Below are 288,358 nucleotides of genomic sequence, written 5' to 3' on the forward strand. Positions count from 1 at the left end.
CGCACCCCTGCAACTCCGCCGGCTCCATTCGGAGCCGACTTCATTGTTGCAGGGGCTTTCCCGCTGGGCCGGCGGGCGCCCTTTTGGAGGGCGCCCGCCGGCCCAGCGGGAAAGTTGGAATGGCCGCCGTGGTCTTTTGACCGCTGGGCGGTCATTCGGCGGTGACCGCATGGTGGGCGGCGACCGCCACCCGCCGCGGTCAGAATGACTGCCTATATGTCCTACCATAACCATACACTGCACCCTGCCTTTGAGGCTACCTAGGGCCTACCTTAGGGGTGTCTGACATGTAGGAAAAGGGAAGGTTTAGGCCTGGCAAATGGGTACACTTGCCAAGTCGAACTTACAGTTAAAACTGCACACACATACACTGCATTGGCAGGTCTGAGACATGATTACAGAGCTACGTATGTGGGTGGCACAACCAGTGCTGCAGGCCCACTAGTAGCATTTGATTTACAGGCCCTGGGCACCTCTAGTGCACTGTACTAGGGACTTACTAATAAATCAAATATGCCAATCATGGATACGCCGATTACATACACATTTTGTGAAGGAGCACTTGCACTTTAGCACTGGTTAGCAGTGGTAAAGTGCCCAGAGTAACAAAAACAGCAAAATCAGAGTCCAGCACACATCAACAATCTGGTAAACAGAGGCAAAGAGTTAAGGGAGACCACGCCAAGGATGAAAAGTCTAACACGTCCCCCCCCCCAGCTGAAAGTGGGGAGCAACTACCCATCCCTATGGGAGTTCTCATCACTAAGGCAGAAGAACCTGGACAGACCATCAGCATTGGTGTGGTCTGTACCAGGACGGTGTTCCACCGTAAAGTCCATCCCCTGTAGGGAAATGGACCACCTCAACAGTTTTGGATTCTCACCCCTCATCTGCATTAACCATCTGAGGGACCAGTGGTCGGTCTAAATTGGGAAGTGAGTCCCAAACAAGTAGGCTCTTAGCTTCTTCAGTGTCCAGACCACAGCAAACGCTTCACGTTCTATGGCACTCCACCTACGTTACCCGGGTAGTAACCTCCTGCTAATGAAGACTACGGGTTGATCTAGGCCCTCTTCATTAAGCTGTGAGAGTACTGCTCCAATACCATGCTCTGAGGCGTCTGTTTGCCCAACAAACTCCTTGGAGTAGTCAGGTGCCTTCAGCACAGGTGCTGTGCACATGGCAGCCTTCCGGGCATCAAAAACGTTCTGGCAAGCCTCTGACCAGTCAACTCAGTTAAGGGGGTAACAATGGTATCATATCCCTTAACAAACCTCCTGTAGTATCCTGTGAGACCTAAAAAGGCTCTCACTTCAGTCTGGGTCTTGGGAGGCTCCCAATCCAGAATTGTGTCAATCTTAGGCTGTATGGATGCCACCTGGCCACTCCCCACCTGGTGTCCTAAGTACACCACAGAACCCTGTCCTATTTGGCACTTGCTCGCATTAATAGTGAGGCCTGCCTTCTGCAGGACCTTTAACACTCTCCAGAGGTGTTGCAGGTGTTCCTCCCATGTGGAACTAAATACAGCATTGTCATCCAGGTAGGCAGCACTGAACTCGTCCAGCCCAGTCAACACCTGGTTGAACAACCTCTGAAAGGTGGCAGGGGCATTCTTCATCCCAAATGGCATCACTTTAAATTGAAAGTGTCCACCTGGGGTTGAGAATGCTGACCTCTCCTTGGCCCCCTCAGTTAAGGCAATCTGCCAGTACCCAGATGTTAAATCAAACGTACTGAGGTACTTGGCAGCTCCCAACTGGTCAATGAGCTCATCAGCTCGGGATGGGGTTTGCGTCATTCTTGCTGACTGCATTAAGTCCCCGGTAGTCCATACAGAACCTGAGTTCTAGAGTGGCACCAGATGCAGCAGCCTTTGGGACCAATACCACTGGGCTGGCCCAAGGACTGCTGGAGTGCTCAATAACCCCTAGGGTAGGCATTTTGGATACTTCATCCTTAATGCATACCTTGACCCTGTCAGTCACCCTGTAAACTTTCTGTTTAGTAGGTGTACTGTCCCCAGTGTCCACATCATGTGTGCACAAGTGTGTGACTCCTGGGATCAGGGAAAACAGTGAGGAAAACTGTCCCAACACGTGGCGACAGTCACCTTGCTGCTCCTCAGTCAGGGAGGGGGAGAGGATCACTCCCTCTACTGACTCATCTTTTTCTCCTGCAGACAGGTCAGGAAGAGGCTCACTCTCCTCCTCTGCCCCATGATCTGTCACAAGGAGCATGGACAGTTCAGTCTGCTCAAAGTGAGGTTTGAGGCGGTTGGCATGCAGGACCCTTAAGGGGTTCCTTGGAGACCGCAAGTCCACCAGATAGGTGACTTCACTATTGCGCTCCACTACCTCAAATGGCCCAGTCTACTTATTCTGGAGCGCCCTAGGCTCCACTGGTGACATCACCCACACTTTTTTGCCCAGGATGAAACTCGACCAGAGTGGCATTCTGGTCATACCCTCCTGGCTTGCTTCTAGGTTCTCCTTGGTGAGACTCCTGAAGCGGGCAGTCTGGTTTCTCAAAGCCAGCATGTAGCTAAAAACATCCTGGGGGGGTTTACTAGGAGCTTTCTCCAAAGCCTCCATCAACAGACTCAAAGGTCCCCTCACAGGGTGGCCAAAAATCAGCTCAAAGGGACTAAACCCAAGTCCCTTTTGAGGCACCTCCCTGTAGGTGAACAGAAGGCATGGCAAGAGGACGTCCCTCTTCCGCCTCAAGGGCTCTGACAGGCCCATGATCATGCCTTTTAAGGTGCGATTGATTCTCTCAACCAGACCATTTCTTTGGGGGTGGTAAGGTGTGGTGAACTTGTAGGTCACCCCACACACTTTCCACAGAGACTTCATATACGTGGATATGAAGTTGGTACCCCTATCAGATACCACTTCCTTGGGGAACCCCATGCGGGTAAAAAAAAAATATCAGTGCACAACCCACCACAGGGGAAGTGAGTGACCTCAGAGGAATGGCTTCTGGGTACCGGGTGGCATGGTCCACTAAGACCAGGATGAACCTGTTGCCCATGGCTGTCTTGGGATCCAGAGATCCCACAATGTCAATACATACCCTTTCAAAGGGAGTACTAACCACCGGTAAAGGTTGGAGGGGAGCCTTACATTTCCCCCCCACTCTTGCCACTTGATTGGCAAGTTGGGCAAGTCCAACAGTGTGCAGCAAAATGCTTGCTCATCTGGGGCCAATAAAAGTGGGAGACAAGCCTCTTATAGGTCTTGTCCTGCCCCAAATGTCCTGCCAAAGGTACAACATGAGCCAACCCCAGTAGGAAGGCCCTGAAGCACTGGGGTACCAGCATACGAGTTGACCCAGGCACAGGAACCTTAGGCTCACTATAAAGGAGGCCATCCTCCCAATAAATCAGGTGAGTGCTGGGCTCCTCGCCCGCCACATGGCCTGCAGCCTACTTCTGCAGTCCCTCAAGAGTAGGACAAGTCTTCTGTGCTTCACAGAATGCCTCCCTGGTGGGTCCCCCTTCCTGCTGCCACTGTGACAGCTCAGGGACCTCCCCTAGTTCAGCCACCTGTTCCCCTGTAGGCTCCGGGGCGTCACCCTCAGGCTCCGCCTCCTCCCGGACAGTGGGAACTTCTGGGGCCGGTTTCCTGTCACACTGGCTCCTGTGTCTCTCAGAGCCTCCACCCTCTGTCCATTAATGGTCACCCACTTCCTGTACTTCTTAGTGTTCTCAGGCACGAGGGTTCTCTGGACCATCTCACTGTCCCCTAGAGAGACAAGGGTCATCTCAGCTGGTTGATACACTGGCCAAACCCTGGGACGGCGCACCAGTGGGTGCCGGTGTACTTTTGGGGCATTTGGGGTCCCCCTCTCATGACCCACCTGGTCACATGCATAGCACTTATGTGGGGGACCACCTGCCACTGGCTTCCCTTTGGAGAACCATGGCTTCTTCTCACTGGGTGGTTGGGAATCCTTACCATGGGATTCAGTTTGGGGCCCTTTAGAGAACTCCCCCTGTTTACCCTTACCCCCTCCTTTCTTCTGAGAGGGATCCTGCCCACCCTTGGTGTGGTCTCCCCTATAACCCTTCTGGACACTGGTGCTCTCCCAGAGGTCTGCTTCCTGCGCAAGCTTCCTGGGATCAGTTAGCTTGCTGTCAGTCAGGTGCTGGCGCAGCTCTGGAAAACATAAACTGTACAAGTGCTCCCAAGCAATCAGATTGTAAAGCCCCTTATACGTAGATACCTTACTGCCCTTCACCCAACCATCCAGTGACCTGCAATAAGAATCAACACATTCCAACCATGTCTGGGATTCCTTCTTCTTGTAGGATCTAAACTTATCATTGTACTGCTCAGGGGTGAGACCATACCTTGTGAGCAGGGCATCCTTCATGCTATAGTAGGTGGGATTCTGAGCATCCCTTAGGGCTGTCAGTGTATCCCTCCCCTCTACCTCAAAGTGCTTCCACAGACCCGCCCCCCAATGAGCTTCAGGGACCAGATCCATATGGAGAGCAGACTCATATCCCTTAAACCACAAGGATATGTCATCCTCCCTTTTATAATCCTTCACAATATCTTTAGGAATGTGCATCCTCCTTTCAGGCTGCACTGTAGGATTCCTGCCACCATCCCTGCTGGACTGGATCCACTGGTCTAACTCCTTCAAGCTAAGCTCATGATCCAGTTGCAGCTTCCTTTCCTCCATGGCCAACCTTCTCTGCTCCATCTCCCTTTACATCTCCATTCTTAGACTGAACTTTTTCAGCTCCAGTTGGTATTCCCTCTCTGCCTGTCTGTCCTGTAACTCTTCAGGTGTCAGACTCTTGGAGGACACACTGCTACCTGCTCTAGAGACTCTCTCCCTAGGCTTAACAGGCCCATCCACTTCATCATTGTGAATGACTTGCACCCCCTCCTCCTCACCCTGTTCCTCCTCTGTGTGCCCCTCAGCTTCTTTGGCTGTCGGCGTCTCGACCCAGGCCCTCAGCACCTTTTGCAGCTCCTCCTTCTAGGAAGAGTTCTTAATGGGACAGGCCAAATCTCTACAAAACTGCGTCAATTGAGCTACTGTATAGCTCTCCAATTTTTCCAAATCAAAAGCAGCTCCAGCTGATGCATTTCCAGATTGAGACATGATGAAGAGTTAAAAGTGTAAAATTCCAAAGGCAAAAAACAAGTTCCCAAATTAAGTTCAAGAAAAGTCCATCAAGGGATCAGAAAAAATAAAGTAGAACAAAAAACAGTCCCAAAGAGAAAAAAGCAAAATCACACGGCAAGTAGTATGTGGTCACGTAGTGGTCTGAACTCAAAACAGTACTGTACACTTAATTACTGTATGTCAAGTACAAATACAAGTCCAATCCCATCCGCTGATCACCAATGTTAGAAATGGGGTCTTTGGTTGGCAGTCATGTTACCCCCTGTCCAAGCAAGGACCCTCACTCTAGTCAGGGTAAAAGAGAATCACCCTCAGCTAACTCCTGCTTACCCTCTTGGTAGCTTGGCACGAGCAGTAAGCTTAACTTCAGAGTGCTAGGAGTAAAGTATGTGTACCAACACACACAGTAACTTAAGGAAAACACTACAAAATGACACAACACAGGTTTTACAAAATAGAGAATATTTGTCCAAACAAAACAAGGCCAAAATGACAAAAATCCACAATACACAAGTCAAGTTATCAATTAAAAAGCAAAAAGAGTCTTCATGTAGTTTTAAACACACTCTAACACTGTTAGCATGAAATTGTACCTTAGGTGCGTCAAAAATAGTCCCGCACAGGCGAGTGTGCGTCAAAAAGGGCTTGCGATGCGCCGATTTCACTCACGAGCGAGTCCTTGCGTCTTTTCACCTTTCGTCGGGTCGGGGCACGGCATTTCTTCTCTCCGCAGGAGAGCGATGCGTCGATCTGGTCAGCACTCTCAGGTTCGGGCAGGCCTTGCGTTGTTTTTACACGCCCAGCAGTGCTTGCGTCAGAAACCCAGCCGCATGATGATCCGAAAACCACGCAGCGGGGGTTGCGATCTACCAGACTCCGTCAGCGATGCTGCGCGTCATTTCTCCAGCTCTGTGCATCGATTCTTTTGTCACATTGCAGGTGAGTGTCAATTTTCACCCGCGAAGCCGGCGGCGCATCAATTTTTCAGCTGCAGATCAGAGTTGCATCAATCTTTTCCCCGCATGGCGTTTTATGTGTGGATTTCTTCCTCTTAGGCTGCCAGCCTCTCCTTTCAGGGTCCCAGGAACTGGATGGGCACCAGAGACTCCAGGTGCTGGCAGAGAGAAGTCTTTGCTGTCCCTGAGACTTCAAACAACAGGAGGCAAGCTCTAAATCAAACCCTTGGAGATCTTCACAAAATGGAAGGCGCACAAAGTCCAGTCTTTGCCCTCTTACTCTGGCAGAAGCAGCAACTGCAGGATAGCTCCACAAAGCACAGTCACAGGCAGGGCAGCTCTTCTTCCTCAGCTATTCAGCTCTTCTCCAGGCAGAGGTTCCTCTTGGTTTCCAGAAGTGTTCTGAAGTCTGTGGTTTTGGGTGCCCTTCTTATACCCATTTTCTCCTTTGAAGTAGGCCTACTTCAAGGCAAAGTCTCTCTTGATTGTGAAATCCTGTGAGGGCAGGCACAGCCCTTTCAGGTGTGACTGACCACTCCTCTCCTCCCTCCTAGCACAGATGGCTCATCAGGATATGCAGGCTACACCCCAGCTCCCTTTGTGTCACTGTCTAGTGTGAGGTGCAACCAGCCCAACTGTCAAACTGACCCAGACAGGGAATCCACAAACAGGCAGAGTCACAGAAATGGTATAAGCAAGAAAATGCTCACTTTCTAAAAGTGGCATTTTCAAAGGCACAATCTTAATATCAACTTTACTAAAAGATGTATTTTTAAATTGTGAGCTCAGAGACCCCAAACTCCACATGTCTATCCGCTCCCAAAGGGAATCTACACTTTAATTAGATTTGAAGGTAGCCCCCAGGTTAACCTATGAGAGGGACAGGCCTTGCAACAGTGAAAAACAAATTTAGCAATATTTCACTGTCAGGACCTATATAACACATTACTATATGTCCTACCTTGACCATACACTGCACCCTGCCTTTGGGGCTACCTAGGGCCTACCTTAGGGGTGTCTGACATGTAGGAAAAGGGAAGGTTTAGGCCTGGCAAATGGGTACGCTTGCCAAGTCGAATTTACAGCTAAAACTGCACACACAGACTCTGCAGTGGCAGGTCTGAGACATGATTACAGAGCTACTTATGTGGGTGGCACAACCAGTGCTGCAGGCCCACTAGTAGCATTTGATTCACAGGCCCTGGGCACCTCTAGTGCACTGTACTAGGGACTTACTAGTAAAATGTTCCCCCATTGACTTCTATTGCAGTAGAGGCAAGTTGAGGCGCGAGAGAGCTAAAGTTAAGCCATTTTTGGCTTCAAACCTCAGGAGTCTCCCGTCTGAATCAGGTTTATTGGGATGTATGGGTTATGGCAGCTAAGCATATATGGACTCTAAATATAGCCACGTCTATTAACTTTGCCATTGCTGTTCAGCCACAGCAACAACTTTTTTTTTTCCTTTTTACCAGTGCTGACCAGCAGGAAGTTTTGCAAAGCCAAAAGGTCTATTAACATCCTTCGAGGGCAAGATGTATTGACTTTGTTGATGCATGTTTCATTCTTCCGCTATTAGGCTGTTGACATTTCTTTTTTGGGACAAATGGACTATGCAGATGAAATGTCACTGCAGCCCCTAGTCGCAGAGGGGCCATCCTGGGCATTAGCAATTGGGGGAACCTGTTAACAAAAGAGATGTGAGGGCATAGTCACAGCTTTACGTGGGATGAAAAAATGGAGGGCTCTTTTAGTGGGAGTGGTCTATAGGATTAAGGGCATTGGTTAAACATGTAAGATAAAAATGAAAAATGTCCTAGCTAGGAAGAAAGTTTCAATTCTATTAAGGACATAGAGGTGAAGATTATACATTTCTTTCTTCACTTTTAATATCGCAGCAAGTTCAAAGTTCAAACAAAAAACACTGTAAAGAACTACATATCCCATGAGTCCAAGAGAACATTCCCATGGTAACCAGAAACCAATGATAACACTGTCCGAATGTGTCAGCTCCAGTCCTTCCTCTTTTTCACTGTAGGAAGTTAAGTTCGAGCAGCCTCAATCCGTTTTGGGGTCAGATCGTAGAAGGTAGACAAATATATTAAGCTCCCCGAACATTACCAGGTAAAATCATGGCAAAACATGGCAATTACCGATGACAAATCTTAGCAACATTATAGTCTTAAAGGTCACATGTAGAGAAAAAACTGAAATAGGCAACTAACTCCCTACTGAGAAATAAAGGTTACTCATCTCAGAGACAGTATTGTTCAAACAAGTAGGTTGTAAAAAAATTATATTATCTGTAAATTTATAAAGTCCTTCTTTAATAATCCTTCCCTGACGTGCCTTATCCTTCATGTAGATCAGAGCAGAGAACAGAAAGGGATCATAATGCAAAATGCATAGGGTGGGATAATCCCGCATCCATGTCCTTAATAGAACTGAAACTTTCCTGTACGTTAGATAGGAAATGTTTCATTCTACGTCACAAACGATGGCGAGGACTATGCATGTTCAAAGCTTACTCACCACCAGCGATGCGGATTCATGAATAGGCTTAAAATAGAATTTCTTAAAGGTGGATTCTGATGACCAATCTGCAGCATTCATAATATCTTCCAGCCTGCCGACTGCTTGGACCGCCTTCGAAGCCACGGCACCTCTGGTGGAGTGCGCACCAAAAAGGCGAACATCGATACCAGGCTCTGTCATGATAGCTCTTGGCCACCTGGCAGTAGACGGGAAAGAAACCGCCTTGTATGGTCTCTTGATGGCGATCAACAGGCGCTTCTCACCTGGTGGTCTTATTCCCTCCATCGTTTCCTCATACGCCTTAAGGCATCTTACTGCACAGAGCATAGGATGACATTCAAACAAAGTTTAGGATACCGACCTAGTATTTGTTTTGGTCCGCCTGGATGTAGTAAATGTAACCGCCTCCAGGGTGAATACTCTTGCCGTGATGTTAAGGGCCCTAACGTCTGAGGCTCTTTTGCAGGATATGAAGCATAACAGCATTGCCAATTTGGCTGCTATCTCCTTCATAGATAAGAATTGGTTATCCTGCCATTCCGAAAGGAGATGAAGGACTCTATTGAAATTCCATAGACTAGAGTAATCTGGGTTATGAGGTCTAAACATTCTGATGCCTTTAAGCTGTTTACATACCCGAGGATGTTCCCCCACTAGAATATTGTTGATGGGAAGGTGTCCTGCCGAGATGGCCGACCTGAAAGAATTCACCATGTGATAAGCCAGGCCCGATTTGAATAGGTCTGCAAGGAGATTGATTAGGTGTAGACCTGAAGCCCCCATGGGATCCAGATGTACCTCCATACACCAACTAGACCATTGGTTCCAGGCCGATTTATATCTTTTGGTCATGCCCGGTGCCCAACCCTCTCTGATGAGTCTGTCAGCTTCTTCTGAATGTCTAATGTCCTGCCAGCGTCTCCTGAAGTTCTCCAGGCCATCAGGTTTAAGTGGCCTTGCGTCACTAAAGGATGAGAGTGTCCAGAGGGATCCTGGAGAATCCCTTGTGACAACGGCAGTCCCAGGGGCTCCATCCATGACAACTCTAGCAGTGTGGGGAACCATGTCTGCGATCTCCAAATCGGGGTGATGAGTATCAAGGATGCTCTCTGGCTCCAGACTTATGCTGCCACTCTTGGGATCAGAAGAAAAGGAGGGAAAGCATAGGTTTCTCCAGACATCTAATCTTGGAGGAAGGCATCCACTAATGCTGCTCCTGGGTCTGGTCTTCAACTGAAATACCTGGAAAGTTGAGCGTTTAGTCTGGAGGCGAAGAGGTCCACATTGCAAGGGCCCCACTGTTCCATTAGAGTCTGGAAGACCAAAGAATCCAGCTGCCAATCACTGGAATCCATGAGATGTCTGGAATTCCAGCCTGCCACCTTTTTCTGAGAACCCTGTAGGTACTCCGCTGTCACCAAGATCTGCCGCTGGAGGCAGTAGTGCCAGAAGTCCTTGGCTAGTTCTGCAAGGGCTCTGGAACAGGTACCTCCCAGTCTGTTGATATACTGGACTGCTGTTGTATTGTCCGTCCTCAGTGGAACACAGCATGAGACCTTGTCCTGCATAAGAGATCGGATTGCAAAGAAACCCGCAAGAAGTTCCAGGCAATTGATGTGCATACTCAACTCTTCCTGCATCCACTGGCCTCCAATGCAGATCTCTCCACATCTGGCACCCCAGCCCAGTTCGCTGGCATCCGACTCTGTTATCAGGTTCAGCAGAGAACCGAAGATCGCTCGCCCATTCCAAGCCCCCCTAAGGTCTATCCACCATTGAATCTCCATTCAGCTTCTGGTGACAGCGTCGCCAGATGCAAGTAAGTAAGGCCTCTCCCCAGATGGGACACGTTCAGCCGTATCAAGGAAAACAACAAGCCAACTATCCTCGCCAGCTGTCTGAGAGATATCCTGTCCCTCCTGAGCACATTGAAAACCTCCTTCTTGATCATGATGATCTTCTGTTCCGGAAATTTCAATATAGCTGAAGTGGTGTTTATCAGGAAACCTAAGAAAGTAATTGACTGAGATGGAACCAGTTCCGACTTCTTTCCATTGTTGACAAACCCAAGATCCTGCAGAAGCGCAATAGTCATGTTCAAGTGGGCCATCAGTTGGTCGCGAGACTGAACCATCAGCAGGATATTGTTGAGATAGATGATCAACCTGATGCCCTGCATCCGCAAGGTCTCTACAACAGGTTTCAGGAGCTTCGTGAAGCACCATGGAGCCAAGGAGAGGCTGAACGATAGAAACTGGAACTCGTAGATCTGATTTCTCCATTTGAATTGCAGGAAGCAACAATGAGGTGGAAAAATGGGGATTGTCAGATAGGCATCTTTGAGGTCCATGAGAACTAACCAGTTGCCCTGAAGGAGAAGGTCTCTTAGGAGGTGCATGCCCTCCACCTTGAAGTGGCGGTACACCAACCACTTGTTAAACTCTTTTAAGTTTATCACTGGTAGGAATCCCTTGTCCTTCTTTTCCACCAAGAAAATGTTGCTCAAGAAGCCCTTGGGGTGAAGATTTGTCCATTTGATAGCTGCCTTGCAGAGCAGCTCCTGCACCTCTGTGTTGATCAAATCTGACTCCTGTAGGGAAAAACGTGATGGACGTGGTCTCACTTTTTGAACTGGAGTTCTGTGGAACTCTATGTAAAAGCCTTCGACTGTCTCCAGCACCCATGGATCCAAAGTGGTCTGAGTCCATTTGTGAGCAAACAACCTCAGGCTCCCTCCCAGTCTTAGAGGGGGGAAAAAAGGTACTGCTTACCGCTAAAGCCTCCTGGGGCGTTAGCTTGTCCTCTGGCAGCTTGGTTGGACCTGCCTTTTCCGTCTCCCTGGTTGGGGAAGAAGGTGCCCTCCCAGCCGTCATGCCACCTGTTGTTTCAGCAGGCCTGCCCTCTGGAGGGGCTTGATTGGAGGGGGCGGCAGGAGCAAACTCTACCTCTTCTGGCCCCGTAGAAAACCTTCCCTGGAAAGATTTTTTGATGGAAGATTGCACCTTGTCCAGCGCTAAGAAGGTGGACACGAACTTCCCAAGCTCCTTCATGAAGGGTTCCCCGAAAAGGTTGCCGTGTGCTTTTGGCCCTGCCTCTGATGATGGCAGTTCCCCAAGTTTGGAGACAATTTTTATCAAACGAGAACGTTTTCTCTCCTTGGAGAGGGCATAGAGGTGAAAAAAAGTTACATACAGCCCGCTGTGCCCAACCCACCACAATGCCCGTTGGTAAGGGGGAGCCCGACTGTTTGGAGTGCTCAGCCCGTTCGCCTATTTTAGTCAGGTGGCCTAAAACATCTAGGAGCTTATCCTGGCATCCGTGCCAGGAGCAATCAACCCCTTTTTTGGGATTTTTCATATATTTGGAGAAGAAGGTACAGAGCTTAGGGGCAATGTTGGGAGTGGCCACCACCTCGCCATCTAGGGCTGGCTTAGGACACTCTGCCCGCAAGTGGGCACGCACCTCTTTATCCAAGGGGTGACAAATCTTACTCGCCACATACTCTGCCACTTTCTGGTCCGGGACCCACTCAGAAGTCCTTGTATGGTATATATCGGCTGGGTCAAACATTTTGTTGCCAGCTGGCTCCGGGGTGATATTGTGGCCAAGCTCTCTAGGTAGAACGTCCTCCTGGCAGGGTACATTCCGCAATGTGCACGCACCTTTACGGAAGGCTTCTCTCAAGTGATCAAACCTTCCAGGTGCCCCCATCACATTTCAAGGGTGTTTTGCTTTACTGTTGACTGAGCCAAAATACACACACTCAAAGGAGTCGAAAAGATTCTCTGGAATGCACTTCTTAATCTGAAGAAGACATTTATTATATATTTTTGCAAGGCTCGTAAAGGAAAGCCTGTGTAGCCAAAAGTGTATTATTAAAATGTGCAACAATGAAGTAAGACCATGTCTTCAATCTATAAATAGCAAATGTATACCTGCAAGGATACAAACAATTATCTTGATATATGTATATATATATTTATACACAATGCAAAGCAAATAATTAATAAAAATGCATCACCCTAGGGCCTGTCTGGTGCTTCATCCTTCTCCTGCCAGTCCATTTGACTGAGACGAGAAAGAGAGAACTCTAGCTCACGCGAAATATATCAGGCATTCGACGTCTAAAATCCTGATTGAGGTCTCTTAATCTCCCACTGTCGACCTGGGTCTCTTATATATTTTAAACAAATGAGGAAGGAGCTTTCTGAAAAAAAACCTCCTGCTACGCAAGAAGTATTAAAAAATGCTGGCTATTTTAGGTAAGCTTTGAAAGAAACACGTCGGAACTTGGCCAAAATCCCGAGGTGTCCTTCCCAAAACCAAACCGTATCTTGCTAACTGACTCCTCCACCTTATGTCCTAGCTCTCTGGTAAAAAAAAAGAACACGCAGAATAGAAAACACATGACATAACATGTTTTGTACGGAAAACTACTCACACCTTTAACGTGGCAGTGAAGCTAAGGCTAAGCTAAATACAAAATGGAGTCTGTAGCTGGTGATCACTAATGTGACAGTGGACAGCCAAGCCAAGTGCAAAGTGGTGCAACACGAAGTCAGTGGTCAAAATACAAATATCACTACAAAGGGTCTTGAGGGGACCGTAGAAGAAGAGCCACTAGTACCTGCCCCTGTGTTCCCAAGGACTCCGAAACCGCTGGAAACCTGGAACATATGTTTGTCACGCTTTACTGCCGTGGTGCCAGCGCCTTGGCAATTGCCTGGGAAAGGAGCTTGTCCACCCCTGCAGGAAGGTGGTGTTGAGGGGGTGTAGGATGCAGGCTTTCTATATAGTGTACAAAAATGATGTGCACTGTGCAGAGAGTCCAAGCAACCCCACCTTGGTTTACAGAGGTAAAAATTAGACCACCTAATGCTCTAATATGTATGGCAGCTAGGTCAATCTTGGAGAAGTGCTAAGCATTTGTTGTACTCACAGTATCAATAAATCAAAACACACACTCAAAAGAATAACTCAAGACCAATTTACAAAAATTTCAAGATCACCAAAATTGTGTAAGTACTTTTAAAGTTATGATTTTTCAAAGTTTAGCAAAAATAGTATTTTTGTACATAATTACGCACCATAGGAATCAATGGGAGAAAACTTTAAAAATACATATAAAAGCAGGCAATTCTTTTACCAGTGTATCCTTCTGTTTTTAGGTTGAGGTCATCGATGGGTCCTGTGGACCAGCCGGAAAAGTTTAGGCACTTCCCAGTTTCAGCTGGAGCAGCTGCAGAAAGTCTTTGGAGCTGGTGCAGGACAACGGGGGGACCACTTGAAAAAGCATTACACAGGCGGACTTCAAGGTGATTCCGGTGGGTCGCCTTGGAGTGTAGAGGTTGCAAGGGGTGGGGGACCCTTAGAGCCAGCAGGGTCTCCGGTGCAGGGGCCAGGAAGGCCGGTTGGAGATAGGTGAGCTGAGAGCTGTGTGCAAAGGTGCTCTTAGAACCAGGAGGCAGGTCACTTTGAGGGTAGTTTGCAGGTCAGCTGAGCCACTCTGGGGGGGGTTCTTATGTGTCCTGAAGTTCCTCGACTGGGGCTTGCTCCTGGTGTGTTGAGAGTCCTGAGTGGACTTTCCTTCAGGGTGTCCAATGTTGGGGGTCCAGTACCTTTGGTTATTGCATGATTCAGCCACTGGAGATCGCAGAGCCACCAAACTTGCCACACTTGCAGGGTGTCCTCTGTGTCCGTCGGGTGGATTTTGGTCCAGTTGAGGTGTCTGGTTCCCTTGTAAGTCAGTAACGATTAGATTAAGCATGAGCAGAAGACATCTTGTATTTAGCAACTATTGTGAACATTTCGCGGAATCCATTTTGTATTCATGGCAGTCATTTTCTCTGCCATGTGCTCGCCATGTGCTCTGTCCTACCTTTCTGTTAACTACTCTTGAAAATCTGTCTAGTGACAAGTTATATTTAGCATCTCCCACTTTTGCACATGCCCAGTAAGATCTGCAGCTGTTAGTAATCAGTAACAGACAGTAATGTGTTAACTAGTCCTTGAAAACTGTTAGCCCCTCCTACCTGTCGACTGTGCATTTCCATATGACCTTATATGTATGTAAGTCTTGCTTCTATAAATGTACCACCTTCTTTTAGCCCCGGCGTGGGTATAAAAGGACCATGCTCTCTTAGTTCAGTGTGCTACTTCAAACATTACCGAAGGGTGCTGTTTGAACTGTAGTACCACCTCATGAGGTTTAAGAAACTTTGTCTTTTATTTCAGTTTCTGTGCCAACTTCTTCCTATATGGTCTGAGGACTTTGTGCAGAGAAGGGCGAACCCCTTGCACTAGTAGGCCTTGCTGAGGCTTACTTCGACAGTTCCTTGATCAGCAGCCGGTCAGTGAACTGAACTTTACTGGTCTTTGCTTCTTTGTTGCAGTAAGTGATATCTTCACTCTGGAGGGAGGTCCAGACGACCCCTCAGGGGCGATTGTTGAGTACTGGGTGCAGCAGGCAGAGTTTGGCACCTTTTTCTTGGTGCAGCAGGACTTCAGTTTTTGAGCCTTGTGGTTTCTTTGTCACTGGCCTTCTTTTGTCCATTGAATCTAATCTGTATTCAGTGGGCGTTTAGGGGAGTACCTTGTAGTGACCAATGGGTCATCTCCCTTAGGGTGGCAACACCCTGTGGGCAGAGGTCACTTCCCTATCTCTTATTGGCTATTTCTCTACCATGTAAGATGAAGGAAAATAAAATGGAGAGGTCACCTTGCATTCAGCGCCTTAGGGTGGTGCAAGCTGGGGGTGGCCACTCCACCTGTCCTTTGTGCATTTTCCCACTGTTGCTCCTGCCAAAAGGGTGGGTTTGCAACAAGGGTGGCCAACTGCTGCTAGCGGCAGGGCTGGGGTTTGAGTTTCAAGGGAAGCAAGCCCTTTGAAGGTCGCAGGCAGGGCTGTGCACATTCCGGGAGAGGAGGTGTAACACCTCTGTCCAGGAAGGGCTTTGTTTCTGGACCCCGAGAGCAAGGGCTCTCACCCCAGGGTTCCATGTTGTCTGGTGGTGGCAGGCTAGTTGTGACAGGCCAGGGTTAGTTAGCTTTGCAGGAGTCACCCCTAGGGTGGCCCCTGGGCACATTTTACAATAAATCCAATACTGGTACCAGTTTGGGTTTATCATTCTCAGTTGTTTGATACCCCACAACGGAGGGTTCAGAGTGGCCATCATGTAGCTGTTAAACTTGTACTGACGAGTGTCCAGCACATGCATTTAAAATGGCTGTTCTGATCACTTACTATGTCCCAGTCATGGGAAGGACACAGTAGGGGCATATTGTTCATACATCTAGGCCCGCACATGCAGTATAGTTCACCCTGCCTTAGGGCTGACAGGCCTGCCAGAGGGGTGGCTTACCTATATTGCATGCAGTATGTAGTGGACAGGTCACACAGGCTGTGTGCCATGTCGAATTTTCATTTTAGAATTGCACCAGGACACACAGCCTGCAATGGCAGGGCTGGGTGCATCTGGATGCATGATCCCTGAGGGTGGTACAATCTGTGCTGCTGCCGTCAGGGGCCTACCCTAGGTACCTCATGCACAAAGTACCATTTACTGGGGACTTATAGTGGCAGCTAAATGTGTTGCCAATTGTATCAATACGTTTGCAATTTTAGGGAAAGAACACTGGCACTAGGGCTTGGTTAGCAGGATTCAAGTGCACTCCAGTCCAAGTTGCATCCAGAAACCAAGCAAAAGTGAGAGGGTACTGCAACAGGGTGCCAGTTTCCCACAGGGGGGCATTCCTCTTCTGAGGCCAGGTTAGGGAATATTCATGATCTCGAGAGCACCTATAAATTATCACGCCCTTGTGCTATATCAGGGAGGATGTGGTAAGATAAGATGTATGAAAGATGATGTGTAGAATGTTATTGTAAGAATGCCAGAATGAAGAAAGGTTAAGAATGTTCTTAAGGTTCTGTCAGCAACTGGTTTGTCAGTTGCTGCCAGGACGTTGGGATACAAAGACGCAAATGAGCGGTGTTTTGTCGTGGGCGTTCATCCTTGCAATATATTACATTTCTACCTGAAAAACCATATGGAGTGTGGTTACTTACTTCAGTCTGGTGACGAAGGTGAACCGGTAGATGTTTTTAACCATCACGCCCACCGACTCGGCAAGCTCTTCGTGACACTCAAGGTCCTACTGCTGCTGCGATGCTCTGGAGAATGCAGGTGAAATTCCCTGGTACTGGTGGCGTTTATGAGTAACCTCATATTTCTGCATTGGGTTTGGCCCCATATCTTTCAAGTGATCTCGCTCGCAAGCTTTGCACGTGTGCAACTATGGCCACGTGAGCTATCCTCGTGACCCCAACAAGTTGCTTAGCAACTTCTGCTTTGATCGACACTTTGACATTCCAATGTTCCGTCTTGAAGTTCCTACGCTTGGTGGCCATCTTGCTTTGGGCATAGTAGTAGGCCCAAAACACTTATCGAAATTGTAGCCGTCACGTCGAACATTTATGGTGGCCATATTTTGGGGAAATTTGTTTATTTTACCTAATCTTTGGCAATCTGCATGCCTTTCTCATGATTTATGGGCTGATTAAATATAGCGATTGGCACGCTTTAACTAAAAGACAAACAGTATGGAACACGATTTAGTGTTAGTGTTTTGAATCTTCCAATATTGCCTGTCATTAATCCTCAGTGACAGGCACACCCTGAACTACTTCATAAGCATTATTACCTGAGATTGAAAAATAAAATGTCTACAGTGCTAATCCATAATATGGCGATTGGCACACCTGAGATAATTTAGAAATATAATTTACTCATTTGTTCACAGTTACTATATTGCGTTGTTTATGGTACATTTAATGAATAGTTGTGTGTATTACTATATCAACAATTTGTCTTCACAAGAATTGCCTCACCAATTTTTTAACCTCCACCTTTTCTACAACTTCCTGGGAAACACCACCTACGTGGAAACTGTGGTTTAATTTATTTGAGAATTATTTAGTTGCAGTGGATGTTACAAGATACACTTGAGCCAGAAAATGTGCATTATTATATGGTAGTCTTGGGCACGCTGCTCAAGAAGTGTTTGATAATTTGCCAGTAGCAACATCAAGACAAGCCTAAGCAGGTGATAACGAAGGAGAAATCCATCAATATGAGGAAGCAATTGGGAGATTAAGCTAACATTATTGCGAAGAACCTAGTATTTTATGAGAGACATAAATTTGTTAAACGCAAACAGGACATTGGTGAGAATGTCGAAGAATATATATCTGCTTTAAGAATACTAGCAGCTACTTGTGAATTTGGGTCAAATATCGATATATATATTCAAGATCAATTTGTTTTCAATTGTTATTGAGCCAAGTTTCAGGAGAGATTATTAGCGTGTATAAATCCAACTTTAATGGAAGTCATAGACATAGCAAAAGGAATTGAATGTTCTATGATTTCTTCTAAAGCATTAAATGAAGGGGTTTCAGTGAATATAATAAACACCAGAAATTAAGATATTGAAGAATGTACCAAAGCTGTTGGTGCAATTAGTGTACGTGGAAAAAGAGGAAAAAAAGATATAAGAAAAGAAACTTCTTATTTTTATAGATGTGGATCGAAAACTCATGTTGGTCACAATCCTAATTGTCCTGCACTTGGAAAACGATGTGCGCTCTGCAAAACAGTTGGTCACTTTTAAGCGGTGTGCAGAAGCAACAAAACACCTTTTACAGTGAATCATATAAAAAGCGTAGAAGACGCAACAAATAATGTGCTGTTAACAGTTGAATGTAATTCAGAAACAAATTCTGATGTTTTAAAAGGACCTTTAGGTACAAGCCAAGATTGATGATTTTACTTTACAGGTTATGGTAGATTCAGGGTCCCCAATAACTATTTTGAGAAATTCCACATTTTTTGAGGTTTGGGGTGATAATATGAAGCTTAATCCTACTGATATCAATCCTAAAACCATTGGTGCGAAAGACATTGACACGGTTTGTTACTTTCATACAAAAATAGAATGCTTAGGTAGATTTACTTTTAACAAAGTTTACAAGGCCATAAAGGGAAAAAAAATAATTGGGAGGACAGATTTAGCTAGAATGGGATTACATTTAGTTTCTGGGTCTGAACATTCTGTGAGAGTGGATGAGTGCACGTGGAATGAACATTTAGCTAGCATTGAGAGAATGCAGCAAGACACTGAATTAATATGTGAAACATATAAGGATGTTTTCCTCAAAAAAGTTGGTTTTATGAAAGGGTTTGAACATCATATTAGGCTGAAACCAGATGCTCATCCAGTTTTCCGTAAAGTACATAATGTACCTGTTAGCATAAGAGAGAATTTGAAGAAAACTCTTCAGGAGATGTGTTCACAAGGCATTATTAGACCAACTGATTCATCTAAGTGGGTTTTCCCCATAGCTATTGTAGGAAAGTACCATCTTGCCTGGCATGTTACCCCCATTTTTACATGTATGTCAGTTTGCTTTTGCCTGTCTCACTGGGATCCTGTTAGCCAGGACCCCAGTGCTCATAGTTTGTGGCCTGAATGTGTATACCTGTGTAGTGACTAACTGTGTCACTGAGGCTCTGCTAACCAGAACCTCAGTGCTTATGCTCTCTCTGCCTTTAAATTTGTAACTATAGGCTAGTGACCACTTTTACCAATTTCAATATGCATACTGGAACACCCTTATAATTCCCTAGTATATGGTACCTAGGTACCCAGGGTATTGGGGTTCCAAGAGATCCCTATGGGCTGCAGCATTTCTTTTGCCACCCATAGGAGCTTAGACTAACCTTTACACAGGACTGCCACTGCAGCCTGAGTGAAATAACGCAAATGTTGTTTCACAACCATTTTCACTGCACTTATAAGTCACCTATATGTCTAACCTTCACTTGCTGAAGGTTAGGTGCAAAGTTAGTAAGTGTGAGAGCACCCTTGACCTTGCAAAGGTGCCCCGACATAGTTCAGGGCCATTTCCTCAAACTTTGTGAGTGCAGGGACACCATTACACGCGTGCATTTACATATAGGTCAATAACTATATGTAGCTTCAAAATGGTAACTCCGAATACGGCCATGTAACATGTCTAAGATCATGGAATTGTGCCCCCATTCCAAAGCTGGTATTGGGGAGCCAATTCCATGCAACCCCGGGGCTCCATTATGGACCCCGGGTACTGCCAAACCAGCTCTCTGGGGTTTTCTTTGCAGCTACCGCTGCTGCCACCGCACAGACAGGGTTCTGCCCCACTGGGGTCTGAGCAGCCCAGTGCCAGGAAGGCAGACCAAAGCATTTCCTCTGAGAGCAGGGTGTTACACCCTCTCCCTTTGGAAATAGGTGTTAAAGGCTGGGGAGGGGTAGCCTCTCGCAGCCTCTGGAAATGCTTTGAAGGGCACAGATGGTGCCCTCCTTGCATAAGCCAGTCTACACCAGTTTAGGGAACACCCCGTCCTGGCTCTGGCGCGAAACTGGACAAAAGAAAGGGGAGTGACCGCTCCCCTGTCCATCACCACCCCAGGGGTGGTGCCCAGAGGTCCTCCAGTGTGTCCCAGACCTCTGCCATCTTGTTTCCAGAGGTTTGAGGGCACTCTGGAGGCCTCTGAGTGGCCAGTGCCAGCAGGTGACATCAGACACCCCTCTTGATAGGTGCTTACCTGACTAGCTGGCCAATCCTCCTCTGAGGGCTATTTAGGGTTTCTCCAGTGGGCTTTTCCTCAGATAACGACTTGCAAGAATCCAGCAGGACTCCTCTGCACTTCTCTCTTTGACTTCTGCCAAGGATCGACCGCTGACTGCTCTAGGACACCAGCACAACAGCAACAAAGTAGCCAGAAGACTACCAGGGACATTGTAGCGCCTAATCCTGCCGGCTTTCTCGACTGTTCCCTGGTGGCGCATGCTCTGGGGGCTGCCTGCCTTCACCCTGCACTGGAAGCCACAAAGAAATCTCCCGTGGGTCGACAGAATCTCCCCCCTGCTTCAGCAGGCACCAAACTTCAGCTTCACTGGTACTCTGGGACCCCTCTCATCCTGGTGAGCGTGGCCCCTGGAACACAGGTGGTGGACCCAAGTGACCCAGACTGTCCAGTGGTCCAACTGTCCAAATTTGGAGGAGGTAAGTCCTTTTCTCCCCTCTCCAGACAGTAATCCTGTGTACCACGTGAAATGAAGCTATAAGGGCTTCTGTGCACAATTCCAAGAAATCATGCATTCACAGCTGAGCCGAGGTCCCCAGCACTCTGTCCTATGATGCACAGCTCCCTGAGTTGATCTCCGGTGTTGTGGGACCTCCTTTTGCAGTGTTGAGACGACCACTGTGTTCAGTCTTCTTGAAGCTGTGTTCAAGGGCTTCTGCGGGTGCTTACTGCTTGTGCGTGGGCTCTCTATGTTGCTGAGGGCCCCCTCTGTCTGCTCTCCCAAGTGGCGACATCCTGGTCCTTCCTGGGCCCAGGCAGCACCCTTTTTCTCTAACTGCGACTCTTGCAGCTAGCAAGGCTTGTTTGCAGTATTTTGCCAATGAAACACTTCTGCATCCTCCAGCACGCCGTGGGACATCTTCTGCATGAAGAAGAGCTTCCTACCTCCTTTCGTTGTTGCAGAATCTTCAGCCTCTTCCAACCGGAAGCAGCCATTTTTCACCTTCATCTGGGGTTTAGTGGGCTCTTGTCCCCCCGGACACTTTTGTGACTCTTGGACTTGGTCCCATTCCTTTGCAGGTCATCAGGTCCAGGAATCCATCTTCTGTGCTTTGCAGTCTGTTGTGATCCTTGCAAAATCCCTTATCACGACTTTAGTGTGTTTCTGGGGAAATAGTAGTACTTTACTCCTACCTTCCAGGGTCTTGGGGTGGGGTATCTTGGACACCCTTAGTGTTTTCTTACACTCCCAGCGACCCTCTACACACTACACTAGCTTAGGGGTTCATTCGTGGTTCGCATTCCACTTTCTTAGTATATGGTTTGTGTTGCCCCTAGGCCTATTGCATCCTATTGAAGTCTACAGTGTTTGCACTACTTTCTGACTGTTTTACTTACCTGATTTGGTCTGTTGTGTATATTTTGTGTATTTTACTTACCTCCTAAGGGAGTATATCCTCTGAGATACTTTTGGCACATTGTCACTAAAATAATGTACCTTTATGTTTAGTAACACTGAATATTGTCTTTCTTATGATATAGTACCTATTTGATATAAGTGGTATTGCATGAGCTTTGCATGTCTCCTAGTTCAGCCTTGGCTGCTCTGTTATATCTACCTCTATCAGCCTAAGCTGTTAGAACACTACTACTCTACTAATAAGGGATAACTGGACCTGGCACAAGGTGTAATTACCATCAGTACCCACTATAAGCCAGGCTAGCCTCCTACATTGTTGGCAGCGGTGGGATAAGTACTTGTAACTGCTTTACCACTTTGTCATTGGTGCTTTTCATAAGAAAAACATATTCTAAATACTTAGAAATATACACAAGTAACCTTAACAGTCTTACTTTCTTTCTAAAAACTTTCTAAAAAGTTTCAGAAAAGTTTGAAAAGGTTTTTCTCTTTTCTTTAAAGGTTTTCTAAACTTTTTCTCTTACCCGTAACCTCTTTCTTTTCACCAGGTCTGTGGGAGAGGCCACTCCCAAAGTTGTACAGACAATTTATGATAATCTAAACTTTCAAGGTTTCAGGGGTCTCTGTATAGAAAGAAGTTTGGGGATTGGTAAGAACCCTACTAAGGATCTCCTTCTTATACTTCTCCTTGAAAGTGACCAGAGTCAGACTGGTCAAACCCAGGATCAGGAGGAGGGGGGCACCCAGGTAGAATCAGGGGAGGGCCCTGAGGACTCTGGGGAGGGTACTTCCAAAGACCTTTCAGTTATCAGGCCACCTAGTGAAGCTGGTAGTGGGAGGGGGAATCACACATCAGTAGGGCACATTTCGCGCCAAAAGTCCAGGTCACTAGGGTTCAGGTAGTTAGAGAGAGGTCAACTTCTGCCCATTCTCACATTACCTCTATGTCGGAGAATTCCCAAACCTCCCACCCTGAGGATAACACCCTAGACAGGGAACTCAGAAAAGCTGAGGTTGGAAGATGCCAGACTGAAGCTAAGACAGCAGCAGTTGGCCTTAGATAAGGAATATTTAGAGGTAGAGAGAGAAAGACAGAGGTTGGGGTTAGTTCCCCAAGGTGGCAGCAACAACATTAATCTTGATAGTCATCCTGTTAGAGAAACAAATTCAAGAAATCTGCATAGGATTGGGCCTCCTTACAATGGGGGGATGACATAAACAAGTGGTTTTCTGCACTTGAGAGGGCCTGTATGGTATAGTTGGTCCCTCAAAGGCAGTGGGCTGCTATATTGTGGCTATTTTTCACTGGCAAAGGTAGGTACAGACTCCTTACTGTCAGGGAGAGTGATGCCAACAATTACAAAGTTTTGAAAGATGCACTCTTAGATGGATTTGGCTTAACCATAGAACAATAAAGGATAAAGTTCAAAGATACCAGAAAAGAGTCCTCTCAAGACTGGACAGACTTTGTACACTGTTCAAGGAAGGTATTGGAGGGATGGTTACATGGCAGTAAGGTGACTGACTATGAAAGCCTATAAATCTAATTTTGAGAGACCATATTTTGAATAATTGTTTGTCTGGCTTGTTGCATAAGTGCTTGGTAGACTCAGATCTGACCTCTCCCCAATAATTGGGAAAGAAGGCAGACAAATGGGTCAGAACAAGAGTGAGCAGAAAAGCTCATACAGGTGGTGACAAGGATGGCAAGAAGAAGGATGGTAAGTCTCATGACAAGGGTGGGGACAAAGACAAAAAGAATTCTGAGTCTTCATCAGGCCCAGAAAAATCCTCTGGGGGAGGTGGGTCCAAATCCTCTTCACACAATCAAAAGAAGCCATGGTGTTATTTATGTAAAAGTAAAGGCCATTGGGCAAGTGATTCCACTTGTCCAAAGAAAAACACCAAGGCTCCCACCACCACAACCCCAACTGCGTCCACTAGTGCCCCTAGTAATAGCAGTGGTGGTGGGAATAACACTACAAATAGCCAGTCAAAGGGTGTACACCATTGGTAATGTAGTGGGGGTTGGTCTTGTTAGGGAGACCACAGAGGCTGTTTTAGTCTCTGATGGTGGTATTGATTTTGCCACCTTGGTTGCTTGTCCCCTTAATATGGGTAAGTACAGGCAACTACCCCTAATAAATGGTGTTGAGGTTTAGGCATACAGGGACACAGGAGCCAGTGTCACCATGGTGATAGAGAAACTGGTTGCCCTTGAACAACACCTACTTGGTCAGCAGTACCAAGTGACTTATGCTCATAACAACACTTTTAGCCACCCCATGACTGTTGTGAATCTCAACTGGGGGGGGCTACTGGCATAAAGAAAGTTGTGAAAGCCACTGATTTACCTGTAGACTGCTTACTACAAAATGATTTGGAAACATCAGTTTGGGCTGAAGTGGAGTTGGAGGCTCATTCAGCAATGCTGGGCATTTCAGGGCATATCTTTGCTCTCACAAGGGCTCAGGCCGAGAAGCAAGGAGGACAGGGAAACTTGGATCCTGGAAAAATGGACCAAGTGCTCCCAAAAGCTAAGGGTAGAAAGGGTAAATCCTTGCCCATTATCCCTCCCTCTCCAGAAGACTCCCCTTTTGAGGAAGAGGAATCCTCCCTCTGTGCAGAACCTACACCAGATGAGCTGGCGTTGACCCTCCAACAGCCTCAGGAAATAGATTTATCCTTGTGGTAGTGGACCATGCCACTAGGTATCCCGAAGGACCACTACAGCTCCTGCAGTGGCAAAAGCCCTCCTGGGAATATTTTCCAGACTGGGTTTCCCTAAGGAAGTGGTATCAGACAGAGGTGGTAACTTCATGTCTGCATATCTCAAGGCAATGTGGAAGGGGTGTGGTGTTACCTACAAGTTCACTACCCCTTATCATCCACAAACAAATGAATTGGTTGAGAGGTTTAATAAAACTCTCAAAGGCATGATCATGGGACTCCCTGAAAAACTAAGGAGGAGATGGGATGTCCTGTTGCCATGCCTCCTTTTTGCTTATAGGGAGGTACCCCAGAAAGGAGTGGGCTTTAGCCCCTTTGAACTCTTCTTTGGACACCCTGTAAGAGGTCCCCTTTATCTTGTGAAGGAGGGTTGGGAACAACCTTTAAAGGTCCCAAACAAGACACTGTACAATATGTACTTGGCCTCAGATCAAAGATGGCCGAGTACATGACAAATGCCAGTAAAAACCTTCAGGCCAGCCAAGAGCTCCAAAAGCAATGGCATGACCAGAAGGCTATCCTGACTCAGTACCACCCAGGACAGAAGGTGTGGGTATTGGAGCCTGTGGCACCAAGAGCATTCCAGGACAAATGGAGTAGACCCCCATCTTATTGTGGAAAAGAAAGTTGAGGTCACCTACTTGGTGGACCTGGGCGCTGCCAGAAGTCCCCTTAGCGTGCTTCATGTCAACCACCCGAAACCTTATTATGACAGGGCTGACTTAACCCTGCTCATGGCCACAGATGAGGGGCAGGAGGAAGAGAGTGACCCTCTCCCTGACCTCTTCTCCACCACTGAAGCTGATGGCTTAGTGGAGGGAGTTGTATTAGCAGATTCCCTAACTGCTGAGCAGAAGGACAGCTGCATCAATCTCCTGGACCAGTTCTCTGACCTCTTCTCACTAATTCCATGTACAACTACGTGGTGTGAGCACACAATTGACACTGGAGGCAGATTCATCCGATTCGGACTCAACCTCCTCTAAGTCCTCTCACTCCAGCGGTACTTTGCGTAAGCGCAAGAGAGCTCGTAAATCCAGCTCTTCTTAAGGCAAGGAAAGGTCTCACTCGCCCTCTAACCCTTTCCAATTTAACCCAGAGGATATTATTAATCCTCGCTCTGCGGAGTGGGCCCCAGCGCAGGCCGTGGCAGATTATCTCCACAACAAATTGAGAAAGGGTTTTGACAAGGAGGTCCGTAACAGATTGCGGGCTGAGTGCCCCAGGCCACAGATCCCAGATAAGGTGGCAGAGACACTAGATGTAGACCCCAGCATGCTGACCTTCCTCAAGAAGTTCGCCAAGGACCCCAAGAAAGGGATCGACAGGGCATGGCGCTCATGCCAGGACAAACTTTTGGACCTTGTGGGTCCCTTGGCAAACATTTTGGAAATGGCCCTCAGGGCTAAGGAGTCTGGGGAGCCTATTGACCCCCATACACTAGCAGAGTGGACTCAGAGGGCAATCTGTTTATTGGGGAATGCGAACTGCGCTATCTCTTCTGAGCGCTGGAAGTCCCTCCCCATGAGGATTGATCCGACATTGACGGAGTTGGCGGCGGTGGATGCAGGCCCCCTGGCAGATGGTCATCTTTTTGGCGATAAGTTCGTCAAAGATATTGCCAAGTATGTAACTACTTTTACAACCCTGGATAAGGCACAAGCAAACCTAAAAAAGGTTTTTCACTCTGGTGTTTTTGGCCAGGCCGGGAAAGGTAGGGGGCGCTCGTCAGGCCGCCCCTCCTTTCAAAGCTCCCAACGTGGCTCCTTCCAGGGCCAGGATTATAACAGAGGAGGTGCTGTCTTCCCCTCACGCTCCCGATTCTCCCGGCGGCGTGGTCAACGAGGCAGTGCCAGATCCACCTCCCAATCAAACCTGTCGACAGGTGAGAACGTTAGACGATTCTTTCATTCAGGTGGGGGGTCGTGTTCAGTTTTTCTTTCACAATTGGTCTTGTGTGACTCAGGATGCATGGGTGTTGCAAACCGTTCAAGGTTTCCGTCTGGAGTTTTATCAGAGTCCAATGCAGGAGACGGTCCCTCCCCCTCTCCATTTTTCCCGACAAGACACCAGCATCATGGACTCGAGATTCAAATGCTGCTCCGGAAAAAAGCCATTGCTCCGTGCGATCCCCACCCGTCGGGTTTCTGCAGCAATATCTTCCTAGTTCAGAAAAGCGGAGGAGGCCACCCTTTAGTCATAAATCTTCGAGACTTCAACGCCTTTGTAGTTTACCAGCATTTCAAAATGGAGGGTCTCCATCTTTTACCAGACCTCCGTCAGCCGGGAGACTGGCTGATACGTCTAGACCTCAAAGATGCCTATTTGACGATCCCCATCTGGCATCCCCACAGGCGTTTCTTCCAGTTCAGGTGGAGGGATACTTGGATGGAGTACTTGGTCCTGCCCTTCGGGCTCTCGTCGGCGCCTTGGTGTTTTACCAAGTTGCTCAAACCAGTAGTGGCATTTTTGAGGGAGAAAGGCATACGTTTGATCTTCTATCTAGACGATATCCTGATCATGGCTGAATCCCAGGATCTGCTGAGGCAACACGGTCTCACAACTGTCACTCTTCTTCAGGATCTCGGATTTGTCTTAAATGACAAGATATCAGTCCTGGTTCCCTCCAAGACTGTAGAATTCTTAGGTTTTCAGATAGACTCTGACAAATCGCTCCTGGTTCTTCCCAAGACCAAACTTCGAGCCATCAAGAAAGAGCTTCAGGTGGCCTTGTCCAAGACGTTGATGTCCCTGCGAAAGATCGCTCGGATTGTGGGTCTCCTGGCATCCTCAGTCCAGACGATCTTTCCAGGTCCCGTCCACTACAGAGCATTACAGAGACTCAAGATACGTCATCTCCAAAGGGGCTTGACATATTCGGACTTGGTCCCTCTGACGAAGTCCGTGCGGAACTCAGCTGGTGGCTGTCCGAAGTTGACGCGTGGAACATATCAACTGCTGGAGTTATTGGTGGGGTCATTTGCGATAAAGACCCTGTCACCCAAGAGAGTTTTGTGTTCCATTCTCCTTCGGATGGACAATGTGGCGGCAGTCAGATATATCGACAAGCTGGGGTTCACACGTTCGCCTTTCCTAGCGGAGATTGCCAAAGATTTTTGGCATTACTGTCTGGAACATCGCCTACAAGTGAAAGCGGAATATCTGCTGGGTCAGATCAATGTGGTAGCGGATTGGCACTCTCGCTATCTCACGGATTACAGCGACTGGAGGCTTCTGCCTCAGCTGTTTCTGTTGACTCAACAACTGTTGGGTCAATGCAGAGTGGATCTCTTTGCCTCTCGCCTAAACAAGCAGCTTCCGATGTTTTTCAGTTGGAGGCCGGATCCGTTGGCGATGGCAACGGATGCCTTTCTTCAGGACTGGTCAGGTTCCCTCAACTATGCATTTCCTCCGTTTGCCATGATTCCGAGGGTGGCGTCGCAAATCAAACGCCAGAAGGCAGAGGTGATTTTGATCACCCCGCTCTGGAAGGCACAACCATGGTTCCCGCTGCTGTTGGCACTTGTGTGCGACTATCCTCTTCTTTTGTCTTGGTCGCCGAACATGCTTCTGGGGCCGCAGGGCGAAAGACACCCTCTAGTTCTGGACAGGCAGTTGCAGCTGATGGCCTGGAAGCTTTCAGGCAACAGTGGCACTTGCCAGGGCTTTCGCAATCAGCTCGGAAATTTATCAGTGGAAAGCATGGAGCGGTTGGTGCCTGGAACGGTCTTTGGATCCCGTGGCAGCCGAGCTTGCCCACATTGTAAATTTTTTTGTACATTTTTTAGAGCAGAAAGCCGACGATGGATTATTTTACAGGTCAGTAAATATTTTTTTGGGGCTATTTTGGCTGGCCATGTTAAAGTGGATGGTGTTTCGGTAGGTATGCATCCTTTGGTCGTTAAGTTATTAAAAGGAGTCGGGTTTCTAAGCCTCCTTCCTCTAAGTATACTTCCCTTTGGGATGTGAATCTGGTTCTTCATCTCTTTGAGAGTTGGCCAGAGAATCCCGACCTTTCTAGAAAGCAGTTGTCGGCTAAACTGGCCATGCTGCTATGCCTAGCAGCTTGTCGACGTTCTTCAGATGTGGTAGCCTTGGATCTTGCAGGTAGACTTTGTACACCGAACGGTGTCTCTTTTTCCATTTCTAGAAGAACAAAAACAATGTCTTCCTGTATAGACTACTTTGCTTTTCCCTTTTCTAGGAAATTGTGTCTTGTTGCTTGCCTAAAGGAATATGAACAATGTACTAGATCCCTTAGACAGAGTCTGACAGGCCAATTATTAATTTCTCTTTGCAAACCTTTCAAACCCGTGTCTACGGCCACCATTGCCAGATGGTTGCGTTTTGTAATGGCTGAAGCAGGAATTGATACGCAGGTATTTGGTGCGCACTCGGTTCGGGGTGCGACGGCTTCACAAGCTGTAGGTTTGGGTTTGTCAGTGCTGGACATTATGAAATCAGCAGATTGGCTTCAGATTCCACGTTCAAGCAGTTTTATTACAAACCTGTGGGTGATGTTGCATCCAATGTGTTTCAGGCAGCTTTGAACTAGCATAATCTGAGCCTCCGGTCCTGACATAGAATTAAGAATTAGCTAGCATTCGCGCAGAGAATTTTCAATTCTATTAAGGACACGGAGGCGAAGATTATCCCGCCCTAGGGTTGTGTTGTTTAAACAATCACTTTCTTGGTAAATGCAGTTTTCTGTTGAGATGTGTCGTCATGTTCCCTCCCAAATTTATCCTATGGTTATGTAGATAAACTTATTAATTGCTAATATTTTTTGGTTGTTATTATCATTTTCTCGTTATTATTATGATCTTTCTTGTCTATCTAGGATCGGACCAGAAAGGGGAGTTGGACACAGTACCTCCGGAAGTTCGCTGGCTTGGTCCGCTGGAGGAATGTTACCTTCAGCTGTTAATGTTCTCAGGCGTTCATCAAGTTCGACCGTAGGAGTTCTTACTATCCAGTTCGTGTCGCAAAGAAAGAGGAAGTCCCGGGACGTTGATGGACTCTATATGAGTAAAGGACTGTTGATTGGTGGACATTTTGTTAGATTGGTTTTTGGGAAAAGTAGTTTGTGTTTTGATTGGCTGCTGATATTTGAGTAGTAAAGAAAGAGAAGCATAATCTTTGCCTCGTGTCCTTAATAGAATTGAAAATTCTTGGCGCGACAGCTAGCAAAATTTTCACTCAACTCCATCCTCAGGGGTGTAGTGCGGACCATTCTGTGTTCACCGGTAACCAACTCCTGCATCTTCAGTGTGGTGGGTAGGGGCTCCTGTCCCCACTGGACTCTGTTGTGCCTTGTGGACTTGGTTCCCTCTCTCCACAGGTCTTTCTTCACCGGAATTCACCGTTGGGGTCTTGCAGCATTGTTTCAGTGTTTTCTTTCCTCCGCAGGGGAGCGCTTTGGCCGCCTGAAGCTGCAAAGTCTCGTCATGCAGCTCCATTTCTTGTGGTGAGGGAGGGGTGAGCAGACGCCATCTTGAGTCAGCCACTAATCCCTATTCTAGTCTTTAGGGAACATACATAGTAGAGAAAGGGAAGCATAATCCTCGCCTCCATGTCCTTATTAGAATTGAAAATTCTTATTGCATCAGCTAGAAAACATTTTATCCTCCCCTCTAGTGCTGACATAGAATCTGTGTAAAGCATAGTGTGCCACCGGACTGGTAGTTTGCTGCACTTCTCTGCTATTGCATCCAGATTCAACTTATATTACACCTACAATAAGCCTGGACTATTGGCATTGTCAATGGCTGTTAGTTACATAAGATAAACCAGAATACGTTTGTTGTGTACAAAATTGAATGTTGTTCAGTTCTGAAACGATGAGACGGTGAAACAAGTATGAGAAGCTCGGAGGTTGCGCCCTGCTCGGTAGTGCTCCACCCTGCCCCCTGGCCTGACTACACTCATCTAAGATGGCGCCCGTTGGTGCTGCCGGCGAGCACGTGCGGCCGATGAAGTTGTAAGATGGCGCTTTTTCGACATGTGGCGTGTGAGGAGGAGGGAGGCGGAGCTTGGCGCCTGGGCGGGTCTTCCCCGGCCAGGAGAGCCTATGGGTACGCGAGGCTTGTCGCTGGCGCGGTGCAGTGTGGGAAGTGGGGCGGGGCCTGGCTCCGGCGCGGTGCAGTCTGGGAGGAGGCGTGGCCTCTGTCTGCGCGCTCACTCCAGTAACGAGCACCGAGAGAGGCGGCTGCGGAGACCGAGGCCTGCGCCATGGCGGACGGTGCGTACGCGGGCGGTGGCAGGGCGGGATGGGCCCTGCAGGGTCGGTTCCCCCGGGGTGAGGGAGAGCGCGAGGCCTCGTGCGCCCGTGGGGGCGGGCTCGGCCCCGAGGCCTCCATCCCGCGGGGCCACGCGTTGCTTCGGTCCCGGGAGACCCGTGCTAGGGCACCGCGGCCCTCGAGGCCGGCCACGTGGTGGGGTCCAGTCGGTGGGGCCCTTGCTGCGTCCCCTGGCCGCGAGGCCGCCTCGTGTAAATACTGAACTACAGCTCCCAGAATGCACCGGTGACCCCTGGGGGCTCCGTTCTCTGGCGGTGGGGGTCGCACTGCTTCGTGTAAATACTGAACTGCAGCTCCCAGAATGCACCGGTGACCCCTGGGGGCTCCGTCCTCTGGCGGTGGGGGTCGCACTGCTTCGTGTAAATACTGAACTGCAGCTCCCAGAATGCACCGGTGACCCCTGGGGGCTCCGTCCTCTGGCGGTGGGGGTCGCACTGCTTCGTGTAAATACTGAACTGCAGCTCCCAGAATGCACCGGTGACCCCTGGGGGCTCCGTCCTCTGGCGGTGGGGGTCGCACTGCTTCGTGTAAATACTGAACTGCAGCTCCCAGAATGCACCGGTGACCCCTGGACCGGTTTCTTGGGGAGGGGGCGGCCACTTGTGGGGTCTTTAGGTGCCTTACGTCCGTCCACTGCTTGCCCGGGGGGGTGTCCTGGCCTGTAGAGTCCGGTCCCTGGGGTGGAGAGGGAGAGCACTCGTTGGTCGGTGGGGCCTGGGGTGGGTGTGGGCCCCCCACAGCGCCCCCTTCTCATCGTCTCCCTTCCCTTGCAGTGTCCGTGTCCAAGAAGCACCGGAAGAAGCACCGGCAGTCCCTGGACGATGAGGACGTGGCGGTGAGTTTAGCCTTCGCAGTAGTGTGAACCCCCATCTCAGTGTTAAGATGCACCCCAAAGATACACAAAGGGGGAGCTGTTTCTTCTTGCAGGAGATGCACCCCAAAGGGGCCACTAACACCCTTCGTTCACCCTTGCAGGAAATCCAGCAGACGGGGGACTTCCTCATCCAGCCGGCCGACAGGGTGGCCCAGCTCGACACCTCCCAGTGGCCGCTGCTGCTCAAGGTAACCGGCCGAGCGCTGCGATCACACGTGGCGCCGCTGCGTGCGCTGCTAGATGCATCACCATAGGGGCACGTGTCCTGCAGCTCCACACCCCAGACGTACAACCGCACCCCCAGGTATTAACCACGAAACCCCTTTCTCCCTCTGCAGAACTTTGACAAGCTGAATATAAGAACTTCTCACTACACCCCCCTCCCGTTCGGCTCGAACCCTCTCAAGCGGGAGATCGCAGAGTATGTGAGGTAAGTCTAATTGCACATGGAATCGATAGTAATGTGCACGTTGCCACGTGCTTGGTCTGGCAAAATAAAACCGTGTCAGTGCAATAATGTATTTTGTCCCATTATTATAGTACATATCTGGCGCATTTATCATAGTAAACACCGTAATAGGAGTGTTGCTAGACAAGTTCTACCTGGGAATGGGGAAGATTTGCACATAGACAAGCGCATTACATCACACTACAATATTTAATGTCGCCATGAGGATGTGTGCTGTGGCCTTGCACTGGTTGGAAGTGGCGGGCACACCTCTGACAGCTGTGTATGGTATATAGGTCTTGTTCGTAAATCGACCAGGGCTTCAATTAAACTAGATTTCCTTTAGCTTTTTCAACATATTTCGTTGCTTGTTCTATGTTTAACTTCTTGCGGAGTCTCCGTTCTTGTGCACTTAAGTTGACCAGGCAAGCACACTCCTGATGTTTTTGCCTTCCCTTTGCAGAACAGGGTTCATAAACCTGGACAAACCCGCCAACCCCTCTTCTCATGAGGTGGTTGCCTGGGTGCGTAGAATCCTCCGCGTGGAGAAGACGGGCCACAGTGGGACCTTGGACCCCAAGGTGACGGGCTGTCTCATCGTGTGCATAGAAAGAGCCACTAGGCTGGTGAAGTCCCAGCAGAGTGCCGGTGAGTCTGTTCTGGGGGCCTGTTCACGGGTGGGGTCTCTGGGTGCAGTGGTTCTGTGCGGGTGGGTGCATGCTGTTAGTGTCACGTGTGGCTGATACACACCATGTCTTGTGGCTGCGGCTCTGGGCTTGAGTGGGCATGCAGTTGTGCTCAGTAAAGTCGAGTAGCCACTCCTTACTACTCTTGTGTCGTCACTTCCAGGCAAAGAGTATGTGGGAATCGTTCGGCTGCACAGTGCTATCGAAAGTGAAATGCAGCTGTCTAAGGTACGTGCTTTGCAGGGGGCGCTTTGTAGCCTGCATGCTTGTCGGTGGGTGTCGTGCCAGGTCCCACGTGTGCTGTGATGATCAAGTTTATCCATTCTCCGAGTGGCCATGCCCTCCCACCGCACTGCCTGTTCCAGGCCTGTGCATCGCAGCCTGCCAGTGCTTTGTGGCGGTGCAGTGTTCTGCTGCATGCTCTTGGCGCTGGCAGTTCTGTCTGGGAACGGGGCCCCTGGCCAGCGATGGGCTCCTGGGAACGGGGGTCCATCTCAACAAAGATGAGTGAACCTTTCTGAGCACATTCTGGGACTAATGCACGCGCCCTCCATACAGTCTTGATGTTTATAGCCCAGTCGCATGTAGTCATTTCGTAATATGGGATTATTGGGGGTGAGGGGAGAAGCCTAATTTCTTGACCATTTTCACATGCTGTTTTTCATTTGGGGGTGGGAGAAGAGTCGAGTCTTGTCTGCCCACGCTGTCCGGATACATAGTGAACTTTAGGGCTGTGTGGTTGGACTTTGTGCTGAAGAAACTTGTTTTTCTCCTTGCTCCAGGCACTAGAAACCCTGACTGGTGCATTGTTCCAGCGCCCTCCTGTTGTCGCTGCAGTGAAGAGACAGCTGAGAGTGAGGACCATCTATGAGAGCAAACTTATAGAATACGACCCTGAAAGGAGGTTGGGTGAGTGCACTTTGTGATCACATTGGGACAGGGGCGAAGCACATGTTTATTGGATTCAGACCTCGTAACGAGCCAAATGATGTGACCTAGACTTCATTAGCACTCTGTGCGAGGATGACCTGTATCTATCACCCTTGGCTGATGGCTCATTCTGTATAGCAATGCTTGGCTCTGATTGGGCAGACCAGAACCCTAAGGCCTAGCTTGTATATAATTACCAGGCAGATACACCGAGTGGTCTCACCGGGCTATTAAGAATGTCAGTAGCTATGTTTTTGTATTTTATTCAGTATGGTTTGTGGTAGAGCATAGTTGTGTATTCTGTAAAACTTACTGTGCATGCACATCCTTATTAAAGCAATTGGGTGGTGTATAGAGAACTGCATATTCATCTTGATACACTGACTCACTTGGGCGCCTGTCCTAGGTTTCTTGATACTGAGTTGGCAAACCTTTCGTTTTTTAGGTGTCTTCTGGGTGAGCTGCGAGGCTGGCACTTACATCAGGACCCTGTGTGTGCACCTGGGTCTGCTGCTGGGTGTAGGCGGGCAGATGCAGGAGCTGCGGAGGGTCCGCTCTGGAGTCCTAGGAGAGAAGGTATGCTTGTGTCGTGGCTGTGCGGACACCAAGGCGTTGAGTTCAGCTCAGGGCAGCTCCCCTGTTCTGGTAATTAAGCCTTGGAAAAGTGAGCTGGACTGTAGGGCAGCAGACATGGTACGATACTCCATTCAGTTGCTCCTCAGCCTACATGCCGTGGTTGGTAACCCGAATAGCTAAAGCTGGTGCTAAGCACTGAATAGCTGGGCCTTGTTACAACTATAACTCCGTGCTAATTGTGCAAGACAGCTATATCCTAGTCTGACTTTCTGTAAAATAACATGCATGTGTTCTTAAATTACCAAATCCGTAATAAACAATATCACATCTTGTAACTACTGAACTTTATGAACAACTCCATACTCATTTGTGTTACTACTTGTCTGATAAGGGGCGGTTCTTTCATGTCAAGATGAACTTAAGAGTTGGAGTGGTTTAGAGAGGCTCCATTGTTTGAGGAGGTAACATCCATTCTTCTTGTGCAGGACATCATGGTGACCATGCATGATGTGCTGGATGCACAGTGGCAGTTTGACAACACCAAGGATGAGACGTACCTCAGGCGCGTCATCTACCCTCTAGAGAAGCTGATGGTCTCCTACAAGCGGCTGGTCATGAAGGACAGTGCAGTAAGTGCTGACGTGTGGCTGTGCTGTGGTCTGTGAAAGAATTGATGAATGACGAGCCAAATGATGTGACCTAGACTTCATTAACACTTGTGTGAAGATGACTCAAATCTATCACCCATGGCTGATGGCTCTGAAGGGCGAGACATGGCCTTAGGCCACTCTTTGGGTGTCAGTGTACATATCCAGCAAAGCTTGAGATGAAGGGGTTAGTTATTGTTAGAAATAGTCTCTAGTTGGCAGTGGTTTGTAACTTGTCCAAGTAGGAATCCTTACTCAAGTCCAATGAAGGGAGCCACACAGCTGATATACCTTACCCCACCTCCTTGGTAGCTTGACTAGAACAGTCTGGCCTCTCAGACAATGTGTACATTATTAATACACAGGGAAAGCACCACAAAAGTACTACTTGAGACCAGTTTAGAAAATGTTCCCATGTTTCTAGCGCAGTAAAACAAGACGAGCGGCGCATGCCCCAGTTACACTACCTTGGAAAACAAAGATGTTGCACAGTCGGGAGGTGTTAAGACATTGGAACATTTGAGGCATTTGTTCAGTGGAGTTGAGGTGTTCTGTACTTATTTGGGGGGGGGGGCAGGGGTGTTGGGGGTTGGTATGTCCTTACTGCTAGGCGGGGGTGGGTGTCAATACCTTGCAGTTGTAGAGGACATGAGGTATTGTCAGTGAGTCAACAGTTCTTTACAACAAAGCGGTGTAAACTTTGCAGAGTCGTGATCACACTACTGGTGCCACAGGTGGTTCGGCAGAACTGGGTGCCATGAACCTCTGATACTCTGCTCTAGACTTGCACAGTGACAGGACTTCGAGGCACTTGAGGTGTGACCAGCCTGCTGCGTCAGTTAGGGATCACAGCTCAAGTGTAGGCTGTGGCGTGGGGTCAAAATGGCAGTTTTCAACCTGGAGGTCAATGTACTTCCTTGGAACACCGGAACTCACGTTAGCAGTATTTCACCATCAGATATGTAAAACAACAGTATGTGTCCTACCTTTCAAATAAACTGCATCCTGTCCTTGGTTACCCGGCCTACCTTAGGGGTGATTGTACGTATAGGAAGAAAGGTTTTGACCTGATAGTGGGTGCACTTGCCAGGTCGAACTGGCATTTTTAAACTGCACAAGCTGCAGTGGCAGGTCCGAGACATGTGTTCGGTGGCATGTGTAGATGCAGATACACATGCTGTGCATAGTCCGCCGTCTGGTGTTGGGTCGGAGTGTTACAAGTTGTTTTTCTTCGAAGAAGTCTTTTCGAGTCACGAGACCGAGGGACTCCTCCTACTTTGGTTCCATTGCGCATGGGCGTCGACTCCATGTTAGTTTTTTTTAGCATGTGAATCTGCAGCGACTAATGTCACGAACAGGTGTACACTGGGTAAGTGACATTTTCCTTACAGGGCTAGTCGTGAGTGGGACAATCGGTGCTGCATGCCCACTAGTAGCATTACATTACAGGCCCTGGGACACATGGTGCACTATACAAGGATATATGTCAATAATGGATAAACTAATCACCAATACACTTTAGACAGAGCATTTGCACTTAAGCACTGGTCAGCAGCGGGAAAGTGCCCAGAGTTCTAAAGTCAGCAAAAAAACAGAACTCTGCACAGTGTCAAACAGGATAACCTCGCAAAAAGGTCAGTTTCCAACAGCTATTTAAAAACAAGTGCTGAGTTGTGCTTTTGTCTTGACGTCCTGTTCTCCAGGTGAATGCCATCTGCTACGGTGCCAAGATCATGCTTCCGGGAGTTCTACGTTACGAGGATGGTATTGAGATGAACCAGGACATTGTGGTGATCACCACTAAAGGAGAAGCAATCTGCATGGGTAAGAGCACTGCTTGGAACCTCTGCCCAGTGGGCTGATACAATTGCTGCTGGGATCGTCTATCCTATGCACTGGTTCTATGCACTGGTGAGGGGAGCTGCTAGGATACTCTATCAGAACTGATACTCAGCTGCATGCGGCCCTCCTGACCTTTACATGCGCCCCAATCAACAGCAGCGCTAGTGAGGGGTGCTGCTAGGAGCCTTGTTTACTGTACAAAATAAGAGTGCTGTCGGGAACCTCTGTATCCCATGCACTACTGCATAGCCAGTGCACTGGTGAGGGGCGCTAAGAGCCTTTGTATCCTGTAAAGAGTAAGTGCTGCTGGGAACCTATATCCCATGCACTAGTGTGTATCCTGTGCACAGGGTAAGGTACTGAGAATTCTGCACTGTGATGTGATGATTCAGTTTATCCATTCTCTGAGAGCCTGTCTTATCCCTCCTGCAGCACAGATTCCTGTTTTAGGTTTTTGTGTCCTGCTGCCTGCTAGTCTGTGTGCCACAGTGATCTACTGAGGGCAGATGGTACTGGTGGTGCTGTTTGTGGGAGCGGATGAGGCAGGTGTGGGGGTGGAGTCCAGTGATGGAGACCACCTTTCGAAAGAAGAGTAAACTATTCTGATCTTGTGCAGTTATTAATAGAGAGCTATACAATCTGAGGTCTAATTTCTGAACACACCTATCTTTGATTTTACGTGACACGGTTGTAAATTCGTCAGTTTCCCATGCTTTTTTGAAGGGTATCACGTTCACTTGTGTGTTGTGGAATGTGCATGCCCTGGTCATTGAGGAAACTAACTGTAGGGTACACATGTCTCAGCTTGTCTGTACACTCTATTCACATGCCTTTTCACTGTCCACAGCTATTGCTCTGATGACCACTGCGGTGCTGTCTACCTGTGACCATGGTATTGTGGCCAAGATCAAACGAGTTATCATGGAGCGAGATACCTACCCTCGGAAATGGGGCCTAGGCCCAAAGGTAAGGTTCTGAAGAAAGCGCTCTGACCGTCCTGTTGATGCTGGTTTGCAGTTTAAAAGTAGACTGCTCGCTAAGCAGTTAATCATTCACGACTTGAACACCAAGGATGCCTAGAGTCTGAAATGCTTTCATTTTTACTCTAGGCGAGTCAGAAGAAACTGATGATCACAAAGGGGCTGCTAGATTCACGTGGCAAACCGAACGAGAGCACGCCGAAGAAGTGGCTGGACGAATACGTGGACTATGGGTAAGTTGAGCCACTCTACTGGGCGCCATGGCTTTATATCCACTACCAGACACCATTTTAGGGCCCACAGCTGGTGCTTTGTCAAATGCTTGACCCAGAATCCCGTTAAATTGACCAGATGGTGATCCTGAAGATTTGAGAAAATACTGAGCAGGAGATTTGTGGTAAATATACTTCTGCTCACTGGTGCTGCCCCTTACATTTCAACCATTTAGTTGCTTTACAATGGTGGGCATCCATTTTGATAGGTCTGTAGGGAAATGCCTCTCTTGCATGGCCACCTTCCAAGTTTGGGGCTGCTGCCGTCTTTTTGGTTCAAGGCTTTAAGCTGCTGTAAGATCTGGTAAAAGCTGAGCACTTTGCAACCGGACTTGATTATGGTATCTGGGCAATTAACTGCTGAACTTGAACTGGCCTAGCAGCTTAGGGCAGCAGCTCACAATGGTTCCTTTGTGCTAACTTGTTTTCATTGGTACAGAATCGGGCCTTGAATTTTGTTGCATCTGTTATGTTGATTGATGCGGATCATCGTCTCCAAGGCGCTTGCACCTGTAACTTTCTGTAGTTTACTCGTGTGACAGCAGTGGATTTGTGACGCACATTGTAGCAGACAGTTATCCCTTTCCTGCTTGTTTTGTGGCTTCAGAGGGAGTCAGTCTGCAAGAACAATAGGTGGTCTGATTCTACAGCACAAGTTCCATTCTGGTGTTGGTTTCAGACACTCTTACAGATGCTCTAAAAAGATGTACTTTTGGGTGCGTGGGTGTCTTATCTCCTGGAAGCCACCATTGTCAAGTCTCAACTCTACTTGGAGTCTGGGGTGGTGTCTTACGAAAATGTGTAATATACAGGTTGTTGGCTTATCTCCATTATGCTCATTCTGTCTTCAGCCATCCAGCCACCACGTTTATTTGATTTTAGTAGTATACGTTTTAATTTGTACCACTGTGGGGTGTTCTTTCTGCTTTTTGATTGCCAACAGGATCATTGCCTCAGTATTGCCATTTTGGAAATTGCCCTTTATTCTCAAATGTAAAATATAAGTCTCTATACACGGTGCATGGGTTAGGTTTTGCAGTTAAACTTGACATTGCTTTCTCTTACAGCGGTAGCAAAAAAACAGTTCCTGAAGAAACTCCTAAACCTAAGGTATGTGCCGGCGGAGACTCCAGGCCGTTTGTTGGGTGGAAAAGCTGTACTTGTGAAGGTGGGAGCGTAGGCGCCCTCCTCACTGCAGACAGTTATCCCTTTCCTGCCTGCCTTGTGGCCTCAGAGGGAGTCAGTCTGCAAGAAGAACTGGTGGTCTGACTATCTGGCACAGGGTTTATGCTGTTGCTGAGTTCAGACTCTCTTACAGGCACTTCTTGTCTTCAAACCTTGGTCTGAGCGTAAAAATGCTAAGTTAAATATTAATGGTTTATGGGTGGAGGACAACCTGGCAATAGTGTCAGACTGGGTGTGATGTAATTTGGAGCAGTATGTGGAAATTGTAATTTGACACAGCTTTTGTGCTTTAATGCCCCCGTAGCAGAGGGGCAGTGTGGTTAGAGCAGTCTAGTAGGTGCGGTGGTCAGTAGGATATATATATATATATTTTTTTTTTTGTTTGCTGCTCCTACGAACTCTCCAAATAAGGAGAATGGTGGTGGTCAATTTATGGTACATCTGCTTTCTAACCCTGCTGACGTTTCTTCCTTCGTTGCTGCTTGATTGTCTTGACTGTCAGCCTGCTAGTGCAAGCTGTGCTTGATTGTCTTGGCTATCAGCCTGCTGGTGCAGAATAGGCTTGGGTTTCTCTTTGGCCAATGCAGGAGTCGCGAGAGCGGTGCGCAGAGTCTGTCTGCTTGTGGTCAGTCTTTGAAATGTTGTCCTTCCCATCGCAGAGACAGAGGGAGAGCGAGAGTGAAAGCGACGAGGCTGCACCGGCACCGCCTGCATTGAAAGTGAAATCTGAACATGACGTCAAGAAGGAGAAGAAAAAGAAGAAAAAAATTAAAAAGGAGCGAAGGGCTGAAGAGGAAAGCCCGCCAGAGAAAAGGAGCTTCAGAGAAGCCAGTCCTGCTGAGGACAGCCCGGGGGAGCAGGCAGAAGAGGTACGAGCAGCTCTGCAGAGCAGGGACTTGCCTAGGAGTCTCTCTGCCAGTTTTTGCCAGCCCCATTGACCTAGAATTACAACTTTTTTGTTTTGTTTCCTCAATGTCATTAATTTACTGATTCTTCATGGGTCTATATGCGCTACATTTCATATGCATATGGTGCACATCTGTGTGTCCAGGCGATGACCCAGCTGCATCATACTACCTTTAAGTGTACACTTGTTTTGCGGTGTGAATCTTTGCTGGATTCACATGCTGTGCATTCCGTCATCTAGTGGTTGTGTACGGATTATCATCTGCCCAGATTTTGAGTAGGGAATGCTCTGTTAATACGCTAACACTCCCACACACAGGTTAGGCTGCAATCTTCTGTTTGGGGGGGGGGGGGGAAATCTCCTTTGAGCTCAAGAAGCTTCACCAAATGTAGTATAAAGTGAGCACACCCAAGGTGTTGGTTAGCCTGCCCTGCTTCACTGCTTCACTGCTGTATAACCTGGTCAACAGGTGACTTTATGGTGAGCAGAGTTGACGCTTTATATTTTCACAGGTTACTGAAGGCAAGAAGAAAAAGAAGAAGAAAAAGAAGCAAAGAGAAGTGGAGACTACCTCAGACTAGCTGAGGCAGCAAAGGGTGATTCCAGCATCAGAAGAGATCCCCGGAGCCATCCAGAACTGTGCTGATGGTTACTAGGTCTAACGCAATGGGCAGAAAGACCAAATCATGCTGGGTTTGTGTAAACTGGCTTTCCAAAGCGTTTAGGGTCCTGGACATTTTTTGGGCTAGTATGTAACATGGGATGTATCCCTTGTGTCAAGAGTTGGAACACTTACAAATCTTGGTGCTCCGTCCAAGGTAGAGGGCCACCTTTCGGAGAAGTGACGTATATTGTACAATAGTAAGCTGCTGGTCAAGGGACATGGCAGAAGGAAACCAGTTACATTGTATTTTGGTTGTGGATATTTTTGTTCATATTGAATATGTAGAAAATGAAAGCTCAATCAAGGGTTTGTTTCAAAACACGGATGATTGAGCTGCTCCTCAAAAGGTATATTTTTGTTTATGCATGAAGTATCTAGATTTGCAGTTCAACTTCTGAAACGTTATATCTGAACTTCAGTGGGAGGGGTGTTGCTTTCGCCAAGCTGATGCCACAAAGGATTCAAGTAATTCTACTCAAGTATGCCGAATTGGGCTGTATTCTTTACAGCAAACCTCCAAGCCTGCTTTCCCAGGATCTACTGTACAAGGAGGCTAACTTGAGGAAAAAGTGCTTTAAAATAAAGTTTGATTTGAAGTAACTGCTGGCTGGTTAATCACATCAAAGTGTGAATGAAGAGATGGTGTGTTTTTTAGCATTACTACAGTACTTTATACCGGTTAAGGTGCTTTTCAGATAAAGTAAATAATACCAACCTGCATTGTGGTGCAGTAAAGGTGGCCTGCAGCATATACAGATTGGCCACACTAGGAGTCTGTCTGGGTGTTATATTGTAAACCCAGGTCATTATTTCTTGTCCGAATTAAGTGATTGCTGATGGTCTGTGTAGGAAAGTCACTCTTTGGTATGGTTATCCCCACTTTTTGCCTGTCATTGTACTTAAGACTCTTTCCCTCTAATCCTGCTAACCAGGATCCCAGTGATTGTGCTCTCTCCAAATTTGGTGACCTTTGTGCACTCCAGTTTGCATACTGGTGTCCCCCTTACAAGTCCTTAGTATATGGTCCTTAAGTACCCAGGGCATTGGGACAGTACCTGTGGCCCAGCAGCATAATGGTAACTTCAAGCCTAGACTTGTTTGGTATCAAACATGATGTAATCTTACCCAATACTAATGCCAGTATTGGGCCATTCCATGCTCCTTAGATGACCACGACTCTTCGCTGTCGCCCCCCCCCCCCCCCCAACCAAGCACTGTTAGGGAAACTACTTTTCAACGCTCCTCAGTGACGCAAAGCAAACACAACCACCAGGCAATGCTCTGGAACTGATGTTGAGATACCAAGGTTTATTGGGATGCCAAGGCAGAAGCTTTGTCTTACAAGCTGGCATCTTCTGCCCTGAAGCATATGTTAGGCACTTAAGTGCTGTCCCAGCAAAACCCCACAGGGGGACATAGTCCAAACATGGGCACACACATACAAAAGAAATGTTGCTTATACAAAACGTAAACGCCAATAGTGTAAAAATATACATAATGCAGTGAGCATGAAGAAGTGAACAAACAGGTGGTCCCTAAAGAAAAGGGGGGTGGGTTTGCTGAGTGGCTGAACTTAGTGTGAGGCCGAGCTAAACTTACAAAGGTGGCTTGGAGAAGTTTGTTTGCACAGCTGGCGGAGGTCAGTAGGGACGTCTCTGAGCAGTTCCACATGCTCATGGTAATGTGGATGTGCTGGTTTCAGCCTGTGCATAAGAGGAGCAAGTGTCTTGGAAAGAGGAAAGAATAGTTACTGGGATTCAGATCATGGAGGAGAGAATTGGAATTAAAGTATCATATCTATATACTTGAGAATATATTTTTCTCAACAATACCACCTTTTTGATATCCTGTATGATATTGCTTGCAAAAATATATTCTGCATACATGGCAAGCATAGGAACGTATCAATAAAATACATATCCTCAGATGGCATTACAATCAAACATTTCTTAGTTATTCCTCTACATCTTGTATTGTAAGGTATCTGTGGTAGCTCCTGCTCTGTAGGAGGTAGAACTTCACCTGCAGAAATCGAATAGATGCTCTTACTACAGAATTGCTGGAGCGTGGCAAAAGTTATTGACATAGATACGAAGTCTTTCTGTTACTCCGTTCTAAGCCACTTTATCTAATTGTCAGTAAAGCAATAGCTCGCAGTGTGCTGTCTTCTGCTCCTGGTCAAGTCATCTTGTTCAGGGGTCGTTTCACAGACCTGCCCTGCAGTGTCCCCTTCAGTCTATTTTTCTGCAGGTGTGACCATCACCCTTTTTCAAGATTGTGTGCTTCACTCAACTGCATCACTGACACCTGATGAGCTCTGTGTGGTTCTTAGGAATCCTCTGGTGTAAGGAAATGCCTCATTGGCATGGTTACCCCCTGACTTTGCCTTTGAGGCTAAGTTTTGATTTGAAAGTGTGCTGGGACCCTGCTAACCAGGCCCCAGCACCAGTGTTCTTTCCCTAAACTGTACCTTTGTTGCCACAATTGGCACAACCCTGGCACTCAAGTCCCTTGTAAGTGGTACCCCTAGCACCAAGGGCCCTGATGCCAGGGAAGTTCTAAGGGCTGCAGCATGTATTACGCCACCCTCTGGACCACCCACTCCGCACAAGTTGACATGGCACTCTCCTCCAAGTGCCATGCCAACCTCACACTGCCTATGGCATAAGTCAGTCACCCCTCCAGCAGGCCTTACAGCCCTAAGGCAGGGTGCACTATACTACAGGTGAGGGCATATGTGCATGAGCACTATGCTCCTACAGTGTCTAAGCAAAACCATAGACATTGTAAGTGCAGGGTAGCCATAACAGTATATCGTCTGAGTTTGTCAAACACTAACTCCACAGTTCCATAATGGCTACACTGAAAATTGGGAAGTTTGGTATCAAACTTCTCAGCACAATAAATGCACACTGTAGGAAGTTGGCTCTGTATGTACTATTTCAAAGTAAGAAATAGCATGCACAGAGTCCAAGGGTTCCCCTTAGAGGTAAGATAGTGGCAAAAAGAGAATTATAATGCTCTATTTTGTGGTAGTGTGGTCGAGCAGTCGGCTTATCAGAGGGTAGTGTTAAGCATTTGTTGTACACACAGGCAATAAATGAGGAACACACACTCGGACAATTCCAAGCCAATAGGTTTTTATATAGAAAAATCTTTTCTTAGTTTATTTTAAGAACCACAGGTTCAAGATTTACAAACAATACTTTAAATGAAAGGTATTTCACTTAGGAACTTTGAATTAGCAAAATAGCATATACAGTTTTCACACAAATGGCAATAAGCTATTTTAAAACTGAACACTGCAATTTTCAACAGTTCCTGGGGGAGGTAAGTGTTTGTTTTGCAGGTAAGTAAACCACCTAAATGGTTCAAAGTTGGGTCCAAGGTAGCCCACTGTTGGGGGTTCAGGGTAACCCCAAAGTTACCACACCAGCAGCTCAGGGCCGGTCAGGTGCAGAGGTCAAAGTGGTGCCCAAAACGCATAGGCTTCAATGGAGAAGGGGGTGCCCCGGTTCCAGTCTGCCAGCAGGTAAGTACCCGTGTCTTCGGCGGGCAGACCAGGGGGTTTCGTAGGGCACCGGAGGGGTGTGGGGGGGGGAAGAGACACAAGTCAGCACAAAAAGTACACCCTCAGCGGCACGGGGGCGGCGAGGTGCAGTGTGCAAACAGGCGTCTGGTTTGCAATGTAATCCAATGGGAGACCTAGGCGTTGGGTCTTTGAAGCAGGCAGTCGTGGTCAGGGGGAGCCTCTGGATTCCCTCTGCAGGTGTCGCTGTGGGGGCTCGGGGGGGGGGGTCAACTGGCTACTCACAGCTTACAGTTGCCGGGGAGTCCTCCCTGTAGTGTTTGTTCCCCACAAGTCAAGCAGGGGGCATCGGGTGCAGAGTGCGAATTCTCACGCTTCCGTCGGGAAACGTGTGTTCTTTCAAAGTTGCTTCTTTGTTGCAAAGATGCTTCGTTCTTGGAGCAGAGCCGCTGTCCTCGGGAGTTCTTGGTTCTTTTAGATGCAGGGTAGTCCTCTGAGGCTTCAGAGGTTGCTGGACCCTGTGGAACGCGTCGCTGGAGCAGTTATTTTGAAGTGGGGAGACAGGCTGGTAGATCTGGGGCCAAAGCAGTTGGTGTCTCCGCCTTCTCTGCAGGTTTTTCAGCTCAGCAGTCCTTCGTCTTTGGTTGCAGGAATCTATCTTGCTGGGAGCCCCTAAATACTCGATTTAGGGGTGTGTTTAGGTCTGGGGGTTTAGTAGCCAATGGCTACTAGCCCTGAGGGTGGCTACACCCTCTTTGTGCCTCCTCCCTGAGGGGAGGGGGCCACATCCCTAATCCTATTGGTGGAATCCTCCATCTGCAAGATGGAGGATTTCTAAAAGTCAGTCACCTCAGCTCAGGACACCTTAGGGGCTGTCCTGGCTGGCCAGTCACTCCTTGTTTTTCTCATTATCTCCTGCCTTGCCGGCAAAAGTGGGGCCGTGGCCGGAGGGGGCGGGCAACTCCACTAGCTGGAGTGCCCTGGGGTGCTGTAACAAAGGGGGTGAGCCTATGAGGCTCACCGCCAGGTGTTACAGTACCTGCAGGGGGAGGTGAGAAGCACCTCCACCCAGTACAGGCTTTGTTATTAGCCACAGAGTGACAAAGGCACTCTCCCCATGTGGCCAGCAACATGTCTGGTGTGTGGCAGGCTGCTAAAACTAGTCAGCCCACACTGGTAGTCGGATCGGGTTTCAGGGGGCATATCCAAGATGCCCTCTGGGGTGTATGTTACAATAAAATGTACACTGGCATCAGTGTGCATTTATTGTGCTGAGAAGTTTGATACCAAACTCCCCAGTTTTCAGTGTAGCCATTCACTGTAGGGGCATAGTGCTCTTGCACTTATGCCCTCAACTATGGTATAGTGCACCCTGCCTTAGGGCTGTAAGGCCTGCTAGAGGGGTGACTTATCTATACCTACAGGCAGTGTGAGGTTGGCATGGCACCCTGAATGGAGTGCCATGTCGACTTAGTCATTTTATCCCCACCAGCACACACAATCTGGCAAGCAGTGTGTCTGCTGAGTGAGGGGTCCCCAGGGTGGCATAGACCTTCCCTGGCATCAGGGCCCTTGGTACCAGAGGTACCAGTTACAAGGGACTTACCTGGATGCCAGGGTGTGCCAATTGTGGAAACAAAAGTACAGGTTAGGGAAAGAACACTGGTGCTGGGGCCTGGTTAGCAGGCCTCCGCACGCTTTCAAATCCTAACTTGGCGTCAGCAAAGGCAAAAAGTCAGGGGGTAACCATGCCAAGGAGGCATTTCCTTACACACACTGATGCCAGTGTGCAATTTATTGTAACATGCACCCAGAGGGCAAATTATAGATGCTTTCTGAATACCAATCTGACTTCTAGAGTTGAGCTGACCAGTTTCTGCCAGCCTGCCATAACGAGACGAGTTGCTGGCCACGTGGGGAGAGTGCTTTTGTAACTCTGTGGCCAGGAACAGAGTCTGCACTGGGTGGGGGTGCTTCACATCTCCCTCTGCAGCCTCCGGGCATCCCAGCTAGTGGAGAAGCCCGCTCCTCCAGCCACTGGCCCCACTTTTGGCGGCAAGGCTGGAGGAGATAATTATGAAAACAAGGAGTCCTCCACCAGCCAGGACAGCCGCTAAGGTGTCCTGAGCTGAGGTGACCCCTACCTTTAGAAATCCTCCATCTTAGTTTTGGAGGATTCCCTCAACAGGATTAGGGATGTGCCCCCCCCTCCCCTCCCCACAGGGAGGAGGCACAAAGAGGGTATAGCGACCCTCCAGGACAGTAGCAATTGGCTACTGCCCTCCCAGACCTAGACAGTCTTATATCTTAGGGCTAGGATTCTGATTGGCTGTTGGTTCTATGGCTGGGGCTGTGATTGGGGGTCAGGAATTAGGGCTGTGACTGGTGATTAGGGCTGGGCCTCCCATTAATTGGCTAAATCGGGGTTTTGGATTGGCTAGGATTAGGACCAGCTTCTTATTGGCCAGTAGGGTAGGGCTATAAAAGGCTAGGATTCAGGGCGTCGAGGCAAAGGGCAGCTGTCTGTTTGGGTCTGTTCGGGACAGGTAGGGACTAGGGCCAGAAATGCTGCCCAATTCCCATTCCACCAGGAATGGTTTCTGCCCCAACACATCCCTCAACATGCAAACACATTATCTGCAAAGATATCCAACTCGTGCATCACAAACTGACCATAGACATATTGCATTGCCCCACCACCCAACACAATACCCTACATACAACACATATACACATACACCCCATAACTACTACAGTCAAACACCTTCATACTCACAGCAAACACTACTCTGTCCCCTCCCACTAACACTACCTGCCACCGCCCACACAATACAAAACTACAACATACAATTCTCTCAGTTTCAGTCTCCCAGATACACACTCTCTACACATACTAACCAAAAACACTATCCGCTGTTCGCTTCACACAGACCGCCTGAACTCATAACAATGCCAAAACCCTGCCTTCAAACACATCTTCTACACACACTCTTCCCCTCTGCTCACCAATTACTCACAACCATACAATCCCCATATTTCACTCCACCACACATATTACCTCTTCCAGTCATCTCAACTAATACTTATCTCCCTGACACACATCCATCACCTCATATACACCTCATACATTCATCTCCAAAACACATCAACACCCCATCTAACACTCAAATTCCACTTAACAGCACTAACTCACATACAAGTCCCTCACCAAAAACAACTACACCAATAGCCCCTCTCATTATTCCACAAAAACAATACCAACCACAAACATCAGCACATCAAAGCAACACAAACTTACATTACACTCATCATCATACCCACTCTCACCCCCAAGACTACACAAAGGATACAAATTCCATCCTATCTCCACCCCTACCCCCCCACTCTTCACAAACACCTACCACAAGCACCCCATCCCAGCAACCTTCATTCAGTCGCCTCTCCTCCATTGCACAATTTAGAGCCTTACATCATGATCCACATGCTCCGCCACCACCCCTAACCCATACTCCATCCACACTAAACAAACGCAAACAAAATAAAAAACAGGCCACTCATAGCAACCTTGCATCCCCTTGTTTGTTTCATAATAAAACTACCCTACAAAAAACACTACACTCCTCATGGCTCTCTCAGCCACCAAGTTCACCACCCACACACACAGACCCAACAAAATGCCTCCGTAACCTGCTGGAAGAGGAACACTATGTTGAAAAGCAAGACTATTGTGAGCCTCAAACAGTTAACACAACTAGCAACTCTCCTGCTTCAAGCTCACATTATACTACTTACCCTTCTACTAAACAAAACAACACTACCACAAACACACCCTATCTAAACTGCCAGCTCATAAATGCTCGATCACTCTCAAAAAACAAGCACCACATCTATGACCTTCTCACAGACACATAACCTGACTTACTATTCATTACGGAAACCTGGTTGGGAGATGACATGGCACCAGTATTGCACGAAGCCCTTCCTCCAGGCTATCAAACCATCAAACAAAACCGTATAGGCAAGAGAGGAGGTGGACTAGCTATTATATTCAAACAGGCAATAATCCTCAGTAAAACAGACAACATCTCCATACAAGGTTGTGAAGCCCTCCTTACCAGATGCCACCCTACTCCAACTTCCACCTGTAACTTTCTCCTCCTTTACAGACCTCCACCTAACAACTCCACTTTCCCAGATGCCTTTCTTGACATAGTCTCAAACCTTATTACACTATACTCCAATCTATGCATTCTTGGGGATCTAAACATTTGGTATGACAAACCCAATATGCCCCATCCAAAAGCTATCACCACTGGCCTACTCGCATTGAATCTACATCAGATTGTACACAATCCCACATACATTGCTGGTCACATCCTAGATGTAATTTTTGCTAAGCCTGAACTTGTTACTATTCATAGCATCACACCAACCACCTGGTCAGACCACCATCTGATAACTTTCCGACAGACAACTCCACAAATCAACACACCCCACAACCACTTACATACATACACCTATCGGCCATGGAGAAAACTCAATTTGGATCACTTAGAAACACAACTAACAGCAAACACAGATCTAGATACAATCAATTCTGTACCTAAACTTTGAGTGGCTACAGGAAGCTTTTGATGTCCTAATACCACTCAGAAAAACTAAACATGACAAAAGAAAACCAACACCTTGGAGAAACTCAGAACTTAAAAAGATAAAGAAACAAATCAGAAAGTTGCAGCGGACCTGGCTCAAAACAAACAACAGTCAAGACAAACTGCAGCTACACAAACTTAACAGGATATACAAATCATCAATTAAAAAAGCTAAAAAAAATACTACTCAGACAGAATTCTAAATGCTCAATCTACAACCAAGGAATTTTACAAAATTCTCAATGAATTTCGAAAACCCACATGCATGGAAGGAAGTCATCCCACCACTCGAGATTTCACAAACAAATTGGCAACACACTACACAACCAAGGCAGAGACATTGGACTCCTATTTAAAACAGAAGAAAACCATCAGCACCAACCCCTTTACTAAAATACCCTTTAAGAATAAACCATCCCAACCTCTACAGTCCTTCAAACAAATATCCCAGGATGAATTTATGGATTTGGTCAAAGCAAGCAGACCTTCTGGTTGCCCTTCTGACCCTTGCCCACCACAGATCTTCAAGAACATCCTGCTATCTACTTCCGCTGCCACACCTGTAAGAAGAATCATCAACAACTCTTTAACTTCAGGAACTTTTCCTACAGACCTGAAAAAGGGATACATACGACCATTATTAAAGAAAACAAATCTAGACCCGCAAGACCCCAACAACTACAGACCTATCACAAATGGACCTTTCCTGGGCAAATTGATAGAAAGAGCAGCATTCGCCCAGATGTTACAATTCATTGAAGACAATTCTATACTTTCAGACTTCCAAACTGGATTCCGCCCAGGAAGAAGCACTGAATCGGCACTCATGGCAATCTGGGACGATCTTAAAAACACAGTTGACCGAAATGGAGTTGCTGCACTACTTCTCTTGGACCTCTCAGCTGCCTTTGATACGGTTGACCATGACACCCTAACTCAAAGACTCCACGAAGCTGGCATACAAGGGATTGCGCTTGACTGGATTACTTCCTATCTCCAAAAAAGAGCAAATATCATCCACTCACCCCCCTTCTCATCCGAACCCTACCTCACAAAAACAGGGGTCCCCCAAGGGTCAATCATCTCACCTTTGCTTTTTAACATCTACATGATATCTTTACCAGAACTGATCAATGATTTCCATCTCACATGCTACAACTATGCAGATGACACACAAATACTACTTCAATTAGAAGACCCCAAAAACATTGAAAACTCTCAAATCTTCAGTTGCCTCAGAGCCGTTGATCAGTGGATGACCTGGAGCCATCTCAAACTAAATACCTCCAAAACTGAAATACTCATATGTGGTGACTGGAAACATTATGACCCTCTGTGCGTCTGGCCTGACGATCTCGGGCCACCTCCTCAATTATCCAAAGAAGTGAAAAACCTAGGAATCACCATGGATTCCAAACTAACTATGAATGCCCAAGTAGACAAATTAGCACGCACAAGCTTCATCACCTTAAAGACTTTACGACGCATTTTCCCTCACCTCGGATTTCCACACAAGGTGCAAGCTACTATCTCACTTGTATTATCCAAACTGGATTATGCCAATAGCCTCTACCATGGATCATCTCTATCTGTTATGAAAAAACTACAACGTATCCAGAATTCCGCAGCCAGGCTACTACTACATATAAAGCTGCAAGCCCACATCTCCCCTGCCTTGAGAGCACTACACTGGTTACCCGTTGCCAGAAGATGCACTTTCAAGCTGCTTTGTATCACCCACAAAGCTATACATGGAACAGGACCGCTTTTCATCAGAAAGAAAATTACCAAATACATCCAACAAAGAACCCTCCGCTCAAGACTGGCACCCCGCCTTAGAACACCACCATACAAGAAAAAGACTGTAGGTGGTACATCCTTCTCCGTCCAAGCAGCCAAACTATGGAATTCATTACCCCCAACTATAAGAGCCACAGATAACTTTCTTGTTTTCAGGAAACTACTCAAGAGTTGGCTCTTTCCTTCATAACCACCTTTTTCAAACAACTATGAACTGCATATACCTATGTGGATAATTATTTTTTTCAGATTATATGTATATTTCTATTTATTTATAGTTTCTTTGGAAACTAAAGCAAGGCTGTGCGCTCAGAGATCCCATAGCAGAAAACATCTAGAATCCATCCTGGAGGTGAACTGATGATGTACTGGAGCGTAATCTGTATCTGACTGAGACGCGCGGGTTCTATCTTCCTCTGCTGGAGACACAGAGTAGAAGGTTCTCCCTTTATAAAGCACCTGTAAGCTCCGCCCGCTGAGCCACGCCCCGTCCACCCTCGAAGTAGGTAAAGGAATTCCCGCCTTTTACCACAATGATGGACAGCTTTCCAAAACGACCCCAATGCGTTTACCGCCGATTCCGGTGGTGCGTTTGTTTGATGCTCAGAAGCACAAGGACATCGCCACAAAGACGCACTAGTAACAATCACATTGCCAAAAGCACACAAGGTTGCTGGAGACTTTTACCCCGTGGCCCATCACGTACCCTTAGTGTACAATATAAACGGGGCGTATAAAACATGCTAGGTAACGCTTACTGACATACTCGTAGAAAATACTCCGGTTGGGTAGGCCACAATGCTCATTTTACAGAAACTAAACCTCAAAGGAAGCACTTCCAAATATAAACGTAGCAGGTGCCGCAGTTGAAGCTCAGCTTCTGGAAAGGACAAGCCACACTAACTCTTGGGCTTGGCAAAGATAAAGCAAGGCTGTGCGCTCAGAGATCCCATAGCAGAAAAAGATCTAGAATCCATACTGGAGGTGAACTGATAATGTACTGGAGCGTAATCTGTATCTGACTGTGACGCGCGGGTTTCTATCTTCCTCTGCTGGAGACACAGAGTAGAAGGTTCTCCCTTTATAAAGCACCTGTAAACTCCGCCCGCTGAGCCACGCCCCGTCCACCCTCGAAGTAGGTAAAGGAATTCCCGCCTTTTACCAGGATGATGGACAGCTTTCCAAAACGACTCCACTGCGTTTTACCGCCGATTCCGGTGGTGCGTTGTTGATGCCCAGAAGCACGAGGACATCTCCACAAAGACGCACTAGTAACAATCACATTGCCAAAGGAACACAAGGTTGCTGGAGACGTTTTACCCCGTGGCCCATCACGTACCCTTAGTGCACAATATAAACGGGGCGTATAAAACATGCTAGGTTATGCTTACTGACATACTCGTAGAAAATACTCCGGTTGGGTAGGCCACGATGCTCATTTTACAGAAACTAAACCTCAAAGGAAGCACTTACAAATATAATCGTAGCAGGTGCCGCAGTTGAAGCTCAGCTTCTGGAAAGGACAAGCCACCCTAACTCTTGGACTTGGCAAAGATAAAGCAAGGCTGTGCGCTCAGAGATCCCATAGCAGAAAAAGATCTAGAATCTTTCCTGGAGGTGAACTGATGATGTACTGGAGTGTAATCTGTATCTGACTGTGACGCGCGGTTTCTATCTTCCTCTCCTGGAGACACAGAGTAGAAGGTTCTCACTTTATAAAGCACCTGTAAGCCCCGCCCGCTGAGCCACGCCCCGTCCACCCTCGAAGTAGGTAAAGGAATTCCCGCCTTTTACCAGGATGATGGAAAGTTTTCCAAAACGACCTCACTGCGTTTTACCGCCGATTCACGTGGTGCGTTGTTGATGCGCAGAAGCACGAGGACATCTCCACAAAGACGCACTAGTAACAATAACATTGCCAAAGGCACACAAGGTTGCTGGAGACGTTTACCCCGTGGCCCATCACGTACCCCTAGTGTACAATATAATCGTAGCAGGTGCCGCAGTTGAAGCTCAGCTTCTGGAAAGGACAAGCCACCCTAACTCTTGGGCTTGGCAAAGATAAAGCACGGCTGTGCGCTCAGAGATCCCATAGCAGAAAAGAGCTAGAATCCTTCCTGGAGGTGAACTGATGATGCACTGGAGCGTAATCTGTATCTGACTGTGACGCGCGGTTTCTATCTTCCTCTCCTGGAGACACAGAGTAGAAGGTTTCTCCCTTCATAAAGCACCTGTAAGCTCTGCCCGCTGAGCCACGCCCGTCCACCCTCGAAATAGGTAAAGGAATTCCCGCCTTTTTTACCAGGATGATGGACAGCTTTCCAAAACGACCCCACTGCGTTTTACCGCCGATTCAGGTGGTGCGTTGTTGATGCGCAGAAGCCCGAGGACATCTCCACAAAGACGCACTAGTAACAATAACATTGCCAAAGGCACACAAGGTTGCTGGAGACGTTTACCCCGTGGCCCATCTCGTACCCCTAGTGTACAATATAAACAGGGCGTATAAAACATGATAGGTAACGCTTACTGACATACTCGTAGAAAATACTCCGGTTGGGTAGGCCACGATGCTCATTTTACAGAAACTAAACCTCAACAGAAAGCACTTAGAAATATAAACGTAGCAGGTGCCGCAGTTGAAGCTCAGCTTTCTGGAAAGGACAAGCCACCCTAACTCTTGGGCTTGGCAAAGATAAAGCAAGGCTGTGCACTCAGAGATCCCATAGCAGAAAAAGATCTAGAATCCATCCTGGGGGTGAACTGATGATGTACTGGAGCGTAATCTGTATCTGACTGTGACGCGCGGTTTCTATCTTCCTCTGCTGGAGACACAGAGTAGAAGGTTCTCCCTTTATAAAGCACCTGTAAGCTCCGCCCGCTGAGCCACGCCCCGTCCACCCTCGAAGTAGGTAAAGGAATTCCTGCCTTTTACCACGATGACGGACAGCTTTCCAAACGACCCCACTGCGTTTACCGCTGATTTCCGGTGGTGCGTTGTTGATGCTCAGAAGCACGAGGACATCTCCACAAAGACGCACTAGTAACAATCACATTGCCAAAGGCACACAAGGTTGCTGGAGACGTTTACCCCGTGGCCCATCAAGTACCCTTAGTGTACAATATAAACGGGGCGTATAAAAACATGCTAGGTTACGCTTACTTACATACTCGTAGAAAATACTCCGGTTGGGTAGGCCACGATGCTCATTTTACAGAAACTAAACCTCAAAGGAAACACTTACAAATATAATCGTAGCAGGTGCCGCAGTTGAAGCTCAGCTTCTGGAAAGGACAAGCCACCCTAACTCTTGGGCTTGGCAAAGATAAAGCAAGGCTGTGCGCTCAGAGATCCCATAGCAGAAAAGATCTAGAATCCATCCTGGAGGTGAACTGATGATGTACTGGAGCGTAATCTGTATCTGACTGTGACGCGCGGGTTCTATCTTCCTCTGCTGGAGACACAGAGTAGAAGGTTCTCCCTTTATAAAGCACCTGTAAGCTCCGCCCGCTGAGCCACGCCCCGTCCACCCTCGAAGTAGGTAAAGGAATTCCCGCCTTTTACCACGATGATGGACAGCTTTTCCAAAACGACCCCACTGCGTTTACCGCCGATTTCCGGTGGTGCGTTGTTGATGCTCAGAAGCACGAGGACATCTCCACAAAGACGCACTAGTAACAATCACATTGCCAAAGGCACACAAGGTTGCTGGAGACGTTTACCCCGTGGCCCATCACGTACCCTTAGTGTACAATATAAACGGGGCGTATAAAACATGCTAGGTAACGCCTACTGACATACTCGTAGAAAATACTCCGGTTGGGTAGGCCACGATGCTCATTTTACAGAAACTAAACCTCAAAGGAAGCACTTAGAAATATAAACGTAGCAGATGCCGCAGTTGAAGCTCAGCTTCTGGAAAGGACAAGCCACCCTAACTCTTGGGCTTGGCAAAGATAAAGCAAGGCTGTGCGCTCAGAGATCCCATAGCAGAAAAAGACCTAGAATCCTTCCTGGAGGTGAACTAATGATGTACTGGAGCGTAATCTGTATCTGACTGTGACGCGCGGGTTCTATCTTCCTCTGCTGGAGACACAGAGTAGAAGGTTCTCCCTTTATAAAGCACCTGTAAGCTCCGCCCGCCGAGCCACGCCCCGTCCACCCTCGAAGTAGGTAAAGGAATTCCCGCCTTTTACCAGGATGATGGACAGCTTTCCAAAACGACCCCAATGCGTTTACCGCCGATTCCGGTGGTGTGTTGTTGATGCTCAGAAGCACGAGGACATCTCCACAAAGACGCACTAGTAACAATAACATTGCCAAAGGCACACAAGGTTGCTGGATACGTTTACCCCGTGGCCCATCACGTACCCCTAGTGTACAATATAAACAGGGCGTATAAAACATGATAGGTAACGATTACTGACATACTTGTAGAAAATACTCCGGTTGGGTAGACCACGATGCTCATTTTACAGAAACTAAACCTCAACAGGAAGCATTCAGAAATATAAACGTAGCAGGTGCCGCAGTTGAAGCTCAGCCTCTGGAAAGGACAAGCCACCCTAACTCTTGGGCTTGGCAAAGATAAAGCAAGGCTGTACGCTCAGAGATCCCATAGCAGAAAAGATCTAGAATCCTTCCTGGAGGTGAACTGATGATGTACTGGAGCGTAATCTGTATCTGACTGTGACGCTCGGGTTCTATCTTCCTCTGCTGGAGACACAGAGTAGAAGGTTCTCCCTTTATAAAGCACCTGTAAGCTCCGCCCGCTGAGCCACGCCCCGTCCACCCTCAAAGTAGGTAAAGGAATTCCCGCCTTTTACCAGGATGATGGACAGCTTTCCAAAACAACCCCAATGCGTTTACCGCCGATTCCGGTGGTGCGTTGTTGATGCTCAGAAGCACAAGGACATCTCCACAAAGACGCACTAGTAACAATCACATTGCCAAAGGCACACAAGGTTGCTGGAGACGCTTACCCCGTGGCCCATCACGTACCCTTAGTGTACAATATAAACGGGGCATATAAAAAATGCTAGGTAACGCTTACTGACATACTCGTAGAAAATACTCCGGTTGGGTAGGCCACGATGCTCATTTTACAGAAACTAAACCAATAACAATAAAATACACACACACTCTTTTTAAACCTGTCTGACTAAGTATTTTTTACCCATGATTCTAATTATGTATTGTATGTGCATATGTGTGTGTATTCATGTGTGTGTGTGTATAAATATATATATATATGTGTATGTATGTATGTGTATATGTTGTTTCTGTGCCTGGCATGTTTGTGGATCATTGCATGGGTTGTTATACTAGATATCTATGAATTTCTGCTCTCTTTTTATCACACTTATCTACTCATCACTCTTATGACATGTCTCTGTCAAACTATCCTCCATTCTCACTCGGACTCATCCCAAATCCCTTCGACCACTTTCATCTCCTAAATATCTCTGCCTAAGCTCTTCCCTCCACCTCCACATCTAACTCACCAAACCTCACTCTACCTCTGTGACCTCCCACACAACCCTACTAAATTCTCCTGCATTCATCTCACCCTGCTACTATGCTCTCCCTAACCCTTCCACATCCTCTTTCTCCTCCGCTCCCCTTTTATTCATCTCAAGCCTTTGGATTGAGTAAATGAAGGATAAACTCCCAACTAACACTTCTGGATTTCTTTCCTCCTCCACCCCTCCATTACTCCAGTCAATCTAACTAACAAACTCTCATATCCGCAACTCAAATTAACTCATAATAATACTAAAACTGTACTCCTTATTTAAATTATACTAATCCATCACTAATTCTTGTTGGGTACCGGAGTAGCGTGCTACTCATCGAAAAGCGCTTCGACGCCTCGTCAGGGGTAGTAAGCGCTATATAAATACGATTACGATTACGATATCTACTATTTAGGGGCACCCCAGAACCCGGGAAATCCGATTCCTTCAACCTGAACTACAAAGGACTGCTGACCTACAAGCCTGCAGAGACGACGGACGACAACTGCTTTGGCCCCAGCCCTACTGGCCTATCTCCTGAGTAGAAAACATGCAACCAGTGACGCATTCACCGGCGACCTCTGAAGCCTCAGGACTGCCCTGATCCCCAGGACCAAGAATCGCCTGTGAGCAGCGGCTCTGCTCAAAAACAGCTACATCTTTGCAACAAAGAAGCAACTTCCAAAGAACTAATTTTTCCCGATGGAAGCGTGAGACTTCTTACTCTGCACCCGACGCCCCGGGCTCGACATCTAGAGAACGAACATCACAGGGAGGACTCCCCGGCGACTGCGACCCTGTGAGTAGCCAGAGACTACCCCCTGCACCACCACAGCGATGCCTGCAGAGAGAATACAGAGGCTCCCCCTGACCGCGACTGCCTAGAACAAGGGACCCAACGCCTGGAACCAAGCACTGCACCCGCAGCCCCCAGGACCTGAAGGAACCGAACCTCAGTGCAAGAGTGACCACCAGGCGACCCACTGCCTAGCCCAGGTGGTGGCTGCCCAGAGAAGCGCCCGCTTCTTCCTGCACCACTAGAGTGACCCCCGGGTCTCTCCATTGTTTCCTATCTAAAACCCAACGCCTGCTTTGCACACTGCACCTGGCTGCCCCTGTGCCGCTGAGGGTGTGTTTTGTGTGCCTACTTGTGTTCCCGACCCCTCCCACCCCTGTAGCTCTACAAAACCCACCTGGTCTGCCCCCTGAGGAAGCGGGTACTTACCTGCTGGCAGACTGGAACCGGAGCACCCCTGTTCTCCATAGGCACCTATGTGTTTTGGGCACCTCTTTGACCTCTGCACCTGACCGGCCCTGACTGCTGGTGTGGTAACATTGGGGTTGCCCTGAATCCCCGATGGTGGGCTGGCTATGCCCACGAACTGAGACTTGTAAGTGTCTTACTCAACTCACAAACTAACCATTACTTACCTCCCCCAGGAACTGTTGTTTTTTGCACTGTCCACTTTTAAAATAGCTTATTGTCATTTTAACAAAGACTGATATTGCTTTGATTCAAAGTTCCTAACACCTGTGTGGACTACCTTGCATTTTATGTTTTTACTTCAAATCTTGAACTTGTGGTTCTAAAAATAAATTAAGAAAATATATTTTTTCTATATAAAAACTATTGGCCTGGAGTTAAGTCTTGTGTTCATTTATTTCCTGTGTGTACATTAAATGCTTAAAACTACCCTCTGATAAGCCTACTGCTCGACCACACTACCACAAAATAGAGCACTGGAATTATCTAATTTTGCCACTCTTACCTTTAAGGGGAACCCTTGGACTCTGTGCACACTATTTCTTACTTTGAAATAGTATATACAGAGCCAACTTCCTACATCTGGGGGGGGTACACCCCCCCCCCTTTCCCGGTATGTTGCGCTGCTGCACGGGTTGCATTTGCTCATCCGTTGCAGGCACATTGGTCTTGGTGGTGGACTCTGTGCACACTATTTCGTACTTTGAAATAGTATATACAGAGCCAACTTCCTACATCTGGGGGGGGTACACCCCCCCGGTATGTTGCGCTGCTCCACGCGTTGCATTTGCTCATCCGTTGCAGGCACATTGGTTTTGGTGGTTGTTGGTGCGGATCTGCACCTAATGCCGTGAGTCCACTCAGGACGTCCCTGTACCTTCACCGCTGTCCACGTCACCAGGAGCACGAGGTGTGGTCCAGTCCACCTAGAACTAAGAGAAACATCTTTTAGTTTTCTTACCATGACCATGTCTCCAGCTTTAAAAGGGTGTGTGGGCTCTGAGGATGGATGGGGGCAAAGCTTCCTTCACCTGGAGATGTATATACAGAGCCAACTTCCTACATTGGTGGATCAGTGGTGGAGTCTAAGACTTTGCATTTGCTGGACTACTCAGCCAATTCCCTCCCTCCTGTCCTAGTTAGGGAGGCCAGGGTCCCTCAAATTCCACAAGTGATAGTTAGAGATACTGGTTCTTCCAGAGGGGAGACCCTTAACTCTGGAAACATTGAGGACAGCCTCAATGAAGATGACCTGTTAGCCAGAATAGCCAAAAGATTGGGTTTCGAGAGACAGCTCCTAGTCATAGAGAGGGAAAGAAAAGAGATGGGGTTCGCTCCTGTAGGAAAGTGCCATCTTGCCTGGCATGTTACCCCCATATTTCACTGTATATATGTTGTTTTAGTTGTATGTGTCACTGGGACCCTGCCAGTCAGGGCCCCAGTGCTCATAAGTGTGCCCTGTATGTGTTACCTGTGTTATGACTAACTGTCTCACTGAGGCTCTGCTAATCAGAACCTCAGTGGTTATGCTCTTTCATTTCTTTCCAAATTGTCACTAACAGGCTAGTGACCAATTTTACCAATTTACATTGGCATACTGGAACACCCTTATAATTCCCTAGTATATGGTACTGAGGTACCCAGGGTATTTGGGGTTCCAGGAGATCCCTATGGGCTGCAGCATTTCTTTTGCCACCCATAGGGAGCTCTGACAATTCTTACACAGGCCTGCCACTGCAGCCTGAGTGAAATAACGTACACGTTATTTCACAGCCATTTTACACTGCACTTAAATAACTTATAAGTCACCTATATGTCTAACCTTTACCTGGTAAAGGTTGGGTGCTAAGTTACTTAGTGTGTGGGCACCCTGGCACTAGCCAAAGTGCCCCCACATTGTTCAGGTCAAATTCCCCGGACTTTGTGAGTGCGGGGACACCATTACACGTGTGCACTATACATAGGTCACTACCTATGTATAGCTTCACAATGGTAACTCCGAATATGGCCATGTAACATGTCTAAGATCATGGAATTGCCCCACCAATGCCATCCTGGTATTGGGGAGACAATCCCATGATTCCCCGGGTCTCTAGCACAGACCCGGGTACTGCCAAACTGCCTTTCCCGGGGTTTCACAGCAGCTGCTGCTGCCAACCCCTCAGACAGGTTTCTGCCCTCCTGGGGTCCAGCCAGGCTTGGCCCAGGAAGGCAGAACAAAGGTCTTCCTCAGAGAGAGGGTGTTACACCCTCTCCCTTTGGAATAAGGTGTCAGGGCTGGGGAGGAGTAGCCTCCCCCAGCCTCTGGAAATGCTTTGATGGGCACAGATGGTGCCCATCTCTGCATAAGCCAGTCTACACCGGTTCAGGAATCCCTCAGCCCTGCTCTGGCGTGAAACTGTACTAAGGAAAGGGGAGTGACCACTCCCCTGACCTGCACCTCCCCTGGGAGGTGCCCAGAGCTCCTCCAGTGTGCTCCAGACCTCTGCCATCTTGGAAACAGAGGTGCTGCTGGCACACTGGACTGCTCTGAGTGGCCAGGGCCAGCAGGTGACGTCAGAGACTCCTTCTGATAGGCTCCTTCAGGTGTTGCTAGCCTATCCTCTCTCCTAGGTAGCCAAACCTCCTTTTCTGGCTATTTAGGGTCTCTGCTTTGGGGATTTCCTTAGATAACGAATGCAAGAGCTCATCAGAGTTCCTCTGCATCTCTCTCTTCACCTTCTGCCAAGGAATCGACTGCTGACCACGCTGGAAGCCTGCAAAACTGCAACAAAGTAGCAAAGACGACTACTGCGACCTTGTAACGCTGATCCTGCCGCCTTCTCGACTGTTTTCCTGGTGGTGCATGCTGTGGTGGTAGTCTGCCTCCTCTCTGCACTAGAAGCTCCGAAGAAATCTCCCGTGGGTCGACGGAATCTTCCCCCTGCTACCGCAGGCACCAAAGAACTGCATCACCGGTCCCCTGGGTCTCCTCTCAGCACGACGAGCGAGGTCCCTTAAACTCAGCAACTATGTCCAAGTGACTCTCACAGTCCAGTGACTCTTCAGTCCAAGTTTGGTGGAGGTAAGTCCTTGCCTCCCCACGCTAGACTGCATTGCTGGGAACCGCCTGTTTTGCAGCTACTCCGGCTCCTGTGCACTCTCTGAGGATTTCCTTTGTGCACAGCCAATCCTGGGTCCCCGGCACTCTAATCTGCATTGCACGACCTCCTGAGTTGTCCTCCGGCTTCATGGGACCCTCTTGTGGAACTTCGGGTGAGCTCCGGTTCACTCCACTTCGTAGTGCCTGTTCCGGCACTTCTGCGTGTGCTGCTTGCTTCTGAGCGGGCTCCTTCTCTTGCTGGGTGCCCCCTCTGTCTCTTCACGCAATTGGCGACATCCTGGTCCCTCCTGGGCCACAGCAGCATCCAAAAACCCTAACCGCGACCCATGCAGCTAGCAAGGCTTGTTTGCGGTCTTTCTGCACGAAAACACTTCTGCACGACTCTTCATGACGTGGGACATCCATCCTCCAAAGGGGAAGTTTCTAGCCCTTGTCGTTCTTGCAGAATCCTCAGCTTCTACCATCCGGTGGCAGCTTCTTTGCACCCACAGCTGGCATTTCCTGGGCATCTGCCCACTCCCGACTTGATTGTGACTCTTGGACTTGGTCCCCTTGTTCCACAGTTACTCTCGTCACGAAATCCATTGTTGTTGCATTGCTGGTGTTGTTGTTTCTGGCAAAATTCCCCTATCACGACTTCTGTGCTCTTTGGGGAACTTAGGTGCACTTTGCACCCACTTTTCAGGGTCTTGGGGTGGGCTATTTTTCTAACCCTCACTGTTTTCTTACAGTCCCAGCGACCCTCTACGAGCTCACATAGGTTTGGGGTCCATTCGTGGTTCGCATTCCACTTCTAGAGTATATGGTTTGTGTTGCCCCTATCCCTATGTGCTCCCATTGCATTCTATTGTGACTGTACATTGTTTGCACTGTTTTCTATTGCTATTACTGCATATTTTGCTATTGTGTACATATATCTTGTGTATATTTGCTATCCTCATACTGAGGGTACTCACTGAGATACTTTTGGCATACTGTCATAAAAATAAAGTACCTTTATTTTTAGTATAACTGTGTATTGTGTTTTCTTATGATATTGTGCAAGTGACACTAGTGGTACTGTAGGAGCTTCACTCGTCTCCTAGTTCAGCCTAAGCTGCTCTGCTAAGCTACCTTTTCTATCAGCCTAAGCTGCTAGACACCCCTCTACACTAATAAGGGATACCTGGGCCTGGTGCAAGGTGTAAGTACCCCTTGGTACTCACTACAAGCCAGTCCAGCCTCTTACAGCTCCCCATCAATGGTGGCAGCAGCATAAATAGGGACAGAAAAAGTACTGACATGCTAAAAATCCCCAAAGGGATTGTAACAAAATATGAAGATGGTGATATCGTCACCAAGTGGTTCACAGCTTTTGAGAGGGCTTGTGCAACCAGAAAAGTAAACAGATCTCACTGGGGTGCTCTCCTTTGGTAAATGTTCACTGGAAAGTGTAAGGATAGACTCTCATACTCTCTGGTAAAGATGCAAATTCCTATGACCTTATGAAGACTACACTGATTGAGGGCTTTGGATTCTCCACTGAGGAGTACAGGATTAGGTTCAGGGGGACTTAAAAATCCTCGACCCAGACCTGGGTTGATTTTGTGGACTTCTCAGTCAAAACACTAGATGGTTGGATTAATGGCAGTGGTGTAAATGATTATATTGGGCTGTATAACTTGTTTATGAAAGAACACCTAGCAAGTAATTGTTTCAATGATAAACTGATCAGCATCTGGTACACCTAGGTCCAATTTCTCCCCCAAAATTGGGAAAGGAGGCAGACCACTGGGTCAAGACAAGAGTGACCGAGACTTCCACAGGGGGTGACCAAAAGAAAGGGGTCACAAAGCCTCCCCAGGGGAACAGTGTAGTCTTCTACAGGGCCCCAAAACCTGCACAGGAGGGTGGGTCCAAAGCCTCTTCACAATCCTCATTTGGGTAAAAGGGTAAAAACTTTGATCCCAAAAAGGCCTGGTGTCGTAGCTGTAATCAGCATGGACACCAAACTGGAGACAAGGCCTGTCCTAAGAAAGGTTCCACAACAACTACTACTCGAGTAAGCACTGGAATAGCCAGTCTCCAAGTGGGATCAACAGTGTGCCCAGAGCAAATCAGGGTTCACACTGAAGCAACATTAGTCTCAGAGGATGGGGTGGACCTAGCCACACTTGCTGCCTGGCTGCCTAACATGCAAAAATACAGGCAGCAGCTCTTTATTAATGGGACTAGAGTAGAGGCCCTGAGGGATACAGGTGCCAGTGTCACAATGGTGAGAGACAAACTGGTTTCCCCAAGACAATACCTGGCTGTCAGCATTGGTGACTGGATATGTTTGTCCAATCAGACTAAAGTCCATCCCATGGCAATGGCAACTTTAGAATGGGGAGGGGGTCACCGACCTGAAACAGGTGGTAGTCTCTTCTGCTATACCAGTAGAGTGTCTGCTTGGAAATTACCTGGAGTCCTCAGCATGGGCTGAGGTAGAACTCAAAAGCCATGCTGGGTATCCCTGAACTGATGTGTGTCAAGACAAGGGCACAGTGCAGAGCTCAGGGTGAAAAAGAGGTGTTGGAGCCTGGAATAATGGCCCAAACTTCCAAGAGAAAAGGAAAGAAGACTGGGGGAACCAACTTTAGCACAGAAAAAGAAACAGAACCTCTCTTCCCAGGAAGAAGTTCTACCGCCTGAGGGAACTGTGTCCATGGAGCTGGAGCTTTACCAGGTTGAACACCTGGGCCCAGGAGGACCCACAAGGGAACAGCTGTGCAAGGGGCAAGAAACGTGTCCCTCTCTTGAAGGCCTAAGACAGCAAGCAGCTGAACAAGAAAAAGGAAATATCAGTGGAACACACGGTCTATTGGGAAGATGGACTCCTTTACACTGAGGCAAGAGATCCCAAACCTGTTGCCCCTAGGAGAGTGGTTGTCTTATCCAGGTGGCTGGCTGACACCTGTTCGGTATATGTCAATAAGGACGCTCAATGAAGGACCACACACCAATTATCAATACAATTTAGCTTTACTAGAATTGCAGGTAAATGTAGGCATTTAGCACATTAACAATAGTGGAATAAGAATAGCATCGAAAAGCATCTATTTATATATAAGTAAACTACAAAGAGCATCTATGTATACATCTGAGCAAAGAGTTCATTGACAGATATAAACTTGGAATAACTGTATACCAAAATGCATCACACTACAATTTTCAGGAAGCAAAATATAAATGAGTTGAATACTTCAGATAAACTTTGATTTACTGCACACCAAAATGCATGTTTCAATTACTGCGGCAGACTCACACTACGATGTTCAGGAAGCAAAATATAAACAAGCTGAATACTTCAGATAAGCTTTGATTTACTGCACACCTTTGAGAGTGGGAGCGGATATAGTGGGTCCATTTGAACCTTGCACAGCATCAGGGAATCAGGGAATCAGTATATCCTAGTAGTAGTGGATCATGCTACTAGGTACCCTGAGGCAATTCCCCTTTGGTCCTCTACTGCTCCTGCAGTAGCCAAAGCACTCATTGGTATTTTTACCAGAGTGGGATTTCTTAAGGAGGTGGTTTCTGACAGAGGTAGCAACTTCAGGTCAGCTTAACCTAAAACACGTGGAATGAGTGTGGGGTGACTTACAAATTCACCACACCATACCATCCACAAACCAATGGTCTTGTTGAGAGATTTAACAAGACATTGTAGGGCATGATCATGGGGCTCCCTGAAAAACTCAAAAGGAGATGGGATGTCCTCTTGCCATACCTGCTTTTCGCCTACAGGGAGGTGCCTCAGAAGAGAGTAGGGGTTTCCCCTTTGAACTTTTGTTTGGCCATCCTGTTAGGGGACCTCTAGCTCTTGTACAAGAAGGCTGGGAGAGGCCCCTCCATGAGCCTAAACAAGATGTGGTGGACTATGTACTAGGCCTACGCTCAAGGATGGCAGAGTACATGGAAAAGGCAAGCAAAAACCTTGAGGCCAGCCAACAACTCCAGAAGATGTGGTATGACCAAAGGGCTGCTATGGTTGAGTTTCAGCCAGGGCAGAAAGTCTGGGTTCCGGAGCCTGTGGCTCCCAGGGCACTTCAGGACAAATGGAGTGGCCCTTACCCAGTACTAGAAAAGAAGAGTCAGGTTACCTACCTGGCGGACCTTGGCACTAGCAGGACCCCCAAGAGGGTGATCCATGTTAACCGCCTCAAACTCTTCCATGATAGGGTAGATGTAAACATGTTAATGGTTACAGATGAGGACCACGAAGCAGATAGTGAACCTCTCCCTGATCTCCTCTCCACTGACCCTAAGGAATGCACAGTAGATGGAGTGATCTATTCAGACACCCTCTCTGGCCAATAGCATGCTGACTGCAGGCAAGTCCTCCAGCAGTTTACTGAGCTCTTGTCCCTAACCCCTGGTCAGACACACCTGTGTACCCATTATGTGGACACAGGAGACACCATGCCTGTCAAAAACAAAATATTTAGACAGTCTGATCAAGTTAAGGAACGCATCAAAGTGGAAGTCCCCAGATGTTGGAATTGGGAGTGAAAGAGCCCTCTGACATCCCTGGGCTAGCCCAGTGGTCTTGGTCCCCAAACCTCACACCAAGGATGGAAAGAGAGAGATGAGGTTTGGTGTGGACTACAGAGGGCTCAAGTCTGTCACTAAGACAGATGTTCACCCCATACCAAGGGCAGATGAATTAATTGACAACTTAGGTGCAGCCAAATTCTTAAGTACCTTTGACTTGACAGCAGAGTTCTGGCAAATCAAAATGGCACCTGGAGCAAAAGAAAAGACTGCATTCTCGACATCTGATGGATATTATCAGTTTACTGTTTTCCCCTTTGGCGTAAAGAATGCCCCTGACACATTCCAAAGGTTGGTGCATCAAGTCCTTGCTGGCTGGGGGTCCTTTAGTGCAGCATATCTAGATGATATTGCTGTCTTTAGCTCCAACTGGCAGGATCACTTGGTCACCTGAAGAATGTTTTGAAGGCCCTGCAAGCAGCAGGCCTCTCTATTAAGGCATCAAAATGTCAGATAGGGCAGGGTACAGTGGTTTACTTGGGACACCTTGTAGGTGGAAGCCAAGTGCAGCCATTACAACCCAAGATCCAGACTATTCTGGACTGGGAAGCTCCAAAACCCAGACTCAAGTCAGGGCATTCCTTTGCTTGACTGGCCACTATAGGAGGTTTGTGAAGGGATATGGATCCATAGTGTCTCCCCTCACAGAACTTACCACCAAGAAAATGCCCAAAAAGGTTAACTAGACATTGGACTGTCAAAAGGCCTTTGACGACCTGAAAAAAGCTATGTGCTCAGCACCAGTTCTGAACGCTCCCGATTTATTCTAAGCAATTCATTGTGCAGACTGATGCCTCTGGACATATGGGATAGGAGCAGTCCTATCGCAAACCAATGATGATGGCCTTGACCAGCCTGTTGCTTTTATTAGCAGGAGGTTACTCCCCAGGGAGCAGCGTTGGAGTTCCATTGAGAGGGAGGCCTTTGCTGTAGTTTGGTCACTGAAGAAGTTGAGACCATACCTGTTTGGTACTCACTTTATAGTTCAAATTGACCACAGACCTCTCAGATGGCTTATGCAGATGAAAGGAGAGAACCCTAAACTGTTGAGGTGGTCCATGTCCTACAGGGTATGGACTTTGTAGTGGATCACAGACCTGGGTCTGCCCATGCCAATGCAGATGACCTTTCCAGGTTCTTCCACTTAGAAAATGAAGACTCTCTTGGGAAAGGTTAGTCTCATCCTCTTTTGTTCTGGGGTGTGGGGGGGGAGGGGGAGGATTGTGTAGGAAAATGCCACTGTTGGCATGGCTACCCCCTAACTTTTTGCCTTTTGTTGATGCTCGTTATGATTGAAAGTGTGCTGGGACCTTGCTAAACAGGCCCCAGCACCAGTGTTCTTTCCCTAAAACTGTACCTTTGTCTCCACAGTTGGCACAGCCCTGGCACACAGATAGGTCCCTAAGTGCTGCAGCATGTATTATGCCACCCTACGGACCCCTCACTCAGCACATGCACACTGCCTCACAGCTTTTGTGTGTTGGTGGGGAGAATAAGACTAAGTCGACATGGCACTCCCCTCAGGGTGCCATGCCCATAACCCACTGCCTGTGACATAGGTAAGTCACCCCTCTAGCAGGCCTTACAACCCTAAGGCAAGGTGCACTATACCACAGGTGAGGGCATATGTGCATGAGCACTATGCCCCTACAGTGTCTAAGTAAAACCATAGACATTGTAAGTGCAGGGTAGCCATAAGAGTATATGGTCTGGGAGTTTGTCAGACACGAACTCCACAGTTCTATAATGGCTACACTGAATACTGGGAAGTTTGGTATTAAACTTCTCAGCACAATAAATCCACACTGAGGCCAGTGTAGGATTTATTGAGAAATGCACACATAGGGCATCTTAGAGATGCCCCCTGCATGCCAGCCCAACTGCTAGTTCTAGGCTGACCGGTCTCTGCCAGCCTGCCACTTCCAGGATAGTTTCTGGCCACATGGGGTGAGTGTGCACTCTGTGACCAGGAACAAAGCCTGTCCTGGGTGGAGGTGCTTCACACCTCCCCCTTCAAGAACTGTAACACCTGGCGGTGAGCCTCAAAGGCTCAAGCCTAGTGTTATAACGCCCCAGGGCACTCCAGCTAGTGGAGATGCCTGTCCCCCAGACACAGCTCCCACTTTTGGCGGTAAGTCCGGAGAAGATAATGAGAAAAACAAGGAGTCAACCTCCAGCCAGGTCAGCCCCTAAAGTGTCCTGAGCTGAGATCACCCCTTCCTTGGAAAATCCTCCATCTTGCTCTGGAGGATTTCCCCCAATAGGATTAGGGATGTGCCCCCTCCCCAAAGGGAGGTGGCACAAGGAGGGTGTAGCCACCGTCAGGGACAGTAGCCATTGGCTACTGCCCTCCAGCCCTAAATACACCCCTAAATTTAGCATTTAGGGGTGACCCTGAACCCAGGAAAAAATATTTCCTGACGACCTTGACAAGAAGAAGGACTGCTGACCTGAAAGCCCCGCAGAGAAGACGGAGACGACAACTGACTTGGCCCCAGCCCTACCAGCCTGTCTCCAGACTCAAAGAACCTGCAACAGCGACGCATCCAGTGGGACCAGCGACCTCTGACGACTCAGAGGACTGCCCTGCAACCCAAAGGACCAAGAAACTCCAGTGGACAGCGGCTCTGTCCAAACAACAAGGAAGAAACTATCTTTAAAGGGACTTTCACCTCACTCCTGACGTGTGAGTCCCCAACACTCTGCACCCAACGCTCCATGCCCGTGTGCAGAGAAACCAACACTGCAGCGAGGACCCCCAGGTGACTCCCAGGACGTGTCCACCCTGAGACTAACTCCCTGCACCCCCACAGCGACGCCTGCATAGAGAATTCAGAGGATCCCCCTGACGCGACTGCCCGGTAACAAAGAACCTGACTCCTGGAAGAAGCACTGCACCCACAGCCCCCAGGCCTGAGAGGAACCAACTACTGGTGCAGGAGTGACCAGCAGGCACCCCTCATCTTTGCGTAGTCAGTGGCTGGCCCGAGAAGCCCCCCTGTGCCCTGCCTGCATCGCCAGAGTGACCCCAGGTCCCTCAATTGATTCCTATACAAAACCCGAGGCCTTGTTTGCACACTGCACCCAGCTGCCCCTGTGCCACTGAGGGTGTATTTTGTGTGCCTATTTGGGACCCCTCCCCCCACCCAGTGCTCTACAAAACACCCCTGGTCTGCTCCCCGAGGATGCAGGTACTTACCCAGACTGGAATCGGAGCACCCCTAGTCTCCATAGGCGCCTATGATATTTGGGCCCTTCTTTGACCTCTGCACCTGACCGGCCCTGTGTTGCTGGTGCTGGGTGTTTGTGGTTACACCAAACGGTGGGCTGCCTTTGCCCCGGAGACTGAACTTGTAAGTGCTTTGCTTACCTGACAAAGTAACCTTTACTTACCTCCCCCAGGAACTGTTGAATTTTGCACTCTGTCCACTTTTAAAATAGCTATTTGCCATTTTATGCCAAACTGTGTACATTACTGTTTTTATTGAAAGTCCTACATTTACCTATGCCAAGTACCTTACAATGTATGTACTTACTTGATATCTGAATCTGTGTTTCTAAAATAAATTAGGAAAATAATATTTTTCTATATAAAAAAAACTATTGGCCTTGAGTTAAGTCTTTGAGTGTGTGTTCTCATTTACTACCTGTGTGTGTACAACAAATGCTTAACACTACCCTTTGATAAGCCTACTGCTCGACCACATTACCACAAATAGAGCATTAGTATTATCTTTTTTTTGCCACTATCAACCTCTAAGGGGGACTCTGTGCACACCCTCTCTCACTTTGAGATAGTACATAAAGAGCCAACTATGAGCTGTCCCTCAATGGTTGCCGAATTGCGGGAGGGTCAGTGACTAGCCAGGTCACCAACACACATTGTCAAATGCCAGAAGATGATGAAGTGATTTTTCAAAGTTTTGGGGACCAGCAAGGTCCAGGAGACTTGAATGGGGAATCAGGACTAGCCCTCAGCACGCAGGAAGGCCATCAGAAGTCATTGGAGCCCCCACGAGAGACCCACAGGCAATGGACATAGGGAGTCACGAGGAGGCCTCAGCAGCACAACAAAACAGAAGTCCCACATCACAGGAATTGCAGGACAGGGGCTGATCTTTGAGTTGCAGAGTGCTGGCGCTTCATGTTGCCTTAAGATGTCCTGGAGGAAGAGTCAACAAGCCTTGGTGAGAGCCACAGTTGCACTGCAACAGGGGTTTTGGTCCAGTGGCAGGAGCAGGGACCCACAGTCTCCCAAGTTGGTCAGACGACAGAAAGGACCTAGAGGAGGCCACAGACCTAGCACCTGTGATGCAGAGTCTTCAGATGTCCATGGGACAGCAGGCCCCTTAAGCCGGTCGACATTTTCTTGAGGTGCCTGTGGATGCAGGGGAGTGACTCCTTCACTCCAAGGTAGATCCCTTTGTGTTTCCAGGTGTAAACAGGGTCCTTGCGACCCTAAGGATGCACAGCTTGGATATTGCAGAATTCTTGCTTGATCTGGAGAAACAATGGTGCAGTGACAGTGTTACGACCAGGAGCAGACGTGTTTCAGTTCTAAAGCAGACCAACAGCGGTTGCAGAGACCAGAAGCAGAATATGTCTTGCAGAGAGTTCCTTGTAGAGTCTTTCTTGACAAATCTGAGGATCCACCATGGGGGGGGAGCCCTTAAGCAGCCCTTAAACGGGAGGGGAGGGGCTGGACACTCTCTGGGTTGGCCTACCTATTAGAGGGGGTCAGGAAAATCATCTACCTAGCCTAACAAATGAGATGCTCTCAAGGGCCTCTGCATATCTTATTTCCAAGATGGCAGAATCAACGGCCACCTAACAGAGCTCTGCATCTCCCTAGGGGAGGAGCTGGACAGGGGGGGTAGTCACTTGTGCAGTTTTGGGCCAGAGCGGGAACTGGGGGATCCTGAACTGGTGCAAACTAGATAATTCAAGGAGGTCACCATATGTGTCCTTCAAAGCAGTCTGGTGGTGCTCAGAGGCCACCCCACCCCATCCTTTAGACAACTAATACACAGGGGGGGGGTGGTCACACCTGTCCCTTGCAGGAAATCCTTTGTTCTGCCTTTCCAGCCTGAGGCAGGCTCACCAGCAGAAGGGCAGAACAGTGCTTGGGGTCAGTGGCAGTGTGGACTGGCAGCTAGTCCCCATGTAGGCTGCACAGACAGAACTGGAGGATCCTCTACGAACCCCCTGAGTACATCGTATCATGCAACTAGCACTGGAATCAGTGTAGTTGCATGATTCCAACATGTTTGATACCAAACATGCCTATGTTCGGAGAAGCATTATGTAGTTGTAACACTTGTGTTGACCAGTGTCCACTACATACCTTAAGATGTCTTCCCTGCACTTACACAGTCCAGGAAATGGAGCCTGGGGTCTGTAGGGGTACCCTGCTCATGCAGGGGTCCCCTCACACTTAGGGATATGCACCCTGCCCTTGGGCTGACTTACTGTATCTAAGTGCATTGACAAGGATCTTGTTTTTTCTCTCCACTGGGGCATAGCCTTTTTACTATTTCCCTGATCAGCTGGCTTCTATCCTTCCACTACTCACTTTTAGGGAACTACCTTTTTAGGTCCAACATAGCAGCGCATAAGCGCTGCTTTTCTGACTTGCTATCTATCTGTGGGCTTTAACCACACCCACCTCACGCCTTTCAAAAATCCCTTGATACCATTGGTAAATGCTTTACATTTGTCCCACCTTGAGGCGGTTTTGTTACTGCCTTGCAGACTGACTCTGCTACATGGATTATTGCACAACTGCCGATAAACTTTAGCGTGGATGAACTACTTTTTTATTTTGTCTCGCCCCTTCCCATCACACTCCATGGCGGCCATGGCGCTCACAGCACAAACTCGATCAGCGGTATTGGAGCGCTTGTCACTTTGTTCTCACTGTTACCTAATCGGAGTCATTTCAAATTTGCTTTTGCCTCTCCCCTTCACGCTCCATGACTTTGAAAATTCTCTTGTAATTGGTAAATGCTTTAGTAAAAAACACAGAAATCCCTAATGCGGCTCTCCTAGCACAGCGGGAAAGCCACTACTACACTATTCACTGCACTCGGAAACTCCCCCCGTAATGCTTTGCAGGGCATTTGTTTTACAAAACATTTTTGCTCATAAATCGGCCTGTGGTGGTCCTATGACAACGGAACCACCACCAAAATGTTCACGACAACGTGCTCAGTCTAGGTCATCTCTGGGTCCCCACACTAGGTTAGTGGGGACCCCAAAATAATGACCCCTCCCACAATTCAGTGTCTTTTTAAGTGCTGTCATGGCTGGAACTTGTGTTTTATAGCTGAGAGTAGTTTGTAATAGTATTGCAGTAGGTCTGGTAGGCTTGAAAGTGTTAAGGCACTATTCCCTTTATGGGCTAAATATATGGTTACTCTACATTACTTTCTACCATTCTCTTTTCTTGTGGTTATGTCCTCTAGGGGCTCACTACATGGGTTACATGACCATGTTTCTTCCAAATGCTATTTTTATAGTGGTGTCTTCTAGGGGCTGTTCTGGGCATTACAGTCAGGACACTACTTCCCCATAATGCTTTCCAGAGCATTCCTTTTCCAAAACATTTTTGATAACTCAGCCAGTGGGGGTCCTAGCACAATGGGACCTCTTTCAAAATGTTCACCACAATATGCCCTTTCTGTCTAGATCGCTTCTGGGTCCCCACACTAGATTAGTGGGACCTTAAACTAACCCCTCACACCATTTAGTGTATTTTCAAGCTTTCTTATGGCTGGAACTTTTGTTTTACATCTGGGAGTAGTTTGTGTTTTAAGGGCCTTGTTTGGAGTAATATTCCAGTAGGCCTGCTAGCCCTTTAGTTATATGCAGGACCACTGGATTTATATGGCAAGAAAAGTCCAGCTATGCATTTACAATGCCAATAGCTCTGACTCAAGCAAATGTGAGACTAATTGAATTGTAAATGCTTGTTACCTTTTGCTTATGCACAGAGAGTGCCATGTGTCTTATCCCTCTCTCCCTCGTCAGAGGGTATTTTGCCCATCACCAAATACACTCCCCACAGTTGGTGTTGCTGGCTTCCTCACAAGCTCTCTCTGAAGGTGTGCTGCTTTCCTCCTCCCTGTCCACTCCCCATTGCTTCATCCCCACACGCTCCTCCATCGCTCTCCATGTGCACCGTCTCTTAAAAAATAAATGATTCCACACTACACCTTTTTCTTCTCAATTTACTGACCCGTCTCTGATCATTAAACAGCGATGCATAGATCATGTTGCAGGCATGCATGTATAATGACACATGCTTGCGCCTACAAAATGACACCGATGCTGCAGCTGCATTATCGATTTTTTAGCTTTTTTAAAATTTACTTTGGGCCTTGCTGCAGAGCAGTTTGCTGATTTAATACAGCATCACCAAAAGACATTTGCAAAGCCAGTGGGCATTTGCTTTCCTGATGTCTGATTTTACCTGTATTGATATGAAAATACTGGCCAGACCAGTAAAACACCAGTCAACTGGTGACCAAATAATGACTGGGTGCTCTCTGTCTTTTCCTTCTTCTTTAGTGCCTGCCAGGACATTTGTCTATTCCACTATAGTCACTGCAAAATAAGGTCCTGAAACGTTCTCCCAAAGGGATCAGGTAATATTTATAGTGGTCCTCACATCGAAGCTGTTCTTTTTCTGGAGCCCAGAAAGGCACAACAGGCATATGATAGGCTAGTGACTTTTTGTTCCACAGGTTTTACAATCCAAATATATTTTGGGGGCTTCGTATTGCTGAGGAAGGTGTGTGGGGCATGGAGAAGCTCCACAATTGTTGCAAACCATTGATCAGATACTGATCTGTCAAAGCATTAGTATGGATTTGAAAACTGGAAGTTTCTTATCTGTAGGAGTAGTTTTGCAGCTTGAAGAATTTTCTGGGTTCACATACTCTGCATCATTCTGCCACCTAGTGGTTGGGTCTAGAATCCTCTAATATACCAATGGCTCTTCTCTTTTTTTGGGTTAAGCGCTGACGGTCCCACCATTTGTTATTCTGTCTGTCCTCCTCTGATGTCATAAACCCTCCCCGGAACCTCAATCATGGTCGCCATCTTCAGATTTGTTTTTTTCTCTCTCTTCTCCCATCTTCTTCATCATTGCTTGAGAATCCAGAAAATTCTTCCAAGTTAAACTACTCCTACAGGTAAGAAACCCTTTCATTTTGTAGTGTGAATTGTTTCTGGATTCACAAACTGTGCAATGATTTTATAGAAGTTTTGTAATCTTTTGGTGGTTTTGATGAAGAGGAGGGTTGCATTTGTAAATAGATGTTTTAATACGCTTTGCCTGGCTTGAGCTTCCTTTTTCATTTGAATATCTAAACAATAATGTTTTGTGAACATGCGCACTGATGACCAAGTAGATACCATGCAAATGTCTTGTAAAGGTATATTTACTAGAAAAGCTATTGTGCTCCTTTCTTGCGTGTTGAGCGTGCTTTTGGTTAAGAATATATTTGTATTCCTGCACTTGAGTGACAGAATTGAACCGTTAGTGAAATCCATTTAGTGATTGTACCTGTGTCACTGGTTTACCCCGTTGTTGTCTGGAAATGACACAAATAGTTGCTTTGTGCTCCTACTTGTTTTTTCTTTATGGTACATAAATTCTCTTCTTGCGCCCAGTGTGTGTAATACTCTTTCCGTTTGATTTTTTTGGCTCTTGGAAAAAACTTGGTGCCTGATTTATACTTTTTTAGCACCGCATTTGCATCATTTTTTGACGCAAAGGCGTCGCAAATGTACAAAATATAATTGTATTTTGTAAGTTTGCGCCGCTTTTGCATCAACGAGTGACGCAAATGCGGCGCAAAAAAAAGTGTAAATCAGGCCCTAGGTATTTGAATTGACAGACTTATGTGGAAGTGTGAAATAACTTTTGGTAAGAATTGTGGATCTGTCCTCATGACTATTCTGTCCTTGTAGACTTGGAGGTATGATTCTTGAATTGCAAGTGCCTGCAGTTCACTCACCCTGCGAAGGGTTGCAATTGCCAACAGGAATGCCCTTTTGAGCATGAGCATCTTTAATGATGCCTTGTGGAGAGGCCCTAAGGGTTTTCTCATTAGTTGTGTTAGTTCCGGGTTTAGATTCCATGTGGTGGCCGACAACCGTTAAGTGGGGCTATCCTTTCTGCTCCCTCTAGGAATCTTTTTAGGGGCGAGTGCAAAGCTCTCTGTCCCTTTTCTAATCTCTCTTTAGTGGGATTTTAACCACGCCCATGTTATGTCCGTCACTTTCATTGGTTTGTGGGCTTGCCTTTTAAAATCCACTTGTTTTCATGCCTTTTCCGGAGTTTAGCCCTCCTAAAGAGCACCGGTAAACTACTGGAAACATAGGAGGCTCCATGTATTACAGGTCTTCTGAAGAAACCTTTTTCTATATGACTGCTTGTGTAGGCACAATTACGGCTAGATGTACTTTTAAGGAAGCAGAAGTTAGCTTGCAGTCCAGTAGATGCATGAGATATCGCAGGACTGTTGTGTCCCTAGTATTGTCCTGTAATAGGCCCATCCTTCTTACTGCATTGAGTATCTTGTGGTGGCCCTGTAACACTTTCTTGTTGTTGGACTTCTTGCTTCTCTGAGAACGGCCATTGTGTTTTCCTGTAAGCCTAGGTGACCAGTTTCTAAGTCATCAGGAGCCATGCTGCCTAACAAGCTCTCTGGTTCTGGATGGAGTACTACCCCCCTTTAATTGACAGCATTTCACTCAGGCTGCAATGGCAGGTCTGCAGACAGTTTGCATGGGCTCCCACGGGTGGCATAATACATGCTGCAGCCCATGGGAGACCCCTGGTGTATTAATGCTTTGGATATCTAAGTAACATATGCTAGGGACTTACATAGGTGCACCACTATGCCAATTGTGGGGGTAGAAGTTTAACAACAACCAAATTTAGAGGAGAGAGCACAGACACTGGGGGTCCTGGTTAGCAGGATCCCAGTGAACTACAGTGAAAACACACTGGCACCATACAAAGTGTGTGTGTGTGGGGGGGGGGGGTTCTACAACCACAACCCAGATTCCTACAGATTTTCTTTGGCATGTGCCTTGAAACCCTTGATCTGAGGCGGTACTAAAGAAACTTCCTCTTCCTGCCGACCTCTGGACCGGTGCTGTTCCTGTCTTTAAATTGCCTCTAAATTGAAGAGCTCCCATAGATTTAACTGTTTTGTTTCCTTTTTTTCAGCTGTCGTAGGTTTTCATCTACTGCACTGCAGAACAGTTGTTCTACATTGAAAGACATGTTGATGATGTTCACCTGAACCTCTGGTTTAAAACTAGACACCCTCAACCGTGCAGGGCATATACGTGTTGTTCCTGCCATCATGTGTCGACTTGCAGTGTTTGCAGAATCGGGTGCTGACTTAAGGCATGTATTGGCAATGTTCTTCCTCTCGTCCACCAGGGACGCTGGTCTTCTCCGGTACTGGTTGGTTAAGTGCTGTGTTAGCTCTGCCATCTCATTTCTTTGCTGGTATGCATACAAATTAAGCAGATCACTGGGGTTGGCGATTCTCCATTGATTGACTTTCTACTCACCATATCCATCTTTTTACTTTCTTTGTCTGGAGATGGACCAGGTGTAGTTGGCATGTTTGCCCTTTTCCTGGCTGTAGTTGCTATAAGAGTCAGCTGGGACTCTTGCTCTTATGTATAGAGGATTCTTGGATGAATGTTTATATTTTTTCTTTACCCTCAGTGTCACAGTTCTGCACATTTCAGGATCCTTGAATGCCTCTCTCCCCTGCTCTCCAAAAATGCAGGGCAGCATTGGCAAGAACCAGGTCCTGGTGGTCTGAGAATGCAGCTGTGTCTCTAGGAGAAAGGAAGATTGGGGCTTTTCCTCCGCTAATTGCACTCCATACTGTTCAGGTGTTTTTTTTAATAATCTGTCCATCTATAGCAATATCATCCAGAGGCGATGGCCTCCACTGATATGTGTCAATTCCCTTTTTGGGGAATCTGTTTCGATGTCTTGACACTGAGTTTTGGTATACTCAGATCCTCTGAATCTTGAAACATCCCCATGGCCAAGTTCTCAGGATCCTCTTCCTCAAGGAAGAATTATTGCTCTTATTCCTTCTCCTGTGGCTCAGGTATCATTCGGGTCCCTTCCAGTCTGCTCTTAAGGCATTGAATATTTCTGAGGAATTCGCAATTCCCAGAGGGATGCCTCAAAATCCTTTTTCTTCTGCAGAATTGCAGCCATTTCTGCCTCAAATTGTTTTTTTCTTTCACTGGATTTCAGCGGCTCAATCTTCAGGGTTGAGCACTGATGCCAATTTCCTTTTTGACATCAAGATGTTCTTCAACAATGTCCCTTTCGTCACATTTTTCAGCGTTTCCCACTTTCTTTCTTCTTTCACCATCGAACCCTCTTGACTTTGATCAGTTTTCGAAACCTCTCGACTTCGATAATTTTTCGACATTGTTGTCTTTTTGGGTGTTCAACCACCTGCAGTGTCTCTACCATGGGATCTGAAGGGTTCTTTTTGTCTTAGCTTGCCTTCGGTCAACTTTTTTCGATATTGAGGCTGCTCATTGTGCTTTTGAGTCAGATGTTTTAGACGAATATGTGACAGAACAACGAGGTCCTAAACAACTTTAGCCTAAACCACTACTGCTAAACAACTAAAAAGTCTCTACAACTAAGTACTGAACAACTACTGTCTAAACAACAATTGTGCCTGAATAACAATTGCCTGAACAACTAATATATAAATATATATTCTAAACAACTAATAAACCATAAAAACCAAAAAGAAAACCTTACCTTAAAATTAGTTGTTCAGGCAATTGTTATTCAGGCACAATTGTTGTTTAAAGTAATTGCCACTAGGAAGGCAACCTTCCAGGTTAGAAATTGAATTTGGCACAAATGCATAGGCTCAAATTGTGTTCCCATAAGTCTTGTGAGCACTATATTTAGATTCCAAGAAGAAACTGGTAGTGTTCTGGGTGGAATGATGCGTTTTAAGCCTTTCATGAAAGCTTTAATGACAGGAACTCTAAACAAAGAGTTATGTTGTATATTTTGTAAATATGCTGAAATTGCAGTAAGATGAGAAAATGCAAAATTTGATTTTTGTAAATGAAGTAAATAACATACAGGGGCATATTTATACTCCGTTTGCGCCAAATTTGCGTTGTTTTCTTCGACGCAAATTCAACGCAAAACTAACTCCATATTTATACTTTGGCGTTAGACGCGTCTAGCGCCAAAGTTCATGGAGTTAGCGTCATTTTCTTGCGTGAACACCTTCCTTGCGTTAATGATATGCAAGGTAGGCGTTCCCGTCTTAAAAAATTACTCCGATGCATATGCGTCGTATTTATACTCCCGGGCAAAAATGACGCCCGGGAGTGGGCGGGTCTAAAAAACCCGCATTAGCGCCGGATTTTAGCGCCTGGGTCAGGGCAGGCGTTAAGGGACCTGTGGGCTCAGAATGAGCCCAGAGGTGCCCTCCCCTGCCCCCAGGGACACCCCCTGCCACCCTTGCCCACCCCAGGAGGACATCCAAGGCCACTACTGTCAAGCACTTTGTGAATACCCTTGGAGCTGTTGTTATTCCAAAGGGTAACACTTTGAATTGATAGTGTTTTCTGAGATATTTTCTGTGTGTCAAAATTGCTATTTTAAGTAGTAGAGATTGGACCTCTTTCTGTAACAGAATTGAGTGTTCTGTGGTAGTTTGTGTAACCTTGGTGGAATATTTGGAGGAGTGTTTATCAAGTCTAGGCAATAGCCACTGCGGATAATTGCTAGCACCCAGTTGTCTGTGGTGATATTTTGTCAATTTGTGTGGAACTGTTGTAGTCTTCCCCCCACAGGAGAGGCGTGGAGTGGAAGGGAGTGAGGGAAGTCACTGTTTTGGGTGCTGTGGAGGGTGCTTAGAGGTCTGAAATTTCGCTCTTCATCTGGGGTATTGTCCTCTATGTGTGCCCCTAAAACTACCACGTTGGTATTGCGGTTGGTAGGTTGGCTTTGTCTGTGAGGTTGATGCCTCTGAGGGCTGTTTTCTGAAACCACCTCGAAACTGTGGTTTACGAAATGACCCCCTATATGGTGCAGAGTACAGTGCACCCATTGCCTTTGCTGTGTCACAGTCTTTTCACAATTTTTCGATGGCTGTGTCTACTTCTGGACCAAAAAGATATTTTTTGTTGGACGGCATGTTCAACACTGCCTGCTGAATTTCTGGCTTGAATCCAGAAGATCGGAGCCATGCATGTCTGCATTTAGTGACTGCAGTGTTGACACTCCTAGCAGCGGTATCTGCTGCATCTAGGGCAGATCTTATCTGGTTGTTAGTAATGGCTTGCCCTTCCTCCACTACCTGTTGCACCCTTTTCTGGTGTTCTTTGGGGAGATGCTGTATTATGTCCTGTATCTCGTCCCAATGGGCTCTGTCATAGTGAGCTAATAGTGCTTGCGAGTTGGCTATCCTCCACTGATTTGCTGCCTGGGACGCAACTCTTTTTCCTGCAGCATCAAATTTCCTGCTTTCTTTATCAGGAGGGGGTGCATCTCCTGATGACCCTCTTCCTGGCAGCGCTAACTACAACAGAATCAGGAGGTACCTGATGTGTGATATAATCAGGATCAGAGGGTGCAGGTTTATATCTCTTCTCCATCTTAGGTGTTATGATGCGTGCCTTTTCCGGTTCATTAAAGATTTGATCTGCATGTTTTACCATGCCTGGGATCATCGGGAGGCATTGGTACCTAGAATGTGTTAAGGATAAAGTATTAAATAAAAAACCCTCTTCTAGGGGCTCTGTATGCATGGTGATCCCATGATATGCTGCAGCCCTAGCTATAACTTGGTTATAAACAGTACAATCCTCAGGTGGTGATGGTCAAGGACCCTTGACCCTCGGGTAGGTCGCTCCCCCGCCGCTGCAGCTCCACCTGCCCAGACCTCTGCCACCTGTGTGTAGGTTTTTGACTCCACTCTGCGCTTTACATCCGTTCTGCTCTCTCTCTTGCTGCCTTCTTTCCCCTACTACTGTGTACTCTCTTGCTGCCTTTCCATATTGCTGCCTTAATCGCTCTTTGCCTTCTCTATATTCTTGCCTTTTTCTCCTGTTGCCGTCTTCCCTCTAGTTGCCTGTTTTGTGCTCTCCCGCCTCCCGCTTCCCGCCGCTGCCCCCGTGCGGCCCTGCCCCTCCCTGCTTCCATTTGTTGTCCTCCCTCCCACCTCCCGCCTCCCAGCTGACCCTCCTCCCCCCCTTCCCTCTTATGGCGGCCGCTGCGCGGCAGAGACAGCGACCCTTGGCCCTCGGGTAGGTCGCTCCCCCGCCGCTGCAGCTCCACCTGCCCAGACCTCTGCCACCTGTGTGTAGGTTTTTGACTCCACTCTGCGCTTTGCATCCGTTCTGCTCTCTCTCTTGCTGCCTTCATTCCCCTACTACCGTGTACTCTCTTGCTGCCTTTCCATCTTGTCCTGCTGGACTGGTCTGTCTTTGTCTGATTCTTGCTCGGACTCGGAATCTCGAACTGAGACTGCACTCTGCATCAATTCTTCCTCTTCTACGTCGAGATGTTCCCCGCTCTTCATGCCATTTCGAGCCTTAGTGCTCTTCGATCTCTAAGAGTCCTTTTCGATCGGAAGGATCGACAGGCCTCGCAGTTTTCTTCCCGATGGTCTGGGGAAAGGCAGAGGTTGCAAACCAGATGCTGGTCTGTGTACGGGTTCTTCGCGTGGCTCCGAGGACAGAATCGAAATGGAGTTCGATCCATGAGCCTTCCACGCGGTTGGCCCAAGGGCGAACAAAGTTGTTTTCTTGAAGGTAGTGCTGTGTCGATGTCTATATTTGAACCCGATCAATACAATACAGACGAAAAGAGAGTTTTACAAAGTTTTCCTAATCGAAATCTCGGAGCAAGAGGAAACACGTCCGAACCCGCCGGCGGAAAGAAAACAATCTAACAATGGAGTCGATGCCCAGGCACAATGGAACCGAAGAGGAGTCGTCACTCGATCACTTTACTCAAACACTTCTTCGAAGAAAAACAACTTGTAACCTTCCGAGCCCAACACTAGATGGTGGACTAATGCACAGCATGTGTATCTGCAGCTACACATGCCATCGAACATACATATGTACATGGTAAAGTACTACTTCCGGGGAGGAGGGAGAGCGCATGTGAATCTGCAGCACTACATGCCACGAACAGATGTACACTGGGTAAGTGACATTTTCTGTTCAATGGCATGTGTAGCTGCAGATACACATGCTTTGCATAGACTGAAAAGCAGTCCCCTCCCAAAATAAGCGGTCGCTAGCCTGTAGGAGTTGGAGTGGTTTGAAATAGTGTTTCAAGCACTGCTTGACCAACATTTGCTTGTTTGCAAGATAACACATCCACACAATACTGTTTAGTAAATGTGTGTGGTGTGGACCATGTGGCTGCTTTGCATATGTCCGCCATTGGTATATTTGGGGTGGGCGGGGCTTATAGGGGGCACAACCACCCCGCCCCCTTTTTCAAAACATTGCTAAACACACACAGCGCCATACACACACAGCGCCATCTGCACACAGCGCCATCTGCTCTCACCCCTACCCCAGTATCATACACAGCGCCATCTGCTCTCACCCCTACCCCAGTAACACACACAGCACCATACACACACAGCCCCATACACACACAGCCCCATACACACACAGCGCCATCTGCTCTCACCCCTACCCCAGTATCACACACAGCGCCATCTGCTCTCACCCCTATCCCAGTAACAAACACAGCGCCATACACACACAGCGCCATCTGCTCCCACCCCTACCCCAGTAACACACACAGCGCCATCTGCTCTCACCCCTACCCCAGTATCACACACACAGCGCACACACACAGCGCCATCTGCTCTCACCCCTACCCCAGTAACACACACAGTGCACACACACAGCGCAATCTGCTCTCACCCCTACCCCAGTAACACACACACAGTGCACACACACAGCGCCATATGCTCTCACCCCTACCCCAGTAACACACACAGAGCCATCTGCTCTCACCCCTACCCCAGTAACACACACAGCGCCATCTGCTCTCACCCCTAACCCAGTAACACACACACAGCGCACACACACAGCACCATCTGCTCTCACCCCTACCCCAGTAACACACACACAGCGCACACACAGAGCGCAATCTGCTCTCACCCTACCCCAGTAACACAAACACAGCGCACACACACAGCGCCATCTGCTCTCACCCCTACCCCAGTAACACACGCAGCACCATCTGCTCTCACCCCTACCCCAGTAACACACACACACAGAGCGCACTCTGCTCTCACCCCTACCCCAGTAACACACACACTACATTAAAAACAAATAAATAAATAACCAAAGAGCCTTACCTGCCTCAATAAAGCACTGTAAAGATGCCACAAATGTAGAATGGCAGGCAGGCAGGCGGGCAGCAGACATGGAGCCGGTGACAGGAAGCAGATGAAAAAGCCCCGTAAAAGTTAGCTGCAAACGCTGACTTTTATGGGGCTTTGGCTTCCAGGATCGTCACGGAAACGCCATAAATAAAGGCCGCCGTAGGTAAACATAGAGGAGGGCCGCGGGAGCATGCGCAAAGAAACCACGATTGCGCATGCTCCCGCAGCCCTCTTCTATGTTTATATACTGCAGCCATTATTATATGGCGTTTCCTGTACGTGTCCGCGGGCCGCCAAGGAAGGTCTGTGGGGCCGCTGGCGGCCCGCGGGCCGTACTTTGAGTAACGTCGCATTAGAGCTTTTTTGAGATCAAGAGTGTGAAGACCTCTTTCAGCAACTGAATCTGGCTGTGGAAAGAAGACTGGCAATTCTACGGACTGATTGATGTGAAATGGTGAAACCACTTGTAAGGAAATGCCTCCTTGGCATGGTTACCCCCTGACTTATTGCCTTTGCTGATGCCAAGTTATGATTTGAAAGTCTGCGGAGGCCTGCTAATCAGGCCCCAGCACCAGTGTTCTTTCCCGAACCTGTACCTTTGTTTCCACAATTGGCACACCCTGGCATCCAGGTAAGTCCCTTGTAACTGGTACCTCTGGTACCAAGGGCCCTGATGCCAGGGAAGGTCTCTAAGGGCTGCAGCATGTCTTATGCCACCCTAGGGACCCCTCACTCAGCACAGACACACTGCTTGCCAGCTTGTGTGTGCTAGTGGGGATAAAAAGACTAAGTCGACATGGCACTCCCCTCAGGGTGCCATGCCAACCTCACTGCCTATAGGTATAGATAAGTCACCCCTCTAGCAGGCCTTACAGCCCTACGGCAGGGTGCACTATACCATAGGTGAGGGCATAAGTGCATGAGCACTATGTCCCTACAGTGTCTAAGCAAAACCTTAGACATTGTAAGTGCGGGGTAGCCATAAAAGTATATGGTCTGGGAGTACGTAATGCACGAACTCCACAGCACCATAATGGCTACACTGAAAACTGTGAAGTTTGGTATCAAACTTTTCAGCACAATAAATGCACACTGATGCCAGTGTACATTTTATTGTAACATACACCCCAGAGGACACCTTAGAGGTGCCCCCTGAAACCTTAACCGACTACCAGTGTGGGCTGACTAGTTTTAGCAGCCTGCCACACACCAGACATGTTGCTGGCCACATGGGGAGAGTGCCTTTGTCACTCTGTGGCTAGTAACAAAGCCTGTACTGGGTGGAGGTGCTTCTCACGTCCCCCTGCAGGAACTGTAACACCTGGCGGTGAGCCTCAAAAGCTCACCCCCTTTGTTACAGCAACCGAGGGCACTCCAGCTAGTGGAGTTGCCCGCCCCCTCCGGCCACGGCCCCACTTTTGGCGGCAAGGCCGGAGGAGATAATGAGAAAAACAAGGAGGAGTCACTGGCCAGTCAGGACAGCCCCTAAGGTGTCCTGAGCTGAGGTGACTCCGACTTTTAGAAATCCTCCATCTTGCAGATGCGACCCCCAGGTGGCCCTCTCCCTTGCCCAGGTGGTGGCTACCCCGAGGAGCCCCCCCCTTGCCTGCCTGCATCGCTGAAGAGACCCCTTGGTTTCCCATTGAATCCTATTGTGAACCCGACCCCTGTTTGCACACTGCACCCAGCCGCCCCGTGCCGCTGAGGGTGTACTTTCTGTGCTGACTTGTGTCCCCCCCGGTGCCCTACAAAACCCGCCTGGTCTGCCCTCCGAAGACGCGGGTACTTACCTGCTGGCAGACTGGAACCGGGGCACACCCTTCTCCATCGAAGCCTATGCGTTTTGGGCACCGCTTTGACCTCTGCACCTGACTGGCCCTGAGCTGCTGGTGTGGTAACTTTGGGGTTGCCCTGAACCCCCAACGGTGGGCTACCTTGGACCCAAACTTGAACCCCGTAGGTGGTTTACTTACCTGCAAAAACTAACAAACACTTACCTCCCCCAGGAACTGTTGAAAATTGCACTGTCTAGTTTTAAAATAGCTATATGTCATTTATGTGAAAACTGTATATGCTATTTTGCTAATTCAAAGTTCCTAAAGTTCATAAGTGAGATACTTTCCATTTAAAGTATTACTTGTAAATCTTGAACCTGTGGTTCTTAAAATAAACTAAGAAAATATATTTTTCTATACAAAAACCTTTTGGCCTGGAATTGTCTCTGAGTGTGTGTTCCTCATTTATTGCCTGTGTGTGTACAACAAATGATTAACACTACCCTCTGATAAGCCTACTGCTCGACCACACTACCACAAAATAGAGCATTAGAATTATCTCTTTTTGCCACTATCTTACCTCTAAGGGGAACCCTTGGACTCTGTGCATGCTATTTCTTACTTTGAAATAGTACATACAGAGCCAACTTCCTACACCACTTATGGTAGAAATTTTGTATTTGTTTTAAGTACTATTTTGTGTTTGTGAATTTGGAAGAAAGGTTCTTCTAAAGTGAATGCTTGAATTTCACTTACTCTTCTTAAAGAAGTAATTGCTACCAGGAAAGCAACTTTCCATGAGAGAAACTGAAGAGCGCAAGAATGCATAGGGTCAAATGGTGGACCCATAAGTCTTGTGAGGACAATATTGAGTTTCCAGGCAGGAGCTGGCCGAGTTCTAAGTGGAATAACGCTTTTAAGGCCTTCCATAAAAGTTTTTTTGACAGGTATTCTAAACAGAGAAGTATGCTGTTTTGGAGGTAGGCTAATATTGCTGTTAAATGAATTTAAATAGATGAATATACTATCATTGCTTTTTGTAAGTGAAGCAAATACCAAACAATATCCTGTACTGATGCTTCAAGTGGATCAATATTTTTAGGTTGTCAGTATTATACAAAACATTTCCATTTAGCTGCATAGCACTGTGTAGTTGTAGGTTTACGTGCTTCTTAAAGAATGGTCATACATTCTAATGGAAGCTGTAAATATCCAAATTCTATGACTTCAGGAGTCAAATCGTCAGGTTGAGCACACTGGGATGGCTGATTTGACCTTTGTTCTGAGTTAAGTCTGGTCTGTTTGGAAGCTTGCGATGTGGTACTAGAGATAGATCCAACAGTGTTGTATACCGGAGCTATGAGTATGATAGTGAGGGAGGTGTGATGGATCTTGTTGACCAGAAATGGAATTAGTGGGAGAGGGGGAAAAGCGTAAGCAAATATCCCGGACCAGTTGGTCCATAGAGCATTGCCCTTGTATTGAGGGTGTGGGTACCTTGATGCAAAGCTTGGGTATATTGCGTTTTCGCTTGTTGCGAAGAGATCTATGTTTGGTGTTCCCCACATGTGAAAGTACTGTTGAATTACTTGTGGGTGAATCTTCCATTCAAGTATTTGTTGCTGCATCCTGCTTAAGAGGTCCGCTAGTTGGTTGTGTATCCCTTGGATATTCTCTGCTAATAGTTGAATGTGATTGTGAATCGCCCATTTCCAAATTGTTTGTGCTAGAAGGGACAATTGAGATGGAAGCGTGCCCCCCTGTTTTTGCAGATAATACATTGTTGTCTGTCCTTATTAACACTGTTTTGAGTGTGGTTTGTAGCTGGAATGCTTTGATTGCTAAGAACACTGCCAGCAATTCCAAGTGGTTTATGTGGTAAGTCTGCTAGATTGAGTCCCATTCCCCTTGTATCGTTAGATTGTTGAGATGGGCCCCCCCACCTGTCATTGATGCATCTGTGGTGATTATGGTCTGTGGCACAGGGTCCTGAAATGGACCCCCCTTTTGATAAGTTGGTGTGATTCCACCATTGCAGAGTTGTAGGTATGGTGGTCCTACAACACTAGATAGTGAAGTTGACCCTGTGCCTGAGACCACTGTTGTGAGAGACACTGTTGTAGGGGTCTCATGTTTAGACGTGCATTGGACACTATTGCTATGCACGATGCCATCATTCCCAATAGCCTCATGACAAACCTCACTGTGTAAGTTTGATTGAATTGTAATTGGGATATAAGCGTGTGAAACACTTAAATTAGTTGTGGATTCGGGTAGGCTAATGCTGACTGAGTGTTCAGAATTGCTCCTAGATCTGGTTGAATTTGTGCTGGCTGAAGGTGAGATTTCTGGTAATTGATGGTGAACCCGAGTGTGTGTAGCGTATCTATTGCGTATTGTGTGTGTTGTTGACAGGTTTGAATGGTGCTTGCTTTTATGAGCCAGTCGTCCAGATAGGGAAAGACATGATTGTACTGTCTTCTGAGGTACGCTGCAACCACTGCTAGGAATTTTGTGAATACCCTTGGTGCTGTTGTTACTCCAAAGGGTAGCACTTTGAATTGATAGTGCTTGCCCGCTATCACAAACCTTAAGTACTTGTGGTGTGGCTGGAAGGATAGGAATGTGGAAGTAAGCGTCTTTTAGATCTAATGCTGTCATGTAGTCTTGTTTTTGGTACAAGGGAATGACATCCTGTTGAGTGACCATGTGGAAATGCTCTGAGAGAATGTACTGATTGAGAGGTCTGAGATCGAGGATTGGTCTGAGAGTGCCATCCTATTTTGGTATGAGGAAGTATAGAGAATATACTCCTGTCCCCTGTTGGAGGATGGGAACTACCTCTATTGCCCCTTTGAGTAGAAGAGATTCTACCTCTTGTTTTAATAGAACAATGTGTTCGGGAGAAAGCCTGTGTGAACGAGGGGAAATGTTTGGGGGAGTGGAGATGAGTTATAGGCAATAACCATTGTGGATAATTGACAGTACCCATGATGTTATCTGTTGTCACTGACGGTGGAAATATTGTAGACTTCCTCCCACAGGAGATGTGTGCTGTGTGGGGATGCAGAGGAAATCCCTTCTTTGAAGATGTCGGTGCAACTCTTGTGGCAGTGGATTTGCGCTTAGATCTGAAATTGTGTCCCCTATAAGAGCCCCTGAAAGATCCTCTGGAATAATATTGTTGTCCCTGTTTTTGTTGGGATGCAGAGGCCTCTGAAGTTTGGGGTTTAAAACCTCCTCTGAACTGGGGCTTACAAAAACTACCCCGAAAAGGTGTTGTGTAAAGGGCACCCATGGCCTTTGCAGATTAGGAGTCCTTTTTTAATTTCTCAATCGTGGTATCCACCTCAGGTCCAAATAGTTGTTGTTTATTAAATGGCATATTGAGGAATGCTTGTTGTATTTCAGGTTTAAAACCTGAGGACCGCAACCAAGCATGCCTTCTGATCATGACACTAGTATTAATTCCTCTAGCTGCAGTGTCCGCTGAATCTAATGCAGATCTAATCTGATCGTTGGCAATAGCAGGTCCTTCTGCCACTACCTGCCGTGCTCTTTTCTGATGTTCTGTACGGAGGTATTGAAGTAACTTCTGCATCTCGTCCCAATGTTCCCTATCGTACCTGGCTAAAAGAGCTTGGGAGTGGGCAATTCTCCATTGATTTGCAGCCTGAGTTGCCACTCTTGTGCCTGCTGCATCAAATTTGCGGCTTTCCTTAACAGGGGGAGGAGCATCCCCAAAGGACTGACTGGTTGTCCTTTTCCTAGCTGCACTGACCACGATGGAATCCGGTGGCAATTGTTGTGATATGAAGACTGGGTCAGATGGTGGAGCTTTATATTTTTTGTCCACCCTAGGTGTTAATACCCTGGGCTTTGCTGGCTCTTTAAAAATGTTGCCAGCATGTTATAACATACCTGATAACATTGGCAAACATTGGTATTGCTTATGTGTAGAGGAAAGAGCGTTGAATAAGAAATCCTCCTCTATGGACTCAGAGTGCATCCGAACGTTGTGGTATTTGGCTGCCCTGGAAATGACCTGATTATAGGCTGGTGTGTCTTCAGGTAGAGACGGCCTTGTGGGATACAGATCAGAGTAATTCGATGGTGATGGGTCAGAATCATACATATTGCATGGGCCCATGTTATAGGCATTGTCATCCATATAATCCCCATGTGTTGAGGCAGGAGATTGTGTGGAAAGCTGTGTGGGTGATGGTGGTGGTGGTGGTGAAGAGGGAAGAAAAAGCAAATGCGGTGGAGAAGGCTGATGCACAGTCTTTGGCTTCTCCTTTTTTTTTTTTTATATCTATACCGGTGAAGAGCCTGTTTCTAAAGTTTGCTGGAATGTTAGTTTCCTCTTTGTAATAGGAGGAGAGGCAATAATCTTCCCTGTATCCTTTTGGATCTGTTTTCTCCTTAGTTTATGGTCCGTGAGCTCAAGAATTGGTCTAATGTCTGTTTGTCTGTTTCCTGTTCTGGAGATGGAACTTGTTTGCTTCCCACCAATGAATGCTCCGAAAGCTTGGTGATAGAATGCTTTAAACAGGCCGAAAAGGTGGTTTGAGCTGTAGATGAAAGTTGTTTGGGCTCTGAGGAGGAGCTTGGATGTTTCGGCTCTGAAGAGGAGCGTGGATGTTTCGGCTCCGATGTGGTAGGTAGCCGTCTTGGTTCCAAGGTGGAATCCTCCATCTTTTGACTCGATGCCAAGACAGGCGTGGTAGTCTGTTCGGTGGAGTGAGTTTTAGCCTTTTTCGGCACCGAGTCTGAAGGTCGGTTGATGATATGTTGTTTTTGGGTCAGACCATGGCCGGCAAGCAGTAGTGGACCCAAGGCCTTTTGCGACTTTTTAATCTGTTTTTGATGGGAAGGGGCTGGTGTACTCACGTACTGCGCCGCAGGAATAATTTGGCTGTCCCCATCCGAGTGGTGGTCGGAGCCTGGGATGGAGACTGCAGTCTGTGCCTGTTCCTCACTGAAGATGCCGCTGACTTCGATGCCATCTCTAGCCGTCTTGCTCTTTAATCCCGTATAGTCTTTTTGGATCGGAAGGATTGGCACGCCTTGCAGGTCTCATCTTTGTGGTCTGGAGAGAGGCAGAGATTACATACCGAGTGCTGGTCGGTGTAGGGGGTCTTGGCATGGCACCGAGGGCAGAATCGAAATGGAGTCTGATCCAGTAGGCCCGATAAGGGCACGGGCACCCAAAAGAGTGTTTAATCGATCCTGACACTACAATCGGATCGAGTGTAGTCAGAAACACGTTCGAAAAACGATACCGATGTTGAAGGAAAAGATAGAGAAGTTCAGATAGTACCGGAGCGAGAGGGAACACGTCCGAACCCGACGGCAGAAAGAAAACAATCTAACAAAGGAGTCATTGCCCATCCGCACTATCACCGAGAGGAGGAGTCACTCGATCTTGTGACTTGAAAAAGCTTCTTTGAAGAAAAACAACTTGTAACACTCCGAGCCCAACACTTGATGGTGGAATATGCACAGCATGTGTATCTGCAGCTACACCTGCCATCTAACAAGAGCCTTCTCCATCTCATGCAGAATAGGGAGCCCCCTGTCTGGGTACACTCCGATATCATCTTGATGTATCTGAAACTCCTTCTCCCGTATGTCTTTTTTGGTTGTTTTCTTTGGGTTTTGTTCAGCGAAATGTTCTTCAAAGACTTTTTACCTTCACAGATGAGAATTTTCAGCAATGCTTCTAGACACAATGGTGGTGAAAGAAAAAAAAAAAGGAATCTGAAGCTGGCAACCATGACGGGAGCCTCTGGTGAGGGGGTATAATGTCCGAGGAAGCTGGACAGGACACACAAGGGTGGGACCATCAACGGCCAACAAAAAATATGTAGAGAGAAGAAGGACTACTGGTATATTGGAGAATTCCAGACCCAACGCTAGATGGCAGAATAATGCACATCATGTAAATTCAGAAAAGATTCACTCTGCAAAAAACACAGACTGCTTTGCAACCCACTTTAGCACATCTGGCCCCAGATTATCTCAGAGTGCAATACTACTGTGGACAACAGTAGTAAATGTCCAACATTATGCACACGCGGATGCACGCAGTATACTACATAGTAACCCTGATGACCCTCTGATCCCACAGAAACACCTCATGCTGTATGTTTATTAAAGTTTTGTGTGGGTGCTTGCTAACCTATGCAACACAAAACACAGGGGTGTTTTACCAATTATTAGCCCACCAGTGCAGGCCCAAACTGTATTGCATCATGCAAGTGGCACAGCAATGCTTAGTTAGAGTAACCACATGGGCTCAACATTTTGTGTGTTTCTCTTGCTAGTGAACCAAAAGATGTGAAATAGAACGCAGAGATGGTGGATACTTTGTGGGCGATGATAGGCCTTGGTTCGGGGTTATGCTGTGTGGTACAGACCCCACCTATTACCAATGCCTGAAAATAGCACGATACTTTTCTAAGCCAACCCACTGGATGCGGAATAATGTACAGTATGTGAATCGAGAGTAGGTTAACGCTGCAAAACATCTTTGCACTTAAGGGTGTAGTCTAAGGACATAAAGAAGGTGAGCTACTACATGGCCAGATGTTTACAGTTTCTCTCAGTGTTCTGAATAAACTCCTGCATGTGTTTTTGGAGGCACCTTTCCTCTTTGCTTCGACTCCCCTCAGCTGTGCACTTTGTAAAAGCCTGGTGCATAGATACAAGGATGCATGCGAGGCAGTCACATCTCGTACTTCTCAAGCAACATTTTCAATACACACTGGAGTGTAATGTGTGTCGTAATCCCGCAGATTGCCACCTTTTCTCAGGTCCACATGCACCATGAGTGGAGGGTGGGGGTGATCTACCCCAATGCCAAACCAGACCACACGACAAATAAAATTAAGACAAATTTAATACTTTTATTGCTACTATTCCCCTGCAGTTCACCGTAGAGAATAAAACATTGCACATGGTAATTCTTTTTGGCATCCTTTACAATTGGACAAAATGAAAAATAGAAAGAGCAGAGCATTTAAACATTCAATGAACATCTCCTCCAGAGGAGAAGCAAGGAAAGCAGCGTTCTCGCTGGGATAATGGAGGGCTTTCGCAAAGCCGGGTGCACAAACCGTACCCTGGGTGCTTGGCACTGTCCCTGGGGGACAAGAGGCTGCACAGGGATGTCAGAGAATGAGACACTGTCTCCTCTGTGACCATGACATGCAGGACTGGTGGGGAGGGACAGAGTATGCTCACCTCACCCTCCATGTCCTTCAGAGTCAGATTGTATACACAAGTCTGAACAAACCCCTGGAAGGATGACACTGTTCGTCATAGAAGGCCTTATCGAAGGAGGCCCCAGACACCACAGACTGGGCTTCTGGGTGGGTTCCATGTTCTTTTTTTCCTTGGATTTTCCCTTTGATATCCATCCAAGCTGACGCCCAATGAACATGAGGACAGATTCAGACCTGGTTAGTCGTGGGAAAGTGATGCGTTTGAGAGTGGTGTGTTTACCAGCAGCCTTACACTCAGTAAAGTAAATCTGCACCCTGTTTCTCTTGAAAACCTCACAAATTTAAAGAAATTTATGAAGGTTTTCAAAGACTTCACAAAATTGGCTCAAGTAGAGTCCCATAAATGTTCACATTATTAAACCTCCCCAGCCCCCTGAGCCCAAATATTCCTGTTGTAATGAAACAGTTTGTCTTTGCAGTGACACACAGCAGCATGGCCTGTAGTGGCAAGAGTGTCCTCTGTGTGTGGATCAATGTCCTTCCCAGGACAGCTGATTACTGATACGGAAGGCTGTGTGCCAGGCTCCCTATGCGCCTGTTAGGCTCGGGTAATGGAAAGGTAGGGGTCAGCATGCATTGGTTTATGAATTACACAAGTTCATAGCTACAGGCTGCCAGCCTCATTGACACAGTGCTGTGATAGCAAGGTAGATTTCACAAGCAGCTGCAAAAGTGAAAACCCCCTGGGCACACATGTGACATGCGTTAAACTGATAGAACTGGGAAACCATGTGGAGAGTGCACAGCTAATTAAAATGCACCATGAAGATAAAGATGATTTCTTACTGAAGAATTGAGCACAAGGGCTCATCAGCTCAGGTAGAGACACACCCCTTTGCAGACAGCAGATTGCCCAGGCCTGAGTAGTTGAGAAGTTAGAGCTTGGTGTTGAAGGCTCTAGAAGGTGGCAGGGAATTCAGGAGTCACCATCGTTGTAACTCAGAAGCTAGTGTTGGGGGTTGAACACCAGTCCAGGTGGTCACCAGGAGCCACTATCACTGTGGGACCAGAATCATTTGCATAGTTTTGAGCACAGGTTGGTCCACTTGGACACTTTTAGACCATCACATGGTATTTGAAGTGAGAAAAATGTTTTGGGAAAACAACCCAGGTAGTAGAAGGTCTGCTTTGATGGGGGAAGTCTACTCAGATACTAGGGGCCTGGTTTAGATCTCAGCGGACAGGCTACTCTGTCAAAACGGTGGTGGATATCCCGTCCGCTGAAATATAACTCCCATTATATTCTATGGGATTTATATTTTGGTGGGCACGATATCTGTCACCATTGTGACAGAGTAACCCATCCGCTGAGATATAAATCAGGTTGTAGGTCTTTTCTGATGCTGTTAAAAGTTGGAAACAAGCTTAGGGACGGTTAGCCCAGGTGCTAGAAGGCCTGCTCTGATGAGGGTAGTCTGCTCAGATGCTAGGTCTTTTCTGATGTTGTTTAAAGTTAGAAACAAGCTTAGGGAACTTTAATCCAGGTACCAGAAGGTCTGCTCTGATGGTGTTTGGAGTTAGATAATGTTTGAGGGCCGTCTACTCAGTTACTACATATGTTTCAATTATGTTTCGAGTTAGATGAAGTATGAGAGTAATCTATTCAGATACTCAAAGATCTGTTCTGGTAGTGTTTTGGGGTTGATTTACGAGGGCAGCATACTCAGTTCTAAATCTGTTCCGATGGCGTCTGGCACTAGATGAGATATGAGGGTGGTCCATTCAGACACTAGGTCTGCTCCAATGATGTTTGAAGTTAGATGAGGTACACGGGTAATCTACTCATATACTTGAAGGTATGTTCCAATGTTGTTTGGAATTAGATGAGGTTTGTGTACTCAAATACTAGAAGGTCTTTTCCAATGGTGCTTGGGTTTAGATGAGGTATGTGGATAGCCTGCTCAGGTGCTAGGAAGTCTGCTCGCATGGTGTTCGGAGTCGGATGACAGCGTAGCGTACTCTCCTCAGACAGCAGGTGGAGATTCCACATGGTGTATGGAGTTAGAGAAGAACTTCATAGTAGTCCTGAGGTCTGTATTTAGACCATCACATGGTAATCAGAGTTGGTTGACAGCTTAGACTACTCAACCCAGATACAGATGGTTGGTTCACATGGTGTGTGGAGTTACAGAAGAGAGTTATGAGAGTCTGATAGGTACCATTAGACCGTCACGTGAAATTAAGAGTAGCCAGAAGTGCCTGAACACTATGCCAAGTCACTTCTAGTGATGCCGGATATGGAAAAACTTACGGTCTAGGATTAGCTACAGGAGATCAGGTCTTCAGGGGAAGAAATTTAAAAATATTTGGAAAATGATGGGTCCAATATAGTCGAAGGAACCTTTCAGGACATGGCACCATCCCCACGAGGCAGGTTGCAGCACAAAGTCGTCAGTACACTCTGCCTGTTTCAGAGCTAGCTGCTGGCGGCTTCTTGGAGAGCCAGCTGGTGATCCTGGCTTGCTAATAAACCCATGAAACTGGCACCCACTGGCGGGTAGAGCAGGCGGTCTCCAGGGCCTTCTGCAGTGCAGTCACACTTTCCTCAACATCGTTGTTCACTATCTCAAGGTCGAAGTACTGGGCGTAGCGCCCACGGATAGCCTCCGAGTCCTTCAACAGCTGCTTCAAGGAATCCATCTGGGAAGAGGAGCAAGAGAAGTTCATGAGTTCACTTTTATGGTACATGCATTATTTGTGCAAACAAGAAAAGAGAGTCCTTTCAGTGCATATGCATCATTACTTGCACCAAAACAAACACGTGTGTGCTGACATTTCACAAGCGCGTAAGAGTGCTCAAGCTCCACGTGCCTTCTCCAGAGTAAGAATAAGCTACTTGTGTGTTACATTGATTCACCAGTGCTGGTTTTATGTGCAGAGAGATGTTAACAGAAACACATATACAGCAATTTTGGGTAAGATGTTCAAACACGAGTGATGCACTGAACCACTAATTCTTAATTTATAATATGCACACTGACTTACACTAGGCATACTTCTACTTACAAGTTTTGTTTTTACTCACATCAATAGGCGTATTTAGAAATACCTCGTAGAGACAATGAAGGTTTGATGATCCATACATTCACAGAAGTAACATGTCAAGAGAATTCAAGTTTGGGAACCGGGGAGACACAAAAGCACAGTGCTGCGACTCATAAAAAACACTAGTCATAGGCAAATGCGCGTGTTCAAATTGAAGATCAAACCTATGTCTACACAGCAATCATCCTGGCCTCAGCAGTTAACGCAGTTTGATTCAGAAAGATTGCAGGTTAGGGTTACTTACCAGTGGGAGTAGTTTTGCAACTTGAATAATTTCCTGGATTCACAGGCTGAGCATCATTCAGCCATTTAGTGCTTATGTCCTCTATAGTCCTCATTTTAAGCAAATATCCCAGAAACCTTGGCAGTCTCAGAACTCTTTACGCTCACCCTGAACCCAACAATCTCTTAGAGGTTTGCAAGCTGAATGACATCAACATAGAGACACTGAGACCACCCTTCTGAAGACAAGAGCACACTTCTTACCTCCATGGACCAGGGCCAGGTCTGTACCATGACCATCTCGGACCACGCTGCAGCCTTTAACAAGAATCACAACAATCTTGGCACAAAGAGACCTGTGGTGGAGTGGAGGAGGCAGGAACTTTCTAAAGTCACATTCACCTATTTAAACCCACTTGTCTGTGGCAAGCAACAGCACAGTTGTGCACTCCTTTCAATGCCTAGAGGTTGCTCCATGGTTACGTGTATGCCGCAGGTCCGAGAAGCCATCAGCTTGTTACAGAACGCCCAACTCATGTTCAGCGGTGGATGGACCTCAGCGGCACCTCAGGTGAACAGCATGAAGGAACAGCATCAGCATGATGATTAGCAACTTGTTTGCCCCAGTCCTCTCCTGCATGGGCTTCTTAAGGAGCGCTTGCAGAGGACCTGATGGCCAAACATGCGAGGGCAGAAAACTGTGCACCTCCTCTCATCTTACGCTGGAGAAGAGCTGATGACAGCACGCCTGGGTCGAGTGTTCCACTTACTGCCAGTCAGGCAGGAGGCGAGGGGTAGCCCCTTGTACACCAGGGAGGAAAGGATGTGCCCATGACAACTGTTAACCAGTCCTTGCACCGAGACTCAGGTTAGGGTCGCTCCTCCAGAAGAGGTATGCCCCTTCAATCGATGGCTCGTTGGCCTTCCACATGAACAGATCCATGGGACGCTGAAGCTTTGTAGGAGGCTGGACTGGCTTGTAGTGAGTACCAAGGGGTACTTGCACCTTGCACCAGGCCCAGTTATCCCTTATTAGTGTATAGGGTGTCTAGCAGCTTAGGCTGATAGATAATGGTAGCTTAGCAGAGCAGCTTAGGCTGAACTAGGAGACGTGTGAAGCTACTACAGTACCACTTAGTGTCATATGCACAATATCATAAGAAAACACAATACACAGTTATACTAAAAATAAAGGTACTTTATTTTTATGACAATATGCCAAAGTATCTTAGAGTGTACCCTCAGTGAGAGGATAGGAAATATACACAAGATATATATACACAATAGCAAAAATATGCAGTATAGTCTTAGAAAACAGTGCAAACAATGTATAGTTACAATAGGATGCAATGGGGAAACATAGGGATAGGGGCAACACAAACCATATACTCCAGAAGTGGAATGCGAACCACGAATGGACCCCAAACCTATGTGACCTTGTAGAGGGTCGCTGGGACTATTAGAAAATAGTGAGAGTTAGAAAAATAACCCTCCCCAAGACCCTGAAAAGTGAGTACAAAGTGCACTAAAGTTCCCCTAAGGACAAAAGAGTCGTGTTAGAGGAATAATGCAGGAAAGACACAAACCAGCAATGCAACAACTGTGGATTTCCAATCTAGGGTACCTGTGGAACAAGGGGACCAAGTCCAAAAGTCACAAGTAAGTCGGAGATGGGCAGATGCCCAGGAAATGCCAGCTGCGGGTGCAAAGAAGCTTCGACTGGACAGAAGAAGCTGAAGTTTCTGCAGGAACGAAAAGGGCTAGAGACTTCCCCTTTGGTGGACGGATCCCTCTCGCCTTGGAGAGTCGTGCAGAAGTGTTTTCCCGCCGGAAGGACGCCAACAAGCCTTGCTACACGCAAATCGTGCGTTTGGCGTTTTTGGACGCTGCTGGGGCCCAGGAGGGACCAGGAGGTCGCAAATTGGACCTGCAGAGAGAGGGGACGTCGAGCAAGACAAAGAGCCCTCACTGAAGCAGGTAGCACTCGGAGAAGTGCCAGAAACAGGCACTACGAGGATGCGTGAAACGGTGCTCGCCGAAGTTGCACAACGGAGTCCCACGTCGCCGGAGACCAACTTAGAAAGTCGTGCAATGCAGGTTAGAGTGCCGTGGACCCAGGCTTGGCTGTGCACGAAGGATTTCCGCCGAAAGTGCACAGGGGCCGGAGTAGCTGCAATGTCGCGGTTCCCAGCAATGCAGCCCAGCGAGGTGAGGCAAGGACTTACCTCCACCAAACTTGGGCTGAAGAGTCACTGGACTGTGGGGGTCACTTGGACAGCATCGCTGGATTCGAGGGACCTCGCTCGTCGTGCTGAGAGGAGACCCAAGGGACCGGTAATGCAGCTTTTTGGTGCCTGCGGTTGCAGGGGGAAGATTCCGTCGACCCACGGGAGATTTCTTCGGAGCTTCTGGTGCAGAGAGGAGGCAGGCTACCCCCACAGCATGCACAAGCAGGAAAACAGTCGAGAAGGCGGCAGGATCAGCGCTACAGAGTTGCAGTAGTCGTCTTTGCTACTATGTTGCAGGTTTGCAGGCTTCCAGCGCGGTCAGCGGTCGTTTCCTTATCAGAAGGTGAAGAGGGAGATGCAGAGGAACTCGGATGAGCTCTTGCATTCGTTATCTGAAGTTTCCCCAGAGACAGAGACCCTAAATAGCCAGAAAAGAGGGTTTGGCTACCTAGGAGAGAGGATAGGCTACTAACACCTGAAGGAGCCTATCAGCAGGAGTCTCTGACGTCACCTGGTGGCACTGGCCACTCAGAGCAGTCCAGTGTGCCAGCAGCACCTCTGTTTCCAAGATGGCAGAGGTCTGGAGCACACTGGAGGAGCTCTGGACACCTCCCAGGGGAGGTGCAGGTCAGGGGAGTGGTCACTCCCCTTTCCTTTGTCCAGTTTCGCGCCAGAGCAGGGGCTAAGGGGTCCCTGAACCGGTGTAGACTGGCTTATGCAGAATTGGGCACATCTGTGCCCAACAAAGCATTTCCAGAGGCTGGGGGAGGCTACTCCTCCCCTGCCTTCACACCATTTTCCAAAGGGAGAGGGTGTCACACCCTCTCTCAGAGGAAGTTCTTTGTTCTGCCATCCTGGGCCAGGCCTGGCTGGACCCCAGGAGGGCAGCTGCCTGTCTGAGGGGTTGGCAGCAGCAGCAGCTGCAGTGAAACCCCAGGAAGGGCAGTTTGGCAGTACCAGGGTCTGTGCTACAGACCACTGGGATCATGGGATTGTGCCAACTATGCCAGGATGGTATAGAGGGGGCAATTCCATGATCATAGACATGTTACATGGCCATATTCGGAGTTACCATGGTGAAGCTACATATAGGTAGTGACCTATATGTAGTGCACGCGTGTAATGGTGTCCCCGCACTCACAAAGTTCAGGGAATTGGCTCTGAACAATGTGGGGGCACCTTGGCTAGTGCCAGGGTGCCCTCACACTAAGAAACTTTGCACCCAACCTTTACCAGGTAAAGGTTAGACATATAGGTGACTTATAAGTTACTTAAGTGCAGTGTAAAATGGCTGTGAAATAACGTGGACGTTATTTCACTCAGGCTGCAGTGGCAGGCCTGTGTAAGAATTGTCAGAGCTCCCTATGGGTGGCAAAAGAAATGCTGCAGCCCATAGGGATCTCCTGGAACCCCAATACCCTGGGTACCTCAGTACCATATACTAGGGAATTATAAGGGTGTTCCAGTAAGCCAATGTAAATTGGTAAAAATGGTCACTAGCCTGTTAGTGACAATTTGGAAGTAATGAGAGAGCATAACCACTGAGGTTCTGGTTAGCAGAGCCTCAGTGAGACAGTTAGGCACCACACAGGGAACATACACATGCACACCTATGAGCACTGGGGCCCTGTGTGACAGGGTCCCAGTGACACATACATATAGGCCACAAACCTATGAGCACTGGGATCCTGACTAGCAGGATCCCAGTGACACATAACAACCATACTGAAAACATAGTGTTTTCACTATGAGCACTGAGGCCTGGCCATCAGGATCCCAGTGAGACAGTGAAAACAGAGACAAACACCCTGACATACACTCACAAACAGGCCAAAAGTGGGGGTAACAAGGCTAGAAAGAGGCTACCTTCTCACACAACCCCCCCCCAAACGAAGGACAATAAGGCTAACCTTGGCCAGTTGAGACTTTATTGTCTAAGTGGTGATAAGTAGAGAGTAGCTCTGCAATAGAATGGTTACTCCCTTTATCATCCACTATCTGGTTACTTCCCTGTGGGGATGTAAACCACCCTGTTTGAAGTTTTTTAGCTAAGCAACAATGTGAAGATGTATTTTCAGAGTTTCTATCAGTAAGTTTTAGTTTAGAGCAGTGGGAATTGTCCACTGAACCTATTTGTAGTGATGGAAATGCCAGACAGGGATGCTGTCTCAGAAAAGCCATAGCTGGGCAAAAACTTTGTCCATATGGCTGGAAGAGAGAACAGGGATGCTGTTTCTCTTGGGTTGGAACAGGGCAGGGATGCTGTCCTATGAGCTCCACACTAGGCCAGGGATGCTGTCCTAAGTGTTGTGAGGTAGTGCAGGGTTTCTGCACTAAAGTTTCTCTGGGAGGGTTGGAGGGATGCTCCATGTTAACTAAAATGGTGCTGTTTTTCTCACCAATGTTAGTTATCCCACAGAGAGGTACTTCCACCTCAGGGAGTCCAGCTTTGCCAGCTGATGATTCCCTTGGAACAGGTGCCACCCCAGGAGAGGTTTCTCCCACCACAGGAATAGTATCCTGAATGGTAGGGTGGTTAGGGGATACTGTGATACCCTTTTTACCTGTTGATGGAGAGGGATCCTGAGTTTTCAGGCCTTCTCTCCTTTGCTTTTTCATTTCACTTGAAATGAGAGGGAACAATTCCTCAGGGATGCCCAGCATGGCTGCATGGGCATAAAACTCTACATCAGCCCAACCTGAGGCCTCTAGGTCATTACCTAAGAGACAGTCTACAGGTAAGCTAGGTGATACCACCACCTGCTTAGGGCCAGTAACTCCACCCCAACTAAACTGAATTATAGCTAAGGGAAGAAACTTAGTGGAGTTATGGACATCAATAATCTTATACTGTTGTCCAATGATGTGTTGTTCAGGAGGCACTAGGTTTTCAGTCACCAAAGTGAAACTGGCACCTGTGTCCCTGTAGGCCAAGGCCTCAACACCATTTATTGAAACTGTCTGCCTGTACTTATCCATTGTAAGGGGACAAGCAGCCAGTGTGGCAAGGCCAATGCCACTAGGTGTGACAGAAACTGTCTTGGGACTGATTACATCAGTTTCCACTATGGACCCATAAGTGAACCCAACTACACCCTTTGCTTGACTGTTGCCAGCAGTCCCACCACTAGTACCACTACTGCTAGGGGCACTAGAGCTTGATGTATTAGTGGTGGTAGGCTCAGGGGGTTTACCTGGACAGGACTTATCCCCTGGCCTATGGCCTCTATTTTTACACACAAAGCACCAAGGCTTTTTAATGTGTGCAGGTTGGGAAGAAGAGGAAGAATTAGTTTTATCCCCACCCTCTGAAGAGTGTTTAAGATTTGAAGTGGGATCTTTGGTTTTACCCTTATCCCCATGCTTATCTTGAGATTTTTCACCATCTTTCTTCTTATTGCCATCTTTGTCACCCCCTGTATGAACTTTTCTGTTCACCCTTGTTCTGACCCATTTGTCTGCCTTCTTTCCCAATTCTTGGGGAGAGGTCAGATCAGAGTCCACCAAGTACTGGTGCAACAAATCAGACACACAATTATTAAGAATATGCTCTCTCAGGATTAAGTTATACAGGCTGTCATAATCAGTAACTTTACTGCCATGTAACCACCCCTCCAAGGCCTTCACTGCCTGGTCAATGAAATCAACCCAGTCTTGTGAAGACTCCTTTTTGGTCTCTCTGAACTTTATCCTGTACTGTTCAGTGGTTAAGCCATAACCATCCAGGAGTGCATTCTTAAGAACTTGGAAATTATTAGCATCATTTTCTTTTACAGTAAGGAGCCTATCCCTACCTTTTCCACTAAATGATAGCCATAGGATAGCAGCCCACTGCTTTTGAGGGACATCCTGTACAGCACAGGCCCTCTCAAGTGCAGCAAACCACTTGTTAATGTCATCCCCCTCCTTATAAGGGGGAACTATCTTGTGCAGATTCCTGGAATCATGCTCTTTTGCAGGATGACTATGGGGAATACTGCTGCTGCCACCATGGGTATCTAAACCCAACTTCTGTCTTTCCTTCTCTAATTCTAAAGACTGTCTATCCAAATCCAGCTGTTGCTTCTTGAGCTTCAGTCTGGTTTGTTCCACTCTCAATCTATTGAGCTCCCTTTCTAACAATCTGTCATCAGGGTGGGTGGGAGGGACATTTCTAGATACAGAGGTATGATGGGAATGAACAGAAGGAGACCTGTCCCTTACAGAGGGCACCCTAACAGCTTGGCTACCAGTATAATGTGAGAGCACACCATCAGTATGGTGTGATTCAACCTCTGTACCAACTATGCTAGACTGTCTAGTAATGGGCAGGCTGAGAAGTTTCTTTCCTGAACCTTTTCCTGGGGGAGTCCCTGGATCAGATTGAGAACCATTAGCTACTTTTTCACCAGATTTGGCACTCATGGCCTTATCCTGTACTCTAAGCATATTAATTAACAGTTCTAAGGAAGGATTCTTCCCTACACTCAAACCTCTCTCTATGCAGAGACTCCTTGCTCCTTTCCAGCTAAGGTGATCATATGCAAGTTTGGACAGTTCAACATTTTTGCCTGTGCCAGACATTTTTTAGAGAGAGTTAAAGTGATAGAAAAAGAGAAAAAAGTTTTCAGAACTTTTTGGAAAGACAGAAAAAACTTTTTACACTTTTAAGAACTTTTTGAAAGTTTAGAAGTACTTTTCAGCACTTAGAAAAGAGTGAAAAGAGGAAATGCAAAACTTTTTGGCTATGTGTATATACACTGACCTTGTTTTGTATATTTTTCTCTTATGAAAAGTACAATGACAAGAGTGGTAAGTAGTCTCAAGCACTTATCCCACCGCTGCCACCAATGTAGGAGGCTGGACTGGCTTGTAGTGAGTACCAAGGGGTACTTGCACCTTGCACCAGGCCCAGTTATCCCTTATTAGTGTATAGGGTGTCTAGCAGCTTAGGCTGATAGATAATGGTAGCTTAGCAGAGCAGCTTAGGCTGAACTAGGAGACGTGTGAAGCTACTACAGTACCACTTAGTGTCATATGCACAATATCATAAGAAAACACAATACACAGTTATACTAAAAATAAAGGTACTTTATTTTTATGACAATATGCCAAAGTATCTTAGAGTGTACCCTCAGTGAGAGGATAGGAAATATACACAAGATATATATACACACAATAGCAAAAATATGCAGTATAGTCTTAGAAAACAGTGCAAACAATGTATAGTTACAATAGGATGCAATGGGGAAACATAAGGATAGGGGCAACACAAACCATATACTCCAGAAGTGGAATGCGAACCACGAATGGACCCCAAACCTATGTGACCTTGTAGAGGGTCGCTGGGACTATTAGAAAATAGTGAGAGTTAGAAAAATAACCCTCCCCAAGACCCTGAAAAGTGAGTACAAAGTGCACTAAAGTTCCCCTAAGGACAAAAGAGTCGTGTTAGAGGAATAATGCAGGAAAGACACAAACCAGCAATGCAATAACTGTGGATTTCCAATCTAGGGTACCTGTGGAACAAGGGGACCAAGTCCAAAAGTCACAAGTAAGTCGGAGATGGGCAGATGCCCAGGATATGCCAGCTGCGGGTGCAAAGAAGCTTCGACTGGACAGAAGAAGCTGAGGTTTCTGCAGGAACGAAAAGGGCTAGAGACTTCCCCTTTGGTGGACGGATCCCTCTCGCCTTGGAGAGTCGTGCAGAAGTGTTTTCCCGCCGGATGGACGCCAACAAGCCTTGCTACACGCAAATCGTGCGTTTGGCGTTTTTGGACGCTGCTGGGGCCCAGGAGGGACCAGGAGGTCGCAAATTGGACCTGCAGAGAGAGGGGACGTCGAGCAAGACAAAGAGCCCTCACTGAAGCAGGTAGCACCCGGAGAAGTGCCAGAAACAGGCACTACGAGGATGCGTGAAACGGTGCTCGCCGAAGTTGCACAACGGAGTCCCACGTCGCCGGAGACCAACTTAGTAAGTCGTGCAATGCAGGTTAGAGTGCCGTGGACCCAGGCTTGGCTGTGCACGAAGGATTTCCGCCGGAAGTGCACAGGGGCCGGAGTAGCTGCAAAGTCGCGGTTCCCAGCAATGCAGCCCAGCGAGGTGAGGCAAGGACTTACCTCCACCAAACTTGGGCTGAAGAGTCACTGGACTGTGGGGGTCACTTGGACAGCGTCGCTGGATTCGAGGGACCTCGCTCGTCGTGCTGAGAGGAGACCCAAGGGACCGGTAATGCAGCTTTTTGGTGCCTGCGGTTGCAGGGGGAAGATTCCGTCGACCCACGGGAGATTTCTTCGGAGCTTCTGGTGCAGAGAGGAGGCAGGCTACCCCCACAGCATGCACAAGCAGGAAAACAGTCGAGAAGGCGGCAGGATCAGCGTTACAGAGTTGCAGTAGTTGTCTTTGCTACTATGTTGCAGGTTTGCAGGCTTCCAGCGCGGTCAGCGGTCGTTTCCTTATCAGAAGGTGAAGAGGGAGATGCAGAGGAACTCGGATGAGCTCTTGCATTCGTTATCTGAAGTTTCCCCAGAGACAGAGACCCTAAATAGCCAGAAAAGAGGGTTTGGCTACCTAGGAGAGAGGATAGGCTACTAACACCTGAAGGAGCCTATCAGCAGGAGTCTCTGACGTCACCTGGTGGCACCGGCCACTCAGAGCAGTCCAGTGTGCCAACAGCACCTCTGTTTCCAAGATGGCAGAGGTCTGGAGCACACTGGAGGAGCTCTGGACACCTCCCAGGGGAGGTGCAGGTCAGGGGAGTGGTCACTCCCCTTTCCTTTGTCCAGTTTCGCGCCAGAGCAGGGGCTAAGGGGTCCCTGAACCGGTGTAGACTGGCTTATGCAGAATTGGGCACATCTGTGCCCAACAAAGCATTTCCAGAGGCTGGGGGAGGCTACTCCTCCCCTGCCTTCACACCATTTTCCAAAGGGAGAGGGTGTCACACCCTCTCTCAGAGGAAGTTCTTTGTTCTGCCATCCTGGGCCAGGCCTGGCTGGACCCCAGGAGGGCAGCTGCCTGTCTGAGGGGTTGGCAGCAGCAGCAGCTGCAGTGAAACCCCAGGAAGGGCAGTTTGGCAGTACCAGGGTCTGTGCTACAGACCACTGGGATCATGGGATTGTGCCAACTATGCCAGGATGGTATAGAGGGGGCAATTCCATGATCATAGACATGTTACATGGCCATATTCGGAGTTACCATGGTGAAGCTACATATAGGTAGTGACCTATATGTAGTGCACGCGTGTAATGGTGTCCCCGCACTCACAAAGTTCAGGGAATTGGCTCTGAACAATGTGGGGGCACCTTGGCTAGTGCCAGGGTGCCCTCACACTAAGTAACTTTGCACCCAACCTTTACCAGGTAAAGGTTAGACATATAGGTGACTTATAAGTTACTTAAGTGCAGTGTAAAATGGCTGTGAAATAACGTGGACGTTATTTCACTCAGGCTGCAGTGGCAGGCCTGTGTAAGAATTGTCAGAGCTCCCTATGGGTGGCAAAAGAAATGCTGCAGCCCATAGGGATCTCCTAGAACCCCAATACCCTGGGTACCTCAGTACCATATACTAGGGAATTATAAGGGTGTTCCAGTAAGCCAATGTAAATTGGTAAAAATGGTCAGTAGCCTGTTAGTGACAATTTGGAAGTAATGAGAGAGCATAACCACTGAGGTTCTGGTTAGCAGAGCCTCAGTGAGACAGTTAGGCACCACACAGGGAACATACACATGCACACCTATGAGCACTGGGGCCCTGTGTGACAGGGTCCCAGTGACACATACATATAGGCCACAAACCTATGAGCACTGGGGTCCTGACTAGCAGGATCCCAGTGACACATAACAACCATACTGAAAACATAGTGTTTTCACTATGAGCACTAAGGCCTGGCCATCAGGATCCCAGTGAGACAGTGAAAACAGTGACAAACACCCTGACATACACTCACAAACAGGCCAAAAGTGGGGGTAACAAGGCTAGAAAGAGGCTACCTTCTCACAAGCTTGGATACCTGCATGTCCACATACAGGATGTAGGTGGGCTTCCCATCTCCCAGTAGCTCTAAGAGGCTCAAATGTATGTTCTAGGAAGTAGGAGATGTGAAGACCAAGGTCTTTCTGCACAACCAGGGACACCCGCTCTTTCTTTAAACTGAAACAGAGGAGGACGTGTATTTTCAGTGTCTGTACCTACACTGAGGCCTTGTACCTGCTGGCCATTGCAGAGGATGATTTAGTCTTAGTATAGTAGGTCCAGGCTGGGAGCTCACCCAATGAAGGGTCACCGGCAGGGTGAGGGCCAGAGGACTTTTCATCGGAAGGCTTCTATGTCACACGTCTTCTTTGTCACAAAGAAAGATAAATAGCCTGTGTAGGATCCTGTGAAGGTTTCGCAGTTGGTAGAAGTAGACATGGGCAACAGATATGTAATGTACAGGGATACACTGAATACTCACATGGAGCTACGTGTTACATGTCTTTATCCATCTGCGTGTAACTCCGGACTCAACATTGTAAACCTGCCTTCACTTCACCACACTCTAACATGCCACAATTCTACGGACTCCATCAGGAGCCAAAAGAGTTTTGTCATTCATCACTCACGCAACACTACACCTTCCAGAAGCAGCCAAGCACAGCACGCAGTTACTTATCCTCAGCCTGCAGCCGGTAGCTGCAGCTGGTCACTAGCAGTCTACAGCCATATTCCAGAACCGCCTGCTGACCCTCAGCCTGTGCAATGAAACGGGCTATTGACTGTGAGCCTGGAGCTGTGCACTGGGACTGGTTCCTCACTTACCTTGGAGGTCAGTACTGAAGCCGGCTACTGACCCTCAGGATGAAGCTCAGCTCCCAAACCACCTGCTCACCCTCATCGTGATGCTGAGCACTTGACTGGGCTACGGACTCAGCCAGATAGAGAGCACTTGGTTTGGCTTCTGCCACAGTGGTGCCCGCTGCAGGGCCTTCATACGCTCGACCCTAAACATTCCTCCGATCCACTTTTACTATCAGAGAAACTCCTGCTATTCAGCTAAGCACTGCATGACAGCATCTTACCTGATCGGCCTTGTCTGTTGGGGCGATGAACACGATGAAGGGAGAAAGCTCTGCTATTCGGACAGTCTTCAGTGTCTGTGGAAATGAAGAAGCAGATTAGAGAGGTGTCAGTAGCAACCACCATCCTTACTGAATGAATACCGCCCTGAGGCATGACTGGTGTGAGTACCACCGTCCTGCCTTAGTGGCTGCATGCCACCCTGCACCACGTTTGGCGTCAATCCCAACCACCACTCTTATGGGCTGCATACTACCCTGCACCATGAACTGTGTCAGTAACAAACCACCCTTGTTGGCTGAAATGACCCTGAGCCATGATTGGTGTTAGAACCAGCCTCCATACTTAATGGCTCACTGCCATCCTGCAATAGTCCTTCACTTTTACTGGCTGAACAGCACCCTGCAACATGACTGGTGTCAGTAACAACCCTGCCATTATTGGCCGAATACAGCCATGCACCATAACTGGTGTCATTATCACCCACGTATTGACTGAATATCACCTGCAACATGACTGGTATGAATACTAATCTCCATTCTTATTGGCTGAATACCATCCTGCAACATGACTGGTATGAATACTAATCTCCATTCTTATTGGCTGAATACCATCCTGCAACATGACTGATGTACCAACCCCAACCCTCATTGGATGAACACAGCCAGGCACCTTTCATTGGAACTAATAGGGCATTTAAGATCTTGTTATTTTGACAATCAAATGTCTATTCCCTCATGCAAAAATACAAATGTATACATTGCTGCTATAGATTAAAATAAGAATTATAAAAGTCATTTATAACAGTTTTAAAAAATCCCAGCGGTACTGCAAACTGTAAATGATTCATCTCCACGATAAAAGCAAGTGCACCAGCTTGCAATGTACTATCACACTCACGTGACACTGGAACCGGGTGCTTGGCTCTCCCTTTACCACATTTTGGGCCGGTGAAAAATAAATGCCTTAAGTCATTTCGTGATTTACAGACTGCGATTTCCTTTGTCCTCAGTAGTGCGTCTTCCTTCTTACTAATGTAGTGTCTTCCTAAACCCTGGTTGGCTCACAACTGTAATTTGTTTCATGTGGTTTTAGCACCATCCTGAACGTTCATCGGCTCCAGTATCTGTCCCTTGTCCATATTTGGCTTTGTACAAAACCAGACTTTTTGCAGCCCCCCTCTCCGCCCCCAACGTTTTGCCCCATCTGACCTACGAGATGCTATTTTTCGACTCTGACAGTGCCCTGGGTCCCTGTTTACCAGGCACCAGTGACAGTGCTCTTTCTCCTAACAAGGTAAAACGGTCTAATTGTGTACAATTGACGCACACCGTAGCACCCTGGAGGTCACTATAAAATCGACATGGGTACTAAAGAGGGCCCCTAAACACTGAAGCATGTATTATGCCACCCAAAGGGAACAATATACAAATTGCATGCAGAAGGCCATTGCAGGCTGTGTGACATGGTACAAACCATATGTGAAAACAAGACGTGGCACACTCTGTGTGCCATGCCCGTCACTGCATTTAGTATATGTGAGTTACCCCTACAGCATTCCTAATAGTCCAAGGTAGAGTGCATTATATTACATGTGAGGGCATCTCTGCATGAGCAGATATGCCTCTGTGATGTCTAGTTCAATTACTAAGTGGTACAAGTGAACAAGGAAGGCATCTTATGCATATGTACTGGGCACTGGTCTTTATGAGTTCTCAGGTAAATGATGGCTTCACTGAAACCTATGGCATTTGGTGTGAAACACCTCAGCTTAAATGCATACTGATGCCAGTATTGAATTTATTATGGCATACACCCAGAAGGCACCTTAGAGGTGCCCCCTGAAACCTACTAGTCTATTAGACCCATATTTATCGTTTTTGCGACAAACTGTACCAACGCTGTTTTGCGGCAAAAAGTTTAGCTCTGGCTTGCATCATTTAACAATGCCAGCCGGGCGCTGTATTTATTGAATGGCGTAACCCGGCGCTAAACTTGGGCCAGCGTCTTAGCAGAAGACGCTAGCCGGGTGGGGGTGGCGGTAGGGAAAGAGGTGGGTGTTTGTCAGAAAATGAGGCTAGCCTGGTCAGAGGCAAAAAAAATGCCTCTAACCAGACTAGCGCCATTTCCTGGTGCACAACCACCAAAAACATGACTCCTGTCTTAGGAAAGAGAGGAATCATGCTCACCACCCCAGTGACCAGCATAGGGGCCAAGTGTCTCCTAGGTATGGTCATTGTACCCTGTGCCATGCAGGAGGCCCCCAAGTTAGGGCCCCCACGGAAAAAACAAAATACATACCTGGACTTACCTGGGAAGGGGTCCTCCATCCTCTGGTGTCCCTCGGGTGGGGGTGTTCATGGGGCTTGGGAACAGCACCTGTGGACCCATTCCATGGTGTTCAACCATGGAAATTGGTCCATAGGTCCCAAATAATGGTGCAAGCTTTGCACCATTATTTAGCCCCTCCTCCCACCCGTGCGTCATTTTAGCACAGGGGGATAAATATCGGGCTATGGGGTTAGCACCATTTTTTAGATGGGAACGCTTACCTTGCACCCCATTGACGCAAGGTAGGTGGACTCATCCAGAAAATACTGCAAACTCTTATATTTTGATGTTAGACGTGTGTAATGTCAGAATATAAATATGGAATTTGCGTAAAAAAAGATGACGCAAATTTTGCGCAACTGAAGTATAAATATAGGTCTTAGTGTGCTGGCTGACTGGTCTCGACCAGCCTGCCACCACAGACGAGCTTCTGACCCCACCTGTAGGTGCGAGCCAGCGCTCTCTGAGGTCAGGAAACAAGGCCTGCACTAGAGAAGGGGTTATCACCTCCTCCAGCAGGATGGCTAGTAAATCTGTATACCAAGGCCAGAAGCTTCAAACCCTTTGCCGCATTTGATGTGCGGCCCGGCTTCCTTCAAACCTAGAGAATTCCACCCCACTGCCCTGAGGTCCAGGTGGCACCAGGACAGGTGGGAAATTAGCTATGTAAGCTATGTAGTAGGCGTGTTGCACCACCAGGCTAGTCAAACCCCTATGGTGGGCTGCCTGATGTGCTCACAAAAGAAGGGTTCCTCCGTCTTGTTTTCAGGTGGAATTATAAACTGTTTTTGGAGTCAAGGTATGACCTTGCTGGTGAGCCACAACTGAGTTATCATCTGCTGAGCTGCAGCCAAGACCCAGAGTACCAGGGTCTGAACCTGTTAGTGTCATGGCCACAGAGTGGTATGCTGGCCATTAGTTGTCTCTGGCCTTCAGTCACTTAAGAATTCATAACAAGCTTCGCAAATGTTGCCATCATGCTCCAGAGGGAGACAAAGTGAACACTGAACACTTGTCTCCCCAAGCGCATTGATCATTATGTTTAGGGAAGATCTAAATGGAGTCCTGTCTACCAACAACAAAAATGGCATATAGAGAAAATAGTATACCTGGCAGTATCTACGCCCGGCAACATCAGGACTCCACTTCTCAATTTCTGCAGAAACCAAAGCCCTGGCTGTTCATCTAGGAGCACTGCCGCCCTGTGTCCGTAGTCCAGCACCTGGATACCCTCATGGGTGATAAGCTGCACCATACAAATCTACATAACACAGACTTCTATAGTTGAAATCCATTGTAACATTCTGAAACAAAATCAGATCAAGTTTTCACTTCTTTGTTGGTGTTGTCACTCGTGTATTCCAACCCCACACGGCGGATCGTTCTGGTCGCAGTAAACACTTCTTCAACACACGTAAACGGACTGCACGAAAAACAAATCTGAAGATGCTGGTCTCCTTCTGGGGCACTGTTGGCTTCTGGTCGATGTCGTTATGAGAGGCACTGACTACATCTAGGGTCAAATCCAAAATAATGTCCTTGATGTTTTCTGGAGCTCAGCACTAGATAGTGAAATAATGTGCAGTATGTGAATCTAGAATAGATTCAGGCTGCAACATGAATCAGTTAGTCTTGCACTAGAAGTGTGACTTGAGCCAATTCTAGGGACCTCTGGCTGTTCTGTGCTTTCTGTTGTTTCCTGCTCCCCTTTATGGCTTCTGTAGGTAGGTTTTTTTGGGACTCTATTTAGTGTGGAGAAACTGTCTGTGTGAGAGGCAGGCGGAGACCGGAGACATGCGGTCCAAGAGAAGACAGTTCAGAGATGGGAAGAGGAGGCTTTGAGAGACATGGCATGATAAAGAGACAATGGTGAGATACTTCACGGATAGAGGTTGGAGACATACATGCAATAGGAAGAGACAATGTGCGCACTGACAGATTATCGATAGATTCACAGAGGAGAACAGATGGTCCACAGTATCTTGGTTTGAGAGACTTACAGGGTGAAAAAGACTATTCACAGATGGGTGGATGGGGAGAGTTATGCGATAATCAGAGACAGTAGCTAGTCTGAAGGTATCGTCATGGTTGGAGAGACTACAGATGGGCGTAAGTGACAGCATATAGGTAAGTTCATAGCTGGAGGTTAAAGAGACGGATGGACTGTAAGAGACAGCATGTAGACTGAAGGTATGTTTGTAGCTGGAGGAGAGAGTGAGATGGGTGTAAGAGACAGCTCGTAGGTATGTTTATAGCTAGAGGCTAAAGAGACAGATGGGGTGTAACAGACAGCATGTAGACTGAAGGTTTGCTCAAAGTTTGAGGTTGGAGAGTGACATTGGGTATAAGATACAGTAAGTAGGTTTAAGGTATTTTCATAGCTTGAGGTTGGAGAGACAGATGGAGGATCAGAAATACAGGATTTCCAGGTACATGTCCTACACACCTGAGGCTCGATGTCGAGAAGGGCGATCTTGCCCTGTTGATGGATCTGATGCACCGTCTCAAACTTTGTGCCGAACATGTACCCCTGGTGGCTTCCGTACTCCAGAAACTCGTTGGTGGAGATGCCCTTGGTCATCTCCTCATTGGAGATGAAGTGATAGTCCTTGCCGTTCTCCTCACTCTTCTTCGGTGGGCGGGTGGTATCTGAAACAGACCAAGTACATACAGTTACATCAAAAGAGAGGAAACCAAGCAATGTTAGAGGAGGCAGCCAGCAACTGCAGCTGCCATCACAGCTAAAGAAAGCAAACCATGGTAGGGGGGTATGCACACAGCTCCCCAGCAGTGATACCAGAAGACTGCCATCACAACCAAGAAACCAAACCATGGTAGGGGAGGTATTCACACAGCTCCCCAGCGGTGGTACCTAGCAGACTGCCATCACTGCTAAAGAGAGCAAAGCATGGTAGGGGCGGTATGCACATAGCTCCCCAGCAGAGGTACCCGGCAGACTGCCATCACAGCCAAGAAACCAACCCATGGTAGAGGAGGTATGCACACAGCTCCCCAGCGGTGGTACCTAGCAGACTGCCATCACTGCTAAAGAGAGCAAAGCATGGTAGGGGAGGTATGCACATAGCTCCTCAGCAGAGGTACCCGGCAGACTGCCATCACAGCCAAGAAACCAACCCATGGTAGAGGAGGTATGCACACAGCTCCCCAGCAGTGGTACCCAATGGGCAAAAATGAAACAAACGTGTAATTTTATTTTTGAAATGCATCCAGATTTCCTTTAGGACAACAGGATGTCTTTAAAAAATTTATTTATTAAAAAGCAATCTGACTTGGTGGTCTGCTGACTCAGAAGGCCACCCACCCTGTGATGTCAGCAATTCCTAATGGGTCCCAAATTGTGACCTACCTCATTACTATTCATGGGATAGGTCGATTGCTACCCCCATAAGGATCGCAAAATGAAACTCAATGGATTTCATATACTAAAAATTGCAATTTGCAAAGAATCACAATTGGAAAATCGTAATCCCTAAAATCTGGCCCTTGCTTCTTCACGCACTGTTTCACACACCTGATCACCCATCTGTAAAATGCCACCCCAGGACACTCTTTGCGCTCATCTAACTAATCATCCACCCCAAACACGATCCCCTAAAAAAAAATCCAATTTCATGCTTCTGAATTCTCCACGCAGCTACACTAACAAGCAGTGGCAAAGTCAAAAGGTCTTGCCTATATGAGATTTATTGGCTTTATTGGAGTGAAGCTGGGCATTGTATGGAGTGGACTAGCACTGTGAGATGTGAGGTCCCACACTCAATACTTAGCCTTATAAACTTAGCTGCATGTACTGTATTGTCCCAGTGACCACCACGCTCCCCTGCACAGCGGCTGCACAACAATCACACACCAACTACAGACTGCACAGTCCCCGCACACTGCACAGGCTGCAGTTTCACACTTATCACCAGATCCTGCATTGGAAGAGATGGACATCAAGGTCTTAACCGCACAACCCAGACTTACAACCTTTGCATAATACTGACAAATCATAATCATAGAGAATACACAGATGGGTAGTAAGGGTGAAAGGCGCCGCACATCTGAGCAATAAAACAGTTGTACTGAGACAAGTAGTCAAAGTGAAAGCAGGGTCTGGTGCAGCTTGGCCCAGTGCCTTACTACCCGGTAGGCACAAAGAAGGGTAACAAAATACCCATAGACAAATTAGAACGAGATGGCCACAGCACACAGAGTATAAAGTTCAATGGTGTGACAGGGAAAATCTTGTGTGACGAAACACGTGTTGGCTGTATCTCGTTGATGACACAATGATCTTTGATATCTACAATTAAAGGCTACATCTGCAAAACTAGAACTTGGACTCCAGTCTACTTTACATTTCAACAAATATACTTTCAGGAAGATTTTCCCTGTCACACCATTGAACTTTATACTCTGTGTGCTGTGGCCATCTCGTTCTAATAATACTGACAAATGAAAGACTGAGTACAGGACCTTGCACACTCATTGATTACACTGGAAGGGAGCACTCACTTCCAGGGTTTATGCGCTTCAGCTACTCGTACTGAGATAAAACGCTCAGTTAAGCATTGCACACTTCGCTGAACACACTAAAATCATGCACTAATTATTATGTCTTGCCAAGATGTGCATACTGCTGTTGCATTAAAGGTGCTATTCCCTATCAGGCGTTGTGCACCTATCTGCACACTAAGGGGGTCATTCTGACCCCGGCGGGTGGCGGGAGCCGCCCGCCTGGAGGGAACCGCCAGAATACCGCTGCGCGGTCAAAAGACCGCTGCGGTTATTCTGGGTTTCCCACTGGGCTGGCGGGCGACCGCCAAAAGACCGCCCGCCAGCCCAGTGGGAAACACCCCTCCATGAGGATGCCGGCTCCGAATGGAGCCAGCGGAGTGGGAAGGTGCAACGGGTGCAGTGGCACCCGTCGCGTATTTCAGTGTCTGCAAAGCAGACACTGAAATACAAAGTGGGGCCCTCTTACGGGGGCCCCTGCAGTGCCCATGCCATTGGCATGGGCACTGCAGGGGCCCCCAGGGGCCCCACGACACCCCTCACCGCCATCCTGTTCCTGGCGGGCGGAACCGCCAGGAACAAGATGGCGGTGAGGGGGTCGGAATCCCCATGGCGGCTCAGCAAGCTGCGCCGCCATGGCGGGTTCCCATGGTCAGCGGAAAGTCGGCGGTACACCGCCGGCTTTCCGCTTCTGCCCGCGGCTGTACCGCCGCGGTCAGAATGCCCGGCGGAGCACCGCCAGCCTGTTGGCGGTGCTACCGCCGACCCCGGCCCCGGCGGTTTTTACCGCCGGGGTCAGAATGACCCCCTAAGTGCCATGGCCTGGTCTTTCACCCTTAGACACACAGGTTATGCACATACTTGACCAAATCCTCCAAAATAAGCAACATGCACTCAATTCTAGCCCGTGCACATTTACATCTTCGAAGAAAAACAACTTGTAACACTCTGAGCCCAACACTAGATGGTGAACTTATGCAAAGCTGTGTATCTGCAGCTACACATGCCATCCAACACTGAGTTACTCATACAGCCATTGCACACTCACTCACTGACTTACTTAGAAACCCGCTGTGATTGCAGCCACTGTCAAACCTTTCACACTTAGTGGTGCACCCTCAGTACTCAGTCCTGCATTTTGCCACGCTCAGTAACAATAGGGTTACTTACCACTAGGAGTAGTTGTGCAGCTTGAAGAGTTTTCTGGATTCACATGCTGTGCATTATTCCCCCATCTAGTGGTTGGGTCTGGAATGGTCTTTTTCTTTTCTTATTTTTTAATTGGGTGTCGTCAACCTCCATTTGGTGCTTGATCTGGCCCCTGTGTGGCATTAGAAGGCGCCCCGGAAGTTCCTGTGCGTGGTAGCCATCTTCAGATTCTTTTTCTTTTTTTTTAACATGTTATCTTTTTATACATATGACCTCTTTCTCAACTGTTTGTCTTGTTCTCGTTTCCAGGGAGGTGGGTGTGTCACATGTGAATCCAGAAAACTCTTCAGGCTGCAAAGCTACTCCTACTGGTAAGTAACCATTTTGTTTTGCAGCATGAATCCTTTTCTAGATTTGCATGCTGTGCATCCGATTATGAAGTGGTTTCCCCTTCCTTGGGTTGGTCGGGGTGAAACAATGAGCTCTCAAACAGGTGCTGTAGTACTTCTGTCCCACTTCAGCTTCCTTATGCATTTGTATGTCCATACCGTAATGTTTTATGTCTGTGTGTGGGGATGCCCATGTTGATGCTATGCAGATAGTGCCTACGGGCACATTTTCCATGAATGCTAGAGTTGCGCCCTTCTTTCTTGTTGAGTGTAGTACAGGGCGGTGAGGTAGGCATTTGCTAGCAGATGTGTAGCATGTTTGGCTTGTCTCCACAATCCACTGTGCAAGAGTTCCCTTTGTGACGAGTGACCCCTTACTGGAGTTGGCATATAAGACAAACAGTTGGTTCCCTTTGCGAAAATGTTTGGTTTCCTCCAGGTAATACATCAGTGCTTTTCTTACATCAAGAGTATGTAATGTCTTTTCCAATTGTGTCTGTGGATTCTTAAATAATACTGGCAACTGGATGGTTTGGTTAACATGGAATTAGCTCACCACTTCAGGTAGGAATTGAGGATTTCTTCTGAGGACTACCTTATCCTTGTGATTTTTCATGTATGGGCCCTGTATTGTTAGTGCTTGAATCTGACTTTTCATAGCGACGTGATTGCTATCAGAAAAGCAGTTTTTAATGTGGTAAACCGAAGTTCTGCTTTCCGCATAGGCTCAAATGGTTTGGCCATCAACTGCGTCAATGCAGTGTTCAAGCTCCACATTGGGGCTGGTGCTTTTCTTGGGGGGCAATTCTTTTGGATCCCTCCAGGACCCTTTTTATAACAGGTGCTGTAAAAAAAAACTTTACACACATTTCCCTGGCGTAGGCCACACTTGCTGCCAAGCGTACTATGAGAGAAGAGTAGTTGATTCGGCTGTTCAGCAAGTGTGTAAGTTAGGTTATTACTGTTTCCTATCTAGATATTTTCTCCAAGGTATTGTTCTTTGTGCACCATAGGAGGTATCTTTTCCCTTCTGATGCGTAGCATGGTCTTGTTGGTGGCCTTCTAGCCTCTTTTAGTATTTCCATTGTCCAAGGTGGTAGGGTTAGGGGTCCGAATTCTATGTATTCAGGCGCCATGCTGCTAGGTTGAGTGTTGCTGATTCCAGGTGGAACACTTGTCCCCTTTCCATTGTGAGTAGGTCCCGTTCCAAGTTGATATTGATCATTTGTCCTTTGGACAGCTCGAATATGTGGGAGGCTGGCCTGGTTTATAGTGTGTACCTTGTGGTACCTACACCCTGTGCCAGGTCCAGTTATCCCTTATTAGTGTAGAAAAGGAGTTTCTAGCAGCTTAGGCTAATAGAAGGTAGCTATGGCAAAGCAGCTTAGGCTGAACCTGGAGACATGCAAAGCTCCTACTATACCACTTATATCACATAGCACAATATCATAAGAAAACACAATACTCAGTTAATAAAAATAAAGGTACTTTATTTTAGTGACAATATGCCAAAAGTATCTCAGAGAATGCCCTCACTTAGAAGGTAAATAATATACACAATTTATATGTACACAAACCCAAAACAGGTAAGTAACAGTAAGAAAAGTAGTGCAAACAATGTAGAATCACAATAGAATGCAATAGGTAAACATAGGTCTAGGGGCAACACAAACCATATACTCCAAAAGTGGAATGCAAATCACGAATGGACCCCAGGCCTATGTGAGATTGTAGAGGGTCGCTGGGACTATGAGATAACAGTAAGGGTGTCCAAAATACCCCACCCCAAGACCCTAGAAAAGTAGGAGTAAAGTTACCCTACTACCCCAGAAAGACACAATAGTCGTGATAGGGGATTCTGCAAGAACCACAAGCACCAGCAAAACACTGAAGACGGATTCCTGGACCTGAGGACCTGTAAAGGAAGGGGACCAAGTCCAAGAGTCACGAAAGTGTCCAGGGGGAGGGCAGGAGCCCAGAAAACCCCAGATGAAGGTGCAAAAGGGCTGCCTCTGGGTGGAAGAAGCCGAAGATTCTGCAACAACGAAAAGGGCTAGGAACTTCTCCTTTGGATGAAAGATGTCCCACGGCGTGCTGGAGGTTGCAGAAGTGTTTCCAGGCAGAAATACTGCAAACAAGCCTTGCTAGCTGCAAGAGTCACGGTTGAGGATTTTGGGTGCTGCTGGGGACCAGGAAGGACCAGGATGTCGCCCCTTGGAGGAGGAGACAGAGGGGGCGCTCAGCAACTCAGAGAGCCCACGCAGAAGCAGGCAGCCCCCGCTGAAGTACTGGAGCAGGCACTTGGAAGATCTGAGGACAGCAGTCGACTCAGAGTCACACAGGAGGGTCCCACGACGTCGGAGTCCAATTCAGCGAGTTGGGCACTACAGAACGGAGTGCTGGGGACCCAGGCTAGGCTGTGCACAAAGAAATCCTTGGAAAAGTGCACGGAAGGTGGAACAGTTTCAAATCACGCAGTACACAGGTTTGCTGTCTGGTGTGGGGAGGCAAGGACTTACCTCCACCAACTTTGGACAGAAGGGCCACTGGACTGTGGGAGACAGTTGGACTCAGCTCCTGTGTTCCAGGGACCACGCTCGTCAGGATGAGAGGGGACCCAGAGGGCTGGTGATGCAGAAGTTTGGTGCCTGCGTTAGCAGGGGGAAGATTCCGTTGACCCACGGGAGATTTCTTCTTGGCTTCCAGTGCAGGGTGAAGGCAGACAGCCCTCAGAGCATGAACCACCAGGAAACAGTCGAGAAAGCTGGCAGGATGAGGTGCTACAATGTTGCTGGTAGTCGTCTTGCTACTGTGTTGCGGTTTTGCAGGGGTCCTGGAGCAGTCAGCGGTCGATCCTTGGCAGAAGTCGAAGAGGGAAGTGCAAGGAACTCTGGTGAGCTCTTGCATTCGTTATCTGAGGAATAGCCCAGAGGAGAGACCCTAAATAGCCAGAAAAGGAGGTTTGGCTACTAAGAAAGGAGGCTTGCCTACTGAAAGAGGTAGGCACCTATCAGGAGGGGTCTCTAACGTCACCTGCTGGCACTGGCCACTCAGAGCAGTCCATTGTGCCCCAACACCTCTAAATCCAAGATGGCAGAGGTCTGGGACACACTGGAGGAGCTCTGGGCACCTCCCCTGGGAGGTACTGGTCAGGGGAGTGGTCACTCCCCTTTCCTTTGTCCAGTTTTGAGCCAGAGCAGGGCTGGAGGGATCCCTGAACCGGTGTAGACTGGCTTATGCAGAGATGGGCACCATCTGTGCCCATCAAAACATTTCCAGAGGCTGGGGGAGGCTACTCCTCCCCAGTCCTTCACACCTATTTCCAAAGGGAGAGGGTGTAACACCATCTCAGAGGAATTCCTTTGTTCTGCCTTCCTGGGACAGGGCTGCCCAGACCCCAGGAGGGCAGAATCCTGTCTGAGGGGTTGGCAGCAGCCGCAGCCGCAGCTGCAGTAGAAACCCTGGAAAGGCAGTTTGGCAGTGCCCGGGTTCTGTGCTAGAGACCCGGGGGATCATGGAATTGTCCCCCAATACCAGAATGGTATTGGGGTGACAATACCATGATCTTAGACATGTTACATGGCCATGTTCGAAGTTACCATTGTGACGCTACACATAGGTAGTGACCTATATGTAGTGCACGCGTGTAATGGTGTTCCCGCACTCACAAAGTCTGGGGAATTTGCCCTGAACAATGAGGGGGCACCTTGGCTAGTGCCAGGGTGCCCACACACTAAGGGGGTTATTCCAACTTTGGAGGAGGTGTTAATCCGTCCCAAAAGTGACGGAAAAGTGACGGATTTACCACCAGCCGTATTACGAGTCCATTATATCCTATGGAACTCGCAATACGGCTGGTGGTATATCCGTCACTTTACCGTCACTTTTGGGACGGATTAACACCTCCTCCAAAGTTGGAATAACCCCCTAAGTAACTTGGCACTTAACCTTCACCAAGAGAGGGTTAGACATATAGGTGACTTATAAGTTACTTACGTGCAGTGAAAAATGGCTGTGAAATAACGTGGACATTATTTCACTCAGGCTGCAGTGGCAGTCCTGTGTAAGAATTGTCTGAGCTCCCTATGGGTGGCAAAAGAAAATGCTTCAGCCCATAGGGATCTTCTGGAACCCTAATACTCAGGGTGCCTCACTATCTTATACAAGGGAATTATATGGGTGTTCCAGTGTGCCAATGAGAATTGGTAAAATTAGTCACTAGCCTGCAGTGACAATTTTAGAAAGCAGAGAGAGCATAAACACTGAGGTTCTGGTTAGCAGAGCCTCAGTGATACAGTTAGGCACCACTCAGGGAACACATACAGGGCACATACATTATGAGCACTGGGGTCCTGTCTGGCAGGATCCCAGCGACACATGGGCAAAAACAAACATACATACAGTGAAAATGGGAGTAACATGCCAGGCAAGATGGTACTTTCCTACAGAGTAGGTTTGAATACCAGGATTATCTGCCCACTGTGAGGCTATTAGAATGAGATTCGTCCCCAGCTGCCTTGCCTTCTCCAAGACTTTTGGTATTAGGGGAATCAGAGGAAAGGTGTCAGCAAATCTCTCTAACCAGTTTAGTGACGGGCATTCCCTGCTGACTGGTGGTGTTGAAACCTGGAAGCAAAGAGTTGCCAATTTTTGTTTTCTGCTGATACAGACAAGACGAACGTTGGTATGTCCCAAATCCTGAACATTTTTTCTAGGCTCTTTTGTTTTATCTCCCATTTGTGTGTGCTGCTTTCCTGTCTGCTTAGGCCGTCTGCCTCTATGTTGTCCTTCCCCGGTAGGTGGATTGTTTCTGAGTTGATCCCTTGTTGTATTGTCCATTTCCATATTTCTTGGGCTAGTTTGTTCGGGGTAAAAGGACTTTGTGCCCCCTTGTTTGTTCAGGTAGAACATTGTTGTTGTATTGTCCATCTGGATTAGTACGGGTTTCCCTGATACTTGCATTTGAAAAGCTTTCAGGGCTGGTAGCACTGTCTTCATCTCTAGGAAGTTGATGTGTTTTATTGCATCTGCCTTGCTCCACTGGTCTCGAATTCTCAAGTTGCCTGTGTGTGCTCCCCATCCCTTGTGAGACGCATCTGTTGCGATGGTCACCAATGGAGATGTCATCTTGAATGGTCTCCCCTTGGTTATGTCTCTGGATTCCCGCATTGTATCTCCCTCTGTATTCTCTCTGTTACAACCACCAGATGCTCCCTACTCACGGTGGCTTGGGACCAGCTGTTGCCTACTCATTCCTGGAAAGGCTGCATGTGGAGTCTCACATGGGTTATGAGGGTGATGCATGATGCCATCATGCCCATTAGCTTCATGGCTGCCCTCACTGTCAGAGGTCGCCCCCTCTGGTAAAGCCGAGATTGCTCTGTGATTTCATGCACTCTTTTTGAAATCAGCCAAAAGCAACAAGACCCAGCTTGACATCTGACCTCTGTCTTTGAGTGCACACAAGATAAGAACAAGATCTACAGGCCTGTTTACGGAAAGGCAGCTCTTGGATACTGTAAATAAGATTTTGGCATAGGAGTGAGCAAGTGAACCTGAATAGCTTGAGCCAGGAAGTGGGTCGCCAGAAAACATTAGTTGCAAACCACAAAGCCAATGGCAAGCAACAAGGAGAATGGATTCCTCCGTCAACTTTCTGAAAGACCCCAAGACGTCTTTCGCATACCAGACAGCTGCCCTGTCTGATAGGCTGCGACGTAATACAAGTGCCTTGAAGAGTCCCAGTTCCCAGAGCCATCGGATAAATATATCATTTGTTCATTGACATGTGGCCTGCAGCACAGTGATTGTGTACATGTCATTTGTGCGCTTAATGCTTAAAAATAAAGCACAAATACACACAGGCTCTTCATTATCGAGAAGCCAGATAGAGGGGAGGCAGCCAACGATGAAAGACAGTCGGATCTGTTAAATCCTGTGTACTGTCCAATCAGAGGCGAGTGAAGTAAAGTGAATATGTAATCACTGGCTGTGCTAAGCAGTACGCTAGCATCTGCATCAAAGGGATAGATTACGCATCCGGGGGTGTTATTCACCATGAGATGAGGGCTTTCAATACAGATTGGCATGAATCATGCCACCACACCCTGAGGTGGCTTCCACAGGGCACCAGGAGGACAGAACGTTCATCATTTGATTCAACTCATGGACCTGACATGTCAAGGAAATATTCAAAGAAAACAGAAAGAGATTGATCTGGAGCACTGGACACACAAATTAATATACTAAAATCATAAACACAATAAATAATTATGCAAAGAAAGTGCAAATAACTTTAGATAGAATACCCATATTAATTATTTCAAGAAATGTAATAGAGTAGAAAATAATTTGACAAAGACAGTAGATATGAAAGAAGCTAGTGAAAAACAGACATAAAAGGAATCTCTCCTGACAAAGAAAAATCAAGGGAGTTACACCACAATGCTGGACATGTAAAAGAATGATTCCAAGAGACAGCGATGCAAAGAAATCATACAGAGATCACAGGCACAGAACAGAATTATTCTAAAGTTCCAGCAAATGGTATATTTATCTATTGATGTGGGTCTTTTGTAGACCCCTGCATGCTACCTCACAGTGACTTCAGAGCGCACGATGAGACTGCCGCAGTGACCAGTCAGAGGAGAAATTACTCTGAAGTTAGAAAATTGTCCCATCAAGTCATGGTGGGTGCCTACCACTGACCAGCTGTGATCTTGGACACATCCCCCAAGAAAAATACCCAGCAATGATGGTACTGAAGAACAGTGACACAGAGAGTAAGAATTCATAACCAGGCAAGGGATTAATTTAAAGATACTAGACAAAATTAATACTCTAATGCAAAAAGCATTCAAACAAATTAGTGCATCAGACACTTGGAGGAACATGTGGAAGGTACTGGAGAAGCAAATGTAACATTTCAAGACCAGGAGCTGAAAGGCATTATTCCTAGGCACCGGGCATACAAAAGAATAATTCTGAGACACAGGGTCCAAAACGAAAGTGCTGTCCACCATGGAAAGGGGTCATGCTAAAATGTCAGAATGGATATATTGTCTTAAACTAATCCCTAATGGTTTCCTGCATTGCCTTCAGTGGAGCTCTCAGTATTGTAATGTTCAAATGGAAGCGATCCAAGTCGAGGAACTGTGGGAATCCGTGCTTGAAGACCCTGAACATGGCAGAACCTCTCACGACTTACTCCGAGGCGGGAGAACATAGAAAGGTGAGGAGCAGTGTGTGCTGGAGCGAGCGAGTACTTACGTGGTGTTGGGTAGGAAAACTCGTCGGAGTACTTGCTGAGCAGCGCACTCTTGATGTGGCTCCGTCCAACGCCGCTTGCGCCTGTGAGAAGAGAAGGCGTCTGTGAGATGGAGTGCTGGACTCAGCATCTCTACACCAAGATGGAGGCGGTGAGCTTCCACAGGCAGAGCTCAGGTCTGGAGCTGATGCTGCTCTTGGGGTGCAGGGGCGACTCACCTATTAAGACCAGGGTCTTCCTCTGGAACGCAGGCAGGGGGACCACTTCTTCATAGGATACCACGTCCAGCTGATCAAAGACTGGAGCAGAAAAAAGGAGGATGGTTAGAAATATTTAGAGTTTGACCACAGCTGGCAGAGGGCATGTGAATACGTAAAAACAACTCCTTTTCTTCTCTAACAGCAGCTTGTAACAAAACAGCCACGTTTGTCAAATGAAGAGCCGGAAATGTGACTCTAATGCAAATACCACCTTTCAGGGCCACGGATGATGGATCCGTAGGGCATTACACCCCAAACACACGGGGTGAAGGCTCCTGTGTCAGAAATCACCCCAAAGACAAGAGGAAGCAAGAAAGAGTGAAAGAGAGCAAGAAACAGAATGACTGAGAAATGGAAAGAGGTACAAGAAAAAAGAGAGAGGATGGTAAACAGAAAATGAGAAGGTTGAGGGAGAACTGGAGCACAGACAGGAGGTGAGGATGAGATACTTAAACGAGAACTGAAGCACAGACAGGAGGTGAGGATGAGATACTTAAACGAGAACTGATGCAGAGACAGGAGATGAGGATGAGATACTTAAACGAAAACTGATGCACAGACAGGAGGCGAGGATGAGATAATCATGAACTGAAGCAGAGACAGGAGGTGAGGATGAGATACTTAAACGAAAACTGATGGAGAGACAGGAGGTGAGGATGAGATACTTAAACGAAAACTGATGGAGAGACAGGAGATGAGGATGAGATACTTAAACGAGAACTGAAGCACAGACAGGAGGTGAGGATGAGATACTTAAACGAGAACTGAAGCACAGACAGGAGGTGAGGATGAGTGACTTAAACGTGAACTGATGGACAGACAGGAGATGAGGATGAGATACTTAAATGACAACTGAAGCACAGACAGGAGGTGAGGATGAAATACTTAAACGAAAACTGATGGAGAGACAGGAGGTGAGGATGAGATACTTAAACGTGAACTGATGCACAGACAGGAGATGAGGATGAGATACTTAAACGAGAACTGAAGCACAGACAGGAGATGAGGATGAGATACTTAAACGAGAACTGAAGCACATACAGGAGGTGAGGATGAGTGACTTAAACATGAACTGATGCAGAGACAGGAGATGAGGATGAGATACTTAAACGAAAACTGATGCACAGACAGGAGGCGAGGATGAGATAATCATGAACTGATTGTAGGAAGTTGGCTCTGTATGCACTATTTCAAAGTAAGGAATAGTATGCACAGAGTCCAAGGGTTCCCCTTAGAGGTAAGATAGTGGCAAAAAGAGATAATACTAATGCTCTATTTCGTGGTAGTGTGGTCGAGCAGTAGGCTTATCAAAGGAGTAGTGTTAAGCATTTGTTGTACATACACACAGGCAATAAATGAGGAACACACACTCAGAGACAAATCCAGCCAATAGGTTTTGTTATAGAAAAATATCTTTTCTTAGTTTGTTTTAAGAACCACAGGTTCAAATTCTACATGTAATATCTCATTTGAAAGGTATTGCAGGTAAGTACTTTAGGAACTTTGAATCATTTCATTAGCATGTATACTTTTTACATAAAACACAATAAGCTGTTTTAAAAGTGGACACAGTGCAATTTTCACAGTTCCTGGAGGAGGTAAAGTAATGTTAGTTTTAACAGGTAAGTAAGTCACTTACAGGTTTCAGTTTTGGGTCCAAGGTAGCCCACCGTTGGGGGTTCAGAGCAACCCCAAAGTTATCACACCAGCAGCTCAGGGCCGGTCAGGAGCAAAGGTCAAAGAGGTGCCCAAAACACATAGGCTTCAATGGAGAGAAGGGGGTGCCCCGGTTCCAGTCTGCCAGCAGGTAAGTACCCTTGTCTTCGGAGGGCAGACCAGGGGGGTTTTGTAGGGCACCGGGGGGGACACAAGTCAGCACAGAAAGTACACCCTCAGCAGCGCGGGGCGGCCGGGTGCAGTGTGCAAACACGCGTCGGGTTTTCAATGGTTTTCAATGAGAGATCAAGGGATCTCTTCAGCGTTGCAGGCAGGCAAGGGGGGGGCTCCTCGGGGTAGTCACCACCTGGGCAAGGGAGAGGGCCTCCTGGGGGTCACTCCTGCACAGGAGTTCCGTTCCTTTAGGTGCTCGGGGGCTGCGGGTGCAGGGTCTTTTCCAGCCGTCGGGAAATGGAGTTCAGGCAGTCGCGGTCAGGGGGTGCCTCGGGATTCCCTCTGCAGGCGTCACTGTGGGAGCTCAGGGGGGACAACTTTGGTTACTCACAGTCTTGGAGTCACCGGAGGGTCCTCCCTGAGGTGTTGGTTCTCCACCAGTCGAGTCGCGGTCGCCGGGTGCAGTGTTGCAAGTCTCACGCTTCTTGCGGGGAGTTGCAGGGGTCTTTAAATCTGCTACTTGAAACAAAGTTGCAGTTCTTTTGGAGCAGGGCCGCTGTCCTCTGGAGTTTCTTGTCTTTCTCGAAGCAGGGCAGTCCTCAGAGGATTCAGAGGTCGCTGGTCCCTTGGAAAGCGTCGCTGGAGCAGGTATCTTTGGAAGGCAGGAGACAGGCCGGTGAGTCTGGGGCCAAAGCAGTTGGTGTCTTCTGTTCTTCCTCTGCAGGGGTTTTTCAGCTCAGCAGTCTTCTTCTTCTTGTAGTTTCAGGAATCTAAATTCTTAGGTTCAGGGAAGCCCTTAAATACTAAATTTAAGGGCGTGTTTAGGTCTGGGGGGTTAGTAGCCAATGGCTACTAGCCCTGAGGGTGGGTACACCCTCTTTGTGCCTCCTCCCAAGGGGAGGGGGTCACATCCCTAATCCTATTGGGGGAATCCTCCATCTGCAAGATGGAGGATTTCTAAAAGTTAGAGTCACTTCAGCTCAGGACACCTTAGGGGCTGTCCTGACTGGCCAGTGACTCCTCCTTGTTGTTCTCATTATTTTCTCCGGCCTTGCCGCCAAAAGTGGGGGCCGTGGCCGGAGGGGGCGGGCAACTCCACTAGCTGAAGTGTCCTGCGGTGCTGGCACAAAGGGGTGAGCCTTTGAGGCTCACCGCCAGGTGTGACAGCTCCTGCCTGGGGGAGGTGTCAGCATCTCCACCCAGTGCAGGCTTTGTTACTGGCCTCAGAGTGACAAAGGCACTCTCCCCATGGGGCCAGCAACATGTCTCTAGCGTGGCAGGCTGCTGGAACCAGTCAGCCTACACAGATAGTTGGTTAAGGTTTCAGGGGGCACCTCTAAGGTTCCCTCTGGGGTGTATTTTACAATAAAATGTACACTGGCATCAGTGTGCATTTATTGTGCTGAGAAGTTTGATATCAAACTTCCCAGTTTTCAGTGTAGCCATTATGGTGCTGTGGAGTTCGTGTAAAACAGACTCCCAGACCATATACTCTTATGGCTACCCTGCACTTACAATGTCTAAGGTATTGTTTAGACACTGTAGGGGCACAGTGCTCATGCACTGGTGCCCTCACCTATGGTATAGTGCACCCTGCCTTAGGGCTGTAAAGCCTACTAGAGGGGTGACTTATCTATACTGCATAGGCAGTGTGAGGTTGGCATGGCACCCTGAGGGGAGTGCCATGTCGACTTACTCGTTTTTGTTCTCACCAGCACACACAAGCTGGCAAGCAGTGTGTCTGTGCTGAGTGAGGGGTCCCCAGGGTGGCATAAGATATGCTGCAGCCCTTAGAGACCTTCCCTGGCATCAGGGCCCTTGGTACCAGGGGTACCAGTTACAAGGGACTTACCTGGATGCCAGGGTGTGCCAATTGTGGAATCAAAAGTACAGGTTAGGGAAAGAACACTGGTGCTGGGGCCTGGTTAGCAGGCCTCAGCACACTTTCAATTCAAAACATAGCATCAGCAAAGGCAAAAAGTCAGGGGGTAACCATGCCAAGGAGGCATTTCCTTACACTGATGCAGAGACAGGAGGCGAGGATGAGATACTTAAACGAAAACTGATGGAGAGACAGGAGGTGAGGATGAGATACTTAAACGAAAACTGATGGAGAGACAGGAGATGAGGATGAGATACTTAAACGAGAACTGAAGCACAGACAGGAGGTGAGGATGAGATACTTAATCGAGAACTGAAGCACAGACAGGAGATGAGGATGAGATACTTAAACAAGAACTGATGCAGAGACAGGAGGTGAGGATGAGATAATCATGAACTGATGCAGAGAAGGAGGTGAGAATGAGATGCTTAAATGAGAACTGATGCAGGGACAGGAGGTGAGAATGAGATACTTAAACGTGAACTGATGCAGAGACAGGAGGTGAGGATGAGATACTTAAACGTGAACTGATGCAGACAGGAGGCGAGGATGAGATACTTAAACGTGAACTGATGCAGAGACAGGAGGTGAGGATGAGATACTTAAACGTGAACTGAAGCACAGACAGGAGGTGAGGATGAGATACTTAAACGAGAACTGAAGCACAGACAGGAGATGAGGATGAGATACTTAAACAAGAACTGATGCAGAGACAGGAGGTGAGAATGAGATAATCATGAACTGATGCAGAGAAGGAGGTGAGAATGAGATACTTAAATGAGAACTGATGCAGGGACAGGAGGTGAGAATGAGATACTTAAACGTGAACTGATGCAGAGACAGGAGGTGAGGATGAGATACTTAAACGTGAACTGATGCAGAGACAGGAGGTGAGGATGAGATACTTAAACGTGAACTGATGCAGAGACAGGAGGCAAGGATGAGATACTTAAACGTGAACTGATGCAGAGACAGGAGGTGAGGATGAGATACTTAAACGTGAACTGAAGCACAGACAGGAGGTGAGGATGAGATACTTAAACGAGAACTGAAGCACAGACAGGAGGTGAGGATGAGATACTTAAACGTGAACTGATGCACAGACAGGAGATGAGGATGAGATACTTAAATGTGAACTGATGCACAGACAGGAGATTAGGATGAGATAATCATGAACTGATGCAGGGACAGGAGGTGAGAATGAGATACTTAAACGTGAACTGATGCAGAGACAGGAGGTGAGGATGAGATACTTAAACGTGAACTGATGCAGAGACAGGAGGTGAGGATGAGATACTTAAACGTGAACTGATGCAGAGACAGGAGGCGAGGATGAGATACTTAAACGTGAACTGATGCAGAGACAGGAGGTGAGGATGAGATACTTAAACGTGAACTGAAGCACAGACAGGAGGTGAGGATGAGATACTTAAACGAGAACTGAAGCACAGACAGGAGGTGAGGATGAGATACTTAAACGAGAACTGAAGCACAGACAGGAGATGAGGATGAGATACTTAAACAAGAACTGATGCAGAGACAGGAGGTGAGGATGAGATAATCATGAACTGATGCAGAGAAGGAGGTGAGAATGAGATACTTAAATGAGAACTGATGCAGGGACAGGAGGTGAGAATGAGATACTTAAACGTGAACTGATGCAGAGACAGGAGGTGAGGATGAGATACTTAAACGTGAACTGATGCAGAGACAGGAGGTGAGGATGAGATACTTAAACGTGAACTGATGCAGAGACAGGAGGTGAGGATGAGATACTTAAACGTGAACTGATGCAGGGACAGGAGGTGAGGATGAGATACTTAAACGTGAACTGATGCAGAGACAGGAGGTGAGGATGAGATACTTAAACGTGAACTGATGCAGAGACAGGAGGTGAGGATGAGATACTTAAACGTGAACTGATGCACAGACAGGAGGTGAGGATGAGATACTTAAACATGAACTGGTGCAGGGACAGGAGGTGAGGATGAGATACTTAAACGTAAACTGATGCAGAGACAGGAGGCGAGGATGAGATACTTAAACGTGAACTGATGCAGAGACAGGAGACGAGGATGAGATACTTAAACGTGAACTGATGCAGAGACAGGAGATGAGGATGAGATACTTAAATGTGAACTGATGCACAGACAGGAGGTGAGGATGAGCTACTTAAACGAGAACTGATGCAGAGACAGGAGATGAGGATGAGCTACTTAAACGAAAACTGATGCAGAGACAGGAGGTGAGGATGAGATACTTAAATGTGAACTGATGCAGAGACAGGAAGTGAGAATGAGATACTTAAACGTGAACTGATGCAGAGACAGGAGATGAGAATGAGATACTTAAACGAGAACTGATGCAGGGACAGGAGGTGAGAATGATATACTTAAACGAGAACTGAAGCACAGACAGGAGGTGAGGATGAGTGACTTAAACGTGAACTGATGCAGACACAGGAGATGAGGATGAGATACTTAAACGAAAACTGATGCACAGACAGGAGGCGAGGATGAGATAATCATGAACTGATGCAGAGACAGGAGGTGAGGATGAGATACTTAAATGAGAACTGATGCAGGGACAGGAGGTGAGAATGAGATACTTAAACGTGAACTGATGCAGAGACAGGAGGTGAAGATGAGATACTTAAACGTGAACTGATGCAGAGACAGGAGGTAAGGATGAGATACTTAAACGTGAACTGATGCAGAGACAGGAGGTGAGGATGAGATACTTAAACGTGAACTGATGCACAGACAGGCGATGAGGATGAGATAATCTTGATCTGATGCAGAGACAGGAGGTTAGGATGAGATAATCATGAACTGATGCAGAGACAGGAGGCGAGGATGAAGTGACTGAGGGAACGTTTGAGGATGCAGGAATAGTACAGCGACGGGTAATATGGATGACGCGCTTGAGATAAGAACTGCTGCTGAGACAAGACATAAGGACAAAGTGCCTAGAGTAAGACTCGAAGAAATAAGCAGTGCTACTTCAAGAGGAGGGGAGGATGTGTTGCATGGGGCATGAAGTGCTGCATTTCCTAATCAGCACCTCCTAAGAAATTTCTATTTAGGAAATGCAAATTACAATGTACAAAAATAGAGATTCCCTAATAGCGATTCATACAATGTAGGAATCGCTGTTAGGAAATTGCTGTTTAAGGAACGCTAAAGCATTCCGTGAAATGGGCCATAAGAAGGAATGGTTTTGCGTTTCTTAATTTGCGATTTCTGAATAGGAAATTGCTAATTAGTAAATTAAATACCAATGGTGCCTATGGCCCTAAGACCCCCCCCACCCTTGATGCGCTCCAAAACAGGTGGTGCATATGCAATATACACAAATGCCCTAGGAGCATGTGCACTATATGTAACTTTAAACGATGCATTTTTTAAATGTGCACATGATTAACATTGACTTAGAGTCAATGGTAATTGCATTTCCTAAATGGCCATTTAGGAAATGCTTTGGGCATATGCTTTGGAAATTGAAAATAGCAAATCCGTATTTGTGATTTCCCATATGGGGATTGCAAAATGCGATTTGTACTGAGTAGAAATCACATTTTGCGGTTTCCTAAAGGTCTTTGTACATATGAACAGCCATTTAGCATTTCTTAATGGATCGAAATTGCGATTCAGTCCTTTAAGAAATGTTAAATGCTTTTGTGCACCTGGCCTAAAGTGCTTGAGGTAAGGTGTGAGAATGTGGTAGTACTACAGCTACAGGTAATAAGAATGCTTTACTCGGGCATGAAGTGCTGCAGAGACAAGAGGCGAGGATAAAGTGCTTGAGGTAAGGTTTGAGGATGCGGCAGTACTACAGTGACAGGTAATAAGAATGCTTTACTCGGGCATGAAGTGCTGCAGAGACAAGAGGCGAGGATAAAGTGCTTGAGGTAAGGTTTGAGGATGCGGCAGTACTACAGTGACAGGTAATAAGAATGCTTTGCTCGGGGCATGAAGTGCTGCAGAGACAAGAGGCGAGGATAAAGTGCTTGAGGTAAGATGTGAGGATACGGCAGTACTACAGCGGCAGGTAATAAGGATGATGCGCTTGAGGTACTCGTTGCAGAGAGAAAACGTGTGCCTTACTTGAGCTGTGCTTTGCCAGATATTTATCCTTGCATTTCTTCTTCTTCCCGAAGGGGCTGCACGTCTGTCCTTGGGTCGGGTCAGCTTGGCTCGTACTTGCCACTCGCCTGAAGAAAATACACAGATCGTAGAAAATGAGGCTTGGCGGCGCTGTGCCCTTACGCATTGCTGACTAAGTACTCAATTTAAAGGCCTGATTTAGAACTCGGCGGATGGAATCCTCTGTCACAAACATGACGGATATCTCCTCTGCTGTATAACGATCTCCGTAAAATATACTGGGATTATAATATGGCGGATAGGATATCTGTCACGTTTGTGATGGAGTATTCCCCTCTGCCAGGATCTAAGTCAGGGCCTAAGTCCTGAGTATGGAGCTGTACTCGAGACAGCCACTCTGAGTAGCCACGCTGCACGATAGACTCCCTCTATAGCCAGCCTCCGACCCGCAAGCTGGGAAGGCTCTCCCACAATGTATACCAAGGAGTCTATTATGTACTCCTGTACCTCTCGCATATCCAATGAGTCACCGCACTGCTCCACCTTGTTTGCCACCTACTTTTCATGTACAATCACCACTTCTCAGTCTGCTGTCTGCTCTGTTTGCTGCCCCCTCTTCACGTGCCCCCCGCCCCATCCTTTCTTTGCCACCTATTATCTCAGCTCAGGTTGTAACCAAACCTAATCATTACCACCAATTATATGCTGTATGTTACCTTTCAACCTCAAACGGTACAAAACTGCCCTTCTCTCACATTCTCTCTTATCCGATATTATTGTTCCACTACTGTATTCGTGCTGCCTTCTTAAGGGAGGCAATTTCTTTATACAAATATATCTGGAGTAAAACCCTACACTACATTATTCTCCTGGCTCCTTTCCTGCAGACTGTCCAAAAAACATTGAGATACTTCTAGTGAAGGCCTTTCGAAGGGCGCTTGTCTTCTGATGTTTTGCCTTGCAGGAAGTACCTCTCATTGGGGAACTGAGCACTCTGTGATAAGTGGGATTTATCCGATGTGGGTCCTATAGTTACCGCTGGTATTCAAAGCTAACAATACCACCAAACTTAATTCTTCCAGAAAGTGACTTCGGACTGTTGTTCAAGCTCTCATGCTCTTCCACCTGGATAGTGGTAAAACCCTGCTACATGGCCTCTCTGCGTGCACACTAGCGCCCGTTGAAGGCACCCAAGACCCTCTGCCATGTCTCATCCAGGGTTGAAAGAAATATGATCATATGATCCCCACTGAAATCTATTGGCTTCATATAAGGCCGGCACCATCGTCAATCCCAGCTACATTGTTGGCAAAGCCATCAGGGACTGCACCTCCGCTTATCTTGTGAACAGGCTCAGCATCTCGGATGCCCCTTCCACAGCCACAGCAATGCCACCACAAAACTGGAGACTAACCAGTGTGAAAAAGAAAACAACAGGGCAGCATGTCTTTTCTATGTGTGCACCCTGGGTCTGGAACAACATCCCCTTATCCATCAGTGCCGCTCCAACAGTGCTCCTATTTAGGGAATAGTTGAAGACTCATCTCTTTAAAGAACAGTAGATCACAGTGCACTAACCATCCACAACCCAGCTTATTCTCCTATCACTCCCTGACTTCAAACTTGCCTTTGAGATGTACAGAACCTTTCTGCCTTTTGGCTAGGTTTGTGCTAAAGAAATACCACAGCATGCCTGCCAAAGTGGTAGGGGTTAGGCTCTCACAGAGTGTGGCTCAGTAAATATCACTTAATGACTTTAATGCCAAGTTAGTGCTTTACCTTCAAAGAACAAAGGTGACTAGAAGAGTTAATACTCTGATCCACAGTGAAAACTAAACAGTGTCACCCTCTACTGTGTCCAAGATGTGACCCCAACCCATTCTTGACAATGTTAAACTATTAGTCTGCAATTGGGTAGATGCAAGGGCCTTTGGAACTTCTCTGGTATGTTTGAGGACCTTCTCCTACAAGGTATTCAAGCTCGTGCAAGGGATACAGATGGGGAAGTCTGAACCAAGACCTTGGGCTTGGACAACTCAGTGGACTGAAGCCTCAGCTGCTGAATTTCCAGCACCCAAAACAAGGTTTCCTACAGAAATTCTCCAGTCCGAAGAAAACACTACCCATCAACAAGATCCCATCCCGTTGTTGAAGTCAGTGATAGACATCCAGTCTTGGTCTCCCGTTAGGACATTTTCCCAGGCACAGGAGTCCTCATCACCCTTTCTGGCTGTGTTGACTTTAATAGAATCTGGTGCTGGGTGCCTCTTCGACCACTGCATCTAAAGAGTCCCTCTGGGCATGCTGACACTGTGGTAAGAACACAACCCCCTGGTTTTACACAACCAACCCTCAGTAGCTGGCCTCTATTGCCTCTCAATCTATGTTCTAATGTGTCAAGGAGGAAACTCTTCTCTGTTGTCTGGATTTGACATTTTTCAGACCGTTGCAAGTTCCTCTGGTCCCTACAGAATGTTTTCCAGGACCTCCCCCCCACTGCCCCATTCCAACCTCACACAAACAAACATAGGCCTGTGCCTTGGAACGTACCACTCTTGCAGCTCAGGAGAGGGGATCAGACCAGCCTTCTCTGTCGTGGAGCCTTCCACACGGCCCTGCCACCAGTTGGAGTCATCTTTGTTGATGATCTGGATAATGTCCCCTGTCTTGAACTTCAGCCCGGCCTCCTTGCAGGGGATGAGGCTGTCCTGTGCGGGGTCGTAGTTGAACTGGGCTCTCATGTACATCTGGAGGGAGAGAGACACACATGGATCAGTGCACTCTGTGGAAGGCAGGCCATGTACGTAATTAGGGAGCAAGGCTGCAGTGAGCGAATGTGCTATGTGTGTGCAGTGGGGAGAGGTAGACTGTGCTTCTGTTCCCAGGGTTCAGATGTTGCAGCCAATGCACATCTACAAAGGAAGATGAGAGTGAGTGTGCTTCGAGGTGCAGGCTCAAGGATCACTGTTGTGTACATCTGAGTGGTCAGGGATAGAAGAAAGTTCTAATAGTGCACTGTAGGCGGTGCTATCTATATGTACAAAGAGTGACATATGCATAATTAGGACCCCCAGTTCAGAAATTCATTTACTTCTGTTCAGGTTATTTGCGTGGAGCTAGCCCCAGAGGGCAATAGAGCACTGCATTTGGCACAAGGAACTGAAAACGTTGTTTGGGAAAAAGATGACAGAGAAATATATACATGGGGAAAAAAAGCATATCAATTTGAATTTGCACTGAGAACCAGAGAGGGACTTCAGGTGACACCGACAGCTCAAGAGACTTTCAGGTGGGCCAGGAACGTTGAGAGTTCCTGGGGGAGGACTTGTCCACACGAGTATCTTTCAAATAGTCCTTCCGGGTTTGCAAAATCAAGGAAAGGAGACCGCGGTGTCATGTGGCCAAATGTCATCTGAGCCTGCGATCAGATGCCTGCCTCTCCGAAGACTACTTCCAGGGGGATGGGGTAGAGTCAGGTAGGCAAAGAAGGGCCTTTCCCAGTCCGTGGCAGAAACGATGAGCTGCTGAGCAGTAGCTTGGGTGCAAAAAGTCACAAGGCAGCACTTGATCTTGAGAGAAGAGATTGCTTCTACCAGGCAGTTAGGATATTTTATTTACTTGTTCTCTCAAGGTCAGTTTAATGACGTTGGCACTTCTGGTGTGTGAATGCGAGAAGCCCTAATGGTTCATTGTTTTAAGCTATTCCTGGAGTTGCCAATGAGAGGGACAAACTCCTGCTTTGACGGTGTCGACTTTTAAGGATACGATTGACACCCGAGGTTGAATAAGAACCAGGCAGGCCTTTAATCACTGGATAGTGTTGGTGTGGTAAAGCACAACAGGGCCCGCGTAAAGCCTCCATTTTAGACTGCCCGTTTAAATGTAGCCTTCTTTTTAATGGTGACCTTTTACTCTTCTCTCATGTGATAATGTACTGAGAAATCACTGTACATGCAACATGTTTCTTTTAAGCGTTGCTGCCATTCAGTCTGTACGCTACATCCACGGCTAGGCACATGGAATGTGATGCCCGAAGTATTATTATTGTGCATGGAGACAGCTCATCATTTGCAGACATACCATCGAATCGGCTCTGCACCTATGACAGTGCAATACAAACCGTGCCTCTGTGCTACATTCAGCAGACAAGCACTTCTGCCAGGATTCTCGTGGAACACGGTGCACTATGGCCGAGATGGAGCCCTGCGGACTCTGACCTCTACCCTGCAGGGAGGATAGTCTGCATGACACTAAACCGGCTTCCTGGCTTCCCAGTACATCTCTCCCTAGGTATGTGGAGTTAGGTACCAGCTTCCTGGCTTCCCAGTGCATCTCTCCCTAGGTATGCAGAGTGAGGTACCGGCTTCCTGGCTTCCCAGTACATCTCTCCCTAGGTATGCAGAGTTAGGTACCGGCTTCCTGGCTTCCCAGTACATCTCTCCCTAGGTATGCGGAGTTAGGTACCAGCTTCCTGGCTTCCCAGTACATCTCTCCCTAGGTATGCGGAGTTAGATGTCCCAATTGTTCTGGCAGAGGGTACTCCCACTATGCTCTCGATAGCAAGGTAGTAACAGATAGGAATGTATCACCATAATAACATTATCATGGGTGAATTATTTACATTTTTTACTGTTTTCATAATGCTGGTACCATGCGTTGTCTCATGTGCCTAATAAGAGCAGCTCATGTATTTTTTATGCAAGAAGGCGATTGTTGCAATGGATGTTTAAAAATACATTTTTGTATCTTTCTTGTGTCTCATCTTGCATATGCAGCCAATGAAAGGGTAGATCTGTTTCCATGATTTCCTTGGGAATCTGGGTAGTCATGTTTGAGGTTGCAGATACCATCTGGTACCCTGATATGTTTAGGGGTTCAGATGGGCTCTGTGAGTTAGCTAGGAGCCATGTCCACATCTGTTGATGGTATACGTGGACTAGGTCCCTATACACTGACATTTATGTTGACCAGATACACATTCATACTTGATTCGTAAGAATGGTATAACATTGGAAGATATCACTGGCGAGAAGATTCACAGAACCAAAAATATTCAAAGTCACTCCATTGTTAAATTTGGGCATGAGTTCCTACACCTCTTCCACTTGCTATAGGAATCACGTACAATCTTGTGTGAGGTACTAGTTCAGATGGAGCACACAAAGGGCATCTGATTCCCTGCTGTACAATGTATAAAAACATGTTAAAGATAGGAAAGCATTGGCCAAATGCTGCTCGGCATTCCTTCTACTCTGGTACACAACAGGACCCTTGACCCTCATGTGGTTAACTCTAGACATCAGATACCTGTACATAAAGCCACCAGCCCTTCTCTCCAGTCCACACAGCTTTCGCCCTCCTCTCTTCCGAAACCTCAGAATAAAGGAATGAGACCCTCAGCAGAGTGACTGGATCAGAGCAGAACCTGAAGCTTCCAACCCATCCCTTAGCTGTTCATCAATAAAGCTCCTCTTTAGGCTGCCATAGAAGGGACACCTGCAGGGAAACTTCATGGGAAAGTGAATGAGCAGAGCTATGGGACAGATACAAGGAGTGGCCTTCACTGCAGTCAAATCCAACATCTGGAGAATTCAAACCTGGCGCTTTCCATCATCGTGGAAGCCAGGCTAGGAACTGACCAATAGTATGGCAAGCTGAGGAGAAGACACGAGGGATAACAGAAACAAGAACCAGGATAGTTAATGAGAAGGACTGAACAGCCTTGTGGACGGAGCTGGTACCACTCAGCTCTCAGCACAGCTATGAAGGATGCCGGCATTACAGGAAAGAGCTGAGAGGAATGGCCACAGACTACAGGAGACGAGGAACCAGGGGGCAGATCTACTGAGTTTTGGTGCAAAGCGGCAACCATAGTTGCTGTGCTGAGATGCGTCAATGGGTGTGAGAAAAACAACATTTCCATTAACCGTTTTCAATAACTTGCTTCATTTCAAGAATTTCAGAAATGCCATCTTGACTTAAATATTTTGGAGAAATATCATGGCTATTTGACATCATGGTCCATACATATCATTGACCTCCGTCAGCTCTCATTGTGTCATTCAGACTTCAGTCTTAGGGGTTTCCATCCCCCTGATGAACCACCATCTTGGTCCAAAAAGCACTGGGATCATTGACAGGGTCATTCATGTATGTGGACTGTGAGAAGGTTTTTTATGACATCATATAGCCAGGATCTTACTGTAGTCAAGATTACATGTCTCGAATTATTGGACGGATGCAAGTTATTGAACGATTCTTCAGTTTGGACTAACACTGGAAAATAATTCTGTGAACAGTGTTTTTTTTTTATTTAAATTTGCAAGTGCTTAACAGAAGATGCCTTTATGATGGCTTGTGTGTGATTAAGACCAGTTGTGTTTGGACAGCTTGTGGGAAGGCCACATCCAGCTGCTGTCCCATAGAGTGGAGTTACATACCTGTAGAGGCGGTGGGCGACTCTGCTGGTTCGGGGAGACCTTGAGCGACACTGTCCCTTTGGCTTCTTTCTGTGAGACAAAATGAAGACAACATTAGAGGGCCACCATCCCCCAGCCACCAATTGTTGGACTGCGTATCACTAACACCGCTTCCTTCATGACCGGTTCTTCTTGGTACCAAGGCGTCCTGCTGGCTTCCTCATCCTCAGTGTACCTCCCATGAGCCTCTGTTTGTGGCTCCTGACACTTATTCCTATACAAGAGCACCTCAGTGGCATCCCCTCTTCTTTTGTCTTTACAAGCACAATATATGCCATGATCACATTAGTCATCTGTGAGGATCTTGATACTACTCCAGTCTTCGAGGAGCTAGATTTCTGCAACACCCATACTAGATCTGTCCAGTTACAGACAGTAAGAGAGCGCAGCGTGTGAACTACAAAGGTGTTGAAGGCTTTCATCCTTCTGATCTTGTTAAAAGGAGTACCACTGAGTTTGATAAGAGCACCACCCACTCCTCAGGGCTGCAAAGATAATTCAGCTTGTAGTGTGTGCTGCCTCACAGTCTCCTCAGGCGGCCTCCTGCTTTCTCACAGAGCACCCACTGTTAGCCCATTACCTGTCAGAGGCACTATACTAGACTTCAAGAGTCAGGCCTAGAATCTCCTTGAAATGGAGTTCATCTAAAGTGTACCCCACGGAAAATAAAGGGAGGCTACTGCCCCTTCTTAGTAGTCTGTGGTGCGACTGTACTGGGCTACTGCTGATCGCAGGCCCTTTCAGCTTTGGGCCTAGTGCGACGGTCTTCTCAGCCCTCACAATTAAAATACAACCAGTGCACCAGACGCGGGGTCCCTGTCTTTCCTTCTACAAGGAAGCTATTCTGGAGCCAACCACTTGATGGCGGAATAATGCACAGCATGCGAGTCCAGAAAAGATTCATGCTGCAAAGCCAATGCCTCAGACGTGGGGTCCTGGTCTTCCCTCGCGAGTGTGTGACTGGTGGTGAGGGGAGTCACATCTCTTCCCCAGTGGGTGTGTGGTGAGCAGTGAGGTGAGCTGGTTCTCTCCCCCAGTGAGTGTTTGATGAGCAGTGAGTGGAGTCACTTGTCTTCCCTAGTGAGTGTGTGTTTTGCAGTGAGTGGAGTTGTTTGTGTTTCCTAGTAGGTGTGTGGTGAGCGGTGAAGGGAGTTGCTTGTGTTCCCCAGTGAGTGTGTGGTGAGCGGTGCGGGGAGTTGTTTGTGTTCTCTACTGGGTGTGTGGTGAGCAGTGAGGAGAGTTGCTTGTGTTCCCTAGTGGTTGGGTTGTGAGGGGAGTTGTTTGTGTTCCCTAGTGGGTTTGTGGTGAGCAGTGAGGGGAGTTGCTTGTGTTCCCCAGTGGGTGTGTGGTGAACGGTGAGGGGGTTTGCTTGCGTTCTCTAGTAAGTGTGTGGTGAGCAGTGAGGAGAGTTGCTTGTGTTCCCTAGTGGTTGGGTGATGATGGGAGTTGTTTGTGTTCCCTAGTGGGTTTGTGGTGAGCAGTGAGGGGAGTTGCTTGTGTTCCCCAGTAGGTGTGTGGTGAACGGTGAGGGGGTTTGCTTGTGTTCTCTAGTAAGTGTGTGGTGAGCAGTGAGGGGAGTTGCTTGTGTTCCCTAGTGGGTGTGTGGTGAGCAGTGACGGGAGTTGCTTGTGTTCCCCAGTGGGTTTGTGGTGAGCAGTGAGGGGAGTTGCTTGTGTTCCCTAGTGGGTGTCTGGTGAGCAGTGAAGGTAAGTTGTTTGTGTTCCCCAGTGGGTCTGTGGTGAATAGTGAGGGGAGCACGGGGTTTCTTGTGTTCCCCAGTGGGTGTGTGGTGAGGGGAGTGGTTTGTGTTCCCTAGTGGGTTTGTGGTAAACGGTGAGGGGGGAGTTGCTTGTGTTCCCCAGTGGGTGTGTGGTGAACAGTGAGGGGAGTTGCCTGTGTTCCCCAGTGGGTGTGTGGTGAACAGTGAGGGGGTCTGCTTGTGTTCTCCAGTAAGTGTGTGGTGAGCAGTGAGGGGAGTTGCTTGTGTTCCCTAGTGGGGGTGTGGTGAGCAGTGAAGGGAGTTGTTTGTGTTACCCAGTGGGTGTGTGGTGAATACTGAGGGGGGCGCGGGGTTGCTTGTGTTCCCTAGTGGGTGTGTGGTGAGGGGAGTTGTTTGTGTTCCCTAGTGGGTGTGTGGTAAACAGTGAGGAGGTTTGCTTATGTTCCCTAGTAAGTGTGTGGTGAGCAGTGAGGGGAGTTGCTTGCGCTTACCACGCGAGGGACCATGAGGGCAGGTGTTCAATGATGCCTGTGTTTGTGTGACTGTATCATATGGTGGTTTCCCTGCATCTTCTACAGATGCAACAGCCTTCCTCTCCTTTCCTCCTGGGTCACTGCCCTGGAGCCGTATGTCTGATGGACGTACGGGATCCTGAGAAGAGGCCTCACAGAGTGGTTATGGCTTCCATCTTCCACTCACCCCTACAGAAGGTTCCCCTATATCGAAGACCTCCCCAGGCATCAAACCTGTCTGCACTTAACACAATTATAACAAGCCACCCCTGAATGTCTCAGTGGACTTTAATATCTCTGTATTGTTGTTGGGTTCTCACCATCGCCCAACCACTGCTTCCCGTCACCAAGTTCTGAAAATGTCCTACATTACTGCAGTCACAAACTTTGTTCAGCATGACTTAGAGGCTCTCAAATAAATAATTGTGCACACAACAGATGGGCTCAGGAGTCTGGACATGGGCAGCGCAGGACCAGGAGGGATAGGTGTAGAGCCGGGTGCCAGGGCTGAAGGCTCCGGAGCTGTGCACTGGGTGAGAGGAGTATCATAGGGAGCAGCAAAAGAGGGAGGTAGAGAACAGGACACTGATGCATAGAAGCAGAGCTGGGCTGTCTGACCACATTAGGTGAGTGGTGGTTTCACGTGTGGAGTGTGGACAGGAAGTGTGGCGACTGAGTGGGTGCTTGGAGTGTCACAGGGAGGATGGGCAGCATGAGAGATGGATCAGGATCCAAGGAAGCACCCTCAGATGATCACCTCCTTCCTCAATGGAAGAATCCAGAAATCCCACCTACCTCTTTACACCTTACATCATATGCAGGGCCCCCCAGGGCTCATCCCTCAGCCAAACCCTCTTTAGCACCTACATGACATCCTGGCTAGCACTGAGAGCTCACACAGTCTCAAGATCATCTCATACACAGACGACACTCCACTGATCCTCCCCCTCTCCAAGGACCCCACCACCACCAGAGCCAGGTTTCACAGCTGCATGGCGAACTTCATGGACTGGATGACAGAGAACAGCCTAAACCTTGACACTGACAAACCAGAATTCCTGAACTCCAGCACAATCTTCACCCCCTGGGACGACTCCTGGTGGCCTATTGAGCTAGGACCTGCACCCTCCCCATCCAATTGCGCAAGGAACCCCAACAACATCCTCTATAGCAAGCTGACTATGAGAGCCCAAGTCAATGCAGTCTCATCAGCCTCCTTCTTTATGCTGCACAAACTTCGGAAGATCTGTAAGTAGCTTTATACCAACATCAGACACACCGTCACTCAAGCCCTCTAGACACAAGCAGACTTGACTACGTCAATGCCCTCTACCATGGTATCTCTAGAGACCTCCTCAGGATATAGTGCATCCCGAACGCTGCAGCCAGACTCCCCCTTCCACGTTAGACTCACATCTTCCCCCATCTCAAAAAACTCCACTGCCTCCCTGTGAAATAGAAATGCCAATTCAAGCTACCGACCCAAGCACAAAAAGCCCTCCACAACCAGGGACCCACCTACATCACCCACAACCACCTGAATTTCCACCAACCTGCCAGACAACTCTGCTCCGCCTCCCTATTGACCACATACACCCCCTGCATCTACAGAAGCACCAGCGGAGGACGCCTCTTCTCCTACCTCACAGCAAAGGCACGGAAAAACCTCCCTCTGCAATTCCATGCCCCTCCGTCTCTACTGGAGTTGAGGAAAGCACTTAAGACCTGGCTTTTCCACTGAGCCTACCGCACACTGCAAGCACCTGGATACCTTCGCGCGTGATTAGCAGCACTGCATAAATTGACTGATTGATTGATGTCGCGAAGGAGTAAGGGACATGTCGGGGATCGTGTGTGGAGTATGGGAAGGCAGGATAGAATGGAGGAAGAGACATGGACACAAAGAAGGATGATGGACAAGTATCAGAGGAGAGTAAGGGACGTGTGAGTGGGTGAGGAGGGCAGAGTTTCACATGTAGGGCATGGAAAGGGGTAGGAAGAAGCAGGAGACATGGACACAAGATACGATGAACAGACAGAGATGTAGAGGCACTTTTATTTGTGGAGTCAGAAGTGTGGGCATCGGCTGGGCGCAGAGCATGGGCACAGAAAGGGCACACAGAGGACTCCACCTACCAGCATCTTCTGGAGCTGGTCCACAGAGTGGTTGGTGACAGTTGCCCCGTTGATTTCCAGGATCTCATCCCCAACATGGAGTGAACCTGCGGTGGCGAGAAACGGTGAATGTAAGCCACAGGTTAGAGGTGACATAAATCACAGGTTAGATATAACACAAGTCACAGGTTAGACGTAACACAAGTCACAGGTCAGACGTAAAACAAGTCACAGGTTAGACGTAACACAAGTCACAGGTTAGACGTAACACAAGTCACAGGTTAGACGTAACACAAGTCACAGGTTAGACGTAAAACAAGTCACAGGTTAGACGTAACACAAGTCACGAGTTAGACGTAACACAAGTCACAGGTTAGACGTAACACAAGTCACAGGTTAGATATAACACAAGTCATTTTTTTTATACACAAGTCATTAGTTCGACATGGTTAGATATAACACAAGTCATTTTATTTTTACACAAGTCATTAAGTTCGACATAGCACAAGTCACGGGTTAGAAATAACACAAGTCATTAGTTCAACATAACACAAGTCACAGGTTAGATATAACACAAGTCACAGGTTAGACATAACACAAGTCACAGGTTAGACATAACACAAGTCACAGGTTAGACATAACACAAGTCACAGGTTAGATATAACACAAGTCACAGGTTAGACATAACACAAGTCACAGGTTAGAAATGTTAGATTACAGATTGCGGTGTGGGAAGTGCAGTCACTGCAGCGTGTTACTACAACACACACTATCAGAGGAGATTGAAAGATTCAGACCACCACTCTCTCCATCCTAGCTCAATGTATTATGGTGACAAACTAAAATATTTTCATAATCAGTATCAAATACATCTGAGGAGAGTGAATGAGATACATGTTAAGATGGGTTTCGAGTAAACAGAGAAATGGATTCCAAGACATGATTAAAAAGTGATGTCAAGTCGTTTGCCCACTTATCACATATCAAATATAAAGTAAGCATGCCATGGGTATGCCCTTAAGATGGATAACAACTCTGTGCTGTTTTTATTCAATTTTCAACTGGACATTCTATGAGCGTCTGCCTTCTTTAATATCACAGATTTCAGTCATAAAACTCCCTTTGGGTCTACACGAATGATTCGAGCAGGTCATCAGTGATGGGGCAGAAGCCCTCTGCGTCACTTTATAAAACTCTGCCCCACTCACTAGTTCAGTTTAATTCTAACCACATTTGTTTCCTTCAGTCAACTGCACAATCGAAAGGCCAAGTAGAAGAACTCCTCATTTCAAACTTCTCATTCATCAGCCAATCAGGTTATGTGGATGGGGGCGGGCAAACAGCGTATCCCAGTATAAGTGGAGGCTGTTGGCACCCCTCTGCATGCTGTAAAAAAAGCTGTGTGACTTTGCCTGGGAGTCTTTTCTGGCCTTCTCTAGATACATGTTCCCTCCAGTAAACTTCACAATCTGTGGGGACCCAGAAACAATCTGTGGTGCTCCCCCAAATGCAAGACGCACCATCACCCAAACCCTCATCACCAGTCAACTGGACTACGGAAACACCCTCTACGTGAGAATCGAGGCCCACCTAGCTTAAAGTCTACAGACCGTCCAGAATGCGCAGGAAGACTCATTATGGATCTCACTGCACCCACATCAACCGCACCTCAAAAACCTCCACTGGCTCCCAGTTCAGAAGAGATGACTGTTCAAGCTCCTCACCACATAGTCAAGGCCCTGCATGACTCCAGATCCATCTACATCAACCACTGTCTGAGATCCCACAAACCCTCCAGACACCTCCGCTCCGCCTCTCACGTGCTAGCGCATAGCCCTCCGCAAACAGTGCGGCACAGCAGGAGGAAGCTCCAACGCCTGGAACGGCCTCCCTGTGAACCTCAGGACCTCCCCTACTCTACAGGAGGTCATTAGGACACTGAAAGCCTGGCTCTTCGACTGACATCCCGCCACTGCCTGGATACCCTCACAGGTGGCAAGCCGAGCTCTAAACGTCGAATGATTGATTGACCCATGACCCCTGGGTGACCTCTGTCCATCGAGACACTTTCCATCCTCCAGTTGGCTGGGCCTTCTGCAGACCTTCTTGGGGCAGGTTGGCTTCTGCTGCCCTTGATATAGGGAACCACTGCCAGCCAACAATCCGCTTTATTTAACTACCCCAACACTCCTCCAAAACTGGAGTAGTGCGTGTTTCTGGTGTCCAGTTTTCCTGGTCAGACCAGTTTGAGCCGATCTTGATGGTTTCTGGATTGGAGGTCAGACAAAGCGTGTTTTAATTTCCTGGAGGCCCAAAAACTACACAGAAAGAAGGGGCATGTCTGGGCTTCACTCAGGCCTAAGGACATCTACTCCAAACATGTTCTCAATACTATGTTAAGGTTCCATGGTGGGACAGTTTACACTCCAGGCGCAATCATTCTTTTAAGACCTTTCATATAGGCCTTAAAGAAAGAAATGTTGATCAGAGAAGAATGTTCTCTATTCTGCATTTTGCATTAATGGCTGCAAGATATAGGCGTATGGAAGTGTGCACTATCCCCGATTCTTTAACATCAAGTAAATAAAGTTCTTGGATAGTGGGTTCAAGAGGGTTTAAATTCGTGAAACTAGAATAGTATAAACTCTATAGCAGCGGGGGACAAAACACTGATATTTGGAGCCTGGGGAGTGACGGTAAATCCAGAAACGTGGCTGCTGGCCCTAAGAAAAACATCTGCAAACACTGGAGAGTGAACAGGTAACAGTGGGACAGAAACATCACCCTGGACATCTGTGATGGGAAAAATGTGTTCGTTTGGAAGATTTTAAACTTTGCAAAACCCCTTTTGACCGTAAAACGAGGCTGTCATCAATTATGGTCAGTGGCAATATTTAGGGTGCAGTCCAGGGGCTACCGGGGATCACTCAGTAGTGTGCAGCTGGGACACAGATCAATTTCGAAACCAGTTACGACCTAACTGGTGCCAGTGTTCTCAGTGGTGCCAGGTGCAGCAGACAGTCAGTACACACAAGGGTGCCCAAAGGCACCCACAATGAGCTACCAACTTCAACGGCTAGTGTCTCGAAAACACTGGTTCAACATGATAATTTTCCAGTGTGGTGGCCACCCACAATACAGGGGGCACCCCCCGTAACCATGACATCATCAGATCCCATAGGAAACTGTGGTCTTTAGAGGAAGCAACAAACCTTGACCTCACACCACAATATCTTCAGCAAAGGACATTGGTGCCAACACTGAAGTGGGAGGGTCTGGAGCTCAGATATCCACATCAGAGAGAGGAAGTTATATCATCACAGGATTTAAACCTGCCCCTGCTCCTCCAACACACTCTGACCACAGAATCATTTCAGGAAGGCTGCGGGTGGAGAACTAGACCAACGAGCTGGGCATATTGGGTCACCTCGAGGAACAACTGAGTCTGCAATCTCCATACTATGCAAATATGTAAGCTATGCAAATATTATAAATATATATACCTACATCGAAGTAAGAGTTAAAACAGTTTATCCCAGAAAAGATCACATTTTCTTTAAAATGGGGAGATATTCATGTCACCTGCACCCCGCTGCTCATCCATGAAAACCTCCCCACCTGCACCCCGCTGCTCATCCATGAACACCTCCCCACCTGCACCACGCTCGTCACCCATGAACACTTCATGACCTGCGCCCCGCTCCTCATTCATGAACACCTCACCACCTGCACCATGCTCCTCACACATGAACACCTCCCCACCTGTGCCCTGCTCCTAACCCATGAACACCTCACCACCTGCGCCCACTCCTCATCCATGAACACCTCCCCACCTGCACCATGCTCCTCATTCATGAACACCTCACCACCTGCACCATGCTCCTCACACATGAACACCTCCCCACCTGTGCCCTGCTCCTAACCCATGAACACCTCACCACCTGCGCCCACTCCTCATCCATGAACACCTCACCACCTGAACCCTGCTCCTCACCCATGAACACCTCACCACCTGCGCCCACTCCTCATCCATGAACACCTCACCACCTGTGCCCCGCTCCTCATCCATGAACACCTCCCCACCTGCGCCCACTCCTCACCCATGAACACCTCCCCACCTGCACCATGCTCCTCACACATGAACACCTCCCCACCTGTGCCCTGCTCCTAACCCATGAACACCTCACCACCTGCGCCCACTCCTCATCCATGAACACCTCACCACCTGAACCATGCTCCTCACCCATGAACACTTCATGTCCTGCGCCCACTCCTCATCCATGAACACCTCCCCACCTGCACCACGCTCCTCACCCATGAACACCTCCCCACCTGCACCATGCTCCTCACACATGAACACCTCACCACCTGCGCCCACTCCTCCTCCATGAACACCTCACCACCTGCGCCCACTCCTCATCCATGAACACCTCACCACCTGAACCATGCTCCTCACCCATGAACACTTCATAACCTGCGCCCACTCCTCATCCATGAACACCTCACCACCTGCACCCCGCTCCTCACCCATCAATGCCTCACCACATGCAGTCCGCTCCTCAAACATAAAGACCTCACCACCTGCGCCCACTCCTCATCCATGAACACCTCCCCACCTGCACCCTGCTCCTCACCCATGAACACCTCACCACCTGAACCCCACTCCTCATCCATGAGCACCTCACTACCAGCACCCCGCTTCTCACCCATGAACACCTCACCAACTGAACCCGACTCCTCACCCATGAACACGTCATCACCTGCCCCCTGCTCCTCACCCATGAACACCTCACCACCTGAACCATGCTCCTCACCCATGAACACTTCATGTCCTGCGCCCACTCCTCATCCATGAACACCTCCCCACCTGCACCCACTCATCTCCCATGAACACCTCCCCACCTGCACCACGCTCCTCATCCATGAACGCCTCACCACCTGCGCCCACTCCTCATTCATGAACACCTCCCCACCTGCACCACGCTCCTCACCCATGAACACCTCCCCACCTGCACCACGCTCCTCATCCATGAACGCCTCACCACCTGCACCCACTCCTCATTCATGAACACCTCCCCACCTGTGCCCCGCTCCTCATCCATGAACACCTCCCCACCTGCACCATGCTCCTCACACATTAACACCTCCCCACCTGTGCCCTGCTCCTAACCCATGAACACCTCCCCACCTGCACCCACTCCTCATCCATGAACACCTCACCACTTGAACCATGCTCCTCACCCATGAACGCCTCACCACCTGAACCCTGCTCCTCACCCATGAACACCTCATCACCTGCCCCCTGCTCCTCACCCATGAACGCCTCACCACCTGAACCCTGCTCCTCACCCATGAACACTTCATGACCTGCGCCCACTCCTCATCCATGAACACCTCCCCACCTGCACCACGCTCCTCACCCATGAACACCTCCCCACCTGCACCATGCTCCTCACACATGAACACCTCACCACCTGCGCCCACTCCTCATCCATGAACACCTCACCACCTGTGCCAACTCCTCATCCATGAACACCTCACCACCTGAACCATGCTCCTCACCCATGAACACTTCATAACCTGGGCCCACTCCTCATCCATGAACACCTCACCACCTGCACCCCGCTCCTCACCCATCAATGCCTCACCACATGCAGTCCGCTCCTCAAACATAAAGACCTCACCACCTGCGCCCACTCCTCACCCATGAACACCTCACCACCTGAACCATGCTCCTCACCCATGAACACTTCATGTCCTGTGCCCACTCCTCATCCATGAACACCTCCCCACCTGCCCCCTGCTCCTCACCCATGAACACCTCACCACCTGAACCCCACTCCTCATCCATGAGCACCTCACTACCAGCACCCCGCTTCTCACCCATGAACACCTCACCAACTGAACCCGACTCCTCACCCATGAACACGTCATCACCTGCCCCCTGCTCCTCACCCATGAACACCTAACCACCTGAACCATGCTCCTCACCCATGAACGCCTCACCACCTGCGCCCTGCTCCTCACCCATGAACACCTCACCACCTGTGCCCACTCCTTATCCATGAACACCTCACCACATGCAGTCCGCTCCTCACCCATGAACGTCTCACCACCTGCACCCACTCCTCATTCATGAACACCTCCCCACCTGAACCCCACTCCTCATCCATGAGGACCTTATCACCTGCACCCCGCTCCTCATCCATGAACACCTCACCACCTGTGCCCATTCCTTATCCATGAACACCTCATCACATGCAGTCCGCTCCTCATCCATGAACACCTCACCACCTGAACCATGCTCCTCACCACCTGCACCCACTCCTCATCCATGAACACCTCACCACCTGAACCATGCTTGTCACCCATGAACACTTCATAACCTGCGCCCACTCCTCATCCATGAACACCTCACCACCTGCACCCCGCTCCTCACCCATCAATGCCTCACCACATGCAGTCCGCTCCTCAAACATGAAGACCTCACCACCTGTGCCCGCTCCTCATCCATGAACACCTCCCCACCTGCACCATGCTCCTCACACATGAACACCTCACCACCTGCGCCCACTCCTCATCCATGAACACCTCACCACCTGCGCCCTGCTCCTCACCCATGAACACCTCACCACCTGAACCATGCTCCTCACCCATGAACACTTCATGTCCTGCGCACACTCCTCATCCATGAACACCTCCCCACCTGCACCCTGCTCCTCACCCATGAACACCTCACCACCTGCACCCCGCTCCTCATCCATGAACACCTCACCACCTGAACCATGCTCCTCACCCATGAACACCTCACCACCTGCACCCACTCCTCATCCATGAACACCTCACCACCTGAACCATGCTTGTCACCCATGAACACTTCATAACCTGCGCCCACTCCTCATCCAAGAACACCTCACCACCTGCACCCCGCTCCTCACCCATCAATGCCTCACCACATGCAGTCCGCTCCTCAAACATGAAGACCTCACCACCTGTGCCCGCTCCTCATCCATGAACACCTCCCCACCTGTACCATGCTCCTCACACATGAACACCTCACCACCTGCGCCCACTCCTCATCCATGAACACCTCACCACCTGCGCCCTGCTCCTCACCCATGAACACCTCACCACCTGAACCATGCTCCTCACCCATGAACACTTCATGTCCTGCGCCCACTCCTCATCCATGAACACCTCCCCACCTGCACCCTGCTCCTCACCCATGAACACCTCACCACCTGCACCCCGCTCCTCATCCATGAACACCTCACCACCTGAACCATGCTCCTCACCCATGAACACCTCACCACCTGCACCCACTCCTCATCCATGAACACCTCACCACCTGAACCATGCTTGTCACCCATGAACACTTCATAACCTGCGCCCACTCCTCATCCATGAACACCTCACCACCTGCACCCCGCTCCTCACCCATCAATGCCTCACCACATGCAGTCCGCTCCTCAAACATGAAGACCTCACCACCTGTGCCCGCTCCTCATCCATGAACACCTCCCCACCTGCACCCTGCTCCTCATCCATGAACACCTCACCACCTGCACCACGCTCCTCACCCATGAACACCTCACCACCTGAACCCCACTCCTCATCCATGAGGACCTTATCACCTGCACCCGCTCCTCATCCATGAACTCCTCACCACCTGTGCCCACTCCTCATCCATGAGCACCTCACTACCAGCACCCCGCTTCTCACCCATGAACACCTCACCAACTGAACCCGACTCCTCACCCATGAACACCTCATCACCTGCCCCCTGCTCCTCACCCATGAACGCCTCACCACCTGAACCCTGCTCCTCACCCATGAACACCTCTCCACCTGCGCCCACTCCTCATCCATGAACACCTCACCACCTGCGCCCTGCTCCTCACCCATGAACACCTCACCACCTGAACCATGCTCCTCACCCATGAACACTTCATGTCCTGCGCCCACTCCTCATCCATGAACACCTCCCCACCTGCACCCTGCTCCTCACCCATGAACACCTCACCACCTGCACCCCGCTCCTCATCCATGAACACCTCACCACCTGAACCATGCTCCTCACCCATGAACACCTCCCCACCTGCACCCACTCCTCATCCATGAACACCTCATCACATGCAGTCCGCTCCTCATCTATGAACACCTCACCACCTGAACCATGCTCCTCACCCATGAACACCTCACCACCTGCACCCACTCCTCATCCATGAACACCTCACCACCTGCGCCCTGCTCCTCACCCATGAACACCTCACCACCTGCACCCCGCTCCTCATCCATGAACACCTCACCACCTGAACCCTGCCCCTCACCCATGAACACCTCACCACCTGTGCCCACTCCTTATCCATGAACACCTCATCACATGCAGTCCGCTCCTCATCCATGAACACCTCACCACCTGAACTATGCTCCTCACCCATGAACGCCTCACCACCTGCGCCCTGCTCCTCACCCATGAACGCCTCACCACCTGCGCCCTGCTCCTCACCCATGAACACCTCACCACCTGCACCCACTCCTCATCCATGAACACCTCATCACATGCAGTCCGCTCCTCACCCATGAACACCTCACCACCTGAACCATGCTCCTCACCCATGAACACCTCACCACCTGCACCCACTCCTCATCCATGAGCACCTCACCACCTGCGCCCTGCTCCTCACCCATGAACACTTCACCACCTGAACCATGCTTGTCACCCATGAACACTTCATAACCTGCGCCCACTCCTCATCCATGAACACCTCACCACCTGCACCCCGCTCCTCACCCATCAATGCCTCACCACATGCAGTCCGCTCCTCAAACATGAAGACCTCACCACCTGTGCCCGCTCCTCATCCATGAACACCTCCCCACCTGCACCCTGCTGCTCATCCATGAACACCTCACCACCTGCACCACGCTCCTCACCCATGAACACCTCACCACCTGAACCCCACTCCTCATCCATGAGGACCTTATCACCTGCACCCCGCTCCTCATCCATGAACTCCTCACCACCTGTGCCCACTCCTTATCCATGAGCACCTCACTACCAGCACCCCGCTTCTCACCCATGAACACCTCACCAACTGAACCCGACTCCTCACCCATGAACACCTCATCACCTGCCCCCTGCTCCTCACCCATGAACGCCTCACCACCTGAACCCTGCTCCTCACCCATGAACACCTCACCACCTGCGCCCACTCCTCATCCATGAACACCTCACCACCTGCGCCCTGCTCCTCACCCATGAACACCTCACCACCTGAACCATGCTCCTCACCCATGAACACTTCATGTCCTGCGCCCACTCCTCATCCATGAACACCACCCCACCTGCACCCTGCTCCTCACCCATGAACACCTCACCACCTGCACCCCGCTCCTCATCCATGAACACCTCACCACCTGAACCATGCTCCTCACCCATGAACACCTCCTCACCTGCACCCACTCCTCATCCATGAACACCTCATCACATGCAGTCCGCTCCTCATCCATGAACACCTCACCACCTGAACCATGCTCCTCACCCATGAACACCTCACCACCTGCACCCACTCCTCATCCATGAACACCTCACCACCTGCGCCCTGCTCCTCACCCATGAACACCTCACCACCTGCACCCCGCTCCTCATCCATGAACACCTCACTACCTGAACCCTGCTCCTCACCCATGAACACCTCACCACCTGTGCCCACTCCTTATCCATGAACACCTCATCACATGCAGTCTGCTCCTCATCCATGAACACCTCACCACCTGAACTATGCTCCTCACCCATGAACGCCTCACCACCTGCGCCCTGCTCCTCACCCATGAACGCCTCACCACCTGCGCCCTGCTCCTCACCCATGAACACCTCACCACCTGCACCCACTCCTCATCCAAGAACACCTCATCACATGCAGTCCGCTCCTCACCCATGAACACCTCACCACCTGAACCATGCTCCTCACCCATGAACACCTCACCACCTGCACCCACTCCTCATCCATGAACACCTCACCACCTGCGCCCTGCTCCTCACCCATGAACACTTCACCACCTGAACCATGCTTGTCACCCATGAACACTTCATAACCTGCGCCCACTCCTCATCCATGAACACCTCACCACCTGCACCCCGCTCCTCACCCATCAATGCCTCACCACATGCAGTCCGCTCCTCAAACATGAAGACCTCACCACCTGTGCCCGCTCCTCATCCATGAACACCTCCCCACCTGCACCCTGCTCCTCATCCATGAACACCTCACCACCTGCACCACGCTCCTCACCCATGAACACCTCACCACCTGAACCCCACTCCTCATCCATGAACACCTCACCACCTGAACCATGCTCCTCATCCATGAACTCCTCACCGTCTGTGCCCACTCCTCATCCATGAGCACCTCACTACCAGCACCCCGCTTCTCACCCATGAACACCTCACCAACTGAACCCGACTCCTCACCCATGAACACCTCATCACCTGCCCCCTGCTCCTCACCCATGAACGCCTCACCACCTGAACCCTGCTCCTCACCCATGAACACCTCACCACCTGTGCCCACTCCTTATCCATGAACACCTCATCACATGCAGTCCGCTCCTCATCCATGAACACCTCACCACCTGAACCATGCTCCTCACCCATGAACGCCTCACCACCTGCACCCACTCCTCATCCATGAACACCTCATCACATGCAGTCCGCTCCTCATCCATGAACACCTCACCACCTGAACCATGCTTCTCACCCATGAACGCCTCACCACCTGCACCCACTCCTCATCCATGAACACCTCACCACCTGCGCCCTGCTCCTCACCCATGAACACCTCACCACATGCAGTCCGCTCCTCAAACATGAGCACCTCACTACCAGTGCCCCGCTCCTAACCCTTGAACATCTCACCACCTGTGCCCTGCTTGTCACCCATGAACGCCTCACCACCTGAACCCTGCTCCTCACCCATGAACACTTCACCACCTGCACCCACTCCTCATTCATGAACACCTTATCACCTGCACCCACTCCTTATCCATGAACACCTCACTACCAGCCCCCCGCTCCTCATCCATGAACACCTCCCCACCTGCACCCCCACTGATCACCCATGAATGCCTCACCACCTGCACCCCGCTCCTCACCCATGAACACCTCCACACCAGCGCTCCACGCCTCTTCCCTGTATGCTACCCCGCCTACGCCTCGTTACTCATCTGTGAACAGTTTGAAATTTGAAGTGGACTGATGATACGGAGACAACCGCACATCTCCACAAGTCTCTTTTCTGGTACAAACCTGGAGTAGCGCATAAACACAGGTCCAACTTGCAAATAGCGTTCCTCTGTCCATCGTGCGTTTAACGTCCACCTCATCCACATTCAGCGCCCAACACATCCTCACAAGTGCTCATAGGTACAACACACCCAGTCATAGCTTGAGAAACCAACACCAGGGTAATACCACAAAAGCCCCCCCCGGGGGAGCTCCTGTGCGCGACGGTCACCTTACCTTGTCTGTGGATCATGCCTCCGTGCATGATGCGTCCAACGACGCAGCTTTGCTTTGAGTTCAGCTTCAGTGTGATGCCCTGGAGGAGAGGGGATAGAGCAGGCTCAGTGCACAAAGGGATGGCAACACATGACACACCCTGGAGGAGAGGGGATACAGGAGGCTCAGTGCACTAGGGGAGACCCTGGAAGAGAGGGGATAGAGGAGGCTCGGTGCACAAGGGGATGGCAACACATGACACACCCTGGAGGAGAGGGGATAGAGCAGGCTCAGTGCACAAAGGAATGACAACACATGACACACCCTGGAGAAGAGGGGGATACAGGAGGCTCAGTGCACAAGGGGATGGCAACACATGACACACCCTGGAGGAGAGGGGGATACAGGAGGCTCAGTGCACAAAGGGGTGGCAACACATGACACCCTGGAGGAGAGGGGATAGAGCAGGCTCAGTGCACAAAGGGATGGCAACACATGACACACCCTGGAGGAGAGGGGATAGAGGAGGCTCAGTGCACAAGGGGATGGCAACACATGACACACCCTGGAGGAGAGGGGATACAGGAGGCTCAGTGCACTAGGGGAGACCCTGGAAGAGAGGGGATAGAGGAGGCTCGGTGCACAAGGGGATGGCAACACATGACACACCCTGGAGGAGAGAGGATAGAGCAGGCTCAGTGCACAAAGTGATGGCAACACATGACACACCCTGGAGGAGAGGGGATAGAGGAGGCTCAGTGCACAAGGGGATGGCAACACATGACACACCCTGGAGGAGAGGGGATAGAGGAGGCTCAGTGCACAAAGGGATGGCAACACATGGCACACCCTGGAGGAGAGGGGATAGAGGAGGCTCAGTGCACAAGGGGGTGGCAACACATGACACACCCTGGAGAAGAGGGGATACAGGAGGCTCAGTGCACAAGGGGATGGCAACACATGACACACCCTGGAGGAGAGGGGATACAGGAGGTTCAGTGCACAAAGGGATGGCAACACATGACACACCCTGGAGAAGAGGGGATACAGGAGGCTCAGTGCACAAGGTGATGGCAACACATGACACACCCTGGAGGAGAGGGGATACAGGAGGCTCAGTGCACAAGGGGATGGCAACACATGACACACCCTGGAGGAGAGGGGATACAGGAGGCTCAGTGCACTAGGGGAGACCCTGGAAGAGAGGGGATAGAGGAGGCTCGGTGCACAAGAGGATGGCAACACATGACACACCCTGGAGGAGAGGGGATAGAGCAGGCTCAGTGCACAAAGTGATGGAAACACATGACACACCCTGGAGGAGAGGGGATAGAGGAGGCTCAGTGCACAAGGGGGTGGCAACACATAACACACCCTGGAGGAGAGGGTATAGAGGAGGCTCAGTGCTCAAAGGGATGGCAACACATGGCACACCCTGGAGGCGAGGGGATAGAGGAGGCTCAGTGCACAAGGGGGTGGCAACACATGACACACCCTGGAGAAGAGGGGATACAGGAGGCTCAGTGCACAAGGGGATGGCAACACATGACACACCCTGGAGGAGAGGGGATACAGGAGGCTCAGTGCACAAAGGGATGGCAACACATGACACACCCTGGAGAAGAGGGGATACAGGAGGCTCAGTGCACAAGGGGATGGCAACACATGACACACCCTGGAGGAGAGGGGATACAGGAGGCTCAGTGCACAAAGGGATGGCAACACATGACACACCCTGGAGGAGAGGGGATAGAGGAGGCTCAGTGCACAAAGGGATGGCAACAGATGACACGCCCTGGAGGAGAGGGGATAGAGGAGGCTCAGTGCACAAAGGGATGGCAACACATGACACACCCTGGAGGAGAGGGGATACAGGAGGCTCAGTGCACAAAGGGATGGCAACAGATGACACACCCTGGAGGAGAGGGGATCGAGGAGGCTCAGTGCACAAGGGGATGGCAACACATGACACACCCTGGAGGAGAGGGGATAGAAGAAGCTCAGTGCACAAGGGGATGGCAACACATGACACACCCTGGAGGAGAGGGGATAGAGGAGGCTCAGTGCACAAAGGGATGGCAACACATGACACACCCTGGAGGAGAGGGGATAGAGGAGGCTCAGTGCACAAGGGGATGGCAACACATGACACACCCTGGAGGAGAGGGGATACAGGAGGCTCAGTGCACTAGGGGAGACCCTGGAAGAGAGGGGATAGAGGAGGCTCGGTGCACAAGGGGATGGCAACACATGACACACCCTGGAGGAGAGGGGATAGAGCAGGCTCAGTGCACAAAGTGATGGCAACACATGACACACCCTGGAGGAGAGGGGATAGAGGAGGCTCAGTGCACAAGGGGATGGCAACACATGACACACCCTGGAGGAGAGGGGATAGAGGAGGCTCAGTGCACAAAGGGATGGCAACACATGGCACACCCTGGAGGAGAGGGGATAGAGGAGGCTCAGTGCACAAGGGGATGGCAACACATGACACACCCTGGAGGAGAGGGGATAGAGGAGGCTCAGTGCACAAAGGGGTGACAACACATGACACACCCTGGAGGAGAGGGGATAGAGGAGGCTCAGTGCACAAAGGAATGGCAACATATGACACACCCTGGAGGAGAGGAGATAGAGGAGGCTCAGTGCACAAGTGGATGGCAACACATGACACACCCTGGAGGAGAGGGGATACAGGAGGCTCAGTGCACAAAGGGATGGCAACAGATGACACACCCTGGAGGAGAGGGGATACAGGAGGCTCAGTGCACAAGGGGACGGCAACACATGACACACCCTGGAGGAGAGGGGATACAGGAGGCTCAGTGCACAAAGGGGTGGCAACAGATGACACACCCTGGAGGAGAGGGGATAGAGGAGGCTCAGTGCACAAGGGGATGGCAACACATGACACACCCTGGAGGAGAGGGGATAGAGGAGGCTCAGTGCACAAAGGGATGGCAACACATGACACACCCTGGAGGAGAGGGGATAGAGGAGGCTCAGTGCACAAAGGGGTGACAACACATGACACACCCTGGAGGAGAGGGGATACAGGAGGCTCAGTGCACAAAGGGTGGCAACACATGAGACACCCTGGAGGAGAGGGGATAGAGGAGGCTCAGTGCACAAAGGGTGGCAACACATGACACACCCTGGAGAAGAGGGGATACAGGAGGCTCAGTGCACAAGGGGATGGCAACACATGACACACCCTGGAGGAGAGGGGATACAGGAGGCTCAGTGCACAAAGGGGTGGCAACAGATGACACATCCTGGAGGAGAGGGGATAGAGGAGGCTCAGTGCACAAAGGGGTGGCAACACATGACACACCCTGGAGGAGAGGGGATAGAGGAGGCTCAATGCACAAAGGGATGGCAACACATGACACACCATGCACATGGGAGTGTGCACACTTGCGGGGCATGGCCACTGACTGGAGTTTTACTCCGCCCAAACTAGTGTGTGAACGCAGACAATAGAATATATTGTGCAGGAAAGATGTGCTTAGTTCATTTAGAAAATATCTGGAAGAAGTGATGCAGGAATCAAAGGAGCATGTTTTTTTTATATTTAGAGGCCTGTACCACTTATTAGATGTGTTTTTAGATTATATGTGACAATTCTTGCATCCAGACCGAATACTTACACCCTGAGACCTAATATGTGGTGCTCGCCCATTACACCTGCTTCACTTAAGAGCTGTCCTTGTTAAGTGAGGCTACCTGAAGGCGATGTGGACAGCTGGGCCAAAAGATGGTGATTCCTGGTAAACCAATGACCAAGTCTTTCCTACCACATGGCGACACGTGGTACCGACAGAGGGTGGCATCCTGACCCGGGTAAGAGAACATTTGTGAGGTTGCTCAAGGTGTCTGTACTGACCACACTGCTGGTGAGAGGAACAGTCACAAGGTGGGGCAAACTACGTCACAGCATCTTGGGTGGAAGGTTCCAGGATGGATCTCGTGGCCACAGCTGCTCTGGTACCCTGCCAAAGGGTCATATTCACAGACATGTCCTTGAGCAAGTTACATGCGCCCTGTCCATCTTTCACTGCTGCCATTCCGGACATGCATGTGTATGAACTAGAACCCTCGTCTCCGGGGGACACTCGGATACACAGGCGGATGCCCCGCGAGCCCCAGATCCTGCCCTGGATCCAGGGATCCTCTGACCTGATGTCCGGACGAGGCTACAAACTGGCTTTTGTGTACAGTGGGAGAGGGTTGAGCTGTTGGGACAACGGCCCTGCCCGCTCCGGTTTCTATAAGTCATCATGGACGTTGACTGGAGCACTCAGTCTTCAGCCCATGCTGTGCACTGAGGTCTGCCAGCTTCTTCATATGTAACATGAGAGTGGAGCATCGACCCTGCCCTCGCGCCCCGGAATAATCAGGGGAGGTGTTCACCGAGTCGGTGGATGTCCCCATCATGGTCAGTGACGGCGCCCATGCCCCCAACCCACGAACCAAGGCTGCTTTTATTCCAGGGGCACAGGCCCTTTACTAGCACCCCATATGGATCAGTCTCGTGTCTCCCTTGGTTAGAGGTCCGTCCACTCTCTCTCACAGGGGTTCCTTGTTTTATCATGTGTGAGGCATGTATGGAGGTTGTGTGTGTCTCTATGGGGGGATCTCTGTGAATGTGTGTGCGCGCGTCTGACAGTGTGTGCGTATGTCTGCAAGTGTATGTGCATGTTTATGTGTGAGTGTGTGTGTGTGTGAGGTGTGTGAGGCGTGTCTGTGAGTGTGTGTGTGTCTGTGAGTGTGAGTGTGTGTGTGTGTGAGGCGTGTCTGTGAGTGTGTGTGTGTGTGAGGTGTGTGAGGCGTGTCTGTGAGTGTGTGTGTGTGTGTCTGTGAGTGTGAGTGTGTGTGTGTGTGTGTGAGGTGTGTGAGGCGTGTCTGTGAGTGTGTGTGTGTGTGAGGTGTGTGAGGCGTGTCTGTGAGTGTGTGTGTGTGTGTGTGTGAGGTGTGTGAGGCGTGTCTGTGAGTGTGTGTGTGTGTGAGGTGTGTGAGGCGTGTCTGTGAGTGTGGGTATGTGTGAGGTGTGTGAGGCGTGTCGGTGAGTGTCTGAGTGTGTGTGTGTGAGGTGTGAGAGGCGTGTCTGTGAGTGTGTGAGTGTGTGTGTGTGAGGTGTGTGAGGCGTGTCTGAGTGTGTGTGTGGGGATACTTCTTCGGTCGAGACAGGATCATGTCCGTGAGGCACAAGATGGAGGCTCTCTGTCTGACATGCCGCCCTCCCTACGCCTTCCCAGGCCCTCTTACCCAAGCCCTCTACACCCCGCTGGGTGGGGGAGGACACAAGCTGTTGCATTTGGCCGGTGTTGCTTACATGAACCCCCCCCCCCCCCCCCCCCTTTCTTCCTGTGTTGCTTCTGGTCTCTGAGGCAACAGATGCAGAGCTCTGTCAGCAGCCACACCCGGACCAGTCCAACCGGGTCTGACCTGCGATCCTTGGCCTCAGAGCCCAAGAGAACTCGGACAACAGGCAGATGAACCACTCTGGGACATTCAGTTCGCAGGCAAGCACCAACACAAATGTCCAGTCCCCAGCAGGAACTGGTGACGCCAGTGACTGCAGCGGATCCTCCAGTCTTGTAGGTTTCACACCATGAGCATATCTCGACTGCGACCAGTAGCCTCAGACCCCTAGACCTCAGGCCCCTAGATTTCAGGCCCCTAGGCCTCAGACCCCTAGACCTCAGGCCCCTAGATTCCAGGCCCCTAGGCCTCAGACCCCTAGACTTCAGGCCCCTAGACTTCAGGCCCTTAGACCTCACACCCCTAGACTTCAGGCCCCTAGGCCTCAGACCCCTAGGCCTCAGGCCCCTAGATTCCAGGCCCCTAGGCCTCAGACCCCTAGACTTCAGGCCCTTAGACCTCACACCCCTAGACTTCAGGCCCCTAGGCCTCAGACCCCTAGACTTCAGGCCCCTAGGCCTCAGACCCCTAGGCCTCAGACCCCTAGACTTCAGGCCCCTAGACCTCAGGCCCCTAGATTCCAGGCCCCTAGGCCTCAGACCCCTAGACCTCAGGCCCCTAGATTCCAGGCCCCTAGGCCTCAGACCCCTAGACTTCAGGCCCCTAGACTTCAGGCCCTTAGACCTCACACCCCTAGACTTCAGGCCCCTAGGCCTCAGACCCCTAGGGCTCAGGCCCCTAGACTTCAGGTTCTGTTGGGCGCCCAGAGTGGAACTGGCCGACTGCCACATTTGCCGCATTGAAAGAAATTAGAACCAGCTGGGAGCTTACCGGGCTGTGGGACCCCTGCTTTGACCAGTGCCCTAAGTGCACGCCGGGGACCGCATCTCGGGGTACCAGTGACTTTCTTCCCGGACCTTCTCATAAAAATAGTTCACTAAATTGGCCTAGGGTCCTTCTTCTTGGCATAGGGAGTTTTTGGAAGGAAAATTGCACTTGTCTATGAGATTGGACACTCAGCGCTAAGCTGTCCACGTGACCCGCGTTGTGTTTCCAGGCCACCCGCCTCTGCCTTTTACAAAGACTTGTAATTGCCAAATATTAGAAAGTATTTTTGGCGAAGCCGTATCACTGTATACTTCCGAACTACCTTCAGGGATTGGGTTTTTCTCATAAATATTTCTGACACTCTATCAGGATATAAAGAATAACAGCCACGCATTTCATCCCATTATCTGCGTGTAATATGCATTTTACTGCAAAAGTATTTTCCACAGTGTTTAGCTTCTCCTTTTATTTGAAAGAACTCCCTATTTGAGGGCCATTATTCAAGGAGGGGGGGGGGGGAAGGGGGGTAGGGGTGTCACACAAGGGGGACTTCTTACCTGAGCCCCCTCCTCGCTTTGTGTGACATCCCCCCTAACCCCCCCCCCCGTCAACAGAACAGTAAAAAAGTGATGTCCCTTCGGTGAACAGAGTCCCTTCACTGGGGCGAGTGTGCACAGTGCACAGAGTCCGCACACCCAGGTGTGTGCACGTGTCAAGGCTCACTCATCTCCCACCACAGCCGCCTACAGCCGTGGACACCCCCAAGTCCAACTCCTGCGTCAGCTGCATTCTCTGAATGGAGGGGTGAACCCTCTGTACTCACCATTGGTTCCTCCGAGACCCTCTCAAACTGCACAAATCGCATCTTGCGCAGGTCGCGACCGTTCATGACGATGGGCCCATCCGCCGTGGCCGACCCGTTGACGTAGAAGTCCTCCGACACCATGGTGGAGGGATACGTGATGCTCTGCAAAGAGAAAGCAATGGGTGTTACACCAGGAGGCCTCCTGACTGCTCTCCACTCCTCCCAGCTGCAACTACCACATTCAGACCCCGCCTGCTTGACGGGATGCACGCAGTGCCAAGTGCCACGAAACTGTGGCATCGAGGCTCTAGCAAATCAAATCAAATCATTAACATTTATAAAGCGCGCTACTCACCCGTGCGGGTCTCAAGGCGCTAGCAGAGAACTAATCACAGAACATACGAGCGAAGCACACATGGAGATCAGAAGAGGCGAGATTGACATCAGTGCTTAGATGGTGCTTTCAAGGGGTCCCCAACATGCAGCTCGTGGGCCACCCACAGCTCGCCGCCTGCCAGTGAGAAGCTTGGAGCTGTGGGGTCCGGCAGAGCTCTCTTTTAGAGACCCTGGAGGTGAGAGGGAGTCCCTCCTGCTGAATTCAGGAGGCTGCACAAGCAACCTCCAGGCTTCTGGAGCAGTATTGAGTTAACCCAATGCAGACCCCCCCCCCATCAGGCTTACAATTACTGCCCCCATCACAGACAAGCTGGCTTGCGTACAGGATTATCGTTTCAAGCACTAGCCAGCCACTCTTGGCACTTTGTGGGCATCAATGTCCTAGTCTTGGCCAAGTCTGGAATAACAGTGCCCTCCACATCATTCTGTGGGCATCGTCGGTCTAACTATGGTCATCCTTGGTGCCAGGCCACGCTCTCCCCAGGCCGCCGCTCTGCTCTTGCGCCTGTCTGCTTCTGGGTTCTCCCTCACTTTCACTGCTTCCTCTGGCCCCGTTTTTTGAGTGCCTTTTCCCTGGTTCTCACTGCTTTTGCCTTCTTCCCCCCGTTTTATGTGTGCCTTCTCCTTGCTTTCCCTCTTTCTCACTGTGTTCTCTCCGCTTTCCCCCTGTTTCTGTGTGATTTCTTCTTGCTTTGATTTCCCCTTGGTTTCCCCCGTTTTTTGTGTGATTTCTCCTTGCTTTTCCCACATTGTTTGTGTGATTTCTCCTTGCTTTTCCCCCGTTTTTGTGTGATTTCTCCTTGCTTTCCCCCCGTTTTTGTGTGATTTCTCCTTACTTTCCCCCCGTTTTTTGTGTGATTTCTCCTTACTTTCCCCCCGTTTTTGTGTGATTTCTCCTTGCTTTTCCCTCTTTTTCATGTGTGAGTAGGGCACCAAGCGCTCCATGTAGAGTTTGAGAATGACCGGAGACAGCATGGGACCTGGGGGACTCCGCAGTGTTCTTTTGGGACCTGGAGGTGTCCGTGTGCACAAACTGATGTTGGTTGGAAGGGACGAAGGAGAGCCAGTGAAAGCTATTGCTTGAGATTCCCATCCAAGACTCCAGGATCGGGCTGAGGGTGAGATGGCCGAACAGGGATAGGTTTTCCACTTTCCTGAAAGCCCCACAAGAGCCAGCAGCCATTTCTTGGTGGAAGGAACAGACATTTGGAGGCATTTATGAGGAGGGTTAGAGATATACTTTTGTCTCCCTTTTCAGCAAAAGGAGGGCTGTTTTTCTATTAGACTCTAGGCCACGCCAAAGCTCATTCCCACCTCTCAGATATTGGCATGAGTTTGTCTCAGTCCCAGTTCCATGCCAGGGGGCAGCACCTGCTCTTCTCCCTCACACTGGCCGGTGCCCAGACTCCTCATGTCTCCCAAGGAGAGGGCTCCCAACTCCTCAGGCATTCTTCTTCCTAAGGAGAGGTCTCTTGCTCTCTACGTTGGTTAGAGCTGTTCCTTGTAAAGGTCTTGCCCAAGGTGGCCCTGCTTGGCCTACTGTCCGACCTCTCCACAGCCAGGGCCAACAAGTAGAAATGTGACCACATGCAGTGTTGCGGCCCTCACCCAGCAGGGGTCCAGGTGATCAACCACTTTAATGCAAACGACAACCAGGTGTCAGCCAGCTTGTTTACTGGTCCAGGCCCCTCTGACAGAGGAGCAGCGAGGATGCTGGCTAGTGCTCTGAAACACATTCTCATGGCACCAAAGCAGCTTTTCCAGAAGGGGCCGGTTTCCTTGTTGTCGGTTTCCACACTCTTTGTTGCTAACTGTATCGTCAATGATCATTCGGGGTCTCCGCACATGTGGCATGAAGCTGCCATCACGGAGAGTTTGGGCACCCTATGAAAAGCCTCCTGCACCCCTAGACCCTTTCATAGTTTCAAACTTATGCACTTTTTTGCGTTCAGCTTATAGCAAGCACAGAGCCAGGCTCTCCCTGCATGGTGAACCCCAGAGCGTCTCCCAGGCGGTGCGCTTAGGGATCCTTCCAGGGTGCTCTCTCAGCTCGTCCTCAGGTAGCCATCATAGTCTTCTCAGGTGTGCCTTCGCTTTCTTCGCAGACCTCCACGATGCTGTGGTCTTCTTAGGTGGTTTTCCAGGTGGTCTTTATTGTTTGTCCCCTTAAATGCCACTTTCAGATGATCTTCCAGGATGGTTGTTCCTCGTGATCCTCTCCAGCAGACGGGAGGAAGGACACACATAAGGGATGAACATTCCATTACTGCTTCTTCCAAGGTGAGCAGGTGCTGTCACTGAGAAGTCTTTTCTCCCAACCTATCATGGCAAACAAGGCCCTCTCTGGCAGAGGCCCACGTGCGTGACCTCTCATGAATGCCCTGTCTCAATCCACCGGTGAACATTGCTACTGCTGGTAACAAGAGTATGTCTACTCAGCATGAAGGCCACGCCTTGCTCTCTCAAACCCGGCCACACAACAAGTCAATAAAACTCAAAGGCAGAGAGGGAACCCCCTTTAGAACAGAACATCAGATTGTGGCCCTACCAGCTCAGGAACAGGCTGATGGACTTGAACGTGAGTTAGAGCAGAGAACTCCAAACTAGTCTTGGACTCTATCAATTACGAACTCCACAGTTCCATAATGGCTATACTGAATTCTGGGAAGTTTGGTATCAAACTTCTCAGCACAATAAATCCACAATGATGCCAGTGTGGGATTTATTGTGAAATGCACACAGATCACCTCTTAGAGATGCCCCCTGTATACCACCCCAACTACTACCGCAAGGCTGACCAGTTTCTGCCAGCCTGCCACATCCAGACGGGTTTCTGGCCACATGGGGTGAGAGCCTTTGTGCACTCTGTGGCCAGGAACAAAGCCTGCACTGGGTGGAGGCGCTTCACACCTCCCCCTGCAGGAAGTGTAACACCTGGCGGTGAGCCTAAAAAGGCTCAAGCCTGATGCTACAACGCCCCAGGTCTCTCCAGCTACTGGAGATGCCCGTCCCCCCCCCGGACACAGCCCCCACTTTTGGCGGCAAGTCCGGAGGAGATAATGAGAAAATCAAGGAGGAGTCACCCTCCACCCAGGACAGCCCTTAAGGTGTCCTGAGCTGAGGTGAACCCTGCCTTAAGAAATCCTCCATCTCGTTTTGGAGGATTCCTCACAATAGGATTAGGGATGTGCCCTCTTCCCCCACAGGGAGGAGGCACAAAGATGTTGTAGCCACCCTCCAGGACAATAGCCATTGGCTACTGCCCCCCAGACCTATACACACCCCTAAATTGAGTATTTAGGGGCGACCCTGAACCCAGGAAACTAGGTTCCTGATTACCTGAAACAAGAAGGACTGCTGACCTGAAAGCCCCGCAGAGACGATGGCGACAACAACTGATTTGGCCCCAGCCCTACCGGGCTGTCGCCAGACTCAAAGAACGTGCAACAGTGAAGCATCCAGCAGGACCAGTGACCTCTGCCGACTTAGAGGACTGCCCTGCAACCCAAAGGACCAAGAAACTCCCATGGACAGCAGCTCTGTCTAATCTACAAAGAAGAAACCATCTCTAAAGGGACTCCAGCCTCAATCCGGATGCATGAGTCCCCAACATGCTGCACCTGACGCCCCCGGCTCGTGTCCAGAAGAACCAACACTGCAGAGAGGACCCCCAGGCGACACTAACGATGTGGACACCCTGAGACAACCTCCCTGCACCCCCACAGCGATGCCTGCAGAGAGAATCCAGAGGCTCCCCCTGACCTGGACTGTCCGGTAACAAAGAACCCGACGCCTGGAAAAAGCACTGCAACCGCAGCCCCCAGGCCCGAGAGATACCAACTACTGGTGCAGGAGTGACCAGCAGGCAGTCCTCATCCTTGCCCAGTTGGTGGCTGGCCTGAGAAGCCCCCCCTGTGCCCTGCCTGCATCGCCAGAGTGACCCCCGGGTCTCTCCATTGATTTCTATCTATAACCCGACACCTACTTTGCACACTGCCCCTGGCCGCCCCTGTGCCACTGAGGGTGTATTTTGTGTGCCCATTTGTGACCCCCCTAGTGCTCTACAAACTCCCCCGGTTCTGCTCCCAAGGATGCAGGCACTTACCTGCTAGCAGACTGGAACTGGAGCACCCCTAGTCTCCATAGGCGCCTATGTTATTTGGGCCCTACTTTGACCTCTGCACCTGACTGGCCCTGTGTTGCTGGTGCTGGGTGTTTGGGGTTGACTTAAATCCCCAACGGTGGGCTGCCTATGCCCCAGAGACTGAACTTGTAAGTGCTTTACTTACCTGACAAACTAACTTGTACTTAACTCCCCCAGGAACTGTTGATTTTTGCAGGGTCCTCTTATAAAATAGCTTATTGCCATTTTTGCCAAAACTGTGTACATTACTGTTTTAATTCAAAGTTCCATATTTACCTGTGCCAAGTACCTTAGAATGTATGTGCTTACTTGGATTCTGAATCTTGTGGTTCTAAAATAAATTAAGAAAATAATATTTTTCTATATAAAAACCTATTGGCCTGGAATTGTCTTTGAGTGTGTGTTCTCATTTATTGCTTGTGTGTGTACAACAAATGCTTAACACTACTCCTTTGATAAGCCTACTGCTCGACCACACTACCACAAAATAGAGCATTATAATTATCTAATTTTGCCACTATCAACCTGTAAGGGGAACCCTTGGACTCTGTGCACACTATCTCTTACTTTGAGATAGTATATACAGAGCCAACTTCCTACAAACATTCACCGAACTTAACAGCTACTCTAATAAATTTACAGGTAAATTCCAACATAATTATAGTTATTCCCATATTATAAACTTGTAGTACATCCTGTGAGTGCCTCACATTAACTGTGGCTTTTGGTGTGCAGCAATACTGAGTTCTTCCAGGCGGAAGCCTGCACCTCAGTCCTAGAGGCCAGAATAACGCACAGCACGTGCACCCACAACAGGCACATTCCACAAAAGCACACTGTTCCTTCAGCTTCCAACAAAGGGTCAGCGGAGACCAGGAGCTGTGTAACTGGGATGTGCTTTCTATGTCACTTGGGACAGGGAATATCATAGTAAATGAGCCAATCGAACAAAGCCTTTTGAGGCAGAGGTACAGGGAGTCTACGGAACCTCAGAGGCAGGCGTGGGGTAAGGATCTGTGCATGTGAGTTACTCCAATGTGAATATTCTGCCGAAATGTGACGTACATTGAGCCCTCCTGTCACCACCCGGGCTGCACGTAGACAAGTCCTCTTAAGTTGCTTCAGAATCCAGAAGGGACCTGAGGGGAACCCTCTTCCTTCCTGAGATCTTCTGCTCAGACTCCCTAGCCTTGTCCTCAGCAGTTGGGAATGATGGCTGCTTAATTGTGTTTTTTGTTCAACTTCTGCCATGTTGTATGACAACTGTGCAACATGGCAGAAAGTAAAAAATAAAACACCTCTATGACGTGGACAGCTTTGACCACATCACAGCTCTTTTATTTTATTTACTGTCGGCAATGTTGCACAGCGGCTGCCCTGCTGTGCAACATGGGTAAAAAACATCGACAGAGCCAATCTTGCATAGATGAGACCTATGGGCTTAGCTAATGCTTGTTCTCCTTTTATGCTTCATCGGAGGAGCCGGGTACTGGACTGGCCTCAGGCTGGAGCTGTGTCCTGCTCAACACCAGTTACCAGACACACAGCAGTCCTGTTAACTGGACAGCAGGCACTGCAAAACGTTGCCTTTTGCCACCTCGAACACTGCTCGACTTAGACCCCTGTTCTTGTGTGGTGGTTTTTGAGATTACTGATTGTTAAGACAGGTTTAATATTGCCATCCCTCCACAAATGCCCAGCTTTGCTCCAGGACACACAAACACTTTAGAGCTGGTGCCAGGCATTCCAGGGAAAATGTGCTTAGAAGTCACATAACGCAGCGCTGTGTGGCATGAGTGGGAGGTATGAAGTTTATGCCAGCTCTACCAAGATATACCACTGCCACTGTGCTTCCCATCACTGGTTCATTACCCTTCCTCGTATCATGCCACAGACATGCAGCTGCACCACAGCGCAAGGGTGTCTGCCTAGCAGGGCGTCTGTACTAGAACATTAGCCTGCCATGTATCATGCCACAGGCATGCAGCTGCACCACAGCGCAAGGATGTCTGCCTAGCAGGGGTTCCATACTAGAACATTAGCCTTCCCTGTATCCTGCCACAGACATGCAGCTGCACCACAGCGCAAGGGTGTCTGCCAAGCAGCGCTTCTTTACTAGATCATTAGCCTGCCCTGTATCCTGCCACAGACATGCAGCTGCACCACAGCGCAAGGGTGTCTGCCAAGCAGCGCTTCTTTACTAGAGCATTAGCCTGCCCTGTATCCTGCCACAGACATGCAGCTGTACCACAGCGCAGGGGTGTCTGCCTAGCAGGGCGTCTGTACTAGAACATTAGCCTGCCCTGTATCGTGCCAAAGGCAAGCAGCTGCACCACAGCGCAGGGGTGTCTGCCTAGAAGGGCGTCTGTACTAGAACATTAACCTGCCCTGTATCATGCCTCAGACATGCAGCTGCACCACAGCGCAAGGGTGTCTGCCTAGCAGGGAGTCTGTACTAGAACGTTAACCTGCCCTGTATCATGCCACAGACATGCAGCTGCACCACAGCACAGGGGTGTCTGCCTAGCAGGGCGTCTGTACTAGAACGTTAGCCTGCCCTGTATCATGCCACAGACATGCAGATGCACCACAGCGCAGGGGTGTCTGCCTAGCAGGGCGTCTGTACTAGAACGTTAGCCTGCCCTGTATCATGCCACAGACATGCAGCTGCACCACAGCGCAGGGGTGTCTGCCTAGCAGGGCGTCTGTACTAGAACGTTAGCCTGCCCTCTATCATGCCACAGACATGCAGCTGCACCACAGCGCAGGGGTGTCTGCCTAGCAGGGCGTCTGTACTAGAACGTTAACCTGCCCTGTATCATGCCACAGACATACAACTGCATCACAGCGCAAGGGTGTCTGCCTAGCAGGGGTTCCGTACTAGAACATTAGCCTGCTATGTATCATGCCACAGACATGCAGCTGCACCACAGAGCAGGGGTGTCTGCCTAGCAGGGCGTCTATACTAGAACGTTAACCTGCCCTGTATCATGCCACAGACATGCAGCTGCACCACAGCGCAAGGGTGTCTGCCTAGCAGAGCTTCTGTACTAGAACGTTAACCTACCCTGTATCATGCCACAGACATACAACTGCACCACAGCGCAGGGGTGTATTAGCTTTCTAGTACAAAATACTTTACTTAGGCATACTACAAAACTCCCACAACTTTGTGAGAGTAGTGTACAGTGCAGCGCACATGCAAAGCTTGAAAAAAGAAAACGTTTTTCTAACTTTACCCCTACCTCGAGAAGGCGTAAAGAGCGACCTCTGACCCTGGTTCTCAGGCAGGTCGCTCCCCTCACCGCCTCACAGCCTCCAGCGTGACCGCTCTCGCTCCTGTGCCCTGTGCTCCTGTGCCCTGACTGCCTTCCCACCTCCAGTGACCTAGCGCCAGCGCCCTCTTCGTTGTGCCCGAGTGCCTGTGTCCGCTCTTTCTTCTGTACCCCGAGTGCCTGTGCCCCTGGTATTGTTCCACTGTATTGTATTGTTTTTACCTTGTTTGCCCTTACCGTGTTCTTCTCTCTTCCAGCCTCGTCGCGTCACCCCATCGCCGCCCGTTCGTTTCCCGCTGCTACACTCCGGTAGCTCCGCCCCCTTGCTCCCCATTGGCCGCCCCGCTCCCACCTCCCAGCTGCTCCTCCCTCCCTCTTCCCCTCATATGGAGGCTGCGCAGCGATAGAGAGAGCGACCTCTGACCCTGGTTCTCAGGCAGGTCGCTCCCCTCACCGCCTCACAGCCTCCAGAGTGACCGCTCTCGCTCCTGTGCCCTGTGCTCCTGTGCCCTGACTGCCTTCCCGCCTCCAGTGACCTAGCGCCAGCGCCCTCTTCGTTGTGCCCGAGTGCCTGTGTCTGCTCTTTCTTCTGTACCCCGAGTGCCTGTGCCCCTGGTATTGTTCCACTGTATTGTATTGTTTTTACCTTGTTTGCCCTTACTGTGTTCTTCTCTCTTCCAGCCTCGTCGCGTCACCCCATCGCCGCCCGTTCGTTTCCCGCCGCTACACTCCGGTAGCTCCGCCCCCTTGCTCCCCATTGGCCGCCCCGCTCCCACCTCCCAGCTGCTCCTCCCTCCCTCTTCCCCTCATATGGAGGCCGCGCAGCGATAGAGAGAGCGACCTCTGACCCTGGTTCTCAGGCAGGTCGCTCCCCTCACCGCCTCACAGCCTCCAGCGTGACCGCTCTCGCTCCTGTGCCCTGTGCTCCTGTGCCCTGACTGCCTTCCCGCCTCCAGTGACCTAGCGCCAGCGCCCTCTTCGTTGTGCCCGAGTGCCTGTGTCCGCTCTTTCTTCTGTACCCCGAGTGCCTGTGCCCCTGGTATTGTTCCACTGTATTGTATTGTTTTTACCTTGTTTGCCCTTACCGTGTTCTTCTCTCTTCCAGCCTCGTCGCGTCACCCCATCGCCGCCCGTTCATTTCCCGCTGCTACACTCCGGTAGCTCCGCCCCCTTGCTCCCCATTGGCCGCCCTGCTCCCACCTCCCAGCTGCTCCTCCCTCCCTCTTCCCCTCATAGGAGGCCGCGCAGCGGGCACGCCGCTGGCACGCCGAAGGCGCGCCAAAGGCAAGCCCGTCTGCGCCCGTCCGCGCCTGGACCGCGCCCAGCGCCAGACCCCCTGGCCCCCACCGCTGCGAGCCTACACGCCGGACCTACGAAGCCGCCACCCTCATCGCACTCAACACCGGCCAGATCCCCGGGTGCTGCCGTGCCGCCCCAAGACGCACCCACGGACCCTTCACCTGTCAATCCTGCAAGTTCTCCTGCATCCAGACCCGCACCGCGCCCGCCAAACCAAGCACCAACAGCAACCACCTGAAGTGCATCCTGCTTAACACCCGCTCCATCCACAGACACGCCGTGGAACTCTGGAACCTGCTCGACACCACATCTCCAGACGTCGCCTTCCTCACAGAAACCTGGATGAACGCCTCCTCAGCGCCCGACATCGCCATCCCGGACGGATACAAGATCACCCAGAGGGACCGCGTCAACCAGACAGGAGGAGGCATCGCCATTGTCCACAAGAACACCATCCGCATCACGACCAACTCCGACGACACCCTCACAGCTGCCGAACACTTCACTTCCAGATTCACACCGACCCCAAGACCACACTCAGAGGCACCCTCATCTATAGACCCCCCAGGACCCCGCACACAATTCAGCGAAGACATCGCAGACTTCATCAGCCCTCACGCCCTCTCCTCCGCCGACTACATCCTCCTAGGGGACCTCAACTTCCACCTGGAGAACAACGACGACAAAAACACCACCACCCTGCTGGACAACCTCGCCAACCTCGGACTCAAGCAACTGGTGAACACCCCCACCCACTACGCCGGACACACGCTTGACCCAGTCTTCTCCTCCAGCAAGTACATCTCCTTCAGCCACTCCACCGGACTCCACTGGACAGACCACAGCTGCGTCCACTTCAGCTTCAGAAAAACCACGACTCACCACCACCCACAACAGGCTCCACGCAGGAGCTGGAACAAGATCACCGCCGACCAGCTCTCCACATCACTGAGCCAGAACCCTCCCGCCAGCTCAGCGGACCCCAACCAAGCAGCCAACAACCTTACACAGTGGATCACCAACTGCGCTGAGAACCTCGCACCTCTGAAAACCCATCCCATCAGGCCCAACAGCAAGAAAGCCTCCTGGTTCAACAACGACCTCAAGAACTCCAAGAAGAACTGCTGCACCCTCGAGAGAGCCTGGCGAAAAAACCCGACTACAGACAACATGACCGCCCTCAAGTACGCGTCCCGTAAACACCACCAGCTGATCCACACCACCAAGAAGACAGCATTCAAAGAACGACTAGACAACAACGCACACAACAGCAAGGAACTCTTCAGCATCGTCAAAGAGCTCTCCAACCCCAGCGCCGGAAACAACGACATCACCCCCTCACAAGACCTCTGCGACTCACTCGCCTCGTTCTTTCACCGCAAGATCGCCGACATACACAACAGCTTCGGCGCACAGACCACGCACCCAACCACCAAACAGACGCCCCCCAACACCACCCTCCGCGCCTGGACCCCGGTCAGCACCGAAGACACCATCCATACGATGAACACTATCCATTCCGGATCACCAACCGACCCATGCCCCCACCACGTCTTCAACAAGGCCGACTCCGTCATCGCACCCCATCTCCGGGACATCATCAATTGCTCCTTCAACACCGCCACCTACCCGGAGAGCTGGAAGCATGCCGAACTCAGCGCCCTCCTGAAGAAACCATCAGCAGACCCCACCGACCTCAAGAACTACCGCCCCATCTCGCTCCTCCCGTTTCCTGCCAAAGTCATCGAGAAGACCGTCAACAGACAGCTGGCCGCCTTCCTCGAGACTAATGGATCCCTCGACCACTCACAGTCCGGCTTCCGAGCCAACCACAGCACCGAGACCGCCCTCATCGCAGCCACTGACGACATCCGAGCCCTGCTCGACAATGGGGAAACAGCGGCCCTCATCCTCCTGGACCTCTCCGCAGCGTTCGACACGGTCTGCCACCGCACCCTAGTGCAGCGCCTCAGCAACATCGGAATTCAAGAGAAGGCTCTAGAGTGGATCATCTCGTTCCTCACCGGAAGAACCCAGAGAGTCCGCCTCCCCCCGTTCAGATCCGAGGCCACCGAAGTCATCTGCGGCGTACCACAAGGATCTTCACTCAGCCCCACCCTCTTCAACGTCTACATGAGCCCCCTCGCAGCTATCGCACGCCATCACAACCTCAACATCATCTCCTACGCCGACGACACTCAGCTGATCCTCTCCCTCACCAACGACCCAGCCACCGCCAGAACCAACCTGCACGAAGGGATGAAAGACGTAGCCGAGTGGATGATGAACAGCCGCCTGAAACTAAACTCAGACAAGACGGAAGTCCTCATCCTTGGATCATCACCATCTGCCTGGGACGACTCCTGGTGGCCCCCTGCCCTGGGCAGCGCACCCAAACCAACAGACCACGCACGCAACCTGTGCTTCATCCTGGACTCCTCCCTCTCGATGACCAGATAAGTCAACGCCGTCTCTTCATCATGCTTCAACATCTTACGCATGCTCCGAAAGATCTTCCGATGGATCCCCACCGAAACCAGGAAGACGGTCACCCAGGCACTCGTCACCAGCCGACTGGACTACGGTAACACCCTCTACACCGGAACCACGGTCAAACTACAGAAAAGACTCCAACGCATCCAGAACGCCTCCGCACGCCTCATCCTTGACATCCCCCGACACAGCCACATCTCCGGACACCTGAGAGACTTGCACTGGCTCCCCGTCAGCAAGAGAATCACGTTCCGCCTCCTCACCCACGCACACAAGGCCCTCCACGACCTGGGCCCCAGGTACCTCAACAACCGCCTGACCTTGTACACTCCCACCCGCCAGCTACGATCGACCAGCCACGCCCTAGCCGCCGTGCCACGCATTAGAAAAGCCACCATGGGAGGAAGATCCTTCTCCTACCTGGCAGCCAAGACTTGGAACTCCCTCCCCATCCACCTCCGTCTGACCCACGACCACCTCTCCTTCAGGAAGCAACTCAAGACCTGGCTGTTTGAGCAGTAGCGGTCCCCCCTCCCCCCCAGCGCCTTGAGACCCTCCGGGTGAGTAGCGCGCTATACAAATTTTTTTTGATTGATTGATTGAAAGGCTTATGCAAAACGTCTGTCTACAAGTGTCAGTAGGGTTTGCATCAAAATCCATGGGTTATTCCTGTGCCACTCATGGGACGCCCTCCTAATACAAAGAAGCGAGTCTGCCTTATGACAAGAACCTTATATCCTGTGGTACCTCTAGTGAGGCAGACGGGATTTCCTCCACGTTTGTGACAGAGCAACTTCAGTACAATTCATCAGGATTGCAGAAGACATTCCCTTTTCCACCCTGATGGATCACAGTCCGACTCATTTAGAGAGCAGTCGTCTCTGTACACAGAGCTCCCTTCAACGTACAACAAGGTTCAAGGATGGCCACAGTTGGTTTTGACAGCTATACACCAAAATGTTAACATTTTTGTTTTTTCAAAACAAAATTCAAAAAGTTGTGAGTTTGTTTTTGAAACACACAAAAAATAATGAGCCACACACTGAGTTTTCTCCCAGGGAGTGGGTGGGTCATTATTTATTTCTGTTCCTCACCACCAGGACGCGAAACAAAGGACATGAAAGTGTCCACCATAGATAGGGTGAGTAGCGACAGGCAACCAGACGAAACTCTGTCGATGAAGCCGCCTTGAGCTCCATGGATGAGTGTATATGAGCGGTCGCACTTGTGACTGAGTGCCCTGTCCCAGTCTCAGCAGCAAGTCCTTCATTTTTAAGCCCTACTGCCTCTAAGAGTTAGTCTCAAGTGATAGGCGTTGTTGGTGCGGGAGAGTCGGAGGCCAAGGGGGGCACCTTGGACACCCCTTCGGTGCACACGAATATTGTGGCCCTGGGTTACTGGCGGTGAGTGGCAGGAACTACGCGGGATGCTGCCGGGTAGCCCTCACTGCAGACACTGACCCGGGACCGCCAGTGCGGGGCGCTGGTGTCCAGACTCTAATGACTGGGCAGAGATCATGAAGCAGATGGATCCCTGCCATTGGGATCCCATGCTGGCTAGTTCACTGGAGGAAACACACGATGGTGAGTTCACTGGAGGAAACACACATATGAAGGCCAGTTCACAGGAGGAAACACACATGACAGTGAGTTCAATGGAGGAAACACACACGAAGTCCAGTCACTGGAGGAAACACACGATGGTGAGTTCACTGAAGGAAACACACAATGATGAGTTCACTGGAGACAACACACATGATAGTGAGTTCACCGGAGGAAACACACGATGGTCAGTTCACTGGAGGAAACACACGATTGTGAGTTCACTAGAGGAAACACACATGAAGGCCAGTCACTGGAGGAAACACACATGAAGGCCAGTCACTGGAGGAAAGACACGATGGTGAGTTCACTGGAGGAAACACACAATGGTGAGTTCACTGGAGACAACACACATGATAGTGAGTTCACCAGAGGAAACACACGATGGTCAGTTCACTGGAGGAAACACACGATGGTCAGTTCACTGGAGGAAACACACGATGGTGAGTTCACTGGAGGCAACACACGATGGTGAGTTCATCGGAGGAAACACACGATGGTGAGTTCACTGGAGGAAACACACAATGGTGAGTTCACTGGAGGAAACACACGATGGTCGCTTCACCGGAGGAAACACACATGATGGTGGGTTCACCGGAGGAAACACGCATGATGGTGAGTTCACCGGAGGAAACACACATGATGGTGAGTTCATCGGAGGAAACACACAATGGTGAGTTCACTGGAGGAAACACACAATGGTGAGTTCACTGGAGGAAACACACACAAAGGCCAGTTCACTGGAGGAAACACACACAAAGGCCAGTTCACTGGAGGAAACACACACGAAGGCCAGTTCACTGGAGGAAACACACGATTGTGAGTTCACTAGAGGAAACACACATGAAGGCCAGTCACTGGAGGAAACACACATGAAGGCCAGTCACTGGAGGAAAGACACGATGGTGAGTTCACTGGAGGAAACACACATGATGGTCAGTTCACCGGAGGAAACACACATGATGGTGAGTTCTTCGGAGGAAACACACATGATGGTGAGTTCATCGGAGGAAACACACATGATGGTGAGTTCACTGGAGGAAACACACGATGGTGAGTTCACTGGAGAAAACACACATGATGGTGAGTTCACTGCAGGAAACACACACGATGGTGAGTTCACTGGAGGAAACACACGATGGTTAGTTCACTGGAGGAAACACACGATGGTTAGTTCACTGGAGGAAACACACGATAGCCAGTTCACCAGAGGAAACACACATGATGGTGAGTCCACCGAAGGAAACACGATGGTGAGTTCACTAGAGGAAACACACGATGGCGAGTTCACTGGAGGAAACACACATGATGGTGAGTTCACTGCAGGAAACACACACGATGGTGAGTTCACTGGAGGAAACATACACATGAAGGCCAGTTCACTGGAGGAAACACACATGATGGTAAGTTCACTGTAGGAAATACACACATGGTGGTCAGTTCACTGGCGGAAACACAGATGGCCAGTTCACTGAAGGAAATACACAGGAGATGGGCAGTTCACTGCAGGAAGCACACAGGACTAACCAGGAGAATGTTCTGCTCATGGCAACAGGGCTTCCCCAAGCCGTGCCAAGGACTCTCACACCAATGCAGGCGCTGCCAGGAACAGGCGCAGAGTCCTTGTGGCTGGGCAGGGTAAAGTTGGCCCAGGTTAGGTGTTTGAGGCGCTGGAGGAGGCCCGGGTGCAGTGGTGAAGCCTCAGAAAGAGCTGAGTGGACTCGGCGGCCTTATCTCTGCAGAGTAAGCGCAGTGTGCAGGTCAGAGGGCGCGTGTGGAAGGCGCTGAGGCTGCAGGACCGTGGGTGAGGCGCACCGAGGCCTTCTCAGCACTACACTTCCGAGTTCCTCTTTCTTGGAACCCGTGAGAGTGCATAGTCAGGCCTCAAGGTGCACATGACTCACTCGGCCGACAGTGCTAACTCACCCCAGACTGCACAACACGACCTCCTCTGACGCATCAGATCTGTACTCAGCTCAGATTGCACAACACGACCTCCTCTGACCCATCAGGCCTCTGCTCACACTATACAGCACAACACGACCTCCTCTGACCCATCAGGCCTCTGCTCCCCCATACAACACAACACGGCCTCCTCTGACCCATCAGGCCTCTGCTCCCCCATACAACACAACACGGCCTCCTCTGACCCATCAGGCCTCTGCTCCCCCCATACAACACAACACGGCCTCCTCTGACCCATCAGGCCTCTGCTCCCCCCAGACAACACAACACGGCCTCCTCTGACCCATCAGGCCTCTGCTCACACTATACAGCACAACACGACCTCCTCTGACCCATCAGGCCTCTGCTCCCCCCATACAACACAACACGGCCTCCTCTGACCCATCAGGCCTCTGCTCCCCCATACAACACAACACGGCCTCCTCTGACCCATCAGGCCTCTGCTCCCCCATACAACACAACACGGCCTCCTCTGACCCATCAGGCCTCTGCACCCCCATACAACACAACACGGCCTCCTCTGACCCATCAGGCCTCTGCTCCCCCATACAACACAACACGGCCTCCTCTGACCCATCAGGCCTCTGCTCCCCCATACAACACAACACGGCCTCCTCTGACCCATCAGGCCTCTGCTCCCCCATACAACACAACACGGCCTCCTCTGACCCATCAGGCCTCTGCACCCCCCATACAACACAACACGGCCTCCTCTGACCCATCAGGCCTCTGCTCCCCCATACAACACAACACGGCCTCCTCTGACCCATCAGGCCTCTGCTCCCCCATACAACACAACACGGCCTCCTCTGACCCATCAGGCCTCTGGTCCCCCATACAACACAACACGGCCTCCTCTGACCCATCAGGCCTCTGCTCCCCCATACAACACAACACGGCCTCCTCTGACCCATCAGGCCTCTGCACCCCCCATACAACACAACACGGCCTCCTCTGACCCATCAGGCCTCTGCTCCCCCATACAACACAACACGGCCTCCTCTGACCCATCAGGCCTCTGCACCCCCCATACAACACAACACGGCCTCCTCTGACCCATCAGGCCTCTGCTCCCCCATACAACACAACAGGGCGTCCTCTGACCCATCAGGCCTCTGCTCCCCCCATACAACACAACACGTCCTCCTCTGACCCATCAGGCCTCTGCTCCCCCATACAACACAACACGACCTCCTCTGACCCATCAGGCCTCTGCTCCCCCATACAACACAACACGGCCTCCTCTGACCCATCAGGCCTCTGCTCCCCCATACAACACAACACGGCCTCCTCTGACCCATCAGGCCTCTGCTCCCCCCATACAACACAACACGACCTCCTCTGACCCATCAGGCCTCTGCTCCCCCATACAACACAACACGACCTCCTCTGACCCATCAGGCCTCTGCACCCCCCATACAACACAACACGGCCTCCTCTGACCCATCAGGCCTCTGCACCCCCCATACAACACAACACGGCCTCCTCTGACCCATCAGGCCTCTGCTCCCCCCATACAACACAACACGTCCTCCTCTGACCCATCAGGCCTCTGCTCCCCCATACAACACAACACGTCCTCCTCTGACCCATCAGGCCTCTGCTCCCCCATACAACACAACACGACCTCCTCTGACCCATCAGGCCTCTGCTCACACTATACAGCACAACACGACCTCCTCTGACCCATCAGGCCTCTGCTCCCCCCATACAACACAACACGGCCTCCTCTGACCCATCAGGCCTCTGCTCCCCCATACAACACAACACGGCCTCCTCTGACCCATCAGGCCTCTGCTCCCCCACACAACACGGCCTCCTCTGACCCATCAGGCCTCTGCTCCCCCCAGACAACACAACACGGCCTCCTCTGACCCATCAGGCCTCTGCTCCCCCCAGACAACACAACACGGCCTCCTCTGACCCATCAGGCCTCTGCTGCCCCCAGACAACACAACACGGCCTCCTCTGACCCATCAGGCCTTTGCTTCCCCCATACAACACAACACGGCCTCCTCTGACCCATCAGGCCTCTGCTCCCCCCATACAGCACAACACGACCTCCTCTGACCCATCAGGCCTCTGCTCCCCCCATACAGCACAACACACACTCAGCAGGTCTGCACTCACCTCGGATTACACAACACACGCTCAGCAGGTCTGCACTCACCTCGGATTACACAACACACACTCAGCAGGTCCGTACTCACCTCGGATTACACAACACACACTCAGCAGGCCTGCACTCACCTCGGATTGCACAACACACACTCAGCAGAGGTCTGCACTCCCCTCAGGTAGCACAACACACACTCAGCAGGTCTGCACTCACCTCAGGTAGCACAACACACACTCAGCAGGTCTGCACTCACCTCGGATTACACAACACACACTCAGCAGGTCCGTACTCACCTCGGATTACACAACATACACTCAGCAGGCCTGCACTCACCTCGGATTGCACAACACACACTCAGCAGAGGTCTGCACTCACCTCAGGTAGCACAACACACACTCAGCAGGTCTGCACTCACCTCAGGTAGCACAACACACACTCAGCAGGTCTGCACTCAGTTCGGATTGCACAACACACACTCAGCAGGTCTGCACTCACTTCGGATTGCACAACACACACTCAGCAGGTCTGCACTCACCTCGGATTGCACAACACACACTCAGCAGGTCTGCACTCACCTCGGATTGCACAACACACACTCAGCAGGCCTGCACTCACCTCGGATTGCACAACACACACTCAGCAGGTCTGCACTCACTTCGGATTGCACAACACACACTCAGCAGGTCTGCACTCACCTCGGATTGCACAACACACACTCAGCAGGTCTGCACTCACTTCGGATTGCACAACACACACTCAGCAGGTCTGCACTCACCTCGGATTTCACAACACACACTCAGCAGGTCTGCACTCACCTCGGATTGCACAACACACACTCAGCAGGTCTGCACTCACCTCGGATTGCACAACACACACAGCAGGTCTGCACTCACCTCGGATTGCACAACACACACTCAGCAGGTCTGCACTCACCTCGGATTGCACAACACACACTCAGCAGGTCTGCACTCACTTCGGATTGCACAACACACACTCAGCAGGTCCGTACTCACCTCGGATTGCACAACACACACTCAGCAGGTCTGCACTCACTTCGGATTGCACAACACTCCCTTCTCTGACGCAGCAGGTCTGCGCTCATCCGCACTGGTATTTTTAAAGCGGATTTAGGAAACGTGATGTTGTGGCGGGGGTTAGGGGGCGGGGGAGTTTCATACGTGCAGCAACAACAAGCTTCCTCACAGCGAGGGGGTCCTCCTGGAGGCTGAAGGAAGGTTAAAAACAAGTTAATTCACCGTCACTCCCCTCTGTAATGCGGCTTCGAGGCGCTCTTTGAGGGTTCTTGTGGTCAGGTCCCAGGACTGTGTGCTAAATGTTTTAAAACTGCAGGGATATTTTTAAAATATTTTAACCTAACACAGACCTAATAAGGCGGTCATTATGAACACGGCGGTAACAACCGCGTGTTCATGCTGGCGGTCAAAACACCCGGGGCACCCGTCCGCCAGGGCTGGTGGAGATGGAAACATTATCCGAAGGGCAGCGCAGCTACATGGCGGGTAGTGTTTGCACTCACCGGAAGCCTGGCGGTGAGTGGGGGCCGGCTGGCGGTTTCAGCCGCCAACCCGCCATGTTCGTAATGAGGGCCTTTGTGTGGGACCACACACAGGCGTACCGTTTATCACACCTTATCTGCCCTCCTTCGTGGCACTTTACCTTGTAAATGAAGTGTGCACCGTGACAGTGGTGTGGAGTGTCAGCACCACAGGGCAGCCAGAAACAGCACAACACTGCTCGAGAGAGCTGACAGTGAGATGCACAGCACCAGGGGCCCATGCGTCATGCTGCACCATGGACACGTGCTTCATACTGCACCAGGGGCCCGTGCGTCACAATGCACCAGGGACCCGTGCGTCACAATGCACCAGGGACCCGTGCGTCACAATGCACCAGGGACCCGTGCGTCACAATGCACCAGGGACCCGTGCTTCATACTGCACCAGGGGCCCGTGCGTCATAATGCACCAGGGACCCGTGCGTCACAATGCACCAGGGACCCGTGCGTCACAATGCACCAGGGACCCGTGCGTCACAATGCACCAGGGACCCGTGCGTCACAATGCACCAGGGACCCGTGCTTCATACTGCACCAGGGGCCCGTGCGTCATACTGCACCAGGGACACGTGCTTCATACTGCACCAGGGGCCCGTGCGTCATAATGCACCAGGGACCCGTGCGTCACAATGCACCAGGGACCCGTGCTTCATACTGCACCAGGGGCCCGTGCGTCATACTGCACCAGGGGCCCGTGCTTCATACTGCACCAGGGGCCCGTGCGTCACAATGCACCAGGGACCCGTGCTTCATACTGCACCAGGGGCCCGTGCTTCATACTGCACCAGGGGCCCGTGCGTCATACTGCACCAGGGGCCCGTGCGTCACACTGCACCTGGGACACGTGCTTCATACTGCACCAGGGGCCCGTGCGTCATAATGCACCAGGGACCCGTGCGTCACGCTGCACCAGGGGCCTGTGCGTCACACTGCACCAGGGGCCCATGCGTCATGCTGCACCATGGACACGTGCTTCATACTGCACCCGGGACCCGTGCATCATAATGCACCAGGGACCCGTGCTTCATACTGCACCAGGGGCCCGTGCGTCATAATGCACCAGGGACCCGTGCGTCACAATGCACCAGGGACCCGTGCTTCATACTGCACCAGGGGCCCGTGCGTCATACTGCACCAGGGACACGTGCTTCATACTGCACCAGGGGCCCGTGCGTCATAATGCACCAGGGACCCGTGCGTCACAATGCACCAGGGACCCGTGCTTCATACTGCACCAGGGGCCCGTGCGTCATAATGCACCAGGGACCTGTGCGTCACAATGCACCAGGGACCCGTGCGTCACAATGCACCAGGGACCCGTGCGTCACAATGCACCAGGGACCCGTGCGTCACAATGCACCAGGGACCCGTGCGTCACAATGCACCAGGGACCCGTGCTTCATACTGCACCAGGGGCCCATGCGTCATATTGCACCAGGGACACGTGCTTCATACTGCACCAGGGGCCCGTGCGTCATAATGCACCAGGGACCCGTGCGTCACAATGCACCAGGGACCCGTGCGTCACAATGCACCAGGGACCCGTGCGTCACAATGCACCAGGGACCCGTGCGTCACAATGCACCAGGGACCCGTGCGTCACAATGCACCAGGGACCCGTGCGTCACAATGCACCAGGGACCCGTGCTTCATACTGCACCAGGGGCCCGTGCGTCATACTGCACCAGGGACACGTGCTTCATACTGCACCAGGGACCCGTGCGTCATACTGCACCAGGGGCCCGTGCGTCACAATGCACCCGGGACCCGTGCGTCATAATGCACCAGGGACCCGTGCGTCACAATGCACCAGGGACCCGTGCGTCATAATGCACCAGGGGCCTGTGCGTCACACTGCACCAGGGACCCGTGCGTCATACTGCACCAGGGGCCCGTGCGTCATACTGCACCCGGGACCCGTGCGTCATAATGCACCAGGGACCCGTGCGTCACAATGCACCAGGGACCCGTGCGTCACAATGCACCAGGGACCCGTGCTTCATACTGCACCAGGGGCCCGTGCATCATAATGCACCAGGGACCCGTGCTTCATACTGCACCAGGGGCCCATGCGTCATATTGCACCAGGGACACGTGCTTCATACTGCACCAGGGGCCCGTGCGTCATAATGCACCCGGGACCCGTGCGTCATACTGCACCAGGGGCCTGTGCGTCATACTGCACCAGGGTCCCGTGCTTCATACTGCACCAGGGGCCCGTGCTATATACTGCACCAGGGGCCCGTGCGTCACACTGCACCAGGGGCCCGTGCGTCACACTGCACCTGGGACACGTGCTTCATACTGCACCAGGGGCCTGTGCGTCATACTGCACCAGGGGCCCGTGCGTCATAATGCACCAGGGACCCGTGCTTCATATTGCACCAGGGACACGTGCGTCATAATGCACCAGGGGCCCGTGCGTCATAATGCACCAGGGACCCGTGCGTCACAATGCACCAGGGACCCGTGCTTCATACTGCACCAGGGACCCGTGCTTCATACTGCACCAGGGGCCCGTGCGTCACACTGCACCTGGGACACGTGCTTCATACTGCACCCGGGGCCTGTGCGTCATACTGCACCAGGGACCTGTGCGTCACAATGCACCAGGGACCCGTGCGTCACAATGCACCAGGGACCCGTGCGTCATACTGCACCAGGGGCCCGTGCTTCATACTGCACCAGGGGCCAGTGCGTCATAATGCACCAGGGGCCCGTGCGTCACAATGCACCAGGGACCCGTGCTTCATACTGCACCAGGGGCCCGTGCTTCATACTGCACCAGGGGCCCGTGCTTGATACTGCACCAGGGGCCCGTGCGTCACACTGCACCAGGGGCCCGTGCATCACACTGCACCTGGGACACGTGCTTCATATTGCACCAGGGGCCCGTGCGTCATACTACACCAGGGGCCCGTGCGTCACACTGCACCTGGGACACGTGCGTCATACTGCACCAGGGGCCCGTGCTTCATACTGCACCAGGGGCCCGTGCTTCATACTGCACCAGGGGCCCGTGCTTCATACTGCACCAGCGGCCCGTGCGTCATAATGCACCAGGGACACGTGCTTCATACTGCACCAGGGGCCCGTGCTTCATACTGCACCAGGGGCCCGTGCTTCATACTGCACCAGGGGCCCGTGCGTCACACTGCACCTGGGACACGTGCGTCATACTGCACCAGGGGCCCGTGCGTCACACTGCACCTGGGACACGTGCTTCATACTGCACCAGGGGCCCGTGCGTCATACTGCACCAGGGACCCGTGCGTCACAATGCACCAGGGACCCGTGCGTCACAATGCACCAGGGACCTGTGCTTCATACTGCACCAGGGGCCCGTGCGTCACACTGCACCAGGGACACGTGCTTCATACTGCACCAGGGGCCCGTGCGTCATAATGCACCAGGGACCCGTGCGTCATAATGCACCAGGGACCCGTGCTTCATACTGCACCAGTGGCCCGTGCATCACACTGCACCAGGGACACGTGTTGGTATGTATGTTTGTATGTATGAATGTATGTCTGTATGTGTGTATATCTGTTTGTTGGTGTGTCTGTCTATATGCATGTATGTCTGTATGTGTGGATATATACTATCTGTATGAATGTATGTCTGTATTTATGTGTCTCTGTCTAGTGGTATGTATGTCTGTAGTGTGTATGTATGTCTCTATGAATGCATGTCTGTATGTATGTATGTATGTATGTGTGTCTATCTGTTGGTATGTATGTATGAATGTATGTCTGTATGTGTGTGTGTATCTGTCTGTTGGTATGTATGTCTGTATGCGTGTATATCTGTATGTGTGTATATATGTCTATCTGTATGAATGTATAGTATGTCTGTGTGAATGTATGTCTATATTTATGTGTCTCTGCCTGTATGTGTGTATGTATGTCTATCGGTCTGTATGAATGAATGTATGTATGTGTGTCTATCTGTCTGTTGGTATGCTGGTATGTATGTGTGTATGTATGAATGTATGCCTGTATGTGTGTATATCTGTTTGTTGGTGTGTCTGTCTGTATGCATGTATGTCTGTATGCGTGTATATCTATATGTGTGTATATATATCTATCTGTATGAATGTATAGTATGGCTGTATGAATGTATGTCTGTATGTATGTGTGTCTATCTGTATGTTGGTATGTATGTCTGTATGTATGTTGGTATGTATGCATGAATGTTTGTGTATTGTGTGTGTTTGTCGGTTTGTTCAATCGCTTCGTCACCCCTCCGCATTATTTTTATTTCCGCATGAACCCGCCCCCCCTCTCTTCAGGGATTCCACATCTGCTCCCCCCGCGCTGGGAATTTCCAGTTCAGACCAGACTGGCACGTGACACTGGCCCCTCCCCCTTTAGGATCTGACTCAGCAGCTGCACCTCAGCATGAAAACAGCCCCCCCCCCCCCCCCCCCCGGCTCCCATTACAAAGTGCTGTATGGGCACAGACAGGCGCGTGCACGCATCAACAGAGCGAGCATAGGCTGCACTCTGTGCACTGTCTGTACCACCCAGAGTGGCTTCTCAGCGCCTCGAGCCGCTCTAGTGCCTTGCACACGCTGTACCCTGCTGCTGCCCGTGGAATACATTCTGTGCACTGTCTGTCCGGCCCAGGGCGCCTCGAGTCCGCTCTAGTGCCTTGCAGACACCGTACTGTGCCTGTCCGGCCCTGTCCTGGTACAGGACACTTTTCCCAGCGCCTCAAGTCCGCTCTAGTGTCTTGCACACACCGCACTCTTCTCAGCGCCGGGCACACACTATATTCTGTTGCCGCCTGCTCAGGAATTTATTTGTAAGAATCCATTTTTTGGCACAAACAAGGCTCCAGGAGGTCCCAGGGCGCCTCTTAGTATTTAGAGACATTTTAAATACGATTAATAGCAATGAAGTGGGAAGTAAACACATCGAAATGGTAAAATAAACGAGAGGACCACTGGCCGCTGATGTTGGGCACCTACAATAAGTCACAAAACCTTAAACCTTTCCTTTGTGCCAGTTTTCTGGAGGGTTAATATGATTGTAAAACTGTCCAAAACAAACATTTTGAAAAACATCCAAGTTCCCCCCCAAGAACTGTACATTTTCCCACATCTAGTTTGCATTTTGGACTCGTACTCCTGTTTATTCAGTTAAAATCAGGACTACAATTCCCAGCATGCAAAGCAAACACCTGGAGTGGATGAGTTACGCACACACGGACCTTGAAAACTTTAGAGCAGTGGTCCCCAACCTCCGGGGAACCCCGTGGGGGTCCATAAAATAATTTTAACAGATTAATAGAGTGTTTATAAATGAAGTGGCTAAATGCACAATTGAACGTTTTAAAAAGTTTTGTAAATGTAAGGAATTTGAAATGAAGGCAAAAAAATTAAATTAGTACCTTCAGATTGATTCCTGGGAGCAGCGCGGGTGCCTCGAACAGAATATGTGCGGCTTCAGTTGAATTTAGAAAAGCCCTAACCTTCCTATCAAAATTAAATTCTTATTTTGTATTTCATTTGTCAAATTAAATAAAATTGTATTATTTGTGTTTGTAATTAATGAATACTTGTTTCTGTAATGTTTTGCGTTTCAAATCATGGACAACGTTTAGGCCGTGGTCCCGGCTTCCAGTAATGACTCAGTGGTGGGACCCCAGATTCCAGTAATGACTCAATGGGTGCTCCCCAGATTCCAATAATGATTCAGTGGGTGCTCCCCAGATTCCAATAATGACTCAGTGGGGGATCCCCGGCTTCCAATAATGACTCAGTGGTAGGACCCCCAGCTTCCAGTAATGATTCAGTGGGGGAACCCAGATTCCAATAATGACTCAATTGGGGGGTCCCCGGATTCTAATGACTCAGTTGGGGGGGTCCCCTGCTTCCAGTAATGACTCAGTGGGGGTCCCCGGCTTCCAATAATGACTCAGTAGGGGTCCCTAGCTTCCAGTAATGACTCAATGGGTGCTCCCCAGATTCCAATAATGATTCAGTGGGTGCTCCCTAGATTCCAATAATGACTCAGTGGGGGACCACAGCTTCCAATGATGTCTCAGTGGGGGGGTGGGAGGAGCCCCCCCAGCTTCCAGTAATGACTCAGTGGGGGTTCCCCAGATTCCAATAATGATTCAGGGGGGTCTCCGGGTTCCAGTGATGATAAAATTGGGGTCCACGGAAGTCATAAGGTTAAGATCCACGGTTTAGAGTTCTGCGTTTTGATGAACGACTGTGGGCCTCAGGTCTGTTTAGAATAAAGTGAAATGCCGATTATCGTCGCACCCGAAGTGGAAGTGAGAACAGGTTGGTCTGAGACAGAGGGAGTGTTGCAAGGCCGCCATATAAGGCCTAATGCGAGGAAGGGAAACAAGCCTTAGCTAAGCCAACGAGCGGCAGTCACATCTCAGAAGCAGTGGCCCCTGACGCCCTTGGGCCCCGGTGCCCCTGCACCTACTGCACTGCAGACCGCTCTCTATACCGTGTACCCTCCTAGTGAGGCTCACTCGAGGCAGCAATGCATGTTACTGCACCCCAGGGTTTCTCCGAGCTCCGGCTTCTAAGCGCCAGTCTGAGGCAAGTGCTTCTCTGATGTTTAGGTAAAATGCACACGTATTTACTGTTTGATTTATTCACATGTGTTTACCGGCTGCAGCACCTTCATGGCGAAAATTCAAAGCGAGGTGCTGTGTGTTTGGAACAGATTCCTGGTGCTTAGGAGACCCCTGGCGTCCTTTGGTTAATCTGATTTCAGGCAGGCTTGCTGGGGGTGCTTATGCCTTCAGTACATGCAGGGTGGGATGGACTTTGGAATCTTCCTTGGCAATGTGCACTTTATATACAGGAAGAAGTGAGAAACTGTCCTGGCAATGTGCACTTTATATACAAGAAGAAGTGAGAAACTGTCCTGGCAATGTGCACTTTATATACAGGAAGAAGTAAGAAACAGTCCTGGCAATGTGCACTTTATACACAGGAAGAAGTGAGAAACTGGCAATGTGCACTTTATACACAGGAAGAAGTGAGAAACTGTCCTGGCAATGTGCACTTTATATACAAGAAGAAGTGAGAAACTGTCCTGGCAATGTGCACTTTATATACAGGAAGAAGTGAGAAACTGTCCTGGCAATGTGCACTTTATGTACAGGAAGAAGTAAGAAACTACCCTGGCAATGTGCACTTTATATACAGGAAGAAGTGTGAAACTGTCCTGGCAATGTGCACTTTATATACAGGAAGAAGTAAGAAACAGTCCTGGCAATGTGTACTTTATGTACAATGTGCACTTTATGTACAAGAAGAAGTGAGAAACTGTCCTGGCAATGTGCACTTTATATACAAGAAGAAGTGAGAAACTGTCCTGGCAATGTGCACTTTATGTACAATGTGCACTTAATGTACAGGAAGAAGTGAAAAACTGTCCTGGCAATGTGCACTTTATGTACAGGAAGAAGTGAGAATCTGTCCTGGCAATGTGCACTACTTTATATACTGGAAGAAGTGAGAAACCGTCCTGGCAATGTGCACTTTATATAGAAGAAGAAGAAGTGAGAAACCGTCCTGGCAATGTGCACTTTATATACAGGAAGAAGAAGTTTGTGAAACTGTCCTGGCAACGTGCACTTTATGTACAGGAAGAAGTGAGAAACTGTCCTGGCAATGTGCACTTTATGTACAGGAAGAAGTGAGAAACTGTCCTGGCAATGTGCACTTTATGTACAGGAAGAAGTGAGAAACTGTCCTGGCAATGTGCACTTTATATACAAGAAGAAGTGAGAAACTGTCCTGGCAATGTGCACTTTATGTACAGGAAGAAGTGAGAAACTGTCCTGGCAATGTGCACTTTATATACAGGAAGAAGTGAGAAACTGTCCTGGCAATGTGCACTTTATATACAAGAAGAAGTGAGAAACTGTCCTGGCAATGTGCACTTTATATACAAGAAGAAGTGAGAAACTGTCCTGGCAATGTGCACTTTATATACAAGAAGAAGTGAGAAACTGTCCTGGCAATGTGCACTTTATATACAAGAAGAAGTGAGAAACTGTCCTGGCAATGCGCACTTTATATACAGGAAGAAGTGAGAAACTGTCCTGGCAATGCGCACTTTATATACAGGAAGAAGTGGGAAACTGTCCTGGCAATGCGCACTTTACATACAGGAAGAAGTGAGAAACTGTCCTGGCAATGTGCACTTTATATACAAGAAGAAGTGAGAAACTGTCCTGGCAATGCGCACTTTATATACAGGAAGAAGTGGGAAACTGTCCTGGCAATGCGCACTTTATATGCAGGAAGAAGTGGGAAACTGTCCTGGCAATGCGCACTTTATATACAGGAAGAAGTGGGAAACTGTCCTGGCAATGTGCACTTTATATGCAGGAAGAAGTGAGAAACTGTCCTGGCAATGTGCACTTTATACACAGGAAGAAGTGAGAAACTGGCAATGTGCACTTTATACACAGGAAGAAGTGAGAAACTGTCCTGGCAATGTGCACTTTATAATAAGGAAGAAGTGAGAAACTGTCCTGGCAATGCGCACTTTATATACAGGAAGAAGTGGGAAACTGTCCTGGCAATGTGCACTTTATACACAGGAAGAAGTGAGAAACTGGCAATGTGCACTTTATACACAGGAAGAAGTGAGAAACTGTCCTGGCAATGTGCACTTTATATACAGGAAGAAGTGAGAAACTGTCCTGGCAATGTGCACTTTATGTACAGGAAGAAGTGAGAAACTGTCCTGGCAATGTGCACTTTATGTACAATGTGCACTTTATGTACAGGAAGAAGTGAGAAACTGTCCTGGCAATGTGCACTTTATATACAGGAAGAAGTGTGAAACTGTCCTGGCAATGTGCACTTTATATACAGGAAGAAGTAAGAAACAGTCCTGGCAATGTGTACTTTATGTACAATGTGCACTTTATGTACAGGAAGAAGTGAGAAACTGTCCTGACAATGTGCACTATATATACAAGAAGAAGTGAGAAACTGTCCTGGCAATGTGCACTTTATGTACAATGTGCACTTTATGTACAGGAAGAAGTGAAAAACTGTCCTGGCAATGTGCACTTTATGCACAGGAAGAAGTGAGAAACTGTCCTGGCAATGTGCACTTTATATACAGGAAGAAGTGAGAAACTGTCCTGGCAATGTGCACTTTATACACAGGAAGAAGTGAGAAACTGTCCTGGCAATGTGCACTTTATATACAGGAAGAAGTGTGAAACTGTCCTGGCAATGTGCACTTTATATACATGAAGAAGTGTGAAACTGTCCTGGCAATGTGCACTTTATGTACAATGTGCACTTTATGTACAGGAAGAAGTGAGAAACTGTCCTGGCAATGTGCACTATATATATAAGAAGAAGTGTGAAACTGTCCTGGCAATGTGCACTTTATATACAGGAAGAAGTGAGAAACTGTCCTGGCAATGTACACTTTATACACAGGAAGAAGTGAGAAACTGGCAATGTGCACTTTATACACAGGAAGAAGTGAGAAACTGTCCTGGCAATGTGCACTTTATATACAGGAAGAAGTGAGAAACTGTCCTGGCAATGTGCACTTTATATACAGGAAGAAGTGAGAAACTGTCCTGGCAATGCGCACTTTATATACAGGAAGAAGTGGGAAACTGTCCTGGCAATGTGCACTTTATACACAGGAAGAAGTGAGAAACTGGCAATGTGCACTTTATACACAGGAAGAAGTGGGAAACTGTCCTGGCAATGTGCACTTTATATACAGGAAGAAGTGAGAAACTGTCCTGGCAATGTGCACTTTATGTACAGGAGGAAGTGAGAAACTGTCCTGGCAATGTGCACTTTATGTACAGGAAGAAGTAAGAAACTACCCTGGCAATGTGCACTTTATATACAGGAAGCAGTGTGAAACTGTCCTGGCAATGTGCACTTTATATACAGGAAGAAGTAAGAAACAGTCCTGGCAATGTGTACTTTATGTACAATGTGCACTTTATGTACAGGAAGAAGTGAGAAACTGTCCTGGCAATGTGCACTATATATACAAGAAGAAGTGAGAAACTGTCCTGGCAATATGCACTTTATGTACAATGTGCACTTTATGTACAGGAAGAAGTGAAAAACTGTCCTGGCAATGTGCACTTTATGCACAGGAAGAAGTGAGAAACTGTCCTGGCAATGTGCACTTTATATACAGGAAGAAGTGAGAAACTGTCCTGGCAATGTGCACTTTATACACAGGAAGAAGTGAGAAACTTTCCTGGCAATGTGCACTTTATATACAGGAAGAAGTGAGAAACTGTCCTGTCAATGTGCACTTTATGTACAGGAAGAAGTAAGAAACTACCCTGGCAATGTGCACTTTATATACAGGAAGAAGTGTGAAACTGTCCTGGCAATGTGCACTTTATATACAGGAAGAAGTAAGAAACAGTCCTGGCAATGTGTACTTTATGTACAATGTGCACTTTATGTACAAGAAGAAGTGAGAAACTGTCCTGGCAATGTGAACTTTATATACAAGAAGAAGTGAGAAACTGTCCTGGCAATGTGCACTTTATGTACAATGTGCACTTAATGTACAGGAAGAAGTGAAAAACTGTCCTGGCAATGTGCACTTTATGTACAGGAAGAAGTGAGAATCTGTCCTGGCAATGTGCACTACTTTATATACTGGAAGAAGTGAGAAACCGTCCTGGTAATGTGCACCTTATATACAGGAAGAAGTGAGAAACTGTCCTGGCAATGTGCACTTTATATACAGGAAGAAGTGAGAAACTGTCCTGGCAATGTGCACTTTATATACAAGAAGAAGTGAGAAACTGTCCTGGCAATGTGCACTTTATATACAAGAAGAAGTGAGAAACTGTCCTGGCAATGTGCACTTTATGTACAGGAAGAAGTGAAAAACTGTCCTGGCAATGTGCACTTTATATACAGGAAGAAGTAAGAAACAGTCCTGGCAATGTGTACTTTATGTACAATGTGCACTTTATATACAGGAAGAAGTGAGAAACTGTCCTGGCAATGTGCACTTTATATACAGGAAGAAGAAGTTTGTGAAACTGTCCTGGTAATGGTGCTTTATTCACCAGAGGAAGCGTTGCAAACGTGTGTTTTTACCCAATAGCCGGGCTCTAGGACCATGTTTCCTAATGCTGCTTTTTGAAACTGTTGCCATTTGTAGCGCTTGGTTTGAATACTGAGGCAAAGCCACACTGGCATCTGGGCACTATGTATTGCCAACGGGGCTGATGGGAAGGAGCTTTAACATGTACTCCACCGCATTCCCTGCAGGGGCCCTGGCATCCCTAGCGCAGTGGGCAGCTCCCTGGCACTGCGAGGGGCCCCTGCCCGGCTGAGTGGCCCCTCCGGGGGCTTGTACCGCACTCTGGCCCCCTAGGGCCTGCCACGCCCTGGAGTGTTTCAGACAGACTAGACATGCCCAGCAATCAGCCTAAAGAGATAGGGATGAACAGGCCCAGGCCCCGTGCTCACTCCCACTGACTCAGTGTGAATGAGTGCCACTCACAGAACAAACAAGGAGGCAGCCACGTGACAGATCCCAACCAATCGCAGGCCTGCCCTGTGATGCTCGAAGCTGAAATACATGGCGCAGAGCCGCAGCACGTGCGAATCCTATGTCAGGACCGGAGGCTCCGATCATGCTTCTCTTTCCATGCCTTTAAATTGTAGCAGCCAATAAGAAAACAAAACAAAACGTCACTTCCTGTGACACCATATCACATGACAACCCTAGAGCCTAGCCCTATAAGCCCATTAGGGATGCAACTCCTTCTTTGATGCTCCGCAGCCAGTGAAGCGCCTACATGTTTATTGCTACTCTTATGTGTGCTCCAGGAGCGCGTCACGTTGAGTGTGTATGGTATATTTTCAATTGCAAATCTCCTGCTCACGTGCAACGCGCTCCTTTCGACCCTGACTTTTATTATTTATTTACTTGCTTTAATGTGTCGCGTGCACGCGTCCTGGGGAACGTATTTCCTCCCCGCGAGGGTTTTTGTTAACCCTTTGCTTTGCGAAGTGTGGAGCGGGAGGAGGAGAGCGAGCACATCCCGTCTTACATGACGCGCTGTCCTCTTTCTAGTCTTAGAGGTGCCGCGCGCATGCACGCGCGAGCCTCCCTATCGGCCCATTTTCCCTTGGGACTTTGAACGCGTGTTCTCGTCTCTAACAGGCTTACCCTCTGCTCTCCGTTCTACGCCCGGTTGTTCTTAGCTTTTGGGTTGTAATAATTGCTGATTATAGGTCTTGCCTTGTGTTTGCCACTGTTTAGTGGAAAAAAATCCTTGTGAAAGCAGGCCTCCCTCCCTGTTCTAATTGTTTACTTGGGGCTGCGCCCGGGCATATTTTGCCTGCTTGTAAAAACTTACTTCAGCTTGCCTCCCCACTTCATTTGAAGTTCCTCTTAACAGTTTTCCTGCCCATTTAAGGTTTTTTCACTGTTGCTGACCTGTTTTTGTGAGACATGGCTGGCTATGAAGGAGAATCAGGGGAAGGTACCTTTTATGATGACTCCGTGGGGTCGTTTGAGCATGACCTTGTCTACGCCCTTAATGCTGGTGTTCGTCACACTGTCAATGTGGCCTTGGCCCAGGCTCTTCAACCAATTAAGCATCACTTATTGGGATTTGCTGAGCAACAGTCCTGGGTCCCACACTCTAGCAGCCAGGAAGAGCTGCCTTTTTCGCAAGATTCGAGCTCAGGTTCGGGGGCAAACCCTCACCAAGCTGATTTTGAACAACTCGTTCAAGCCTTGAATAAAGAGCCTGGTTACTCATCCTCACAGTTGCTTCATCCAGGAGGTGAGAGTAAAGGTGATTCGGATGCCTCATCTTCCTCTAACAGCCCGGGTAGGGACTCTGATTCTCCTCCTCCGAAGCGCAAGGCCAAATCCCGTCATTCTGCAGTGACTTCGCAGCCTTTGAAGGTGCTTGCTCTTGAACCGGAAGATATCACTCATCCTAGATATTGTTCATCATCTTCCTCCTGTCTGGTCTCAGTTGAGATCGGAATGTCCTAGGCCGGACTTTCCCTCGAAGGTTACGGAGACTCCAGAGATAGATCCCACCCTAGTAACTTACCTTAAAAAAATTCTAAAGACGGGCATTGATCGTGCCTGGCGAGGTTGTCAGGACAAACTCCTGAAAGTTTCAGGCCCCCTCACCAAGATTTTGGCATTAGGTTTTCAGGCTCAGGCATCGGGTACTCATGCTGATCCCGAAGAGCTGGTTGGTTGGGCTCAGAGGGCCTTATGTTTTCTGGGAAGCGCAAACTGTGCCATTGCCAGTGACCGGCGTCGCTCCATTTTACTCAAGATGGATCCAAACTGACTGATCTGGCCTCGTCCGAATCAGGTCCCTTGGCGCAGGTTCTGCTGTTTGGATCTCCTTTCCTCAAGGAACTTTCGAAGTTTGCGTCCACTTATGCTAATCTTGACAAGGACCAATGCTCTATAAAGAAGGTTCTACAGCCACTTTTTACCAGGGCCGGATGCTACAGAGTGCGAGCCTTCGGCCGTAATTATTATCAAGGCCCCCAACATCCTAGGGGGGGATATCAGGATTCCTCCTCCACCTTCTACCCCACCAGGACCCATGGGGCTCGTAAATTGATTCAGGAAAGGAAGGTCTAAGGGATCCTGCTCCACATATCAGGAGCCCGGTACTACAGGTGAGAATCATTTCATGTTCAGAGGTAATTCTGGGAGGCAGAACAGCTTTGTTTGTTTACAATTTGCGGAACAGGACCCCTGGGTTCTGGAGGCCGTTCAGGGTTTCAGGCTGGAATTTTACAACTCGCCTTTTCAGGGGGTTCTTCCCCTGGAAATGTTTTTTTACCTACAAGATCAGGAATTAATCTCTGGAAGTCTCAGCACTTCTATCCAAAGGAGCCATAGTGGCCTCCTCTCCTCATCCTTATGGCTTGCTCGGTCCGATTTTTCTGGTGGAAAAGAAAGGCAGCGGTATCCGTCTGGTCTTGAATCTAAAAGATTTCAATGGCTGGATTGTTTATCGCCACTTCAAGATGGAGGGCATTCATCTAGTAAGGGACATCCTAAGAGAGAAAGATTGGATGGTCCACATAGATTTAAAGGATGCTTATTTGACCATCCCTATTTTTCCCCCTCATTGAAGATTCCTGCAGCTCCTTTGGCAAGGCCAATGTTACGAATACAAGGTCCTCCCATTTGGTTTGTCATTAGCCCCTTGGGCTTTCACAAAAGTGATGCGCCCAGTAGCAGAAATCCTTCGGGCCAATGGAGTTTGTCTGATCATTTATCTCGACAACATTATCCTCATGGCTCAGTGCCCTCTCCTTCTGACGACCCATTTAGAGTGGACGATCTCCCTCCTTCAAGATTTGGGCTTTGCCTTTAACAGTAAGAAGTCCATCCTGGTTCCCTCCCAGAAGATAGAGTTTCTGGGTTTTCCGGTAGACTCAGTTCTAGCTCAATTGATCCTCCCCCTTCCAAAGTTCAGAACATAAAGAAAGAATTGAGGAGATTATTGTCCAAAAAGATGGCATCCTTGAGGTGCCTTGCACGGATGGTGGGCCTCCTTTCCTCATCAGTCCAAGCTATTTTCCCGGGTCCTCTTCATTATCGAGCCCTGCAGCGTCTGAAGATCTCTCATCTTCAGAAGGGCCTCAGCTATGCTGCCCTAGTTCCCCTCTCTCTCGAAGCTAGGACCAAGATCCACTGGTGGCTCAATCATATGGCGGCCTGGAATGGCAGAGCAATCTTTGTCTTGTCTCCGGAGATCGAATCTGATGCCAGCCGCTGGGGCTGGGGAGCTCGCTGTTGCTCGGTAGTCACCGGGGGTCGTTGGTCGAAGGAGGAGTTGGATCTTCATATCAATTGCTTGGAACTCTTGGCGGGTTCTTTTGTGATTCACAGTCTGTCTCTGGAAAAGTCAAACTGTTGCATTCTTCTCCGGATGGACAACATTTCAGCAGTCCGATATGTGAACAGGCTCGAGGGGACCAGGTCTCGCCTTCTAGTGGAGATCGCTAAGGATTTTTGGCACTTCTTCCTTCAACATCGGATTTCAGTAATTGCAGAGTACCTGCCGTGTCAGAGCAATACTGGGCCGATTACAGTCTCATTATCTTCGGGACTTCAGCGATTGGAGACTACACCCGAGAATATTCCATTCTCTCCAAGGTCTGTGGGGCCCGTTTGCAATAGATCTTTTTGAGTCTCGCCTCAACCGACAATTGGATTGGTACTTCAGTTGGCGCCGGATCCGGAGGCACTAGCAACAGATGTATTTCTGCAGACCTGGTCCCAATTTCTGGGATATGCGTTCCCTCCATTCATGATGATATCCAGAGTTCTGTCTCAGGTTCGTTGTCAGAGAGAAGAACTGGTGCTTGTGACTCCTTTTTGGAGGGCTCAAGCTTGGTTCCCTGTAGTTCTGGAGAGGGCCTGTGCCTTTCCAGTTATTCTTCTGCATCGTTGGAACCTATTACTAGACCCGTCAAGTCTTCCCCATTCCCTGGTGCAATCGCACTCCCTGACTCTGGTGGCGTGGTGAATTTCAGGGAATGACGGCCTCTCCCAGGACTTTCGCGCAAATCTCAGAATTTCATCGCAAAGTCCTGGGCTCCTGGCACGCACAAGCGTTACGCATCCGCTTGGAAGCGCTGGAGTTCTTGGTGCTGGGAACAGAGTGTTGATCCATTCTCAGCCGATTGTTCTTTGATACTCAATTTTTTATCTCAGTTGGCTGCTTCAGGTATGGCTTACAGAACAATTATAGATCAGTCATTTCAGCAGGTCATTTTCCTATAGAGGGGAAGCCTATTGGCGAGCTGCCGATTGTGTGTAACCTTATTCGAGGGATTTGTTTTTCTCATCCCCCTCAATCTCGTTATTCTACCCTTTGGGATGTTAACATTGTATTACGTTTTTTAGAATCTTGGTCAGCCAACAAGTAGCTGTCCAGGAAGCAGTTGTCTGCTAAACATACTCTGTCGTTGTGTTTGGTGTCCTGCAAACGTGTTTCTGATGTTAGAGCTTTAGACCCGTCAGGCAGAGTTTTTCTCCTGAGGGAGTCACCTTCAATATTTCTCGCCGTACAAATTGTAACATTGGGTCTGTTTTTTATCCTAGTTTCTCTGATAATTCCAAATTGTGCGTTGTGCAATGTTTGAAGGCTTATGTGGTAAGTACTGCTGAAGTTCGCTGGGATATGGGTAGGCAATTATTAATTTCTTTGCTAAAGCCATTTCGCCCAGTATCTTTGGCCACTTTGGCTAGATGGATGCGATGGCTTATGAGTGAGGCGGGCATTGATATCGCTCAGTTTGGGGCCCACTCTGTGAGAAGCGCCATGGCCTCTGAGGCGTTGTCTTTGGGCTCATACCTTGAGGACATTTTAAGAGCAGCTGACTGGCCTTCTGAATCTACCTTTAAAACTTTTTACCACAAGCCTATTCTAGATATATCTACTGTTGTTCTAGACCAGCTTTGAACTAGCATAATCGGAGCCTCTGGTCCTGACATAGAATAAAGCTTTTTCTAGCTATCGCGTCAAGAATTTTTCAATTCTATGAAGGACACGGAGGCGAGGATTATCTTTCCCTTTGGAAAAGTGGTTTATATGTTTTATCAAGCATGTTATTGAAATGTCTTATTTTCATGCTGTTTCCCCTTTTTTCTTACCCGTCCCATTGAAATAAAATGTAAAATCATTGGCTATAGTCCAGTGTTTATGGCCCGGTTTATTTGTTTGCTTCTAGGCAATGAAGACAAGTGATTCCAGATCCCTCGGAAGTTGGTGTTTCCTTCTCATCGGAGTTCTCTGCTTTGGAGCTGTTGGATGGTCCCTTCGTCGATTGGACTTTCGGTGGAGCGCTGGTCCTGTGTGGTTTGCAGTTTTTCTTCTCCTGTTGAGGATTCTTATTGAGACTTTTACTGATTTTGGACCCTCACAAAGAAAGAGGAGGAGTTCCGTTCATTACGGGTTATATAGGGCTGGGCTCTATGGTTGTCATGTGATATGGTGCACAGGATGTGACGTTTTGTTTACTTATTGGCTGCTGAAGATTAAAGGCATGGAAAGAGAAGCATAATCCTCGCCTACGTGTCCTTAATAGAGCTGACAAATTCTTGATGCTATAGCTAGAAATATTTGTACCCTGCTTCATACACACTCAGAGGGGTTCAGTGTTACAAATGCCCCGGGTTGAGTCGTTCCACTGTACATTTGAGATAAAGTGTCCCCTGATATATACTGTGAGGATATGGACATGACCATATGAGGAATGAGGATGAAGGCCGAGTTCATTGATAAAGTCATAGCTCTCTGAGGTGGCTTGCAGCATACTTAAAACGTATGGAAGAGGGTACTTTATTCCTCATAATACGGTTCAAACCACCACCCTGCCCACAAACCCCTTCACTCCGTGGTGCCTTACTCCTGGTGATATATGTCGAAAACATAAAGACCTTGACATAAATCACTTCTTTCGGAAGATCTCTGTTCATTTTGGCAAAACTGATCAGAAGATCCAAAAGCCAGTTCTCATTTTCATTCTTTAAACTGCAGCTGTAACTGTGCTCTGTGTGACGTGGCTGCTGGGTCTGACAGTAGGCACTGTGGCATCACAACTCAAATGTACTTCATTATTACAGTTCAGCAGTTACATCATTTTCTTATTACAGGTGAGTAGAGATGTCACAACTCGACTGTAATAAGACACATTCTTTTATTGTGCGATTACAGGCTTCCATGTTTTATCATCTCATTGAATAATACCAGTCAATAATCTCTTCAATCTCACACCCGGAGTTGGATATTACAACTGTCCGATGTTATTATACTCTGACCCAGAGCAGAATTACAGTCTCTGTAATGTGATTATTCGCAAACTGAATCTGAGTAACACCTCAGTACAATTCGTTATACTCACAACGGGAGTTGAATAAAGTCTCTAAATAATCTGATTATACTCAGAAGTAGAGCCGAATAATACAGCGCTATAATCTATAATCTCATTACACTGAGGCCCGGAGCTCTGTGGGATCTCATTAAAGTGACACCTGAAGACTGATGCCGCAGTAGAAACCCATTAAATCCATACCCGGACCTGAATTATTCCTCAAAATAAACTGGGCATTGAATAATTTAGCATAATGCCAAAGAACTCTCATACAAAATAAATCTGATTATAGGTCCGTCTAGAGCTGGAAAAGACCTCTTCATCGCCTGATAATACTCACAGACAGATATGAATAACACTTTTATGCTGAGGAATAAATAAGGTATAATGTCTTCAAGGAGACGCCTGTGGCTGAATAATATTACTCTGTAACTGCACTATACGCAACCAAATCTTAATATCACTTTATAATCTCTTTATACTCACAGACGGAGATGACTAAACCACTCTATAATATCTTTATACTGAGGAGGAGATGAATAAACCCCTGTATAATCTCACTATACTCGCAGGCGGAGATGAATGAACCTCTGCATAATCTCATTACACTCGCAGATGGAGATGAATAACCCACTCTATAATCTCTTTATACACGCTGGTGGAAATGAATAAACCACTCTATAATCTCACTATACTCGCAGGCAGAGATGAATGAACCTCTCTATAATCTCATATTTGAAGGCGGAGATGAATAAACCTCTGTATAATCTCATTATACTCGCAGGCGGAGCTGAATAAACCTCTGTATAATCTCATTACACTCGCAGGTGGAGATGAATAACCCACTCTATAATCTCACTATACTCGCAGGCAGAGATGAATGAACCTCTTTATACAAGCAGGTGGAAATGAATAAACCATTCTATAATCTCACTATACTCGCAGGCAGAGATGAATAAACCTCTCTATAATCTCATTATATTCGCAGGCGGAGCTGAATAAACCTCTGTATAATCTCATCACACTCGCAGGTGGAGATGAATAACCCACCCTATAATCTAATTAAACTCACAGGCAGAGATGAATAAACCACTCTATAATCTCATAATACTCGCAGGCGGAGATGAATAAACCACTCTATAATCTCATTTTACTTGCAGGCGGAGATGAATAAACCACTTTATAATCTCATTACATGTGCAGGCGGAGATGAATAAACCACTCTATAATCTCATTGTACTCACAGGCGAAGAAACCCTCTGTTTAATCTCATTATATTTGCAGGCGGAGAAGAATAAACCTCTGTATAATCTCACTATACTGACAGGCGGTGATGAATAAACCTCTGTATAATCTCATTATACTCACAGGCGGAGATGAAGAAACCCTTTGTATAATTTTATTATACTCTCAGGCGGAGAAAGTAAAACCTCTGTGTAACCTCATTAAATACACATTTAGAGATGAATAAACCACTCTGTCATCTCACTATACTTGCAGATGGAGATGAATAAACCTAAGTATAATCTCATTATACTCACAGGAGGAAGTAAAACCTCTGTGTAATCTCATTAAATACACATTTAGAGATGAATAAACCTCTCTATAATCTCATTTTACTCACAGGCAGAGATGAATAAACCACTCTATAATCTCACTATACTCGCAAGCGGAGATGAATCAACCACTCTATAATCTCATTTTACTTGCAGGCGGAGATGAACAAACCACTCTATAATCTCATTACACTCGCAGGCAGAGATGAATAAACCACTCTATAATCTCATTGTACTCGCAGGTGAAAAAACCCTCTGTGTAATAATCTCATTACATTTGCAGGCGGAGAAGAATAAACCTCTGTATAATCTCACTATACTGACAGGCGGTGATGAATAAACCTCTGTATAATCTCATTATACTCACATGCAGAGATGAAGAAACCCTTTCTATAATTTTATTATACTCACAGGTGGAGAAAGTACAACCTCTGTGTAACCTCATTAAATACACATTTAGAGCTGAATAAACCACTCTGTAATCTCACTATACTTGCAGACGGAGATGAATGAAACTAAATATAATCTCATTATACTCACAGGAGGAGGAAGTAAAACCTCTATGTAATCTCATTAAATACACATTTAGAGATGAATAAACCTCTGTATAATCTCATTTTACTCACAGGCGGAGATGAAGAAACCCTCTGTGTAATATCATTATAGTCGCAGGCAGAGAAAGTAAAACCTCTGTAATCTCATTAAATACACATCTAGAGATGAATAATACTTCTGTATAAACTCATTATACTCACACCTGAAGAAGAATGTTACCTCTGCTAATAATTTAATTATATTCACATGCTGGGATTAATAAAATCTCTTTATGCTCTCACTAAACCAACCTAGAGCTGAATGATACCTCTGTATAATCTCATTATAACACATGTGGAGATGAATAACCCCCTGTATAATTTGATTATATTCACATGCAGCGATTAATAAAATCTCATTATGCACACTACTGATGAAGAATAATACCTTTGTATGATGACATTATACACATACGTAAGGTAAATAATTCTCCTGTATAATCTCAATACACTCACAGGAAGAGATTAATAATACCTAAATACAGTCTCATTATACACACATGTGAAGTTGAGTAATACATCCGTATAACCTCATTATACGCACGTGAAGTAGAGTAATACTCCTGTATAATCTCATTATACGCACATGTGAAGTGGAATAATACCTCTGTATAAACTCACTATACGCACATGTGAAGTAGAGAATACTTCTGTATAATATCATTATACACATGAGGTGGAATAATACTCCTGTATAATCACTTTATACTCACAAGCATAGATGAATAAAACATCTGTATAATCTCATTCAATACACTTCTAGATCTAAATAATACCTCTGTATGATCTCACTATATGCACACCCGAAATAGAGTGATGCCTCTGTATAATCTCATTATACTCATAGGTGGAGATTAGTAAAACCTCAATATTATCTCATTAAATGCACACTTAGAGATGAATAATATTGCTGTATAATCTCATTATACTCAGATGCGGAAATTAATAGTACCTCAGTATAATCTCTCTACACGTACTCATGAAGCAGACTATTGCTCGTTTATAATCTCAGTATACTCACATGTGGAAATGAATAGTACCTCAGTATAATCTCTCTACACACACTCATGAAGCAGACTATTACCCCTGTATAATCTCATTATACTAACACAAGGAGATAAATGAAACCTCTGTATAATCTCATTAAATGCACACCTACAGGTGAATAATACCTCTGGATAATCTCATTACACTCTCATGCGAAAATGAATAAAACCCCTGGCTAATCTCATTAAATGCATACCTAGAAATGAATAATACCCCTGGCTAATCTCATTAAATGCATACCTAGAAATGAATAATACCCCTGGCTAATCTCATTAAATGCACACCTAGAGTTGAATAATACCTCTTGGGATCGCATCACACACACACATGAAAAGAATACCCCTGTATACTCTCATTACACTAACATGCGGAGTTTAATAAAACCTCTGTATAAACTCATTAAATGCACACCTAGCGATGGATAATACCCCTGAATAATCTCAGTACATGCACCCAAAACAGAATAATACATCTGGATAATATCATTATACTCACATGTGGAGATTAATAATACCTCAGTATAATTGATTTATACACACTCAGGAACAGAAGATTACATCTGTATAATCTCATTATACTCAGAGATGAATGAAATCTCTGTATAATCTCATTCAACACACACCTAAAGCGGAATATTACCTCTGTATAATCACATTACATACACACCTAAGTGTTTTTCACATTTTGTGTCTATGGGGAAATGTGTTAGTACATATGAGCCCTCAAATTACATAATCTCATGAAATGCACATCTGAAACACAACAATACCTGGGTATGAGTTTATTATACCGACACCAGAGCAAATTAATACCTCTTCATACCTCTGTGCAACCTCATCACAGGCACACCCACAGCTGATTATGATATGATCTCATTATACCCAGAATTAGAGGAGAAGAATATGTATATATAACCTCATTACATGCCTACTTGGAGCAGAAAACTACCTCTTTATAAGCACACTGAAGCTGATTAATACCTCTGAATAATCTCATCATTAGCACACCCGATGCAGAATAATACCTCTGTATAATCTCTTTAAATGCATTGGTAGTGCTGAGTAATATTTACTAATAATCTCATAGTATGTACACACCCAGAACTGAGTACAATTCTCTTTACACCTGGATTGTATGCATATTCAACAGGTCTCACAACTTGTGTAATGTCATTATATGCCTTGCTGAGCTGCATAAAAGTCTCTGGAATCCTCCGATATGCACTTCTTGTGCTGCATATGAACCACTGCTGTCGTAAAAAACGCTTGCACACCTGGTGCTGTACAAGAAACCAGTTACTTATGCAATTATGGATTTGGTGCTTGAAACTCTTCTAGATTCACATGCTTTGCACAATTCCGCCTCTAGTGGTTGGGTCCGGAAGTGTCTCTGTTGTAGAAGTTTTCTTAGTGAATGGGTGTCGACATAGATGGATTCCTCGCATGATGTCGACTGTTACTAATTTTTTCCATTAAAGTTGAAAAGTAGTTGAGGATTCTTTTAGTTTATAGGTTTGGGGTCCTGACTGTGGGGGGTCTTTGAAATTTTTTTTTAAGAAAAAAAAAACGGCCAACTATGTTTTTCCTTGAGAAAGAAACAATAAGGCCAATAAAATCAATCAAAATAATGTTGGTTTCTTTGAAGGCATGTTGGGTCATATGTCTGTGCACAAGGTCATTATGTGACAATCTGTCACTGCAAAGACCCTCTGTATAAAGTTAACATACATGCATAGGCATACCTGCTTTGGGATTCACTGCACCAAAACCCAGAGCTGCCTAATATACCCGTATAGCCGCTGCAGAGGGCTATACCGGTTGTTGAAGGCCCTGAGCCCAAGTTATAGGCCCGAACCACAGGGCAGGGCCTGTAATGAGGGAGAGGGCCTTTAACAACTTGTATAGCCCGAGGCAGAAGGGCTATAAAGCTATTAGAAATTTCCACCCACTAACTGTAGAATGTTCTAAATTGAAAAGGGAAAACAAGACGACCAAAATTGGAATGTTGGAGCTCCGGGCTTATACCAGCCATTATAGGTCGGGAGCTACTCCATTGTCTTATATGAGGCTCTCAACATTCTAATGTTCTAAAACCCTGTAATCCACTCATAGGTTTCGTAACCTACAAACGAAAATACCCTTTTTATTACATTGATGAATTTCTAAAGATGAACACAGAAAGACTATACAATGACATTAAATGAGTGACTAGAGGCTGATGAAAGAACCTCGAAATACAGCTGGTCGAATATAAAGAGAAGACAGACTCAATAATCACAGTGTTTGAGAAGACAGACTCAATAATCACAGTGTGTGAGAAGACAGACTCAATAATCACGGTGTGTGAGAAGACAGAGTCAATAATCATGGTGTGTGGGAAGACAGAGTCAATAATCACGGCATGTGAGAAGACAAACTCAATAATCATGGTGTGTGAGAAGACAGACTCAAAAATCATGGTGTGTAAAAGACAGACTGAATAATCATGGTGTGTGAGAAAACAGACTAAAAAATCATGGTGTGTGAGAAGACAGACTCAATAATCATGGTGTGTGGGAAGACAGAGTCAATAATCACGGCATGTGAGAAGACAAACTCAATAATCATGGTGTGTGAGAAGACAGACTCAAAAATCATGGTGTGTGAGAAGACAGACTGAATAATCATGGTGTGTGAGAAGACAGAGTCAATAATCATGGTGTGTGAGAAGACAGACTGAATAATCATGGTGTGTGAGAAGACAGAGTCAATAATCATGGTGTGTGAGAAGACAGAGTCAATAATCATGGTGTGTGCATCCCTAGAGGAGCATGAATGTCCTCTTATGCACTTCTAGAGACATATGGAGCAGTGTAGCCATCATTTAACACTGTCGCTCAGAGCCCTACAGCAGCGCAAACACCCTGTCATCATATAAACCATCACCTTATATCCATGCGTGGAGTAGGACATACACAAGCTTCCTATAGGTACTGGAGACCTATAAACACCCTGCAATGAATACCCTTAAACCTGGGGCAATATATACAACCCACCACCCCATCCTATGCATCCCAGCGGTGTACGTGCCTATACTTACCATATAGGTACTTGTGGCTGTATGTATGTGTGCATGTGACATGTAACACCTGTATAGAGATTCACTGAGCACTATAGGCCAGGACACAGAGAGAACAATACAGCGTCTATATTCAGACCATAGGAGATCAATCTTTGCAGCTCAAACATGGATCCCATGTTGGAGTGGAAATCCAATCGGGGGAAAAGGCTCATGATGGGGTTGGGTGCTGCCTATAACGCGTTCATCTCAGAGTGCTACAAACACATGTTTCAAGGTGGTTGAGGCAGGACTGCCGCCATGGAGGCTGCCATACTTCGTGCGAGGAGTGTGAGAAGGTAGCCTCTTTCTAGCCTTGTTACCCCCACTTTTGGCCTGTTTGTGAGTGTATGTCAGGATGTTTGTCACTGTTTTCACTGTCTCACTGGGATCCTGATAGCCAGGCCTCAGTGCTCATAGTGAAAACACTATGGTTTCAGTATGTTTGTTATGTGTCACTGGGATCCTGCTGGTCAGGACCCCAGTGCTCATAGGTTTGTGGCCTATATGTATGTGTCACTGGGACCCTGTCACACAGGGCCCCAGTGCTCATAGGTGTGCATGTATATGTTCCCTGTGTGGTGCCTAACTGTCTCACTGAGGCTCTGCTAACCAGAACCTCAGTGGTTATGCTCTCTCATTACTTTCAAATTGTCACTAACAGGCTAGTGACCATTTTTTCCAATTTACATTGGCTTACTGGAACACCCTTATAATTCCCTAGTATATGGTACTGAGGTACCCAGGGTATTGGGGTTCCAGGAGATCCCTATGGGCTGCAGCATTTCTTTTGCCACCCATAGGGAGCTCTGACAATTCTTACACAGGCCTGCCACTGCAGCCTGAGTGAAATAACGTCCACGTTATTTCACAGCCATTTTACACTGCACTTAAGTAACTTATAAGTCACCTATATGTCTAACCTTTACCTGGTAAAGGTTAGGTGCAAAGTTACTTAGTGTGAGGGCACCCTGGCACTAGCCAAGGTGCCCCCACATTGTTCAGAGCCAATTCCCTGAACTTTGTGAGTGCGGGGACACCATTACACGCGTGCACTACATATAGGTCACTACCTATATGTAGCATCACAATGGTAACTCCGAATATGGCCATGTAACATGTCTATGATCATGGAATTACCCCCTCTATGCCATCCTGGCATAGTTGGCACAATCCCATGATCCCAGTGGTCTGTAGCACAGACCCTGGTACTGCCAAACTGCCCTTCCTGGGGTTTCTCTGCAGCTGCTGCTGCTGCCAACCCCTCAGACAGGCAGCTGCCCTCCTGGGGTCCAGCCAGGCCTGGCCCAGGATGGCAGAACAAAGAACTTCCTCTGAGAGAGGGTGTGACACCCTCTCCCTTTGGAAAATGGTGTGAAGGCAGGGGAGGAGTAGCCTCCCCCAGCCTCTGGAAATGCTTTGTTGGGCACAGATGTGCCCAATTCTGCATAAGCCAGTCTACACCGGTTCAGGGACCCCTTAGCCCCTGCTCTGGCGCGAAACTGGACAAAGGAAAGGGGAGTGACCACTCCCCTGACCTGCACCTCCCCTGGGAGGTGTCCAGAGCTCCTCCAGTGTGCTCCAGACCTCTGCCATCTTGGAAACAGAGGTGCTGCTGGCACACTGGACTGCTCTGAGTGGCCAGTGCCACCAGGTGACGTCAGAGACTCCTTGTGATAGGCTCCTTCAGGTGTTAGTAGCCTTTCCTCTCTCCTAGGTAGCCAAACCCTCTTTTCTGGCTATTTAGGGTCTCTGTCTCTGGGGAAACTTTAGATAACGAATGCATGAGCTCAGCCGAGTTCCTCTGCATCTCCCTCTTCACCTTCTGATAAGGAATCGACCGCTGACCGCGCTGGAAGCCTGCAAACCTGCAACATAGTAGCAAAGACGACTACTGCAACTCTGTAACGCTGATCCTGCCGCCTTCTCGACTGTTTTCCTGCTTGTGCATGCTGTGGGGGTAGTCTGCCTCCTCTCTGCACCAGAAGCTCCGAAGAAATCTCCCGTGGGTCGACGGAATCTTCCCCCTGCAACCGCAGGCACCAAAAAGCTGCATTACCGGTCCCTTGGGTCTCCTCTCAGCACGACGAGTGAGGTCCCTCGAATCCAGCGACACCGTCCAAGTGACCCCCACAGTCCAGTGACTCTTCAGCCCAAGTTTGGTGGAGGTAAGTCCTTGCCTCACCTCGCTGGGCTGCATTGCTGGGAACCGCGACTTTGCAAGCTACTCCGGCCCCTGTGCACTTCCGGCGGAAATCCTTCGTGCACAGCCAAGCCTGGGTCCACGGCACTCTAACCTGCATTGCACGACTTTCTAAGTTGGTCTCCGGCGACGTGGGACTCCTTTGTGCAACTTCGGCGAGCACCGTTTCACGCATCCTCGTAGTGCCTGTTTCTGGCACTTCTCCGGGTGCTACCTGCTTCAGTGAGGGCTCTTTGTCTTGCTCGACGTCCCCTCTCTCTGCAGGTCCAATTTGCGACCTCCTGGTCCCTCCTGGGCCCCAGCAGCGTCCAAAAACGCCAAACGCATGATTTGCGTGTAGCAAGGCTTGTTGGCGTCCATCCGGCGGGAAAACACTTCTGCACGACTCTCCAAGGCGTGGGGGATCCATCCTCCAAAGGGGAAGTCTCTAGCCCTTGTCGTTCCTGCAGTATTCACAGTTCTTCAGCCTAGTAAGAGCTTCTTTGCACCAACTGCTGGCATTTCTTGGGCATCTGCCCATCTCCGAGCTGCTTGTGACTTTTGGACTTGGTCCCCTTGTTCCACAGGTACCCTCAGTCAGGAATCCATCGTTGTTGCATTGCTGATTTGTGTTTTCCTTGCATTTTCCCTCTAACACGACTATTTTGTCCTTAGGGGAACTTTAGTGCACTTTGCACTCACTTTTCAGGGTCTTGGGGAGGGTTATTTTTCTAACTCTCACTATTTTCTAATAGTCCCAGCGACCCTCTACAAGGTCACATAGGTTTGGGGTCCATTCGTGGTTCGCATTCCACTTTTGGAGTATATGGTTTGTGTTGCCCCTATCCCTATGTTTCCCCATTGCATCCTATTGTAACTATACATTGTTTGCACTGTTTTCTAAGACTATACTGCATATTTTTGCTATTGTGTATATATATCTTGTGTATATTTCCTATCCTCTCACTGAGGGTACACTCTAAGATACTTTGGCATATTGTCATAAAAATAAAGTACCTTTATTTTTAGTATAACTGTGCATTGTGTTTTCTTATGATATTGTGCATATGACACTAAGTGGTACTGTAGTAGCTTCACACGTCTCCTAGTTCAGCCTAAGCTGCTCTGCTAAGCTACCATTATCTATCAGCCTAAGCTGCTAGACACCCTATACACTAATAAGGGATAACTGGGCCTGGTGCAAGGTGCAAGTACCCCTTGGTACTCACTACAAGCCAGTCCAGCCTCCTACAAGGAGCACCAAGGGAAAAGAAGCACTGGCAAAGCCAAAATGTCTCGCATTTTGGCTTTGCCAGGATCTGCAAAAAGAAAGAACTGCTCTTCAGCATCGACAAAAGAAAAAAAAGAGCCCTAGCAAATCATATATGTGAGCACGTGCGTCATCACGTATGTGCCTATATATAGCATGAAGCCGCGCTGCCCCAGTGTGATCATGCATAGTAGCAAAGACATCATGACGCAACATTCATATTTGCTTTAAATTTACTGTTCAAAGATAGCGAGCACCCAAACTTGAGCGGTAAATTAAAAAAACAATAAATTAAAGGTGCAGAGATCGACATTTTTAGCCAGAAGCAACAGGCGACAAGTTGGATGCAGGGCTCTCCCAAAAACCTACAAGAAAGCAAATGAATTCCCAAAAAGGAACAGGAAGGGGCGGGAGCAACAGGGGGTGGGGTGCAAGTAACTGCTGACTACAAGCAGGAGGGGCTGTGGAGCAAGAGGGTCTCGGAGGAGCAATGGAAGAGAAGCGCTATAAACAAGCAGAGGCTGCAGAAGTAGGTGGGGGAAGAGAGCACCAGCGAGAGCAAAGCGGCTGGTCAGGAGAGGCAGCTTGTAGGACAGAAAGGAGACAGCAAGAAAACACATGAACTCCCATGAAGTGCTTGAAAGCAAAGTTATGGTGAGCAGTGGAAGCATGCAAGTAATCAAGTCAAAAGGACGGTCGAGGAGCAGCGCTCCAGGGGAGGGACAAAAACAAGAAGAAGGGAAGTGATTGAATAGAAGCAAGCAAAGGAGACTGACAAGCGAGACAGCCAATGGTAAGCTATGGGGCAATCCAGGGCCCACTGCAAGTACAGCCATTGTGCAGAATAGGTCATTTGACGACCAACCGCTAAAGATGTCTGTTGCAAGATATCAACAGGGCCTTCTGGGACACATCTGGGGCAGTACATAACTTGCAATGGAACACACTTGGGCAAACAACGCAAGGCCTACGGGCACAAAACTGGACTGACTGGAGACACAACTGGCACAAAAATGGACTGACTTGAGACATACCCGAGACAAGATAGAACCTAGAGGAGACACGACTGGGCTACTGGAGACACTGATGGATCAGATCAGGGATAATTGCAGACATATTTAGGGTCATATACAGCCTACCAGAGACACAGCTGGGGCAACAGAGGTCTTTGAGGAGCTGCATCTAGGGCAAAACATGTCCAGCACTGCTAGGACTGTATGCCGCTTGGTAAGAGGCAAACCCGGCTAAACACACCAAGGTCTATTGGAATCACACCTGTGGCAGCACAGGGCTTCCCACTAGAGTCCCACCTGGGGCAGCACAGGGCTTCCCACTAGAGTCCCACCTGTGGAGCACAGGGCTTCCCACTAGAATCCCACCTGAGGCAACACAGGGCTTCCCACTAGAATCCCACCTGAGGCAACACAGGGCTTCCCACTAGAGTCCCACCTGAGGCAACACAGGGCTTCCGACAGGGCTTCCCACTAGAGTCCCACCTGAGACAACACAGGGCTTCCCACTAGAATCCCACCTGAGGCAACACAGGGCTTCCCACTAGAGTCGCACCTGAGGCAACACAGGGATTCCCACTGGAGTCCCACCTGTGGCAGCACAGGGCTTCCCACTGGAGTCGCACCTGTGGCAGCACAGGGCTTCCCACTGGAGTCCCACCTGGGGCAACACAGGGCTCCCCACTGGAGTTGCACCTGTGGCAGCGCAGGGCTCCCCACTGGGCTCCCCACTGGAGTCGCACCTGGGGCAACACAGGGGTTCTTACTGGAGACACATCTGGGGAAAATACAGAGGTTCATACTGGACACATACCTTGGCTAACAAACATACTTCTACTGGAGAAACACATACAGCAACTCATGGCTTCTTACTGGAGACACACCAGGACAAGCCCAAGGTGTCATAATGGAGACACATCTGTGGCAACCCGAGGCTTCTTACTGGAGTCACACCTGGACTAGCACAAACTGGAGACACACCTGGGCTAGCACAAGGTCTAGTACTGGAGATACACCTGGACTAACACAAGGTCTGGTAATGGAGACACACCTGGACGAGCACAAGGTCTGGTAATGGAGACACACCTGGACGAGCACAAGGTCTGGTAACAGAGACACACCAGGACAGACACAAGGTCTGGTAATGGAGACACACCTGGACGAGCACAAGATCTGGTAACGGAGACACACCTGGACTAGCACAAGGTCTAGTACTGGAGACACACCTGGACTAACACAAGGTCTGGTAATGGAGACACACCTGGACTAGCACAAGGTCTGGTAATGGAGACACACCTGGACGAGCACAAGGTCTGGTAACGGAGACACACCAGGACAGACACAAGGTCTGGTAATGGAGACACACCTGGACGAGCACAAGATCTGGTAACGGAGACACACCTGGACTAACACAAGGTCTAGTACTGGAGACACACCTGGACTAAAACAAGGTCTGGTAATGGAGACACACCTGGATGAGCATAAGGTCTGGTAATGGAGACACACCGGGACGAGCACAAGGTCTGGTAATGGAGACACACCTGGACGAGCACAAGGTCTGGTAACGGAGACACACCTGGACGAGCACAAGATCTGGTAACGGAGACACACCAGGACAGACACAAGGTCTGGTAATGGAGACACACCTGGACGAGCACAAGATCTGGTAACGGAGACACACCAGGACTAACACAAGGTCTGGTAATGGAGACACACCTGGACGAGCACAAGGTCTGGTAATGGAGACACACCTGGAGGAGCACAAGATCTGGTAACGGAGACACACCAGGACTATCACTGGTAATGGAGACACACCAGGACTAGCACAAGGTCTGGTAATGGAGACACACCTGGACGAGCACAAGATCTGGTAAAGGAGACACACCAGGACTAGCACAAGATCTGGTAATGGAGACACACCAGGGCTAGCACAAGGTCTAGTACTGGAAACACACCTGAACTAACACGAGGTCTAGTACTGGAGACACACCTGGACACACAAGGTCTCATACTGGAGACACAACTGGATTAACACAAGGTCTAGAACTGGAGACACACCTGGACTAGCACAAGGTCTCGTACTGAAGACACTCCTGGACTAACGCAAACTCTTATGCTAGAGGCACACCTACTGGAACACTGGCCTTCCTACTAGACACACCTGGACTAGCACAAGGTCTCGTACTGGAGACACACCTGGACTAACATAAAGTTTCATACTGGAGACACACCTGGATTAGCACAAGGTCTAGTACTGGAGACACACTTGGACTAACATAAGGTCTAGTTCTGTAGTCACACCTGGACTAGCACAAGGTCTAGTACTGAAGACACACCTGGACAAACGCAAGGTCTTTTACTAGAGGCACATCTGGGCTAGGACAAGGCTTCATACTGGAGACACACCTGGACTAACACAATGTCTAGTACTGGGGACACACCTAGAATAGCACAAGCTGTAGTACTGGAGTCACACATGGACTAACACAAGCTCTCCTAGTACTGGAGACACACCTGGGCTAACACAACGTGTAGTACTGGAGATACACCTGGACTAGCACAAGCTCTTGTACTGGAGACACACCTGGACTAACAGAAAACCGTATGCTAGGGACACACCTGGACTAGCACAAGGTCTCGTACTGGAGACACACCTGGACTAACATAAGTTCTTGTACTGGAGACACACCTGGACTAACACAAGGCCTTATGCTAGGGACACACCTGAACTAGCACAAGGTCTCGTACTGGAGACACACCTGGACTAACACAAGGTCTCGTACTGGAGACACACCTGGTCTAGCAAAAGGTCTCGTACTGGAGACACACCTGGTCTAGCAAAAGGTCTTGTACTGGAGACTCACCTGGACTAACACAAAATTTTGTACTGCAGGCACACCTGTCGCATCACCGGGCTTCCGACTAGGGACACACCTGGACTAGCCAAGGTCTTGTACTGAAGAAACACCTGGACTAACACAAGGTCTAGTACTGGAGACACACCTGGACTAGCACATGGTCTAGTACCGAAGACACACCTTGACTAACACAAGGTCTTGTACTGGAGACACACCTTGACTAACACAAGGTCTTGTACTGAAGACACACCTTGACTAACACAAGGTCTTGTACTGAAGAAACACCTGGACTAACACAAGGTCTTGTACTGGAGACACACCTAGACTAACACAAGGTCTTGTACTGGAGACACACCTGTGGCACCACTGCCTTCCTACTACAGACACACTTGGACTAGCTGGCGGTCTAGTACTGGAGACACACCTGGACTAGCGCCAGGCCTCGTACTGGAGACACATCTGTGGCATCACTGGGCTTCCTACTACAGACACACTTGGACTAGCAGGCGGTTTAGTACAAGAAACACACATGGACTAACACAAGGTCTAATATTGGAGACACACCTGATCTAACACAAGGTCTCATACTGGAGACACTCCTGGACTAGCACAAGGTATCGTACTAGACACACCTGGACTAGCACAAGGTATTGTACTGGAGACACTCCTGGACTAGCACATGGCATCGTACTAGACACACCTGGACTAGCACAAGGTATCGTACTGGAGACACCTGGATGAGCACAAGGTATAGTACTGGAGATTCACCTGGACTAGCACAAGGTCTAGTAATGGAGACCCAGCTGAACTAACACAAGGTATTGTACTAGACACACCTGGAGTAACAAGGTCTCGTACTATAGACACACCTGGACTAGCACAAGGTCTTGTACTGGAGACACACCTGGACTAGCACAAGGTCTTGTACTGGAGACACACCTGGACTAGCATAAGGTCTAGTACTAGACACACCTGGGCTAACACAAGGTATTTTACAAGAGACACACCTGGACTAACATAAGGTCTCGTACTAGACACACCTGGGCTAACAGAAGGTATTTTACAAGAGACACACCTGGGCTAACATAAGGTCTCGTACTAGACACACCTGGGCTAACAGAAGGTATTTTACAAGAGACACACCTGGACTTACATAAGGTCTCGTACTAGACACACCTGGACTAGCACGAGGTCTTGTACTTGACACACCTGGGCTAACAGAAGATATTTTACATGAGACACACCTGGTCTAACATAAGGTCTCGCACTAGACACACCTGGGCTAACACAAGGTATTTTACAAGAGACACACCTGGGCTAACACAAGGTATTTTACAAGAGACACACCTGGGCTAACACAAGGTATTTTACAAGAGACACACCTGGACTAACATAAGGTCTCGTACTAGACACACCTGGGCTAACAAGGTATTTTACAAGAGACACACCTGGACTAACATAAGGTCTCGTACTAGACACACCTGGGCTAACAAGGTATTTAACAAGAGACACACCTGGACTAACATAAGGTCTCGTACTAGACACACCTGGGCTAACACAAGGTATTTTACAAGAGACACACCTGGACTAACATAAGGTCTCATACTAGACACACCTGGGCTAACAGAAGGTATTTTACAAGAGACACACCTGGACTTACATAAGGTCTCGTACTAGACACACCTGGACTAACACGAGGTCTCGTACTTGACACACCTGGGCTAACAGAAGATATTTTACATGAGACACACCTGGTCTAACATAAGGTCTCGCACTAGACACACCTGGGCTAACACAAGGTATTTTACAAGAGACACACCTGGGCTAACACAAGGTATTTTACAAGAGACACACCTGGGCTAACACAAGGTATTTTACAAGAGACACACCTGGACTAACATAAAGTCTCGTACTAGACACACCTGGGCTAACAAGGTATTTTACAAGAGACACACCTGGACTAACATAAGGTCTCGTACTAGACACACCTGGGCTAACAAGGTATTTTACAAGAGACACACCTGGACTAACATAAGGTCTCGTACTAGACACACCTGGGCTAACACAAGGTATTTTACAAGAGACACACCTGGACTAACATAAGGTCTCGTATAGACACACCTGGGCTAACACAAGGTATTTTACAAGAGACACACCTGGACTAACATAAGGTCTCGTACTAGACACACCTGGGCTAACACAGGGTATTTTACAAGAGACACACCTGGACTAACACGAGGTCTCGCACTGGACCCAGCTGGACTAACACAAGCTATAGTCCAGGAGACACACCTGGGCAGTGGAAGAAACGTAACTGACAGACTTCTTCAGTCTCACTGAATAGCTCCTCAGTGTGTGCAGAGAGATCTCGCCCACTGACTGCCCTCCATTCACGCCCGGGGGCATGTAGACCCCATTCGCACCTCTCAAGCCGAGGCTGTGACCTCAGTCTGGGGCAGAGAGTGCCCTCTGCAGGGAAGGCACAACCTGTGAACAGCGGGCACGACTCAGAGGCTTCTCTGTGAGTACCCGTGTCTCACTCCCAACTTGGGTGTGAGTCCAAGTCGCACGTGCTCACGGAAAACCCCTTGTTAGCTATTAGATAAACCCCAATGCTCCCCGCTGCCTGCGAGGACGAAGAGAAACTACCGAGCAAAGCTGGTGACAGCAAACTCTGCCTCATCTCGAGGGGTGCACGGACACCCCAAAGACACAAGCCCACTGAGGGTCGGAAGCAGCTGTGGCCCAACCCCTCAGCTGCAGCCCCGGGCCCTGGGTGCCCCTTGTTACTTTACAAGCGCTGTCAGCTGGACGTCAGTGCTCTGAGCAGCCCTCTCCCCCCAGGAACTGACACTCCTCCCTCCCAAGGCTGGCACCCTCCTCCCCCTCCCCCCTGTACTTATGGCCCAGCTAGCAGGGCCGCCCTTTTTTAATTCGTTTTTATTTTGTTCAGACTATTTTCTACAGTGGGAACATGGCCCAGGGCATCAGAGCAATTTACAGTAAACATCAGAAGCCCAAGAAGCGAGGCCGCATGTACAACAAGCATTGGCCAAGCCCATAGGTCTCACCTATGCCAGGGCTGCTGGCTTTGTCGATGTCTTTTAGCCATGTTGTACACCAGGGCGGCCTATTGGTGAAAGTTTACAAAAATAGTGCTATGGCAGCCAGACAGCGTTTCCCTGTTGGGACAGAGCGGGTAAGTCACAACACAGGAGGGGGTCGTCAGAGGTGAAGGAGGAGGGTGATGGGGAGAAGGGACAAGAACACAAGGCGGGCAAGCAACAAAGTGAGGGGGGTAGGAGGGGTGGGCTACGCAGGAGGAGAGGGCACGCAAGGAATCACACGGGGTAGGGAGGCACAGGGGAAAGCAACAGAGGTAGGGTGACCAGATTTGGAGGAGCAAAAACCGGGACAGGTCAGACATAAAAGGAGGACTAAAGACTTTACTCTCACTTGTATATCTCGGTTTTTTTGCGTAGCTTTGTGAATGTGTGCCTATGCAAATGTGTGTATATATATATATATATATATATATGTATATACATACACACATATACACACACACATTTACAAGACTACATATATAAAATTAGCTATGGCTTGACCTCCCACCCTGCACCCCCAACCCGCCCCCACCCGCCTCTCTCTGCTCCCCACTCCGTCTACCTGCTGGGAGCAGACAGGGGACTATGTTGCCTGACAGTAACAGATAAAATACTTTAATTATTTCATAGTTTGCAGGCGTCTTTAACTTATTATTCCCTAGATGATCTGACCTTTGCCCCAAAAACCGGGACATTTGTTTAAAATTAGGAGAAGCGTTGGGACACCGGGAGGATCCTCTTAAAACCTGGACTGTCCGGGGAAATCCGGGACATCTGGTCACCCTAAACAGAGGGTCGAGTGCTGAGAGGGGCTGGGGTATGTTACAAAGTGAGAGAGGGGGGGAGGGACAGAGCAAACAACGTGGCAGGAGGGATAGGGCGAGCAAAAACACCGGAGGGAAAACTGGAGGGGCAGGAGTGATGGGCAAGCAGCAACATGGGAGGTAGGAGGAGCGACTGGGCCAGCAAGGAGGGGGCAAGCAACAAGGCGGGAGGGGTGGGATCAAGAAAATGAAAAAAGTACCTCGGAAAGCGTGACCAGTGGAAGGACACTCAATGGGCAAGGAAGCAGTACTTTTCCTTGCTCAAGGGAGAGTCAAACACACAAACAGGAAGTGAAGCCAGCATGCGCTAACCAAAGAGAAGCAAGGAAATGAGTGTGATGATGAGGTCATCCAATGGTAAGCAATGGGCGGGCTCTAGGTCTATTGTAAGTAAACAAAATGTCTCGCAAGCAACAACGCAGGTGGGGTGACACCTAAAACGGAGATTGACACAAAACACCCCTGAAAATACACTGTTGTACTTATTTGTCATCTAACTAAAGCACGTTTTACATCACAACAATCCCAAAAAAAGACCTCTGATTAGTGTACAGCAAGTCGTTTCTTGTTCACCAGCATTGAATAATTTTCATTACTATGAAATAATTAGGCAGTTACTTTAGTAGATTTCATTTGATTCAAATTTAAAAAAAATACTGAAATAAAAGAATCTTAAATATAATGTGTGAATGATAGGAGCCAGGTGTGGTCTTTGCCCTTAGTTTAAGTACAAAACTACAAAAAGATCATTCTGCACTCAAAGAAACAGACCATGGATAGTTTCCTGGAAATAAATATCAATAAATACATTTTGCATTAAAAAGAATTAGTAAGTGAACAGACACGGGGATTTCCTGATGGTTTCGTACAAATAACTCCTGGACTATTTACTCTTTCCTGCATTTAAAGCAGAAGTTTTGTGATGGGGGGACAGTGTTGTTGAAAATACCACCAAGTTGAAAGTGACAATTGTTCAAGAGTGCCCCTGCGCCCCTCCTCATCTCGATCAGTTCAAAGGACAGTGCTGGGGAGATGAGCATCGGAGGCTGGCACAGACTGGAGCACTCGCTCAGCTGCAACTTTCAAGCACAAGTATTGTTTACCAGTGGCCCTTCTCAAAGCAAGTGTTCAGTGCATAACAAACACACCTGAAAGGGCTCCACCGGGGACCACGGGAGGGGTGTAACCCCACTGCAAGGTCACCGGGTGCCTGCTGCCTGGGAGGCTGGACCCAAACACAAGGGAAAGCTTGAAAAGGAGGGTGGGCGCACTTCTGGGTCTGGCAGAGTATCTGTGGACTCTACCCTCTCTTTGAAAAGTATAACAAAGAGAGTGGAGGGCAGAGATCAGTGCTTAATTTGTAAATAAATACATTCCGGTGCCCAAAGCCCTTCTCTTAAACATGCGGCTGCTGCATTTAAATGTGAGAGCACAAAATACTGAGGCAGTGTAATCCTGAAGCCATCTCCGGCCTCTTAAATACAATACCAGCCAGTCCCTGCCCCTACAGCCACTCCTGCAGCTTTCTGCTTTCTCCCTTTGTGACGCTTTTTCGTTTTCCCTTCCTCCGTCTTTCCCAGATGTGTGTTTTGCTCACAGCAAACGCTTGAGGCAGAAGAATAAGCCCCGGCCCTCATAAATAAGTGCCGGTGCTCAGCACCGGAAACAACAAGCACAAATTAAGCACTGGCAGAGATGGAAGAGCTGCAGGCCAACCTCCTGTGCCCCTGCCAGGGAAGGACTGGTGCATGCAGAGATGGAGGGGGCGCAGCCCAGCCTCCTCTGCCCCTGCCAGGGAAGGACTGGTGCATGCAGAGATGGAGGGGGCGCAGCCCAGCCTCCTGTGCCCCTGCCAGGGAAGGACTGGTGCATGCAGAGATGGAGGAGCTGCAGCCCAGCCTCCTGTGCCCCTGCCAGGGAATGACTGGTGCATGCAGAGATGGAGGGGGTGGAGCCCAACCTCCTGTGCCCCTGCCAGGGAATGACTGGTGCATGCAGAGATGGAGGAGCTGCAGCCCAGCCTCCTGTGCCCCTGCCAGGGAAGGACTGGTGCATGCAGAGATGGAGGGGGTGGAGCCCAACCTCCTGTGCCCCTGCCAGGGGAGGACTGGTGCATGCAGAGATGGAGGGGGCGCGGCCCAGCCTCCTGTGCCCCTGCCAGGGAAGGACTGGTGCATGCAGAGATGGAGGGGGCGCGGCCCAGCCCCCTGAGCCTCTGCCAGGGGAGGACTGGTGCATGCTGAGATGGAGAGGGCGCGGCCCAGCCTCCTATGCCCCTGCCAGGGGAGGACTGGTGCATGCAGAGATGGAGGGGGCGCGGCCCAACCTCCTGTGCCCCTGCCAGGGAAGGACTGGTGCATGCAGAGATGGAGGGGGTGGAGCCCAACCTCCTGTGCCCCTGCCAGGGGAGGACTGGTGCATGCAGAGATGGAGGGGGCGCGGCCCAACCTCCTGTGCCCCTGCCAGGTAAGGACTGGTGCATGCAGAGATGGAGGGGGCGCGGCCCAGCCTCCTGTGCCCCTGCCAGGGGAGGACTGATGCATGCAGAGATGGAGGGGGCGCGGACCAACCTCCTGTGCCCCTGCCAGGGAAGGACTGGTGCATGCAGAGATGGAGGGGGTGGAGCCCAACCTCCTGTGCCCCTGCCAGGGTAGGACTGGTGCATGCAGAGATGGAGGGGGCGCAGCCCAACCTCCTGTGCCCCTGCCAGGGAAGGACTGGTGCATGCAGAGATGGAGGAGCTGCAGCTTAACCTCCTGTGCCCCTGCCAGGGAAGGACTGGTGCATGCAGAGATGGAGGGGGCGCAGCCCAGCCTCCTGTGCCCCTGCCAGGGAAGGACTGGTGCATGCAGAGATGGAGGGGGCGGAGCCCAACCTCCTGTGCCCCTGCCAGGGAAGGACTGGTGCATGCAGAGATGGAGGGGGCGGAGCCCAACCTCCTGTGCCCCTGCCAGGGGAGGACTGGTGCATGCAGAGATGGAGGGGGCGCAGCCCAACCTCCTGTGCCCCTGCCAGGGGAGGACTGGTGCATGCAGAGATGGAGGGGGCGCAGCCCAACCTCCTGTGCCCCTGCCAGGGGAGGACTGGTGCATGCAGAGATGGAGGAGCTGCAGCCCAGCCTCCTGTGCCCCTGCCAGGGAAGGACTGGTGCATGCCCAGTTTATGCAGAGATGGAGGAGCTGCAGCCCAACCTCCTGTGCCCCTGCCAGGGAATGACTGGTGCATGCAGAGATGGAGGGGGTGGAGCCCAACCTCCTGTGCCCCAGCCAGGGGAGGACTGGTGCATGCAGAGATGGAGGGGGCGCGGCCCAACATCCTGTGCCCCTGCCAGGGAAGGACTGGTGCATGCAGAGATGGAGGGGGCGCGGCCCAGCCTCCTGTGCCCCTGCCAGGGAAGGACTGGTGCATGCAGAGATGGAGGGGGCGCGGCCCAACCTCCTGTGCCCCTGCCAGGGAAGGACTGGTGCATGCAGAGATGGAGGGGGCGGAGCCCAACCTCCTGGTGCATGCAGAGATGGAGGGGGCGCAGCCCAGCCTCCTGTGCCCCTGCCAGGGAAGGACTGGTGCATGCAGAGATGGAGGGGGTGGAGCCCAACCTCCTGTGCCCCTGCCAGGGGAGGACTGGTGCATGCAGAGATGGAGGAGCTGCAGCTTAACCTCCTGTGCCCCTGCCAGGGAAGGACTGGTGCATGCAGAGATGGAGGGGGCGCAGCCCAGCCTCCTGTGCCCCTGCCAGGGAAGGACTGGTGCATGCAGAGATGGAGGAGCTGCAGCCCAACCTCCTGTGCCCCTGCCAGGGAAGGATTGGTGCATGCAGAGATGGAGGGGGCGCAGCCCAACCTCCTGTGCCCCTGCCAGGGAAGGACTGGTGCATGCAGAGATAGAGGGAGCGCAGCCCAGCCTCCTGTGCCCCTGCCAGGGAAGGACTGGTGCATGCAGAGATGGAGGGGGCGCAGCCCAACCTCCTGTGCCTCTGCCAGGGAAGGACTGGTGCATGCAGAGATGGAGGAGCTGCAGCTCAACTTCCTGTGCCCCTGCCAGGGAAGGACTGGTGCATGCAGAGATGGAGGGGGTGCAGCCCAACCTCCTGTGCCCCTGCCAGGGGAGGACTGGTGCATGCAGAGATGGAGGGGGCGCAGCCCAACCTCCTGTGCCCCTGCCAGAGAAGGACTGGTGCATGCAGAGATGGAGGGGCGCAGCCCAGCCTCCTGTGCCTCTGCCAGGGAAGGACTGGTGCATGCAGAGATGGAGGGGGTGGAGCCCAACCTCCTGTGCCCCTGCCAGGGGAGGACTGGTGCATGCAGAGATGGAGGAGCTGCAGCTTAACCTCCTGTACCCCTGCCAGGGAAGGACTGGTGCATGCAGAGATGGAGGGGGCGCAGCCCAGCCTCCTGTGCCCCTGCCAGGGAAGGACTGGTGCATGCAGAGATGGAGGAGCTGCAGCCCAACCTCCTCTGCCCCTGCCAGGGAAGGACTGGTGGATGCAGAGATGGAGGGGGCGCAGCCCAGCCTCCTGTGCCCCTGCCAGGGAAGGACTGGTGCATGCAGAGATGTAGGGGGCGCAGCCCAACCTCCTGTGCCCCTGCCAGGGAAGGACTGGTGCATGCAGAGATGGAGGAGATGCAGCCCAACCTCCTGTGCCCCTGCCAGGGAAGGACTGGTGCATGCAGAGATGGAGGGGGCGCAGCCCAGCCTCCTGTGCCCCTGCCAGGGGAGGACTGGTGCATGCAGAGATGGCGGGGGCGCGGCCCAACCTCCTGTGCCCCTGCCAGGGAAGGACTGGTGCATGCAGAGATGGAGGGGGCGGAGCCCAACCTCCTGTGCCCCTGCCAGGGGAGGACTGGTGCATGCAGAGATGGAGGGGGCGCAGCCCAACCTCCTGTGCCCCTGCCAGGGAAGGACTGGTGCATGCAGAGATGGAGGGGGCGCGGCCCAGCCTCCTGTGCCCCTGCCAGGGAAGGACTGGTGCATGCAGAGATGGAGGAGCTGCAGCTCAACTTCCTGTGCCCCTGCCAGGGAAGGACTGGTGCATGCAGAGATGGAGGGGGCGCAGCCCAGCCTCCTGTGCCCCTGCCAGGGGAGGACTGGTGCATGCAGAGATGGAGGGGGCGCAGCCCAACCTCCTGTGCCCCTGCCAGGGAAGGACTGGTGCATGCAGAGATGGAGGAGCTGCAGCTTAACCTCCTGTGCCCCTGCCAGGGAAGGACTGGTGCATGCAGAGATGGAGGAGCTGCAGCTCAACTTCCTGTGCCCCTGCCAGGGAAGGACTGGTGCATGCAGAGATGGAGGGGGCGCAGCCCAACCTCCTGTGCCCCTGCCAGGGGAGGACTGGTGCATGCAGAGATGGAGGAGCTGCAGCCCAGCCTCCTGTGCCCCTGCCAGGGAAGGACTGGTGGATGCCCAGTTTATGCAGAGATGGAGGAGCTGCAGCCCAACCTCCTGTGCCCCTGCCAGGGAATGACTGGTGCATGCAGAGATGGAGGGGGTGGAGCCCAACCTCCTGTGCCCCTGCCAGGGGAGGACTGGTGCATGCAGAGATGGAGGGGGCGCGGCCCAACATCCTGTGCCCCTGCCATGGAAGGACTGGTGCATGCAGAGATGGAGGGGGCGCGGCCCAGCCTCCTGTGCCCCTGCCAGGGGAGGACTGATGCATGCAGAGATGGAGGGGGCGCGGCCCAACCTCCTGTGCCCCTGCCAGGGAAGGACTGGTGCATGCAGAGATGGAGGGGGCGGAGCCCAACCTCCTGGTGCATGCAGAGATGGAGGGGGCGCAGCCCAGCCTCCTGTGCCCCTGCCAGGGAAGGACTGGTGCATGCAGAGATGAAGGGGGTGGAGCCCAACCTCCTGTGCCCCTGCCAGGGGAGGACTGGTGCATGCAGAGATGGAGGAGCTGCAGCTTAACCTCCCGTGCCCCTGCCAGGGAAGGACTGGTGCATGCAGAGATGGAGGGGGCGCAGCCCAGCCTCCTGTGCCCCTGCCAGGGAAGGAGTGGTGCATGCAGAGATGGAGGGGGCGCAGCCCAACCTCCTGTGCCCCTGCCAGGGAAGGACTGGTGCATGCAGAGATGGAGGAGCTGCAGCTCAACTTCCTGTGCCCCTGCCAGGGAAGGACTGGTGCATGCAGAGATGGAGGGGGCGCAGCCCAACCTCCTGTGCCCCTGCCAGGGGAGGACTGGTGCATGCAGAGATGGAGGGGGCGCAGCCCAACCTCCTGTGCCCTTGCCAGAGAAGGACTGGTGCATGCAGAGATGGAGGGGCGCAGCCCAGCCTCCTGTGCCCCTGCCAGGGAAGGACTGGTGCATGCAGAGATGGAGGGGGCGCGGCCCAGCCTCCTGTGCCCCTGCCAGGGAAGGACTGGTGCATGCAGAGATGGAGGAGCTGCAGCTCAACTTCCTGTGCCCCTGCCAGGGAAGGACTGGTGCATGCAGAGATGGAGGGGGCGCGGCCCAACCTCCTGTGCCCCTGCCAGGGAAGGACTGGTGCATGCAGAGATGGAGGGGGTGGAGCCCAACCTCCTGTGCCCCTGCCAGGGAAGGACTGGTGCATGCAGAGATGGAGGGGGCGCAGCCCAGCCTCCTGTGCCCCTGCCAGGGAAGGACTGGTGCATGCAGAGATGGAGGGGGCGCAGCCCAGCCTCCTGTGCCCTTGCCAGGGGAGGACTGGTGCATGCAGAGATGGAGGGGGCGTGGCCCAACCTCCTGTGCCCCTGCCAGGGAAGGACTGGTGCATGCAGAGATGGAGGGGGCGCAGCCCAGCCTCCTGTGCCCCTGCCAGGGGAGTACTGGTGCATGCAGAGATGGAGGGGGTGCGGCCCAACCTCCTGTGCCCCTGCCAGGGTAGGACTGGTGCATGCCCTGTTCGTGGCTGGCAGTAGGGTGAGTGCAGGAGACAGGCTCCCAGCATTTCCTGGACTGCCCTCGGTTCTTGGGGGGTTTGGTTTGTCAGCATGGGTGAGTGCTGTGGCCTGGTATCAATGGGGCACTCGGAGAGCATGGAGTGATCTGGGCACATTTCTTGCACCCAGAGACGAAGTGGGGAGGCCATGTTGAGCAGTGCCCTGAAGTGAAGGAGGAGGGGTGAACTGTCGGTAAAGTCAGTGAGGAGTGAGTTACTATAGTAACTTCTGGAAACAATGACCCTTGAACGCAGGTGTTTCCATCGTGTCCTGGGGTAAACTGCCAGGTGCTCTGGAGTGGCATCGGTTGGCAGAGGACACGTGTCGGCTGCCAAGGCTTGTTGTGATAGACTGGGGGTGCACACGTACATATACTCACACTCACACAGACACACACAGGGTGTAACAAAGGCCCTGCGAGCTCTAGCGGTGCGGGGGGAGGGGGCGGGGAGGTAAGCTACAGGGCCCCCCCCCCTCAGCACAGCGCCTGGCCTGAGGGAGTCCGGAGGGGCCCCTTCCGTGTCCTGTCCTGGGAGGACCCTTCCAGTTCAGTCACGGCACAGAGACACGCAAAGACACACAAAGACACACACAGGAACACGCAGAGACACACAAACACTCAGAGACACACACAAAGACACACAAAGACACACACAGGAACACGCAGAGACACACAAACACGCGCAGAGACACAGAAACACGCACAGAGACACACAAACACACACAAAGACACACACAGGAACACGCAGAGACACACACAAACACGCGCAGAGACACACAAGCACCCAGAGACACACGCAAATACACACAAAGACAGACAATCAAACATGCTGAGACACACACAAACACGCGCAGAGACACAGAAACACGCACAGAAACACAGAAACACACACAAAGACACACACACAAACACGCAGAGACACACAAACACGCGCAGAGACACACAAACACACACAAAGACACACACACAAACACGCAGAAACACACAAACACGCAGAGACACAAACAGACACACAGAAACACACAGAGACACACAAAAACACGCACAGAGACACACAAACACACAGAAAGACACACACACAAACACACAGAAAGACACACACACAAACACGCAGAGACACAAACAGACACACAGAAACACGCACCGAGACACACAGAAACACGCGCAGAGACACACACAAACACGCACAGAGACACACAAACACACACAAAGACACACACACAAACACGCAGAGACACACAAACATGCAGAGACACAAACAGACACACAGAAACACGCAAAGACACACAAAAACACGCACAGAGACACACAAACACACAGAAAGACACACACACAAACACACAGAAAGACAAACACACAAACACGCAGAGACACAAACAGACACACAGAAACACGCACCGAGACACACAGAAACACGCGCAGAGACACACACAAACACGCACAGAGACACACAAACACACACAAAGACACATACACAAACACGCAGAGACACACAAACATGCAGAGACACAAACAGACACACAGAAACACGCAGAGACACACAAAAACACGCACAGAGACACACAAACACACAGAAAGACACACACACAAACACACAGAAAGACACACACACAAACACGCAGAGACACAAACAGACACACAGAAACACGCACCGAGACACACAGAAACACGCGCAGAGACACACACAAACACGCACAGAGACACACAAACACACACAAAGACACACACACAAACACGCAGAGACACACAAACATGCAGAGACACAAACAGACACACAGAAACACGCAAAGACACACAAAAACACGCACAGAGACACACAAACACACAGAAAGACACACACACAAACACACAGAAAGACAAACACACAAACACGCAGAGACACAGACACACAGAAACACGCACCGAGACACACAGAAACACGCGCAGAGACACACACAAACACGCACAGAGACACACAAACACACACAAAGACACATACACAAACACGCAGAGACACACAAACATGCAGAGACACAAACAGACACACAGAAACACGCAGAGACACACAAAAACACGCACAGAGACACACAAACACACAGAAAGACACACACACAAACACACAGAAAGACACACACACAAACACGCAGAGACACAAACAGACACACAGAAACACGCACCGAGACACACAGAAACACGCGCAGAGACACACACAAACACGCACAGAGACACACAAACACACACAAAGACACACACACAAACAAGCAGAGACACAAACAGACACACAGAAATACGCACCGAGACACACAGAAACACGCACAGAGACACACGCAAACACGCAGAAACACACAAACACGCAGAGACACAAACAGACACACAGAAACACGCAGAGACACACAAAAACACGCACAGAGACACACAAACACACAGAAAGACACACACACAAACACGCAGAGACACAAACAGACACATAGAAACACGCACCGAGACACACACAAACACGCAGAGACACACGCAAACACACACAACTCGCCCCCTCCCCAAGTATTGGTCGCCCGCGAGCCTGTCCCAGAGCTTTCCCTGCCTCTGAATTTTTATGGCATCCCCCCCCCCCGGGGAGGGGGCACTGAACGTCACTCCCCGTCTGTGTTTTCAAGGATGCTGTGTCCTTGTCACGGGACCTGGGGGGGGTCACATGACTCCCGTTCTCATGACATCAGCCAGACACAGATGGGGGCTCCTTCAGCTCCCAGAGGCAAAAGTCAGAGGGCAAATGTCACAAGAGGCAAAGGCCACAATAACACACAAGTCTAAGCGGAGAAGGAAGGGAGGGGTCCCCTGGTTTGCCTCCCGTCCCAGCCCCCCACCCTCTCTTGCTTACTTACCCCCCCCCCACCCCAGCCCCTCTGGCTTAGTTAACACCCCCCCCCCCTCCCCAGCCCCTCTGTCTTACTTACCCCCCCCCACCCCAGCCCTTCTGGCTTACTTACACCCACCCCCCCCCCCAGCCCTTCTGGCGTACTTACCCCCCCCCCCAGCCCCTCTGGCTTACTTAACACTCCCCAGCCCCTCTGGCGTACTTACCCCCTCCACCTCTTCTGGCGTACTTACCCCCTCCAGCCCCTCTGGCTTACTTACCCCCCCCCCCCCCCCAGCCTCTCTGGGACACTTACCCCCCCCCAAGCCCCACTGGCTTACCCCCTTCCCCAGCCTCTCTGGCTTACTTATCCCCCCCCCACCACCAACCCCTCTGGTTTACTTAACACCCCCCCAGCCCCTCTGTCGTACTTACCCCCCCTCCCTCCCCCAGCCCCTCTGGCTTACTTAACACTCCCCCAGCCCCTCTGTCGTACTTACCCCCCCTCCCCCCCCAGCCCCTCTGGCTTACTTAACACTCCCCAGCCCCTCTGGCGTACTTACCCCCTCAGCCCTACTTACTTCCCCCCTCCCACCGTAGGCCCTATGGCATACCTACCCCCCCATCCCTTCAGCTCCTCTGGCTTATTCCCCTCAGCCTCTCTGGCGTACTTACCTCCCCAGCCCTTCTGGCTAACTTACCACTCCCCCCCCCCACCACCCCAGCCTCTCTGGCGTACTTACCCCCGCCCCTCTGGGGCTGATAACATGGACCCCCCATCACATATCCCCCTTTGTACCCAATGACCCCCCTCCCCAGCCCCACTGCTCTGCGGGTATACCTACCTGTAAGGTAGGGGTCCGGCAGCAGAACCTTCATGGTGCCCGGCCCTGTGACCCTCAGGCACCCCCTGTACCCCGTACCCCCTGACCTCGGCCCCCTGTACCCCCTTACCTCGGGCCGGCCCTTGCCCTGCAGCAGATGCTCCAGGTACAGGTCGGACAGGACGGTCCTCATGGTGCCCCCTCCCCAGTGCTGCTCCCCGGTACCCCGTACCCCCGCACCCCCTTACCTCGGGCCGGCCCTTGCTCTGCAGCAGGTGCTCCAGGTACAGGTCGGACAGGACGGTGCTCACGGTGCCCCCTCCCCAGTGCCCGCACCCCAGTGCTGCTCCCCGGTACCCCGTACCCCCTGACCTCGGCCCCCTGTACCCCGTTACCTCGGGCCGGCCCTTGCTCTGCAGCAGGTGCTGCAGGTACAGGTCGGACAGGACGGTCCTCATGGTGCCCCCTCCCCAGTGCCCGCACCCCAATGCTGCTCCCCGGTACCCCGTACCCCCGCACCCCCTTACCTCGGGCCGGCCCTTGCTCTGCAGCAGGTGCTCCAGGTACAGGTCGGACAGGACGGTCCTCATGGTGCCCCCTCCCCAGTGCCCGCACCCCAGTGCTGCTCCCCGGTACCCCGTACCCCCTGACCTCGGCCCCCTGTACCCCGTTACCTCGGGCCGGCCCTTGCTCTGCAGCAGATGCTCCAGGTACAGGTCGGACAGGACGGTCCTCATGGTGCCCCCTCCCCAGTGCCCGCACCCCAGTGCTGCTCCCCGGTAATCCGTACCCCCGCACCCCCTTACCTCGGGCCGGCCTTTGCTCTGCAGCAGGTGCTCCAGGTACAGGTCGGACAGGACGGTCCTCATGGTGCCCCATCCCCAGTGCCCTCACCCCAGTGCTGCTCCCCGGTACCCCGTACCCCCTGACCTCGGCCCCCCGAACCCCGTTACCTCGGGCCGGCCCTTGCTCTGCAGCAGGTGCTCCAGGTACAGGTCGGACAGGACGGTCCTCATGGTGCCCCCTCCCCAGTGCCCGCACCCCAATGCTGCTCCCCGGTACCCCGTACCCCCGCACCCCCTTACCTCGGGCCGGCCCTTGCTCTGCAGCAGGTGCTCCAGGTACAGGTCGGACAGGACGGTCCTCATGGTGCCCCCTCCCCAGTGCCCGCACCCCAGTGCTGCTCCCCGGTACCCCGTACCCCCGCACCCCCTTACCTCGGGCCGGCCCTTCCCCTGCAGCAGATGCTCCAGGTGCAGGTCGGACAGGACGGTACTCGTGGTGCCCCCTCCCCAGTGCCCGCACCCCAGTGCTGCTCCCCGGTACCCCGTACCCCCTGACCTCGGCCCCCCGTACCCCGTTACCTCGGGCCGGCCCTTGCTCTGCAGCAGGTGCTCCAGGTACAGGTCGGACAGGACGGTCCTCATGGTGCCCCCTCCCCAGTGCCCGCACCCCAGTGCTGCTCCCCGGTACCCCGTACCCCCGCACCCCCTTACCTCGGGCCGGCCCTTGCTCTGCAGCAGGTGCTCCAGGTACAGGTCGGACAGGACGGTCCTCATGGTGCCCCCTCCCCAGTGCCCGCACCCCAATGCTGCTCCCCGGTACCCCGTACCCCCGCACCCCCTTACCTCGGGCCGGCCCTTGCTCTGCAGCAGATGCTCCAGGTACAGGTCGGACAGGACGGTCCTCATGGTGCCCCCTCCCCAGTGCCCGCACCCCAGTGCTGCTCCCCGGTACCCCGTACCCCCTGACCTCGGCCCCCCGTACCCCGTTACCTCGGGCCGGCCCTTGCTCTGCAGCAGGTGCTCCAGGTACAGGTTGGACAGGACGGTCCTCGTGGTGCCCCCTCCCCAGTGCCCGCACCCCAGAGCTGCTCCCCGGTACCCCGTACCCCCGCACCCCCTTACCTCGGGCCGGCCCTTGCTCTGCAGCAGGTGCTCCAGGTACAGGTCGGACAGGACGGTCCTCATGGTGCCCCCTCCCCAGTGCCCGCACCCCAGTGCTGCTCCCCGGTACCCCGTACCCCCGCACCCCCTTACCTCGGGCCGGCCCTTGCTCTGCAGCAGGTGCTCCAGGTACAGGTCGGACAGGACGGTCCTCATGGTGCCCACGCTCTCCAGGGCAGCGGACACCGGCTCCTTCTTGCTGGACTTGAGGGTCATGCTGGGTCCGGGGGCTCGGGTGCTGAGGGGTGCGGGGTGACCCAGGAGCCGGCTCCGAGGGTGGCTGTGAGGAGGCAGAGAGGAAGAGGAAGGCAGCTGGCGGGATGCAGGGGGTAGAGCTGCAGTTCCCGCCCCCTCCTCCTCAGAGCAGGGATAAAGGTCCAGAGATAAAGGAGGCAGCAGCCTTGGTGGAGGGAGGGGAGGGCTGCGGGGCTGCTGGCTAATAAGGAAGGAGGAACTGAAGACAAGGAGAGCTGGAGGGAGGCGGCTTCTAGCAGTAAACAAGTGGGGGAGGGAAGCAGGCGCTTTATAGCTCTCTCAGTGTGAGGGGGGGCTGGGGCTCTACCATCTGAAGCATCCTAGGGGGGGGGGGGGGGGGGGGGGGCTCTACCATCTAAAAGCCAGGGGTGCGTGGACTCCACCATCTGAATCATCCTGGGGGGAGCGGGGCTCTATCATATCCAAACTAGGGGAACTGGGGCACTACCATCTGAAGCATCCTGGGGAAGTGGGGCTCTACCATATCCAAACTAGGAGGAGTGGGGCTGTACCACCTGAACCACCCAGGGAGAGGTGGGGCTCTGCCATATCTAAACTAGGGGGATTGGGGCTTTACCTCCTGCAACATCCCAGGGGGAGTGGGGCTCTACCATATCCAAACTAGGGGAATGGGGCTCTACCATTTGAAGCATCCTCGGGGGAGTGGGCCTCTACCATAACCAAACTAGGTGGACTGGGGCACTACCATCTGAAGCACCTGGGGAAGTGGGGCTCTACCATATCCAAACTAGGAGGAGTGGGGCTGTACCACCTGAAGCACCCAGGGGGAGTGGGGCTCTGCCATATCTAAACTAGGGGGATTGGGGCTTTACCTCCTGCAACATCCCAGGGGGAGTGGGGCTCTACCATATCCAAACTAGGGTAATAGGGCTCTATCATTTGAAGCATCCTTGGGGGAGTGGGGCTCTACCATATTCAAACTAAGGGACTGGGCTCTACAATCTGAAACATCCTTGGGGGAGTGGGGCTCTACCATTTGAAACATTCTGGGGAGTGGGGCTCTACCATATCTAAGCTAGGGAAACTGCACTCTACCTCCTGAAGCATCCTGGGGGAGTGGGGCTATACCATATCCAAACTAGGAGGAGTGGGGCTGTACCACCTGAAGCACCCGGGGGAGTGGGGCTCTGCCATATCTAAACTAGGGGGATTGGGGCTCTATCTCCTGCAGCATCCCAGGGGGAGTGGGGCTCTACCATATCCAAACTAGGGGAATGAGGCTCTACCATTTGAAGCAACCTGGGGGGAGTGTGGCTCTACCATATTCAAACTAAGGGACTGGGCTCTACAATCTGAAGCATGCTTGGGGAGTGGGGCTCTACCATCTGAAACATCCTGGGGGAGGGGGGCTCTACCATATCTAAGCTAGGGTAACTGGGCTCTACCACCTGGAGCATCCCAGCAGGGGGAGTGGGGCTCTACCATATCCAAATTAGGGGGCTCTACCATCTGAAGCATCCTGGGGAGAGTGGGGTTCTACCATATCCAAACTAGGGGGAGTGGGGCTCTACCATCTGAAACATCCTGGGAGGGGTGGAACTCTACCATATCCAAACTAGGGGGAGTGGGGCTCTACCATCTGAAACATCCTTGGGAGAGTGGGGTTCTACCATATCCAAACTAGGGGGAGTGGGGCTCTACCATCTGAAACATCCTGGAAGGAGTGGAACTCTACCATATCCAAACTAGGGGGTGTGGGGCTCTACCATCTGAAGCACCCAGGGGGAGTGGGGTTCTACTGTATCCAAACTAAGGCGACTGGGGCTGTGCCATCTGAAGAATCCTGGGGGGGGGGGCTCTACCATATCCAAACTAGGGGAAGTGGGGCTCTACCATCTGAAGCATATCAGTGGTGCATGGGACTCCACCATCTCCAGCTTACTAGGAGGAGTGTGGCTATACCGTCTGAAGCATCCCAGGCGGGTGGGGCTCTACCATCTGAAGCATCCTGGGGGGAGTGGGGCTATACCATTTCCAGCAACTCAGGGGTGCGTGGGATTCCACCATCTCCAGTTTAACTAAAGGAAGTGGAGTTCTGCCTTTGTGTGTGTGGACTCCACCATCTCCAGCTAACTAGGGGATGTGGGGCTTTTCCATTTCCACCTGCAGAGGGGTGTGTGGGACTCCATCATATCCAGGTAACAAGGGGGAGGGGGGCTCTAACATTCCAAGATGCACAGGGGTGCGTGGGACTCCACCATCTCTGCAGATTAGGAGCGAGTGGGGCCAAACTCTAGCAGTTTAGAGTGGGCTCTAATATTGCACAATAGTTTGGGAGGGGAGTGAGTCATAACCAACTCCATCAGCCTAGGGGTGTGCGGGTCGTCTGATCTCCAGCAGCCTAGGGGGTGAGTGAGACTCTACCATCTCGGTCAACAAACTGTACTATCTCCAAAATGCCAGGGGCTGAGTAGGCATTTACCATCTCTGAGTAAGCTTTTACCATCTCTGGCACCCTAGGTGCGAAAGGGACTCTAGCATCTCATGGGCTCCACCATTTCCATCAGTCTAGGTGTGAGTTGGTAGTCTACCATTTCCATCAGTCTAGGGGTGAGTTGGTAGTCTACCATTTCCATCAGTCTAGGGGTGAGTTGGGCTCTTATGACTCCATCAGCCTACGGGTGAGTGTACTCTACCATCTCCATCAGCCTAAGGGTGACTGGGGCTCTACCATTTCCATAGCCTAAGGGAGAGTGGGGCTCTACCATCTTTGTCAGCCTAGGGTAAATGGGCTCTACCATCTCCTTCAGCCTAAGGGTGAGTGGGGCTCTACATCTCCATCAGCCTAGGGGTGAGTGGACTCTCTCATCTCCACCAGCCTAGGGGTGAGTGGGACACTACCATCTTCATCAGCTTAAGGGTGAATAGGGCTGTACCACTGGAACATTACCATCTCCATCAGTGAAGGGGTGAAGAGGACTAGCCCATCAGATGGGAGACCTCACCATCTTTAGTAGCCCAGTGGGAGAGAGGGCTTTACTCTCACTAGCCACCTACAATGTCCATCAGCCTAGGGATGAGTGGACTCTACCATCTCTATCACCCTAGCCCATCTCTGTCAACCTAGGGTGGGTGGGCTCTGCCATTTCCATCAGTCTATGGATGAGATGGGCTGTACCATTGGAACATTACGATCTCCATCAGCCAAGGGATGAGAGGTCTCTGTCATATCCTTCAGCCTAGGGATGAGTTGGTCTCTACCATCTCCATCAGCCTGGGGTGAGTAGGGCTCTACCATCTCCATCAGTCTAGGGTGAGTGGGCTCTGCCATCTCCATCAGCCTAGGGATGAGTGGGAATGTCCCATTGGAACATTACCATCTCGGTCAGTGAAGGGGTGAAGAGGACTAGCACATTAGATGGGGGGACCTCACCATCTTTATCAGCCCAGTGTGAGGGAGGGCTTTACTCTCACTAGCCACCTTAAGGTAAGTGTGTTCTACCATCTCCATCCGTCTAGGGATGAGTGGACTCTACCATCTCCATCAGCCTGGGGTGAGTAGGGCTCTACCATCTCCATCCGTCTAGGGGTGCATGGGCTCTACCATCTCCATCCGTCTAGGGATGAGTGGACTCTACCATCTCCATCAGCCTGGGGTGAGTACGGCTCTACCACCTCCATCAACCTAGTGTGAGTGGGATCTACCATTTCCATCAGTTAGCAATGAGTGGGCTCTACCATCTCCATCAGCCTCGGGATGAGTGGGCTCTACCATCTCCATCAGCCTCGGGATGAGTGGACTCTACCATCTCCATCAGCCTAGGATGAGTTGGGCTCTACCTCCTCCCTCAGCCTAGGGATGAGTGGGAATGTCCCATTGAAACATTACGAACTCCATCAGTGAAGGGGTGAAGAGGACTAGGCCATGGGATGGGGGGGCCTCACCATCTTTAGTAGCCCAGCGGGAGGGAGGGCTTTGCTCTCACTACCCACCTTAAGGTGAGTGGCCTCTATACTCTCCAGCAGCCGAGGGTCGAGTTGGGTTTTACCCTGCAAGTAGTCCTGGGAGCGAGTACGGATTTACCACTTCTAGCACCTTACGGGTGATTGAGGATGTACCATGTACAGCAGCTGGGGGTTAACTAGGTCTCCCAGCTCCAGAAGTCTAGCAGTGATTGTTGTTCCACTATCTTCAGCAGCCTAGGGTGTATGCAGAGCCTTCCATGTTCTTTGCTGTTCTATCTATAGCCCGACTCTAAGCCCACCTCTGTTTTATTGCTGTAAGTCCTGCCTTGTCATGATTGATCACCTCCTTAGTTCTAGCAGAACCTCTGATCTACGTCATCAGAGTCCTATTTCTATATCCAAGGTAGCTTAGCCATCACTCTGACATCATTATGGAGGCATCTCCTAAACCTGTCTATCCCTTATAACCCCCCTTTCTGTCAAAACTGTATTTACATCAGCATGTCTTTTCATAACCATCTTGGAGAGCTCTATCTTCTTGTCAAAGCTCCATGTCTCTGTAGCTGTATTGTAGCTGTGTCTCAAGAAAGCTCCATGCCCCATAGCTCTATCATAGCTCTGTCGCATCAAAGCTCCATTCCACTGTGGCTCTATCGTAGCTCTGTCTCATCAAATCACCATTCCACATAGCTCTATCATAGCTCTGTCGCATCAAAGCTCCATTCCACTGTAGCTCTATCGTAGCTCTGTCTCATCAAATCACCATTCCACTGTGGCTCTATCATAGCTCTGTCGCATCAAAGCTCCATTCCACTGTAGCTCTATCATAGCTCTGTCTCATCAAAGCTCCATGCCACATAGCTGTATCATAGCTCTGTCTCATCAAAGCTCCATGCACCGTAGCTCTATTGTAGCTCTGTCTCATCAATGTGCCATGCCACTGCAGCTCTGTCATAGCTCTGTCTCATCAGAGCTCCATGCTGCATAACACTATTGTAGCTCTGTCCCATCAATGCTCCATAGCTCTGTTGTAGATCTGTCTCATTAAAGCTCCATGTCACTGTAGCTTTATCATACCTCTGCCCCATCATAGCTCCATTCCCCATAGCTCTATCATAGCTCTGTCTCATCAATGTGACATGCCACTGAACCTCTATCGTAGCTCTGTCTCATCAAAGCTCCATTACGCATAGCTCTATCGTAGCTCTGTCTCATCAATGCTCCATGACACATAAGTCTATTGTACCTCTGTCTCATCAAAGCTCCATGTCACTGTAGTGCTATTGTAGCTCTGTCTCATCAATGCTCCATGCCACATATCTCTAACATGACTCTGTTTCATCAATGCTCCATGTCACTGTAGCACTATCATAGCTCTGTTTCATTAAAGCTTCATGCGGCATAGCTCTATTGTAACTGTGTCTCATCAAAGCTCGATACCACATAGCTCTATCATAGCTCTGTCTCATCAAAGCTCCATGCCCCATAGCTCTATCACAGCTCTGTCTCATCTATGCTCCATGCCACTGTAGCTCTATCGTGGGTCTGTCTCATCAAAGCTCCATGCCCCATAGCTCTATCACAGCTCTGTCTCATCTATGCTCCATGCCACTGTAGCTCTATCGTAGGTCTGTCTCATCAAAGCTCCATGCAGCATAGCTCTATCATTGCTCTGTCTCATCAATGCTCCATGTCACTGTAGCTCTATCGTAGCTCTATCTAATCAATGCTCTATGGAACTCTAGCTCTATCGTAGCTTTGTCTCATCAAAGATCCATGCCGCATGGCTCTATTGTAACTCTGTCTCATCAATGCTGCCTGCCACTGTAGCTCTATCGTAGCTCTGTCTCATCCAGGCTTCATGCAGCATAGCTCTATTGTAGCTCTGTCTCATCAGTGCTCCATGCCACATAGTTCTATTGTCGCTCTGTCTCATCAAAGCTTGATGTTGCATAGCTCTATTGTAGCTCTGTCTCATCAGAGCTCCATGCCCCGTCACTCTATTGTAGCTCTGTTTCATCCAAGCTTCAAGCTGCATAGCTGTATTGTAGCTCTGTCTCATCAATGGTCCATGTCACTGTAACTCTATCGTAGCTTTGTCTCATCAATGCTTCATGCCACTGTAGCTCTTTCGTAGCTTTGTCTCATCAAAGCTCCATGCCACAGTAGCTCTGTTGTAGCTGCCTCACATGATCAGGAAGTGCAGAAAAACAAGTGCAAAATATTTGCATACTTTATTGACTTTTGAAAAGCAGTTGATTCATGTTGGCACCAAGAACTACACTGTATGTCCTGATAACTCTTTATCCCTCACAGCTCTATGTCAAGGATAACTCCTTGTCCCTCACAGCTCTATGTCCCTGATAATCCTTTACCCCTCACAGCTCTATGTCACGGATAACTGTTTATCCCTCACAGCTCTATGTCACGAATAACTCTTTATCTCTCACAGCTCTATGTCCCTGATAACTCTTTATCCCTCACAGCTCTATGTCACGGATAACTCTTTATCCCTCACAGCTCTATGTCACGGATAACTCTTGATCCTTCACAGCTCCATGTCCCTGATAACTCTTTATCCCTCACAGCTCCATGTCCCTGATAACTCTTTATCCCTCACAGCTCTATGTCACGGATAACTCTTTATCGCTCACAGCTCTATGTCCCTGATAACTCTTTATCCCTCACAGCTCTATGTCACGAATAAGTCTTTATCTTTCACAGCTCTGTGTCCCTGATAACTCTTTATCGCTCACAGCTCTATGTCCCTGATAACTCTTTATCCCTCACAGCTCTATGTCCCTGATAACTCTTTGTCCCTAACAGCTCTATGTCCCTGATAACTCTTTATCCCTCACAGCTCTATGTCACGGATAAATCTTTATCCCGCACAGCTCTATGTCACGGATAACTCTTGATCCTTCACAGCTCTATGTCACGGATAACTGTTTATCCCGCACAGCTCTATATCCCTGATAACTCTTTATCCCTCACAGCTCTATGTCCCTGATAACTGTTTATCCCTCACAGCTCTATGTCCCTGATGACTCTTTCTCCCTCACAGCTCTATGTCCCTGATAACTCTTTATCCCGCACAGCTCTATGTCCCTGATAACTCTTTATCCCGCACAGCTCTATGTCACGGATAACTCTTTATCCCGCGCAGCTCTATGTCACGGATAACTCTTTATCCCTCACAGCTCTATGTCACTGATAACTCTTTATCGCTCACAGCTCTATGTCCCTGATAACTCTTTATCCCTCACAGCTCTATGTCCCTGATAACTGTTTATCCCTCACAGCTCTATGTCCCTGATAACTCTTTATCCCTCACAGCTCTATGTCCCTGATAATTCGTTGTCCCTAACAGCTCTATGTCCCTGATAACTCTTTATCCCTCACAGCTCTATGTCCCTGATAAATCTTTGTCCCTAACAGCTCTATGTTCCTGATAACTCTCTATCCCTCACAGCTCTATGTCACAGATAACTCTTTATCCCTCACAGCTCTATGTCCCTGATAACTCTTTATCCCTCACAGTTCTATGTCCCTGATAACTCTTTGTCCCTAACAGCTCTATGTCCCTGATAAATCTTCATCCCTCACAGCTCTATGTCCCTGATAACTCTTTGTCCCTAACAGCTCTATGTCCCTGATAACTCTTTATCCCTCACAGCTCTATGTCCCTGATAATTCGTTGTCCCTAACAGCTCTATGTCCCTGATAACTCTTTATCCCTCAGAGCTCTATGTCCCTGATAACTCTTTATCCCTCACAGTTCTATGTCCCTGATAACTCTTTATCCCTCACAGCTCTATGTCACGGATAACTCTTGATCCTTCACAGCTCTATGTCACGGATAACTGTTTATCCCTCACAGCTCTATGTCCCTGATAACTGTTTATCCCTCACAGCTCTATGTCACGGATAACTGTTTATCCCTCACAGCTCTATGTCCCTGATAACTCTTTCTCCCTCACAGCTCTATGTCACTCATAGCTTTCCTCCCTCATAGATATTTCTCCCTCTTAGCTCAGTCACTTACAGCTTTTTCTCCCATAGGTATTCCTCCCTTTTAGCTCTATGTCCCTCATATTGTTTTCTGCCTATAGGAACATTTAGCTTTTTCCCCCTCAAGCCTGTGTCTCCGTCACTCATAGCCTTATCTGTCCGGTACTCCACCTCCCTCTCGTCTCTTAACACCCCCTTGCTCTATCGCGTCATTATTCTTGCTCTGCCAAAGCTCTATCTCCATCGAGTTCCAGTCTTACTCATGTCTCTCTCTCCCTCTAAATTCTCTCCTTCTCACAGCTTTATCTTCCTTACATCTCTAGTCACTTCTACTTTAAAATGAAGACTTACAGAATGTCAAGTGTTACTCCAGCACTTGTGAATTCATTGGCACTGAATAGCTCTGCCAAGGTCTGGGTTGGCCAAGACCAGAGCTTAATTTGTGCTTGTTGTTTCCGGTGCTGAGCGCCGGCACTTATTTTTGAGGGGCCGGGGCTTAATCCTCTGCCTCAAGCATTTACTGTGAGCAAAAGACAAATTTGGGAAACACGGAGGAAGGGAAAAATGAAAAAGTGTCACAATGGAAGAAAGCAGAAAGCTGCAAGAGTGAGCTGAAGGGGCAGGGTGTGGCTTTATATGGATTGAAGAGGCCCGAGAAGGCTTCAGGATTACGCTGCCTGAGTATTCCGTGTTCGCACATTTAATTGCAGCAGCCGAGGAGGGCTTTGGGCACCGGCACGTTTTTATTTACAAATTAAGGACTGGCCAAGACATTTTAATTTTACAATATAAATGTATTATATACTTATATATAGGGGCGTTCAGCCAGGCCTCTTCATCTATTGGTCTGCTTGAGTGTCATTTCCATTTTACTTCCGCCCAGCACAGCTTCTGGCATGTGCCAGAGGGTCAGCCGGCTGCAGCTATTGGTTCCTTCCTCTGTGAGCTGTGGCATTCTGCGGTAGCAATGTCATCACCCACAGCAAACGTAGCCACCTCGCTGCTAGCACTTCTGGATTCTATGTCAGGAATGGAGGCTTCAGATTATGCTTTCCCTTTCTTTAATACAAACACAGCAGCCAATAAAAAAGCAGCAATACAGGACTACATATCCCATGAAGCATGAGTACCCTCCATTTAACCCACCTATGCAGGCCCAGCATACACTATATAGCCCTTTACAGAGTCCGTCCTCTTTCTTTGCTGGTTGCACTCACATACGTACACTAACTTTGATTGCTGTCGTTATACTACGGCACAGCGGATGGCCTACAAGCGCATATTTAATTTTGTCGGAGGCGCGCGTGCTCTATGTGCAACGCACCTCGCTCCTTTCCCCCCTTTTGTATGAGACCGCATGCCGTCTTTACACCTGTTATTGTTGGTGGGGAGCGGTACTCAGAAGGTCGCGCGAGCGAGGAGAACAGTCCTCTTTCTGTCGCAGACCTCGCACATGCGCACTGTTCTATTTTTAGTGCAGTGTGTACGCGCGAGTCTCCGGCAGATCGAGAGATGCTCTCACTCTGCGTATCTCCCTCTTTACTCCCAAGGGGGCTGCAAAAGTACTAAAGAGCGTTGCTCTAGGAGAATTTGGTGCTCCCTGCTCTTCTTAACTGTTTATTCTACTGGCGTCGGCCTGAACTAGTGCCCTGTAGCCCTGGGTCTCCCCACTCCTATTGTTTAGCACAACCTCTACATTAAATTCTGGGATTACCATATTGGCCAAAAAAAGTCATACTTACCAGAGAAATGGCTCAGCAATTCCCAGAGGGTGATCAGTGTGGGGAATATGCTGAAGGACAATTTGATCAGCACATGGAAGAGCGCCTAGTGGAAGCCTTGGACTTCCATGTACAAGACTCTGTTAATAAGGCGCTGGTGAAAGCCTTGCGACCCTTTGCACAACCTATTTTTGGAAGGAGACGCTTTGGAGCAGGCTCGGGGTCCCCAACCTCTGCAGAGGTTAATTTGAAGGAGCCTGGCCGGTCTAGCACAGACCCATTAAAAAAACACCATTGAATCGGTCCTGCGGGATTATCAATATGGCTCCTCCCAAAGCCAGGAAGCCTCTATGACAACAGATGGGTCAGAGGACAATGCTATTTCTGAGCAGCAAAGGTGCAAACGGAAATCTAACCTTGAGGAGACATCTTCATCTCCAGCTCCTAGTAAAAACCTTACATTTAACACTGACAATATCATACGTCCTAGGTCCACGGAATGGACACTGTGTCAGGAGGTGGCATCATACATCCAGTCACGTATCAGGAAGGGATTTGAGAAAGATATATGCAATACGTTGTGCTCAGAATGCCCACGCCCTTCTCTCTCTTCCCAGGAAAGTAACGGAAACCCCAGAGTTGGATCCACATATGGTTACTTTTCTAAAAAAATATGGAAGGGATTTCAAGAAGGGCATCAACAGGACATGGCGTGGTTACCAGAACAAACTGCTACATCTTTCTGGTCCTCTCAAGAAAATCCTTGACTTAGCTGTCCACGCCAAAGAAGCCCAAGAAGCGATTGACCCTGATGTTCTGTTGGACTGGGCTCAAAGGACAGTTTGCCTTTTAGCCAATGCCAACTTTTCAATTTCCACTGAGCAACGTAAGTCATTGTTGATTCGTATTGACCCCAAGTTAGTGGGACTGGTACCTTCTGATGCATGCCCTTCATCCAATGGGCTCTTGTTTGGTGACAAGTTTGTAAAAGACTTGGCCAAATACGTGGCTACATTCTCGGCTTTAGACAAAGCCCAAACGTTTAAAAAAGTTTTCCATAGGTGCCTTTTTCTACAGAGGTCATGTGTCGGCCCGCAGCAGCCCCCACACTTCTATATCTTACTACAGGGGCAGAGGGGACCCTAACTTCTCTACAGATTCCAACTTATACCCTTCCCGGAGCCATGGCAACAGAGAACCCAATCCCAGAGTGTATCATCGGGGAAGTCAATACGCTCAAGGCTCTGCTAACACAGATACCAACAATTCTTTCAGGGGAAGTTGTACTGGGGGGCAGGTCAAGGTTTTTTGTGCTGATTTGGCACCTGATTTCACAAGATGCGAGGGTCTTGGAGACTATCAATGGTTATCATCTGTAGTTTTATGCAACTCCTTTGCGAACTTTTCCTCCACCTCCACTCTCTTTTTCCCATCAAGAAAGCATCTTTATACTGTAGATCAGGAAGTGGCAGCACTTTTTCAAAAAGGGGCAATTACTCTCACACAACCCCATCCCAGTGGGTTCATCAGCATGATTTTCCTGGTTTAGAGGAAAGGCGACGTTCTCGGTTAGTACTCAATCTGCACCAGTTCAACTAGTGGATTGTCTATCGACATTTCAAGATGGAGGGCATTCACCTCCTGCGCGATCTTTTTCAAGGAGGACACTGGATGGTACTTATGGACCTCAAAGATGCCTATCTGACCATTCCTATTTTTGCACCTCATCACAGATTTCTCCAATTCTTTTGGCAGGAAAACTGCTAGGAGGTCTTGGACCTACCTTTTGGACTCTCTTCCGCTCCATTGGTGTTTCACAAAGGTCACGAATCCCATAGTCCAATGGCTTAGGGATAAGGGTGTTTGAGTGATAGTTTATCTAGACGACATCCTGATCCTGGCACAGGATCAACAACTTGTCCTTCTTCATCTATCCTGGATAATCCAACTGGTTCAGGACATGGGTTTCATTATCAATGGGGAGAAATCCCAACTGATTCCATCCAAGAACATGAATATTCTTGGGCTTTCAGATTGATTCGGTCTAAGTTCAGCTCAAACTACCCCTGACCAAGAGATTGGCTAGCAAGAAGGAATTGAGGAGAGCACTGTCTGCCTCTTTGATTAACTTGAAGGCATTTGCCTGATTGGTGGGCCTCCTGTCTTATTCTATCCAGGCCATATTTCCGACCCTATAGAGGTTGAAGATTAATCATATTCGTAGGGTCCTCTCATATTTAGGAGACTCTGAACATTGGAGAATTTCCTCCATCATGGAAGGAAGTGATTGTTGTTCCTTTGAAAAAGAAACCTGGTGGAGCTGCGAACGATTTAACAAATCTTCGGCCTTCTGCCTTGCTGCCCTTACAGGCTGAAAATGTTGAAAAACATCTTAACACAGAAGTAGCTCAATTTTGTACAAGACACAGGTGGCCTGGATCTCTCTCGCACGGCTTGAGGAAAGCTGATAGCACTGTCTATAAAGGGGATGGAGCTATTTTAGTGCTATTTAATTTATCTGCCACTTTTGATACCATCTCGCCACACCTAATGGCACAACATCTCCACCATGCGGATGTCATAGGAAAAGCTTTGAGTATTTTGAAGTCCTTCCTGTGCAAAAGATCCACCACAGTAAGCTGTGGTGATTTCAGAACTCCCCCATTTCAATTACTTTGTGGAGTCCCACAGGGCTCCTCCCTCAGCCCTATTTTGTTTAATCTCTATGTTGCCCCATTAGCTAGAGTTATCCGTTCATTTGGCTTTCTGGCCACCTATTATGCGGATGACACTCAGCTAATTATCCTGTTAACAAAGAACTGGGAGGAAGCAGCAGGTAGATTCTATCTCTGTACGAGTGAGATCAATAGATGGATGGGCCATAACTGGCTCAAAATGAACAGCGAAAAAACTGAGATCCTTCTCTTTGGCTCTAGCAAAGAATTGTGGAGCTCACGTTGGTGGCCGACCTGCCTATCCCCATAGCCTCTACGAGAAATCTGGGGATTATGTTCGACAATTCTTTGGCCTTCAAGTCCCAAGTAAATTCCACACAAAAGCCTTCTATTGGAGTCTCAAAACCTTGAAGAACATTTTCCCTTACTTATAGAAGGAGATTAGAATTACTGTGTCTTTTGCCTTGGTGATCTCCAAACTGGATTACTGTAATGCACTGATGCTGAACATTGATAAAGACTTGCTCAACAAATTGCAGCTGATTCAGAATTCTAATGCCGTTCTGATATGAGATCTTCCCCGCTCAGCTTTGGCTAGCGGCAGTCTGAAGCAGTTGCATTGGTTAACTGTTGAGAAGCACATTACTTTCAAGACACTTTGTTTAGCGCATAAGGCTCTTCACTTGGTAGGGTCTGAATACCCCCCTTCCTCTTTACAATGGTATGTGCGGGGTTGGCAGCTTAGGTCCGCAGGACTCCATTTGATCTCTGTCCCTTGTAGGCGTAAGGCTAGGTGGGGTGACAATAGCAGCAGCTAAATGCTGGAACACGCTCTCCTTGTCCATTAGGAAGGAACGTAACTTTCACGAAGCAGCTGAAAACGTTTCTCTTTCCACATTAATTCTTGCTATTTCTTTTAGTAGCTTCGGATTCCCTATCCTGGTGTTTTTTGTCACTCTTTACCTGTTGCTGCTTAGCACTTCGATGCTACGGCTGGAATGCGCTCTTCAAATACAAATACAAAAACAAATACAAATATTCAGAACAGATTTCTTTGTACCAGGAAGCCAGAACGGAAAGTCAATGGTGGTTGACTCACATGGATGCCTGGAACGGAAGAGTGATTTTCACTTCGGTTCCAGAGATTGTCATAGAGTCAGGTGCCCACAGATGGGGATGGGGGGCCAGATGTAGACCATTGGAGACGGGGGGTCGGAGGTCCCCAGAGGAGCTTTGGTTTCATATCATCTGTCTAGACTTTTGGCAGGGTCCTTTGCAGTGAAGATGCTATCGCCTCTCAAGGAGGACTGTTGTAGCATTCTGAAGATGGACAATATTTAGCTAGCGGAAATTGTGAAAGATTTTTGGCATTTCTGCCTGGAACACCAGATTGCAGTAAGAGCTGACTATAGTCTGGGCAAAGTGAACGTTGTAGTGGACTGGAATTCTTGGTATCTATGGGTTCTGGGCGATTGGCGGCGGCACCCGCGGGTGTTCCATTTTCTGAACCATCTGTGGGGGCCGTGCTCAGTCGACCTTTTTGCGTCACAGCTGAATGTCCATTTGCTACGATTTTACAGCCAGATAACAGATCCATCGGCAGTCAGCTTGGATGCCTTCCTTCAGTCATGGCCCGCGAGATGGGTTATGCCTTTCCTCCCTTTTCCATGATTCTCGGGGTGCTCTCTCAAGCTTCCCGCCAGTTGATGGACTTGATTCTCATAACCCTGTTTTGGAGAGCGCAATCGTGGTTTCCAGGGCAATGGAGCTGTTTTATTCCCGGCCAGTTTGGATCCTGACGTCATGGGATCTACAGCTGGATCCGATGGGTTATCCTCATCCGCTAATTCAGAAGGAACAGTTGTCTCTCATGGCGTGGAGGATCACAGGGGCTCGAACAAGTCTCAGAATATTCAAACAACGCTAAATTCTTTCTTTCTCAGTCCCCGGCACCGGGTACCCATAAGAGATCTGCCTCTGCTTGGAGATGATGGGTGGATTGGTGCAGTCAGAGGGGTGTGGATCCCCCAAAGCCTCCGGTCCTGATGTAGAATCAAACATTTTCTAGCATTCGTGTCAAGAATTTTCAGTTCTGTTAAGGACAAAGAGGCAAGGATTATCCCGCCCAGGACAAGTGCAATATGCAAAACTTGTTATCAGAATATAAAGTTATGATATTTGATTGTCTTACCTGTATTTGATGTTTTGATCTCCAAAGGTAGTTGTTAGGACATTCTTCTTTTTACAGATGACAATCTGACTTAGGAGTCGCAGTTGAATTCTGCCTGGTGTTCGAGGCGATAGGAGGTCCCGGTTCAAGGTTGCACCGGTGGTGCTTGTTCATTGACTTCTTCAGAAAGGGACTGAAGAGAAGCTGGACGTCAGTTAATTGGATGATCTGGTTTCAAGTTTCAAAGTCTCTGGACTTGTGCTTTGTGATGAGCAAAGAAAGAGGACGGATTCTAAAGGGCTATGTAGTGTATGCTGAGCCCTGATTGGTGGGTTAAATGGAGGGCATTCATGCCTCATGGAATATGTAGTATCATACTGTTGCTTTTTTATTGGCTGCTGTGTTTGTAGTAAAGAAAGGGAAAGCATAATCCTCGCCTCCGTGTCCTTAATAGAATTGAAAATTCTTGATGCGAATGCTAGAACATTTTTTGATCCATGCATGCTTTTTTCTAAATGAGTGTTGCATTTGTAAAACTTTTTTTAAACAATTCAAGAGCTCAGCTGTTTGCCATTTTCAACTCCCTGAAAGCCCACTGCTAACAATGTACGTTTATTTGAATGGGCTTTAATGCCATTCAAAGAGGGCGGCCTGTGCATGGCCCTGGTGCGAGTGCACAGAGAGACATGTGCCGAAATTTTTGAATGTTTTTGTAAAACTGTTTACCAGAAGCATTCAAACTAAACACAGACAAGATGGAAGTAGTAATCTTCAGCGAATACACGGGGGCTCCACCTGGTGACCTGCCGATCTTGGACTCACACTCCTCTGACAGCCCACACAAAGACCCTTGAAAAACTAACTGACAACTAAGTCACCATGACTGGCCAAATGTACACAGTCTCGTCTCCTGCTTCCACACACTTAAGATGTTCACGAAGGTCTTCAGACAGCCCCATCACCCACACAGATGGCTCCTCACCCACACAGATGGATCCCCACCCACACAGATGGATCCCCACCCACACAGATGGATGGCTTCCCACCCACACAGATGGTCCCCCACCCACACAGATGGCTCACACAGATGGCTCCCCACCCACACAGATGGCTCCCCAACCACACAAATGGCTCATCACCCACACAGATGGATCCCCACCCACACAGATGGATGGCTCCCCACCCACACAGATGGCCCCCCACCCACACAGGTGGCTCACACAGATGTCTCCCCTGCCACACAGACGGCTCCCCACCCACACAGATGCCCCCCACCCACACAGATGGACCCCCACAGATGGCTTCCCGCCCCCACCCCCACAGATGCCCCCCCCACCCACACAGAGGGACCCACACAGATGGCTCCCAACCCACAATTACAGAATAGTCCCCTAAGTCATCATTACTGGACTATGACAAAGCACTCTATGCTGGAACAAAGCATAGAAGCCAGTGGCGGCCGGCAGCTTTGGGAGGGGGGCGGGCGGGGCACACACAAAAACACACACACAAACACACACACAGGCTCATTCTTTCACACACAGACACACACGCTCATCCATTAACAACACTCATTCCATTCAAACATGCACGCACGCACCAAACATTCATTTTACAAGATCACACATATTCATTCTTTCACTCACACACGCATGCACGCACTCACATCCATTAACAACACTCATAACGCTCAAACATGCACGCGCGCACCAAACATTCAATGTAAAACATTACACACATACATACACACACACTTACCTTTAGCCTCCAGGTCCCAGGAGGGTAGAGACTGCTGCCTTCCCTCATTGGGTCAGCCAATGAGGGAAGGCAGCAGTCCCAGCCTCATCACAGAGTGGGATGGGGTCAGTGAGACTGCTGACCCCACCCCACTCTGTGACGAGGTGTCGCTGATTGACACTTGCCCTGGGCGTCCCAGGGCTTGAACCTGAAGCGCCCAGGGAGAGTGTCAATGGGTGACGCTTTCCTCGTCACCCAGGGGAGGGCCTCGAGGCACCTTTGCTGGGCCGAGGAGGTCACGCCCATAAGGGTCGTGATCTCCTCAGCCCAGCAAAGTTCAGCTCAGGCAGCCAGGAGTCTGCACAAATTGTGCATGTCTGCTCCTGGCTGCCTGAGCTGAACATAAAGAGTGTCTGTCAGGCTGACCTCTGTTCAGCCTGACAGACACTCTTCATAGGGTGGGGGTGAGGGGAGCGTGGCCCCTCCGCCCTAAAGGACGGGCCGCCACTGATAGAAGCACGGCCTCACCCCCACCCCCTCAAGGAAAGCACTGCCTCGCCCCCCCACAAGTAAAGCACAGCCTCGCCTCCACCCCACCCCCCCACAAGTAAAGCACAGCCCCTCTCCACCTTCCCCCACTCCTCCCTCAGGCTGGGTGTTGCACAATCGCCGTCTGACAACAAAAACAAAACGAACTCCTCAGACTTGGGAGAAAACTGTCCGAGCCTGGTTGCTGTGTCCAATTCTTTACAGCGAGAGCCGGTGTGAGCGCTTCCCCTCTCACCACCCCTGCACCCGGCCCTCCCGGAGTAACCACACACAGTATCTGTCACAAGGTCACACACACTGACGGGGGACAGCTGCGATCCAGAGCTCTAGTCCAGCTCTTTTATCGTGGGGCCTAATGCCTCCTCGCCCCCTGTGGGGCCCAATGCCCCTTAGTATCCCTTCCCTCCAAAGCTTACTCCAGAACGGCCACTCCCTGTCCAAGTGTCACTCCTCCCCTGACAGGTTCTATCTGAAAGGTCCCCCTCCTGTTGATGCCCCATGCCTCCTTCCAGAAGGGCCACTCCCTGGCAGGTTCCACCTAGAAGCCCCCCCCCCGTTGATGCCCCATGCCTCCTTCCAGAAGGGCCACTCTCTGGCAGGTTCCACCTAGAAGCCCCCCCCCCCGTTGATGCCCCATGCCTCCTTCCAGAAGGGCCACTCTCTGGCAGGTTCCACCTAGAAGCCCCCCCCCCCGTTGATGCCCCATGCCTCCTTCCAGAAGGGCCACTCTCTGGCAGGTTCCACCTAGAAGCCCCCCCCCCGTTGATGCCCCATGCCTCCTTCCAGAAGGGCCACTCTCTGGCAGGTTCCAACTAGAAGCCCCCCCCCCCGTTGATGCCCCATGCCTCCTTCCAGAAGGGCCACTCTCTGGCAGGTTCCACCTAGAAGCCCCCCCCCCTGTTGATGCCCCATGCCTCCTTCCAGTAGGGCCACTCTCTGGCAGGTTCCACCTAGAAGCCCCCCCCCGTTGATGCCCCATGCCTCCTTCCAGAAGGGCCACTCTCTGGCAGGTTCCAACTAGAAGCCCCCCCCCCGTTGATGCCCCATGCCTCCTTCCAGAAGGGCCACTCTCTGGCAGGTTCCACCTAGAAGCCCCCCCCCCCGTTGATGCCCCATGCCTCCTTCCAGAAGGGCCACTCTCTGGCAGGTTCCACCTAGAAGCCCCCCCCCCCCCCCCCATTGATGCCCCATGCCTCCTTCCAGAAGGGCCACTCCCTGGCAGGTTCCTCCTAGAAGCCCCCCCCCCCCCCAACCCCCCCCCCTGTTGAAGCTCCAAGCCTCCGAGAAGGGTCACTCCCTGGCAAATTCAATACCTCCCTCTCAGAGCGGGAGTTTGTTTCAGAAAAAGTCAAATAAATTACCCTGACGTGTATGGAGTCCTTCCTTCTGCCCTGGTTGGCCATCATTTGCAGGGCGTACCAGGGAAGGACAATAGGCTAGATTTACAAGGCCCTAGTGCCGCCTTATGACACATGAGCGTCATTTTATCTATGCTAATGTCGCTCAAGGAGACAATGTTTGCAGCACTATATTTACAAAGTGGTGTAATGCATGCACTGCGCCCCTTTGTGACCCTTGTGCCACATTATGACTGCGCTAGGCATAATGCATGCAAGGGGAACGTTCTGGTGCAAGGAGGCCTGCAAAAATGGCACAGTGAAATCTACAAGATTTCACTGCACCATTTTTGGCGTCATTTTGAGCACCTGCTCAGAGCAGGTGTTAAAATGATGTCCCCAGCGTAACCTATGGGCCTCCTTGCATTTTGCCCTAATAGTGTAAAAATTGTTGATGGTAGTGGAACCGAGCACCACAATAGCGTAAAACATTCTGCTGCTATTGGCCGTGATTACAAACAGTGCACACATGGGGTCCTTAGGTGGGGCAGGGGTGATCACACATGGGGTCCTTAGGTGGGGCAGGGGTGATCACACATGGGGTCCTTAGGTGGGGCAGGGGTGATCACACATGGGGTCCTTAGGTGGGGCAGGGGTGATCACACATGGGGTCCTTAGGTGGGGCAGGGGTGATCACACATGGGGTCCTTAGGTGGGGCAGGGGTGATGCAGGCAAACTGGGGCATCGGTGCTGATGCAGCAGTTTCTTGTAAACCTGGCCCAGTGAGGGTGGTGGTCACCCCCAGAATAGGAGTGGGTGACGTCACCATGGCATGGTGGCCCCGTGGTGGCCACGTCACCAGGTGAGGGTTTTGAACTATCGCACCCAGCTGAGCGGAGACTCCCCGAGATTATAAAGGAGGCCCCTGGACTTCACAGTACTCCATGTCATCAGAAGTTATATGACTGATTTCACATACTTTTTTTTTAATTCCTTTAAAATCTACAGTTTCATAACTTTATGAAGAAAATTGTTCCTTATTTCCGCTCCTAACCTTTCTGCTCATGTTCAGAAACTGTTGGGCCCACACAGGACCATTTACCGGAATCTTTAGGGACAACTCTTTGAATGTTGGCCTTTGGTAAGTAGCAGGTCAAAGGTCATACAGTCGGTTTCCCCTTCAGACCCTGGGCAGGTCCAGAGATGCGACCTCCTGTGTCCCTCTGTGGCCCATGAACCGGCATTGGCTTTTAGTGGTTATCTGCGCGTGTCACTGCCCTTGGCTCTGTAGCGCCAGCAGGAGCCCAGCCTTCAAGGCGCACTCAGAGGAGGCGGGGCCTTGGCAGGTCCAGAGATGCGACCTCCTGTGTCCCTCAGTGGGCCATGAACCGGCACTGGCTTGTAGTGGTTATCTGCGCGTCTCACTACCCTTGGCTCTGTAGCGCCAGCAGGAGCCCAGCCTTCAAGGCGCACTCAGAGGAGGCGGGGCCTTGGCAGGTCCAGAGATGCGACCTCCTGTGTCCCTCAGTGGGCCATGAACCGGCACTGGCTTGTAGTGGTTATCTGCGCGTGTCACTACCCTTGGCTCTGTAGCGCCAGCAGGAGCCCAGCCTTCAAGGCGCACTCAGAGGAGGCGGGGCCTTGGCAGGTCCAGAGATGCGACCTCCTGTGTCCCTCAGTGGGCCATGAACCGGCACTGGCTTGTAGTGGTTATCTGCGCGTGTCACTACCCTTGGCTCTGTAGCGCCAGCAGGAGCCCAGCCTTCAAGGCGCACTCAGAGGAGGCGGGGCCTTGGCAGGTCCAGAGATGCGACCTCCTGTGTCCCTCAGTGGGCCATGAACCGGCACTGGCTTGTAGTGGTTATCTGTGCGTCTCACTACCCTTGGCTCTGTAGCGCCAGCAGGAGCCCAGCCTTCAAGGCGCACTCAGAGGAGGCGGGGCCTTGGCAGGTCCAGAGATGCGACCTCCTGTGTCCCTCAGTGGGCCATGAACCGGCACTGGCTTGTAGTGGTTATCTGCGCGTGTCACTGCCCTTGGCTCTGTAGCGCCAGCAGGAGCCCAGCCTTCAAGGCGCACTCCGAGGAGGCGGGGCCTTGGCACTGCAAGGAAATCTCTGCCGCTCTCCAGGAGTTTGATTCTTCTCTGCTTTCCTGAAGAGGACTCAACAGTTTGTGGGTGCTCTGGGGGTGCTACACGACTCTACCTGCTTGGCGGGGAGGGCACCCCCATCACCTTGTAAAGGGCAGACCCTGCCCCCTCCCCAGGGTGTCTAGAATCACATAGTCGGTGAAGGCTCACTTCATGACCTGGATTCTAGGCGCTTTCACCTGTGGACACAGAGGGTGGACCTGCCATTCAGTCCTCCATAACTGGGCTCTTCTAGGAGACATGTAGCACGTATGTGTGGCTTGTGTGTGGATGCTTGTTACATGCTTCACGTGCTGTGTGGAGAGGTTCTCTGCGGGGGCCTGTGAGGAATTGAGAACTGTCCCTTACAAGGCCCTGTTGTGTGCCCGGGACATGCACAGCGCACTGCACAACTGTCCCTCGTGTGGGGTTGGAGCACGCAGCTCCCTGCAACAATCCCTCCAGGCCTGTATGTGTGGAAGGGGGTGTGTGGTTGTGGGATGTCCTATCTGAGAAGACTTGAGGGTGGTGCACGTGGTCCCGAGATGTGGCCCTGACTCGTGGGCGCTCCAGGTGAGCTTGTCGTGCTTTGTAAAGTACGCCAGAAAGGATGACGCGGGCGTCATGCAGTATTTATTCATCATACCTGCCCCACTCGTCATTCTAAGCTGTGTTGCCGTCCTTTCTGCTGGAGACCGGCCTGTGATGGTTTTCCAGACCCTCCGTCGGGATTTTGTGTGGTTCTGGTTGGGTCTGTTGGAGGCAGCCAGGAGGGCTAGTGTGGTTCATCGGTGCCAGGTGTTGTCTAGTGGGGCATGGACGCTCCCTACGAGCCTGAGAGTTGAAGAACATCGAGGGGGCAGGTTGGGGTGCAGGTTCTTCACCTGGACAGAGATGGAGTGAAGTGATTGCTGCTGGGACTGAGGAGGGGCGGCTTCTAGTTGGCTTTGGTTAAAGGGCGGCTCTTTGGTTTGGACCAGTCTGGCTCTTTCTAAGCAGCATCTCTGGCCCGGGCTCTGAAGTTAGTGCTGGACGGATGTTGTTCTGAGTCGCTGATCTAAGCTCAGTGCCTTGAATGAATCCAGCGAGAGGCTTGAAGTCAGCGCAGAGCCTGGGTGGCCGGGGCGATGAGAGCCCATGGTTTAAGGTGCCGCACTAGACTGCCTTAGAACTTTGAACCCATGGTGTGAGAAGGTAGCCTCTTTCTAGCCTTGTTACCCCCACTTTTGGCCTGTTTGTGAGTGTATGTCAGGGTGTTTTGTCACTGTTTTCACTGTCTCACTGGGATCCTGATAGCCAGGCCTCAGTGCTCATAGTGAAAACACCATGTTTTCAGTATGGTTGTTATGTGTCACTGGGATCCTGCTGGTCAGGACCCCAGTGCTCATAGGTTTGTGGCCTATATGTATGTGTCACTGGGACCCTGTCACACAGGGCCCCAGTGCTCATAGGTGTGCATGTATATGTTCCCTGTGTGGTGCCTAACTGTCTCACTGAGGCTCTGCTAACCAGAACCTCAGTGGTTATGCTCTCTCATTACTTTCAAATTGTCACTAACAGGCTAGTGACCATTTTTACCAATTTACATTGGCTTACTGGAACACCCTTATAATTCCCTAGTATATGGTACTGAGGTACCCAGGGTATTGGGGTTCCAGGAGATCCCTATGGGCTGCAGCATTTCTTTTGCCACCCATAGGGAGCTCTGACAATTCTTACACAGGCCTGCCACTGCAGCCTGAGTGAAATAACGTCCACGTTATTTCACAGCCATTTTACACTGCACTTAAGTAACTTATAAGTCACCTATATGTCTAACCTTTACCTGGTAAAGGTTAGGTGCAAAGTTACTTAGTGTGAGGGCACCCTGGCACTAGCCAAGGTGCCCCCACATTGTTCAGAGCCAATTCACTGAACTTTGTGAGTGCGGGGACACCATTATACGCGTGCACTACATATAGGTCACTACCTATATGTAGCTTCACCATGGTAACTCCGAATATGGCCATGTAACATGTCTATGATCATGGAATTGCCCCCTCTATGCCATCCTGGCATTGTTGGTACAATTCCATGATCCCAGTGGTCTGTAGCACAGACCCTGGTACTGCCAGACTGCCCTTCCTGGGGTTTCACTGCAGCTGCTGCTGCTGCCAACCCCTCAGACAGGCAGCTGCCCTCCTGGGGTCCAGCCAGGCCTGGCCCAGGATGGCAGAACAAAGAACTTCCTCTGAGAGAGGGTGTGACACCCTCTCCCTTTGGAAAATGGTGTGAAGGCAGGGGAGGAGTAGCCTCCCCCAGCCTCTGGAAATGCTTTGTTGGGCACAGATGTGCCCAATTCTGCATAAGCCAGTCTACACCGGTTCAGGGACCCCTTAGCCCCTGCTCTGGCGCGAAACTGGACAAAGGAAAGGGGAGTGACCACTCCCCTGACCTGCACCTCCCCTGGGAGGTGTCCAGAGCTCCTCCAGTGTGCTCCAGACCTCTGCCATCTTGGAAACAGAGGTGCTGCTGGCACACTGGACTGCTCTGAGTGGCCAGTGCCACCAGGTGACGTCAGAGACTCCTGCTGATAGGCTCCTTCAGGTGTTAGTAGCCTTTCCTCTCTCCTAGGTAGCCAAACCCTCTTTTCTGGCTATTTAGGGTCTCTGTCTCTGGGGAAACTTTAGATAACGAATGCATGAGCTCAGCCGAGTTCCTCTGCATCTCCCTCTTCACCTTCTGATAAGGAATCGACCGCTGACCGCGCTGGAAGCCTGCAAACCTGCAACATAGTAGCAAAGACGACTACTGCAACTCTGTAACGCTGATCCTGCCGCCTTCTTGACTGTTTTCCTGCTTGTGCATGCTGTGGGGGTAGTCTGCCTCCTCTCTGCACCAGAAGCTCCGAAGAAATCTCCCGTGGGTCGACGGAATCTTCCCCCTGCAACCGCAGGCACCAAAAAGCTGCATTTCCGGTCCCTTGGGTCTCCTCTCAGCACGACGAGCGAGGTCTCTCGAATCCAGCGACACCGTCCAAGTGACCCCCACAGTCCAGTGACTCTTCAGCCCAAGTTTGGTGGAGGTAAGTCCTTGCCTTACCTCGCTGGGCTGCATTGCTGGGAACCGCGACTTTGCAAGCTACTCCGGCCCCTGTGCACTTCCGGCGGAAATCCTTCGTGCACAGCCAAGCCTGGGTCCACGGCACTCTAACCTGCATTGCACGACTTTCTAAGTTGGTCTCCGGCGACGTGGGACTCCTTTGTGCAACTTCGGCGAGCACCGTTTCACGCATCCTCGTAGTGCCTGTTTCTGGCACTTCTCCGGGTGCTACCTGCTTCAGTGAGGGCTCTTTGTCTTGCTCGACGTCTCCTCTCTCTGCAGGTCCAATTTGCGACCTCCTGGTTCCTCCTGGGCCCCAGCAGCGTCCAAAAACACCAAACGCACGATTTGCGTGTAGCAAGGCTTGTTGGCATCCATCCGGCGGGAAAACACTTCTGCACGACTCTCCAAGGCGTGGGGGATCCATCCTCCAAAGGGGAAGTCTCTAGCCCTTGTCGTTCCTGCAGTATTCACAGTTCTTCAGCCTAGTAAGAGCTTCTTTGCACCAACCGCTGGCATTTCTTGGGTATCTGCCCATCTCCGAGCTGCTTGTGACTTTTGGACTTGGTCCCCTTGTTCCACAGGTACCCTCAGTCAGGAATCCATCGTTGTTGCATTGCTGATTTGTGTTTTCCTTGCATTTTCCCTCTAACACGACTATTTTGTCCTTAGGGGAACTTTGGTGCACTTTGCACTCACTTTTCAGGGTCTTGGGGAGGGTTATTTTTCTAACTCTCACTATTTTCTGATAGTCCCAGCGACCCTCTACAAGGTCACATAGGTTTGGGGTCCATTCGTGGTTCACATTCCACTTTTGGAGTATATGGTTTGTGTTGCCCCTATCCCTATGTTTCCCCATTGCATCCTATTGTAACTATACATTGTTTGCACTGTTTTCTAAGACTATACTGCATATTTTTGCTATTGTGTATATATATCTTGTGTATATTTCCTATCCTCTCACTGAGGGTACACTCTAAGATACTTTGGCATATTGTCATAAAAATAAAGTACCTTTATTTTTAGTATAACTGTGTATTGTGTTTTCTTATGATATTGTGCATATGACACTAAGTGGTACTGTAGTAGCTTCACACGTCTCCTAGTTCAGCCTAAGCTGCTCTGCTAAGCTACCATTATCTATCAGCCTAAGCTGCTAGACACCCTATACACTAATAAGGGATAACTGGGCCTGGTGCAAGGTGCAAGTACCCCTTGGTACTCACTACAAGCCAGTCCAGCCTCCTACATTGGTTGTGCAGTGGTGGGATAAGTGCTTTGAGACTACTTACCACTCTTGTCATTGTACTTTTCATAAGAGAAAAATATACAAAACAAGGTCAGTGTATATACACATAGCCAAAAAGTTTTGCATTTCCTCTTTTCACTCTTTTCTAAGTGCTGAAAAGTACTTCTAAACTTTCAAAAAGTTCTTAAAAGTTTAAAAAGTTTTTTCTGTCTTTCCAAAAAGTTCTGAAAACTTTTTTCTCTTTGTCTATCACTTTAACTCTCTCTAAAAATGTCTGGCACAGGCCAAAAAGTTGAACTGTCCAAACTTGCATATGATCACCTTAGCTGGAAAGGAGCAAGGAGTCTCTGCATAGAGAGAGGTTTGAGTGTAGGGAAGAATCCTTCCTTAGAACTGTTAATTAATATGCTTAGAGTACAGGATAAGGCCATAAGTGCCCAATCTGTAGAAAAAGTAGCTAATGGTTCTCAATCTGATCCAGGGACTCCCCCAGGAAAAGGTTCAGGAAAGAAACTTCTCAGCCTGCCCATTACTAGACAGTCTAGCATAGTTGGTACAGAGGTTGAATCACATCATACTGATGATGTGCTCTCACATTATACTGGTAACCAAGCTGTTAGGGTGCCCTCTGTAAGGGACAGGTCTCCTTCTGTTCATTCCCATCATACCTCTGTATCTAGAAATGTCCCTCCCACCCACCCTGATGACAGATTGTTAGAAAGGGAGCTCAATAGATTGAGAGTGGAACAAACCAGACTGAAGCTCAAGAAGCAACAGCTGGATTTGGATAGACAGTCTTTAGAAATAGAGAGGGAAAGACAGAAGTTGGGTTTAGATACCCATGGTGGCAGCAGCAGTATTCCCCATAGTCATCCTGCAAAAGAGCATGATTCCAGGAATCTGCACAAGATAGTTCCCCCTTATAAGGAGGGGGATGACATAAACAAGTGGTTTGCTGCACTTGAGAGGGCCTGTGTTGTACAGGATGTCCCTCAAAGGCAGTGGGCTGCTATCCTATGGCTATCATTTAGTGGAAAAGGTAGGGATAGGCTCCTTACTGTGAAAGAAAATGATGCCAATAATTTCCAAGTTCTTAAGAATGCACTCCTGGATGGTTATGGCTTAACCACTGAACAGTACAGGATAAAGTTCAGAGAGACCAAAAAGGAGTCTTCACAAGACTGGGTTGATTTCATTGACCATTCAGTGAAGGCCTTGGAGGGGTGGTTACATGGCAGTAAAGTTACTGATTATGAAAGCCTGTATAACACAATCCTGAGAGAGCATATACTTAATAATTGTGTGTCTGATTTGTTGCACCAGTACCTGGTAGACTCTGATCTGACCTCTCCCCAAGAATTGGGAAAGAAGGCAGACAAATGGGTCAGAACAAGGGTGAACAGAAAAGTTCATACAGGGGGTGACAAAGATGGCAATAAGAAGAAAGATGGTGAAAAATCTCAAGATAAGCATGGGGATAAGGGTAAAACCAAAGATCCCACTTCAAATCTTAAACACTCTTCAGAGGGTGGGGATAAAACAAATTCTTCCTCTTCTTCCCAACCTGCACACATTAAAAAGCCTTGGTGCTTTGTGTGTAAAAACAGAGGCCATAGGCCAGGGGATAAGTCCTGTCCAGGTAAACCCCCTGAGCCTACCACCACTAATACATCAAGCTCTAGTGCCCCTAGCAGTAGTGGTACTAGTGGTGGGACTGCTGGCAACAGTCAAGCAAAGGGTGTAGTTGGGTTCACTTATGGGTCCATAGTGGAAACTGATGTAATCAGTCCCAAGACAGTTTCTGTCACACCTAGTGGCATTGGCCTTGCCACACTGGCTGCTTGTCCCCTTACAATGGATAAGTACAGGCAGACAGTTTCAATAAATGGTGTTGAGGCCTTGGCCTACAGGGACACAGGTGCCAGTTTCACTTTGGTGACTGAAAACCTAGTGCCTCCTGAACAACACATCATTGGACAACAGTATAAAATTATTGATGTCCATAACTCCACTAAGTTTCTTCCCTTAGCTATAATTCAGTTTAGTTGGGGTGGAGTTACTGGCCCTAAGCAGGTGGTGGTATCACCTAGCTTACCTGTAGACTGTCTCTTAGGTAATGACCTAGAGACCTCAGGTTGGGCTGATGTAGAGTTTTATGCCCATGCAGCCATGCTGGGCATCCATGAGGAATTGTTCCCTCTCATTTCAAGTGAAATGAAAAAGCAAAGGAGAGAAGGCCTGAAAACTCAGGATCCCTCTCCATCAACAGGTAAAAAGGGTATCGCAGTATCCCCTAACCACCCTACCATTCAGGATACTATTCCTGTGGTGGGAGAAACCTCTCCTGGGGTGGCACCTGTTCCAAGGGAATCATCAGCTGGCAAAGCTGGACTCCCTGAGGTGGAAGTACCTCTCTGTGGGATAACTAACATTGGTGAGAAAAACAGCACCAGTTTAGTTAACATGGAGCATCCCTCCAACCCTCCCAGAGAAACTTTAGTGCAGAAACCCTGCACTACCTCACAACACTTAGGACAGCATCCCTGCCCTAGTGTGGAGCTCATAGGACAGCATCCCTGCCCTGCTCCAACTCAAGAGAAACAGCATCCCTGTTCTCTCTTCCAGCCAGATGGACAAAGTTTTTGCCCAGCTATGGCTTTTCTGAGACAGCATCCCTGTCTGGCATTTCCATCACTACAAATAGGTTCAGTGGACAATTCCCACTGCTCTAAACTAAAACTTACTGATAGAAACTCTGAAAATACATCTTCACATTGTTGCTTAGCTAAAAAACTTCAAACAGGGTGGTTTACATCCCCACAGGGAAGTAACCATATAGTGGATGATAAAGGGAGTAACCAGTCTATTGCAGAGCTACTCTCTACTTATCACCACTTAGACAATAAAGTCTCAACTGGCCAAGGTTAGCCTTATTGTCCTTCGTTTGGGGGGGGGTTGTGTGAGAAGGTAGCCTCTTTCTAGCCTTGTTACCCCCACTTTTGGCCTGTTTGTGAGTGTATGTCAGGGTGTTTTGTCGCTGTTTTCACTGTCTCACTGGGATCCTGATAGCCAGGCCTCAGTGCTCATAGTGAAAACACCATGTTTTCAGTATGGTTGTTATGTGTCACTGGGATCCTGCTGGTCAGGACCCCAGTGCTCATAGGTTTGTGGCCTATATGTATGTGTCACTGGGACCCTGTCACACAGGGCCCCAGTGCTCATAGGTGTGCATGTATATGTTCCCTGTGTGGTGCCTAACTGTCTCACTGAGGCTCTGCTAACCAGAACCTCAGTGGTTATGCTCTCTCATTACTTTCAAATTGTCACTAACAGGCTAGTGACCATTTTTACCAATTTACATTGGCTTACTGGAACACCCTTATAATTCCCTAGTATATGGTACTGAGGTACCCAGGGTATTGGGGTTCCAGGAGATCCCTATGGGCTGCAGCATTTCTTTTGCCACCCATAGGGAGCTCTGACAATTCTTACACAGGCCTGCCACTGCAGCCTGAGTGAAATAACGTCCACGTTATTTCACAGCCATTTTACACTGCACTTAAGTAACTTATAAGTCACCTATATGTCTAACCTTTACCTGGTAAAGGTTAGGTGCAAAGTTACTTAGTGTGAGGGCACCCTGGCACTAGCCAAGGTGCCCCCACATTGTTCAGAGCCAATTCACTGAACTTTGTGAGTGCGGGGACACCATTATACGCGTGCACTACATATAGGTCACTACCTATATGTAGCTTCACCATGGTAACTCCGAATATGGCCATGTAACATGTCTATGATCATGGAATTGCCCCCTCTATGCCATCCTGGCATTGTTGGTACAATTCCATGATCCCAGTGGTCTGTAGCACAGACCCTGGTACTGCCAGACTGCCCTTCCTGGGGTTTCACTGCAGCTGCTGCTGCTGCCAACCCCTCAGACAGGCAGCTGCCCTCCTGGGGTCCAGCCAGGCCTGGCCCAGGATGGCAGAACAAAGAACTTCCTCTGAGAGAGGGTGTGACACCCTCTCCCTTTGGAAAATGGTGTGAAGGCAGGGGAGGAGTAGCCTCCCCCAGCCTCTGGAAATGCTTTGTTGGGCACAGATGTGCCCAATTCTGCATAAGCCAGTCTACACCGGTTCAGGGACCCCTTAGCCCCTGCTCTGGCGCGAAACTGGACAAAGGAAAGGGGAGTGACCACTCCCCTGACCTGCACCTCCCCTGGGAGGTGTCCAGAGCTCCTCCAGTGTGCTCCAGACCTCTGCCATCTTGGAAACAGAGGTGCTGCTGGCACACTGGACTGCTCTGAGTGGCCAGTGCCACCAGGTGACGTCAGAGACTCCTGCTGATAGGCTCCTTCAGGTGTTAGTAGCCTTTCCTCTCTCCTAGGTAGCCAAACCCTCTTTTCTGGCTATTTAGGGTCTCTGTCTCTGGGGAAACTTTAGATAACGAATGCATGAGCTCAGCCGAGTTCCTCTGCATCTCCCTCTTCACCTTCTGATAAGGAATCGACCGCTGACCGCGCTGGAAGCCTGCAAACCTGCAACATAGTAGCAAAGACGACTACTGCAACTCTGTAACGCTGATCCTGCCGCCTTCTTGACTGTTTTCCTGCTTGTGCATGCTGTGGGGGTAGTCTGCCTCCTCTCTGCACCAGAAGCTCCGAAGAAATCTCCCGTGGGTCGACGGAATCTTCCCCCTGCAACCGCAGGCACCAAAAAGCTGCATTTCCGGTCCCTTGGGTCTCCTCTCAGCACGACGAGCGAGGTCTCTCGAATCCAGCGACACCGTCCAAGTGACCCCCACAGTCCAGTGACTCTTCAGCCCAAGTTTGGTGGAGGTAAGTCCTTGCCTTACCTCGCTGGGCTGCATTGCTGGGAACCGCGACTTTGCAAGCTACTCCGGCCCCTGTGCACTTCCGGCGGAAATCCTTCGTGCACAGCCAAGCCTGGGTCCACGGCACTCTAACCTGCATTGCACGACTTTCTAAGTTGGTCTCCGGCGACGTGGGACTCCTTTGTGCAACTTCGGCGAGCACCGTTTCACGCATCCTCGTAGTGCCTGTTTCTGGCACTTCTCCGGGTGCTACCTGCTTCAGTGAGGGCTCTTTGTCTTGCTCGACGTCTCCTCTCTCTGCAGGTCCAATTTGCGACCTCCTGGTTCCTCCTGGGCCCCAGCAGCGTCCAAAAACACCAAACGCACGATTTGCGTGTAGCAAGGCTTGTTGGCATCCATCCGGCGGGAAAACACTTCTGCACAACTCTCCAAGGCGTGGGGGATCCATCCTCCAAAGGGGAAGTCTCTAGCCCTTGTCGTTCCTGCAGTATTCACAGTTCTTCAGCCTAGTAAGAGCTTCTTTGCACCAACCGCTGGCATTTCTTGGGCATCTGCCCATCTCCGAGCTGCTTGTGACTTTTGGACTTGGTCCCCTTGTTCCACAGGTACCCTCAGTCAGGAATCCATCGTTGTTGCATTGCTGATTTGTGTTTTCCTTGCATTTTCCCTCTAACACGACTATTTTGTCCTTAGGGGAACTTTGGTGCACTTTGCACTCACTTTTCAGGGTCTTGGGGAGGGTTATTTTTCTAACTCTCACTATTTTCTGATAGTCCCAGCGACCCTCTACAAGGTCACATAGGTTTGGGGTCCATTCGTGGTTCACATTCCACTTTTGGAGTATATGGTTTGTGTTGCCCCTATCCCTATGTTTCCCCATTGCATCCTATTGTAACTATACATTGTTTGCACTGTTTTCTAAGACTATACTGCATATTTTTGCTATTGTGTATATATATCTTGTGTATATTTCCTATCCTCTCACTGAGGGTACACTCTAAGATACTTTGGCATATTGTCATAAAAATAAAGTACCTTTATTTTTAGTATAACTGTGTATTGTGTTTTCTTATGATATTGTGCATATGACACTAAGTGGTACTGTAGTAGCTTCACACGTCTCCTAGTTCAGCCTAAGCTGCTCTGCTAAGCTACCATTATCTATCAGCCTAAGCTGCTAGACACCCTATACACTAATAAGGGATAACTGGGCCTGGTGCAAGGTGCAAGTACCCCTTGGTACTCACTACAAGCCAGTCCAGCCTCCTACACATGGTAACTCACAAGAGAGGGTGAAGTCTGATCTGCAGTCAGGGCCAGAGAGTACAATTATGGTCATGGGTTGAACTCAGTGCGTAAGCCAAAGAGCGGAAGAATTCATTTCAGGATTCTCCTAGAAGATTTCACTGCAGCATCTGTTTGAGGTTCACTTTGAGGTCTTCGGGGGCTAATCCCAGGGAAGGGGTGGGTGGTCTTGGGAGCTCTTTGGCGAGAAGGGCAGCAGGAGGTTGGGAAGGCTCCTGGAAACAGTCTATTTCAGAGTTGAGGGTCCACCACCTGGACTGACTTTCACCCTCGTTTCTTGTGAGTGAGTCTGGCTTATCCAGTCGTTTGACCTGCTGCATCTCAGGTCTTGATGGGTCTTTATGGCGTTAACCATTCTCTGCTTGACTAGAAGCCGATCTCATTCTTTGAGGAAGAGACCAGAAAGAGATGTGATTTCCTCAGACTGTAGCTGAGCCTGGCTGCTTCAGCTGTAGAAGCCTCTCTTTTTTTGTTGGCCCCAGGAGGCAAGCCTCGTTAGTACCAACGCCCTGGTCAGTTCAGTTTGATGAGGTCTCTGGAGCTGTGGGTTGGTTCCTTCTCAGTAGATGTAGGGATTGCTGGTTGTAACTACCAGTGAGCTTTGATGGGCATCAGAGAGAGGTTTTTGAGTCAAGGTTCTTCACTGCTTGGCTCAGACCTCCCGGCTTCCCACCTTGTTCAGCCAGATTAAACGCAGATTGGAATCTCCTGGAAACCCACAATTTCAGTCTTTGTTTTGTTCAGCAGCTCTTCTTCATCTAGCATAAGCTTGTTGTGAACAAGTGATTATACTGTTGCTCGGACCCTTCACATTGCCCACTTATATCTGGAGGTGTTATTGCAATTTAAGAGGGTCCTTCGCTAACACCTGTGCCGGTGGTCACGGATAAATACTGCAGACTGCGGTGTCAGAGGGTCTATCTGGGGCCATGAGGGATATCTTTGTCTGATGAGGGTGGGCAGCCTATCACAGTTTGTTGACTTTTGTTGCACTGCTCTGTCTTGCAGTTCTTGCAGCTGTGTTGTGAGGTCTGTTGTGTTCTTGGCTGCTGATAGAACAATAAGGGCCATATTTATAAAAAATTCACGCAACACAGCTGTGCTGCGCTGCGTGAAAGAGAATGTCAGGAATGTGCCGTATTTGCCATAATATGGTGCATTCCTGTCCTTTCCTAGCACTTGCGCACTTTTTGTTTCCTAGTGCCAATGCAAACACCTATACGTCATGTTGTGAGGGTGCCTGCTTTGTAGGCAGAATTGTTTTTGTGCAGGAAGGGGCACCTTCCTGCAAAAATACAATCCTCAGAGGCTTTTTTCTCTTTCTAAATGTGCTGCAGAAAGAAACAGGATAGAAGGAGAAATAAAGCTATTTCTCTTTGTTGCGCCTCTGGTGGGGAGGCGTACATTTCTGACGCATTGCCAGGTCCACCAGTGTTTGTAAATCTGGGAATGCACCAAAATCCATGGGTGAATGTGTGGGAACACTCATACTCCTCCCAGCATCAAGGGAGGTGATCAGATTTTTCCTAATGTATCTAATCACAATCTCAGCGCTTGCTGTATATCGAGGGTACTATTTGCTTCAACAAACTTTCACAATTAATGCCAAAGTTTTTCTCCATGGCTGTTCTAGTTATGTTGGGCCTGACGTTTGTTTCATCCTGGCGGTGATCCAAAGGCTCTTAAGCAGCCAGGTGATCATCCCTTGTTTATGGCCATTTGGCAACATTCCTTGGCAGTTTCCAGTATCTCCGTGGCCTGCCAGGAGCATTGCCCTTGTTTATAATTCCTGAACAAGGGTGAATGGAGATAATGAGAGGCTTTCACTTTACCCGCAGGTCTAGGCACATGCTGGAGGCTCACAGTGGTGAAGGCTGAGAATGAGGTTTGGTCGGTCAATGGAGCTTTGGAAACACTGAACCAGGTTATCTGTGGACTCAGCTCATAGCTTCGCTTAGCTGGGCTTTTACAATTATTGATCAACTTGAGTCATTCGTAGAGTGCCCTTGGGCCAGGAGAGGAGACAGGGAGCTTCACATAGAACAGGGTGATCACATACAGTCAACCAAGAATTGAGTAGAAGAACAGGGAGCAGACTGACCTATAGAAATCACATGACAGTTTGAACACTAGTAGCCCATTAAGTTCATTTCAGTCAATGTTATGTTCAGAGTTCACTTTAAAGGCATGCTTTTAGCATGTTCTTAGTTCGCACGTATGCAGAGTGGAGTTGGTTCTTTCAGCTTGTGAAGAAGTGAACTCAAGCATGGCTCTGTTGTCCCTGTAATCACTGTCTCCATGCAATCACAGATTTGAACTTGTGCACTAGAAGGAGTATCAAGCGTCTACTTCTAAAGCCTCTTTCACCCCCAAAAACGTTGAGTAGGTCGGCTATTCTTTAAAGTTGTGTACGCATAAGGACCGGGAGGCTTTCTTCAGTCTTGTTTAGGACAGCTATGCCTTTCTTGAGAAAAGATTTGAAATTGCCAAGGCCCATCTCAAAGCAGCTGCTGCAAACATCTCCCAGGAAGGGGTAGGTGTCTGTTACATCAGATGAACATAAGAGCAGACAACCAACGAGAGAGCCGAGCTTGTGTCCCACAAAAAGACATGTACTAAACAAAGGGAAAAGAGTCACCCCAGAGGGGCTACCCACACCGTATCCATCAACCACTGGCAGAGCCAATAGGCTTCCCCTGCCAATGGTTTTTAGCCATGCTGTGCAGCATCCCCAATGCTATCAGCGGATAACGGGTCCGAACTCAAATCAGACTGGGCTTCCCCTACCAAGCCAAGAAGACACTGGTGGTTTCTCTAACTGCGCCCAGAGAGACTCTAAGGAAATCACACACAATAAACAGCAATTTACCGAAACGGTAACAAGAAAGATTGAAATCCTTAAGTAAGGATAAGGATATAATAACTAGAAGTTCAGATACAGTAGTCAATGTTGTTATAACGAACTTTTTAGGACAGTAAAAAACAATTAAACTACACTAACTGCCAGAAACTTACGCAACATGTTTAATATTAAAAACAAAAATCTGAAACTAATACTACAGAAATGGCACCCAGAAGGCATACTGTCATCTGGTAAGTACCCACAGTTACAAAAGGAACACTGTAATGATACACAAAAATGATACACAAGTACACAATGTAGGCACATGCCTCTTTTGATATGGTCACCCCCACTTTTTGCCTAGTTTCTGGTGCAATTTCGACTGAAGGTGCCCTGGGTCCCTGCTAAACAGGTCCCCAGTGCCAGATCTCTTTCCTTAAAACCATACAGTTGTTTTTCCCAATTGGCAAACCGTTAGCTACCACTATAAGTCCCTAGTAAATGGTACCCCTAGTACCTAGGGCATGAGGTACTAAAGTAAGGCCCCTGAGAGCTGCAGCACAAATTGTGCCACGCTCAGGGACCCCTCACTAAGGGCACACAGAGCTGCTTTCACCGACTGCGTGTCTTGGTGCAGACCTAAAATGAAAACACAACATGGCACACAGCCTGTGTGCCCTGACTCCTGCACACTGCATGCAATATATATGTAAGTCACCTCTCTGGCAGGCTTTCCAGCCCTAAAGGCAAGATGCATTATATTACATGTGAGGGCATACCTGCATGAGCTGGTATGCCCTTGCTATGTCTGTGTTGATTCTCAGACAGAGTAAGTGAACAGTGAAGCCATTTTAAGTACATGTTCTGGGCGCTGGTCATTACGAGTTCCCCAGCTACATGATGGCTTCACTGACCATAGGGATGTTTGGTATCAAAGGTCTCATATTAATAACCATCACTGAATGCAGTGATGAATTTATTAATGCATGCACTCAGGGGGCACCTTAGAGGTGCCCCCTGAAAACCTGCCAACTCCTAGCGTGGGCACTGACTGGTCAAAATCAGTACAGCCACCTTAGACAGAGTTCTGTCCCCCTGAGGTGAGAGCCAATGCTCTTGAGGCCTCAGAACAAAGGCCTGCTCTAGGAAGAGGTGTGACCTCCTCCCCTAGGCAGGATGGGCATTCCAGGACAGGGAGCTTCAAAGGCCGTGCTGCCTTTGAAATGCAAGCCAGGCCTCTCCAAATAGTGGAGGAGGCTGACCCCCAGTTCCTGACCCCACTTTTGGTGGCAGGACTAGCGGGAAAATTACGTAAATTAGGAGTGCCCACTTCATGCCAGTCCCACGTCTAGTGAAGGAGCAGTCAAATATCTGAGTACTTTTGATCTCACATCAGGGTACTAGCAGAGAGGCCTGACTCCAGGAGCAAAAGAAAGATTTGCATTCTCCACTTCTAATGTGCATTATCAGTTCACTGTTATGCCCTTTGGTCGGAAGAATGCCGCTGCCATGTCCAAAGGTTGGTGAACAAAGTCCTTGCTGGGTTAGAAGACTTTATTGAAGCATATCTAGATGGTATTGCTGCCTTCAGCTCTACCTGGCAGGATCACCTGATCTACCTTAAAAAGGTCCTTGAGGCTCTGAAAAGTGCAGGCCTCACTATCAAGGCAAGCAGGTGCCAGATAGGGCAGGGCCAGATTGTATACTTGGGACACCTGGTAGGTGGAGGCCATGTTCAGCCACTTCAACCCAAGAACCAGACTATTTTGGACTGGGAAGCTCCAACAACCCAGACCCAAGTCAAAGGTGCCCCTTGAAAACGGACCAACTCCTAGAGTGGGCACTGACTGGCCAAAACCAGAACAACCACCTTAAGACAGAGTTCTTTACCCCTGAGGTGAGAGCCAATGCCCTTGAGGGCTCAGAACAAAAGCCTGCTCTGGGCAGAGGTGTGACCTTCACTCCCAGGCAGGATGGACATTCCAAGGTGGAAAGCTACAAAGGCCTTGCCACCTTTGAAGTGTGACCCAGGTCTCTCCAAATGGTGGAGGAGGCTGACCCCCAGTTCCTGACCCCACTTTTGGTGGCAGGACACGTGTGAAAATTAAGTAAATTAGGAGAAGTGCCCCTTTCATGCCAGTCCCACCCCTAGAGTGAACGACCTCAAGTGGAAGGGAAATGGAAGGAATTAGTCCAATAGGGTTAAGGCTATGCCACTTCCCAAAGGAATTGGTCATAGAAAGGGTGTAGTCACTCTAAAGGTGAGTAGCCCATTGGCTACCACCTGGCACTCCATATAACACCCCTAAATTCAGTATTTAGAGGGCACCCCTGAACCTTAGAATCTGATTCCTGTTGACCTAAGAACAGCCGGACAACCCAGAAGTCACCCAGTACAGAAAAAAGTAAAGACACCAACTGACTTGGCCCCAGCCCTCTTGGCCTCTCTGCATCCTTCACAGAAACCTTCTCCCAGAAGATGACTGTCCTATAGCCCAGCGACCTTCAAAGCCTTGGGACTGCCTTCCTTTGATAAAGACCAAGAACTCCCATGGATAGTGAACCTGTCTAGAAGAGACCATCGCTAAAGAAGAGGAAGCCCGTCTGAGGAACTGTATAACCCGACACCAGAAGTGACCACTGCACCTGAAGCCCCCGGCCGAGTCCAAGTGGCCCACCAGTCCAGTGAAGTTTCTCCAGCGCTTCTGACTTAGAGTCCACCGTGGGCTGACCCCTGCCAGACTCCCCAGCGGCACCTGCACCCTAAATCTGAGGACTCCTCCTGACGGCAACCTTCCTGGTAAGCTGTTTCTGATGCCAAAAGACACCCCTGCACCCGAAGCCCCTTAACCTTGGGGAGCTCGATCGTCAGTGTCCCTACAACCCCTGGCATCTCTACCTACCTGGAAGCTGTGGAGTGACCTTTCCCAGCCTCCTGGCCAGAGCCTGCAGCCCATTTCTGAAAGTGATCTCCTCCATTGAATAACATTTGGCGCCCCATGCTTGGTTGGCACTCTGCACCCGGCCACATCTGTGCTACTGAGGGTGTAAGTTTGGTGCTACCCTGTGACCCCCCCTTGTACCTACCTCAACCCCAGGAGATTGACTCCCGACCCCTTTCTACTCACCTGTAAACAGCGCTTCAGCGGATACCCCCTGTCTCCATTGGATAGCATTTGGCGCCCAACGCTGTGTTTGGTAGGACCACAGACACAATTGCCATTGCCCTTAATCCCTTACAAGATATGGACAGCTATACCGTTACAGGTTAAGACCCTACTAGATATGTGGGGATAAGCAACTAAAAAAAGACGAGTACATTTATATGCAGCAGCTGATTCCCTGGTGCTCTGGAACTAACCCAATGATGAACTGGGAGGTGAGGGCAAACTCATCACTCGAATTTATTCATTGTTGATACCATGCGCAGCTACCCCTATAGATACCCTGAAGACACAGTGGGAAGGTGGGAAGGTGATGTCGGCATTGAGTTAAGGGAAGGGGACTGGACATCTATATTGGGAAACAGCAGGAGAGTTACATGTAATGCAAGATTGAAACCTATACATTATAAATGTGTAAACAGGGATTACATCACACAACAGTAGCTGCACAGACTAGATTCCTCCAGATCAGAACAGTGTCCCAAATGCAGATTAAAAGATGAAACCTTTATTCACATGTGGTGGACATGTCCAGGTGTGGGTGTATTTGTTCATGCCCTGATCATTCCTTTTGTGTCTCTCATATTTGCCCATGAAGAGATTTGCATATGATAGGGCAAATCCTGAGCCCATTGCAGTACTGAGTACTTACTTATTGTGTACTTACCTATCAAGAACATCTTGCTGCAAAAAGAAGTTACTGTGAAGAGTGACTGAAGTAAATTCTAGCAGCATTTCATTCTGCATGTGGTAGTTGGTTGATCTTGTATTGAGAAATGCGTGCATTGCTTTCAACCCATCACTATGAACAATTAATGAATATAGTGATTTAACATCCATTGTTACTAGCACAAAACCTTGTCCATACCATTTCCTCTCCAGAGAAAGTCACCTATATCTTTTTGCAAGGATGGCAATGTAGCTACTAAAGGTTGAAGGAATGTATCACTGTACTGTGCAATATGTTCAGTTAGGGTTCCTGTGCCTGATGTTATTGCCTTGACAGTTGGTGGCATCATTCTTGTGTGTAGGAAGCTGGCTCTCTATATGGTGCACTAACATAAAGTAAACTGTGCAGAGAGTCCAGTGGATCCCCAAAGGCCTGCAGAGGCAGAAATAGATAGGTTAGTGAGCTATTTGTGGTAGTGTGGACGAGCAGTTAGGCTCATTAGTGGGTACTGCTAAGCATTTTTTGTACTCACAGAGGCTATATATGAGAGACGCACTGAAATAATAAATCTGAGACCAATTTAGAAAAATAACAGTTGGTTTTATATATGCTTTGTACCAAAGAACTTTGTTATAAGGTAAGCAGCTTTTAAATTAAAAATACTTTGCTGTTTCAAAAATTGACACAGTTCAATTTTAAGAATCTTCAGTGTTAATCTATGGGATGAAAACGAGGATGCAGTTTCACAGGTAGGTGCACAACTTGCAGTCCCAGTCTTCAGGGTCTTAGACTAGCACCAGGCAAGGTTCAGGTTGGAACCAAGAGTGCACCCACAGCGGCACGGGGGCTGCTGGGTGCAGAGATCAAAGGCGGAGTCAGTGCCCATGTTAATCAATGGAGACTGGGGGGGATGAAGACATGCTGCTCCCAGGTAAGTACAAGCGGTGTCAGCGGTTGGTCTCCAGGGGTTGAGGCGAGCACCGGGGGGTGGTCCCAAGGCAGCACCAAACTTACACCCTCAGCGGCACAGGGGCAGACGTGTACATCCCTGCCACTGCATCAGTGCCTCCCTCCTCAAACCACAGCTCTGTATGCTGAATATGCCTTGAAATTTGGTGCCTGTAACCCTCACTATCCCACTGTACTTCCAGTACCTCCAAACTTATCCGTGCCCTTCCTGTCCCCCAATAGAGCAACCGAAGCAATTCATCCAGTTTGTGGAAGCAAAAATCTTGTATGCTCATTGGCATGTGTTAAAATACATATAATAATCGGGGTGGCATGATCATTTTGCTAATTGTGATATGCCCGATTAAGGACACCAGAAACATCAGCCACTTGGGTACACTTCGCTTCAGGGATGTCAGGGAACTGGCCACATTAGAATCATACGCTTCATTGCAATCTGAACTCAAATACACGCCTAGGGAATTCGCTGGGGTCGTCTAGGTCTTAACGTTTTGTAGACTTGCCTCCCCTGCTACAGATAACTGTATAGGATATAAAACAGATTTGTCATCATACAGCCAGAACCGTGAGTGCGTCCCCACCATGCTAATGTACTGTGTACAGCCGGCCATGTGCTCATTGGATTTCTCACTGTTAACTGTATATTAACAGCAGATAATGAGATGATTCCCCGCTTACCGCCTACCATTATACCATCATTTGCATGTCAGAGATGCATAATTTGCAGCAGTGGTTCCATTCTTAGTGCAAATATCAGAACACCCCTGCCGAGTCCCTCTCCCTATTGACTGTCTGACACTCCATTGCCTCCTTTTACTCTTGCCTTGCTCGCAGTATAAAGTAGCTTTACCCATCGCAAGTAATCTGCACCTAAGGTGCAGCGTTTTAATGTGCGGTCCATAAATACCCAATTAACAGTATCAAAAACCCTGTGGGCATCTGGACTAGCAATTGCTCTTCGTTCCTCTCTTTGCACGGCCTGTTCCATAATTAAGAAGGCCTCTCAGATGTTGTTGGTGGTGGTGGGTGCCCGCCCACAAACACCGCCTGATCACAGTGCATTCTCCCTTCTGCTGCCTTTGCTAGGTGTTGTGGTAATATTTCCCCCCATATTTTAGCATCCACATTTATCATTGACAACGAGCGATATGATTCACAACCAGTGAGGTCCCTTCCAGGTGTGGGTAAGACTGCAATACGTAACTCCCTTAGTGAAGCTGGTAATACTCCCATCTCATATGCCTCCTTATACAAAGCTAGCAATGGCGTTGACAGCAAATCCACATGTGTCGGGTAGAATTCAACTGAAAGCCCATCAGTGCCCAGTGCTTTCCCTGTGTTCATGTGCTTAATAGCCCACTGATATCTGTGTCCTCTATTGGAGCATTCAGAAGAGCCCTGGTATCTTCATCCACTGCAGGTAAACATGCTTCATCCAGTATGGCGCCTATGCCTGCCTCATCACTGTTCTTGCACTGTGTATATAGCGCCTTGCAAATGTATGCAGATGGGTCTAATATATCAGTTTGAGCCGTCAGTACCAGACACAACAGCACTCCCTCCTTTTTCTCTATTGATTAGCCATGCTGGCAGGTGTCCTGGTTTATCCCCTTGCTGTGTTGGGCTTCAGTTTACATCCTGTAGTCTTGTTTCCCCAGTGTTTCTCAGGCCTCATTTAGGTCAGCCACCAGTTTGTGTCTAGTCTCCCAGGTCTCCTCATCATGGGGAGCTGCTCATCTATACTCCCTATCTGCAGTTCAATGTGTAACACGGGAAGCATGGTGTAAAGCAGGGACACTGCATTCAAGCAGCCTCTGGCCTATGACAGGTCAGCACTTTTAGCACACTGCATGAGAAACTCACCTTTCAGAATGAATCCACTGCATGTATAACAGAAGCATGCATTAAAAAAAGCTGCAGGCCCTGACATGTGCAGCACTTTTATACTGTGTGAGAAACTCACCTTTCTGAGTGAATCCAATGCATGTAAAACAGAAGCATGCATTAAAAACATCTGCAGGCCCTGGCATGTGCAGCACTTTTACACTGCATGAGAAACTCACCTCCACAGAATGAATCCACTGCTTGTAAAACAGAAGCATGTATTAAAAACAGCTGCAGGCCCTGACATGTGCAGCATTTTACAGTACATGAGAAACTCACCTTTGAGAAAGAATCCACTGCATGGAAAACAGAAGCATGCTTTAAAAACAGCTGCATTCTCTGGCATGTACAGTACTTTTACACTGCGTGAGAAATTCACCTTTCAGAGTGAATCCAGTGCATGTAAAACAGACAGCATGCATTAAAAACAGCTGCAGGCCCTGGACATGTGCAGCACTTTTACACTGCGTGAGAAACTCACCTTTCAGAGTGAATCCACTGCATGTAAAACAGAAGCATGCATTAAAAACAGCTGCAGGGCCTGGACATGTGCAGCACTTTTGCACTGCATGAGAAACGCACCTTTCAGAATGGCCCCAATACATGTAAAACAGGCAGCATGCATTAAAACAGCTGCAGGCACTGACGTACAGCACTTTTACACTGCGTGAGAAACTAACCTTTCAAAGTGAATTCACTGCATGTAAAACAGAAGCATGCATTAAACACAGCTGCCGGCCCTGACATGTAGAACACTTTTACACTGTGTGAGAAACGCACCTTCACAGAATGAATCCACCGCATGTAAAGCAGAAGCATGCATTAAAAACGGCTGCAGGCCCTGGAATGTGCAGCACTTTTACAGTACACGAGAAACTCGCCTTTGAGAATGAATCCACTGCATGTAAAACAAGCAGCATGCATTAAAAACAGCTGCAGGCCCTGGATATGTGCAGCACTTTTACCCTGCATGAGAAACGCACCTTTACAGAATGAATCCACTGCATGTAAAACAGAAGCATGCATTAAAAACAGCTGCAGGTCCTGGCATGTGCAGCACTTTTACACTGCATGAGAAACTCACCTTTACAGAATGAATCCACTGCACGTAAAACAGAAGCTTGCATCAAACACAGCTGCAGGCCCTGGACATGTGCAGCACGTTTACACTGCGTGAGAAACTCACCTTTCAGAGTGAATCCACTGCATGTTTAACAGAAGCATGCACTAAACACAGCTGCAGGCCCTGACATGTCCAGCACTTTTATACTGCGTGAGAAACTCACCTTTAAAGAATGAATTCACTGCATGTAAAACAGAAGCATGCATTAAAAACAGCTGCAGGCCCGGCACGTGCAGCACTTTTACAGTACACAAGAAACTCGCCTTTGAGAATGAATGTACTGCATGTAAAACAGGCAGCATGCATTAAAAACAGCTGCAGGCCCTGGACATGTGCAGCACTTTTTCCCTGCGTGAGAAACGCACCTTTACAGAATAAATCCACTGCATGTAAAACAGATAGCATGCATTAAAAACAGCTGCAGGTCCTGGCATGTGCAGCACTTTTACACTGCATGAGAAACTCACCTTTCTGAGTGAATCCACTGCATGTAAAACAGATAGCATGCATTAAAAACAGTTGCAGGTCCTGGCATGTGCAGCACTTTTACACTGCATGAGAAATGCACCTTTACAGAATGAATCCACTGCATGTAAAATAGACAGCATGACTTAAAAACAGCTGCATTCTCTGGCATATGAAGCACATTTACAATACACGAGAAACTCACCTTTCAGAATGAATCCAGTGCATGTAAAACAGACAGCATGCATTAAAAACAGCGGCAGGCCCTGACATCTGCAGCTTTTGCACTGCATGAGAAACTCACCTTTCAGAGTGAATCCACTGGATTTAAATCAGACAGCGTGCATTAAAAACAGCTGCAGGCCCTGGACATGTGCAGCACTTTTACACTGCATGAGAAACTCAACTTTCAGAATGAATCCACTGCACGTAAAACAGACAGCATGCATTAAAAACAGCTGCAGGCCCTGGCATGTGCAGAACCTTTACACTGCGTGAGAAACTCACCTTTCAGAGTGAATCCACTGCATGTTTAACAGAAGCATGCATTAAACACAGCTGCAGGCCCTGACATGTCCAGCACTTTTATACTGTCTGAGAAACTCACCTTTAAAGAATGAATTCACTGCATGTAAAACAGAAGCATGCATTTAAAACAGCTGCAGGCCCTGGCATGTGCAGCACTTTTACAGTACACGAGAAACTCGCCTTTGAGAATGAATCTACTGCATGTAAAACAGGCAGCATGCATTAAAAACAGCTGCAGGCCCTGGACATGTGCAGCACTTTTTCCCTGCGTGAGAAACGCACCTTTACAGAATAAATCCACTGCATGTAAAATAGATAGCATGCATTAAAAACAGCTGCAGGTCCTGGCATGTGCAGCACTTTTACAGTACACGAGAAACTCGCCTTTGAGAATGAATCTACTGCATGTAAAACAGGCAGCATGCATTAAAAACAGCTGCAGGCCCTGGACATGTGCAGCACTTTTACACTGCATGAGAAATGCACCTTTACAGAATGAATCCACTGCATGTAAAATAGACAGCATGACTTAAAAACAGCTGCATTCTCTGGCATATGAAGCACATTTACATTACACGAGAAACTCACCTTTCAGAATGAATCCAGTGCATGTAAAACAGACAGCATGCATTAAAAACAGCGGCAGGCCCTGACATCTGCAGCTTTTGCACTGTGTGAGAAACTCACCTTTCAGAGTGAATCCACTGGATTTAAATCAGACAGCGTGCATTAAAAACAGCTGCAGGCCCTGGACATGTGCAGCACGTTTACACTGCATGAGAAACTCAACTTTCAGAATGAATCCACTGCACGTAAAACAGACAGCATGCATTAAAAACAGCTGCAGGCCCTGGCATGTGCAGAACCTTTACACTGCGTGAGAAACTCACCTTTCTGAGTGAATCCACTGCATGTAAAACAGAAGCATGCATTAAAAACAGCTGCAGGGCCTGGACATGTGCAACACTTTTGCACTGCATGAGAAACTCACCTTCACAGAATGAATCCACTACATGTAAAACAGACAGCATGCATTAAAAACAGCTGCAGGCACTGACATGTCCAGCACTTGTACACTGCATGAGAAACTCACCTTCACAGAATGAATCCACTGCATGTAAAACAGAAGCATGCATTAAAAACAACTACAGTCCCTGACATGTGCAGCACTTTTACACTGTGTGAGAAACGCACCTTTCAGAGTGAATCCACTGCATGTAAAACAGACAGCATGCATTAAAAACAGCTGCAGGCCCTGACATGTGCAGCACTTTTACACTGCGTGGGAAACTAACCTTTCAGAGTGAATCCACTGCATGTAAAACAGAAGCATGCATTAAAAACAGCTGCAGGCCCTGACATGTGCAGCAGTTTTACACTGCGTGAGAAACTAACCTTTCAGAGTGAATCCATTGCAGGAAAAACAGAAGCATGCATTAAAAACATCTGCAGGCCCTGACATGTAGAGCACATTACACTGCGTGAGAAACTCACCTTCACAGAATTAATCCACTGCATGTAAAACAGAAGCATGCATTAAACACAGCTGCAGGCCCTGACATGTACAGCACTTTTACACTACACGAGAAATTCACCTTTCAGAGTGAATCCACTGCATGTAAAACAGATAGCATGCATTAAAAACAGCTGCAGGTCCTGGCATGTGCAGCACTTTTACACTAGACGAGAAACTCACCTTTGAGAATGAATCCACTGCACGTAAAACAGACAGCATGCATTAAAAACAGCTGCAGGCCCTAGATATGTGCAGCACGTTTATACTGCATGAGAAACTCACCTTTCAGAATGAATCCACTGCATGTAAAATAGACAGCATGCATTAAAAACAGCGACAGGCCCTGACATCTGCAGCTTTTGCACTGCATGAGAAACTCACCTTTCAGAGTGAATCCACTGCATGTAAAACAGAAGCATGCATTAAAAACAGCTGCAGGCCCTGGACATGTGCAGCACTTTTACACTGTGTGAGAAATTCACCTTTCAGAGTGAATCCACTGCATGTAAAACAGATAGCATGCATTAAAAACAGCTGCAGGTCCTGGCATGTGCATCACTTTTACACTGCATGAGAAACTCACCTTTACAGAATGAATCCACTACATGTAAAACAGACAGCATGCATTATAAACAGCTGCATTCTCTGGCATGTACAGAACTTTTACACTGCGTGAGAAACTCACCTTCACAGAATGAATCCACTGGATGTAAAACAGAAGCATGCATTAAAAACAGCTGCAGGCCCTGACATGTGCAGCACTTTTACAAGACTGCTTAAGAAACTCTTTCCAGAGCTAATAACCTGCATGGAAAACTGACAGCATGCATTACAACTACTTTCAGGCCCTGACATACATCTTTGTAGCGCAGAGCGGCGCACAGACTGGCCCAGGAGAAGCAATCCTCACACCCTAGATTGTCGATGCCACTATAAAGCGCCGAAAACCCTCTGTTAAAACCACAGAGCCTTAAATGTGCGGCTCCTCTCTGACACACCGGCCCAGAGATCCCTCTTGACTTCAGACTGCTCACTGCCCAGAAAGGTTACACACAGTGTGTGCTATTGTACTTTGCTGAACCCCCAAGAGTTGTGCAGAGTTACAACGCAGCCTTATTGAGCACACACAGGCCTGAACATCTGCTCTTCACATTGTGTTTGGAAAGCCATCCTCCCACCGAGGCTGTGACAAACCTCACGTTTAGAATGGATTATCTGCGCCCAGAAAGCCGCCAGTCAAAATATAAGCACCTAGCTATCTGTGCCTCCCCCCCAAAAAAACAGATTTATATTATCAACCGTCATGAACACATTATTACGTTTTGTTCAACCACAATGCTTTATACAAACTCCGTCATTTAATAGATTTCAATTTAAAAATAGTAACATTACATTGTCGATGGATGTTGTGGCATAAAGTGAAGGGCATGGGGTGGAGGGGCCTTGAGTGGAGGGGCATGAGAAGAATGGCATACCATAGAGTGCCACGGAGTGGAGTGGCTTAGAGTGGAGTCACATAGGATGGAGTGATGTGGAGTGGAGTGGCATAGAGTGGAGTGGTGTGTCGTAGAGTAGATTGGAGTTGTGTAGAGTATTGTGGTGTGTCATATATTAGAGAGGAGTGGTGTATCATACAGTGGCATGTTGGAGTGGCGTAGAGTAGCATGGAGTGGGGTGATGTGGAGTGGAATATCATGGAATGTCATAGAGTTGAGTGTTTGTGTATCATGGAGTGGCGTAGAGTGTCATGGAGTGGCGTAGAGTGTCATGGAGTGGTGTAGAGTGTTGAGGAGTGGCATAGAGTGGGGTGTCATAGAAAAACATAGAGTGGAGTGCAGTGTCATACAGTGGAGGGGTGTAGAGTGGAGGGACGTGTACTAGAGTAGAGTGGCATGTTGTAGAGCGGCATAGAGTGGCATTCTGTGGAGGGGCATAAAATGCAGTGACGTACAGTGGGGAGGCATAGAGTAGAGTGGTGTGTCGTGGAGTGGAGTGGCATGGAGTGGAGTGGTCTGTCATAGAGTAAGGAGGAGTGGTGTATCATAGAGTGACATGTGATAGCGTGACAAAGAGTGGAGTGGCATAGAGTGGAGTGGCATGCAGTGGAGTGATGTGGAGTGGAGTGTCTTGAAGTGGAATGTCATAGAGTGGAGGGGCATAGAGTGGAGAGACATGTAGTAGAGTAGAGTGGCTTGTCATAGAGTAGCATAGAGTGGAGTGGCTTAGAATGGAGTGACATAGAGTGGGGTGGTGTAGAGTTTAGCGGTGTGTCGTAGAGTAGAGTGGAGTGGCATAGAGTGGAGTGGTATGTCATAGAGTAAGGAGGAGTGGTGTATCATAGAGTGGCACGTGACAGAGTGGCATAGAGTTGAGTGGCAGGGGGTGGAGTGACGTGGAGTGGAGTATCTTGAAGTGGAATGTCATAGAGTGGAGGGGCATTGAGTGGAGGGACATGGGGTAGAGTGGCATGTTGTAGAGTAGTATAGAGTGGAGTGGCATAGAATGGAGTGACATAGAGTGGAATGGCGAAGAGCTTAGTGGTGTGTTGTAGAGTAGAGTAGAGTGGAGTTGCCTGGAGTGGAGTGGTGGGCCATAGAGTAGAGATGAGTGGCGTATCAGAGAGTGGCGTGTCATAGAGTGGCGTACAGTGAAGTGGCATGGAGTGGAGTGACATGGAGTGTCATTGAGTGGAATGTCATAGAGTGGAGTGGAGTGGAGTGTCTAAGAATGAAGTGGCGTGCCATTGAGTATTGGAGAGTATAGTAGAGTGGCGGAGTGTGGCAGAGAGTGGAGGAGCATAGAGAGGAGTACAGTGTGGTAAAGTGGAGTGCTGTAGAGTGGAGTGGCAGAGAGCAGAGTGGTGTGCCGTAGAGTAAGGAGGAGTGGTATATCATAGAGTGGCATGTGATAGAGTGGCATAGAGTTGACTGGCATGTGGTGGGGTGACGTGGACTGGAGTGTCTTGAAGTGGAATGTCATAGAGTGGAGGGACATTTAGTGGAGGAGAGTGGCATTTCGTAGAGTGCCATAGAGTGGAGTGTCATAAAATGAAGTGACATAGAGTGGCGTAGAGTTTAGTGGTGTGTTGTAGAGAAGAGTAGAGTTGCCTAGAGTGGAGTGGTGTGCCATAGAGCAGAGAGGAGTGGCATATCAGAGAGTGGCATGTCATAGAGTGGCGTACAGTGAAGTGGCATGGAGTGGAGTGACGTGGAGTGTCATTGAGTGGAATGTCAGAGTGGAGTGGAATGTCTAAGAATGAAGTGGCATGTCATTGAGTATTGTAGAGTGTAGTAGAGTGGCGGAGTGTGGCATAGATTGGAGGAGCTTAGATAGGAGTACAGTGTGGTAGAGTGGAGTGCCCGAGAGTGGAGTGGCATAGAGCGGAGTGGTGTGTCATAGAGTAAGGAGAAGTGGTGTTTCATACGGTGGCATGTGATAGAGTGGCATGGAGTGGAGTGACATAGAGTAGGGTGTCTTGAAGTGGAATGTCATAGAGTGGAGGGACATAGATTGGAGGGACATGTAGTAGAATAGAGTGGCATTTCATAGAGTGGCATAGAGTGGAGTGGCATAGAATGGAGTGAAATAGAGTGGGGTGGCGTAGAGTTTAGTGGTGTGTTGTAGAGTTGAGTGGAGTTGCCTGGAGTGCAGTGGAGTGGTGTGCCATAGAGTACAGATGAGTGGCGTATCAGAGAGTTGTGTGTCATAGAGTGGCATACAGTGAAGTGGCATTGAGTGGAGTGACGTGGATTGTCATTGAGTGGAACGTCATAGAGTGGAGTGGAGTGTCTAAGAATAAAGTGGCGTGTAGTTTTGAGTATTGTAGAGTGTAGTAGAGTGGCACAGTGTGGCATAGAGTATAGGAGCATAGAGTGGAGTACAGTGTGGTAGAGTGGAGTGCTGTAGAGTGGAGTGGCATAGAGTGGAACATTCATGGTGTGGTAGCACTCTGCCATTACAAACAGCACATTTTCAATTTAAATGACCATTACATTTGCAGAGACATACCGTTTTACTACTAAAACTATACAGTGCACAGACAAAAATGTGGGGAAATTGCATCACCTCCAGGGTAATGATTTATTTTGATTACTTTAAAGTATTTGTTTCCAACACACTACAGAAATAATAAAACAGTGCTTCATTTGTGTCCCTAATTCCAATATATTCTGAAATACTTCCACAATTCATTTAAATGTTGTTGTGTGCTAGAAAAAAACTCTTTACTACTTCCAGGATCCAGCAAGATTGTCACAAAAATCCTCTCACTGAGGTGAGAGAAATAAAAGTTAACAAGGCCCTTGGAAGACAGCGTCTGACATTTGACCTCAGTCTTTGAATGCACAGCAAATGTGATGAGATAAAAACAAGATTTAAAGGCCTGTTTACAGCAAGGGAGTTGGTTTGGGCAAGGGGAGGTACAAACCCAAGCCTAAAACCCAGCCTAAAACAAATAAAGCCAGCAAATGGAAAGCAAGCGAATGTGAGGTACAGAACACAACTCCAATGAAATGAAATGGGCAGAATGCATTCCTAGGTCAACTTCCTGAAAGTCCCCAAGATGTCTGTAGCAAAGCAGATGGAATATGGTAGACCTAATGGCACTGACCCCTACGGAATTTTAAATTTCAGATCAATCTTCTCGACAAATTACACGAAAACATGTATCTCATCAACCAAATGAACACATTCACAATATCAACCTCCTGTGTATTTTCTAGCCAGACTTCAGACCCAAGCACAGAAACCACCCTATAGAGATTGTTGAAGAATCTTACGACTTGTGGATACCGGAGAGTCCTGCCTCCCAGTAGCACCCGGCCTGTCCCTCACTTTTCATACTATGGACTTGATACCATCCTGACCGTCCTCAAAGAGTGCATGAGCAGTAATGACAATGTACTGAGCTTGTTCCGCAATTACGGATTGCAAACTTGTCTTCCACGCCCACTCCACCACTCTTTGGGGTTCCACAGGCTCTGCACTGGCTCCTTTACTTCTCAAACTGTACATGCAGCTCTAGTACATAGAGGGGCATATTTAAGAGCCCCTCGCGCCACTGGAGTGTCACTTTTTGTGATGCTCCGGTGGCGTTATGCCCTGCGCCGCATTTACAAGGTGGCGTTAAACCACTTTTTGGGCTTAACACCACCTTGTAAATACGGCCCTTTCACATGCAGCCCTTTGCATGGAAGGGGTATGCAGTGGGTGTTGCTGTGGGCCTGCCACAGCAACACCCATTGCGTTTTGATGCTGCCCCTGATTTAAGAATTTTCGTGAACCTGGGGCTGCGCCAAAATCTAACGCACCCCAGAGGTGGTGTTAGCGTGGCACAACGGGGAGAAATGCTTTCATTTCTCCTTGTTTTTTGCTCTTTCTATGTGTGCTGCACTTTGCAGCACACATAGAAAGAGAAAATTGCCATTTAAGATTGTTTTTGTGCAGGAAGGTGTTCCTTCCTGCACAAAAACAATCTCCCCCTCAATGCAGCCATCCTTGCAGAATGGTGCAAGGGTTGCTGCGTTGGCGCACGGCAGCAGATTTTGCGCTGGTGCAGGGGAAAACACAGGGGTGCGCCGTATTCTAGTAAATACGGCGCATCCCTGCGTTTTGAAAATGACGGTGTGGGACGCTGCCAACGCACACCGTAATTTTCTGTTAAATCTGGCCCACAGTTTGACAAGTAAGCTATGTGTACGCCCATCTTCTGTCACTATGCAGATCACACAGATCCATCTGAAAATGGACTGCACCCCAAAACCTCCCGATCCCAATAAACCACCTAACAGATACACAAGAAATGGATGAGTGACAAGACTCTCATACTGAATGCACGGAAACTTGAAGTTCCTGTTCTCGCCTTAAAGTCAAACAGCAGATTACAACCAAGATGGCAGAAGTTTGAAACCCTAGCCATCTCTCCTGAAATCATCACTTTAGCTAAGTCCTGAGGTGTCACTCTGGATTCTGAACATAGCCTTGACAACCAAATTAAATGTAATGATCAAATGCACCAGCTTCCATGTTTGCACCATGAGCAACATCAGACCCTTTCCTACCACCTCTCACCTGAAACACCTTATTCAGGCACCAGTCGTATGAAGAACTGAACACAGCAATGTCCTCACCACAGGGCTCCCCCACTGTCTTCAGGCACCACTGAAAGATGGCCGCACCATTGTCAAGAAGAGGAAACTCAAATCTCATCTAACCCGTTCTGAACACACTAAACTGGCTACCCCTGAATACCAGGAGCCTGGGAGCATGCTCCAGACAGCCTTGTTTACAAACCAGGCCCTTCACTCAGCAGCCTCTTCCTCCCAGCCTGCAAGGGGACTCCCTCAGGCAGAGCCAAAAACCTGAGGGAGAGTCTGGCTACGCCTCAGTCTTCACAGAGTCACGAAAACCTCAGGATGAAGAGAGCTTTTTTTTCAAGCAATGCGCCCAAAATCCTGAACTCAGGCCTGACTGAGGAATGCACTGACCCTCCTTCTTGGCTTTCAGTTCTAGCCTAAAAAAAAGCTCATGGATGCTGGATAGTGCCTAGACACCTTGGGGCATTTTTATTAAAAATCACGCTGCGCCGCACGATAGGGAAAGGGCAGGAATGCACCATACTTAACATTGTACTGCGCATTCCTTTCTATTCCATGCGCTGGCACACATGTGCTGCCTGGTGCCATTACAGGCACGCTTGCACCATGGCCTGTGTTGTAAGCAGGATTGTTTTTGTGCAGGATGGGGCACCTTCCGGCACTAAAACAATAGTGAGCGCCATTTTTCACTTTCTATGTGAGCTGCAGAATGCATCACACGTAGAAAGAGGAAAGACCGGGAGAAATAACAAGATTTTTCCTTCTTACGCCTCACCTGGGGGGGGGGGTAGCATTTTGACTCTTTCCCAGGCCTACCCTTCATGGTAATTCTGGGAATACACCACAATCCCTACCCATGGAATTCCTTCCCGGGGCAGAGTAACACGAGGCAGGGATTTGGTGGCCTTGAGTGGCTTGATAAACCTAACTGAAGAGTTGAGTCGCTCTTGCGTCCTATTGTGCGGCTCAAGGGTGACGCAAGTCTTTAATAAATATGGCCCCTGTGGCTTGCCATCCCTCCCCGCCGATTCCACACTCAAATGTCCATGTACATGTACATTCATTCTCTGATGTCACATACCTTATGCTTGATATCCTATACAAAGTGACGTCATCTCTCTGGCTTCCTGTTCTCTGAGTAAAGTGCCTGACATCCTCTTGTGGGTTTATTCAGTGCAATATAAAAATCTTATTAAACAAAAACACCTCTTTTCCGGGGTGATGATCCATTACCATGTTAATATATTTTTTTTCACACTCATTATTCTCAATTGGTCCCACGATGTCAATACCAACTTTCTCCCATGGTATATTTGTACATGGTACAGCATGTAATGGTGGCTTAAAGGTTTTCTGTTTTGTCAGCATTCTCACAGTTGACACATTCTCGCACTATTGTTTCCACTTCACTGTCTAATCCCTGCCTTAGTTTTCCCAATACCTAAATGTCCTTCATGACATACTTCCGCAATCTTCTCACGCAGCCCTACCGGTGGCACAAACCTACCACGCCTCAATAACACACCCTGTTCCTCACGCAACTCATTACGAACTTCCCAATAACTACGTTCACACTGATTGAGTTGCTTCTTACTTGCACTCCCTGAATTCACATATGTCAAAATTCTCTGCAATTCTGTGTCTGTTGCCATGGCTTCCTTCCATTCACGCTCATTGACTCCACCCAGTCCATTGCTCATCCTCCCCTACTTCCTCATCATCTTCATTCCTTCTGTCAGCAGGTAATGGCAATCTACTCAAAGAATCAGCTACCCTATTTCTTACTCCGGTATGTGTTGTACCTCATAATTAAAATCCAACATCCTTACTGGCCTGGGCGATGCTTTTTGTAGCCCCTTGCTGGTGAGCGCCCTAGTCAATGGTTTATGATCCGTCCTCACATGCACTCTAAATCCCCAAATACGCTGTCGGAAGTGGATCAACCCCAAGTACATGCAAGTGTCTCCTCCTCAATCACAGAATATTCTTCATCTGCCTTAGTTAATGCTCTTGATGCAAAACCAATGATCCATTCATTATTCTCTTTATCCTTCTGAGACAAGACAGCCCCTATGCCTTTGGTACTGGCGTCCATAGTAACAAATATTTTACTTAATGGATCAAACCCAATTAGGAATGGAGTGTTACTAATTTCTACTTCCAATCTCTCAAATTCTTCCTTACAACACTCATACCATTGAAATCTTACTCTGTTTTTCAAAAGCTATTCAGATGTTTTTTCAGAAATTGTTTTTATAAATTTTGAATAAAACTCCTCTAAGCCCAAAAAAGCTCTCACTTCATCCTTATTTTGGGGAGAAGGTGCCTTCAAAATTGCTTCCACTAACTCTTGCTTCGGTTTTATTCCCTCCCCACAAATCTCATGTCCTAAATATTTCACTTCTCGCACAGCTATCTTACATTTTCCATATTCCACTGTTAAACCTTTCTTTTCAAAAACCTCTAAAACCATATGCAATTTCTCATATTGTTCTTGCTTTGTTTTCCCCTATATCAGCACATCATCTTGGAAAAACATTACCCCTTTGATTGTAACAAATTACTCATTGTTCTTTGAAACATCGCAGCTATTTCTATGTACTGAAAGGTACCTGCAAAAATCGGAAACATCCAAGGGGTGTAATAAATGTTGTTAACTTTCTACGATCCGGGTGTAACATTATCCGATGATAAACAGATTTCAAATCAAGTGTGGAAAACCAACTCATCCCTCTTGTGTTAGCAAACGTCTCATTACTCTCTGTTATTGGCTATTGGTCCACCGTTATATTTCCATTCAAATCTCTTAAATCAACACATAGTCTAACCTTTCCGTTCGCATGTCTAACAACAACCAGCGGAGAAATCCATTCAGCAGACTCTGCTTGCTCAATTATATCATCTGTCATTAATCGTTTGAGTTCACTTGATACCTCGTCCCTGACTGAGAAAGGCACATAACGAACCTTATGGACACACGGTTAAGCATCCTCTTTCAGTTCTATTTTATGACAAAAATCATTCTGACATCCAATCATTCCAGAAAATATCTTTGGAAACCTTTGCACCATTTCATTGCACACCAAATCACTCTCAATAGACAACACAGGTTCAGAACAGTTTGGGTTCAAAATTATACCTTATTTCCCTTGATCTTCCCAACCCAACACCGACTGACCTTTTTCAGCAATATACAAATAGCACATTGCCTTCCTCCCTTTGAATTCAAATTCCATATTTTTATACCCAATTAATTCTATCCTTTCTGCAATATAGCTTTTCCCCTTCACATCCAATGTTTCTAACTGTTCGCCATACATTTTTTTGAATTTTTTTCCCCAAATGTTCTTTTCAATTATAGTGAACGGTGAACCTGAATCCTCAGTCACTCTGACTGCCACTCCTCCCATTTTTACTTCACCCATTGGTTTTCTTTCCATCCCCTGCTCAATGTCTAACATGTCATATTCTATACAAAATACTCCTTTAGCATTACCACTCCCAGCTTGAGTATCTGAATCAGTCACTGACAAATCTTCTTCTTCAATGTACTTAACTTTAACATTTCTACTACTCTTACACAACCTTGCAAAATGTCCAGTACGGTTACTTTGGGAAAAGGAAGTCAACAGGATGGTTTGGGCGTATAGAATAACTCCCAGCTGTAGTACAGGGAAAAGTCCTTTTGTAATAGTGAGAGGTAGAAAGCCCATTAAAAAAGGAGATTGCTTGGCTACTGGAGAGTAGAGTGTCAGATGGTCTCCGGAAAATGTAAAAAAAATAGTTGGAGTCCAAGGAAGCATATACATTGGGATATGATAAGAAACACAATGTGAAAGTGGTACCCGTGAAAGATAAATTTAATGTACTCATGGTCTCTCTCTTTTTTTTTTTTTTTTAATATATATTTAACTAACAATATATATTTATCACCCAGACAATATCTAGCGCCATGAAAATATAGTTAACAAATATAGCTACATGTATTCAGTTTCTGTAAATACATAATTTCCTTATGTAGGAGTACTGATTGTCTGCACACAGCCTTAACCAAAACCTCTGCAAATGTATTCAGTATCTGTATATTTATGGTTCCACTATGTACGAGTGCTTCTCGTCTGCACGATTCTTTGACTAAGAGGAAAGAAAACAGGAAAAACAAAATCAGCATCCAATATGGTGGCACGTACGTTTACGTGGTCACGCACATGACCTTTCCGATTTCACCGTAATGACGTGCTTCCTCAGTGCGGCCCAGTGCTGGCTTGTAAAACTGCCTCACACACGATACTGCAGTTGCTCGCGATCGGGTCTCCGATATTGTACGAGATGATGCGCTTGCATGTGCTCGCGTTTACCTTGTGGGACCCCGCGCTGCAATGCCGGTTCGCGCTCTCCTTTCCAGAGTTTCCTTCAGATGGCAGTATATACTCAAAAACCTTTGATCCACGACGATCGTTCCTCTTGAATATGCGATTTTCGACTTGAAATGGCAGGAACTGGATTCTGTAGTGTTGGGGCCCTAGGCCCCCATGCTACTAGAAATAAGTGATGTGGACACGGTTGCTTGGTATCTGGAACTGGCCCTGGGCACGTGCGCCCGGCCCTTTTTATTGCCAGGGTCACCTGACCAGTGACGCCTGTGTTGGGTGGGTGTGGGGTTTATGTGGGAGGCCAGCCCTCAGCAGAGAGGCTGGCCAAACACTACAACGTGTCCAGCAGGACACTACATTCCTCCAAAACTTTGAGGAACAAAAACAAAGTCCAACCTGCAAGAGAAAAAACACATTAACAAAAACACCACCATCAGTCTCTCGGATTCGAGAAGGCAGGCCGCAGGATTGCAGTGCGCAGGTGCAACTGGGAGCCCACGGATCCTTCTGCATGAGTTCATGATTTAACCAGTCACAGCCGGGCACGAACACTGTGTGGAAGAAATCTGGATTCTGACAGTCAGATGGTTGGATAAGTGTACACTGATGCGCCGTGTTTCAGTCCTGTGGGCACTCGTGGCGAGGCTGGTGGTGTTTATAGTTCAATTTGTTCAAATAGGTCGTATCATTCAAATTGGGTGTGTCATTCGAATTGGGTGCATCACGAGCGTTGGTGGAGTCCACTGTGAAACTGCTTGCCGAGACGTCCTGGCTTCACGAAGGCCAATCCCTCGAAGACGGATGACATCTGTGATGGCGTGAAGTCCTCCTCTGAAACCTTTGTACATTTTGACACTCTGATGGCAGAGCTGCTTCCAGACCACCTCTCGGTTGTGGACTCTTCACTCTGGAACTTCCTCGAGGCCTTTTCGATGGGTTTGCCACGGGATTGGCATGGACTGTGCTGGGCTGCGTGTGGGCCATCTGCTGGCCGCTGCAGGCTCTCCGACAGGAGCCATGGTCAAATCATTCGTGCAACCACAAGGGTGGATGTTCCGTGGTCAGGGCGCTTGCCGACATGGATCAGGTGCATGCGGGCTCTCAGACGGACTCAGGGCAATTGTCTATCACGTTGCCAGGAGGGTGTCTAGTTGATGTCATGTTATTTCACTGAAGACAGTCTTGGTGTGCTGTGACCTGTTGGAGTCTCCATTGCACAGCCCTGTTTGTCTCTTTGACTTCATCGGTGGGGCAATGTCCAGTCCTCTCTCAAGCTTGAGAGGCCCCGTGTCTGGGTTGTCATGGGACTGCTTGTGGTCTGCGCTCGGGCTGCTTGTGTGCCACATAGGGCAGCTGCAAGACCTCCTAGGAGCCACTGCCTAGTCGCTCGTGCAAATACAGGGGTAGATGGGTCTAGGTCACGACTTGCTCTTGTCACCGAGAGCAGGATACAGACAGGGCGAGCAGTTGGTCATTGGTTGACTAGTTCTTCAGAGCATTAAAGCAGAGGTGTAGGACTCCATTCTGGTTGTTTAACTGCTCCTTTGATGTATACCGTTTGGAGACCTGGACGGCAAGGGATGTTGCTGGAGTAAGGGTGATTGGAGTAACTTCGTCACAGCGAGTGCAGTCTTCCTTTAGCTAGCAGTGGTGCCATCTGCTTCAAGCAGCCGATGACAGGTGGCTTGGATGGTCACCTTTGACGTGTGGGGTAAGTACGCAGTTCGCACATGGCGTCTTACATTTTGGCACTCCCGCCGAGCTGTCTCCAGTGACGTCATCGCACCCCGGTGGCTGTCTTGTCTGTGGGTGCACTCTTCCTTTGTTGTGTGAGTCCTCCATCTCTCCACCCTGTTGATCTTCCGTTCTTGTTCTTCTGTGGTCGTCAGGTGCTGCAATGTGACAGGTGATGTCACACAGTCTCCTTTCTTCCTTCTTCATAGCGTGGTGCTACGCCATGCTTTCTTCTCCTTTGTTGTGGCGTCTGGCCACTTGTCTCCCTTTCGTGTGGACCTTCCGAAGGTCCTGTCCTGCCGAAGGACTAGGGGCTCTTCCACGTGTTGCAGTGGTGGCATCGTGCCACTCAGGGTGTGCGACTCTCCTCTTGTGAGTCACTGCCAACTCCGTCTTGAGGCAGTGTGGGGGAGGACACTCCTTGTGCGACCCTCCTCTTGCCTGATGTGAGTCACTGCCGACTCCGTCTTGAGGCAGTGTGGGGGACGACACTCCTTGTGCGACCCTCCTCTTGAGAGTTGCGAGTCACTGCTGACTCCGTCTTGAGGCAGTGTGGGGGAGGACACTCCTTGTGCGACTCTCCAGCCCGTTGCAGGGCAGTGACATAGGGTCACTTTCTTTTCCGCTTCCTCTTCACTTGAGGGCGCAGTGCTTGCGCCTCAAGGCAGTGCTTTCTTGGCACTGGGTCTTGCTTGAACCTGGGTGTGCTTTATAGGGTTGGTCGCTTCTGATTACCTCCTGTGTGATGGGCCAACGGTGGCCATCTTTTGTTGCTGAAAGGCTGGCTTGCACGGCCTCTTGTCCCGTGTGTTACATCATGCTCTTGGGTGCTCTCTCCAATTTCGCAGGCGTTTTCCATGTCGGCACGTTCTCTGGTGCAGCTCACTGCGCATGTGACAATCTTTTTTTTATGGGCGTCCTTTGGTATTTCCTGGCATGTCCCTTTCTTGTCCTACGGTGATGTGTATCACTGCTGGGGCACATGGCGTTCTTTCGGTGGTGTCGGCGGACGGCTGCCAGGGGCTGCGCAGGCCATGCGCGCTCTCCTCGTGTCTCACGTGGCACTTGCGTTCATTTCTCACCGTTGCAGCTTGGCTGGGACAGCTGCAGTCCTCTCTGTCCCTGTGCAGCGTTGTTCGTGTCGTTGTCATCTTCTGAGCCGTTTCCGTCTTCTGCGCCATTTTGCTCCGCAGGCGCGCTGTTAATCTTGTGCAGTCACTCTCTTGGGTGCTGCTGTAGACTTTCTTTTAACAAAGCAGTTTTTTTCACTTTAAAATAGAAAAGGGTGCCGTACCGACTTTGGCCACTGGATGCCACTAGTGCACTCCTTTTCCAACTTGAAGGACAGTCTTTCCTCCTACCGGCGTGGTGGGGGCTTTTGCTGGTGTCTGGAGCGGCAGGTAAGTGACGTTTTGTCTCTTGCACTTTTCTGTCTTCTTTTTTTTTTATTTTTTATGTCAATGTTTGAAAAGGCCGGTAGCAGGCAGACAGCATGAGGGTCTGTGAGGGGGGGTGGGGGCTCCGGGCACTTTGATTTTTTTTTCAGGTGCTGTCAGCACCTCTCCACTTACTTCCACGCGTTCCTTGGCATTTTGCTGTCAGTTTGGTGCGTGTCTGCACCACTCGCACTTCACTCCACCTCTGGGGCTGGGACAGCCATTCCGGACCCTGCAAGCTGGTTTGGGGGGGTCCCCGAGCACTAATCTGGGCTCTATTTTGGTGCGAGGCAGCACCTGTGCACCTCACACGTCGCTGCGGGCTGTGTGCGGCCTTCCAGCAGGTGGGTGTCTGCACCATAGGCTCCGGAGGCCCTGGACAGTTTTCTTTATTCTGGTGCAGGTCAGCACCGCACCACCAGGCACTTTGGTGCGCGGCCGCAGCAGCATTTCTACAATCAATTCTGAGATATGCCAAGGATCACACATGGTGTCTGCTCCGGCATGTGTGAAGTGCTAATCACAGTGTATGGTGCAGATACTGGGATATATACTGCGCTGTGTGCGCTGATAGTAGCCGTCCTAGAAGCATGAATACATGGTGGTGTCCCTGCAGTGCATAAACAGACGGTCACAGTGCAGGGCGTAGGTACTCGGGTGCGTGTACGAAAGATTTCAGTGGATGGTAGGTGCGCTCTACAGTGTAAGATCTAATGTTATGTATGTACCGATGGCAACAGTGCATGTGTGCGATATGCACCTATAACCTGTGACGTGTGCTCTGATGGGTACGGTGTGGTGTCAGACATGACCTGGAGAGTGTGACATGTGCTCTGATGAGTATGGTGTGGTGTCAGACATGACCTGTAAGGGTGTGACGTGGCTCTGATGGGTATGGTGTCGGGCATGACCTGGAGGGGTGTGACGTGTGCTCCCGTGGGTATGGGGTAGTGTGGTGTCAGACATGACCTGTGGGGTATAACGTACTCTGATGGGTATGGTGTGGTGTCGGGCATGACCTGGAGAGGTGTAACGTGCTCTGTATGGTTTGGTGTCATACATGACCTGGAAGAGTGTGACGTGTGCTCTGATGGGGATGGTGTGGTGTCTGGCATGACCTGGAGGGGTGTAACATGTGCTCTGTATGGTTTGGTGTCAGACATGACTTGTAAGGGTGTGACGTGTGCTCTGATGGGTGTGGTGTCGGGCATGACCTGGAGAGTGTGACATGTGCTCTGATGAGTATGGTTTGGTGTCAGACATGACCTGGAAGGGTGTGACATGTGCTCTGATGGGTATGGTGTGGTGTCAGACATGACCTGGAGAGGTGTAACATGTGCTCTGATGGGTATGGTGTGGTGTCGGGCATGACCTGGAGGGTGTGACGTGTGCTGTGATGGGTATGGTGTCAGACATGACCTGGAAGGGTGTGACGTGTGCTCTGATGGATATGACGTAGTGTAGTGTCAGACATGACCTGGAGCCAGGGCCCAAGGCCAGCTTTAGCGCTGGTGGTGCCCTGTTCGGCAGTGTTTTTTGGCACCCGCTTCCCCATGACTACCTTCTCGGATTCACTCACTACCACCCGCAAATGAGCCCCTCATCTCTCCATCACTCCCCTTTCACACACATTAATTTATTTGAAAGCACAAGTAAAGGCCGGCTTTACTAATCCACTCAGCTATCCACATAAAATATAGCTCTGTTCTTTGCAGCAGGCACATTAACCCTCTGCGCTAATTTATGGCGACTCAAAGCTGCCCTAAACAAAACTCCAATCTCTCGCCCTAGCAGGAACATTAATCACAAGAGGTATTGTGACATTTTAATTGCTTCCTGAAGGCTGGACGCACAGGGAACTTTTCGGCAGGCGCTTTTAAATCGCAAGTTTTTAAAGTTATTGCCGACCACAGCGCCCCCGAATCCAGGTCAGCACCCGGTGCGCAGCACCGCACGCACCGCCCTAAAGCCGGCCCGAGGGGTGTGACGTGCTGTAATAGGTGCAGGGACGCTGATAAGGAGTGTTCCCTTTACTGACAGTGGCTACAACGCATTTCTCACCTGAGATGGGGGGGCTTGGGCCCCTCTCTCTAGCGCCTCTTCTTCACACCCTCCGCTCACAGCGCTGTCTCCTCGCAGCTGCTCCACAGTCTCATGTCTGCTCTCTTCCGGGCTCCTCTGTCTCACCACAAGTTCCTGCAGCCTGACACCCGCGGTTACATGACTGGGGGTGGCCTCCTGCGCCCTCTCTGCCTGCTGTGCAGCGCCCCCCAGTGGCCCTCCGGAGCAGGCACTACTCCAAAGCCTCACCTTTCCGCGTCAGCAGGGAGCCTCACCTGCGCATTATTGAATAATATTAGACTTTATTACAGCGCCCGTGACCCAAGGGACGGGGGAGACGGAAAGAAACACGAGACACTCGTTGAATACATTCAGTTGTTTGAGGCGTGGATCAGGCGAGGAGGGGCAGATATCCCGCAGACCTGGCGAGTAGCTGCTAGAGGCTGGGGTGAGAGGCACGTTCAGGAGGGGAGGAGGTCAGTAGAGTAACTGATGCTTCTTCTCAGCAGAAGAGCTGATGATGCATCTAATAAACAGAAGAGTTCTTGATGAACCTTCTTAGGAGATTTGTTGATGCATCTTCTCAGCAGAAGAGTTGCTGGTGCATCTAATGGCAGAAGAGTTGTCAATGCATCTTCTCAGCAGAAGAGTTGTTGATGTGTCTTCTTAGCAGAACAGTTGCGAGACCATCTTCTCAGCAGAGGAGTTGTTGATGCATTTTCTCAGCAGAAGAGTTTTCAGCAGATCTGTTGATGTGTCTTCTCAGCAGAAGAGCTGCTGATGAATCTTCTTAGCGGAAGAGTTGCTGATGTGTCTTTTCAGCAGAAGATTTGTTGATGCATCTTTTCAGGAGAGGAGTTGTTGACGCACCTCCTCAGCACAAGAGCTGCTAATACGTCTTCCCAGCAGAAGATTTGTTGATGCATCTTTTCAGCTGAATAGTTGTTGATGCACCTTCTCAGCAGAAGAGTTGGTAATGAATCTTCTCAGCAGAAGAATTGCTGATGACTCTTCTCAGCAGATTTGGTGATGCTTCTTATCAGCAGAAGTGCTACTGATGCAAACTATCAGCAGAAGAGTTGTTGATTAATCTTCTCAGCATGAGTTGCTCATGAATATTCACAGCAGAAGAGCTACTGATGCGTCTTCACAGAAGCAGATTTATTGGTGCATCTTCTCTGCAGAAGAGTTGTTGATGCATCTTCTCAGCAGAAGAACTGCTGACGCATCTTATCAGCAGAAGTGTTCTTGATAAATATTCTCAGAAGAGTTAATGAATTTTCTGAGCAGAGGAGTTGCTGATGCAGATTCCCAGCAGTTTTGTTGATGTGTCTTCTCGGCAGAAGAGTGCTGATGCATCTTCTCTGCAGGTTTTTTGGTTGCATCTTCTGAGCACAAGAGTTGCTGATCCATCTTCTCAGCAGAAGAGTTGTTGATGACTCTTCTTACTTGAAGAGTTGCTGATGCATCTTGTCAGCAGAAGATTTGTTGATGCAGTTCTTCAGCAGAAGAATTGTTGATGCATCTAATCAGCAGACGAGATCACAACACATCTTCTCAGCAGAAGAGCTGCTGATGAATCTTCTTAGCAGAAGAGTTGCTGATGTGTCTTTTCAGCAGAAGATTTGTTGATGCATCTTTTCAGGAGAGGAGTTGTTGACGCACCTCCTCAGCACAAGAGCTGCTAATACGTCTTCTCAGCAGAAGATTTGTTGATGCATCTTTTCAGCCGAATAGTTGTTGATGCACCTTCTCAGCAGAAGAGTTGGTAAGGAATCTTCTCAGCAGAAGAATTGCTGATGACTCTTCTCAGCAGATTTGGTGATGCTTCTTATCAGCAGAAGTGCTACTGATGCAAACTATCAGCAGAAGAGTTGTTGATTAATCTTCTCAGCATGAGTTGCTCATGAATATTCGCAGCAGAAGAGCTACTGATGCGTCTTCACAGAAGCAGATTTATTGGTGCATCTTCTCTGCAGAAGAGTTGTTGATGCATCTTCTCAGCAGAAGAACTGCTGACGCATCTTATCAGCAGAAGTGTTCTTGATAAATATTCTCAGAAGAGTTGATGAATTTTCTGAGCAGAGGAGTTGCTGATGCAGATTCCCAGCAGTTTTGTTGATGTGTCTTCTCGGCAGAAGAGTGCTGATGCATCTTCTCTGCAGGTTTTTTGGTTGCATCTTCTGAGCACAAGAGTTGCTGATCCATCTTCTCAGCAGAAGAGTTGTTGATGACTCTTCTTACTTGAAGAGTTGCTGATGCATCTTGTCAGCAGAAGATTTGTTGATGCAGTTCTTCAGCAGAAGAATTGTTGATGCATCTAATCAGCAGACGAGATCACAACACATCTTCTCAGCAGAAGAGCTGCTGATGAATCTTCTTAGCAGAAGAGTTGCTGATGTGTCTTTTCAGCAGAAGATTTGTTGATGCATCTTTTCAGGAGAGGAGTTGTTGACGCACCTCCTCAGCACAAGAGCTGCTAATACGTCTTCTCAGCAAAAGATTTGTTGATGCATCTTTTCAGCCGAATAGTTGTTGATGCACCTTCTCAGCAGAAGAGTTGGTAAGGAATCTTCTCAGCAGAAGAATTGCTGATGACTCTTCTCAGCAGATTTGGTGATGCTTCTTATTAGCAGAAGTGCTACTGATGCAAACTATCAGCAGAAGAGTTGTTGATTAATCTTCTCAGCATGAGTTGCTCATGAATATTCGCAGCAGAAGAGCTACTGATGCGTCTTCACAGAAGCAGATTTATTGGTGCATCTTCTCTGCAGAAAAGTTGTTGATGCATCTTCTCAGCAGAAGAACTGCTGACGCATCTTATCAGCAGAAGTGTTCTTGATAAATATTCTCAGAAGAGTTGATGAATTTTCTGAGCAGAGGAGTTGCTGATGCAGATTCCCAGCAGTTTTGTTGATGTGTCTTCTCGGCAGAAGAGTGCTGATGCATCTTCTCTGCAGGTTTTTTGGTTGCATCTTCTGAGCACAAGAGTTGCTGATCCATCTTCTCAGCAGAAGAGTTGTTGATGACTCTTCTTACTTGAAGAGTTGCTGATGCATCTTGTCAGCAGAAGATTTATTGATGCAGTTCTTCAGCAGAAGAATTGTTGATGCATCTAATCAGCAGACGAGATCACAACACATCTTCTCAGCAGAAGACGAGTTGTTTATGCATCTTCTCAGTGGAAGAGTCAATGCATCTCAGCAGAAAAGTTGCTGATGTGTCTTGTCAGTGGAAGAGTTATTGATGCATCTTATCAGCAGAAGAGTTGTTGATGCATCACAAGTGCATCTTGGCAGCAAACCAGTTTAATCCACCTGCCATATGAGCTTGTGGGTGGGAATGAAGCGTTAAACATAAGGAAGTCAGGAATGATGTGGGCAGCTGCTTCAGAAGTAGGT

At 49.2% G+C, this 288,358-nt stretch overlaps 2 protein-coding genes and 5 non-coding genes across 11 annotated transcripts; 6 read left to right on the plus strand and 1 right to left on the minus strand.

Moving 5' to 3' along the window:
• The first annotated feature begins 30,538 nt into the window (after nt 1-30,538).
• DKC1 (dyskerin pseudouridine synthase 1) lies at nt 30,539-41,317 on the plus strand. The gene is made up of 15 exons (XM_069212143.1): nt 30,539-30,648; nt 31,480-31,541; nt 31,682-31,768; nt 31,919-32,010; nt 32,492-32,676; nt 32,878-32,942; nt 33,497-33,623; nt 34,090-34,220; nt 34,706-34,849; nt 36,571-36,691; nt 37,557-37,675; nt 37,819-37,922; nt 39,029-39,071; nt 39,806-40,015; nt 40,566-41,317. The coding sequence occupies exons 1-15, from the start codon at nt 30,639-30,641 to the stop codon at nt 40,632-40,634; spliced, it is 1,569 nt and encodes a 522-aa protein (XP_069068244.1). The 5' UTR covers nt 30,539-30,638; the 3' UTR covers nt 40,635-41,317.
• On the plus strand, nt 33,012-33,239 carry LOC138262527 (small nucleolar RNA SNORD17). The gene has a single exon (XR_011199249.1). It is a non-coding gene; the product is annotated as a small nucleolar RNA SNORD17 (small nucleolar RNA).
• Nucleotides 33,695-33,770, plus strand: LOC138262572 (small nucleolar RNA SNORD83). The gene has a single exon (XR_011199272.1). It is a non-coding gene; the product is annotated as a small nucleolar RNA SNORD83 (small nucleolar RNA).
• On the plus strand, nt 34,247-34,375 carry LOC138262504 (small nucleolar RNA SNORA36 family). The gene has a single exon (XR_011199233.1). It is a non-coding gene; the product is annotated as a small nucleolar RNA SNORA36 family (small nucleolar RNA).
• LOC138262573 (small nucleolar RNA SNORD83) lies at nt 34,905-34,979 on the plus strand. Its single transcript, XR_011199273.1, has one exon. It is a non-coding gene; the product is annotated as a small nucleolar RNA SNORD83 (small nucleolar RNA).
• Nucleotides 37,085-37,319, plus strand: LOC138262526 (small nucleolar RNA SNORD17). The gene has a single exon (XR_011199248.1). It is a non-coding gene; the product is annotated as a small nucleolar RNA SNORD17 (small nucleolar RNA).
• A 48,960-nt stretch (nt 41,318-90,277) lies between the features above and the next one.
• MPP1 (MAGUK p55 scaffold protein 1) lies at nt 90,278-225,612 on the minus strand. Of its 5 annotated transcripts, none has more exons than XM_069212144.1 (12): nt 225,212-225,612; nt 158,341-158,484; nt 151,284-151,362; nt 139,784-139,869; nt 135,377-135,445; nt 131,487-131,683; nt 128,937-129,043; nt 121,077-121,157; nt 120,861-120,941; nt 109,982-110,184; nt 105,207-105,281; nt 90,278-93,315 (listed from the first exon to the last, which is right to left on the minus strand). In XM_069212144.1, the coding sequence occupies exons 1-12, from the start codon at nt 225,332-225,334 to the stop codon at nt 93,139-93,141; spliced, it is 1,422 nt and encodes a 473-aa protein (XP_069068245.1). In that variant the 5' UTR covers nt 225,335-225,612; the 3' UTR covers nt 90,278-93,138. The 5 variants fall into 5 exon arrangements, with proteins under 5 accessions (XP_069068245.1, XP_069068246.1, XP_069068248.1 ...); XM_069212145.1 differs by lacking the exon at nt 225,212-225,612 and adding an exon at nt 223,700-223,763; XM_069212147.1 differs by lacking the exon at nt 225,212-225,612 and adding an exon at nt 223,568-223,631.
• Nucleotides 225,613-288,358: the final 62,746 nt, after the last annotated feature.

This window comes from Pleurodeles waltl, chromosome 10 (assembly GCF_031143425.1).
Source record: "Pleurodeles waltl isolate 20211129_DDA chromosome 10, aPleWal1.hap1.20221129, whole genome shotgun sequence".
Taxonomy (NCBI): Eukaryota; Metazoa; Chordata; class Amphibia; order Caudata; family Salamandridae; genus Pleurodeles; species Pleurodeles waltl.

Coding starts and splice junctions, on each gene's coding strand:
- MPP1 (XM_069212144.1), bottom strand. CDS start 225,334: ATGACCCTCAAGTCCAGCAAGAAGGAGCCGGTGTCCGCTGCCCTGGAG. Junction 110,185..120,860: donor GTTTTCCTACCCAACACCAC/GTAAGTACTCGC, acceptor GGTCTGTTTCAG/ATACCACCCGCCCACCGAAG. Junction 105,282..109,981: donor TTCTCGACATCGAGCCTCAG/GTGTGTAGGACA, acceptor TCATTTCCACAG/ACACTGAAGACTGTCCGAAT.
- DKC1 (XM_069212143.1), top strand. Junction 31,542..31,681: donor TGGACGATGAGGACGTGGCG/GTGAGTTTAGCC, acceptor TCACCCTTGCAG/GAAATCCAGCAGACGGGGGA. Junction 34,850..36,570: donor TGGTCATGAAGGACAGTGCA/GTAAGTGCTGAC, acceptor CCTGTTCTCCAG/GTGAATGCCATCTGCTACGG.